Source organism: Tachypleus tridentatus, chromosome 1 (assembly GCF_004210375.1).
Source record: "Tachypleus tridentatus isolate NWPU-2018 chromosome 1, ASM421037v1, whole genome shotgun sequence".
Classification (NCBI taxonomy): Eukaryota; Metazoa; Arthropoda; class Merostomata; order Xiphosura; family Limulidae; genus Tachypleus; species Tachypleus tridentatus.
Genome location: NC_134825.1, coordinates 77371068 through 77659425, shown reverse-complemented (window position 1 = coordinate 77659425; position 288358 = coordinate 77371068). Strand labels below are relative to the sequence as shown.

The 288358-nt window shown below is 33.5% G+C and overlaps 1 protein-coding gene across 6 annotated transcripts; it reads left to right on the top strand.

Annotated features, from left to right (window-relative positions):
- The first annotated feature begins 59889 nt into the window (after positions 1-59889).
- Positions 59890-286782, top strand: LOC143252973 (nucleolysin TIAR-like). Of its 6 annotated transcripts, none has more exons than XM_076505988.1 (11): positions 59890-60096; positions 86784-86879; positions 200157-200214; positions 217472-217559; positions 263825-263900; positions 268853-268961; positions 274261-274356; positions 280599-280683; positions 281373-281499; positions 282742-282875; positions 283719-286782. In XM_076505988.1, the coding sequence occupies exons 1-11, from the start codon at positions 60034-60036 to the stop codon at positions 283852-283854; spliced, it is 1068 nt and encodes a 355-aa protein (XP_076362103.1). In that variant the 5' UTR covers positions 59890-60033; the 3' UTR covers positions 283855-286782. The 6 variants fall into 6 exon arrangements, with proteins under 6 accessions (XP_076362103.1, XP_076362069.1, XP_076362083.1 ...); XM_076505954.1 differs by having other exon boundaries at positions 283680-286782; XM_076505968.1 differs by lacking the exons at positions 59890-60096; positions 86784-86879 and adding an exon at positions 174980-175252 and having other exon boundaries at positions 283680-286782.
- The last annotated feature ends 1576 nt before the right edge of the window (positions 286783-288358 follow it).

Genomic DNA, 288358 nt, shown 5'->3' with positions numbered 1-288358 from the left:
CTAATACTTCACATGGCAAAAAAGAAACTAACTTTGCGTACCATAATATCAAACTTTTATTTAGTTGCATATTCACTAGAGTACTCTCATCTTAAGGTGATTTAACGTGATATAATTTTGCGCTGAAAGAATGAACTGTTAAATGATTCCATTTTTATCTTAGCTCTTATGTGGTGTTATGTCTTAAAAAATAGTTTAGGTACGGTTTGTGCTCGAGTTCTTAGTTTAATATTTATCATCTTAGGAAACAACTCCGATTAGCTTGGTTTCTATATTATAAAAAGAAGAAAATTATAACTTGCAACTTGCCAGCTTTCCTATATAGGTTGGGTGTGGCGAAATGTGCGTGAGAGAAGTTACTTCGCTATCTGATTTTGGTGCTATGAAGATGTACTTTTGGAAATGAAAAATTTGTGTGTGCAAGATAAAGGATTTGATGGTAGTTACTTTTGTTTCCTTTTATAGGTACGACAGTTTATAGTACTTTGAAACGAACAGTGGACGAACATTCAGGAAAATACGGTTTCTAAATTTAGATGTGAACCGATGATGTATATAGAATTTTAAAGTACACAAACGTGATCTAACATTTTTTGTTAAAACTTGCTTTAGAGATACGTTAGAATACTTTGTTCATCTGGTGAACGAAATTATTTTTTATACAAGTCTCACTCGTGTCGCGCTAGAGACTCAAGAGTCTTGAACTCGAGACTTAATATTACTTAATATTAATTAACACCCTTTGCAATTTCAGTTATAGATGCATTGTAAGGGTGATTGGCAATCTAGCAATCTGGCTAAGAGTATCCTCTTTATGTAGCGCATGCTGCCTATTAGTCTCGTCTCCAGTTCAAAATTTGGAAAGGGTATGTTCTAACTCTTTAGTTCATTGAATACATAAAATGTTGTTCAGGTGAACAAAGAAATTTCTGGTCTAGAGGGCAAAATTATAGTTATGACCCATAAGCACAAGTCCTTTAGGAGAGATTTAGAAGACGGGTACTCTCTCACTAGCTCTTACGAGATATGCAACTAAAATATTATTAAATGTGTTTAATTAATCATAGGTAATATTGGCTGTAGCTTGGGAAAGAATATTAATTTTATTATCTTTATCTAATTATATCCGCATTGTTTTTGTCGCTAACGTGACATTGAAATTATGGTACTCGAATTTCTCAGGTGAGTCTTTTTCTTCTCGATAAAAGTATTTACGTAGATAATAAGGTTCAGTAGCATGTTAGATACTATTCTAACATCTTAATACGACTGTTTCGTATGTGTCGCTATATGTTTTCAAATATTTTTATATTGAGATAATACCCTGGCATATCGAAAATGGTGGAAAAGTGTTTAGTATGATTACAGCGAATTTGGTCTTTCGATGGTTTTGTTGGTACGGAAAATTATAGTTGCGATTGTGAGTAAAGATGTTATTTTTTATTAAACTTCTATAGGATTTTAAAACATTGATTTATTGTTGAATAGTTACCAGTTCAGCCTTTCAGTATATTTTTATTAATAAATAACGTCTATGTTAGACATTTGTTTATTACCCGTATTTTCTTTTTTCTAAGAATTTCACTTTACGTAAAACTACAGCGTGAACATAATTTTAGTAATTAGAATTTTGTAGAGTGCTCTATATTTTATTACTATCAATTGTTTTTCTGTCTACCTAAGTTCCTGTCTTCAAGTAGACAAGTGGTTAGGACGTTCGACTCGTAATCTGAGGGTCGAGGGTTCAGCCGTAGGAACGTTATAATGTTATGATTAATCCCACTATTCTTTGATAAAAGAGTACCCCAAGTGATGGCGGTGATGGTGATGATAAGCTGACTTCCTTTTGTCTTACACTGCTAAATTAAGGACAGCTAGTGCAGATATCCCTCGTGTAGCTTTCTACGAAAATTTAAAAAACAAACAAACGTTTCGTCTTTGACTTCACCTGTACTTCATCCCACATCTTCACTAATTTATTCCTAATTATCCATGTGCAACTGCCAGATCTCTCTCAAGGGACACTGTTGTATTTCCTCTGTTTCTACTGGCCAAATCCTTATATTTGAAAAAGTGGAAATTATAGTGCACAGCAACAAGTTTAGTGTTACAGTTGTGTTCGCAAACAGTTAATGAAGATGGGAAATATAACATACAAGACAACTTTATATAATTTCTGCCATGTTAATGATATAGCAAAAAAATATAGACTTCTGTAGAACTGCTCTGCTTCATAATTTCAATCTAGTTTTATATACAGCTAATTCAAAAGTAAGAACTACTGGAGCTACGATGTAAAGTGCTAGTCTGTTTTTGTTTTAATATCCATAGCTTCAGTGCACTCGTCTTTCTCCAAGTCTTGATGCGATCCTTGTAATTAATTGTAACTTGTGCTTAGGATGAACGTTTCTAAATGAACAGGATAAAGAAAATTCTCAGCAGTTGCAAAAGTTCAGCATTAAGCATTTTTTATGCATAGAAGGATGATTAACACAAAGTACATTTATAGCACTGTCCACTTTTCTTGAAGTTGGGGATCATTTCAGACAGCATAGAGTTGTTGCAGAATTCTCTGGAAGCATGTGATAGTAACTGTAACAGATTCTGTACTGTATTCACGTGCAGCTGCGTTGAAAAACTTCATAAATTTAAGGTTTTATCAAAAGGTTTCCTATCAAACTTGCATTTTGATCTATATATTTGGTTACAAAATGTGCCCTCACTGGTAATTTTGAAACTGATTTGTTCTTCATCCCACTAAACGGATTTAGCATCATTACGTTTCTTTTATGTAAAATAAAACAATTCAGTATTATAAAAAATATGTGAGTGAAGGGTCAAATTTTTAATCAGTACTAAATTCAAAAGTTGTAATTTTCCCCTGTTGAAAGAAGTGAATATTTCTATATCATTCTAAACCATTTTTTGGGTATTATTCTAATCAATTTTTATTATGCAGGTAGGTGAGACACCCATTTACTAGACATTTCTTTAGAATGTCATTTTTCTTGTAATCAATCACTATTCATAGTTAAAGCTCTCTATGTGTAGTTTTAAAATTTAGAAAATAGTTGCAAAACACAAGATATAATCTAAAGATATCAGAACAACAAAACAGTTATAGATTGCAAGAGGTTTTCAGCGATATCCATTACAGTCTAAGAAGGAAGAAATATGCAGTCACATAAACAATGGCAACAAAACAGCCTATTTCAGGGTTTTTCAAGGTGTTATAACTATTATAAGGATTTCACACTTTCAACTTCACCGCTTAGTAACAGAGCAATATTTATTAACTTATAACATGTGCCCATAAGAAAGTATGTGATAACTTATATTCCAAAATAAATCATATGGTAACATATGTTCCAAAACAGATTATATGGTAACTTATGTTCAAAATAAATTATATGATAACTTATATTCCAAAATAGATTATATGATAACTTATATTCCAAAATAAGTTATTCATAATTGAAAAATCTTGACGAAATTGTTATTTTGTACGTTAACATTTTAGTCTCTAAAACATTAACACTGGTGTCTTTCATAAAATGTTAAAGATTATTAAAAAAAGTAAAATTGTTTGAAGAAAATATCTTTTTATAATTTTGCATAAAACTTTTTGTAACTGAAATTTCATAACTGTAACATTCAAGTTGAGCAGAAAGACGCTTAATTTAGTTGAGATCGGGTGAGTACGCAAGCCAAGGAAGATGCTAAAGTCTGTCATGCTATTCGAACCTCTGAGGTGTTACGTTATGTTTAGGTGTTACAGTATCATCTTGGAAAAGTTCTTTACCATTATGATGGAGACTGAGAATTGTATATCGGGCACGATCAGTAACAACGTTTAGATAGACACTGAATGTTATTCGGCCATATAAAGGAAGTAAAACATTCAAATCCTTCCACGGATGTGGTCTTTACGTCATTGCATCGTCTCCAGGAGATTGAACTGTTGAATAAACAAAATAAAGCAGAATCAAAGAAGCGCCTGACGTGTTTTTTTTTTCCTATTCTACTGTAGTGTCAGTGTATAAAAGTGTTAAACACTATTCATCACAATATAACAAGCGTTCTAATAATTTATTATTTACAGTTTGTACACTAAGCATGGCCGAAACTGCAGGTTCGTGTTTGTTTGTGAGATAAGGGTTTTCGATTGTTTAGTAGATACTGTGCTCGAAGTCTTGAGAATATTTTTACGTGATATTATTGTATATAGTTATATTTTGATCACTGGTTGAAGGGATCTATCAATTATGAAGCAGTCTATACATAAGTATGTTTGGTTTGTTTTGAATTTCGCGCAAAGCTACACGAGGGTTATCTGCGCTAGCCGTCCCTAATTTAGCAGTGTAAGACTAGAGGGTTACTCTTTTACCAACGAATATAACCATAATGTTATAACACTCCCCTGGTTGAAAGGGCGAGCATATTTGATGTGACGGGGATTCGAACCCGCGACCCTAAGATTACGAGTCGAGGGACTTAACCACCTGGCCATGCCGGCGACTGAAGTCTGTCCAATCGTCTTTATCCAGCGATTGGCAAACACAATTTCTATTAATAACAGATGAATTCTCTTTTGCATTCTATTGTTTGAAAGCTTAAATAATAAATACCTTTGAAGAGATTAAAAGCAGCATTACTTGGTAACGACAGTTTTGTAGACCAGATTTTTATATATACAACTTTGAAAGTTAAGAGATGTTTGCTTTTGCTTGTTATTTTGCAGATGAATCATAATATGACTTTTTAGAGTCTAGATAAACACTCGATACGTGACACAATCAATCTGTTTTGCACATCCACAAAAATTTTCTACATACGTATGAATGAAGTCTTAATAAAGTCCTCAATCAATGTATATGCGTTTTTTTATCCAGTTCATAAAATCAACTTCTTTTATGCATCGAATTCTCCATATTTTAGAATGACAAGTTGTGCATTAATACAGATTATAATACCTCGACGGGAACATAACTTTATTGAAGAATGGTATTTACTACAAAAGTTAGAGTGTCATTATTTTTCTTCAAAGTATATGCGTGTTTTTGTAGTTGGTTTATTTGTTTGTTGAGTTCAAAGCTACACAACAGGCTATCTATGCTGTGCCAACACATAACATCGCAACCAGGTTTTTAGCGGTATGAGTGAGTCCTCAGACTTATTAATGAGATACTGGGAGGGAAGCGTTTTGCAATCGACAACATTTTTATTTTATTTACAGTGTTTGAAACTGAAAATTCTTACACATGTTGGTCTTATATTAATGGTAATAATAATATGGTAACTCACTATATGTGTGTTTTATTTGATGGAAGAAGGGGAACTGCCGTGACTAAAACTTCATGATTTCTTTCTCACATGAAGATAGTGTTAAATTGTTTATAAAACGAATTATTTATGAACACTTATGTGGTAATTTCGTTTTAAAACCGTTTATTATATTGCATATTTTGTGTTTGAGACGCTATTTTAATACTCGTTTCGACAACTGTAATGCGATTTGTCTAAGTAAACGGTGAGCCTAGTATGGCTTGGTGATTAGGGTACTAGACTCGAAACCTGTGGGACTGAAATCAGACTTCGCATACGTTCATCCTCTCACCAGTTGGGGTAGTTATGACGAAATCCAACCATTCGATGTTAAAAAGTAAATCCAAGAGTTAACACATTGTCAATGTGATGAGCTGTTTGAAACAAAGAACGGCAGTAGAGAGCTTTAGTAGCTTTTCCAAAAACAAAGCAGACTTTCTTTCGTATTTACAATGTTGTTATTAATTGGGATAAATATGCTTGATAGAGGTTCAAGGCGCTCGACTCGTTATCTGAGGGTTGCGGGTTTGAATCCCTGTCACACCAAACATTAGGAAAAGTACTGAGACTTTCTTGTTTGATTCGGCACCCCAATTATATGTAATTTTTCTTTAGTTTTCTACTTTGTAATATAAAACATATTAGTTGAAATCGGATAACAAAATTCAAACCTTTGAAGATTTAAATGAAAAGTTGAGCATTCTGAAACGCTCATGTAATCAAAGAAGATAGAAGTATCGACATAAACAAAATTACATCAAGGAAGCCGTTTTTTATACTTAAAAATAAGGAAAAAATGTTCATTTCAGTTAACTTACTGTAGCTAGAAACTACAGCCTGTTATGGTATAGGTTTTATTATCTATTGTGAGATAATAAAGTCGGCCATAACTCAGTTATCCAATTAAAGAATCAGTAAGTATTGTCATGATTCAAACGATCAAATTAAATGAGTCAGAAAAACATAAACCGATAAAAATTGGTATATTAGTAATTGAGAAAAAAATGTGGCAACTTTAATTTAACGAAACGCATTTTTTTCAATATTTAATGAATACCGTATGTAGCCGTTTTTGTTTTAATTGCGTTTTAGTACGTGGGTTTTTCACAATTTTATATTCATTGACACATTGACTTTTTTTATGCTTTTTTCTTTGAATGAAAACCACTTTAAACCGTAAGGAATGGGTGTTCCGAAAATATTTTTATAGCGATAGCTCCTTTTTTTCTACTGGCGAGGATTTTTCTGTGATTTCAGAGCTAGCAAATTTGGTTTGTTTTGAATTTCGCGCAAAGTTACACGAGAGCTATCTGTGATAGCCGTCCCTAATTTAGCAACTCTTGAGCTATTCTATTACCAACGAATAGTTGGATTGACCGTCACATTATAACACCCCACGGTTTAAACTGCGAGCATGTTTGGTGTAACGGGGATTCGAACCCGTAACCCTCAGATTACGAGTCGAGTGCCTTAACCACCTGACCATGCCTGGCAGCAAGCTTGGTTGAAATTTGTTTGTTAACACAGAATATTCGCCATTATTTTGGGGCCTGGCGTGATCCAATGATTAGGATTCTCAACTCGCAATCTGTGGATCGTGAATTCGTAGAGCGTTATAAAGTGACAGTCAGTCAGATTATTCGTTGGTATGAGAGTAGTCCAAAAGTTGGCGGTAGAAGTTGTTAACTAGCTTCCTTTCCTCTAGCCTATCATTCCTAAATTTAGAATGGTTAGAGCAGATAGCCCCCGAAATTCAACAAGAAAAATTCCAGCACTTTAAGCAGTTTATGTGTTATAATCTTTTGTGCAAAGGTGGGTCTGAAAGTGATAATGCCACGACATTTTATAGTGTGTTTTTTTCTTATAGCAAAGCCACAAATGGCTATCTGCTCAGCCCACCGAGGGGAATCGAACCCCTGATTTTAGCGTTGTAAATCTAGAGACATACCGCTGTACTAGGGAGGGCGACATTTTATAGACTGCCATTGTAGCATATCATTGTGTACGTGATGTCAGTATTATCAACTATTTATCTTACCACACACTGCTGATTTTGTGACGCTCATGGTAGAAGGTAGTAAATTTATGATACATCATGTAAGGACACTGAAAGAAGATAAATATGTGTTTCGAAGGTTCTAAGGGATATGTAAATGCAACATGCAAAATGTATTATAGACAAAAGTATTTTCATTTCTCACATGAACATCATATTGCACTCTGATTTATAAGTTAAACCGACATCGCCGATTCAGATATATCTTGAGTACAACTACTTTTAAAACACACCTGGTTTTTGTGTACAAAAGACTTATGCATTAGAGTAAAACCTTGTTATATTTCGCATAGATACACTTAGTAAATTGGGAATTATAGTCAACTTTCCTTCTCCAATCCGGGGTCGGTACATTAGACCGAGCCTCGGACACATTCAGATAAGAATAAGATAAGACATTCAGATAAGACAGTCAATCTTTTAGCATGGATGGTAGGGTGCTATTGACTGGTTACTTTCCTTCATATCAGTAGTTCAAAGTTATTGTATTAGTATATTTAACATAAACACAAATACGTTTTTGATCTTAATAGTTTAAGACGATTTCTGTTCTGCTTAGTGTAATTTAGCTTTGTCACTTTCCTATACAACTTATATATTTCTCTATATAAGGTGTTTTAAAAGCTGTATGCTTATAACAGAATTATAACAGAAATCCTGTAACTTGAAACATCCAAAAGTTCATACTCGTTGTAATTATGTTGATCTGCAAAACTGTCTAGTTTTACAAACTTGGGTCAATTTATACGATAGCTAAGATCGATTGGAATTATCGAGATCACTGTCATGACAATTTGAGCGCAAAATTTCTATTAATCTAAATTCAAACAAGAAATTGTTTTAATCGTCAGTATAAATTCTTATATATGTTATAATAATACATTCGAAATCGAAATAAAATATTGGATTGTTTGTTTGTTTTTTGAATTTTGCACAAAGCTACTCAAGGGCTATCTGTGCTAGCCGTCCCTAATCTAGCAGTGTAAGACTAGAGGGAAGGCAGCTAGTCATCACCACCCACCGCCAACTCTTGGGCTACTCTTTTACCAACGAATAGTGGGATTGAGCGTCACATTATAATGCCCCCACGGCTGGGAGGGCGAGCATGTTTGGCACGATGCGGATGCGAACCCGCGACCCTCAGATTACGAGTCGCATGCTTTAAGGCGCTTGGCCATGTCGGGCCTTAAAACATTGGATCCATGAACTTTATATTCTGAAGCTGATATTGAAGGACCAAAAATTTGCTTTCAGCTCTCATCTGCATAGAATTTGAAATTATTTTGTAAACCTACACTTGATACAACGGTACATCTGCGGCATTACAACGCTAAGAACAGGATTTTGTTAGCCTGTTGTATAGTTTTTTGCTTAATCCAAATAAACAAATAGTTGATACCCAAGTTACTACTGAAACTATTATCTTGAAAATTATTCGTGGCACACACTGTACGTGTGTATGTAGATTTTGTTTGCGTGCACATACTTTAATCTTTCTGTTTAAGGTTGATTTCTGATCTGTTATTGTTCCATATGGATATTTCATGTATATAATTTTACGAAAGTTGTGTTCTTATAATTCATTTGTGTTGTTCTCATGTTTTTTCCTGCACGTTTGAAGGTGAAAAACGTTCGTGCAGAAATAAATGTGATTCTGTTTCTACTAGCAACTGTAAATTTAAACAAAAATAGATTCCTGTAATACTTTTAATACATCTTAGGAGATCACTGATGAGCTTCAGGGCTTTTGATGCTGAAACTCTGGGGTCGATTTCTGTGGTGGGCACCGTGTAGATAGCTATGTGATTAAAATAGTTTTTACTTAACTTTATCATCTAGATATTGATCAACATGTGCATGTTCAAGTGTTTATTTATCCATAAGAGGGGGCTTGTTATTCGAATTGTTTAACTACAAAATTTGATCCCTGGATTTGGTTTGTTGTTAATTTCGTCCAAAGCTACACAAAGGCTATCTGCACTAGCCGTCCCTAATTTAGCAGTGTAAAACTAGAAGGAAAGGCAGCTAGTCATCATCACCCCTCCAACTCTTGGGCTACTCTTTCACCAATGAATATTGACTACAGTGGATTGACTGTAACATTATAATGCCCCCATGGCCGAAGGGGCGGGCATGTTTGGTGTAACGGGGATTCGAACTCGCGACCCTTGGATTACGAGTCGAGTGCTTTAACCACCTGGCCACGCCAGGTTGTTGAGCCCTGGAATCAAAAATATAATTAGTATCAAAACATACTGGCTTTTGAGACACTAGACCGTTTTATTCGTGACCAGTCAATACTGTGTTCTGAGAAAGGTTAGTGGAAAGAAAGAGAAAAGTTTTATTTTATATTTAGTTATTTGTTCTTGCCTGTCATTATTCATTATTACATGGAAAGTAGAATATAGGTTAAAATGTGCCAAAATACTGACTTTTTATACACATATTTCATATATATATATATACCCATGAAAAATGGATGAGAGGACATTGACTTCGGATAAATGATTAGCTAAGTTTACACATCAGTTCTAAATAGAATGCTTTAAAACAAGCATACATTTAGTTCAGGACGCCGTCGATGGAAGTTAATTAATTGAACAGTTTTCAATAAAGAGAACATTCACAAGGTATTTTGAACAACTTTTCAATGATGACAATACACTCCTTTGGAATGATATTTCTCTTTAGAAGTGAAATTACGTATGTTTAGGCGGCTGCTTCCTGTTTCTCAGTAAGAGCACTACGTATATATGCTGGTTATTTTGTAAAGCTGTCACAACCTTCCACTTATGAGGACACATGAAGGATGCTTACTTTGTTATGACATCATCAATAATGAGAATGCACATGTAGTTTGAGTATTCCGTAAGGTGTGGCTTCTTTGAAATTTGGGCAAAGCTACACGAGGGCTATCTACGCTAGCTGTTCCTAATTTAGTAGTTAAATTCTAAAGTTAGTCATAACCGCCTACCGCCAACTCTAAGGATACTCTTTTACCAACTAATAGTGGGATTGATCGTCATATTGCAAGACCTCCATGGCTGAAAGTACAAGTATATGTGGTGGGACGGGGATTCGAACACGTGACTTTCAGAATACAAGTCAAGTGCCCTAATCACTTGACCATGCTGGGTCTATACTTCAAAAATATGTTCCACTTTTCAGGTAACCGGAAAAAATATATGTTGGATTGATTCTCCATGAAAATGTTGCTATTATACAATGATAAGAATACATTCACATAGAGTACATTATAAGTATATTGCAATGTTGGTTACATATACGTTATTTTCATAATTCTGTGTATTTGTTGCAATGTAATGTTCATATACTATAGGTGTTTCTATGAGTGTTTGTGTGTGTGTTCGTATATTACATACAGCTTCAGTACTATCTGTAAAGTTATAAAGAATTTTAAATACCTTTTCTTTAAAGGTATTTGAATCTTATGAATCTGCTTTCGCATGCAGTTTAAGGAAAATTTTTGTTTTTGAGGTTTGGAAAGGTAGATCTGGAACTGAGTAGCTTGTTTTTTCTCATACTGCAGAAAAGTCTGGTGGTTTTAGTTTATAAACTAAATGTGTGGGTAAACAACATTTCCGAGCCTGGTGATATAGCTGATAAACTAAACGTGTGGGTATTCGACATTTTAAAGTCTGGTGGTTTAGTTGATAAACTAAACGTGGGGGTACACGACATATTAAAGTCTGGTGGTTTAGTTCATAAACTAAACGTGTGGGTACACAACACTTTAAAGTCTGGTGGTTTATTTGATAAACTAAACGTGTGCGTAAACGACATTTTAAAGTCTGGTGGTTTAGTTGATAAACTAAACTTGTGGGTTCACAACATTTTGTGGTGAACCTGATCAAAAAGAGACTTGATACCAGTATCCAAAGTAATAAGTTTAATTTCATGAATTTCTTAGTTTGTCAACAAACAAGACTCGTTAATCCTGTTATAAGTTTTTTCATGGTGGTTTTTGAGAGTTTCCATCCATTTCATTGACTTAATGCAACATTAAACGTCTTCAGAATAGAAACTTTAAAGTATTTTACCCAAATTGTGGTATACGCATTAAAATACATTAATTGTTATTAGTTCATAAATATATTTTCTATTTTCTATATATATCTATATTGTAGTTAAGCATGCTATGTTGAACATGCAGTAATGATAACGTTTTTGTATCATTACAAGAACAATGTACACACGAATCTCTTTTATAAGGAATTTATATAGGGGATTTATAAAGTTGTAATTTTTAAAATGTTATTAATACAAAATTTCTCGACATATTGTGAATAACCTAAGACGTTCATTACCACATATGTTAGAACATCCTTCTGCGCCTGTATACGTACATGAATAGTTGAAAATTATTGCAATGACACTATTTTTTATGGCTAATAGATACACATTAATGTTTGAAAAAACCTGACACTGTAGAAGAAAATTGTTGTTGTTAAACTGGATAATCTATTTAGAGGGCTGGTGATTAGGCTGATCTACTTCTGTGGCATCTCCATCAAGTTTGTGGTTCTTCTGTGTTGATGTTGAAGCTGCATGGTCTTAATGGGGAAGCTCATTAGTGTAGTCAAAATGGAGAGACATGTTTTCTCAGCTCTTAAAGTCTGGCCTTTTTGTTTTAGTTTTTCAACCATTAATTTATTAAAAATCATCTTTGTATCTCCATAGAATTCTTAGTTCACAAATAAAAAGGAAATAAAGAGTATTGAATTGGAACTTCCCTTTATTTGGCTTTGAAGTTTAACTTGTTATGTAAGAACAAAATATATGATAATGAGGCTATCACGAATGAATAAAACAATAAAAGAGCTACACATACGAACCTTTAAAATGCAGCTATAAGAAAGTTGACAAAATAAGTGTTTTGTTCAAACTAATTATTACATGGTTAGAAAATGATGGCTGATAAAAGGTTAGAAATAAAAGCCATGTATTCATGATAAAAAAAAAAGCTAAAAAAACAACCAAACAAACTAATCATGATAATGATAGAAATAAATAAAGGACCAAGGTTACATTTGAATGTGTTTCAACAATTTTCAATAACACATGGTTGTAAAAAATTGAAGCATTTTTCTAGATGCCAAAATTATGAAGTTAGGGAGTACAAGACATGCTGCAAGCTTAATAAAAACCAGGAAACAAAGTACCAACTACAAATTACCATTATAATAGGCTGGTTAAATCTGTAATCATAAAATTATTATCCTTAAAATACTTAGCCAGGGCATTTCATTGGAAGATATGGACAGGGAACTGCAGTTATAAATAATTCAGGGGCCCAGCATGGCCAGGTGGGTTAAGACGTTCAACTCGTAATCTGAGGGTCGCGGGTTCTAGTCTCCGTCCCACCAAACAGGCTCGCCCTTTCAGCCATGGGGGCGTTATAATGTGACGTTCAATCCCACTATTCGTTGTTACAAGAGTAGCCCAAGAGTTGGCGGTAGGTGGTGATGACTAGCTGCCTTCCCTCTAGTCTTACACTGCAAAATTAGGGACAACTAGCACGGATAGCCGTCATGTAACTTTGGGCAAGATTATAAAAAGCAAACAAACAAATAACGAATTCAGAAAGATTTTTTTTTAAACAGTAACAAGCACTAGGATCTATCACAGCTGTTAAAGTATGTTTGACCAATTAAGATAAAACGTTTAGGAGAACAAAGACTGTAGTAAACAGAAATTTGAAATAAAAGAATTACCAAAGTAATCATGTATTCAGTGCTTTAAGTGAACTGTGTTTTGAAGTTGAAGTACCCATAGCATCAAATATGGCATAATACCAATATTTCAGACAAGATGTGCCAACTGTGGTGGGGACTATCATGCCAGTTTAAAGTTGTGTTCCAGATATAAGGAAGAACAATAAAAAAATTGATATTTTAGTAAATGCCAGCTCTAAAAAATAAGAAATTGAGAAGATAAAATTTGTGTAAAATTCAGTGAGTGAGTGGTTGGAATTAAACATTAGGCTCTCTGTGCTCTGTCCACCATGCATATCAAAACTTTACGCCCAGACTTAGTGGCGTAAGTCTGGGGGAGGGTTCTCAAAATCAGAAGCAGAAACATTCTAAAAACTGTGCATGAGATCTTAATATATCTCATATATATCTTAATATATTGGATTTACATTGCTCCAATCACGGTCTCCATCCCCCTTGGTGAACACAGCAGATAACCTGATGTGACTTTGCTCTAAAAAACACACAGATAAAAGAAAAACTGTTGGTTGTGGCCCTAAGGACATCAATACTTACAAAACACAATATCTGATATTGATATCTGATATTGTTTGGTCTACCACTACAGATGTTTATGTGACTTTGGAAATGAATAGTGTCTATTTCTCTTTAATAGTTTCTGAAAATTATCTTAACAAGGAGACTTCAAACATATATAAGTTTTTATTAAAAAAGCAACAACACTTTAACAGACTTAGGAAATATAATTTTACAGCTAATAAAAATAGAAATCAGTTGAATATTTGGTTTCCTAGTCATTAATAGTAATTACAATACTAAACATTTCCATTTTTGACTGTATAAATGACTGAACTGTGTTGATAAAGTAGAAACACTTGATAAAAGTAAAATAGCTCTTATAAGACTGTTTATGAAAATCATGACTTGTATTTCAAAATTCTGTCAGTAGACAAGAAGGAATAATTGTGTCTGACAAACAGAGAATTACAGACATTGATGTGTGTGTATATATCTCGGTCATGGTAACTTCTGGGAAAAAGTAAAAACTTATGAATATTATATTCACTATGATAACATATTTGAATTTAAAATGTAGTATGAGACTCATCTAAAAGTTAGCAACAAAACAAGCATATTCAAAAATGCTTATGAAGTACAGGAGAGAAAATGTTGACTGCATCAATGTTAATACCAGTTGTTTCTGTTATATAACAGACAGAATGACTAATAGTGTATGATTAAGAATGTTTTTTTTGTACAATTGATGTTACTGACAGCAAAGTTTCACTTATTAGTTCTAATTTTTTCAACCATAATGTAATAAAGCAAAAACGTAACTCTGTAAATCTATAGACTCATTAGCTTAACAGACTGTGTAGTCTACACTTCTGAAATAATTATTAACTATAGACTTGGATATCTTGACATAAAATTTAAATGAGTATCAAAGTGCTTAAGGAAATATCATCAATCAGTTGAACTCTTAGTTAAATTTCATGGAAATATTTTAAGTTAAAGTATGTTAACGTTTCATGTTTTATAGACAATGATAAAGTCCACAATGGTTTAATTTGTGAACTTATTTCATCATTTTAAACTTGTTTATAGCTTAAGTAAATCGCTTAATTTCAAGCACGAAAAATGTTATTAATCCTTAAAGTATTTCAATTGTAGTTCACGTTATATGATACAACCATTTTGCATGGAACATTTTGAATGACCCATCACAAAAATTCACAAACTTTTCTACATGGGATGATAGGCAGATTTACACTGGCCACAAATGAAGGGTAAAATACTTTAATATTTTATTCTATAAAGTAGTTATTCTACAAAGAAATAATTTGAGCTCACTTAAATTTAATCCATAGGATAGGGATCCCCTGTTATCTATTCTGTATAACAACCAAATTATTTATCCAGCATGAAATCAACACCACACTGGACACCTTCAACTCAAATTTTAGTTTTAAAATCAAGTGATACAATTAACTATAATATATCTGGACTTTAGCATATTCTTCTAAGAATACAGTTATATCATTTTCATATGAAAAAAACAAATGCTTATTATTTAATTGTGTAATGCCACTATTGAAATTATTGTAGAATTTATCAAAGCTGGCTCTTGCATTAAATATATGTTTCATCCATGATAATAGATTAGATTAGAATGATCTTACAAAATATGTAAGTAAAAAAGCTGGGCTAGAGTTAGAAAAATTAAAAATAGGGCTGTAGTGAAAAAAAAAAAACAATATTGCAAAAATTTATATCCAGTCCATTTTTTTATATATGCAGCTCTTGACCCAACAATTTGCTACATAAATAAAATTCGCTTAAGCGATTCAAAATCCAGCAAAGGCATCTTATTTTACTGCAGGCAAAAAAATGCTTAATTTTTTTTCAGTCTAATAGTGCTACTGATTTATGTAACTAAAAACTTAAAAACAAAATAAACATTGTTGCAAAGAGGGCTTGAAATGAAAATAAAATATAAAACAATGAATGTGTAAAATTAACCATCGAATCTTCTTATTTTCAAATTTGTTAGGTCTTTGTTTATAAATTAGACTTGTTATATACACTTGGAAAACTCACATACATTGTTGGTAATTATGTTTGTCATATTAATTTTTTAGGGGAAATGATTGAAATAATAAACAAACTTGGATTTCATCAGAATTACCACAACATAACTTTGCTGAACCATAGTTATTAGAGTTTAAATTTTCATAAAATAATTCGCAAGTATTAATAGTCTGGAGCATAGTACATATTGTCTAAATTGCGCATCCTTTCTCTTTGTTAAATAGTGTAGAAATGTTTGACCCACAAATGTTACATGAGTCATCCTCAGATCATAACAGATTGAGAGGTCATCAGTGTTTGTATTTCTGATTCTCTAGGTCCAAAACTTTGTTATACATATAACACTTTTATCCGTAGGGAAATAATCCAGCTGTTCTATGAACTTGTACTTTCAGAGAAGCGTGAGATTGTAGTGGTGATTTCTTTCGCATGAGTTATGTCTTTTCTGTTCAAAGTGATTTCTTCAGGGATGGACTCGTATACGGGTGCTTAAAAACCAGGAAAGTAACGTACCTTCCCCCTCCCTCCCCATTACTAGGCCTAGATTGTCGTGGAATTTAAAAGTCGGTCATTGAAAACCATGAAAATTGTAAATTTATTGTTTTAATTGTAAATCGCTTTCGTGAGTGTGGAAACGGTCATTATGTTGTAGCTAAAACATGTAATCTAGCATAAATAATGACTGTAAATTATAAGTTAAAACATTGTACATTGTAAAATACAGTGATTGGTCGATATATTATGTTTCTCTGTGCAGACTTGAAATTAAAAATAGATGGAAATGAGTGAAATGTTTCGGCATAAGTTGCTTCATGTTAAGTATGGAACGTGGATAGCCCGTTACACTAAATCACACACACAAATTTCCAGATGTTTTAAAGCCATATTCTTTTCCCCAGTAGCAAGATGATAAGCCTGTAGGAAAATAACACCAAAAACTAGGTTTCGATACCCGTAGCGGGCAGAGCATAGATAACCCAATGTGTAGCTTTGCATTCAACTATAGCCAAACAAATAAAATAGAATGCACAAATCTGGGTGTGATTACCCGCCGTGGATAGAGGACAAATAACACACTGTATAGCTCTGCGGTAAAACAACCAAATAAAATAGGTAACTGATGTAATGACTTCATTCATTAGGTGAGGCAATCTATTTATTTGGGTAACGTTCACCCTGAAACCAGTAGTATAGATTTACGATCTGTAATTTTTTAATTTTTTTAATGTTTATTCTTGAAATGCAATTTAATCAGAAATATGTACGATTGTTGAGACAAATATTTCGCGTGAATAATTATGTAATTGTATAATGTGGCTTATATCATAATCACTGTTTTGTTCACTTTGTTTCGAATGGTTTTAGTCACATGTGAATTTAAACAGAAGTAACTCTTTAGTATGCTTAAATATTTGTAATCTTTAGCCTTACTTTCCAGCAAATAATGCATAGGGAGATATAATAAGTGGTTTTCTATTTACTGTACCTGAATAAGATAGTGCAGCATACAGATAGATTTAATTTACAGTATTATATTTAATCTTAATTTGTATTCACTAATATAAGTGTATTTTTGTTTTGTTTTCGATTGTGTTACTTTGTAAACTATGAAGATTTCACACAAGTTAATTGTTTAATAATGCTTACATTATTTATAGGTCGTTACTTGTGATATAAATCACTAAACCATCTTGTGTTTGTAACACAATAATTAGTTTACTTTAATATCTTCGCTTGCGAAATATGGTTATAAAAGTCATTGATAACTCTCGATTTAACTTTCGTCATTAAAATAAAGAAAAAACAGTTTGTTGTCGGATACTTTTCTTTATTATGTGTAAGTACTGTGCACATACTCGAACACAGAACCACAATAAACATAAATTCTATTAGTCTTTCACTTTGCAGTTAAACTTAGCTTTTATATGTAAACTAATTCAGACACGGATAGACGAGATAATAGAGAAATAATAAATAAACTATGGTTTGATAGTTATGTTTCTGGTTGGTCAACAGTTACGGGGAACAAAGAGAAAGACGTAGGTATCCATTTACGCACGCACAGAGAAATAGGTGAGCTAGCAGACAGGCAGTTTGTTCATTGTGTAGTAAGAAGCATATGAGTGACAAATGGAGAGTATATGAAAGTACTGAGAGGGCTGGATTTTCTGATTAACGGACAAATGGAAAACATCTGGATTTATTGAGAATAACAGAGAATAGATATATTTATATGTTATAGCTAAAAGGTGAACTTAGTGGTAAGGAGAGTACTTAGAAACGAATGTACTGGCTAACACACACAGAATATCTGGTGTACAGGAAGAAGAATGTACTGGCTAAGAGACACAGAATAGCTGATGTACGGGAAGAAGAATGTACTGGCTAACAGATGCAGAATATGTGGTGTACAGAGAGAAGAATATACTGGCTAAGAGACACAGAATAGCTGATGTACGGGGAGAAGAATGTACTGGCTAAGAGACATAGAATATCTTGTGTGCGGGGCGAATGATGAACTGGCTAACAGACAGAATATCTGATGGACGAAGAGAAGAATGTATTGGCTAACAGATGAATCAAGTGTGGCTAAAAGGACTAACTGACAAACAAAGGGAGAAATTTAGGTTTATGAAGTCAGGATGTATTGATGGACGGAGAATATATTTTGTATGAAGAGAATGACGTATTATAAACGCAGTATAGCTAGACTTATTGAGTAAAAAATGAACCTGTAATAAACAGGTGGATGTACTCACAGACGTAAATTGGCTGGATGTACAGAGAAGAAAGTACATTAACAAATAGAAAACTTTATACTATAACTAAGAAAGAGAGAGGGTTGAGATAGCTGTCTGTAAAAAGGACATACTGACAGAGATTAATTCAATTTATAAAAGTGAGGATATAATAAAAAATATTATATGAAAGTGAGGATATAATAAAGAATATTATACTAAAGTGAGAATATAAGAAAGAATATTATATTAAAATGAGAATATAAGAAAGAATATTATATGAAAGTGGAGATATAATATTATATGAAAGGGGGATATAATAAAGAATATTATATGAAAGTAAGGATGTAATAAAGAATATTATATGAAAGAGGGATATAATAAAGAATATTATATGAAAGTAAAGATATAATAAAGAATATTATATGAAAGAGGGATATAATAAAGAATATTACATGAAAGTAAGGATATAATAAAGAATATTATATTAAAGTGAGAATATAATAAAGAATATTATATGAAAGTGAGAATATAATAAAGAATATTATACGAAAGTAAGGATATAATAAATAATATTATACGAAAGTAAGAATATAATAATGAATATTATACGAAAGTGAGAATAAAAATAAAGAATATTATACGAAAGTAAAGATATAATAAAGAATATTATATGAAAGGAAAGATATAATAAAGAATATTATATGAAAGTGGGGATATAATAAAGAATATTATATGAAAGTGGGGATATAATAAAGAATATTATATGAAAGGGGAATATAACGAAGAATATTATATGAAAGTGAGTTTTTAAAAATAAAGAATATTATATTAAAGGGGAAATAATAAAGAATATTATATGAAAGGGGATATAATAAAGAATATTACACGATAATGAGGATATGATAAAAATATTATGTGAAAGTGAGAATATAATAAAGAATATTATATTAAAGGGGTATAATGAAGAATATTATATAAGAAGGGGATATAATAGAGAATATTATATGAAAGTGAGGATATAATAAAGAATATTATATGAAAATGAGGATATAATGAAGAATATTATATGAAAGTAAGGATATAATAATATATAATATTTTTCATTATATAATAAAGAATATTATATTAAAGGGGATATAATGAAGAATATTATACAAAAAGGGGACATAATAAAATTATTATATGAAAGGGGGTATATTAAAGAATATTATATGAAAGTGAGGATATAATTAAGAATATTATACGAAAGTGAGGATATAATTAAGAATATTTTACGAAAGTGAGGATATAATAAAGAATATTATATGAAAGTAAGAATATAATAAATAATATTATATGAAAGTGAGGCTATAATAAATAATATTATATTAAAGGGGATATAATGAAGAATGCATATAAAAAGGGGATATAATAAAAATATTATATTAAAGGGGATATATTAAAGAATAGTATATGAAAGTGAGGATATAAAAAATAATATTATATGAAAGGGGAATATAATAAAGAATATTATATGAAAGTGAGGATATAATAAAGAATATTATATGAAAGGGGAGTATAATAAAGAATATTATATGAAAGTGAGAATATAATAAATAATATTATATGAAAGGGAGGATACGACAGCTAGTCGACACCACCCATTCTTTATGGTTGGTATGCTCTTTTACCAACGAAAAGTGAGATTGGCCATCGATTTATAACGCCCCCACGGTAATGTTCGTAATCATGAATTAGGTTAAAGTTAGCATTGGTTATAAAAGCATGAAGTCCCTATTAGTGTTGGTATTTGCAAAATACAGGCGTTGACTACGTTATATTGAAACTACTCTGGAGCCTTACAAACTCGTTTCAGTTCATAGCGATACATACAGTGATGCTATATCTCACGGCCGTTAATTGCAGTGTAATTTTCATTGCTTTATTGCAAGACGCGCTCTATTCGCAATATGTGGACTGTTGGTTTGAATTCTACCAACGAACATACTCGTCCTTTTAGTTGTGACGTATTATAATGCTACGGTCAATCCTACTATTCGATTAAAGTAGCCTAAGAGTTGGCATTGGGAGGTGTTGATCAGGTGCCTTTGTTGTAGTCTAGCATTTCTAAATTAGGGATGGCTAGTGCAGGTAGCCTTCGAGTAGCTCTGGGCAATATTCAACAAACAAACAGTTGTAAAGCCACTACTCTCTGCATAATTTTCATTAACCATTATGAGAACAAAAGTTTCCCAGCGTTAGTTTTGATAGTCCGACGGAACGTGAATCGAAAGGCTGTGTGTCTGCGATTTGACAGGTATGTCTTGTACGAAATAGCACTAATTCCAAATTTGTTATCTAGCTGCTTGAGTTATGCGATGGCTGAACTGATACGTCGTGAAAGTAATTTCTGTTCACTTGAGTTAAAGTGATACTTGATATTGCCTGATGGTTATGACATTCGACTCCCAGTCGGAAGGTCTCTGGTTCGAATCCTATCTCCGAACATGCTCTTTTCTTTCAGAACTAGGGGCGTTATAAGTAACGATCAGTCCTATTAGATGGTGTTGACTAGATGCTTTTCCTCTGGTTTATCACTTCAAAATTAGGAACGGTTAACGCAGATAGCCTTTCTGCGCAGAAGGAAAACAAAACAAAAGAAACAGCCATGCACAAATAAGTAATTAAATTGATACACATGTAAGTGTAATGAATATAAGAGATATTGAAAAGCCGGGTGTACGGAGTATTAATGATGCACCAACTTATATACCGATGAAGAATAATTGGGTGTAGTAAGATATGGATGCGTGTGTTAAACAGGTAGCGTTCATTCGACTGTGTGTACATTGGTTAGGGTGAAAACATGTAACGTAAGATAAGTAAATTGTTGGTACGGAAGAACCGGTTAATTATCTGAATACTTTAGTAGCTCTTTACTTTTAGTAGTATTTTGTCTAATTATTTGAAGTTCCTCACGTAACATTCCATTATACACATTATCTACAAAGATTGCTGAAAAATGCCAGAATAAACACGTTTTGTTGTAAACAACAAATTGAGCATATCTTTGTAAGTTTTGTAAGTTTTTTTCTCTATGCTTGCATGATTAATTTCTTTAGACATCAAAGACACAAAAGGCCTATTCAAGAGACGTGTTCTTTCTTTTTCGCATGTAAGTTGATTCCCAAGTCATCCATAACTACTGTTATGGTGATTATCATGTGAGTTTATCAACTAAATTTCGCTCTCCATAATTAAATTAAAAATGTATTAAAGATTGAATATTTAAGCACTAGTTGAAGGGAAATGTTTATATTTAGTTAAAATAATTGCTTAGAATTTCCAAAGTGTAAATATTGATATAGTGTATGATCAGTTCCATATGTGTGCAGTAAGAATATATGTCAAATCGTGACTTCAATTACGAAGAAAATAAAAATATGCATTTTAGATTTCAGACAAATTGTCAGGAAACTTAAAGGACAAGTTAGTAAATACAAGGTTTTTGCAAAAGAAAAAAATAGTAACCTATAGATACGAACTAAAAGTAATAGGCGGTATAGTTGTTTTGATTTAAACATGTGTTTACAGCGAACAGTTAGTGCTATACCCTGACAATACATTATTATTACTACGCATAAAGGCAAATGGATATTCCACAAGCTATGATTTTCATTGGAACGCCTTTGATCTTATTCAGACTCTTATCGTATTATTAACGCTATATTCCACACGACTTGTAATTGTGCTTGCATTTACCCTTGAAGTATGATGTCAAGCAAAAATACCTGATAACACATTCAAAGTTTCCGGGTATGAAAAGGGTCGCATTAATTTTCCTCAGTAGTCTGCCATTCACGTAACACCTAAACAAACTTTAAAACCTTTACAACTCACGTTACGCATATCTCTGTTAAATTTTGAATTCAATGACACAAAATAAAATTCTCAATCATTTCCAAACAGCAGCAGCTAGTGTTTGTCTTACAATATTGATATACTTGTAAAAGAAACATACGATCACGCACACACGCACACACACACACACTACTTTTATATAGCAGAATTTTAAATCCTTGCAACATTTGCATATTAATATTTTCCAGTCGCATATCAGAAGTACAGTTTAGTACTGGAATATATCTTTCAAACTATTTTTAAAAAATCACGAGTATTAGTATTTCATTCCTAACAGTAAAACTAGTTAGGTTCAGTAAGCACGTGCAGACAACATAACATACTCGTGTGTTAACGAATAGGCATGATAGTTAGAAAGTCAATAAAATTATTTTTATTGCCAATAAAAAAAGCCAAAAGAAAGCCAATAAAGATATGTTACTGATTAAATATCCACGAACTCTGTGAATATTGAAGTTAACAAGTTTAGTGGGGTAATCTGTAAAATAACCCTAGTCACTCTTAGAATGTGACACAGAAGTGATCTAGTGGTTTGTGCGTCTGGCCTAAGATTTGAATACTTAAACACATTTCGTATTTTCATATTTCCAATCGGTGTTTGTTCTGCTTAATCTAAATTTGTGTCCCACTTGGAAGGTGACGAAAGTTGAAATGTCTCATGCTTTTTTTTTTATTCTTGTATATAAGTTGATGTGGACTTGATTGTTGGTAAGATATTTGTACAACAGTTTTGAAATTTGTAACGTTTCTCTGCATTTTGCCGTTTACTATCCTATCTTATGTTTGGCCAGTTGTTTTGTTTTCTCTTTCAATACTTAGTGATGTCAAATATGTTTAAAAGCATTGAACTTTATGTGCAGTTTGATTAGTTTACTCTCAACGCTCGGTAGATATGTTAAATACGATTAAAATTTAGTGAATGAGTCAGTTTATATATTTTGATATTGTTATCTAACCAGAAATTAGGATGAGTGCGTATGCTGTTCCTTTGCCGCTATAGTCATAGTACCTGGTTCACAGTCCGGTTTTCCTTTGTTGTTAGGATGATCCTGTGTCCATCGTCTTCAGCCTTTATTGTAACAGGGAGAGGGGAAGACTTGTTAAAACAGACCTTGATCCTGAGGTGTTAAAAACACAGTAATTTTTGTATAGAAATGAAAGCTGAGGTTGCGCGGGTTTCGAACTTGCGACTTTGCAGGTTGGCTTAGATGCTTTCGGCAACTAAGCTATTGCAAAAAATAAATTGCTGTGTATTATGGGTGTAACAGTGTATTAAACTGTTCCCCTAGTTCGTCATCAGGTCAACGTAAAAAAGATCATTTTAATAACATTATAAAAATGTCATAACTTACTAACGTTGATATTAAATGTCCTTAGGTGACTGAACTTCGTTCATTTGGCCAAGTGGTTAAGGCGCTCGCCTCGTAATCCGAGGGTCAGGTTCTAATCTCTGTCACGCCAAACATGCTCGCCCTTTCAGCCGTGGGGATGTTATAATGTAACGGTCAATCCACTATTCGCTGGTAAAAGAGTAACATAAGAGTTGGCGGTGGATGGTGACTATTTGCCTTCCCTCTTGTCTTACACTGCTAAATTAGAGACGGCTATCGCAGATAGCCCCCTTTGAACTTTGCGCTAAATTAAAAAACAAACGAAACAAACTTCATTTATTGGGATAGCGCCGAAAATATCGTTAACACTGTGGGGTTCCCCAATTTATGAAACAATGCATTGTAATATTTATGAAGAAAAGCGTAAGAAAATATACTTAATTAACTCTTTTGGTAGCCAGGTTGATTTTTAGTTTCACTCAAAGTGAATAGTTTACTCTGATCACAATTTACTATTATTTACTCAGTAATGTTCTGTATTATTGGAATATTAAGTCCAAGTTTCTGATGAAGTTTATGAAATGGTTGAAGCTGGTTGTACATTTATATCGTTTAGGAAAACTGTATATTAGCACTAAGACATGGTTTCATGTTATTTTATGTAGAAATTAGTTTTAATACTGTTTCATGAATATTTTTTGGAACTGTTTATGAGCACTGTGTTTGTTATGGAAAACGAGTTTAATTTCTGTTTCTTTTACTGTTAGCTTTGCAGTGGTAGAGCGGTATGTTTACGGACTTACAACACTAGAAACCGGGTTGTGATACCCTGTGTAAGTGTAGCACAAATATTCAACTGTGGGACTTTATACTTAAATTACAAACACATTCTCTTACTGTTATGCGAAACATCATCAGTGCTGTGTTTCATATAGTTTAGGATTACAGATTTTCAATACTGTATTTTATATTGTAATATAAATGCGTTTCTTATTGTTATTCGAACAACTTATAATTACCAATTATTTCTTTAACACTTTTTTTTTTCAGGCAAGCACTCTTCGTCAGGCTCAGAGGTATAAATTCAGATTGTTTCCAATTTCGGTTTGATTGTAGCTAAACACAAAGCTATACAAACTTACTTATTAACGTCGTAAGCCTGTAGACATTGCGTTGAGCCATTGGTAAGGATTGTATAACATAACATTAATATGACAAACAACTATATTTATAAATGAATAAAAAGAAAAGATATATATATATATACTTATACGAGGAAACCTTAACTTGATGTTTTTAAAATGTTAATGTACCTCAAAAAAAGCTTTTAAATAAGACTCTGTAAAAAAACATTTAACTTAACCTTCAAAATGAAGGAACAATTTTAATTAATAGCGTTAGGGTGTAAAATTCTGAGCGTGAAGATTAATTCTGTTCATTTTTTTGTCTAGCTTTTCTATCAGTATCTTATTTAATTGTTTGCCAGACTTACACCAGCTATTACATATATATATCCATTGTGCAAGAATATTGGATACCCTTGATTCCAACTTAAAAATAAGAAAAAATTAAATGTTGTTCAAACTTCCATTTAAATTTTTAAAAAGGTTTGGTTTGAATTTCGCGCAAAGCTACACGAGGGCTATCTGCGCTAACCGTTCCTAATTTAGTAGTGTAAGACTAAAGGGAAGGCAGCTAGTTAGCACCACCTACCGTCAACTCTTGGGTTACTCTTTTAACAACGAATAGTGGAATTGGTCGTGAGATTATAACGCCCCACGGCTGAATGGGCAAGCATGTTTGGTGCAACCGGGATTCGAACCCGCTACTCTCTGATTTCGGGTCGAATGCCTTAACCACCTGGCAATGCCGGGCATTTTTAGAAAGGCAAAACGTAAGGTGTTAACTTGTATCAAGCTTCTCCCTACAGGTGAACAGTGAACCTTGAAAATTTAATATAAGTTACAGCGTATCCTCTATGAAAGCAGGAAACAACAAAATTAGGACAGAGAAAACAAAAACTAAAAATTTACATGCTTCTGTTTAATAGTGTATTTTATACTGTAATATAAAATGTGATACGTAGAATAACGTTCAATGACATGCAGAAAATATGACACATATTAAAACAACTCATTGCTCAAAGCAAAAGTTAAAAACAATGAAGGCAAATCTATCTCAAATAGTCGATTATGATGCACAAAATAAGGAAATGAATGCCCCCCAGTGGCTTATACGCCAAAAACAGGGTTTGAATATTCATGGTGAGCATTGCACAGATAGTTTATTATGTAGCTTTGTGCTTAGCTATAAACAACCAAGGAAACGATTAAAATAACAAGGGAATTTCACTTGAAAGCAACATGATGAGTAGAAACCAAACGTAAATAGTTTGTTTATTTTAAAGTTCATGCAATGTTACAAGAGGGCTATCTGCGCTAACCGCCTCTAATTTAACAATGAAAGACTAGAGGGAAGGTAACAAGTCATCACCATTCATCATCAACACTTGGATATTCTTTTAACCAACGAATAGTGGGATTGACCGTAACATATAATGCTCCCACGGCAGAAATGGTAAGTATATTTTGTGTGTTGGGGATTCGAACCCGACACCCTCAGACTGGTAGTAGAGGGCCCTAACCACCTTGCCATGCATTACACAAATATACATTCCATAAAATTAGACATTACACTAAAATTAAAATAACGTATGTATCAATTTAGTTATGTTATTAACAGCGTCAAACAAATACATTTATCTGGCTGATTGATATATATTATAATTAAAGAAAAATTAGTACAAAATGTAATTTTAAAAACATTAGTACAAAATGTAATTTGAAAAACAAGATGTAACACACGGATTAGGGTATCAACAAAATGGTAACAATTTTATAAGTAATGTACTAAAATATAGCTAAAGTCAAATTACAATAACATTATCATTAAGCTTATCTCAAAAATACATAAATTACGGAAGTAAAGAATCGTCTGTAACACCGTATTACAATCTGTGATGAGACAACATTAAACAGACATGAAAACACTAACCATATTACATACTACATTTATGAATATTGTAGTAATGTATACGGGTTATTTTGGATTATTTGGTAAATCTTATAAACTTCTATTTACTTGTAGAACGTCAATTAGTGGCATTTGTTAATCGATTAGTACAATGTTCCTTCAACAAACATGGTACGTAAACTCAACACTGGCGTCAGATGTTGCCAGAGATTTTGCTTTGCTTTTAGTAGGCTGTTCACCAACACAAAAAGTGTTTGGCAGCAGGTGCTGCAAGCCAGTTAACTTCCTTCTAGTCAGCTGTTAAACATTAGTGACAGTGGTAGATAATCTTAGTAGCGTTGACATGACAAAGACAAGACAAGCACGTTTGATAGCAATATTTTGATAATTTGGATAGTTGGAATTATCAAAAGTTATGACTACTGGAAACTCAAATTTCGATCAGTTGATTATTTTTGTGATAATACATTTAACTGTAATTTCGATCAATCGATTAATTTATGTGACGCTAGTCGATGTAATCGCTACTATTAAGTAGTCGATGTAATCGCTACTATTAAGTAGTCGATTAAGTTGCCCCAGCGCTACAAGTTGTGAAATATTCCACCTAATGGTTGAGTAACAAAATATCAGAACATACGAGATAACATTTAGAACTGAATTATTTTTCTGACACTAAAGTCACTTTGAATTGAATCACTTTTGGAACATGCATTGGTTTTGCACTTTAGTGAGTAATTTTACTGAATTACAGAACTAACTCAATATTACTGATTCATTGCTTAATATAATAACTGACTGGCATTGAACTAACTTAATAATCATTGACTATTCATATTAATATTATAATTGACTTCTACTCACTACGCGAATTTTTCACATCATAACAGTATGTGCTCTCTGGTAAGTAACCAAATTATAATTTTGAAAATATAGCTAGCATCCTTCTCGCTGGATTGTAAAGCTCCTTTACAAATACAAAATCCTAATACAAAAGTAAAACTACACTAAACTTATCCAATCACTATTTCTGGTGATTTTCTTTTCCAAGATTTATGATATACAGATTGGATGGCTTCATGTCCCTTGTCGTCACTTGATGTCCTATCTCTTTAGAAGTTTTTGTCTGAGTAGAGGATTGAGTGAATGTGCTAATGTCTCTATCTTTGATAATCCTTTGAAAGTAGTTTCAACAGGAGTCGTGGATTCTACTATAGACAAATTCTTTACAGTTACCCATTTAACAGTTTTATTTACCAACAATATTTCAAAGACAATCATGGTGAATGATCTTTGACTTCGACTGCATGTCTTTTGGATTTTCTAAACCAAGTAACTGATTCTTTACCATACAGCATATGGCTCTTTCTTATACATACACTTAATTTTGAAGTTTGTTCTCTTTTTGTGGTAAAAATTTTCAGACGTATTATGTCAATTTGATAAAATCTAATCTTCTCAGTAATAACATCATACCAACTTTTCATTTGATTATCATTTAATTTGGACTCTTTCCTGGGTAAAATCGTGAATGAAATTTTTATTCTTTAGATCTGCGAGAACTCTTTCAACCATCAATCATTCTGGGCTTCAGGACATGCCAGTGTTTAGTTCTACCATGTTTCAGTTCTAGATGTAAATATGTTACTGTTAACTCGTGCTACTAACTTGGCTGTACAATAGCCACATCTCTGTTGTAATTTGAAGTTCAACTTGTGATATAATAATTGCTTTGTTGTGTACAGATATTTCCTAGTCAAAGACTGTGGAGCTATTTGAAGGTAACACTAAACTGACAGCTATGTTTCTGCATGATGTCAGTTCTTATTATATATTCTTCCTCAATGCTAATTTTCGCCTGTCATGAACAGTGGAGATGATTCCTTCAGTAAGAGCAACAGCGAACTTTCCTGTTACTGAATTGTTATGTCCACTTACTGTTCAGATCAATTCTTCTTGTTTCTTCGTCTCTAGAGACAATTCCATGTTTTATTACCAGATTGAACTGGACAGTTGTAGCTTTAAAGCCAGTGTTCTTTAACACTGCAAGGTTTTCCATCGATAATCTCATGGACTCTAGAATATTTCCTTAAATAATGAACTACTTATATAATTTGGAACAGGTGGGGTTTTCAGCAGAATGTCTCCCTATAAATTTAGCCATTTCCCCTTTTATATATCTTGTTAACTATTTATTATTCATTTGTTTTTGTTGGGTTCTGAAACACATCCTTAAACCATTGTTTCTTTTGTGTATAACAGAATAGATAATTCCTTACAATCTTGGACATCATAGCCATATTTGTCAAATTTTTCTGACATCCTTTCGGAAAAGTTTTTATTTTATACAGGATTTTAAATATAATTTGAGACAATATGTCCTTTCAAGATATATTTGAAACACATTATATTTTGTAGCTTATTTCTTTCATTCTGCTTTTCCTTCTCCTTATGGCTCAGTGGTTAATGGATTTAAACTCCATCACCAACTGTGCAGCTTATTTTAAAGATGTAACCTACTCTACTTCAACTCAGTTCTCGTATCTCGTTTGATATGACATCTAGAGTTTCGTTATGTGTTTCACTTCTAACCTGTTGAATTTTGCTTGATAGTTATTAATGATCTCAGCTGAAAGGTTACTTAACGTCATCAAAGCTAATCCTTTTAAAGTATCAGCAAGATAATTAGTTTGTTCTTGGTTATTCCACTTGTTCAAAGGCTCAGCGGAGCCAGGTGGTTAGGGCACTTGACTTGTCATCTGAGGGTGGCAGGTTCAAATCCCTGTCACACCAAACACACTCGCCCTTTCAACCGTGGAAGCGTTATAATATGACAGTCATTCTCACTATTCGCTGGTAAAAGGTTAGCCCAAGAGTTAGCGGTGGGTGATGATGATTAGCTGCCTTCCCTCTAATTTTACACTGCTAAATTAAGAACGGTTAATACAGATAGCCCTCGTGTAGTTTTGCGCGAATTTTAAAAACAAACAAACGAACATCCACCTCTTAATTCTGAAAATTATTTCGAAATGAAACTGACATGCCTCTCATAGTACCTTTCCCTCACAATCTATTGGTTTCTCAACTGAGCAATTTTGTTAAATTAGCCAGATATATTCTGGAACTGGATTTGGTAGAGGCATGTATAGATTAGTCTAGAAAGTTTCTGAGTTAATAGATGTACAACATAAGTGGTAATAGATGTAGATCAATTAGCTTCTCCGTATCCATATTTTACAGTAAATAGTGTTTCAGGTTGGAATTATGTGGTAGATGTAGAAAGAGACGTGGTGGTTTAATCTTTATACTTACCATTTATTTTTCCAGATGTTTAATTTTGTTACTGATGTTCTTTTCTACCTCAGTGATCTCTTTTTTGCACTTTTTTGGATTTGCTATTAGAGAATTTTTGTACTCCATTGATGTATTTTTGTACTTTTTCGGTCTTATGGCTGTACATCTCCAGTATCTTCATCATTTTGATTTTGAATCAAACTTATTTTTGTATTTTGATCAAAATAATGCCAATTCTAGTCTACATAACTTTAACAAATGAAATTATATTTTGTATAAATATTTACCACAACTACATTCATTTGTAGGTCTAACTTCAAATACATAAACTATTCAGCATATTATCCAAAACAAATGTAAAACTAACTTGCTTATACATTTATTAGTGATATTATACAGTCAATTGATCAAGCTACTGAATAGTAAAATAGACATGATAATTCTCATGTTTAATACAGAATAAATTTACGACATTAATCTATTTGAACTCACTTTGAGCGAAATTACGTACTGAATATTCACTGACTTTATACTATACTGGATAACTCCCGCTAACACAGAATTAACTTACTAGTTGCAGACGCTGAACTAACTCAATCATCACTGACTACTCGTATTTACATCATACTTGCTTTTTAATCATTAGACGAAGTTTTCATATCATAGCATAACGTTCTCTCTAGCAAACACCGAAATTATAACATTGAAAATATAGCTTATAGTATTATACCAACAAACAGTAACATGCCACAGGTATCAATATTTGGGAGAACTCAGAAAGCACATATCATATTTTTTTAATTTATAAGTCTAATTTGCTTAAGAATATTTTCTTTGTGTATTATAAGTTCTTTAGAATATCCCAACTGTTGATACAATGGATACTATTAGGTTTGGTTTATTTTGAATTTCGCTTAGAACTACTCGAGGGCTATCTGCGCCATCAGTCCCTAATTTAGTAGTGTAAGACTAGAGGGAAGGAGGCTAGTCATCATCACCCATTGCCAACTCTTGGGTTACTTTTTACCAACAAATACTAGGATTGACCGTCACATTATAACGCCCTCACGGCTGAAAGGGCGAGTATGTTTGGTGTGACGGGGATTCGAACCCGCGACCCTCGGATTACGAGTCGAGTGCTTTAACCACCTGACCATGTCGGTCCATACTATTAGGAGAAACAATTTTAAACGTACCTACATATTGATAACGAAATTGCAATTAATAAAATATTTGAACATTGCATAATGGAATTGATTATAATGATCACATAAATATGCACACTTAATTGCACAATGACAAATAATAAAAATTAATTATGCACATAGTTACACGTGATATTCATCGGTTTATTTATTTTCCGAGAGTCCTTTATTCTTGTCATTGGTGCTGAAATCCAAGGTTTTTAAAAATATCACACGTTAGTTCTGCTCTGTCCTACAGTAGCTCAGTAAAATCTTGAAACTGAATACCTTTATATTTTTTTTTGTGACACAGAGAAAGCTTGATTGACGTTGAGGTAACTGGTTCCTTTACTTTTGGCTTTAGAGGCTAGCTCAGTACCACACTTTCTTTTGTTATTATTTCATAATTTAAACTGGACTGAAAAACGATGAGATGGTACGATCTCAGTAAGGGTGATGACTATTAATAACATAATAAATTATTCGAGCTCCATTTTGTTGTCATGTTTAGTACATCATTTATTTTGATACTTGATATAATAAGTAAGTAACTGTAGAGGTCGGCAGTTGGAGAAGAAAATGCACAAATATTGACCATTTTATGACACAAGGGGTGCTAATTTTTGATAGTCCAGGATCTGGACTTCAGCACATAATAGAGAACGCTAGTGATATCTGAAGCCAGTACAGTGGCATCTTCTAATAACTGAAAATGATTAAATATCAAAGTATAAATTATCATTTATTAACGACTATACTCACGCAAAGAAAACTCGGTGTTATCATCATCCACAAACTCCCAGTGGCTAGACTGGTTGGAAGGTAAGCATACCACATGGTTATCAATTTGAACTTATCACACAGGCTGGGTCCTTTGTTTCTCATCGGTAAGTCTAGAGGCTTACAGTGCTGACGACTACGAACAGGTAGTGTACGTAAAGTTCCCTCTTGTTTGTTGTCGTCAGTTTACCTAAAGTACAAATCAGTTTTAGAGTGGCGTGGTTATCTTTTAATTATTAGCCATAAAGGTTTGAAAGTGTATGATAAAGCTGAGAAAAATTGTAGACTTCTTTGTTATTTGTAGGCTCAGCACATTCAACGACCTTTGCGTTTTTTTATGGGATCTGGATACACAGTTCTTCTGATTACGCGCCCAAAACATTTGCACAAGAGCACATTCTTGGCTTTATTTGGGAATCCACTTTTTGTACACTGGTCCTCCGTTGGATAACGGTAAGTTTACGTGTTTACAATCCAAAATTCAAGATTCGATTCCTGCTGATGTCAAGGGCGCCAATAGTCCAGTGTGCTGCTTTGCGCTAAACAACAACCAACCAAACAGTAACCGTATACAGTAAAATACGAATTAAATGTTTGCTGTAACAACTTGAAATGTGAGGTCAAACACGTGGATATTTTTCATTTACTGCGTATTGTATGAATCTCTAGCAAACAGAACAATTCACTTTTTTAAAAAAATTGACACACAGGGCACTCAGACAAAATTATTAGAATAAGAGCATCATTAATAATTTCTTTATACAACTTTAGCTTAAATGTTACTGCGTATTTACTACTAAAAATGTAGTCTTCTGAACACGTGAGCAAAAAGTGATTTTAAAGATTTGAAGGCTATGTTACAATACTATATACACTCAAAGCTAATCGAAACATTAAAATATACAGGGTGGCCTGTAAGTCCCTCTACCCATCCATGTATCTTATGTATCCAGTGTATCTGTGTGCTGTCCCTCATTTTCGCTGTATAATAAGTACTCACGTACTTGTCACAATACGCTCTTCAAGTGTAAATGGGCTTACATCGACCATATTTCTCTGAAAAAAAAAGAAAAATTTATAATACATGCGTAATTGAATATAACATAACATATGGATGGGTAGGGACTTACGGGCCACCCTGTATTGTATGTTCTTTTTTTTTTGTATAAACGTATATGTGTTTGCCGTACAGATGAATTAGTTTAAAAAACTATAAGTACCCATGAAATATACATTAACTCCCTGGATTCTTATGATTAGTTTTGAATATAAAAGTGTTTTTATATGTTTTTGTTATTTTCAGTTAATGTTTTATAGTTTTGTTTGTAGCCACTTGAGAACATCTAGTTACAAGTACTATACATTTCTACTCGATTTTTTACGTATTTTTTATTCATTTCCCTATGAGTGTTTATAACTGTAAAATAGTTAAAATTATGTTACTGGTTGAGCAACATTATTCGGTGTATTGTTATAAAATAAAAGCAAATTCGTGACTGCCAAAACTAATTAGTGTTTCTGGTTTTCAAAGGAAGGTTTTGTGTTCAAGAAACTCTCCAATCTCAGAACCTTTCAAAGTAGAATGAAACTTAGTTGATTTGAATAATAAACAGAAAATCAATTTATAGGTTCATTTATATATTTATAAGTACTTGTAGGGAATAATAACGCTTGATTATTATTTGTTTAAATTTCTAAACAAATGTATTATATTTTATTATGCACCTGAGTCAGTGTTAGGCATATGGAGTTACAATGCTGAAATTCAAGGCTCGATTGTCTGTAATAGACAGATAATCTATCATATATCAATGCATTAAAACAACCAAACCGAACCTTATCGTGTCCTACCGGCCCTCTTCCTTTTTAATTTTTCCCGGCATAACCAGATGGTTAAGGCACTCGACTCGTTATTTGAGGGTCGAGGGTTCAAGTCCCCGTCACACTAAACATGCTCGCCCTCTTAACCGTGGGGGCGTTATAATGTGATGGTCAATCCCACTATTCGTTGGTAAAAGAATAGCCCAAGAGTTGGCGGTGGGTGGTAATGACTAGCTGCTAAATTAGGAACGGCTAGCACAGATGGCCCTCGGTAGCTTTGCGCGAAATTCAAAACAAACCCTTTTTAATTTAAAAAATAAGTTATGAATCAAATAAAGTTACGATAGACGTTAGATATCCGTTAGCTAGGGTTTTAAGATAATTGAGAATCAAAATAATATTGGGTACTGAAATACTATCCAATTTAGAAAAATGACGTAATTTGTAAAAATTAGTCTTAGAACAAAAACGCAAGAACGGCGATGATAAAAAACAAAACAAACGATACTCATTAGTTAGGGATTTATAGTTATTAACGTGTCTAAAAGAACTTAAAATAGTAACACATAAAACTATGTTATGATTAGTAAACTACAAGAAAGCCTAAGTTTTTTGGTTTTTTTTCAGAATTATGAATAGATAAATCTACTTATTACTTTCACCCTATTTTTTGGCTGTGCGTTTGTCACTATCTTCAGAGCAGTGAACTGGTGTTAGAAGCCCGAATTCGATTTTTTTTTTTTAAGAGGGCGGTCTGAGTTTCTCATTTAAAAATCAAATCACCTCAACAACGCAAAGATAAACGTCTTACACTGCAATAGTATCGAACTTGCAATAAGAAGCAGAATAAAAACCAGATCACTACAACCCTTTTTGACAATGGTTATCCAGGGACCTTGGTAGAGATGGTAAACATCATGATATAAGCAGGAAGAAAATTAAAGACGCACAGTCATATTCCCCTATGGATATATAAACAGTATAAAGTCAGTATAGCGTTAAGAAGCTATAACACATACGATAGAGAACAAAGACATCATTTAAAACATCCGTTGTGAATGTGGACTCCAATACATTGGGGAAACAAAAACGACCAATAGAGTTTAAAGTTCAAGCACATAGTAAACATAAAGGACTGTGTAATGCCGTTCTATCTGCAATAGCCCATCATGCTAGAGGAACCCATACAATAAATTTCAATAATACTAAGTTAATGGGATATGAACTACACACGAGGAAAAAAAAAACACGATAAAAGAAACCTTCTGAGTCTACCTAACTGGTAATATAGTCAACGAGTGGGTAGCACGTATAACAGCCTCTTTATAAACTACACTCAGAATCGATTACCGGCCACCAGTACCACAGAAACATTGTTTCTGACTTTCCTAAAGACTACTGCATATTAACAGTCAAAAACAGGATAAAAAGTAGTTAGTATCTAGTAATATTGATGGTAAAATAATAGTAAATAATTAGACTCAGGTGATTGTATAGATTTCTAAACATAATAACGGTAGCTATACGATCACCACGACAATACCTTAACTAAAATTGACTGTTTTTTGTTTAAGAAAATAAAGTGATCAGGTTTGTGGAGTATTTCTATTAGCTGTGTATCGTACACATGTGAATAGAATTAATTTAACGTAACAGCATACGCACCGTAACAGCCAATTACTTTATGTATTGATAACGTCGTATGTTCTATGATAAATCTAGAAACGCTACAATTTAACAAAGTATTTTTAATTATATGATGTTATAACTCATATTTCTTATGCCAAACTATATTAGTTGTAAGAGTAATAACAGTAAGGTTTAGTAGTTGATAAATTAGAAAAAAAAAAAAGAGCTTTATAGCTAGACGTATAGCCCTTAATGACAAAACTCCATTACAGTTCAGGAGACCTAAAAATGTATAAATTTGACGAATTGTGCGTTAGACATATTTAAAGCAAATTTATACCGTTGTCAAATTTCTTAAAATGTAGGACGTGGTGTTCACAGAATTTTCCTCCCAACTATGGAGAATTATGGGAAAAGTATGTATTGTGGATTTAATTAAAGTGATTAAGTTTATTTTTAAATGGATAATGTCATATTGCTTTATTTTACTATGTTTACGAGGTGTCACCTACTGCTTGCTTTCTTTTATGGAAGTTATGCATATCTTGTTTGTTTTTAAATTTTGCTCAAAGCTACATGAGGGCTATCTTCGCTACCCGTCCCTAATTTAGCAGTTTAAGACTAGAGGGAAGGCAGCTAGTCGTCACCACCCACTGCCAACTCTTGAGCTACTCTTATCAATGAATAGTGGGATTGTCTTTACCATTATAACACCTACACTGCTGAAAGGACGAGCATGTTTGGTGTGATGGGGATTCGAACCCGTGACCCTCAAGTTAGGAGTCGAGTGCCTTAACCACCTGGCCATGCCGGGCCTGTGTATTTTGTGTGTTACATCAACTGAAAAATATTGGAATAGTAATTAGCAGCTGTTTATTATAATACGGGTAGACCTTTGTTGACTTACCTGTTTCTTTTTAACTAGTGGTTCTTCATGTCAATGAAGCATCCAGATAGGAAATAAATTCAGATAAAAATTTATGATAGTAACTAACAGCTATACTATTTAATATTCAGTAACCATGAGTGTTATTATTTATACCACAAGGCAATAATTACTGGGGTATTTAGAGACATATTTTATCATGACACATATGTGGTTTTTTTACTGGTCCAGAATGTTTTAACCTGAGTGACAACTTTCGTCTACATTAAACAATACCCGTTGCTCTAGACTAAAATTTAGAAAACCTGCAAGTATTATTCGACATATATAAACACACACAAATATATATTTTAAAACTATGGAGAGTTAAAGTCAAAAACTGAACCTTGTAGGTGATGAACTGATTTGCAATTGAGGTATAGAGAAGTTAATTGTGTTTAAAGATGAAACTGCGTTATGCAAGTTGTACTGTTTGGCTTAGAAACACCGATATAGTGCATAACATATGAATTGAGAAACTATCATCATAGGTATATCATAATAATGGAAACAAATATGTATAATGCGTTTTGAAATAGAAACTGTTGTAAAATAAAATTCAACGTATTGAATAATATTCATTAGTTAGAAATAACTATCTTCATAAAACCAGCAACTAACTTATACACAGTGTGTAGCGGGGACAGGCTACATTTTGAAGCTATAAGTTAGGGATATGAATGTACAATAAAATTTTGTTTTATTGTGAATAATTACGAAAATAATTGTATAAACCATAAATGTTTGGTTCCTGAAATGATAATAAATTTATTTTTCAAAATAAGTTGAATATTGCAAAACGAGAATCATGTAAGATAATGTATATTTGGTGTTCCCTCAGAGTAAGTAGTTCAAAGATTCGGGGCTCGGGCCTTAAAACGCGGGAATTTTGAGCGTTTCATATCAACAATGGTTTTCTATTTTTAAAAACACCAGCTGGAGATTCGCAACACTGTAAAATAGAATCGGAGCAACGACCCCATCTGGCAGTGTTTAGCGACGCTGTTGTGTTCACCTATATTTTTTATCACCCACTTGAAGTATCTAAAGGATATTTTATAAATTAGCAAAATATCTTTAGAAATATCTTGTGCTACAAAAAAGTCTTAAAATTAGTTTTTCATTATTTAAGCGTCAGCTGTTTAATATACAATTGCTATATTATTGAAAATATCACTTGTTATAGATTTAGTTGTTATATTTTCATGATAATATGAAATATGAACTTTAAGAAAAGGTCATGATATAAATAGCGTTTTTGCATTTAAACTATTTCTTCGATCAGTTGTTTTTAAGTGAAAATATTAACTTGTTTGAAACAAGGTTTTAAATGTCACCAGTTAAACGTATTCCTTACATTAAAATGAATAAAGAATATCTAGCGAACACTGATCCCATGAAAACCGATCATTATTAGATTTTTAATCGTTTTTTAGTATGCCATGATGTTTTAACCTACAGACAATTAGAGGTGAACCTTTTTTTTTTAGAGATTTACATTAATCCAAGGAAGAAAATAATTGATCACAAGTGCTGTTTGCTGGTTATCATCCGAAAATAATTCTTTTCTGTCCGCTTCTAATGTATACATAATACAGAGTTAAATTATAGCATAAATCATTAGAAGCACTGAGACTCTATGAAAACTGTTTGGTAAACATGATGTGTCAGCTGAAGAGAGATTGCTCAGTTTATATAGGAAAGGTGTCACAAATGACTTGGGAAACTGCGAGTGTATCTAGCATTAGACGAAATAACAACAGTCATAACGTCAATAAAATGTGAGCTGAAAACATCGCAATAGTGCCAGCCTTATTTATGATGTGGCCATAAATTTAGATTGGAGACACAATAATATCTCGTAGACAAGCCATCATCACGTACTATTTTCAACACATATAGCAAGAAATGAATAATGTATTATTGGCATAAAGAAAATAGCAGTTGAAGATTTGCAGTACAATAACGTCTGGTTTTGTAGGATGTTTGTTATTTCTGCAACCGTGTTTTTTGACGTAATTCTATGTGTTTTGTCAAATGTATATTTGTGTTTTTTGTTTACCAGTTTAGAACACACGTACATCATCTGATACGCAAACAGTTGTTCATAAATAAATCGTTTTCAAATTCATGCAAATGTGATAACAAACATATATTCTTCCAGTTGTTTTCTGCTAATAGTTCCACTATTCACCTTTTTTAGAGCCACTTCCTCTAGTCATGGTGTCTAATATCGTACATATTCATTGTTTTCTCTAATGGAATCAGAGCTATTAGTTTCTAACTCTCATGTTACAGGTTGGAATGTATTTCCAATTAATGTCTGTACTTTACTTCAAGTTTTTCATAATTGTATTTAGATCTTCTGTGGACGTGTAAGCATTCGATATTTTTCTTGACATTATTTGGCCAACTGGTTTTGTTTGTTTTGAATTTCACGCAAAGCTACAAGAGGGCTATCTGTGCTAGCCGTCCCTAATTTAGCAGTGTAAGACTAGAGGGAAGGCAGCTAGTCATCACCACCTACCGCCAACTCTTGGGCTACTCTTTTACCAACGAATAGTGGGATTGACCGTCACATTATAACGCCCCCACAGCTGAAAAAGCCAGCATAGTCAACTGGTATTTCTCTAAGTTTTTATTATATATATCCTTCATTCATATGTTTTTCTAATCTTTCGAAAATTCCATTTTCCAAAACTTCCAATATTTTGTAGTTTAACAATTGTTTCATTCCTATCTCTTAAAAGAAAATATTATCTCTGTAAAAATTTCATTACACAACTTCTATCTTTCTACGTTTATCAGAGTGCGTATTATCATTTACATAGTTTCGAATCTCTGTATTGTATTTGACATTATTACTCGGTTCAACACAGGTTCTTTCTAACATTATCATGTTTAATATTTACTGCAAAACATGACTTCTCTTCTATTCTTTCATTACACATGAGTTAACAGTGTATTCATTTTATTGGTTAAAAAACACCATAACAGTAGAAAAGAGAATCCTTTTTTATGAAATCGTTACAATGTTACAAAATCATATTGTGCATCAGTTCGCTGGATTCTGTGAAGATAGGCAGTTGCCCAACTAATGTGTCATTTTGCTTCTTCTGGTCGTAGTTCTCAAGCGAAGACTGGACAAAAACATGTAGCACCATTTCCTTCATCATGTATATACCTGATATTTCAAATAATTTAATTTCCACAGTGGCCTTATGGTCAGTTAGAAGCGTGTACATTTGAACATATAACAGTTAAATGTTCATTAACATATTGTTAGCAATAATAGTAACACACAATAATCACTTATGTTTCACATTTGTTTCATCAGTGATTCACATTTAATGAAGTTTGAGTTATTTTGATCCAAGTAAAGTAGTTCTTGTTTTTCACTGTTTAAAATTTCTGTATTCACCAATTACACTTTGTTTCATAATATTCTGTTATAACAATATAACTGTAATCTGCGTTTTGGACACTTGACTTAGAACTTCTGTTCATAAAATCACTCTAAACCGATTTACTGTGCCTAATAATTTTGACATTATGTATGCACATATTTCATTTTTATACTACCTTCATCATTCTGTTATTAATCTATACCTGTTTTTCATATGTTACATAATTTTCTTAACTTCTAACTCAGTTTTGTGACTGCAGGTCATTCATCTTCACTGCCTCTTAGCCTCAGAGTATGACAAACATCTGTTGTACCTGTGAATCCTTTTTCCTTCTGAGCTTTTGGAGTCCACAAACGTTTAGAATTTTTATAAATATTTATTTATCCTGTGCCTGATACAACACTATGCTAATTAAGTATAGTATTACTAGCACTCTATTGATTAATTTCCACTTACCTAACCTGTTCTTTTCTACTGTAGCTCTTACTTGCTTTATGTATTTCTCACATTTCTTGCGTAGTTAACTTATTCTATTCATATTACTGCTAGTCCTACCTACTACTATTTGCTTAGGCAGTATTGCTTCATTTTCCTCTACCACTTTATGAGAACTGTGTCTTTTTAGATACTTTATTAATACAAGAAACTATACAAAAATCCTTCTTCTATTTAAGTTAGCTTAATTAAAATTTTATCATTTTGATGTTATCTACATTAGCCTCTGCAATAACGTGGCTTCTCTGCAGTATCTCAGCTACTCTAACTTATCTTACAGGTACTCTTTCTACTAAATTCCCCTGTTGGAAAGCTCTGTTGCTTATGTCAAGCATAAGTGTAGAGTCATCTGAGGAGCCTAAATAACTATTCACTTGTTTTAAATTCATCTTTGCTTATATTGTTTTCTTTTATTTTATCCCTATTTAATGCAATTTCCTTGTGCTACTAATTTTATTACTAGCATTACTACAATTAGTACTCATGCTAGGATGAAGGCTTTTATTTTTATTATGTTTAACTGGATTTCTCTTTCAACACTTGTACCTATTACCATGTTGACTTCAGCATGTATCAGAGCTCTTATCTTTACTGTTTGCTCTAAGCGTCACTAAAGTTACTCATAGGAATCTGACTATCATTTGCCATAACTTTTGCACGTAAGTCTGAAGATACAATTTCTTTAAAAATTAAGATATCCATTTTTTTGCTTAGTTTACCTCTGTTGACACATATTTCTGTGTCATAACTGCACAATAGATCGTGCCCTAATATGGCAATATAGAATGAATGTTTAAGTTTCAAGTCATCTATTTCTACTTGAACACTATACTTGTCCAGTATTTCTACAGGAAGCCCTGTTATGGAAAGAAAGACACTTTTTTAAACAAGTTATCAACGTAAAAGAGAATACAAAGGATTTTTATTAACCGATAACCAACATTCAGTAGCCTCTACTTTTGCTGTAACTAATGGGTGATATTTTATTAATGCTATTGACACTATGTGGCTTCATAATTCCAGTTTAAATTACACTTTTTTTACCTTTTTTAGCAAATGGTTAGTTTACTATTGTTTTTTGTGAATATTCCTCTGACAGTTCCAATCCTTGGGGCTTTTCTGCTTTCAATTTTTGGTTGATGTCTACAGTTCCTTGCTATGCACCTTTACAAACCACAGTTGTAACATTCTATTTGTGTCTTTTTCTTCTGGAAGTAGTTTTTGTTATGTACGTTAGTTTACAACAGTTAAAACATTTTATACCTTTGGGCATACCCTATCTCTTATTTTACCAACGTGTTCTCTTATTTCTGCCACAATTCTAGTGTTTATATAAGAAGGTTGGATTTGTATATCTGCTTCTTACGGAGTTCATTTTTTGTAGCTACTTGAATTAGGTCTAATAATGGTTCATCTACGTTATTTGTTTTATTCATGTTTCCTCATTTTACTGAGCTTTCAGAATCTGATTTTAAAGTATCCTGGACTAATTAGCTCCTATGAATATCCATATGCTCTATGTAATCTGTTGCCGAGCTCCTGTAGCTTGCACCTCAAAACATTATCTGATTCTCCCCCCTGCTCTGTTGGGCTAAACTCTGAATCAGAATTAATATCGTGTTAGATGTTTCTAGCTTTATATGTTTTTATGTGAGGGTTGTGCACTATGTACTTAAAATCTGCAATTTCTCTGAGTTCATTATATGCTATAATATAATGTTTTGCCTCTCCTGTTATTTAGTCTAAGTATATCTGTTTAACTTGATATTGCAAATTCATTAACTGCATCATTTAAACTCTTCATATCCTTACCAATTCTACCCTGAAAAAAATGATATAACACTTGTTAAGTTAGAAACTGGACACATACAATTTTTTAAACAACCACCAAATAGACTTCCCTTCAGACACAGGGAATTTATCGAGTGCTGAGACAGATCATACGTTGAAGAACAAAATTGTAAACTATCATAGTGTTTAGTTGAATCCAATGGTAATTATAAATAATCAAAAAATTATTTCTGAGATCTGTGGTTACATTTACAGTGCCAGAACAGCCAGTCTTAGAAAGACATAATTGGTTTATTACGTTATATCTAGTGTCTGATTACTGAAAAGTGGAGTTAGATAATAATAACTGATCCAAGTCCAATCTGAGTACTTTAAAAGGCTCAATTTGCTTAAATAATGAACACACTACTTTTAAGAAACTGATGGACTTCGCATTATGGGGCTTGCCATGAGAATGGTGTTTGATACCTGTGGACAATATTCTGATGTTTGGTCACAAGATCTAATATGCCACTGATCTACCGAGCTTGGTATTTCAGAATATGAGGTGAGAAAGTCTTATATTTAAGCCAGAAAAATGTGATTTTATGTAAATCCATGTAAGGTAGTTCTTCAGACATATGTTTAGTAATGACAGTGCCCACAAGTTCTGTTTGAATTGAAGCAGTAGTAGATGGTACCCAGCTTGCAATAAAGGAAGAACTTTATGATTTTCTTGTCATAGACATGTTGAAGCCAGTTTCTCTGAGGACTATGAATACTCACTCCAGTCACTAATATTTGCCTTTATTAATATATCATTATTAACCTACCTGACACGAGGTATTTCATTTATTATGAATTTAAACGAAACTGACAATGGAATGAAAACAGTGCTGACGTAAATGCACATCATAGAATGTGTGTGGCATATGTAAGTTGAAGGATAAGTTATGTCAAACAGTATTACCTCACAACAAAAAATAACTGTACAGAGTTAGTATTTGTTTAGCTTTATCTCCTCTATATTTGTACGGAAGAAAATGTACTATCAAAATGAATCAGATGTCACAAAAGGGGTTTATAAGCTTTAAGTAATCATAAGGTATGATTGCACACTGATCTACCCTGTTGCAGGATCGCTAGTTTAATGCAAACAATTGAACAGCAGTGAATTGCAGTTCGAATTTCTTTGCCCGTAAGAGCTTATTCACATGTAGAATGTCAAAATATGGGCGCTACGAATCTGTAAAAATCGTTATTTCATAGTGAATATGATTAATAAAAGATATATACTGATGGAGAGATACCATTTTTTTCAACAGAAGTACCAATAAGAGCAACTCAATGACTCGAATCTTCGTTGGACTTTTACTTGTTATTCATCAGGATAAAGTATAATCTTTATACATTGGTAAGAGTACAGCACAAAAGCATATGATTCCTGGTAAATACATGAGTAATTAGAGGTTTCAGAAGTAATTCTACGCCATCTTATTCCCACAAAACTGCAGACCTCTTAGTGTGATGTAACTAGTAAAACGAAAGTCCCTTAAGCACAAGATTTTCTGAGTTACATGAAACAAGAACTGGAAGTTACTAGAGAGTGTCTTACCCTATAACCAGTTTAAAGCAATGATTTCTTTGACCACGTCAGAACTGTAAAAAGAGGATTTTATTACAAAGTGGCCTGAAGCTAATATGTTAGTTTAGACGGCATCTAACAAATTACACAAATACTGTATATCTCATTAGAATAATCCAAAAAATGTATGCACTAACCAAAGAACCAACTTCCAAAGTTTGCTAATTCCCTGTTGTGTTAAGTACTATGAATACTTTATATTATTCTCATTGTGACTGTTTGATTGGATGAAACTACACACAGCAAAATATGTGCTTTTTTAAGTTCCTGAATTCAGACCAAGCGGAATAGGGAGATAACCTGGTATATACAGTGGACTTATGTAATTAGACTGTTACCGGATGTATTGTTTGTTTGTTTTACATTTTGCGCAAGACTACACAAGGGCTCTCTGCGTTAGTCGACCCTAATTTAGCAGTGTAAGACTAGAGGGAAGGCAGCTAGCCATCACCACCCTCTGCCAACTCTTGGGCTAGTTTTTTACCAACGAATAGTGGAATTGATCGTCACAAAATAACGCCCCTACGGCTGAAAGGGGGAGCATGTTTCTTGTGACGGGGATTCGAATCAAAGAATCTCAGATTACGAGTCGAGTGCTTTAACCACCTGGCCATGCAGGGTCTACCAGATGTAGTTGTTTCTGAGTATTGTGATTGCAAAAAGTTAATATGTACAGATGCTCACAAACAAACTGGAAAATGGTGAAATGACAAAAAATTATATGACAAGACAGTGAAAGAACATCAGTTTGAATGAAGAGCGTCACAGAATTTTATCGTCTGAATCTTACATTTTCTTTTAACCTACCAAACAATGAGCTTCAATAGTAGTGAAGTGTATATAAGCAGAAGCTGTATATCACATCAACCTCTAAAGCATTGGATATACCTGGAAAAATAGTGAAGCGTCAAAGAATGATGTGAGCTCTGTTGAATCTTATTCAGATGTAGCTTGTTATGAGAAAGGTAACATTGAAGGTTCTCTGACTACACATCTTATGAATTAGAAGAAAATGAAATGATATCTGAGAAGTTAACTTGCTTGGAAAGAAACTGTGACTATAATGTCACGTTCGTAACTATATACAATAATTCTATAATGAATTGTTTATTGTACCTCGTGTTACAATGTATGAAATGGTTTTGTAACTGTTACTTTCCCAGTTGAAGGAGAGCTACTTACAACTCTCCCTTTCAAACTTATATTTACTAAAACGTACCTATTTGCATAGAAAGATAACTATATACACAGTAAAATGTTAAAAAACAACATACAGGACGGATGAAAGACAAAAAAGAAGCAAATTGAAATAGGGAGAACACCTGATAAAAATAGTTAATTTTAACTTACTTTAATTAGTATTTATTTTTGGAAAGGTTGTTCTTTTGAATTAAGCACAAAGCAACACAATGGGCTCTCTGTGCTCTGCCCACCACGGGTATGGAAACCCGGTTTTTAACGTTGTAAGTCCACAGACATACTGATGAGCCACTGGGGGGCTATTTGGAAAGAAACAACATTTTAATTGTTTAATTCAACTTGAATTTTTAGAATTTGAACTGCATATTCATAGACTGAGGAACAGTTAGACAAGTAGCAGGAATGCTCTTGCGAATAAGTGATTGTGATAGTATGTAACTAAATTACTTGTCTTCCGCTGTATTTGCATCATCTACCAATTAAAAGTAAAGTTTGTATATTGTACACATATACTCATGTACATTTAATTATGAGAAGCTTTCTTAAAGCCATATTAAGTGAAATATAAATGTTGATTAACACACAGGATATTTGAATGGAGAATATAGGTTTTGGACAAAAGAACTGCTCGCGATTAGTGTAGACATTACCATTACTATACACCTGTTATTAGAACTGATTGTATCGTACTACTTACTGTAAGTTATGTGGGAGAAACAAGTTCATCATGTACAGGTAAGAAAAAATATGTAATATTGTCAAAAACTTTAAAATATTTTTTTTACTTTGCTTCCTGATATATTTTATTAAATTCCTGTATGATAAAAGATGTCAGAGTATAATATTGTTTAGATGGAAACCTAATGTACACACAGCTTATCATCCCATTCATTAATAAGGCTGATACATCAGTTTAAATACAGATGGATGTGTACCATTACCTACTGATGCCCGTTCAGTGCTTACTGTGACATCAGATTAAGAAGCAAAGAAGAATGTGTTGATAAGGATTTGAAAAGGTTGGGGATTTCAAAGTTATTCATTCTCTATTTAAGTGTAGAAGAATTAACCTGTTAAATGGATTATATAAAAAAAACGAAGACTGGTCTCACTTCCACAAGTTTTTTTTTTTTTGTTTTTTCTGAAATAAGGCCATAAACCACTTCATCAAGTATTTGAATATGAGGAACCACTGATAAGGTAACCACTAAAGTGGCTAAAGGTAACTAAATCACTGACACGACAATTGCTATTTTATGAGAAATGTTTCTAATGAATGACTCATTCCACCTATTCTTTTAGGAATTAGAGTGCGAACATTAAAGTATATTTTTAGTTAAATATCACACCGTGCTTGAAGTTTATGCTATGCAGAAATGAATATTTCAAGGTATATTTTGTAAATTATTTTCTTGTATCCTGTGTAGGTCTAAATTGGCCTGGTGACTTTGTGCGTTCGACTCTCAATCTGGAGTCATGGAATCGGAACACAGCACCGAACATTCTCGCACTTTCAGTCGTCGTGGTGTTAAAATGTGATGGTCAACCTCGCTATTCATTGATGAAGAGTAGCACAAGAGGTGACGGTGAGTGCTGCCGGTCGGTTGCTGTTCTTATGGTCGGCAATTTAAAATTTGGGACAGCAACAGATAGCTTTAGTAGCTTTGTTATAAACAAAAGCAAATAATTTATATTGCATTGAAGAGTTTTGTTATTACGTTTGATATACAGTAACGTTGATTTTTCATGCTAGACAGTTGCCCTCCCCATTTGGTGGCTCAGGGGAAAGTCTAGAGTTTCACCGCGATTACCTGTTTCAATACCTACAGCAGGCAGAGCACGAACAGTCAACTGTGCAGGTTTGTGCTTAGCTACGACAGCGCCATATCTGGACTATTGTACACTGAAATGTTGGTTCTGGATGTACATATACGTATTTAAGCTGTGGATAGTTCTTGTATCTTTCCGTTTATTTTTACCCTGTAATGATACAGTTTGTTATAAAGGGTTTTATTTAGGAAGAATACTTACAGGGTATAGTGTTCAAAATAATTCGCTTTCTTTTATGTGCACTATGGAGGGAACCGGTGGTTTGGCACTATTTTCATCTTGTACCTTTTGGTCGTGGAGTTATCACATCTCAAACATGGGACCTTTTTCAAAGCAATATTCTTTACTAAAACATGCTAGATAAAGAAATGAATGTAGATTAGAATAGGTTTAAATGTAATAAGGTGTCACGTGTTGTTTTTGTTCAATACATACATGCTTATGTTTATGTAAACAAAATGTGTTTAGTACCAAAAAGTATAGAGGTACCATATTGAAGAAACTGCACTGAGAAAGTTTGTTTGATTTTTGAATTTCGCGCAAAGCTACACGACGGCTATCTGAACTAGCCGTCACTAATTTAACACTGTAAGACTAGATCGAAGGCAGGTAGTCATCACCATTCACCGCCAACTATTGGTCCACTCTTTTTTTGCCAACAAAATGTGGGATTGACCGTCATATAATAATGTTCCCACGGCTGAAGTGGCGAGCATGTTTGGTGTTACGGGGATTCAAATCCACGACCCTCAGACCATGCCGGACCACCACTGATAAAGTAAATAAACGAAACATACTTTAGATCTCTATGTGCCCCATGCTAGTACAGCGGCATGTCTACGGATTTACAACGTTAAAACCAGGGGTTCGATTCCCCTCGGTGGGCTCAGCATATAGCCCGATGTAGCTTTGCTATAAGAAAAAACAAACAAATACACAGACCTCTATAACTGTAAGTTGAAAGGTATTATCTATACTAAGAAATGGTCCCCTGCTGGACAGCAGTAAGTCTTCGGATTTCAAACGCTAAAATCAAAAGTTCGATTCCCCTCGATGGACACAGTAGATAGTTCGATGTGGCTTTGCTATAAGAAAACACACATACAAACACACTAAGAAATAATCGGATATTTTATGTGTTGTCTTATTTACACTGCAAAATAATTAGACATTTTATTGAATTTACTGATCTGTTGTAAACAGTTTGTTAGCATTGGGTACTTTCTCTCTGAAATAGTAAAGTTTCCCCACAACAATACGGAACGCTAAAGATTGCTTGTAAACCACACCTTAAGGGCTAACCCCGGTGTTGGTAAATCGGTAGTGTTATTATTAGCACAATCTTCATTTGTAATTATGCTGCTAACTGTGCAGTCCTTTAAATTGCCGTATTATTTTCCTAGTTTCATTATGCACCTTCTGATTGTCATCCCCCGCCTTGTTCTTGACGTTTCGCTTCCCTGTTCGGTGCTGTCCTGACAATTGGTCAAAAGCGTTTGTTGCTTCTGCTTAGTAAGCAGAGCTGTTGGACTGTATATATGTTTCTCGTCTAATAAATTAATCTAAGTCTAATTATGTGAGTTTATATTTCACTGGAAGTTTGTGGAATGAAAAAGCTGTTCTATTTTTGGCTTGAAACTGGTGGAACTTTTGTTTTGTGTGACGTGTATTGTCGTCTGATACCTTCTCTGTAGAATTACATCTTGACTTTAGTTTCATTCAAATATGAGTCAGTTATCTTACAGCGCTCAATTATTTAAAAGTAAAGTTACTTAGAGTAATTCGTTGTTATCTGTAGTCTGACTACCAGTTTGATAATTTTAGCGTTTTTAGTTTGATCTCATACTGAAATATGCTCGGTTTTATTATTAATAAAAATATATTTGAATAACACTTTACTTTTATGACTTGCTTTTTTAAAATTTTTCTGGCAGCAAGTTATGTTACAGTTAATACGTTTCCAGCGAAAGCCTGAAGTGCCATGGCATGGCCGGGTGGTTAGGGCACTCGACTCGTAATCTGAGAGTTGCGGATTTGAATCTCCGTCACACCAAAAACGCCTACCTTTAAGTCCTGGAGGCGTTATAAAATGACAGTCAATTCCACTATACTTTGGTAAAGAGTAGTCCATGAGTTGGCGGTGGGTGGTGGTGACTAGCTGTCTTCCCTCTATTTTGACACTCTTAGATTGTGGACGGATAGCGCAGATAGTCCTCGTGCATCTTTGCTCGAAATTAAAAACAAAACCTAAAACCAAGCCTGAAGTCTCCATAGTGACTAAGTGACTCTAGTTTAAATAACATCAATCTCACATTACCACTGTAACAAAAATATGGTAGCATGGTTAAAATTTGCTATGATATTTATTTCATATTTTCACTGTAACTCGAAAACCACTGTTAATGTAGCAACCACAAGTATTTTTCTTAATGTTTTATGTGTAACTAAACCAGATTATTATACCATCAGTACACCCTTCCCTCGTAATTTAAACTAATGCTAATCCTTTCAAGCTGGGTTCTGTATATAAAATTTTAGGAATATTATCAATTACTAGTACGTAATTTATTTCAGCTTTAATTATAATATTCTACTTGCCTCTGTTGATTAGTTTTAATGATAACAATGCGAATCATTAACTAGAGATTCAGGATTATAACTGAGACTTGTATGTTTTGTTCATCAAGATCTGTTGTCCTCGTTAAATACACTGCAATGTTTGAAGAATTCATCAAATTGAACTGACTGAATGGACGAGCGAAAAAATACAACGTCGTTCAATTTTTTTTCTTGGCAGCACTCAAAGTTTTAATTTCCGTAACCTTAAGCATTTTCTTTACCTAAATTTCTTTATCAAGGTAATTGGTATCTCGATGATCTTCTATAATTCAAGACTAATCACAGGTCTGAAGTTTGTTCAGATAGTTTTTCAGGTTAAAATAAAATAATCTAATACTTAACTTTGAATATTTAAGGGATGACCTACTCATGCTTCTAAAACATATTAAGTTGTACTTTTTGCCCAACTAACTTAATTATTTGTTTTAAGTTATGAAGTTAATTTTACACGTTTTAAATAGCCAAGAAATGAAACTATAGACTCATTAGGGCCCCCCAGTGGCTCAACGGTATGTGTGCGGAATTACAACGCTAAAAACCGGGTTTTGATACCCGTGGTGGGCAGAGCACAGATTGCCCATTGTGTAGCTTTGTGCTTAATTCAAAACAACAACAACAACGACTCATTAGGATACTTTATGCATGGTTTGTCCATAAAGTAACTAAGTCAAGTTTTTAACAAGTAAGTGAATTAATTCGACTAATAGAATTAATCTATAGTTATTGTTTTTTCGAACAATTCACCCCATCACCCCCCCACACACACACACACATCGGGCTATCTATGAATTCGTAACACTAAATTCAGGAGTTCGATTTCCTTTGGTGAACACAGTAGATAGCCCGATATGGCTTTGCTACAAAAAACATCAACAATAAACAATTTTAGTTACAAAAATAAAATCTGTTTCTCAGTATAAAAATAGAGATAACGGTTGGGCAAATATAGCAGGGTGTTATGTTATATCTTAGTCAATTGGACTAATGAAAGCGACATGTAACTGATCTGGTGAATCAGCAACTTTAGAAGTAATTTCACATACTAATCAATTACAGTGATATATCTTTAATCCAAAGAGAAGAATTTTTTGTGTAAATTGAAAAAAAAAGAAAAGAAAGACTTGTATCTCGGTAAATAGTTGCATTTAATTTCTGATTTTGTTTGTGAGAAAAGCCACATCTGGCTGTCTGCTGTGTCTAATGACTGAATCGAACCCCTAATTTTAGAGTTATAAGTTCGTAAACTTACCACTGTCCCACCTGGGGACATTATTTTCTGACATTTAAAATTCTCCAGATTTATCATAATCTGTTGAAACATCATACAGAGGTTCATGTTCAGTTTGTTTATTTGTATGTGTCCACTTCAAAGTTGGCTCGGCATGGCCAGGTGGTTAAGGGGCTTGACTCGTAATCAGCGGGTTCGAATCCCTGTCGCACCAAACAAGATCACCCTTTCAGCCGTATGGGCGTTATAATGTGACAATCAATCCCACTATTCGTTGGTAAAAGAGTAGCCCAAGAGTTGGCGGTGGGTGGTGATGACTAGCTGTCTTTCCTCTAGTCTTACACTACTAAATTAGGAACGGCTAGTGCAGATAACTCTTGTGTAGCTTTGCACGAAATTGAAAAAAACAAACAAACAAACCACTTCAAAGTTAATCACGTGTAAAAGTTAAGGTAAGTACATATGTAAATATTATACGTTGACTAAAAGGCACATCTAAGTTGTCACATGACCAATTTACGTTTAATTTATAAACATAAAAGACAATAACCATTCTGAGTGTTTCAGCTGATTAATTCAGAGAGGGGATTATGACAACTGAATCAGTTTATTTCAGGAGTTGGAACTAGTACATTCCATTTGATTAATGTATTGCATCTTAATCTAAACTTTACGTGCAAATTGGTAGGTTGTGATATTGAATGAGTGCTTTAACAATTATAGTTTGTTCATTACGTTTAGTTATTATCTCATAGTTTAATATAGAATGTAAAGGATTGCAAATGATAGCTTAATTTGTAACACGTCAGTAAAATTTGAAAAACAGTTTACGTGCTAATATAGTAAAACTTATCGTTGTTGAAGTGACTGAAAATGAATGAAATTCAGTGAAAACTCGCTGGTATTGTACAGCAAGGCAATCTGACATAAGGAATCTTTTTAGATGTCTTCGTTTTTCTCTGATCTTCCAGCTCTTACCTTCGTCTGCAAGGAATAAGTAATCCATAAATTCTCACAAAATTTTTACTTGGTATTAACAGATAGGGCAATAATTACACAATACAGCAGACCTTTCAGGAGCTCTAGATTTTTTGTAGTTCCTTAAAATTCTTTGTTCTTCAAAACTCCCTGTTAACCCTTGTTTTTTTGCAAAAGGGATATTTTTTGTGTAGGCTCTATGCTTCCATAGCCTATCAGTATATTAATTTGAACCTTAGCATCTTTGCCTTCCGTGTCATACCATTTGTAACTCCAGATATAAAATGAGAAGGCTTAAAGCTAACTGAGCTGAAATCTTTGTGTAAGCAAGATTTCCCAGGTGAACTTCGTTCTAAAATACCAATCTTGATAAGATGGATGACTAATTCAACCACTGAAACCCCTGGTGAGAATCAAACGTATGACCATCCCATTAAAAGCTAAATGTTCAACCATTGAGCCAAGAAGACCACAGTTGCTTTTTTTACCACTTTATACTACTGCCCTTATTCTTCTCAAAGCACACATGAAAATTCTCATTAAGAGGGTAGTAAATGGCAATTATATAAAGCTGGAGTAAAAAGAAACATATAAAAGCAAATTATTATAAGTGAAAAGTACAAGTTCTTTAAGAATTATGACTTGAATAAACCACAAAAAGATACGTAAAGATAAATTATTCTATTGTTCTAGTTTTTCATAAAATCATCTTACTTTTACCTGAATGTTTTATTTAAAACATCTTAAACTTTAACCTCGCATTTTCTGATCACGTTGTTGTGGGGAATTAGCAAGGATAGAAATTCCTTTCTCTTTCTTTGACATAGTCCTTCCTAGTTATTCTTATCATCACTTTTAGCTATTTATTCTCTATTCGGAAGTTATTTTCAAACCATGAAAACATTTTAGCAGTCATACAGTGATTTGTCTAACTCAGATATTAAACAGACACTCCTACTTGATAATAAATTCTGAATTAATGGAAATCATTGGTATGCTAATATCTTCATACTTCACTGATTCAGGGCATGATCCATTCTGATTGTGAATTCTCATTCATAAGTTTGATAGAGTGAAAAACAGAAAATTCCTTCATTGTTACGTCATAATGCCTTCAGTTTTTATCAGTATATGGCTCATACATTTCACTACCTACTCTATACCATTTTTCGCCTGAGATAGAACTGTTTTTAAAGCTAGCTCCCCCCCGGCATAAGAACACAATAATAACTATTAGACTGACCTTTTATAAACCAACGCTAATACTCTAACTAAATATAGTAGAGTGTCTGTTGTGGAGAAATCTGCTATAAACTGGTGGTAATAATATATGAAGCAAATAAGTTAAATACCTCTCTTGGACGTAGTTTAGCTATAACCTTAACAGTTGTAGTCTTACGGAGATGTGTCTTGGTGTCAACATTACGGCTCACTGTATTCAAGGAACTCAACTTGCACTTGTATTATTGCAGACTTTTTCAACATATATTTTAAGTCTGAACCTTGTATCTGCTGAATAAAAACTTGGAAACCCCTCACCAAAGCCCCAAATGACCTTCACATACATAAAGCAACATTTTCATTGTGGCTCATATATTGATAACTCTATGAGTTGCTCAAAACTGGTTAATGCATTGTACAAAACACATGGTGGGAAACAGATCATAGAGCATTTAGTGCACGATAGAGATAATTTTAGGAAGGTTTAAATGTGCTGGTTGTTCAACACCAGATCTACAGAACTAAACAAATGTGAAGCTTCCAAGGAAAACAGATATTAGTTTGTTTATATCATGACACTTTTCATCTTTAACAATCTATGTAGAACCTTGCTGTTCTTTCCCATTAGTGAATTCACGCGTTTTTTAATGAATAAACTATCCATTCTTGAAAAAGTCAAATAATCATTTTATTCAAAAGTCTTTGTTGAACCATGCAGCTTTCAAGGCAGCACTAGACTGAGTATAACCAGCAGTGTCTGTATGATGATGTTGTATAACCAGTGTCTGTATGATGATGTCATAAACACATTCACAATAGATGTCTGTCCGACCTGATAGAAATATCAGAAAACAGTGAACTTTAGAGCTCCATTACCTTTTCAGCATCTAGATTTACTGACACGATCATACTAAACGCTTTAAATGGTGTGAGAGTGCAGGATTACTTCACAGATGCAATTACTTTGTGAAAAATTAGCAGCAGTGATTTACTCTAAACTTTTTTTCATCTGTTGCATTAACCCCAATTCCTTTGGATATATTCACATTACAGGGTCGATTATGTTATTATTACAAGGTAGTTGAGACATTTTATTCTAATCAGTGTATGAGAAACCAAATCGGTGGTTTCGTTTTCATCATAAACTTGGCTTGGAATCAGTTTGCATGTGGTACACGTTGTATAATACACTAGTGGGCAGAGCCATGCGTGAATGTGTATGTGACTTTTCTGACCTGCGTGTGTGGAATGGTTGTCATGTCATCCTCTTGATGGGTCCATGCATTACACTTTTTATGACAGTTGATGTTGGAACTTCTGAAAACTAGGTTTATGATCATACTGAAACAAGCCCGTTTCAAATACACCAAACATGTATAGTCAAACCTGTCTGTTTCTCAACCACAATTTGTATTTCTGTAGTGAACTTTAAGTTTGTATGGCTCATAAACATAAATGTATCGTCAGTGGCAATATGAAGTTATGGTTTTGCAACCATTGGAGGTCTGTCTGCAATAGCTAATAAATATAACAATAGTGAACACAGTACTGGTAGTTATGATATATACCAGTAACTCTATCTAATCCCTTCCACACATATATATTGATATGTAAAAGTCCTTGTTCAATAATGTTATTGAAATGACCATTCTACTAAGTAAGTCAAACAAGACATACCTATTTGAGGTTATATTCCAAGTTGCTGGATAAACCTAATCTCATATCTGTTAGTCAAAAGCAAGTTAAAAAACAGTATATATGACTTGCCCATGACATTCTGCTTATTGGGATAGCCTTGGGTATTAACAGAGGGATTGTAGTTCATGTTTGTATTCCCTACACATGATAGCCACTTCATTTATTGTTGTCAGTCATACTTGAATGTATCATGGTGTTTTAGACATCCGAACAGATGAGCATGTTTTCTGTTGTTCCTCTATGGCATTCTGAGTTTAGTCTTATAGCCACTTTTAATTTAACCCTATGTCACATCTCAGATACAACTAAGCATGTTATCAATGTAGTCAACAGCATAAAGTGCAAAGACCAAACAAACCGAGTGACCTGATTTAGAAGCAAAGGTTAACAAGATCTTCAAGAAGTGCTCAAGATCATCATGTGACAATTTCTATAAAGATTGGACAGCTGAATTGATTCAACTCATTACCTGATAAAAATAGAAAGGAAGCCAGCCGATTCACACTCTATTGTTTCCTGGTCATATTATGCAGTACTTTCTACAGCTTTTTATAATTCTATTCTATGCTCCTCAGATGTGTAATGTGGCCATACCCAGGAGTCCACAGAAAGTCGAGGATACACTGTAGTTGATTAAAGGCCATCAACCTTGCCAGCTAAGTTTCCTTTCTTATAAAGATCAGATTCAGTCGAAATAAAACTTTCTAATGCTCAGGTATTTTTTGCCACAAAGTAATAACTGCTATGACCTGTTTCCGCTGTCACACGGAACACTTGATTCCATAACCTATTCTTCATGTCTGCTGGTACACTATTTTAGCTAGATATTAATAACTGGTTCTGCCAAGCACCTCCCCATAGCTAGATTCATTAGTGCTAGATCTTTTTCTATCACTCTTTACATAATCAACACTGGAATATTGGTACCACTTTATTTCAGGTATTATGACTTGGGAAACTCAGTAGGCCAGTGTTATACATTTGAACTGTTTATTTTCAACATTAAGTATAATGTAAATACATAGGCAGTGATAGTGTATTATAATTGTCCTATTCAAATTTTGTTTTTAAAAATCTTTCCGCCCTATTGACCATCTTTTCCTTTTAATGAGACAAACAATGAGCCAATAAGGATTAAGTGTCACGATTGAAACGTACGTAAATTCGAAAGAAAGCGTACATTTCCAACATGACATGGTGGTATTGAACCCATGCGTGATATAAGGTACATCTGTAACGTACAAGAAAGTTCAATCTTCAAACATTTACAAAAATGGTAAAAGCTCCCTATTATAGTATTTATCACAAAAACGTCTTATTACAGAGTTGTTAAATTATTAAAATTAAAGACAGTGAAACATTTGTGGTATGTATTAGTCAACGACCCTTTCTATGCAGTAGTTTATTTGAATATATAATTTGAGCACAGTAGTGAGTAGAAAGTACGTGAGAATTGTAGACTAACTAAATTGCCCTGTAAAATACTGAATAAGCATTTAGTGGTTTGTATTACTATGTAGTGTGAAAAACTATGTTTACTGACTTTTAGATTCGGTAGCATACAAAATAGTTAAAGCTCAACATGTCACAATGAGTCAGAATGAAACGCCTACGTGATATTAATGACCTGCAGATGGAAATAAAAAAAACATTATATGCTGCATACTGTCATACTGAATTGTATAAATATCTTTATGAAACATTAAATGTAAGTTGAAATATGTATACAGCCCTTAGTTACATTGTGTAACTCTGTAAAATACACGCAATACGAACAAATATATGTAACTGAAAACCAAAAAACGTAAGTTGTGACTTCATTTAACTAATGTATAACAGCAGATTTGTTTAAATCCTACAAACAGGAAGATTGTCGTTAAAACGATGGTTTTAATCTAATTAAATCTAAACATTGATGACGTAATCATATGTGGAACAACTGTAACACCCTTGTAAAACTCATTTAAGATAAAAGTATAAAGTATGATGTGCAAAATTAAATATTTTGTCAAGGTATATTGATGCATAGTGTCAATCTAGTGATATGATGAATTTTTAGTTATTTTATGATATTGAAGTAAAGGGTTTTTCTTGACTAGCCACATATCAATCGTCAGGAAATGTAATTAAATATAGAACTAATAAATCAGTTTGAAGCGTCCTTTTCAGGACAATTTACATATAAATGGTCAGGAAATATAATTAAATATAGAACTAATAAATCAGTTTTAAGCGTCCTTTTCAGGACATTTTACGTATAAATGGTCAGGAAATGTAATTAAATATAGAACTAATTAATTATTGTTTTATATCAATTGTATTAAAACTACCCATACTGAGACACGCTGATACATGTAGTGGACGTCATTGCTTTTCATTTCATGGTCACCCATCATGGAGGCTAGCAGCGCTCCTTCTCTGTTGACATAATTGTCTCTACCCCTTCTACACACATGTCCAAGGTCGACTTACGCGTAGCACCCTCTGGCGGTAGACTATTTTCACATGGTGGGATTATTACTGCCACATACACTTCCTTCACAGTGGTTCAGAGGTAAGTTTGTAGGTTTACAATATTAAAAACCGGGTTTCGATATCTGTGGTAGGCAGAGCACAAATAGCCCATTGTGTAGCTTTCTTTGGGCTTAAAAACAATTACACACACACACATATGTATTCTGAGAAAGGATTAAAGTACGCAAAAATAAACCGTTGGAAAAACGCTTTGTTTGGACTAGAAGGGAAAAATGAAATATATTTGACTCACTTTTTCTGTGATTTTTGTATCAAACAATTGGTAATTACAAATGTTTAGTTTAGATTTAACTAACAGTTCTTTCACGTCCTTTCGATCATACTGCTGATGTAAAACTATTGAAATGTTAACAATACAAGATGGACAGCTAAACTTTAATTGGTTTGTTTCACAATAAAACTGTCTTTAAATTTATTTTTCTTACGTGATGAATGTACTTCAAACCTCAAGGAAATTAGAAAGTGCTTGGGAAATAAACTTGGGCTTTGAAATTGTTAAGTGTAGCTTGAAAGCTGGAAACGTCTTAAGATTATATTTAGAACCATACAGTGAAAATGATATAGATGAATTGTGGAGCAAGTAATTTGAATGTACACCAGTCTGAAAACTCGTAACTATCAACAAACATTTCATGAAGTGGGTTGAAGATATCATTGGTAGGGATGGTAATCTGAATGTGTATGATATATACCGACTACAACTTGTACTGAAAGAAAGACCATGGAGTTCTTAAAATCCGCGTTATAATTGATTCCCGCAACACTTTCCTAGCTTATCGTTGTGAATTCATTTACAAACCGTCTTTAAAATGAAAATTTTTTGTTGTTCATTCATAGCAGTCAATGGAGGCTAGGTGTGGCCTTTATTGTTTAATGTGCTCGAGCTGTGAATATCATGGTTCATGGCTCACGATTCGCTGCAGGAAAATGCATTACGCATTTTAAATTCCTGGTGCGTTCTAAGGGTTATTGTAAAATCTTACTATTGGGCCAGGCAAGAGTACCTCTAGTCTATCATTTATAAAATAGAAATGACTAGAGCCCTTGAATAGCCCTTTGTGCGAAAATGCTGAAACAAACAAAACTAACGATTAAGTTTATGTTTCAGTAATTTGAAATATTTATTTGAAAGCTATCAAATTCTTGAGTATAACTACTTTTTGGCGCTCGACTCGTAATCTGAGGGTCGCGGGTTCGAATCTCCGTCACACCAAACATACTCGACGTTTCAGCCGTGGGTGGTCGTTATAATGTGTCGGCCAATCCTACTATTCTTTGGTAAAAGAGTAGCCCAAGAGTTGGTGGTGGGTGGTGATGACTAGTTGCCTTCCCTCTAATCTTACACTGCTAAATTAGGGACGGCTAGTGCAGATAGTCCTCGTGTAGCATTGTGCAAAATTCAAAACAAACAAGCAAATAACTACTTTTGAGGAATTTCAAAATGAAATTGACCGATTGTATGTTATACACTTGGGTACATACTTAGAAAGCACCATATAACTTCTGTTTTATCCTTGAAAATATAATATTCATCACATGCGATTTAGGAATGCCATATCGTCATGAAATAAAAGTACTTCACAGAGTTTACCACTTTCAGATAAGTATTGAAATGTCAAGACGTCTATTCTTTTGTGTTTTAAAGTAAATCTAATGCTTGGAAAATTGTCCGTAAATAAATGTGGTAGTTGAAGAGTTCAAAAGAAAGATATGTCACTTACGTGACAGTAAAATAGCTTTATATACATATTTTTATCTTCTACACGGACGTTTGGACGATCGAGATGCATTTCTTGGAATCAAACAGACTTTTAATGTACTTATGCTTAGCATGCAAATTATGTGGGTAAGGCACCTCTATAAACTTTTACTGAGCTTGGTGCATACGTGATAGCAGCTTAAAGAGCTCAAAGAATTTGAATATTTTTCTTCTAGCACATGGGTATGGGAAGGTAAACAAAGTGAACGGTGATACAAAATGTTTAAAATATTTTCAGATTAGGAAATATAAAATGTTCAATAACATTTACATATAAGTAACGATAAGAAGACTGTAGAATGTTATTTTAGTTCTGAAAGTATCCTTCGTGAGTTTATTGGTTATTGTTGAAGTACGTGTAATAGTGAATGCTGTGTGGGGTATCCATGGTGAGTTTGTTGGTTTCGTTGAAGTGCTTATAACAATGATTGTCTTGTGGGGTATCGTTAGTGAGTTTGTTGGTTAATGTTAAAGTGGGCATGTAATAATAGTTGCGTTGTGAGGTATTGTTAATGTATCCATGGTGAGTTTGTTGGTTTCGTTGAAGTGCTTATAACAATGATTGTCTTGTGGGGTATCGTTAGTGAGTTTGTTGGTTATTGTTAAAGTGTGCATGTAATAATAGTTGCGTTGTAAGGTATTGTTAATGAATTTCATGATTATTGTTGAAGTGCGTTATAGCGAGTGACGAGGACTGAACCAAGTGACAACACTATGAACTAAAGTAATATCTTAATGTCGACTAATTTATTTGCTATAATGGATGTGTTATGTGATGTAAATTTTATTCTACACGACAATTATCAGTAATGTATGCGTAACTAAATCTTGGATTCTTTCACACGCAAACACAAATATATTTCTCCTTTTCGAGTTTCCAAAATTCTAGAATTGTATGTTTCTAAATATATCTTTTAGATAAAAATGATTTATTTCAAAGCTTGGATGAACGTAAAGGATTAGATATTTTAATGTTTTCCTGTAATGAATTATCACTGGAGATTATATATAATCTAACCACACATGTATTCATTCTGTCGTTCAGTACAAGTTCTGTAACACGTGGTGTATAACGTCGTTGTTCTGCTAAGTAGTGAAGTTTCTCTGAAACAACGTATTGAACGGTACGCGCACTCTTTTCAGCTTGGCGTGTTCACAACTTGCAGATCGGTTGTGAGCGTTAGTTTCGTAAACCGACTTACCACACAACTTGGGGTTTCGTTAGGTCATAGCGATCAAAATAAGTCAAACTTAAGATCTTCGCTGGCATCTGATCTTAAACTTCGAGGTCTTTATTTATTAATGTTTGGCAGTGAAATGCAGTGGGCTGCTTTACCCCCTTTGGTAAATCCACTTCTTCTTTGGGTAAGTCCTGAATAGTATATGTTTCTCTCTTTGCAGCACCATCTTTTCCGTACCTTCACGTTTGATAAGACTAACTGCATACAGTCAGTTCAATTTACTATGAGTTGTGCTTACTATGCTAAACTGAATTGGTAAGCTAGCGATGTAAGCGTACAAAACTGAGCGTAGCAATAGTCTTTAACATTTAATTCTTTAGTGGAAAGTAAACGTTATTCAAAAACATATTTAGTACATTTCGTAAAGTAAAATGCATTTCGTTCTTATACATATATATAGGTGTGAAAAATAATGTGTTGTTGTATATTTAAATTGCAAAACTTGCAGTTCAGTTTCATAAGATATTGAAAAATTTTAATTTCGTTAATTCTGTTTCTAAAACTATATACTATAAATAAAAACTTAATTTCTGGTTATCGAAAAAAGAAAATCCAAAACTGTAGAAGAAAATTCGAAGTATTAATGTATTCTCGTGACAGCTGGTATGGGTATTAAAACGTTAACTAAGATAACGTACATAACAACGTGCTAACTTTGTTAACCTGAAGATGACCTAAGAAGGTCCAAACGTTGTTCAGTACTGTATTTTAATTAAGGTTTTAATACCTATACCAGCTGTATTGAGAATACATTAATACTTGAAATGGGTTTCACGAATGTGAAGTAATGTTTTCGGATTGAGAGTGTTGGCGAGAACAGCTCACTATATGAAGTCATGTGCATTATAAATAAGTTTTGCGGGAAAGACATTCTGGTGAAAAAATCGTTACATGTATCTCATAAATAGTTTAAAATATAGTTGAGTGGACCCCTCTTCACCAGGACAAAAACAAGCAGAATAATAAACTACGGTTGCATTGAGATTTAAATGTAATCATTTACAAGTTAGGAAGAAATAAAGTTCGAATCACTATCAGGAAGTTCTTCTATTACTTCATAGATGAATGAGAGAAATTTTAGTTTTAGAGATGTAAAAACATTTTGATGCATGTTAATGCAAGTACTGTGTAACTTGATCTAACTTTAGTCATTTTACTAGAACCTTGAATATATGAAAGGGATATTTTAGTGCTTAGGTTATATGAATATAAATATTTCCGTTTTATTCCATTGTAAAATAAAGTTGCATATAGGGGTAAAGGTAAATTTTAAACTAAAATGGTATCAAACATACTCAGTGTAAAGTGATGCTAAAATAAAAATATCAAAGTAGAAATATCGTGTTTAAGCTGAAACTTAAGTATCGATAATCAACCTAAGATTATTCTAAAGGAAAGAAATATTCATCTGACATGATACCAAGGAAAAATAAGACTGGTTTTTAGGGTACAAGTTAAAGACATCTAGTCTGATATAATGCTTAAGTTCCCTAAGGTATCAAAAATGATACCAGAGTAAATATACCTAGTTCATGTTTCCAGTTGTAAGGTTTTACTGAATCCAGGTGATACTAAACTGAAGGTATAAGTTTCAGATATAGTATCAATCAAACATACCTTCTCTGATATGATACCAACAATAAGATTTCCATTTTGGAATTATGCCAAAATAAACATACTTAATCTGAAAGATAGAAAGTTAAAGGCACCATTTAGAATTAGCACGAAAACGTTTACATATACAGGGGTAATTGCATTTCAGACGAACAGTTTGCTTATGATAATGTGGTAGCGTGTGATAGAACCATGATAATGTAGTGGCAGAACATGTCAGCAGTAGGGCAACGGACGACAAGTTTATCATGTGTGCGTGTGTGTATGTATATGTGTATATATTATTCATAGGAAGTTCCTGATAGTTGAATAAATAGTATAATGTTGCCATGCAGGTTGAGTACTGCTGAAAGGATGTGCCACAACCCTTTTAGAGGAAAGATATTCGCACAGTAAGATCCTTAATTATTGTAAAGCCAAAAGACATATATCGAATTTCGAATAAGAGAGCCTTCAATGTTTCTATTGGAAGTGAAAACTATCTTAGAATACAGCGTTTAGAACAGAAATTGGCTCAGACATCAAGTTCATTCGGAGTTGAATGAAGGTTACGGTTACGAAAGAAAGATCTACAAGCTAAAACATAATTGAATCGAATCTTAGTGTATCTACTGTATTACCACAAAATAAAGATAATTATCAAGGATTCCAAATTCATGAAGACTCACAAGCCTGAAATTCCCAATTTTTTATCCAAACCTTGATATAATCGACTACTTTTACAAGAAAGATGATCGATAAAATGGAGTCTCAGAAATTTCATTCACCCATATAAGGTAAACCTTTTAAAGTGTGTTTAACCATCAGAATACCTATTTATAATCTGGTTAAAATATGAATAAAAACTAGGATTTTATCACATCGGAGATACCTTTCCTCGATGTGTATGTTTCGTACATTAATTTTTGATGTGAGAGAAATCTTTTCCCAAGGATTTGCATGTGGCATTTGATACACAATTAACTAACACTGAGATGTAAGTGAATCCTATTTGGGTAAGAGAATGGAGAAATAGGTAAAGTTCGTGATATCTTATCCTTATATGCTTCATTTTGTGAATGTTTACTTGTTTGTTGTTAAGCAATGGTTTATCAGCGCTGTACCTGATTTCTATCACTATAAGCCTTCAGTTTTACTGCTGAGTCACTGGGAGGTTTCTTGTATTGGTATGTAATATTGTAAAATAAGATCCAAATACGATATAAATATCATTTATTGAGAATCAAAGAAGGCCGATATTTGTTACTGCAGAAAATATATCATAAGACAAAATATTTGAATAAACTTTTTTTTCTTTTTTGGAACTTCAATCTAGCAGGGTTCAGTGTTTGCTGTGACGAACCACTGTATTTATCTTTGGGCATCTCAGTAGAGGAATAGCGTACATATGTACACGTAGTCTTCAACCACTTTGTTTGTCATTGAGAAGAAGATTCAATATGTGGTGTGACGAACGATTGTATTTGTTTTTCAGGATCTAAGTCAAGGAACGTCTGATATGTAACGTGACAAGCGACTACGTGTGTCTGTCCACTGAGAAAATTTTTAGTCATTTGAAGAAACGTTTATTAGAAATAGTTTTGGTACAACAGCTGGTAATTCCAAAACTTTAAGACATGATATTTCCATAGACTACATAATCTGGTGGAGTATTAGACAGTTTTATTCAGAATTTATGGCTGAGAACTGTTGATTATTTCTCCAGCCATTGATAGAGTGGTTCATATTCATATTTTTGTTATCTAAAAGTGCACTAATATAGAAAACTTTTGCACACATAAAAAATCTATCTATTTGTGAACCAATAACTCCACTTTTCCTATTGCTATGAAACGGTGTTTCTTACTGAATTAAATCTTAGCACAACAGGAATCACGATGGTCCAGAAAGTTCTCTTTTATGTGACTCAAAACAGTGAAGTTTTTACACTGTATGATAAATTTCTGTTGATTTTTGTGTAACAGCATATTAAAACACAACAAGAATAAAATGAATAAACCTTAAACGTAATTTTATTTAGTTTTTGTAAAAATTAAGATATTATCTTTTGTAAAGAAAACAACGATATTCTTCCTTTATTTTCAAGTATGTTGAAATATGCTAGGTTACCAAATGTTCGATACCATTATATATTCACCAGGTGTCAGCAGAAAACCACATGTCTTGAATATGTTGCTTCGAAGATTCTTTCCGAGTGACATGTTCCCGCACCAAGAATACATATAGTAGTTTTACAGGACGTATTAGTCTATATAGATCGTAAATATACACTTAAAAGACTTTTTAGTATAAGAAAATTTCCCGCAAGTGGCACTGCGGAAACTTCTAATCTGAGGTATGCAATTAGATAAAGGATTTGTTCGTTGTTGTTTTTTTTCACGACTGCTAACGGTTACCTATACACGGTCAATTTAAGTAGTAGGCTCACAGATCACTTTTGTGTTAGAGTAGAAATCAGATGTGAACTCATTTCAACCATACAGGTATTTTATAATTTACTTCTCTCTAATTCTTATGACTATCAATATTTACAATACTGTATATATGTGAATTTTGGGGGGTTTACAAATTTGAAAGCTTTGCTGTAGGTAAGGCTAGATTCTTTTTTAATATTCACGAAAAGCTACACAAGTTCTGCCCTGCACAAACCAACCCACAACTTGAACTAAAAGACAATATACAACAGCATCCACCGCCAACTCTTAGGTTAGTCTAATTGAATAATGGGATTTGACTGTCGTGCTTATAACTCACACATTACTTTTACGGCAAAAGGACGCAAACTCTGGATCACACAGGCGTAGAAAATGACACTATACAGATTGTATCATACAGTTGTACTAAAGAAAATATTATGAAGAAAAATTAATTATTTTTTGTTTAAGAGTAATAGAAATTAAAGTATATTCTAAACGAAACAACTGATTGTGTGCATGCAGTAAACAGTAACATATTATTCCTTTCTAGTGACTGTTATGACCATAATGTTGCCCGTTTTTGTTTTTTTGCAGAAATTGTGATATTACCTGTCAGAGCCAGTGAATAACTTTTATCCCATTTATGACTTTTTAAAATTATCTTTATTCTTGAAAGTAAACAATTTTAACAGAAAATGTTATACTAACTGATGTAAAATGAAACTAAAGCTCCGTAGGCATGGCCAGATGGGTTAAGGCGTTCGACTCCTCACCTGAGGGTCGCGAGTTTGAATCCCCCTCGCACCAAATATGCTTGCCCTTTCAGCCGTGAGGGCGTTATAATGTGATGGTCAATCCCACTATTCGTTGGTAAAATAGTAGCTTAAGAGTTGGCGGTGGATGGTGATGACTAGCTGCCTCCTCTCAAGTCTTACACTGTTAAGTTAGGGACGGATAGCACAGATAGCCCTCGTGTAGCTTGGGCGAAATTCGAGAAACAAACAAAAGCTCTATAACTACAGGTACTTGATACATATGCTAATATGTATTGAAATTTACTATTTTTTCCCCATCATTTCTAATAAGGTATACAATTTTTTTTGAATGTCGTAATTTGATAGCTTTGTTTTTGATAAATTTTAAAATTTTGTCCATCCATTTACTTTTCATAATTTTTTTTTATTTAATTACAATCAAATTACATGTATTTTACATTATTTTGCAGGCTTTACATGGCCAGGTGATTAGAGAACTCAATTTGCAATTCTCGTCACACCAAACATGCTCGCCCTTTCAGTCGTAGGGGTGTTACAATGTGATATTAAATCGCACTATTCGTTGGTAAAAGAGTAGCCCAAGCGTTTATGGTGGGAGGTTGTGACTAGCTGCCTTCCCTCTAATCATACACTGCTAAATTAGGGACGGCTAGCGCAGATAGCCCTCGTGTAGCTTTGCGCAAAAAACAAACAATACATTATTTTTTTTTATAATTTTTACTTGTTTGGATACATCCACATAGGTGTTACAAGGTTATAACATTTACATCTATATTATATATTACATTGAGCATTTTGCTTATTTTGTTTTTCTTCTACTACAGCAACGAAATTTGACCTCAAAATTCAGCTTGGTTCACGTTCTTTCTTAGAATAGTCCTTTTTAAACATCGGAGCACGTTTTCTGCTTTTCGAAGAGCGTAGTTTCGGTATTAGAGTGTTTCATACGAAGTCACAGGTGCGCTTCTTATTCTAAAATGGTTTACGTTCTCCTATTGCATATTGCATATAAAAATCTTCCATAATAAAATGAAGAACATTTATTCAATTTTCGAAATAAAATTGAAATAGTATATGTACAGAAGAAACGCATATTTGTGACAAAAATATTCAGTATGTTTCGTGGTAATATTTTTTTACATTTTTTTATATTTTATGATTCGTTGTACTTAACTCAAATGCTTTAGTATTATTTAAAGAAGAAATCTAGCTTGTTCATCATAAGCAAATCTGAGAGAATCGATTGTTTAAAAATGATAATCTAATGTGTTGATACAATCTGCTTACAAACTCGTGAATAACGATAGATCGGAGGGAAATGGAAAGCATTCTATTTAATCAATTGAAAATGTCCTAAAGGGTCAAACATCTAAATAGATTTCTATTTTTTATCGTACATAAGGTTTCAAACGATAGCTATATGCTCTCTATGTAACAACTTTCTTTGTTAGTTTAACAACGAAGCAGAATAATGAATGTTGAGATGATTAACATCACTTCCCTTAGAATCGTGTAATGCCGCAGGTTGTAAATTACCAAAATATAACAGAGAAATAACATATTTATATCTCAGAATAATAAAATTTAAAAGGTGTTTTTGTAAGGCAAACAGAAGAAACTGTTTGTTTTAAACTTCGTGCAAAGTTATTCGAGGGCTATCTGCGCTGGTCGTCTCTAATTTAGCAGTGATAGACTAGAGAAAAAATAGCTAGCCAACACCACCCATCGCCAACTTTTGGGCCACTCTTCTACTAACGAATAGTGAGATTGACCGAATATTATAAGGCCCTCACTGCTGAAAGGACGAAAATTTTCGATGAAGGTGATTCAAACCAGTGACCCGTAAATTGTAAGTGTAGTAAGAATGAAAAAATACAGTTAAGAAATTTACAATACGTAGCATTTTAATAAAGGAAATAAAGGAGAACTTTGAATATTCATAAATTACATTGGTGTGGAGAAAATTCTATGATGTATTACTGTATCGGCCTTATATGAAATAGAGAAATAGTAATATTAGAGTAATATATAAAAGTACAGAAAAAAATGTCTATTAGTCTGCACTTGACCGTTTTTTTCTTTTAATTTCTGAAACTTGTGTTATTATAATAGATAATTCTTAGTAATAGTCATTAATACGTTTTTATTATGGTTGTACGGAACCCTGAAGCATATGCCACGCACATTCGTCATCTAACTACATTAGAAAGTAAGCAGTCGTTAACATGCACGATTACCTGTACTCACTATGGAAGTTTTGTCATTTTTATTTAGTGACACGTCTAATCTTATGTTGTAACATGTTTCTCTGTACATTAGTGACACGTCTAATCTTATGTTGTAACATGTTTCTCTGTACATTAGTGACACGTCTAATCTTATGTTGTAACATGTTTCTCTGTACATTTAGTTTACATTTAAAAGAAGAAAAACACATTCTCATTCTGTACAGTCTGTGCAGTCCGAGTGTGATTTTGTATTAGCGTGCCTCAGACTGTGAATCTGAAAATTCATATTTCATGTTCATTGCCACAAAATCACGCTCCACACTTAGGGCCATAGGTATGCCATAAAAGTGATGGTCAGATATTACTATTCTGGCAGACAAGGGTTGGCGTTAATGTGCTGCTAACTAACTGCCATCCCTATAGTGTATGAGTTCCAAATCAGAGATGGGTATGCGCAGGTCCCATTGCTTTGGGTGAAAAATTCAAAAGTAAATAAATTGTACAATGTGTGCACAAAAGTTTACTTTTGTCTTAATATTTTGACCAAGAATCGTTATGGAACTAGAAAGGCTAAATGTTATGAATATTACACATTTGTATGATAAATTCAAACATTTAGTATGCAGATTTGAGTAATTAACTATTGCTTTCAACATCAAACTATTAAGTTTAGGAAACTTCGCAGTAAATATGCACCACTTTTGGTTTTATAGATCAATTACGTTGATTTATTACTTATTTTTCATGACTTTGAGTAAGTGCAGTTTTTCGGATTTTATCTTTTTTAGACCATTTCAGTTTGCAATCCACTATAATATCTTAGCATAGCGATTTCTCACAATGTTAATAGTGTTCATAAATATTGGAAAATGATTAAGAAATATTACAACAACAAGTTACACCCCTGCTAATCTATTGTTGGAATAGAACTAATGAAATGTGCCACTTTTTTGTTTGGTAACGTTGCCATCCATATAGCAGTTTTGTTTTGTTTTTCAAAGAAGCTCACTTTTTTGCATCTTCATGTTACATGCTTAATATTATTTTACAATTTATGATAACAATATCATAGGCTTTCCTTGAATAATATTCACTTTTATTACTTTGGCATTATGCCATTTTTTTTCCTATTATTCTTCAATGTTTTATTTTAAGACTGTGTTACAATTTTACTTTATTATTATTCAGTGTTTTGCTTAGCGCTACACTACCGTTTTAATTTATCATTATTGAACGTTTCCTTAACATTACACTACCCATTATTTTACTACTCCAAATATGTTTTAATGCTGTGCTACTTCTTGCTTTATTACTATTTATCATTTCTTTCAACGCTATACAACTTTTTCCTTCAATAGAATGACAGTTTTGCCTATAGCAACCTGGCACTTTTTCTTTAACTTTACACTTTTGTTGTAAAGCTGAAACAGCATATCATTCTTTATTTTGAGATTATCTCTTTCTTACTTTAACATTATGCAATTTTTCCTTGATTTCATGTCAACATCTCTTTTAGCGACTTGCTTACTTATTTTTAATACATAAAATATTTTTAAATAATCTAATAAACCTGTTTTCAATTTCACAGAGAACGTTGAACACGGCGCCTTCTCTTCGCTGATTTGAAATACGTGTTATTTATGTGCTAATACCATACAATATGACTTTTTAAAATTAAACTTTTAGATATTTAACCTGAATTTCAGAAAGTTAAGTTTTCGATATTGACTTTTTTTGTTGTTCTAATCACAATACTGGAGGAAGTAATATGTGGTGGTTCAAGTAACAACAATGAGTTAAAAGTACTGCTTGAAATATACCATAAAAACAATATTTATTGTAGGTTTCAAATTTTAAATTAATAGCTTCTTGTCTCTTCTATTGTTACTCCATGTCTTGTACTAAATCATATTTTGAAAGTAATTTGACTGAGGTATGATTTGTGAAAATCATGAGTGCTGTGTTACTGAATGACTGTTTCACGTCGATAATGTTGCAAGAGAAGTTCTTTAGGCTCTTTCGTTATTCAAGTTTTAATTTTTATAAAGTGTAAGACTTATTTCCTGATGATTTTTGTCATTCACCAACGGCAATATTTTAACTGATTGAACAGACGCCGCCTTGCAGTAGCGTGAGTTATAATGAAAAAATATTTTGATATATCTTTACATGTTACCATAATGTGGTTAGAAAGCCTTCTCGTGTCTGTTTCCATGAAAGAAATATCCATTTATTTAGTTTAATATAACATTTTTGTATAGGATGGTGTATTTTATTTTTATTAGGTATAACACTTGAAGAATAAAAATATCTGAGTAACCTTTCTTGAGATGTTTATGTGGAAACTATTACAAATCTGAATCTCTGTTTATTTTCTGTTGCTCTATTCTCTTTGCAAGTTTATTATCAGCAGGTATTAAAAAAAACGTCTAGTTTTAAAAAAGTTAAACGTTATAATTTTGTGAAAGTCGTATGAATGGTGTGAATTCTCGCAAAGAGAAAACATTTAACGCCTCTATTTCAATTTTAGTATTTCAGCATCTGGACGGTTTTCCTAATGATCACTTCGATTATCCTTCTTTTTATTTTTATAATGTTTTGCGAGTTGTATTGTAATACCATTGTATCAGTGCTACACTGTTACACCACTGTGTTCGTGCTGCAGTGCGTATATTTCTTCTTTGGTTTCGTCTACCAGTTATAATAATTTAATTCAATGCTAATAGTTTTTTGCAAACTTCAGAAGGGAAATTGTGATGGTTGATATTGGTGTATCTATACATTAGACGGACTGTGAATTTCTGACAAAACATTCTATGTTTCACATAAATTTTATAGCACAAGTTTTTAAAGATTATAAATCATTTGAATATTTAAATTAATGATATTTTAAAGTAAAGATAACTTTAATGCCTGAACGGAATCGGACTCGTTTATATGCAAAAACGGCTCGTTTGGGTTGAGAAAATATTTTACATAGAAGAGCGAACTTTATTTTCTCAACCCAAACGAGCCGTTTTTGCATATAAATTTCTCAACAAGTGGGTTTCTCGACATCACTGGAATCGGACTCGAATTGGAATTTTCAACCTGAACCGCATGTAGGCCAAACTTAGGCCAGGGAGGACCCTGCATTACTGGTTACAGGGAGAGCAACCAGCCTTTGTTCGGTTTTTCAACTGAATAACAACAACAACAACGCATGGCGTTGATTTAACTTAAATTACTATTTCATTCCCATTTGGGAAATGACAAATAAACAGGGGCGATCAGAAACGTCTACCTGTTTTGAATAAACAACAACAACAAAATCCTGACAGGTATTTCGATTTAAATATCTCTGTCACTGGTGCTCAGAAAAGTTCTTTCTTTTGATCCCGTACATGAGATTTATTTTTCCTGCTACCCGAAGAAAAACAAACAAACAACAAGCAAGCAAATCTAAGCGCAAAAGTCAACGACTCAACGAGTGTGAGTATCACAAAATCAACGGCCGATATGTCCATCAGTACGGCGGGGATCCATAAACACAATGTCAATTTTTTATGTAGGAGAACCCAGAGAAAACCCACATTCACTTCCCAGACCAGTTCACTTGGGAAATGCCGGAGCTAAGAGCTGAATAGAGAAATCTGGAGTTGGAGAATCTGAAATGAACAAGAGAGTTAGTGTATATAAATACAATACAAATGTGGAGACCGGTGGGTGCTTTGAATAACGTGGGTGACCGTCAAGCTTACAACTGTTATTGCTCAGCAGAGCCTCATAAATCTATAACCTTATCTACTAATCTTTAAACCACGAGCGACCCGTGACTGAATGGCAAGAAGTGAAGTATAAGGTATTATTTAAGTATGAAATTTCATAAGTTTTACAATTACATTATGAGCGGTATATTGTTTTTGTAATTTATTATTTTTTAATCAACTAATTAAAGAGTGTATCTTCATAAATATTAATATATAAATTAACTAGTGATAGATTTAACCAGTGGCGTTTTCATTTCATCACTTCTTAATCAAACGAGCTCGTAGAAAAAGCTTTGATGCTTTTTTATATAAAAATATGTAATTATAAATAACACTTCCATACTTTAAATCGCCTAGAGACTGTAACTGTTTGTGTGTTTATTTACGTGCTAATATTCGAAAAATTTAGCTTGTGGCTTTGTTCGAGTATACACTCCTTATCTTGTTTTCCACATTATTATTTGTCGAAACTATATTATAAGTAATGATTCCTTGGTCTTTTTTCAGTTGATTTGCAGCTATATCTGATAGAATGTTGACGTCATGTTTCCTAAAATTAAAAAAAAAATGTATATTAATTAGGTTATAAGTCACACTGAGAAATATTTCTGGATATCGTTGTCAACAATGGAGCCAACAGAAGATTATTTCTGTTTTATTCTCAGCAGTGGATCATGAGAACTGTTTCTCCAAAATTGGAAGAGTTGGTTGTATGAAAGACAGTTGACAACAGTGGAACATGTGAAGTTCCTACCAAGATCTTGTTACAAATGAGTTGTAATACGACCTAATAAACATTGTATAAGATTAGTTACTGCTTCAAAACAACATACATTACTATTGAGGCTCTTTTTTGTTAAGCGCAAAGTCACACATCTGTCTTTCTGTGTTATGCCTACCATAGAAACCCGTTTTTATAAGCTGAATCGACAGGGTATCTGTTATCAGGAAAAGTGAAATCCAATTTCAAAAGATATTGACAAAGTAAAGATATATTCATAATTTAAAACTGTTTCTTATATATCTCCATCGTTATATTATGACTTTGATTAATTTTTCCTTCTGTTTATTTTCTGACTTAGTCACCTTCTTTTCATGTATTATACTTTTGTTTTGATTTCACATATTGTTGCTTTTCACTTTAGTTTAAACTTATCCAAACTTGACAGTCACGCATCTGTTTTCATAGGCTATCATATGTACGCTTCAGCTTTTCTCTGATGTATAATATGGGTTATAGGTGAGTCGAAATCGTTTATTTAAATAAATAAAAAACTTGCTGAGGTTGAACCAGAACATAATAAAACCTAGACACTTTGCTTGCTTAAAGTCGTTATGTATGTAAATGTAAACACCAGTTTGAGTGTAATATTGATCAGTTGAAAAACAGTGTGCGGTAGTAATATGAAAATGTATACACTGAAGTCAATAAATGTTTGTACATTTGGCTGTAGGAGTACGAAACTTGTGTTAAGTGTTATTGATGGCTTTATAAAGTTTTCTTACTTTAATAAAAGCTTATTAAGAACAACAAAATAGAGATAAGATCTCAATAATTTCTCTCAATGTAAAGAATTCTGTTTCCTGTTATTGTTATTGTTGTGTGTCACATAGTGTAAGTCCACCGTTTTATTACAGATTTTGCTAATGGGATTTTCTAAAATCACAACATATCTCTTGGTTGAATGTATCTTCAGAGGAGTGAACAACGTTCGACCTTCTTCGGTCACCCCTCTACGTAAAAAAATAAAATGAAAACATTCTCAACCCAAACGAGCCGTTTTTACATATATATTTCTCTACAAGTGGGTTTTCTCGACATCACTGATAAAGTTGAATGATTGGTTCTTTCGGATATAATAATAAAAATAAGGTTGTTTGATTGGTTATTTTGGATATTCACGAAAAACTACATAAGGGCTACCTACGCAACCCATCCATAATTTTAAACTGATATTCCACTAGTAGGTGGAATTCCACAATCGCTGTTGTAATGTATTCCTGGTCCCTAAAGTTGTTTTGCGGCAACAGGCCGTAATTCTTGTAATCTCGGATTCACAATCCGGTGCGCAAAGTACAGGCCACGCGTAAACCTTGTAATCTCAGATTCACAATCCGGTGCACAAACTACAGGCCACATACAAACCTTTTAATCTCGGATTCTCAATTTGGTATGCAAACTACAGGTCACGCTAGACCGAGAAAACAAAGAATATAAGAATACTTTTGTGGAAATGTGATCGTTAAATTGCGTATATTCATTTAAGTGATTGGTGCAATTATCTAAAATAATATAAATTAGTTTTATGTTGTACAGGAAAAGCTGTTTGGTTTGTTGTTTCTTTAATTTGTTTTCTACTGTGGACATTAAATACTTGTTGAAGGACAGTGTTTGGTAAAATTTCTCGAGAGGTAACCAAGGAAATGTTTCAGAAAACGTAACTTTACACATAACTCATTTTAAGTTATTATTCTCCAAGATAAAATAAATACACAAGTTGGAGTTTAATAATTTTCCAAATTAGTTTCTTTAGTCGTGGTTCAGTCAAACACCTGAGCTGCAAAATATGTTTTCATGCTTAAACGTAAACAAAGCTAATTGAAAGTAGAAGCTGATTCAAGATCATTTAATCCATAATGAGCCTAATCAGAAGAGTATTCATTGATTACTGTGTATTATATTGCTTCATTAACTTAAGCACTAAATTTGTAGAATAAAACCGTTAAGTAGAGAGTAATTTTTCAGACATGCGTTCATTTAAGATTATCTAAGGCGAAGGTCAAACATTAAAGAGTGCTTACATTACAATGCACAAAACAGACACATAGATGCATAGTGCTTACTTTATGATGGACGAAACAGACACACATGTAAAATGCTTATGCTATGACTGACGATAAAGACATACATTTATAATGTGCCTACATTATGATGGAGGAAACTAGACACAGTTCGAAGTGCTTACGTTATTAAGGACTTAACAGACACACGTATAAGTTGCTTATGTTATCGTGGCCGAAACAGACAGACTATGATGGATAAAAATAAACATTGATATAAAATGCTTATATTATGATGGAGAAACAGACACATGAAATAAAGAACTAAAATAAGTTAATGCTAAAATAGAAACGATTTGAGAAATTAATTGCGTGAGTTCCTTTATTGGCAATGTGAGACAAAAGTTACAAATTTATAATTTCCAGGAACACTTTACATTTATCATTTGAAGGAAACATTTTTGATACGGTTATTCAAAGTAGCTGAACAGCCGATAACATTAAAAACAGTAATAACAAAATCTCTTAATAAAACAAATCTTCTATTACAAATATATGTCTCTAGGGAATAGATTAAACTACGAGTAAGAACTGATTATTGGAACAAAGGAAACATAATATATTATTTTCTGGGATTTATAAAGCCTTGTCTTTATCAGTAAAATAGGGCAACAAGAGCTTATTGAATCAAGCGCTTGTATGGCTTTTCGTTTCCGATGAGGTGAGTTTTCTGTCTTTATGTTATATGACTCTAGATGTAATAAATACCACTGGCGTCAGCACTGGCCTATAAATGCAAGGATGCAGCTGTAGGGATTATAAATGTTTAACTGGTACACTAATGCCAATAATTCTGCTTCATACCTAATTGTTAGAATGCTTAGTAAATTTATTTCGATCAAATAATGTTGTGGTGTCATAACCTTGCATTTATATTTTTCCTAATTTATGTTTTCTAATTTTTAGAAAACAAACCTTATTCGGTAAAGATATTGTATATCCCCACTCGTCTCTGCATTCTTGTAAATATAATATTAACAAATAGTCTAGAAGTTCGTTTGTTTTTGAATTTCGCGCATAGCTACAGAAAGGCTATCTATGCTAGCCGTCCCTAATTTATCAGGGTAAGACTAGAGGGAAGGCAACTAGCCATTATCACCCACCGCTAACTCTTGGGTTACTATTTTACCAAAGAATAAGGGGATTGACAGTCACATTATAACGCCCCCACGGCTGAAAGTGCGAGCATCTTTGGTGCGACGGGGATTCGAACGGAGATTACGAGTCAAACGCCTTAACCCGCTGACCATGCCGGGCCTTTTATAAGGATAAGCAAAATGTTACTATGTAATTCTCAATTACGTTTTTTTTGTTCTTTTTGAGACTTCATTCTGAACATTCACTTCTGCGTAATGCTAACTAGTGAGTAAAATTAACAGAGCTGTTAATAGTGTAGCACACGACTCACAAAAAATGCAAACGCAATATGTTTGATTTAAAGCTATTAAGTTATTTGTTAACAGCTTTATTTTACTCATATATATTTATATCCCGCGAGGGCTGGTATTTTATTATCAAGCAAAGTAATAAACCAAAATACATGTGAAAGATGTCTGAATTCATCATAATATGAAAAGTACCTAAGCCTATATCTGAATAAATGTATGAACTTTGGGACGTGTAGTGATTATTTTAGTTGCTGCTCATTACTTAATAGAAACAGCTGTTGCATAAATATTTTTTTACAAAAAAAATAGTATTTGCGCAATAATCTTTAACTTTATAACTTTTCAAAATGTTACACCTTTTTATTGTCTCCGAAGCTCTGTTTTGCTCACAACTATTTTGCTGACGTTTCTACTGTATTTTTATTTTATACAGACTATGGCTAACATTTCTTATTGAATATAAATGAAATTAAAATATCTAGCATCCATTTTATACTAATATCATTCTATACATTTTAACCTTGAGAACCTATGTATTGTATCAACGTAACTGTCAGACATATTCAACACTAGCTCTTTACTTATTAAAGAAATTGCGGCAGGATATAGAATACGCTGTCGTATTTTTAACGTCATCTTACCCTTCTAATTTTGTGCATCTCAAGTATGTATATGCATTTAGAAAATTTTAAAGTAACCAAATAAACCCTTTTTAACCTAATATTTCTCGAAGTTCTACAGATTATTCCATAGTCAGTCACCACCTTGTATTATAGATCTGTTTATGTAATTGATCGATATTTGGATTATTATTTTCACTTGTTTGTGCGTGTGAGTTTCAATATTATACGTTGCCGAGTTGCATAAATTCTTGCCTAGATGTCTTTTGGTTGACCTTAAATTGCACATAACTCTTTTTTGAATGCAAGTCTTTTTTAAAATGTAGCCTAGTATGTAATTTACCTTGTGTTTATATATATGTCTCTCTATCTGACCCCCTCCAAATGGCACAGCTGTATGTCTGCGGAATCATACCACTAGAAACCGGGTTTCGATACCCGTGGTGGGCGGAGCGTAGATAGCCCGTTGTATAGCTTTGTGCTTCATTCCAAACAAAGAAGAAATGTATACGTATATGTTATATATGTATACATACATACATACACACAAAGTATGCAGATTCTTGCATACTTCATATTAAATAAAATGATTTTGGATCTTCATCACGTTGCTGAGGTTCATGTTGCCACGCCCATGTTCTGTATGACCACAATATATCTTGACAATACCCCTGCAGCGTAATTTCAATTGCAAAAAGTACAATTGTAAAGGGTTCAAATTTCGAAAAACACCAATCCTCCTGCTTGCTTTTCATAATTCACCTAGAGTACGAGGATGACAGTTTTCTAAGTCCCATTCCAACAGGTCGCATAGAAATGAACAGACCTACGTCTGACGACTTTACAGGTATGCCATAGTACGGAATACTATAATTATCCGTTTCACTCTCGAGCTGTTTCTGGTATGATCCTGTGATACATTGGCCTCTTTTCCGTACAAATCGCCTTCCAGTGGCTCAGCAGTAAGTCTCAAGAATTATGACGCTAAAATACGAACGTTCGATACCCGTGGTTGGGAAAGTACAGATAGCTTTGTGTAGCTTTGAAGGTAACGACAAACATCCCATTCAAAGCCAGTATTTCAGAGTCGTACACAAAGTTCAGAACATTAGTTTAGTAGTAAGCAAATTTTGCTATGACTTTTGTATCCACTCTCCTGATCTCTAAGTGTCCTCCCAGTCTTCAGTAATGAAGACAATGATTCCCTTAAAATAGTTTCGTGACATGACGGGTAGCAAACTACACGAGACTTGTTGCATTTATAAAAGTAAACTCACTTTACTTGTAGGGTCACCATGTAAGGCTTTTTTTTCAGCTAAGTATTCTTTACAAGTCACCGAAACAACTTGTGTGCACGTGATATGTGTTGCTTTATCAGATATATTTAATGATTATTTTGATGATTTTGTCTAAAACATGTAGACGGTTTATGCCACTGACCTGTTACAAGACAGCACACTTTGCTTACCATGTTTGAGGTACGACTTGTTGCACGTCTTTCTCTGAATGGTCCTTCTACACTAACTTGATCTATATTTTTTTGTTTTCCGATGATATTAAGTACAAATGATACCCCCGTCTTGTAAATAAAAGTGTCCAATTTGCGAAAATCTTTATGACCTGAGTGTGTGAATATTTTAGATTAAAAAGGGTTATTATATACCCTTCACAAATGCGATTCATTTTCGGTTGCATCACAATATCTACAAAATACAAAACAATGTCAAAATATACTTCAATTACATTTTATTCCATCGATGTCTTAAATAGGCTGTGTTTATCAAGTAACTTGTTGATTTGATTATTCAAAATAATTTTAATATAACTTACTTATGCCCGGCATTGCCAGGTGGTTAAGGATCTCGACTCGTAAGTTGAGGATCGCGGGTTTTGAATCCAGGTTACACCACACATGTTCACCCTTTCAGCCGTGTGGGCGTTATAATGTGACGATCAATCCCACTATTCGTTAGTAAAAGAGAAGTTTAGGAGTTGGCGGTGAGTGGTGATGACTAGCTCCCTTCCCTCTAGTCTTATACTGCTAAATTAGAGAGGGCTAGCGCAGAGAGCCCTCGTGTAGCTTTGCGCGAAACTCAAACCAAATATAACTTACTCAACCCTCTGTTTGATCCTTTATTATATACCGTTCATATTTCGTATTGTAAAAATCACATTTCCTAAGTACATCATGATCGGACGGTTGGTGCTGTTAACTGGCAATATTTCCTTCGAATTTTTTAGTTCAAACTTAAAGAAGGCTAGTGCAAATGTTATTTTTTAGTTCAAATTTAAAGAAGGCTAGTGCAAATGTTATTTTTTTAGTTCAAACTTAAAGAAGGCTAGTACAAATGTTATTTTTTCAGTTCAAACTTAAAGAAGGTTAGTACAAATGTTATTTTTTCAGTTCAAACTTAAAGAAGGTTAGTACAAATGTTATTTTTTAATTCAAACTTAAAGAAGACTAGTACAAATGTTATTTCTGTAGTCTTGCACGAATATCAGAAAACAAATTTTTATACGGTCGTGCCATTCAATTAGTAATAACTAGATATAACATATGAACGTAATGAAGACAAAAATTTTAGCAGATTGGTTGTGGAAACACAGGTCATCGATGTTTCTATCAGTCATTACAGTTTACTCGACGTTTCTGTCACGAACAACAGACAACCGTTTGCAAAACTGACATCAGTCTCAAGTTTGTTTTGAAAAAAAAACCAAAAAAAAACTAATAAACGACGCAAGTCATTAAAGTATATACCGCTGAGTAACTTGTGTAGGCAGTAGTTTTTTTATGTTGTTAGATTGAACTTCGTTAAAACTTTACTCAAATAATGAGGCGAAAAGCTGAGCATGACATTGTTTGTAAATATTGACTATCGTGTACTGCTGAAGAAATAACTGATGAATATTAATTACGAAGAGGACCCTTTTATCGATCAGTGTTTTATATTTCGTATCAGTAGCACATAACTGACATACTAACGTTTTGGAACACAGTTTTTCTAAATATTTGTTGTCTCAAAAAATGTCCATTAATAATATCCGACATTGTATGTAGCATATGCAAATAATGTAAAGTTCAATATTATTTTTAGTAAATCATAGTGATTTTAGCAGCTTATGTCTTTTTGAAATGATGAAATATAAGTCTTTTGAGGTGTCTTGGAAGCTTTAGTTTTATTTCCGTCCAACTTTCGTACATGCGATATACTTAGCTTCTATTTCCCTGGAAAGTCTGAATTTCGCGCAAAGCTACGCGAAGGATATCTGCGTTAGCCGTCCGTAATTTAGTAGTGTAAGGGAAGGTAGTTAGTCATCGCAACCCACTGCCAACTCTTGGACTACTCTTTAACCAATGAACAGTAGGATTGATCTCACGTTATAGCGCCCCCACGGCTGAAAGGACGAGCATGTTTGATGTGATGGGAATTCGAACTCGCGACCCTTACGAGCCGCGTGCCTTAACCACCTGGCCATGCCAGGCCTCCCTGGAAAGAAAATACAGATAGTACTAAATTTATAGGTGGGAATTATAATATTACTTCCATTATGATTTGTTTTCGCAATGAAAGAGAAATACTAAAAATAAGGTGTGGTTTTGTATCTGCAGATAAAGAATACGTAATTTATTTATTTTTGTAAAGCTATCTGTTAAAAAATAACGAATATTGAAAAATATTTACAAAAGTAATAGAACCCAGGAAGTGAAGCTGCAGAAGTAACCGTTACTATTTCATAAAAAAACAACTACTAATTTGTTTTTGTTTTGCCATTAGTGCATTTGGTATTATCCAATTCTTGCCAATTCACCATGTTACAATAATGCAATTATGTATTGGCTCAATAAACGACATCAAACAGAAACTCAAATCTCTGATATATTACTTGGATCAACGAGGTAGAATTACGGGTGTGGACTAAAAAAAATAAATTAGAGAAATAGCAGAGATATATGAAACTGATGCTAGAAATACGTCGAGTTATGTAAGGCAGTTAGAAACAGGAAGCTTGAATACAGAAATAAAAAGTGTGAAAAGAATTGGTGATATGTTTTAAGAGAAACAAGAAAAAAAGGTTACTTCAAATGTTTAATGGAAATAATAGAAATAATAAAAGGTTATTGAGAATGATACGAACATTGGAAGGTGTTGGAGGTACAGAAATATTGAAAAAATAATTGAAGATCATATGGATATAAGAGATATGAAAACGAAAGTAGAAGAAATACTAAAGATATATGAATAACAAAATTCCCAATAACATTGATGTGCAATAGGACAATCTGTTTATAGTTCATATTACAAAATGATAGAATAAGAAATAGGAGAGAAACAATACTTCGATAACAAAAAATATGTAAAATAGATTATGAGCAAAATTTAGATGCAGAGATATTCAAAGAAGATAGAAAAATAAAGAGGCCAAGAAATTCGGAAATATATAGAATATAAGGAAAGAAGAAGAGACAGTTCTTGTTCTTCTTAACGTTGTATGTCAGTAAACTTGCTACTGATCCGCCGGAGTAGAGAGGCAATATAATTTGTATGAGAGTATAAAAGATGCAAGAAATGAGAAATTAAGAAAATGTTAACACATTGAAGAAGAATGAATTTAACAAGCAAGAAATGTGCGAGAATATTGAGGAGTTTATACATAACGAAGATAAGAACTGAAATAGTAAGATATATAAATATAAATGAATGTGTAGGAAGAAGTAGACATAGCATTAAATTTGACGGAAGATGCGTGTTAAGAGAATAAAGAAAATCACATGATGAAATACTATAGAGATTTATGTATCCTTTCTTAAGGAGAAAATTATTCGAGGAAAACTAGATTCATTCATTCTTTCATGTACTCAGCAAATAGCCCGATGTGGCTTTGCTATAAGAAAACATACACACAATCTTTTCATGTAATAACTCATTTGTTTTAAATGGCCCGTGAAAGACTTGTTTGTTTGTTTTTGAATTTCGCACAAGCTACTCGAGGGCTATCTGTGCTAGCCGTCCCTAATTTAGCAGTGTAAGACTAGAGAGAAGGCAGCTAGTCATCACCACCCACCGATAACTCTTGGGCTACTCTTTTACCAACGAATAGTGGGATTGACCATCACATTATAACGCCCCCACGGCTGAAAGGGCGAGCATGTTTGGCGCGACGGGGATGCGAACCCGCGACCCTCAGATTACGAGTCGCACGCCTTAACGCGCTAGGCCATGCCAGGCCCCCCGAAAAAGACAAACATTAAATTATAAAAAAGCTGATGCAAAAAGTTGAAATACGTTTTTATAATTACAAAATAAATAGATGTTTTTAAGGCCCAGTATGACCAGGCATTTAGGGCGCTTGACCTGTAATTTGAGGGTCAAGAGCTCGAATCCCTGTCATATTAAACATGCTTGCCCTTTCAGTCATGGGGGCGTTATTAAGTTACAGTCAATTGCAGTATTTCTTGGTAAAAGACAACTCAAGAGTTGGTGGGGGGGTGATGACTAGCTGTTTTCCCTCTAATTTTACACTGCAAAATTACACCACGTTTGTCGCAGATAGCTCTCGTGTAGCTTTGCACGAAATTCAAAACGAAAAATTCTTGGTTTTACAGTATATGTCCTTGTTCACTAGATCCAGAAATTGTAAAAAGCTGTTGTGAAAAACTAATGAAATACCTGTTTGTATATTACAACATAAAATGCACGTTGTTGTTGTTTTACATTATACGTCTTTGTCTATTAAATCTACAAACAGCGAACATAATATTCTCAGATAAAACAATCTTTACTATGGTAAAAGCAAACCATGAAACTATTAAAAAAGCTTATGTGAAGATCTAGGAGCTTACACGTGCGTGATAGGAGTGGGATGGGAAAAATCTCTTAAACCTTTATACCTCTATTCACTTATCTTTTTCTACAGCATCGTCTTTCTCTGTCGACATGCAGTGGTTTTGTGGAATTAAACATCAAGTAAAGAAGGCCGGAAACTTCTCAATAATAGTCGTTCTAATCTTTTATAATCAATTTTAGAAATTTCTTCGTTATTTGTATTGTTTCCTCATTTCTAGTGAAGCAGTAAATCACTGGCAACTTTGAAAATAGCAGCAATAAACATTGTGGCAGAGCTCGTAAGGTTGACCGTACACGTGACAAAGCTAAGATGTTTGAACATGGACACAACAAAACACAACTGGCTGTCTATGGATACGGCTAGAAATTCATCAGGCTGACAGAAGAGCTTATACGAAAGGAAGTATGTCAAAAACAATGTTATGTTGTTTGAAATACACATCGGATTCTTAGACATAGTAGTTTGTTTGTTTGTTTTGGAATTTCGCACAAAGCTACTCGAAGGCTGTCTGTGCTAGCCGTCCCTAATTTTGCAGTGTAAGACTAGAGGGAAGGCAGCTAGTCATCACCACCCACCGCCAACTCTTGGGCTACTCTTTTACCAACGAATAGTGGGATTGACCGTCACATTATACGCCCTCACGGCTGGGAGGGCGAGCATGTTTAGCGCGACGCGGGCGCGAACCCGCGACCCTCAGATTACGAGTCGCACACCTTACGCGCTTGGCCATGCCAGGCCCCACATAGTAGTTACAGCAAGATATTTGATATCATTGCTGATGTTGGAAAGTATTATATAAAAAGCGAAATACTTTGAAACGTGAAATCACATTTCAAAATGTTTTGCCCCTAACTAGTCCAGCGGTATGTCTCCGGATTTACAACGCTACAATCAGGGGTTCGAGCAGATAGCCCGATGTGGCTTTGCTATAAGAATAACACAAACACACACAAATTGTTTTGATTGATAGGTGACACATTCCCAACGTTTTTTCACTAAATTAATTATAAGTTAAACCTAATATTATGTTGTTAAACTAGGAAGGCTGTCTTAAAGGGCCGGAGTTCCGAACAAAAACTCCTGTAGTAAAATACTGTTGTATTTATCTAACCACTGCTACCACGTGCTTGTTATTTTAAAGAAATGTACGTAAACAAGTCCATAAAGTTTTTATGGGAATACGAGACTGTATCTCTTAAAAACCAAGTTCTTACAGTCTTGAAATTTAACGACCATATTGTACTGAAACTAATTACATTACATCTAGGACTAAATCTCTGTTCTCCTTATAGTAAAAAACGTTCCTGGTCAAGAGTTTTATCATTCAGTGACTAGTAAATTTATCCAAGAACTGTAAAACTTATATTATAAATATATATTTATTCGAAATATATACTTAAAATATTTTTCATTAAAGGTTATGTTTTTATCTCAGAAACCGATTAAAATTTTTTATTTTTTGAAATATCTGACGGATACTTAATCTGATGCGAAATTTGATGACTATCCATTTTTCATTATTACTAAAAGAAGAGCCTCTCCAGTGGCTCAATGAAAAGTCTGAAGGCTTATAACGCTAAAATTTTGGTTTCGATCCCATGATAAGCACACAACAAACTGCCCATTGTGTAGCTTTGTGCTTAACAGTAAGACAACAAACTAACCTACGAATCTCGCATTTTCACGAAATATCAAGATCCTCAATATTGTGCAAATTTTGAAACAAACAGAAGACATTGTGAGTAATATTATTCAAATAGGAGTGACACTTTAATATCTGTGTAAAAAAAAACCCAAGAAGGAATTATAGAAAAAATACATCTAGATCTAGGATCTGAGTTCTTAGATCTCCAGTTTTACGGTTGTTCCATACTTCTTTATTAGACACATCGTGGCTTTCATCTCGGAAAGAATCAGAACAATTTACATTGTTATGAATAAGCAACTCGTATTTCTCGACTGTGAAAAATATGGATCTATGGTACTCTTGCCAAAAATATCTTTTTTTTTTTGTCTATCAAAAAAACGACTCCAAGAACTACGAGTTAGAACTGATTTTTTTTAATGTTCTTAGAAATATTTGAATTAGTGCAATGTCACAGTACCAAAATTATACATTTAGGAGGGGAAGAGGAGACACAACCTTCTATATTTATAGAAGCGTTGCATGCATCCTCCAGCTGTCGCTAGCATCAACCATGTAATCTTTTCTTGAAACAGATGGTTTGCTTGTTTTGCATGAAATTATCGATAAACACGTGCATAGTTCTTCGATGGCTGGTTATACCATTATCATACTGGGATTGAAAGGCTAAAACAAGCTAGTGTTTAACATTTAAATTGCACATTCAATTTTTATATTTCAATTTCCATATGAATTCAAATGTAATGCTAAATATACACTGCAAATACATGTACTTCTCGTGGACAACGTAGAAAGTGACAATTTACTGAGTTAACAAAAGTGGATTCCATCTACAGTTTGAGATAAATTGCTTTCAATTTTGGGTTTGCTTTCGCACATTCTATGTTATTGGAAGTCATTGAAACACAACAGACTAAACCGCTTTAAAAGATTAAAATCTAAAGCGATTTTTGTTTTATATTGTATATAACAAGGATAAAAGTCAAAACGAAGCTAATACGACACATAATTCAGTAGATGTCTTCAAAACTAATGGATATGTGCACGAACCTGCTCTCGGAAGGAATCTTCATTTTGCAGAAATATGGATAAGATTAAAATCATCATGTTATTTACCACCTATATATATATATATATATAAAACAATAACAAAAAACACTTTCACTTGTATTGTAGTTGTATTGAATTAAGGATTACCGGAAACATCAATGCCTGTAATACAGTAATCGTAAATAGTAATACCGGAAGAAATGAATCAAAGAATAGATTAAGTCTCTAAGATATTTTTTCTTCACTGAGATGTACATTTAAATGTACAAAAAAAATCTTAACAATAATTAATATATATATTAAGTTCACGGCATCATGAATTATTGAAACACTACAGACTTTCGTCGTCTAGTATATTTATTCAGATCAACTTGCTGTTTTTACTAAGTAGAAAAACATAAAACAAAGATACTTTCAATATCAAATCGACCTAGTGATAACTTCTGAAAGTCAAATCTAATGAAACATTTCTCACAGATAGACTCAATTTCAATTCATTCTGTCAGTTCTTCGGTGTGACAGAGATGTTTTAGAGTCTTACAACGCTAAACTCCGGGTGTCGATACTCTTTTTTCGTCATAGAAACAACAGATAGTCCAATGTGACTTTGCTCTCTAACAAACATTCAATTCTTTACACGTTTAAAAGTTTGGTAAATTCTAAAGATAATCATAGACTGGTATACTATCATATTTTGTGTACTCTGTTATGAAACTAGTAATTATTTTGTATCTTTCTCTGGTCAGGTTTTTTTCCTGCAGCTCAGCAGCAATGTTGAGTGTTTATACCCTAAAAATAGGGTTTCGATACATGTATTGTACGCAGTGTAAACAGCCCATTGAGTAGTTTTTTTTTTACTTTAACGGGAACAAAAAATAAACAAAACATTTTTTCTTATACTCTTAATTCATTGTAGTCATTTTTTATATAAAACTACACATCACAGCGCAGTATTCATTAGTTTTAGATGTAGTTAGTCATTCGAAGTTAAGCTATGTATAATTACACATCATAGTGAGATATTGACAAGTTTTAGATATAGTTGGTTATTGTAAGTTATATAGAACTACACATCATAGTTAGTGAGGTATTGACAAGTTTTAGATGTAGTTGGTCATTATAAGTTATATAGAATTACACATCATAGTCAGTGAGGTATTGACGAGTTTTAAATGTTGTTGGTCATTGTAAGTTATATAAAGCTACACATCATAGTGAGGTATTGACAAGTTTTAGGTGTAGTTGGTCATTGTAAGTTAAGTTATATAGGACGACACATCATACTTATTGAAATATTGACAAATTTTAAACTTGGGTGATCATTGTAAAGTAACTTTTGGGGTCATATAAATAAATAAAGTGCTTTCACTTAACATAGTCACCCGGTGGCACAAGGGCATATCTACGGGCTTACAATGCTAGAAACCGGGTTTTCGATACCCATGGTGGTCAAAGCACAGATAACATATTGCATAGTTTTGCGCTTAACTATAAAATAAACATCTAACACAATGTTTAAGTTTACATTTTTGTTCTAGTTTTGATTCGCTTTTCAGATGGTTACAAAAATAACGTGTGATTTTTTCACCGAAATCTTGAGTTACTCTTTTACCTACGATTACTGGGATTGACCGTCATTATAACGCCCTCATGGCTGAAAGCGCGAACATAGCTGGTGTGACGGGATTCGAACCCACAACCATCAAATTGCAAGTCGATCTCCCTAACCACTTGGCCATGCTGAGCTTTCGGTTCCTTTTTACATTTTCATATAATTGTCACTCAATATACTAAATTATCTCGTGTTATTATAATTGTTGCTTCTCTTTGTGTGAGCTAAAAATAAGCTATCTAAGCTGTGCCCACTGCAAGCATTGTACTCCTATTTTTATCGTTATAAACCCTGAAGTTTACCGATGAACTACGAGGTGTGTGTGTGTTGATTCTGTATATTATGCAAAATATTAGAAATTACGTTAGTTTTTTTTTTACATATGACGTTCTTCGTATACGCACTTTTGTTTATTCATCTTTTGAAATCAGGATTTATTTTTAACAACTTCATGTTTTTGGGAATTATGTATGTGTGATAAAACTACGTAATTTAGATTTCTTGGGTATATTTATCAAAAGTGTTTTTAGCTTGCAGAAGGTTGGTCACTCTTTATTGTATGTTAAATGATTTCAACGTTATCACAATCAAACATTGCTACTTATTATCACATTTAACTTATTGTCTAAAGTAACGTATTGATGTGTCACATTTCATCTGACGTACGAAATTATTTCATAAAATTGTTAAGTTAAAAAGAAACACGCGCATCTAATTTTTGATTCAGGTTCAATGATGAGATTGCTGAGTACAATACTCAATGTTTGAGTGTCATCGTGGCAATTGTTATATATGCGTGTGTTTTCAGCCTTTTAAATTGGAAAGATATATATTACTATCCTTCAGATGTCGATATCGATTTTCGTGAATGATGAGCCACAGCTGCGGGATATAACGAACATTTGGGTGCTTATCATACTGAAATATTATGAAAGTTTTCAGGGTAAAAGCTTGATTTATGTATTTTGTATTAAATTCCACTGGAAGGTTTATTTCACGATAATTTTCTTCCTTTCTGTAGACTGGGAATGACCCCTACTGTTTCGTGGACTTCTCCGACCACCAGGCTGCTGCAGCTGCATTGCTTGCAATGAACAAGAGACACTGTTTGGGAAAGGTTTGTCGTCATCCACTTATATTTCGTGTCTTAAAAGAAGTAATAGTAACGACAGAAGAACTGTGGATTAAAGTGTCTGTTTCATCTCTGTTTGCTTCACTTTTGCTGTTCATTTGATATTGGTATTGAAATCACACAAGCACAGATCAATATCGTCACAGAAATCACAGAGCACGTTCTATTGTGACTTTTTTTTTTCTCTAGCGAGGTCTTCCATTTGGAAGTCTTCAATCATCTGGTAGCTGGCAATTAAAATCCATTAACTACCTCACTACTGTGGGAAGCGTACTTTGGATGTAGCATTATTCTTTATCTACTGAGCCCTTCCCTTGTCTTGCAAGTAATATAAAACCGGGACAAGCACTTAAAATCGATTAGGAATGTAGCTGGTTGTAAGATGCATAATTTGAGCATAGTTTAATGATTTTCTCTGTTGTAGAAAACTGGTTAGTGAAACTGTGAGATGATTAGTGGGTAAAATCAATAAGGAACTAACCATTGTTGAGTTATTAAAACATTATTTATACATTTAAATGCATTAAGTTGTAGCGCTCGAAAACTGTTTCATATAAAGTGGCTGGCGTGTCTACCTGTCAGTAAGAAATGGTTTAAAATCTACATCATGTATTTGAACTGTTTTATTAAATTCTTTTATGAAATGTAGATGGACCTTTAAAATACGTATTGCTAGTAAACCTTTGACATTTGAAAACTTAATAGTCCGTGATCCATGTTTTTTTTTTTTTCTGATACTAATAATTTATTTCTGTTTCTTAGATGTATAATATACTCAGGAGTTGCTGATATAATTACTATTTATGTTATCGTGATAGAAATCATCGGAAAACACCAAACTTTAATTTGTTTTTATTCTAAAATTTATTTACTATTATATTAAGATACAAATAACAAGGTTTAAAATTAATGTACTTTGATCTTTGTAGATATTTATGTAGATGGATAAGGCTTTTGTGTATTTGTTACACGTTTTAATGTGACCCGGCATTATAATGAAAGTCGTAACAGGAAGGCACAAAAAGTAATAAGTTGTAAGCAAAATGAATTTAATGTTGAATTCGAAAACCCGTGAGCACCAATAAATAAATCAACTGGTAAAACATAGTTAACAGAAACATTTTATTTTATATGATATCCCACGTTTTGAAATATCTCTAATTTAGGAGATTATTCTATAAAATTAGTAGTCGTGTAATATTAGAAATTTAATTGGATCTACAAAAATATTTATCTAAATTTTGTTATAATTTCTTAGAGTTTTCCTGCATACCAAGATGGCTTCAAAACATTCTATATAAAATTATTAAAGTAGATTTCCTACGTTAACGTCATCTTAATGTGAAGTAAAAATTTGAAAAGGTGAAATTGTTCATGTGTAAACAAACCATGAGACAATCCTGAACAAGGTGTATTGTATTACCCTGATTACTTCCACGGCATGTGTTTAACGTTAAATGCAGATATTTTTCTAATGAATTATCATTAACATTTTAAAAGTAGTATTAACAAAATTAATTGTTCATTATTAATATCATTACTGCGTGAATTTTGTGTTTTTTTAATCAAATCTGTGTTGTTGTTTTTTTTTCATTCTGTTGAGTCTCGATATGTTTAAAGTAATTGTCGGTTCCTTTTTAGTTTAATACATTTTTGTTAAAATGCTATATAAATTTTACTAGTACTAAAAATGGTTCTTTAGTGGAGAATAGAAGAATATTTAAATTTAATTGGCATATTAAAACCACAAGAAAATTTTCATTAACTATATGTTTGCAAGATAAATATAAACATATATAAGTTACAAAATAAAGCATAATTTTCAAGAACCTGAAAGAATAAGAAGAAAATACGTTTATTGTGTACGAACGCTGCAAACAAAACTAAGAATATGAAACAAATACCTGAAGTACAAGTGTCTTACCTTCAGGGCTGCTTAATAATTTAAATATTATGTGAAATGGCAAAGCAAAACTAGCTATAAGCAACAATGAATGTCGTTATTATAAATGCAAGCTTTTTTTTAATGACATTGTTAATTCCAAAAATAAAAAAGTATTTTTATATGGTAATTAAGTATTATATGAGCTTCGAGATAAAGGTATGTTGCAGAGTTTTAGGTGGCGATAGTGTTAAATTTAGTGAAGTAGGTGATGGATATTAAAGCTCAATATGTTAAAACATAATCTACCAGATGTGTATAATATTTTCTGCTGTTTCTCCTTTCGAACAGGAAACTTTAATATACACGAATGTACTATAAAAGAGAGCCATAACTAATATAATCCCTTATATTATCTGGGGATCGACTAATATCTAGAAAAATATATGTATAATTGTGCGAATGTCCTTAACCTCGGAGTGAATGGACATACTATTAAACTCCACTGATACTTTTCATCAGAATGTGACGCATAGCAATCAAACGAGTAATATTTAATAGACTGTAAAATGCTGTGTTAAAGTATAAGAGTATTCAGGCTTCTTCCATGTCTGTTTATGTATATTGGTTTAATCTGCGTACGCATTTTATAATTTACATTCACTTTATTTTTTTCAACTTGTTTGTCGCTGCTCTATGAACTGGAAAACTGTAGAGCATCACCATAGACGTTTTTAACGCTGGATAACACACGAACTAAGTTCGGGTATTGATTGGGAGTCGCTCTTATATACGCGATCATCCACATGCAAATACTGTCTTTTCAGTTTTAAACTCTGGTGGTTCTTACGACTTCTCGTAATGTGGTTTTGATGGAGGAAGATAACTCAGGGAAGTGGCAGCAAAATCTAAATGGATTTATCTTTGAATATGTGTGTGAAAAAAACAGTGTATTGGTCACATGATAAAAAATCGGAATTTTCTGCAAATAAGATATCGTTGGTAGTGACTGAAAAATACAAATTAAACACCGAACCTCAGTTTAGAAATAACTGGATGGAAAGATAGAAACTTATCTTTTTGGGCGATCATAACTTTGTATATAGTTCGCAATCAGCGGCTAAAAATAAAGATAAAATCGAATATTCGAATCAGTATTTGATAATGAAGAAACTGGTTTGCTCTCTCGGACAAATAATACAATTAATTTGGTTGTAATCATGGTATTGATCAGGAGTTGTGGTACATTCAGCGATACGGACTCTTCTCAGGGTAAAAAAAAATCAAGCAGTAAAGTCTTTTCTTTTGTTATTCTCTTTATTTTTCATGTTTGAAATTTGAATACGTTACGGTTAAGGCGTTTTCAACGTTCCTTGAATTTTTAATTGCGATTCAAGAGAATTATTTTGGATATTACTACAACATAATTAATATTGTGAAATGCTTTGTGATTCTTCCTCCACAACATCATATCTTTGTCAACTGTTGAATCTCATAAAGTTTTCAGTTTTGGCGGTATAGAATACTTGAAACTCGCATTAACCTCTCGCTAACAAAATAAACATATTTTAAGTGTATTAAACTTGACTGAATTACAGTTTTATCAGTTTTTAACCTGGTTTGTCTCTTTCTCGTGTTTAATACATTTATTATAAGTTTTAATGAAATTATTTTCGTGTGATATATACAGTTATTCGACACTGTTCTCTTATAATCTTCGGATTTGATATAGTATCAAGATTTCTAACTTGTCATAGAGTTAAACTTAAAAGCTCATAAATATATGTATAATTTCATGAGACATTTGAACCATTCCAAATATTTGTTTGTTTGTTGGTTTTTTGAATTTCGCACAAAAGCTACTCGAGGGCTATCTGTGCTAGCTGTCTCTAATTTAGTAGTGTAAGACTAGAGGGAAGGCAGCTAGTCATCACCACCCACCGTCAACTCTTGGGCTACTTTTTTTACCAACGAATAGTGGGATTGACCGTAACATTATAACGCCCCTACGGTTGAAAGGGCGAGCATGTTTGGCGCGAGGGAGATGCGAACCCACGATCCTCAGATTACGAATCGCACACATTCCAAATATCAATCTGTATTTGAGGTTGTGTTTTGACTGTCACATAGGTTGGGAAATATTACCAAATAAGTAAAGTTTCCCACAATATATGTATCAATCGCTACGCGGTTATCAAGTTTAGGTTTACTTTTTACATGGAATCAATAACAATCTTCACGGTGTGTTATTATTTTAGTGATTATATTTAATTTCTCAGAAAAGTATTCAATGCTTATGAATCCCAGAATATGGAATGTACAAGTTCAACAGGGAAGTATAATTACAAGTACAGTACAGGTGTATTTACTCGTACATTCCACGGTAACTTTTCGTCTGAACTAAGTTATCCCCACCCCTAAGAACTAGGAAGTTTATCTAATAGCAAAAACATAAAAACAATTGGTCTTTGAAACATAACTTCATATTGTAGTTCCTTGATCCGGTTGAACTTTGAGGGGAATGACCATAGCTTTTAGTTTCCAGTAGCCATTTAAATATTTCATATACACAACAATGTGCATGTATTTTATGTTTGGTTGTGAATTTAAGGCAACAGAAAGATTGAATATAGAGATTGAGTAACATATATTAAAACGATTTTGGGGAATCACCATTTCTTTATAGTTCATACCACCATGTTCAGTCACGATGACCATGCATGTAATTTCCATTGCCAAAGGTTTCAACATCGAGCTGTCATGTTCAAAACAGATTCCTCCTCCTCGCAATTTTTTATAATAAACATAATGTAGTACAGGACGATGGTCCTCTAGCAACCGTTATTACACTTCCATCAAACAGAAATTTACAGGCGCTGTTTCAACACTTGATTGGTATATCTTTGTGTGGATTCATTCTCCAACTGACGAGGAATGTAATGAAACAGACGTGTGATAGAAACAACAATTATACACATGATTTTTGTGGCTTTTCCAATAGGGATATTGGTTTATTATATTTCGTACTGTTGATGCGTTGGTGGCTTTTGCCATTGACCTTTGTATTCGTGGATTCTCACCTGTTACAAAGTGACGCAATTTGTTTACGACGGGGTGAAACATAGCTTGTTGAAAGTATATCTGTAAGACCCTGAATCATCAGATGATCCGTATTTCTTTGTTTTCCAATGCCGTTAAGTACAACGGATATCCTCGTCCAGGAAGTTATAGATCCCCGATCTGAACCCTTATTTATAATTTAAGTGTACGAGTATTTTGCGCGAAAAGAGATGTTCCCCAAAACGATCAGTTTTCAGTGTTGTCACATTACTTACTTTAGCCAAACAATGTAAAAATATAATCCTAATAAACAGCAGCTTTACATAGGCAGTAGTTGTAACGTTGCTTGATGGTTTACATATTTGAAGTCATTCTAAGATAACCTAATCAACTTGAACTTTAATGGTAATAACAAATAAATTTCTTGAACGACAGGTTGTACATTCACATGACGCTTAAACTGAACTCTAATTTTGATACCTACATCAGAATAGTAGGTAAGTTGTCAAGTAGTTAAAATGTTTAATAAAATAGACTGAGGAGCAGTGTGTGTTAAATTTTGTTTTCAGAAGAGTGTATTGCTGTAAGTCCATATTTATGGCCATTCAACACTGACCGCTTCTCAAAATGATGCACATACGCATACAAAATCGAAATTAATCAGCTGATCAACGGTTGTGGGTTAGAATGTCAGTCACACCAAACATGCTCGTTCTTTCAGCCGTGAGGGCGTTATAATGTTAGGTCAATTCCACTATTCATTGGTAAAAGAGTAGCCCAAGAGTTGGCGGTGGGTGGTGATACTAGCTGTCTTCCCTCTAGTCTTGCACTGCTAAATTAGGGACGGCTAGCGCAGATAGCCCTCGTGTAGCTTTCTGCAAAATTCCAAAACAAACAAACAAACGTCGTAACATTGTCATTCGTGTCTTTAAACATGACTGTTTGTTTTACCAAGTCAATAATATGACAATGTTTTCAGGTGGCTCTCGTTGGTGATCTACAGTGTAGATCTTACCTGATTGATTTCATTAATTGACTCATCTTTTTATAATCAGCTAGAAACTTGTGGAAAGATAGTTTATGTGTAGACCTGGATACTCACGTGACCGTAACATCACACTTAACAACCGTCATGGCCAAGGTGTATTGAGTATAAGCAGTTTGGGAGCTTTTCTGAGAGACACTTTTCGAAATTGGAAGAGTTATTATTTGCGTTTTAAGTCTTGCCGTTGTCTTATCTCTATGTTTTATCCTTCTGCTGACTGTGACATATTTTCTTGAATAAGTTGTTAGAGTATTTGACGAAGTTAGGATCAGCCATGAAAATATGGTTCTCAAACTACTTCGTTTCTTTACTTGTACCCAGTTTCATCTATTTAGTTTCCATATTCGCAGTGCTCGCCATTCACTACAAGCTCTTGTTTCCCATGCCATTGTTTTAGTAAAATTTCTTTACACCAAGAGTTGCTTCTTTTATTTTACCAGAGATATATCATTACAAATGTCCTTCAAAATACTTGATTTTCACATGTAGCGCTATTACAGTGATCATATGACTGCGAGGCTTTCTTTATGCATGATTAATTCATAATTTGAGAATATTGTTATTAGTTTAAGAGTAAAAATACGCAACGGCTTACTGCGCTTTATGCGCCACTGAAAATCGAACTCTGTGTTTTAGCATTGTAACTCTGTAAGCTTCTCGCTAACCCATCGAGAGACACGCAGGAGTTTGTAACTTGAAGGCAAGTTGTGTAAATAGATCATCCAGAAGTTGAGGAAAACGTGAGGTTTATAGCTTAAACAGAACTTTATGCAACACATGGGATAAGTAGCCAGGTTCATGACCAGAGACATAGCAGTTCTAAATTTAAGGTTGATGATTAGAGGGAGGTTAACCAGCCAGCAACACTCGCCGCCTAATAGCTTACTTTTGACTTTAAAGCAGGATTTGTTGTAATTTTTATAATGCTCCCGTGCATAGCTGAAACTTCAGAGCATGTTTAATTACATAACACAGACTCAATCCCTGGATCTTTCAATCTGAATTCCGGGGTAAAAATCGTTAGGCTGCTTGTGACCTTGGAAAAAACCGTAATACGACTATAGTAAACGTGTAAAGTTAAGACAGTTGTGAAATAAGTCCTTTATGAATGATTTAACTGGAACTATGAAAATAATATAATAACTTTCTAACGACTTAAGTGAAATTATAACATTGATAAAAGTTTGTTGGCAAAGAGAATTTTAATGAAGACTGATGAAGTTGTAATAACTGAGAGCTGAATGAAGTTGCAATTATTAAGAAAAACAAATGGTTCAAGTAAATGAATACGTAAGAAGGTATGGCTAAGTTTAGTGAAAATAAGAAAACTAGCTTATACAGCGTTGAGTGCAGATAGAGCGTAAAATTCGAAAACTGAAAAAAGAAACTTAGATGAAAATACAAAAATGCGTGTGTGTTTTCTTACAGCAACGCCATATCGAGGTATCTGCTAAGGCCAGCGAGTGGAATTTAACCCCTGATTTTAGCGTTGGAAATTCGTAGACTTGCCGCTGTACCAGCGGAATACTACAAAAATGTGAAAATATACTACAAAATCGAGCATACCCATAAAAACTAATAAAAGATAGGCTAAATTGAGTAAAGTTATAAATATTAAAACCGTCCAAATAAAAAGGATGAATTTGTTAATAAAGTTTGATTGTAATCACTGCGAAACTAGAAGACTTTTTCAGTGATATTCACTCCAGCATGTACCAGTATCGTTTTTTCACACTATATGTTGACGTACACTTGTACATTTAATTGTACGCATAGTGTCAGATGAAGCAAGACTCATCACCCCAGAGAAATATTCACCTTTGTAACTCATGTTCTAACTTTTCATGTATATAACTTATTCTCTTTAATGTACCCACACAGAAAAGGCACAGTCACCTACGATACTTATTTTTCTAGTGAAGAAAATATACAGGTCGTTTACTGATGGCTATATATCTATTTACGTATACATTTTGTTTCAATGTGAAGTGGTTTTTCTAATTGCTTAACACCATATCTCATTATTTCCTTGTTTTACCTACTGAAAAATACTTTTATTTTTGTTGAAGGCTTTGAATGAAAATGGTAAAATTGTGGTTTTAAATTTATCTAAACCGACATATAGTAGACTGTTTTGTTTTTAGCCTATTTACCTGAGTAATTTTAATAAAAAATAAACCCTAATTATCACACTTTCATATTTATTCAAATTAAATTACTTTTTAATATACTTTTCATGATAGATTTTTGTTAAGAAGAAATTTAATGTAAACGACGTTTGTAAACATAACGTACGAATTGAACTCATTTAGAAATGATTAAAACTAAAAACAATTAAAGACATGTCATACAACTAGAAAATTTCAAAGAGTTAGCGCGTCATCTTCTCGTAACTTTGATTTACAGCTTTTGCTACTCTTGGCGTTTTTATAACTATTTCAGTATGTTACTTTCACATATTTATATTTTAAATGCGTACGAAATAAATGATGTACTTTTTGTGTGCGAAAAATTATTATGATAGTCAGTGTTAAGCGGCATATGATCTACAGATTCCTATTTATACGTATTCCTATTTTTTTATCTACTGTGTGATAACGTTAGACTTACTTGTATTTTGAGAAATTAGTACAACAACTTTTGCAAAATAGAATATTGGATGATAGTAACGAAACGGAATACCTCTGTTATCATTAAAGAATTAAGTAGGAACCGTATAATCTTAATAAAGACGAACTGTTAGTAATAAGGAATCTCAGTAGAATAATATCATAATTATTCTAAAGTAGCACTTTTGAACAATAGATATTGTATTTCTAAAATTATTGATACATTGTTTGCACGTTTGTCTTTAGCGTTGTAAATCTTCAAGTTAATCGCTGATTCACAAAGGGGAAATATTTTAAATGACAATACAACGTTCTCTAACTTAGAGAAGAACTTTACAATGGGTATATTGAAAAATTACAGAATATTCCTTCAATTACAAAATACAAAGTTTCATTACATAAACAAGATATTTATGGATAAAAACTCATAAGAGGCCCGGCATGGCTAGGTGGTTAAGGCACTCAATTCGTAATCTCGCCTTTCAGGCGTGGGGGCGTTTTAATGTTACGATTAATCTCACTATTCGTTGGTAAAAAAGTAGCTCAAGAGTGGGCGGTGGGTGGTGATGACTAGCTGTTTTCCCTCTAGTCTTATACTGCTAAATTAGGGACAGCTAGCGCAGATAGCCCTCGAGTAGCGTTGCGCGAAATTCTACACAAACCACACTAGAAAGAAAAAAACATAGGTAGCCACCCGGGTATTTTATTTGGAGTTTCCAAACAATATAGAGGCTATTCATTTATACAAGTAGTTTTTGATATGGTTACATGTTATGAAGTAGGGGATTTTGTTTAAGTTACTGGAGGGCTACACTTTTAATAAATATAGTTTTGAATTTTCTAACGAACTTAAAAATGTACAGCTAAATAACAATGCGCACTGCCTATGTTTTGATGTAGACTCTTTGTTCACTAATATTTATTTGGATTTGTTTGTTTGTAATTAGTGGGGGCGTTATAATGTTACGGTCAATCCCACTATTCGTTGGTAAAAGAGTAGCCCAAGAGTTGGCGGTGGGTGGTGATGACTAGCTGCCTTCACTCTAGTCTTACACTGCTAAATTATGGACGGCTAGCACAGATAGCCCTCGAGTAGCTTTGTGCGAAATTCAAAAAACAAACAAACAATTGTTTGTAATTAAGCACAAAGCTATACAATGGGCTATCTGTGCTTTGCTCAGCACGGATATTTCTCTAGAATAAACGTTAAAGTACGAATGTGAGACTTCCAAAGTATGTTTTTTAAAACTTATTAGGATTTTACACTAGTGAGATCTCATTTTTTAAAATAACATATATTAACAAACTGTTGGAACTGATATGAGGTCAGGGTTAGCACCATTGTAAGTAAAAAGAAATGGTATTATGGTTTACATATGAATGTTTTGTCAGTTTCCCTTTGTTTACGTAAAAAACCGCAGACTAATGGTTTAGAAACACTGGACAAGTACATAATAAACAACGATTGTTTTGAATGTGAAGAGATTCTTAAGAAAATATTTACAGGTTTAACACTTGTATTTCAGATTTACTTCAGTCATATTTGGTTAAAGTACGAATTCATCGTGTTTATCAAATATCAAGCACACATGAAAATAAACAGTTTTAAGACGTTTCTAAATAAAAAAATTGTCTTTTAAATAGCGTTATAGACAGTGATATATGTAATTATTTGGATAATGTCAATAACATTAAAGAAATAAAATTCATTGTTCTAAAAAATAAGTTCTATATTATCACATAGAGGTAAATATATAGTAAAATTACAAACCCAGTTATGTAAACGTTTATGTTAAATCCATCCACAAGTCCAGTTGATACAAATTTTTAAGCCTACAAATACAATATTGTATTAGGTAAAAAGACAAAATTTAATGCTTATAAATATTTAGTTATTTCTAAATACAGTCCTTGATGCACATATATAGGTTTGACTACGAAATGGTTAGAAACACGCATTTTGAAAGTCATGAATTCAGTGTGGAATATGAAATAATAGTACACGTAATTACCAGCTAGGGAACGTGTTATTGTTGTACATCAAATTATATTTAACGTTCTTGCTAGAGGGCGTGATGAGAGAAACCTTCGTTACTGTTGTTAAGTTCAAAGCTACACATTGGACTAGCTGCAATCAGTTTGTCATTAGGTGTCGAACCACGGATTTTAACATTGTAAGTTCAGAAAGTTACCAATGACTTAACGAGGAATAGTTGCTATCGGTATTAACTTAGTAAATGATACTGAGCTAGATGCTGCGAAGTAAATGAGGAAATATTGTAGAAAAGGTATATTGATACTTAGGTATATTTGAGTACAGAACTGCTGTGTTGTGTAGGGCTTTGAGAAATTAGCTTTCATGTTTACCAGTGTATATGCATAAGGATTTCCTTTAACAAAACTTACTAATAGGAAACATAGTAAAAAGCCTTTAATAATAAAGCTTGTAATACATCAGAAAATACACCAATCAAAATCTTAAACACACAGATCTATAAAACTAAAAGACAGTGAAAAACACTGTATACAGATTAAGGTAAACAAAACTGATATAACTGGTCATTATCATTATATTTCGAGTATTTAGGCTTCTAACTTAATGAAGACATACAAATTTTGAGATGTTTAGATCTGCGTGCCTTCACATTCCAAAGTATTTAGATCGTTAATTATGGCTTAACTTGCGTATAAGCTACTCGATCTTTAGTTATAGCTTAAGCAAATAATCTAATTGGGTTTTAATTTTCATACCTTTATGTTTAAAATGTGTATATATAAACCTTTATACCTTCAAACATTCCTGTTTTATGTACCGTACGTCAGTACTTCTCAAACATTTCAACACTTATACATTTCATAAATAAGGTACAGAACACATACGCCTAAACATTCTAATGTACTATAGCTTTTAAGGGCTAACCTGCTACATTTTTTTATGATAATTAGATTAGATCTCGTTTAGGAAAGCATCGCAAAGGTAAGTATTAAACTTACAGATACTTAAAAATTATAAAGATAAAATATTATTATTATGTTTCACTTACACTGGGCACTAGAAAGAGAGACTGAATAAAAAAACAACAGAGAAAAAAATGGTTATTTGGGTTTTATAGAGATTGTAATAAAATGAGCAACATTAACGTAAGCCCAAATAAAACCTTATTTATTCTTCGTTCCACAACATTTTATTTCATAAGCATGATGGTGTTGTCTGTTGTTAAACCTGTAGGAATGTACTTCAGCTAGTAGGCGGCAACCTATTTCTAAGGGTATTTTAAAATAAAAATGAAAAAAAGGAAGTAATAACGAGGAATGTGCCCCAAAGTACTCTGAACTATCATGAACTTCCTAGTGGGGATTGAAAGCAATAAGTTTTGTAAATGAAACTATCTAGATTTTATGGAGGCCTTTGTCCTGGATTCCCGGCGTGGTACAGACTCCAAATTGAAAAACTCTGACATGCACGAATATTTCAGTATATTATTTCTGTATTCTTAGGCTTTAGCTACTTTATTATTAGAAAATGAGGTACAGTTTTGTCTTATTTATTAACTATGATACTTTATAAAACTCAGGAAGACCTTTGAAAAAGGAGTTTGTGAGTCTGTTAAAAGTGGAAGTGACGTATTTCTGTTATTATTTACATTTTAGTTATTGAACTTTTATGTGTTTACAGTCTGGTTAGATTATCTTGTACAATTTCATATTTTAGTCCTAAACTTTAAACACGAGAAAGAAAAAAAAATAACTTTTCATTAACAAATATTCACATTTACAATATATATGATAATTCCACTCGATGCTGAGTATCAATACCACTAATCTATGGCATTAATGAATTAGGTAAAAGAATAATAATATTCTCAAAAATATACTTTTCGCTCTTTTGTTTTACAAACTGAATTAAAAGAGTTATGTTTCTTTAAAAAATCGGTCATATTTTGCAATATTTTTTGTAATAAATGTTATACTGAAGACAGTAGATTGTCCAGAAAAGCCATAAATTTTATTTTTTTTCTTTTTTGAGAGATCATTCTTTGGATAGGCACCTTAGCCTGACGAATGTTCTTTCGCTATCAGCAATTCTCTTGGGTTGCTCTGGACTCAACTATATAGTCTCTGCGTTGACACATTAATAGAAGAGCCCTATCTTTGTTCTCTGAACAGTCTGCTCCTGGCTAAATTATATTTCGGCCAATGCTATGTCATATGGGGCCACTTTTGGAACTGTCTGTTGTTTTTTTTCATGTATCGAGGGGTAGGCGGATCTACTGCATGCAAGTGTTGAAGATATAATACAATCGCCGGCGCTCTACTATTAAAGACTTTTTTTGCGATAGGAATTTTGTAGTACCATCAGTTGTGCATGTAATGATATCTTTTTCTTGCAGTTTAGTCATGCCAACACCTAAATGGGTTACTTCGTATGATGGAAAATAGTTGGACAGCTAAATTTTTCAGCTGTCTGTTAAGATGATGTCCCAAAAGGTGCCAACATTTGATCTTTGATGATTTTGTTATTATTATCTCTTCTCAAGAGATCACTGTTTTTTCCTGATATTATAGCAAGGCATAAAAGTAAATTATTTTTGGAAGTACCATCCAGATCAATCCAACGACCTTATTTTAGGTGCTAGAAGAGCTTTTTGGGTATCGAAAATGTAACTTTCGAAAAAACAAAAGAGTAAGTTTTCTTTTATTGTGAAGTCTCTTTTATTTTAAGGTATATAATTCTTCATAAAAAAACATCCAATATTTTAACAGCCAACTTTGCGTCATAGAACTTTCTAACATCAAGCAAGTACTAACACACACCTGAAATTTAAAGCTTAGTAACCTAGGACTAACGTAAATTGATTTTAGTTTACATGTAAAGAGTACAAATATAATTATCAAATCGAAACAGCACATGGATATTTTATGATTTTTGTTAGACTTGAGCTGTTTTACAAGGTTCTAAACTGCAATTCACGTTAACTTTCGGTTCATGCCCAGCGAGAATTCATTTCATGTTTGGACAAAAGTTTCAAATAGTCTACAAATTAATAGGTGATATAAACAGAAGAAAACATGCACTTAAAATGATTTTCTGCCGTTATATCAAAATTTTGTGGTCCAAATATTTGTAATATTTACTTTCAGAGTATATTGCTATTTACACTGGTCGGAAACCCGGGGTTTTTTCGTGACAATCGGAAATATACTTTTAAATGTTTACAGAGCCAACATTATTATTAGAAGACTTTGGTACCCATCGTATGTTGATTTCGTGCCATGTATAATACTGTACATTAAATATTATGACGGAAATCTATTTTTGTTTGAGTATAATCAGAACTTGTTTGAAAAAATATATATTAGGTAATGACCCAAAATGTTCAGGGTGAATATGTTTTTCTAAACTCATTCAACAGTAAAAGAATTTAATGACAAAGAGGAAGAGATGCTGCATGTCTAGAAGATTTCCCAAATGATCAATTTCTCTAAAGCTGAATAGGATTTTTTTTTCTTTAACATTGACGAAGTAGCTGTTTTTTTTTGTAATTAGTAAGTTGGATGCTTATGGGATTGGTAGAATAGTTACAAAGTTCGTAGTAGAAATTTTGCCGAGTTGTAGAAAGCAAAGTGGTAATTAATAAGCTTTTTGTCCGAATGATTGTATGAAAATAGTTAGTGTTCCTCAAGTGTCCATTTTGTCGTTCATTTTGAATATTTTTTTCGAATATCAATATTTTTAAATTAGCTAATAATATTAACAATCTATGAAATAGTGTTTTTTTTTTTTAAAGATAAAGGTATTCTCACATCCGAAGTGAGTGGACCCAAATTTGAACAAAATATAATGTAAAATCACGTATCTGTGGTATGAAAAAATTATTTCTTGTATTACAATAATATTAATGTCGGTTTTATGGACAAACAGAATTACTGAGCATTAGAAGTTGTACAAAAAATACATGAAGAGTTCTTGATTTTATTAATATAAATTTTGAATTGTAGAATAATAAGCCTATTTTTACTTTCTAGAAAATTCTGTGGAAGTCATAACTTTTGAGCCATATGCTGTTTAGGCCTTCTTTTAATAAGAAGGATATTAGGATACTGGAAATTGTACTTAAAAGGTCTAATAGCATGATTCCTATTTCAAGTGATTTAAAATGTTAAGAGAGGCTAAAAGGGTTTCTAACTTGGCTTCTAGGGCTTACAAGAAGTAGAAAAGACTTGATTAAAGTGCTCAAAATTGTTAGGTACTTGATAAATCCATCTATGTGTGGATTGTTTCGATTTTGGGATGAAATTAATGCAAATATAAAATTGATTGAATATTAGAAGTACTGGCTTAAGTTTTGGAAATCTAGATGCAAAATTATTTGTTCAAATTTATTTCTAACCTAGAGTTTTTCTAGCTAAAGATTGTGCCGCAGTATTAAAGAATTTAAGTTTTTGTGTGAGTTGGGAGAGCAACAGTTGACTAATCAGTTAATCTCTTAAAAGTTGTATACGCGTGTTAAGTTATTTTTTGTTGTAACTCTTTCCTTCTTCTGATGATAGCGTTGTAAGACATAGCTGATGCATCTAAAATTGACCAACAAGGTTATATGTGCTCTTTATCAAAGTTTCATTGTGCGATACATTGTAGCATTTTGGTATGTCTAGTTTCATTAACTTTTTACAAGTGTCGTTTGGTCTTATTTATGGTTACTTTGAGTTACAAGCTTGTAGGGTGTTGTGTTGAATGATATGGTCTGTACTGTTAGTTTCAAATATTTTACACTAGTCTTACACTGCTAAATTAGGGACGGCTAGTGCAGATAGCCCTCGTGTATCTTTGCGTGAAATTCAAAAAGAAGAAAATAATCATTTTGATAGTTAAGCTCACGTAGGACTTACTAAGCATTCATTACACGTCAGACGTATGTGTTTATAGTTAAACACAAAGCTACACAATGGGTTGTCTGTGCTGTCCCCATCACGGGTATCGAATCCCAGTTTTTACCTTTATAAGTTTTTAGACTTAATTTTGAGCCACTAGGAGGTACATGTCATAAACAAGTACCTGTAATAATGTGCAAGTTATTTCTATGAATCACACCGATGTTTAGGTTTAACTGCTACCACTAACTGAGTTGTGTACACGGTTATGAAGCAGATTAATTTGATGATTAATTTAGATGGCAAGACGAAGGTATTTATTGAAATGCTCCATACCATTATTTTTTTTTTACTGACTTAAAAAAGGGGATCCTGTTGTTCACTAGTCTGTTAAGTAGCAGTAAGTAGTGGTAGCTGGGTATGTGATTCATATGTTGAATACTACCTAAATCTACTTTAAAATGGTGTTTCAGTTATTGGTCGTGAACAATTTCTGTATCAACCATGTAGTACCTCAGCATTGAAGACTATGGAAGTCGTGAACCATCACATTTACGGTTTCTCTTGAAGCTGGAATACAGTTATAATTAATTTTTCAGAAGTGGCTTCTATGAATGTTTGGTATTTGAAACTGGTGTTATTATGCAAAAGATTACCATTACAATGATTTTAACTTTTCGAAGTTTTTCTTAAATTAATAATATTAATACAACTAATAGTAAAACTGTTCTTATTGTATGATGTACAAGCATTTGTAGACAATATCGTATGTCATTCTGTTAACAGAAGCCAACTTACTAAAAAAGTTGGTTTGCTTTGAGTTTCGCACAAAGCCACTCGCTGGCTATCTGCGCTAGCCGTCCGTAATTTAGCAGTGTAAGGCTATATGGAAAACAGCTACTCATCACCACCCACCGCCAACTTTTGAGCTACTCTTTCACCCACGAATAGTGGGATTGACCATCACATATAACGTCCCACAGCTGAAATGGCAAGCATATTTTGGTGTGATGGGGATTCGAACCCATTACCCTCATATTATGAGTCGAGTGCCCCTAACCACATGATATGTTTACTATTCATAAACTTCGCCTAATCCAACATTATTAAAGCTTAAGGAAATTGTAACGAATTATTATTAACTTAAATATTTTTTGTAATGTATAAAGTTTATGAATAGTAAACTTAACATATTGATTGAAAGGAAATGTGTGGTTATATTGATACAATTGTGATATCAATATTTTTTACATACCTAAATATTTAATTCCTTACTACTCTGCTCTTGTGGCATTTTTATGAGTCTGGACATAGGCTAAACTAAGTGTTCTTGTAGACACTTGGATACTTTATCGAACTGAGTAATTACGTTCCAAACATGAAGATATTAAACAAAAAACTCCAAAACTAAAATATTACCGTAGAACACATTTAGCAAAATTCAAGTCTTGGCAGTTAAAGCATCTAAAGTGCATATCACGTTAAGAGAAGTAGGTTTCACTCGCATTAGATGATATCCTGTTAACATCAATGATTTCCAAGCTAAAATGAGTATCACCTTTAGTAGCACACACGCTCATATTTTAAATGGTGCAAGATATATAGATGTTGCTAACATGTGTAACTGTAAATTTCATTATCTTTCAATTTTATTATTTAAAATAATGGAAATAAACTATTATTTTTATTAGAGGCAAACCGAACAGTTCTAAGTATTTTAGTTGAAACTTTCTTTCTTTTTACTTTGTCAAAATATTTATCTAATTAGAATTCAAATATATTTTATAGATGAAACAGTGAAAATGAACTATATCATTGAATGATTCTGACAAAACCTTTGGACTTTCTTTATGAAATTTTATTTGTCACAAAATGTATCAAAGACTCCTCCATTCTCTGTCTATAGGTGGTCGAAACAGATCTATATACTTCCATGCGGAAGATGTTTAGTTCTTTCTTTTCAGATATAATCAGACTAGAAAGAATTGTTTATCCGGAGGTATGTTATGCTATTAATTATATTCTCATGTAATATAATTGTAATATATCTCTAGTACATAACAAGCTACACCCACAAACTAATACTTGGAGACAACACCAGTTTCAAATGAGTAAAGAAAGGAAGACTGGCAGAAGACACCTACTATTTTTTTTACTCAAGAGAATTGTTCAGATTTCTGTAAAAATACAAGATAAGAGACGTCATATAAAACAAGGAACATAATGTCTTAAGACTACAGCTTCAGAATAGGGATGTAACCTATGTAACGAAAAATGTTCCACTTGGCATATTCATTTGGACAATGTATCACTTTCTCTGAATGGTCAGTTTAGCATTTTAACACCAGGTAGTTTGGTAAACAACTAATCGACTATTACACGTTCTCCCTATTCACCATTATGAAGTATGCCTCTCCTAGAAAGAGTGTTCAAATTATACAAAAACAAATTTGACAGTCTGCATACCCGATTCAACCGCACCAAGAGACTGATTATGTTATGGCAGAGTATCCGTGCTCTTTGATCCGTGTGGCTCTACTGACGTGACAATTATTAGATAAACTTTGACTCACATATTGAAGTGATTGTTATCATTATTATAGCGGGCTGTGTAATATGGAATAATGTATTAGACTAAATATCATAACAGTATACACATACTCAGATTATTGTAGTTTACTATACGAGTAGGTAAAATAAATTCAAAACCCAGTGGTAAGGTAAAGGGAATTATATATAAAATTAAATGTAATATCAACTAAAACGAATTAGATACAACACAACTTCTTATTTAAGAAAGGTTTAACAGTAATATATCCAATCAGTACATTACACTTAAGATGTAACTTACAGCTCCTATAATTGTTATTTTTGCTGAGACGAGTTTTTTAAAGTAAAAATTAATTAAAATGTATCTGAAACCATCGATGTCTCAGAAGTGTTTTACGGAATTTACCTTGTTCTCCATCATAGGGAGTTTCCACGAAGTTTAATTTTCCGAAAAACTCTTGAATAACTTGTTAAAAAAGAAGACAAACACACTTTAATAAATTTGTGAACACATGTGAATGTGTAAATTTATATTTCTATCTGATAAAACATATTTCTATATTTCACACCAAATTTACATACTGAAGGGAGTTTACATTTAAATGCTTTGCAGCTGGCTCAGAATTTTGAATTTAAAACCCTGGTTAGAAGGATCCCAGACTTTGCTAGTTTCATCGTGGTTACAAAGAAATGTGTTTTCTATATTAATGTATCAGGAGACATGGAATGTTACTGTTTCAGTTTTAAAGTAGTTCCCAATTAAAGTAGAAACTCCATACTCTTCATTCAGAGCACCTCTCGTGAACTGTTCCACTACTTCAGTACTAGTGTTTCCATGGTAACAGGGCCTGGAAAGCCATGACTACCTATTGATATCAACTGTAACTATATCACAAATTGTGGTAGTACTTGAGGCAGTGGGTTTTGAGATGAGTAATTTGAGCTTGGCAAGCACTTATCATCTCTGAAACACTTTTTAGATAAATTTCACCCACCATATCAATAACTTGATGGCTCAGTTTCTTTCAGAATTTCCAGACATTTCATCACCGTATGGATTGGATATGATCTAATGGTCAATGCGACAGGTTGTTGACCGCAATTTCAATGTTCCCAACCTATTACCGCAAAAAATTAAACTGTGCATTTTGGTGTATCGTGAATGTTTCATAATCGCTAATAAAAGCCAAGTATTCGATTAGAGTAGCTCGAGAGCTAATGGTGGGTATTGTTGACTAACTTCCTTATCTATCTTTAAAGTAAAGAATGGCTACTGCAGTTGGCTCTTGTGTAGCTTTGTGTGAATATCTTAAACAAACTTATCAACCTGAGAACCAGATCTAATTGTCATCGTGTGCAATTTTAAGGTAACTAAGGTTCTCCAAATGCTCTTCCATATGACTCTTAAGTCTAGATGAAGAACATGAACATGCGCTGAGGGAAAGGCATCCATCTTGTTGTGGATCGTGCTAGACCATGTCAGTCTCAGTTCAGTTGATGTTTTCTCCTCTCCCCACAAATCTTTCAAGACCTTTTAAATGCTATTGCCATCTCAGCCAACAAAGACTCAACCATTTCCAAGAAATTCAAATGGTAAAAAGAAGCATATTTAACATAAACTTTGCAAAAAAGAAATCGTTGGTGAAGACACAGAAACAATAATAACTTAGACTGTGGCTTTTTCAGGTGAAATTGAAATGATTATTAAATCAGTTAAGATCAGAATAATAAAACCTTGTTAGACAATATGTGCAGAATTTGAATAAATCAAACCTGACCTCCTGGGTACAAAACTGATGTTCACGTCTGCCAAAACTTTCCAGAATACCATACTTCCCACGTCAGGTGACTAAACTCATTATTTATAAAAGGAAGGTAATTTCATATGTTTGAATCTGTGCATATGTCTTTTGTTCCAGACTTTGTAAAAAAAAGTAGTAATTAACAACATATTACTGACCAAACACAAAGGCAGGATTAACTGCACAAGTTTTGATAATATATAACCACCTTAGGACAGATTATGTTTAGCTACATCACATGTCTGGAGAACCGCTTGCTCATCAGCACAAGTGATCTTAACTAAAACTTTGAAAATTGTTCTGAATATATCAGGTCATTCCATAAGTTATGTCCAAAGATTTAATACAGAAAGTGAATAATCGTTTTTGGTCTTGTAACATTACTAAAATTAATTAATGTAATTACTAAAATATGTAATAGGACGTGTGTAAAATTTTTCAGATAAATAAAAAAAACTAACCCAACTCCACTTTTTCAGATCATTAAACAAATAAACCCTTATGAAGATGGATGTGTCTGAGTAGCACATTAGGCACATAATTTTTATAAGTTTAAAAAAGGCAATAGTGCAGCAGAAACTACACGAAACATTCCAGGTGTTTATAGTTCGGAGTCTTTCAATGAGAGAGAATGTCGAAGATGGTTTGAAAAGTTCAGGTCAGATGACTACAGCTTAAATGATGCGCTACGTTCAGGTCGTCCTGTTGAGTTTAATGGCTGCTGGCTGCACTTAATGAAGATTGTGCTGTAACAGTTGAAGAACTAGCACAAAAGCTTAATTCAACCCATTCTACAGCTCACCGTCATTTGCAACAGCTTGGAAAGGTGTAAAAACTTGGAAAATGGGTTCCCCACAATTTAACAGAAGCCAACCTTAGAACAAGAGTGGACATTTGCACTTCTCTGCACTCTGGTGAACGCAACTCATCTTTTAAGGACAGGTCAGTGTTAGTGACTGAAGATAAAAAATGAATATTTTATAAAAATGTTATGCGCCGCAGACAGTGACTCAGTGCAGGCTAACTTGCTATAGCACAGCACAAAATGGACCTTTACCCTAGGAAAGTCTTGTTAAGCGTTTGACACTTTGAGTTGCTGCCACTTAATATGACGATTATATTAGACTTCTATTGTCAACAGTTAGAGCGCTTGAATGTTGCACTGAAAGAAAAGAGGCCTGCTTTGATCAATCATAAAAGTGCTTTGTCACACTAAGATAATGAACAGCCCACACAGCAAGGATCACATCTGCAAAGATAGAAGCGCTAGACTGGGAAAAACTTTCACATCCTTCTTGTTCTCCAGACCTTACCTCATCTGATTATTTTCTACTTCGAAGTTTGCAGAACTATCTTGATGGAAAATAGCTTGGAACACATGAAAATGTTAAACCTACCCTCTCTACATTCTTTTCCTCCAAATACCAATAATTTTATAGAAGTAGCATTCAGAAGCTTGTGAGTCGTTGGAAGTAGCTAATAATAATGGAAAATACATTATTGATTATATAACATTAAAAGCGTTTGAAATCATTTCTCTTTTTCTGAACATAAAATCGGACATTACTTAAGGTATGACGTGATAGTTGTATGAAAATAGATCATTGGCCAAAATGTTTGTATATTTTGTAATAAATAAGATCGTTACTATTAAAATGGAATGAAAATACACTTAGTGTTGTCAAACTAAGAAATTTATGTTATATTAAACCTCTATACATGTAATTTGTTTAACGAGACAGGTTCTACGGATATCATGAACGATTTTTTGGAAAAGTAAAAATTTTATTAATCCCCCATAGAAAGATGTGTAATTCAGCATTTCACAAAACCTTAACAGGACGTATAAAATATCAAAATATAACATCAAGGCGATGTGGTATGGTTTCAATAATTAATGTAATCCAACATTATTTCATCCGAAATTGTCACTAGAAGGCACTGCAACTCAGCTCTAGTAGCTAGTTTAAAGTCGTGATTAACAATTTTTCTGTTCAGTTTCACCCAACGATTCTCAATGGGATTACAATTTGGAGATTTTGTAGACCATCCAATTTTGACCATGACCATCTTTTAACGTCCTCCTGGTCGAGTTAATCCTGTACAATATGGGTACTGTGTGCAGTGGCATTGCCTTCTGGAACACAAAGCTATTGCCAAAGCTTGCTTTAGCATATGGCAGATATATCTTCTCCATCTGATGTCTTTAGGAGGCCCCATTGACATTCTCTTGGAGGATATGAAAAGCTGTTTTTGCACCATGATGAATAGCTAGATGTTCAAATATGCACTACACCATCTTCTATATATTACCTATGGGGAAGACAGTTTTTCTTCAACTTTTCACCAGGCAAACGACGAAGACGAATGGCTACCATTGGCTTTAACAAGCCGGAAACAGGATTCATCTGAAAAATTGGCATGTCGTCAATGCCCTAACTGTAAGTTGGCATGCTTTCTCGCGCAATTTACATTGTGACAACAGTGAATTTTGGTTAATATTGTTTTTCAGATAACTTTGTTTGGTCAATTTCCTGTTCACTGTTCCTTTTGATAACCTGGAATGAATGTGATCATGTCATTCTTGTCTTATGATGCTGTAAGACTTCTTTTAACCTTGACGTGTTAACCTGATCAAAACACGATCATCCCAGATAGCAGTTTTTCACCGTTTACCAGCAGACTTTCCTTGAACAACAATTTTCGTAGTCCGATGACGTTCCAAGATTCTGGATACAGTACACTGAGAGCGTCTTACTGTTCTGACGGTATCGTTTATTTTCATACCACTTCTAGATAGTCGATCAATTTGACGCACTATATCTTCTGCCACGTGATTAGGCATGACTCTACACCAAGTACAGATTAGTCCCCTGCTGGTACAGTGGTAAGTCTCCGGATTTACAAATCAGGGGTTCGATTCCCCTCGGTGGGCTCAGCAGATAGACCGATGTGGCTTTGCTATAAGAAAAACACACACAAAGAAAATTATCCAAACAAAACTTCGATCTGGGTCGAAAAACATTATATTAAAAGCACACCTTTTATACAAAACAGGTGTGTATATATGTTTGACAAACAAATGCTCAAAACAAAATATACAGATCAAATTGAAGAACTCATACATGTCTGTCTGATCATACGCTACCTTCTCTGTTACTACTCAGGTATTTACTCACTAACTACTCCAAGAGTATAGAACAGTACGTAAATATTTTGGATAAGACTGTATCTTCATTTTATACGTAAGTAGAATATTAAAGCAATAACACTTGTATGCTACAGTGTTACTAGAAGTGAAGGATTTTTTCATCAAGCTGAAATGTTTGTTAGTAGCACTAGCTAAAATATTTATCTTCTGATATATCAAATCCAGGAGTTGAATCCGCTAGTTTAATAATGAAAAAGGTCAACCTCACTATAAAAATGTATATAAAATATTACAAAAAATTCTCTAACATGTTTTTAGATTATTGTGGAAAGAAAATTATTCATCACTTCTTATGTATAGCTTTGTAATTAATGTTAAATTTCAAATTGACATCGTAAACACACAAAGGGTTTATTTTCTTTCTAATAAGATGGCCATGGTTCGAAATAGGATAATGACTATCTCTCCGAAATACTTTTTTTGTTTTTGTTTTTTTACTTTTTACCAAAACCAGTGTAATTGATAATTTAAAACCAGTCTAAGTTTGTTTTCATACTTATCGCTGCTACTAGATATAAATCTAAGTTCCTACACTTACGCCGATATATATTCCCATCAATGTAGTTATAATGTAAATATTCTTATTAACTTCCAACCTACGCTTTAATCTATGTTCGGAAGCTGTTTGTAAGTCATCGAGAAAACTATGAACTATAGCCTTATTAACTCTATACATACACATATGGGAATTAAGTTACATAGCATGGATGATGTGTTGTCAGTTTTCATTTGTATTAATTGGACATTTGATAACTATCGTAATTCTGTCGTTTGTGTTGTGTTATTCGCTTTCAACCATCATTACATTGTTGATGTACTTAATCAATGTGCTTGTCACAGATGTCACAACGTGGGTATCTTATATAACTCCTTAGGCTGTGACAGTCTTATATCATCATATAGTACACAAAACGAGCCAAACACAGATTCACAGTGTGTATCCTACTCCATAATATTTTATTGATTTAGAAAGCCTTGACGTGCCATATGTTAAAAGATACTTGTTGAACTTTCACATGTTACTCAACCTTCATCTATGTTTCCTTTTTGTTTTCCCTGTCCTCCGGTAAATGTCTGTAACAACTGTCATCGTCATCATGAGATAACATTTATTTTTGAATAGTTTCGTCTGAATCTATTTACTGATTATAAGTATTTCTTTTTGCAAGTTACAGCTTTTACAATAAGGAGGAATATCTTTTTAAACAGATAGCAATCATTCAGATACACAAGTTTTAACGGCAAATAAGGTTTTTGTATTTCAATCAATTTGTGTAGTTGATAATGAAACTTCGTACATGCTTATAAAATTATCCTACCTTAGTGTGAAAGATAAAACTTATAAAAATGTTTATCTTTATATTATTCCCCTTTTAAAGCCTCCCTCCCGAGCGACACAGCGGGATGTCTGCTGACTTACAATGCTAGAAATTGGGTATAGAAACACAATGTGCTCTGTGGTTGAGTGCAAATAAACAAACAAACCATTTTAAAGCATGCAAGTTAGACAATAACATTTTACATATTGCGTGAAAATGTATTATTTTTGTTTGCTTATATATTGTTTACAATCAAACCGCGTATGTCTGATATATATATATATATATAGAGAGAGAGAGAGAGTTATTCCCAATGTCATACTTTTCTTTAATACCTTGTCAAGGGAAAGTTTTACAAGAGATAAAGGTGAATGAACGAAACTACCAAAGGAAAACTTATATTTTCGTGTTTGCTAAAACCCCAAGAGAATTGTATTGAACTCTGACGACACTTTTTATAACACGTAATTCTGAGCCGTAAGAAAGTTGATATTTCTTTGGTATGACTCGTGTAATATTGAAAGAAGGAAATAACTCTGTAGTTTTCATCAATTAATCATGGTATCCTCCCCCAGTTCTGAAGGTAAACGACTATGGTACTTCATTCTTCTCTGTTCCTCGCTGCCTACATCAACTTTTTCCTAATTCAAGCTTCGTATCGTCAATCCATTTTCTAATGTCATCGAGCAAAGTGAGTCTCAGCCTGCCTCTTTCTCTTCTTCCTTTCGATTTTACCCATCACAATCTTTGCTAACTCTCCCTTAGGTCTAATTACACGTCCAAAGTAGTACAGCATCCGTTTCCTACAGTGTCCAGTAGTTGTTTTTATGTCTTTGCACGTTTCAATACTTCCTCGTTAATGTTTCTTTCTATGTAGTTGATCTTTATCATTCGGCTCTAAGACCCCATTGCAAATGTTTCCTGTAACTGTTGCTTTATTCTAGCATACAAGCTTTGTGTTTTCGTCCCATAAAGTTGGACTAAATGCGCGTAGAGTCGTGTAGTTGTTGTAAGACTCCGTTAAAACTTCTACAAACTTCCAACCTCTCTTATCTCCAAATGTATTTAAAATTATTGTCAGAAGTTTACACATCTCGTTTCCTCTATGTTGTGACGTGCATCAACACTATAGGGTACATTGTATGGTGAGTTACTAGAACAAAAGTATCTTGGCTTTCAGACTTGCTCGATGGCACGCGTTTAGTTATGTTACTATAGCAACCAATACGCAGGTGTTTTCAAAATGAACAGTTTGTAGTGTTGAGAAAATAAGCCTTTATTCAATACTCCAACAAAAGGCTTATTGAATGTTTTATAAAATAAGTTTGTATGTATTAGGAGTGAAAATAATGGTTTTATGGACTTAAATATGAATCGAACAGCTGTCTTTCCTTGGCAGTAAAACGTTTATTTTACTTTTTAACACCAATTTATTTAAGAGTTTTGCTAAATAAAGTTCAAAACCACTACCATCAATCAACGTATATGTGTATATTTTAACACCCACATTCTGTTGATAGACATTATAATACAGATATTGTTAGAATGCAATTGCTTCTTCTAAAGACCCTTAAATATAGCCTTTGTTTCATTTCCCTCATGGTTTGATTGCTTTGTAGGACGAAGAAATTGTTGAACCAAGTAACCGTTAGACATTGTGTTTCTATATAATCAAACCACTAGGTAATTTGTAGACATGTTTCTATATATATATAAAACCATTAATGATATACCTTTCATGTTTTACCCTCTACTGACTTCAAAGTATACTTTCTGACACAGGAGAAAATACATGCTACTTAACAGTTATTAGCCTGTGAAAGCTCCTTTTATCATACGCTCTACTTAACATATGCATAACATTCTAAAACGTACTTATCAACACATAGTAGGGCGACATTAACGTGTACACCCTCCATCAGCCAGCTTGAACTTGAAATAAATGCCAGATAAATGCAATAATAAATGTATATGTAAATACTGAGAAAGTGTAAGAATTGCCCAAATAGTAGGATTTCAACACGTATACATGTACTTACGAAGTGCGTCAGTTTGCTGCTTGAAGCTCTTCCATCTTTTGTAATCTAGTTATGTATCCAACCAAGATACACAAGGGGCAGATTTTGCAACTTTTTTTTTTGGTGAATACCTTCTATTTTTTTACACAGTTAAGAAAATAAGTATTCCTGGAGTTACAATGGAATACTTCAGGGCTTTTCTTTTTACTGAAAGTGAACGACTGAGTTTTCTACTATGGATTTTAAAATGAGATAAGATAGATTCTGTTCTCTCAGTGCTTCAACCTGGTAAAATTTAACGCATGATTGTTCCATATAATCTTCACTGGACAGACCATACAGTCTCTAAAATTATATTTTCTTAACGCTTTAGCCTGATAGAGTTTAAAGCGTGAGTATTCCATATAATTTTAACTGGACAGAAGATAACGTCTCTAAAATTCTCCATATTTTAGTGCTTTAATCTGGTATAACTTAACACCTGAGTATTCGATAGAATTTTAACAAAGAAGAATGAACAATCTTTAAGATTCTGCTGTCTCAGTGCTTCAGGTTGATATAATTTAACATGCGAGTGTTCAACAAATTTCAACTGGACAGAAGAAACAACTTCTGAGATCCTGTTCTCTCAGTGTTTTGTCTTTAGGTAGTAGGGTGTCATACCTTAATATTCTATAGCTTTTAATTGAACAGCATATATAATCTCTAAGACTTTTATACGTCAGCATTTCAGTTCTACAGAATTCGAACAAGATATTACATTCAATATAATGTATCCAATCAATATCGTGTAATTTGTTGCTGAAATTTAAAAAAAGAGTATCTTTTGTAATTTTACTGATAGATAAAATTATGATTTATTTATTCAGAGTGGAAAGAAAAAACTGGAAGATGTGATCAACTCAAAGGTACGTATATCAGCAAATGTGCACCTATACACAGTCAAAGATGTAGCCTACTCTTCCCTTGTAGTTGCTTATAATTATTTATTTATATGTACATATGTGCCAATGGGATTTAGTTTCGAGCTTACGTTCGTTTTGTAAAAGATATATAAACAAGCAAACAAACCTATACCAACACTTGCATACATCCCGGAGGGCAAATATTGAGTGAATACTTCCAGATGTACAATATAATTCTAAGCTGGTTTTAACTGCAATTTTCCAGAATATTCTACTTTTTTCTTTCTGGTTTTGCATTTTAAACTAAACAGCGTAATAACAGACGAGTACGAAACCACTTATATATTTTTATCATTGCAATAAAACACAGTAAAACTGGATTAAATAACAACTCTTATATGATATAAAAATATTCTGAAGTTTCTGGATTTTTGTTTTCAGTGCAGTCGACTATACAAACGAACTCAATATGAAAAATATAGAATAAAAACATATAATCCGTGGTTAGTAAATTTGTTTGTCCTATGTATTTACTAAATGTTTTACTTAACGTTTGATTATGGCTTGGGTTTTCTTAGTACAATACTGCACAATGGGTTACCTGCACTGGATACGCTACAGGATCCAAATCCATAGTTTTAGCGTTACAACTCCTGAAACTTGCCGTTGTGCTATGGCGAATTTTTCAATTTTTTTAAATTTTGATCAAGACAGTAGTCATAAGAAATTGCGTATACCTTCCTTATAGAAGAAAACGTATGTTTTATATGGTTTTTATTTTACTTGCTATAAACGAATTTAAGAATGCTTAATTTGACTCTTAACTCATCAAGTCCGAAGATTAATAAAAGCTTCCTACCATTGTAACATTTCAACATTCATTAATTTTCATTCAAATAGTTTAAGTAATTTTTGCATTATATGTGTTACACTAATATTTATATGAATAAGCTGGTATAGCTAATCACGTGACAATATCTGCTCTATCAAAGGTTAAACATTAGAAATAGCAGTAACAGTGAACTCTTTAGAAACCTGGGCTATGTTCTCAACAAAAACTACGTTCTGTATGGTCAAAAGTTTACTAACACGTTTAGTTTCTATATAGGGCTGGAACTTTGTCAGCTAATTTCTGTTTCATAGAAAAGTTGTTTCGCGAGTGGTATCTTTAAAAGCGTTTCACGAGATGTCCTCCAATGGTACTGCGGTATTTCTGCGGACTTACAACGCTAGAAATCGGATTTCAATACTCGTGGTGGACAGAGCGCAGATAACCCATTGTATAGCTTTTTGCTCAACTACAAACAAGCAGTTTGACGAAAAATTTAGATATAAACTGTCACGTGGCTCAAATGATTAACTCTGTGGGTTGACATTAGCCTCAGCGGTGTAGAAACATTTGTCAAAGCTGTAGAAAAATAGAAGTATTTTACTTCTGGTATATATCACTGAAATTTCCGACAATATCACGTTTTGTTCAGGTATGAAGACACAAAGTTTTCAGAATTAAAATTTTTAAAAATGTAATTCTTTATTTGGGATATCTATGTTACAACACTTACTTTTGTGTGTTGTAAATTGTTAAGCCTTTGTTTACATATGAACGCAAACTTATAATCCTCAAGGTAAGAAAACGTATCTTTTAAAAATGCGATTTATCGATAGCAGATTAGTGGTTTGGGGCTGTAGATACGTTCTAAGAGTAACTATCAATTACCACTGGGTAGTTAGAGTTAATAAAGAGTTGGTAGTGACTGTTATAGAGTAACTGCCTTCCATCTAACTATCAACTTAATATTAGGAACGGCTATGTGCAGTTAATTTTGATGTAGCTTTGCCTAGAATTCTAAGAAACAAACAAAAAGTGATTTATTTACTTAGTATTAACCGTATCTATAAAGTACAAGACACGAAAATAGCAGTGCGGGCTTGCAAGTTCGCATTAGAAATGTATGAATCAATATAGCAACGTTCTATAAACGTGGGTGTCCATAACATAAAGAGTTTGGTTTGTTTTGAATTTCGCGTAAAGCGAGGGTCATCTGCAACAGCTGTCCCTAATTTAACAATAAAGAATTAGAGGGAAGGTAACTAGCCGTCACGAACCACCTTCAGCTCTGGGGCTACTCTTTTACCAAATAATAGTGGGATTGATTGTCGCATAATAACGCCTTCACGGTTGAGCATGTTTGGTGGAACGGAGATTTGAACCCGCGACCCTCAAATCGTGAATCAAGTACCCTAATTATCTGGTCATGTCGAGCCAGTAAAAAGATGGTCTAAGAAGCCATTAAAGACAACCATAGCTTGATTTGTTTTGTTCCTAATTTTTATTAAATTTTAAAACCTTTTCAATTCGAAACTTTATAAACTTTCTAACAAAAGCAAGTACCGTTGCATCATGACACTGTATTGTTTCATTGGTCATATTGTTTTATATTGTATGTATGTTATACTTTGGAAAATCAAGAGAGGAAGTAAACAAAATTTCTTTTTCAAGTCTCAGTCTTGACTAACCTTGAATATTTTCGTTTCTAATAGAAATTTTCGTTCCTTTCGAATTTTCTTTTTGTCAGGTGTTGGTTTATTATAGCAACATCATGACAACCTGGCCTTTAAAAAATACATTTGTTATTTTTTCTTGCTGGTGTAATGAAACGTACTATATTTTGGTTATTCAAGACTGAGTAGTCTATAGATAAGTTAAGTGGAATACACGAAGATTTGATACAATATTTTGCTCAATAAAAGTACGTTTTCCTTGGTATTTTAATGAATGGAATATGAATATGCGAATCTCTACTTCGATTTTTCTCTCTATGTAACAAAGCTTTTCTGGTTTGTTTTGAATTTCGTGCAAAGCCACACGACGGTTATCTGCGCCAGTCATCCCTAATTTAGCAGTGTAAGACTAGAGGGAAGGCAGCTAGTCATCACCGCCAACATTTGGGCTACTCTGTTACTAACGAATAGTGGGATTGATCCTCACATTATAACGCCCCCACGGCTGAAAGGGTGAGCATGTATGATGTGACGGGGATTCGAACCCACGACCCTCGGATTATGAGTCGAGTGCCTTAACCACCTGGCCTTGCCTGGCCGGCTTTTCTCGTCTTCTAATGAATGGAATATTAATATGATAATAATAGCTTCGAATTTTTTATATATATAAGCAATCCTTCTTTGGTCTGCTAATGAATGGAAAGTGAATATACGGATACTAACTTTGCGTTTTGTTTCTCACAGTGAAATTGAAAATGGCACAAGTAGTAAAAATTCGTTATTTGTTTAACCACGACCTTCAAAAATTGATGAGAATTTTTTATTTAGGTCGTATTAAAAATAACTTTCATTCATCTTAATATTTTTCTCGATGTTTAATTAAAATAAATTTCAGTTTGTTTGTTTTTTTCTTGTAGGTAATGGGTCCAAGATATTCAACTACCATTAAACGTTTTTTTTATTCCACAAGGAAACAGTCACGACTTTCACAAAACGTAATTTGTGTTTACTTTTTTTAATATTTTAATTACTTTTATGATAGAAATACTTTTTAACTTATTATGGATTTTGTTTATGGTTTATCTTACAGTTTGTCTTCTTTCTTTTTTATATATATTTCTTTTAAAGCTGTGTTTTCCAACAACAAACTCCATTCTTAAGGTCTTATAATTGAAATTGTTCTACACATTGCACTTATCTTGCGCTACTAGAAAAACAAACCTGCAAAAATAGGAAAGTTGTAGCACAAACTACGTGGCAGATGTTAGTTTTAACTCAACATTTGTCTTTGACAGCTCTGTCTAACGAAGGGCGTCCGCTTGAAGCAAAATAAGAAGCAAAGAAAGATTTTGTTCAGAACATTCATTCGGTTGTAACTTTTGTTTTCAATTGTAAGTAGAAACATCCCCCCTTTTTATATGATGCATAAAACTTTGTATTTGCTTTGTGACCTGAAAAATGGCGGTATGTTTGGAACACCTAAAAACATTAGACATATTGTGTATTTTGTCCGTTTGTAAGTACTTGTTAGGATACATATTAATATCTATTAATTATACAAGACAATTACGTATTGCAAATTTAACCGTTAGTTGTCCTTGTGTAATTTAAATTACCTAAGCATTGACAACGACAGGCAAGATCATTATATAACCTTCTTTTACTTTGTATCTTTGGATTCTGTGTTTGTTGCAGTTTCCCAGATTTATAGATTGGATGAGAGATTTGTTCTAGTTATAATATGAGAAAGAGTTAGTGGATATTTGTACAATTTAATGGTTGAGTTTGCCGACAGATGGTATTTATATTAAATATTTACCGAGTGTGAAACTGTTTTTGTTTTTTGTAAACCTAAAGTTCATCCTCCGAGAAATTTTGCTTTGAAAACTGGTTCTGTTGGAATCGAAATTTCTTCAAGATAAATCATGGCTTTGATACGCGAAAAAAAGCAATAATCTTATAACAAATTCTTCGATTGCACTTAAGATATGTTACACAACTAAAAAGTGAAAATTTCCAATTCAATCATTGATACTTCTCTTCTAAATAAGGAAGTTTTGTTTCCAACTACGACTGTGTGATTCGTATAACTCTCTTGATAAAGAGCTATTTGTAACAAAAGTTAAAAATATTTATTGAGGATAACGTGCTCAAAATACACAACAGTAAATAAACTTTGGCTTAAGTATAATAAGATGTATTTTATAAATAGGAAAGGATTTAAGCGTATCCAATTATCAGGTATTATCATTTTTAAACTTTTCACGAGTGTTTAACGCTATATAGTTATCGACTCCACTTTTTCAAGAAAAACACATCAACGGAGATAACAAGTCTGCACAAAGAACCTGTAACAAGTTTCCATCGCCCAAGCGTAAGTATTGCAATATACACTATATCTGATAATACAATATATCACTCCCAAACTTTTATAAATAAATTATTTCGACAAATAGTGAGTTAGTTTTGTTTTCATTTTAGATTACTAAGTAATCAAGTTACCTTACTATGTCTTACAAGTTACAGAATATATCTTACAAAGTGCTGTAATAAGGTAAGCAAGTATTGTTTAGCACATAGCTATGGAATGGGTTGTTGCTCTGTCCACCGTGGGTATCGAAACAAAATTTTTCTTGTTAAAAGATGTCAGAATTACTGTTAAGATAATATTAACTTCTGCTTTGTGTTTTAGACGAAAGAGACTTTCTTTCAACACTGTATTACATTAAATTACCGAAGAAAACAACAGGTAATAACGTTAACGTTTTCTTCTTTTATCAGTTAACTTTCTAATTCGTGAAAGTCATTTGCTGTGAGCGAGACGTTGTCACAGCTCACAATTCCCTGTGAAACTTCTTTTTAACACAGCAACTTCGCTCTGCAGTAAACAAAGCTGTTGAAAGCGTTAGTACTGAATAAAAACCAATTACTTTAAAAACTACATTTTAGACTAGAAAATCTGCAGCAAATTCTGTATTTCTATATAGTGGTCCTTTTGTTATTCGTTTTGTATTTTTCAGATTTTTTTATTCATTTAAACATTTTCAATTTAATTATCTTGTAAAAGCTAATGGGAATAAAGTACTTGTAAAAATTGCTTCAATGAAATTTCCTAAGATCGAAGCAGTAGATTGTTGTTTTTTTTTTAAACGAATAAATAGTTAGTTTAAGAATAAACTAACAACCAATTTATAAGCTTACTGTAATAGCTCTTAATTCATTCTTTTGTGAGACATAAAAAGAACTATTACGTACCATTTGACTTCTTTTAACGACGTAATACTTTTGATCTTTTGTAAAATTATGCTGCCAATGTTTTAACTGTTTTGCAATTCAACTGTAACGTGGCTCGTAATCCAAAAAAGAACTGTTGCTTCCAAGATAACTAGGTATCATAACCGGACAAGATGAAATAAAGGACATTTTACTCAAAAGTTATACTTTATTACTTTTGTAATTATGTTATGTTTGTTAGTTATGTTAATCACATTTTTCAGGATGCCATAAATATAATAAATATCTTTTTTATTTGTTTCTTAATTGGACCTTCAGGGTATATAATGTGACTCACGGGGACGATATAGCATTGCCAGACCGATTAGCTTAGCAGTTGGTTGTAATATTGTGAATATAAGTATATTAGCTTGACAATTAATTATAAAACAGTGAATATAACATTATTAGCTTAATAATTAATTATAAAATGATTAATATAAGTATTTGGGCCACAATTCATTACAAAACCGGGTTCGAATCCCCGTCACACTAAACATGCTCGCTCTTTTAGCCGTGGGGGCGTTATAATGTGACGGTCATTCCCACGATTCGTTGGTAAAATAGTAGCCCAAGAGAAAACGGTGGGTGGTGATGACTAGCTGCCTTCCCTCTAGTCTTACACTGTTAAATTAGGGACGGCTAACGCAGATAGCCACCGAGTAGCTTTGTGGGACATTTAAAACAGTCCAAACCAATCATTTTAAAACAGTGAAAATAAGTATTCATAAATGTAATGCTAAATGCATATATAAAACTGTGATTCTATTATAAAATGTTTTATTTCCTACATGAGAAAGAAAGCAAGATCGTATTTACTGTATATATAAAATATTTATGTAGTTTCTTACTTCATACAAGGTAAAGAATACATTTTGTTCATTATTTTACCTACCCCGAAATGGATTTCGATATCCATAGGGGACAAGAGGAAAATATCCCATTTTACTTTGCGTTTAAAAACACGAACAAAATTACGTTATCTGCAGCCACAATTCTCAAGTGCTTCCTATAACTGTGTTTCTTGTGTAATAAAACTGATAACCAACGTGACTAGAACTAAACACGTTGTTATTGACATAAAGATTATTGTGACAATTTTAAAGCTATAGCGATTTTTAATAATATTTAATAAAAGAAATAGTTAATTACATAGTGTTTGTTAATATGTAGAATACGTATGAAATGTGTATTTATAACAAGTAATAAACGTATTTAACAAATAATATTTTATTATTATTACCCAAAATTCTGAAGATAAAGAAACACTAAATGTGTCTCACATTGAAAGGTAATTTATACTTTTTTGGAATAGTGATAATGAGGACCTTCTTCTTAACAATGACTCTGCGGAGATATTTCACCGCGATTAAACTTCTTTGGAAAGCAGACATGTTAATTTTGTCACACCCTTCATCATATGAAGCTTTTTATGGATTTAATAATGCCATAATTCTGTTCCTTTCAATAGCAGGCTTTCAAAGTCCATTGGAGCTGCATCAGAGATTTGACAGATATGATGTCAAACGATATTATTATCATTCCACTTCCATCGGTCTTTTTTTTATATATATATAAACAGTCTACGGTTGACGATGTATGGCTGGAAGCTTGTGTATCTTTGCCTTGTGGGCCTTTGTCAGCCCTAGATATTGTTCATTATATTTGTAACGGTACCAAGAGATAAATCCAGTTTTATCGTAATGACACTTTGTGCTGGAGGGTTCTTTTATAACCTTATGACCTTTATTTTACGAACGAGAGCGTTTATATAGGTTAACTTGTGATATGGATTAAGAATGCTTTGCTTTCCTAAACTCTCTACTCTACGGCCTTTTATGTTTAAATGGAAAATACTACAGACTTCCATCTTAAAGTTGTTCTACTTTTACTCTACATCGCTTAACTACCTCAGTATACGAATGTTTTTTTTCGAGGGATCTTTTACGTGACAAGCTAGCCACCGATCAAATTTGAAGGCATTTTGAAGCTTGGTTAGTGCGGTTTGCTTTTTTTTATGGAACAGATACCTCGTCACTTCAACTTAGTTCGAGAACCATCCTGACATTAATTGGTATTAACGAACTTTTGTTTACCTTTAATGGTATTGGTGGGTTAGTAGAAATTATTTTCATCAGCTATTGAAATCTTAGTCACTTTTGTGATATTTTTTGTCATGGTAAACAGGATTTTTATTACGCATTTTTGCCTAAAACTGTGATGCAATTTTATTTTAATTATAACATTTTTTATGTGGATTACAATGACGACAAGTTAATTGCTATTGGAATGGCAAAAGTCTGTTGGAAAAATGTCGTACTATTCATTTGTACAAATCATTTGTCTAAAATCTGCAGTTCTCGAGCTGTGTTTATATAAGAGTATGCTATGGACACAATAGGCTTACTTACTGGCTTCATAATAATAAGCATTGTTCTTAACTTGTGGAGCAGGTATGACTTTTAGGCTAGAATGTCGGACTGAAATCATTAAGATTCACACTTTGATGTCACTGAAAATGGTTCTATATTTATAAGTAAAATAACTTATCATAAAATAAATATCCAGCTTGGTTCTGAGGGCCTAATTAAGAAACAAAAAACAGTTCCTTTACAAAGAAATTTTCTATATTTTATTATTTCTTATATTGCTTACCTCTTTATGAGTTTTGGATCCAAGTTTGATTTAAAGGTAAAAATCTTACTATTCATAATTGTTTGCTATTGTATTTTGTTGTGCATCTAAAATGAGTATCTGATCATTGTTGGTAGGCACAAAAAGTAGTACACAATATATTTAAAAGGACACTTTTCAAACTAATCGTTATTTGTAGCATTTAATATACTGAAGAAAAGGTTAAACCATTGGTATTGAATCATTTCAATCATTCTGTCAGATAAATATTAATACAGATCAGGCATCTGATCAGCAGTCTTGAGCACTTAAATGAAGATTTGGTAAATGTGATATCACCTCTTTTCAGATGAAACATTTAATTTCAATATAAAAATACTATTACCATGAACAGCACGATGAGCGTGATATCTGTGTTGCATGTTTGTGTTCAAATCATTGAAAAATTTCTGAGTTATCCCTAACTACTTTTCTGAAAGAGTATCCTTAGTATCAGGATTGATTTTGAGCGTATCCAAAAAGTATCCCATACATGCTTAGTGGGACTGAGGACCACTCCAGTAGGCTAGTCTACTTATCCTTAAGGAAAGTGTAGACCAATTTAGCAAGACGAGCTTAGGGATTATCGCTATTAGGCTGAGGTCAGGCGTAGTTGCACTGTAACGTATACCATTAATAATATAATATTTTATAAAATATAGAAGGCCATACGTTTACCACAACTTAAATCTGCTGAAATCATACCCATTCTACGGCCATATTCATCATATTCCTTTCTGAAAATACACAGACCTTCTTCCAATTTTTGTTCAAATAAACATTATCATGTTATCTAGTTGTTTGTTAAAGAGCAACTCATCCGTGAAAATAATAATGATCTACAAGTTTTTATTTCACTGAAGTTGTTCCTTACTCCATTACAGGCGAACTGCTATAGCTTTTGTTATAAGCGGAGTAAATCTTATTGTGCGGATGGCATACAGACTGATCTTGTCAATTCCTAACCTTCTTTACACTGAACACCGTTCTTTTGTCACTGCGGACATCTGATACAATCTCAAAGCCTGTGCCCTACGACTGGGCACAAATTCACAGATAGAGATCGTCTAGTAGCTGATTACTTCTTTCAGATTTCTAAACAACTATACAATTGGCTTTGAAGTAGTTCAATATTCAGTTACCAACTTGCTCTCCTCGTTACTTAGAAGTTTCAGAGATTTTCTTTTTTTTTTGCTTTCGTTTTAATTATTTATCGTGTTAGTTTCGTATTTGCAAATGCACTGACAGAACGCTTCTACTGAGTGCGCCACCATGTCATAGCGCTTTAAAAATATAACATAATAAACTGTTTATCACCAGAGGATTTTCTTTCTAGTTTATCGAGTTTACTTTAATAATAACCCTTTTTATCAAAGTAAATGTATTGGTATTTTAAATGGGATGTATTTCTTAATAATGTTGAATATTTATTTGTTTAACTTTTTTTTTGTTGCCATGATGATTCATAACTTCTGATAATATCTTTCGCCATATATATGCCATGATTAATTAGCAATTGTATGCTCACATACTTACATATATAGAGATATTATTTATGTTTTACTGGGTTCCATGAAAACTGAAAATTTCAAATAGGCAACATAACACACATTAACAATTGTTAAGTTGTTATCAAACACTAGAAATTAAAACTAAAATAACAGACCAGTACGCATCAAATCTCTTGTCGATGATAATATTTCATCATTTAGCGTTTCATTATTTGATAGTAAAGCTGTTATTGTAAAGTCACACCGATTCATTAAATTCGGACATTTTTTAATGCAGAAATTGCCAATAAAGGTAATAGATTGTGTGTGTGTTTTCTTATAGCAAAGCCACATCGGGCTATCTGAGTTCATCGAGGGGAACCGAACCCGTGGTTTTAGCCTTGTAAATCCGTAGGCTTACCGCTATATCAGTGGGGGACAGAGATGATAGAATAAGGGATGCAAAATATTTATATTTTGATCTTGTCAATACGAGTTTTATTGAAAGAGAGTTTCTGTAATTCAATGACTTAGGGTATTTGAGCACTAACTGCTTAAAACTCTTACGTTTCATTGATTCGCACATAATGATTAGTAAACAAAATACACATGGAGATATTTTTACATACTGCTCAACATCAGAAAATCTGTAAACAAATCAATACCTCTAGTTCTTTTGATTTTAATAATTTTTATTGTTTGTTTGGGAATTTTGCAGTGTAGGACTACAGGGAAGGCAGCTAGTCATCACCACCCACCGCCAAACTTTTTTACCAACGGATAGTGGGATTGACCGTCATATTATAACGGCCCCACGGCTGAGAGGGCGAGCATGTTTGGCGTGGCGCGACGCGGGCGCGAACCTGCGACTCTCGGATTACGAGTCGCACGCCTTACGCGCTTGGCCATGCCAGGCCTAATAATATATTTTTTTATTAATTCCGTATATATTTGAAGTTTATGGATGTTCGTCACCTTTTTTTTTATAATTGGTTTGGTTTGTTTGAAATTTCGTGTAAAGCTACACGAGGGATATCTGTGCTAGCCGTCCATAATTTAGTAGTGTAAGACAAGAGGGAAGAAGCTAGTCATCACCACCCACCGCTAACTCTTGGGCTACTCTTTTACCAACGAATAGTATGATTGGCTGTCACATTATAACGCTCCCACAACTGAAAGGGCGAGCGTGTTTGGTGTGACGGGGATTCGAACCTGCGACCCTCAGATTACGAGTCGAGTGACTTAACCCCCTGGCCATGCCGGGCACTTTTAATGTAGCAGTTGTATGATTCGTTGTTCTCTTATGAACCACAAGCTAATTTATTGGTTCGTTTGTTCTTTATTAAACGAAGCTTTTGTAAAGAAATGTTCCCAACTTTTCTATGTGATTCCGAAACGTGTTTTTTATCTGTATTATTTGTTGTTGTTTTCTTTTGGGGGGAGGCTTTGTTGTGTTTCGCGTGCTTCTTGTCTAGCGATTTCTACATTAGAGATGTGTTTCGCGTGTTATTCCTAGTTACGAGAATTTTTCGCTACCGTTAGTCATGCAAGTACTGAGATTATTATAGCTTTTTTTACTATGTGTCGTTTAGTTTCAGCATAATTAACTCTGAAATCCAAGAAAAAATGAGAAAAAAACTCAAAAGTAGAGAAGATCAATACGGTATTGGTATGAGTATCTTGTTTGTTGGTAAAATACTTCTTTTTCCTTCAGACAAACTCCTCTTCTGAGTTAAGACAGAAACTGATAGTCCAAGACTCATGCGCTATTATTCGTTTGTCCTTGAAAAAGACTTGAAGAACAATTGTAGTTATATTTCAGTTCCCCCGCTAGTACAGTGGTAAGTCTATGGATTTACAGGGCTAAAATCAGGGGTTCGATTCCTCTTGGTGGGCTAAACAGATAGCCTGATGTGACTTTGTTATAAGAAAAATACAGTTACATTTTATCGTATTATAGACATTGCTTTCTTGCAATGTTCCTTTATTCTGTACTTTTATTTTAATTTGTATTTATATTAGGCCTATATTCCGTTGTCCCTGATTCCGAGCCACTGACTAGTTTGCTTTAATTTCGCGCAAAGCGCTAGCCATACCTAATTTAGCAGATAAGGGTAGAGAGAGAAGACAGCTAGTCATCACGACCCACCCTCAAATCTTGGGCTATTTTTTTTACCAACGAATAGTGGGATTCACCATCACATTATAACATTCCCACAGCTTAAAGGGTGAGCATGTTTGATGTGACGCTGATTCGAACTTGCACCCCTCAGATTACGAGTCGAGCGTCCTAATCACCTGGCCATGCTGGGCCCCCATTTATTATTCTATTCCCCTTTCAGAAAAGATAAGCAATCAAAATGTATTATAAATACGGGGGTAAGCAACATTCTACTAACGTCATTCATTGTACGAGACTAACTGTCACTTTTACAAAGCCCATAGCTTAAATTGCGTGAATATTTTGTGTCATCACGTGGTTTAGGACCCGGTTTGTCAGGTTCAAACGCCAGACCTCTACCTCAACCATAAGATCATCCAGAGCACACTTTTTTATGTTTTCAATCTTTATAATGAAATCAAAGAGTTCCAGGAATCAACAATCAAGTCGGGGAAAAGTCATAAAGTTTTGTTTTTTAAATAGAGCAGGACGACACTCTTCTATTCATGTATAATTTTCTCTATTTGTTATTTTTTTAATTTTAAACCATTAGGATATATGTGGAATCGATACAACTGATTTCATTTGGTTTTTATTAATTTTTCGAATGTATATTTGTTTATTTACAATATATTTCAGTTTTATTGGATAATATGCTTATTTGAAAATATTAAAACATAACGACGTGCTTTAATATTACGTATATTTAAAATAAAAGTAAATTACTACTAGGTAGCTTCTGGAATTATTAGTGAATTCGGTTTTGTGCGTAGAAATAATATTTGTTTATGGTAACCTATTCAATTGAATGAAAAATCTAGAGACGCTTATACAAAGGTAAAGAAAAAAACCACAATTTCTGTAGAAAAGTGACGTTGTTGAATTCAAGAGTTCATAATTTTTTTATGTATGTAAACTTTTTGTTGTAGCCTTTGGAATTCAAGAAGGCTGCAGAATTGTGAATATAAATGTTGTTTACATTGAAAATGAAACCAAAGAAAACCTGGAGTTGAGTACAAATATAATATTTCTTAGATTTCAGTGGAATTAAAGAAGCTTTGTTTACTTTAGAGCAAATCCACCTTTGTCCATTGCAGGGATTCGAATCAAAGATTTAACGCTAGAAATCCGAACCCTTAAAACTGTCCCACCAGGGGAAGAATAAAGAATCACTTACCTTTTTACAACTGATACTTATGATTGGCTGTCTTTGAAGCTAATACAAATATGTAGACATTGAAGTAATATTTATTTTGGTGGTGGATGACTTTAACGATATATTAAGTTTTTATGAATCCACGTATAACATCAATTTTTTTTTCAGAGAAATGCTCATTTTAGTAACCTGAGGAATAACAAAATCATCAGTTTTTCTGTATAAAAATTACAAACTTCTGTAAACAAAGAGATACCTTAATTTGTTTTTAAAAAATTTGCTCGTGTTACTAGCTTCAGAATGTTTTGTACATATAAATAATATTTTAGTTAGTAGTACCTGCGAACAAGATAGAAATAATTCATAGTTTAACTGCCCAAGGAATTAAAGAACACTATTTATGTATAAATGAATATTTGTGTTACTGACACGTAAATTTAAATTTTACTATTTTAGAAAAGGGCATGGCCAAGAGGTTAAGACACTCGACTTGTAAGCTGAGGGTCACGCGTTCGAATCTTCGTCGTCACACCAAACATGCTCGCCCTTTTCAGCTGTAAGGTATGTTATAATGTAATAGTCAACACCCCTATTCGTTAGTAAAAGAGTAGCCCAAGAGTTGGCGGCGGGTGGTGATGACTAACTGCCTTCTCTCTAGTTTTACACTGCTAAATTAGGGACGGCTAGCGCAGACAATTCTCGTGTGGCTTTGCGTGAAATTCAAAAACAAACAAACTATTACATGACTAAACTTTACTATTTCTTAACTTTTGTGTTATGAGGTCCTGGAATTAAAGAACATTACAGCATTATGTATAAGTGTAATTTTGTATTAGCAGCCTTTGCAGTCAAAGAACTTTTAAGTAACAATATGTATAAATAAATTTTTGTGATACTTGGAAATAAAAGCAGTTTTAGTTTTGTATATTGTTGTTGTTGTTTTGACTTAAGCACAAAGCTACACAATGGGCTATCTGTGCTCTGCCCATCACGGGTATCGAAACCGGTTTTTAGCGTTGTAAGTCCGCAGACATACGGCTGAGCCACTGGGGGGCTTTTTGTACATGCATGAGATTTTGTGTTACGTATTTATATACAAATGAGTTATTTTCTTGAGTTTTTTATCTGTACGTTTACGATTTGTTCTTTAGTTTTCAATGAATAAATTGTTTTGGAGAACAATGTGTATTGCAAGTAATTAGTTTGATGTATTACTGTCTCCTTCTAGTTATTCCTCGTAGTGTTCATAATCCCAGTTTCTCATTCTCCACTTTGATTGCAGTATGCAACTGCTTAGAATAGCACGAGCACTCGCATGCAATATGGAAATTTATAGCATTTTTGAATGTACAATATACACGTACGTATGCCAATTGAAGGAAAGTAATTATGAGAAGAAATTCTTTTTGTTCAGTAAGAATAAGAAAATAGTGTACATATTTAAATAAAACCATGTATTTGTATGTTCGACGTTGGAGATAAAATCCCTGTTGTGGCTAGTATGCTTTTCTTCATGTGTGAAAATAGGTGCGTCGTGTAAAGTTAAGGTTCTACATACCTGTGGTAAAGCTTCGGTTCTTATTTTATGATAACAACCGTTTTACTTTTTAGTTTTTATTGTATGCAAGTGTTAAAATCTTATGACGAATAAGTGCGCAACGAACATCTACAAGTAAAACATATATATCCTTACTCATGCATTTCACAAGTTAGGTTTTCAAAGTGTAGGTAATTTCATTTAAATTTAACAACACGAACATACAAATTCAAAACTTCTAATTATTTAACACTATGTTGAGTACAATTCTACGAAGTAATATGACGTAATTTGCTCAGCATAACTTTGTTTCTCAAATAAACTACAATTTAGCTAAATATTAATTTTTTAAAGAACAAGATATCAAAAAGATTGTAAGTGAGTTTTGACTTTGTGTGACATGTGTACAACAGTAGTAAAACCTAATCGCTAACAGAGATCTTTTGTTTGTTTGTTTGTTTTGAATTTCGCACAAAGCTACTCGAGGGCTATTTGTGCTAGCCGTCCCTAATTTAGCAGTGTAAGACTAGAGGGAAGGTAGTCATCACTACCCACCGCCAACTCTTGAGCTACTCTTTTATCAACGAATAGTGAGATTGACCGTCACATTATAACGCCCCCACGGCTGAAATGGCGAGCATGTTTGGTGCGACGGGTATGCGAACCCGCGACCCTCAGATTACGAGTCGAGTGACTTAACCCCCTGGCCAAAAATGATAAATGAAAGGACAGATTACCCCTGAAGAAGAAAGGTCCACCTTCGGAAAGCGCTCGGGTTATAAGGGTTTCTATTTCAGTTTTATTAAATCTAAGGACTTATTACGCTAATAATAGAGTACCGATACCTGTGGTGATAATAGCACAGGTGACCCATTGTGTAGCTTTACGCTTAACAACAATCAAACAAGCTTTACCGTCACAATATAACACCCCACAGCTTAAAAGACACGCATCTTTGGCGATGGATTTCGATTCCACGATTTGCCCTAATCACTATACCATGCCTGTTAGCTAAGAAATTCAAAGTGTGGAAGCTCATTGTATATGTGAAGCTATATCTTTAAGTTGAGCAGACTGTTAAAAACTAGTTTAGAGAGTCGAGAGTAATGTGTAGCGCAATAACTTACTGTCTCGAGAGGTAATTCCGCATAAATAGTTAGGAAAGTGTGGGATTAAATGTATTACAGATGCTTACCTAGTTCATGTGTAAATAGTGCTTGAAGAAGACAAAAAGACATGAAACAAAGTTACCAAACACTGAATCCGTCCTCATTTACCTTGAAAGAACGTAATGTAATTGGAGTGTTCCTACTCATAAATACCAGCAGCCATTGTGAGACATCATGATCTGAGAAATCATGAGTTTAATGCAGTTCTAAGTTTCTGTAGAAATAGCCACACGGAATCACGTGTAATAAAACGTTTTTAAAGGGGGAAAACAAGAATTTCCCAGTGAAGAATAATATTACTGAAATTACAAGATAACGCGTTACTGAATGAATTTCAGTTTGTTTGTTTTGAATTTCGCGTAAAGCTACGTAAGGGCTATCTGCTCTAGCCGTCCCTAATTTAGCAGTGTAAGACTAAAGGGAAAGCAGCTAGTCATCATCATCCACCGCCAACTCTTGGGCTACGCTTTTACCAACGAATAATGGGACTTAACCGTCACATTATAACGCTCCTACGGCTGAAAGGGCGAGCATGTTTTGTGCGACGGGGATTCGAACCCGCGACCCTCAGATTACGAGTCAAACGCCTTTACCCATCTGGCCAAACCGAGCCAGATTTCAGTTTTTAGGATCAGAAATGTTTAATATTGGCCTACAAAATTATATATATACATGTTGAATAAAAATGAGGTATATGATAGACCAAGACAGTATTGTAACATACTGGAAGAATAGGTTTCAAAAATACTGAAAAAAAAAAAAGCAATCTTAGAGGTTGTTTAAGAGAAAGACTCATAAACTCTAACCCATTATAACTAATGAAATAACGAAAAGAACAGAAATAGCTTAGAATGTATTTCAATGTAATGCATTCTTTTAGGGAGAAAAGAAACATCAAACATTTGCTCTTTTCCGTGGTTTTACTACTGGAAAGTTAGTTAAAGATTTAGTTGTATCACTTTTGGTGTAAAGAAAAACAGCAATTTACGATGTCTTGTTGTTGCTGTTTTTTAACTGATGTTAAACTAAAGTATTAAAAAAGTGTTTTATTAAAAAAGTAAAAGCCATATGAGATAAGAATAGTAAATTTCCAATATATATCGTAAATTAATGGATAAAAATATTAGGTTTTCTCAATTGTTTTACTTTTTTCTTAGAAAATTCCTTGGATGTAGTAAAGTTTAAAAACTGATGAGATATATGAGATTTTAAGACAATTCGATAAAATTGGTATGAAAATGAATGGTTTGTTTGTTCGTTTTGTTGAATTGCGCGCTAGATACTTGAGGACTTTCTGCACCAGCTGTTTCGAATTATGAAGTGATAGATTATAGGAAAATTCTATATTCTTCATCCACTATAGACTACAGGGAAGGTCACCCACTTTAATCGAATAGTGTACGGTTTCGTAAGTACAGAAAGAGCACGATTTTTTTTAATGGTAACGAGGCGCGATCTACGGATCCACAATCGCTAGCTGCTTATGCGCGGCCCAAAGATATGGTGTAAAAGTGTTACATAATTTTCAACATTTATACCGTGGCTTGAAAACAAAACACTAGTAAATAGCGAACTAACTAAATGCTTTATGAAGGAATGTACAAGAAAAATTTAAATTATTATCATACCTTTAGACGCGCGACTCGTAATCCGAGGGTCGCGGGTTCGCGCCCGCGTCGCGCTAAACATGCTCGCCCTCCCAGCCGTGGGGGTGTATAATGTGACGGTCAATCCCACTATTCGTTGGTAAAAGAGTAGCCCAAGAGTTGGCGGTGGGTGGTGATGACTAGCTGCCTTCCCTCTAGTCTTACACTGCTAAATTAGGGACGGCTAGCACAGATAGCCCTCGAGTAGCTTTGTGCGAAATTCCAAAAACAAACAAACAAACCTTTAGCTACTTAGACATTGTATTTCTTGTGTTTTGATAAAATCGTAAAAGTGAAGGTGTTATTAATTTCCACGATGAAATTGTATGTACGTGAAAAATAAATAAATAAAAGGCTTTTCCTCAGTGAAAATTTCCTATTGGATTATGGCAACAACTTTACTTTGAGAATAGAAATTAAGAACATGCTTACATGATTTTTTTGTCATTTTTGTTAAACCCATAGGTACAAAAAATAAAATGTTTGCAAACTTATTCCTTTTCATGTGAAATCAAACAAGAAACAACAAACAGTATGTACTGATTTAGTTTTGTTACTACATTCACATTAAAGTTTTAATGTGAATTACTAGTTTCGTATTGGTTTGTATTTTACAAATTGCAGTGAAATATTATCAAATCAATGATACTAAAAATAATTATAAAATTACCACCTGTCGTTGTTAATCAAAGTCATTCTAATGTATTTGTAAATTTTGTTTAAATAGCCACAAAACAAGAAGGATAGACTGTTCAATACGAAGTATTTATTATGTAAGGAAAAGCGTATTGTATATGTCACATTATATGAAAACACTGCTTAAAGTCGAATAATGATTGGCGGTACTGTCACGTGAACAAATGTATTTCTCTTTGTCGACAGACGAGAAAGAACTACCACCAAGTTGTATGATGTGTGAAATGAAATAGTTGATCGAGACGTGGATCTTAACAACGTAGTTTGCTCAATAACTTTACTGTACATGTAAAGTTACTGATGTTTTTCGGTTTCTTTCGTAACATCCAAACTTTTACTTCGTACGTTTAAAACTTGCATGTATTAAAAGACATAAATATAGTATGTATTTATACTTTGATTCTTAAAATGCGTACAATGCAGAAAGTTTTGATTCTAGTGACATAATAATAACCCTAATTGGTTTATTATTGGGTTGCTCTCATAGAAAAAAAAAAGTTTTGTTGTCGGCTTGAAGCAGAAAACTTTTCTCTCCTCTTTCTCTGTATAAAAGTATTTATCAACCACAGGTTAAAATACTGAACACATGTGTCAGTGCACTATTTTAGTATAAAATAAAGATGTGCGAACTCACTGCTAGGTGAAAGAAACTGAATGGATTCTGAATTTGAGTTTTCACGGTTGGCGGTGACTCTTTGCAACGAAAATGAGTGGCAGTCATATCCCACTGTTCGATCAGACAACATTGACATTGGTTGTTAACAAGTATCTGTTCTCTCTGTAATCTGTTATTTTAAAAATAGTTACAAATATATGTTGGTAACCATTTTCTAGCTTTTCTTGAAATACTGAGGCAATTAAACATAAGAAAATTAATTATCCTGAACAAACAAAACAAAACTAGCGAACAATCTTAGAAACTATGAATTTGTACCGTTAGGACATTTGAAGAAAATAAACGCATTTCACTTGAATTGTTATGAATTTTCCTTTTTAAATATGAATTTCCTATGTACTTAATAAGTATTTTCCATGTATTTACTATGTACTACCCATGTACACAATTAAATCACGAACATTGTATAGTTGTTACATTTAAAAAATTACTTGCAGTACAGAAATATTTATTGAAGTAAGAAAAGGTAAGTAAACATTTCCCTTTTGCCTTTTAAGAATTTCGTTCGTATTTGTCAGATGTGTGTTAGTTATTGAGAATGGCTGAGGGTGGTATCACGTATTCCAATTAATATGGAAAATTATCGAAATGAGATCGATTTAAATAAATTTAAGTATTCATTTGTACCATGGAAAACGTTTCTGTTATTTGCTATTTTCACACAGATGTAACATACAAAAACATATCTGTTATAATTCTGTAAATTATTTGAAATTTTAAACTTCTTAACAATACACTTTATGTTTCTCAGAGCAACACAATTTATTGATCAGATACTTTCTTTGGGTTCCCGATGAATAGTCTGTAAGTTTATAGATTTTTAACTTTAAAATTTAGTGTTCGATATCCTGTGGTAGACTAAGCTTCAATAGCCCATTGTGTAGCTTTGTACTAAACAAACAAAACATCGAGAATTTCTCTTGGTACAAGGTGTTTCATTTTACTGTTAATATATATATTTTCTTAACTTAATACCTCAAACGTTTTAGCATTTTAACTTTTCATAAACACAACTACAGTCAGTTTATTTATATTCGTAATTCAACAACTCTTGAGTTTCAATCATTTTAACCTAACGTAAATTATGCTATTGTCAGTTTATATATATTCATAATTGAACCACTCGTAGGTTTTAATAATTGTAACCTAATGTAAATAATGTTACTGTCAGTGTTGTTACTTCCATAATTCATTGCTTCACTAGTTTTCATTATTTTAATCTATCATAAATAATGTTACTGTCAGAACCCTGTCAGTGTAGTTATTTCCATAATTCATTACTTCACTAATTTTCATAATTTTAATCTACCATAAATAATGTTACTGTCAGAACTCTATTAATGTAGTTATTTCTATAATTCATTACTTCACTAGTTTTCATAATTTTAATCTACCATAAATAACGTTATTGTCAAAACTCCATCAATGTAGTTATTTTCATAATTCATTACTTCACTAGTTTTCATAATTTTAATCTACCATAAATAATGCTACTGTCAAATCTCTGTTAGTGTAGTGATTTTCAAGATTCATTACCACAAGAGTTTTTATCATTTTATCTTTCCAAATGGGCCCGGCATGGCCAAGCGTGTTAAGGCGTGCGACTCGTAATCTGAGGGTCGCGGGTTCGCATCCCTGCCCCCTTTTAGCTCGCCCTTTCAGCCTATTAGTTGGTAAAAGAGTACCCCAAGAGTTGGCGGTGGGTGGTGATGACTAGCTGCCTTCCCTCTAGTCTTACACTGCTAAATTAGGGACGGCTAGCACAGAGAGCCCTCGAGTAGCTTTGTGTGAAATTTCAAAACAAACAAACAATCTTTCCAAAAGTAATGTTACTGTCAGACTTCTGTCTGGGCAATTATTTTTATAATTGTATTTTGCATAACCCAATAGATCAGGGGTTACATGAATAAGCATTTTTTGTTTGTTTTTTCTCATTATTTAATATAATGTCTGATGGTTTACTCATATATTAGTGCTAGACGACTCTAAGTTATTGTTGTAAAATTTAAAGTCGCGTAATTCTGGCGAGTTTGAGAAGTGATGTCATCAAACAAACGAGAACCTTGAATATATATTTATTCACATTTTTTATCTTCATTGATTTAGACAGTGAACATTCTCGTTCTCAAAACGAGTGTTTACTTATGAAAATATAACCGTTTATTGTTCAAATGTGAAATGAAATATATTAATAGCAAGAAAATTATTTCTAATTATATATTATGTACAACAAGATATACTTTACATTTTTATTTTCACTGTGTTGTCAGCATTACGCTCATTGCTGTGCTCTATGGACATGCATATTAATATTTCTGTTAAAGTTATTTGGATGTGAGATGTCAGAGACGTTGCTTATTTTCAGTAACACTGTGCAATCGATCTCCCAACTAACTTCTACACGCATCTGCTGCCGAGAGAGAGACCCAATTTCCCGTCTGTCCAGCCCGCAAATCACTTCCACAGATCGACCGTAACACTGGAAACCTCTTGCTCTAAGCAAAAAATATATAAAAGTTGCAATCACCATTCACCACTTCCAGCAATGGCTGGTACTTCTTAGACGAATATTCCTTAAAAAAAACTGTTTCCCATTCTTCCAGAAGAAGATTCAAGGAGAAAAAGAAAAGACACAACTAAATCTTTAGGATAAAGTACTAGGCTATGCTGCTGTAACAGAAAATGACATCTTTCAATTCTAGATCTGTCTTCTATCTGTTTAAGCTTAATGTTTGTGTATCTTTCTTTCTTTGTTATTTTACTAGCTTATATACCTCTGTTTCTCACTTCTTTTTTTTAATGGTTATTGGCACAAAGAGTGGAGTGCTTGACTCTCAATTCATATAAAAAGAGAAATAGTGATGAAAAATTTGTTCTGTAATTAACTTTATTATGGCTAAGTTTTTGAATAATTGTCGTGAAGACATTATATCCCAAATAAAAAATGCCTTGTTTTAATCAATATGTGTGCCAAAAAGGTCGGAGCCCTGTGTAAAAAAATTGTTTATTTGCTTGATGGTAAGCACTAAGCAACACAATGGGGTATGTGTTCTTTACTCACCATAGGTATCGAAACCCGGACTGTAGCGTTGTAATTCCGCAGACATGTCGCTGTGTCACTGGGGAGGGGTCGTAAAAGAGGCCACGACATTAACGAACTATCGGTAGTATCTGCTACACATGTTATTATTTTCTTTCTCTGCATATTTAAGTTTTGTGTCTTTGTTTTTATAACCCTTTCAGGTTACGTCGTTGCTGTCCATTTATTGTAATCTGTACATGTGGTGTATGTTTAACGTTTACAATGATTTTTTACCGACTTGAAACATCTCAGATCGTGGTTTATGACTCTACAGAAGATAGAGATATTTTGTTTTGGTGTGTGTTTGAGATCATGAAAACATATTTAGATGAATTGTTTTCAAAGTATTAGGAATATTTACTAAGCATACTGGGGACTGGACAACAAAGCTTTTATTTTGTGTGTATGGTATGGGTCCACCGCCGACTGTTGTAACAGTATTTAATGTAATGGAAGACTGGTTTAATCTCTATTACTTTCAGCCGATTCCCTTAAAAATCAGATTCAATGAGGTAAATTTAAAGCTTGAATTACACCTTCTCATAAACATTGTGTTAGATATTCTCTGACAAATGATGCAAACTCCAAAGATGGTTTGTAATTACGAAGTCTGAGTGAATCCCAAATAAAGAATGTCAAATCGACCAACACTGTCACTAACTTTTACATTAAATGGTATACAGTTACAAGCTTGAATGCAACAATAAAAGCTATTCTGTAGCCCAGCATGGCCAAGTGATTTGGACACTTGACTAGTAATCCGAAGGTTGCGGGTTCGAACTCCCGTCATAACAATCATGCCTGCCCTTTTTGCCGTAAGAGCGTTATAATGTTACGATCGATCCCCTTATTCGTTGGTAAAAGAGTATACAGAGTGTGATGTATTTATCATAATATATTTATTTTAATACTGATATTTGTTTAAATTAAATTTTTACTTAAAAATGCACATCGCTTACTTTTGCGAAATTCCTGCCTATTCACTATCCCAACAGTTGGCGGTGGTTGACAGTGACTAGCTGCCTTCCCTCTCGTCTTTTACTACTAAATTAGAGATGAATAGCACAGGTAACCCTTATGTAATTTTGCACGAAATTCAAACCAAACCAAGCTATCCTGTATAACAATTAAAACTTTCTATTGTTGATTGTTTGTATGTTTTTGAATTTCGCACAAAGCTACTCGAGGACTATCTGTGCTACCCGTCCCTAATTTAGCAGTGTAAGACTAGAGGGAAGGCAGCTAGTCATCACCACCCACCGCCAACTCTTGGGCTACTCTTTTACCAACGAATAGTGGGATTGACCGTAACTTTATAACGCCCCCACGGCTGAAAGGGCGAGCATGTTTGGTGCGACGGGAATGCGAACCCGCGACCCTCAGATTACGAGTCGCACGCCTTAACACGCTTGACCATGTCGGGCGATTCTAGTGTTGAATATATTGAATCTAGATTTAATGCTGGTACATGGTGTAGTTGAACTTAATAGTATTGATGAAAATTATGCTTTAGCTAAAGGAAAGTATGCTCTTCGTGAGCTAATGCAAAAGTATTTATCAACGGGTATGTTGTAAATATACAACATAAATAAATAAAAAGTTTAAAACCAAATGATGTTGTGAATATGAGAAAGATGAATATTTTTGTTCTTTGTTGATTTTAATATTACAAAAGGAAAACAATAGCTATATCATGATTATAGTTTGTGAAATAGCAGCGTGTTGTGCGAATTATAAAATAATTTGCCTTCTATCACATTACTTCAAGACAGCGTTATCAACGAAAGTGTTACCGTATCCAACCTTAATCATCACTAGAAAAGAACCTTTTCAACTGCTATTTGATTGGCTCGTATGTAATAAGTTGCTGATATAAGTTCACTCGTTTCTTTAATTAATGTTTTCAAATTGCACAAAATATTTTAATTCTTTGTTTACATTCTTCGAAAGTTAAGAAACAATGTTAATAAAATTACTGACCTGTTACAACAAGAACTTTAATGTCATAAAAGCTTAACCTAGAGAGCATTTTTTTTAAATTAATAAAAGTGATACCTGTGACAAGTATCCGTAACAATTTCTATTGGCAACTATGCTTTTTGCCATTTTTATCTAGCTGTTGAAATACATTATACACTTCGGAATTATACTTCTCTGACGTAGTTTTACTATTTTTTGTTGCTTTTTTAAAAAACAATTTCCCCCAGTGACAGACGGAATATCTGCTGAATCACACCGCTAAAAATCGGGTTTCGATATCCGTGGTGGGCGGAGCACAACCATCCCATTGTGTGGCTTGGTGATTAATTCTACACAAACAATTAAGAGACAGTCATATGCCTTCCGTTTTACTATCTTGTACACATGGGTATACAGAATGCAACGATTGCATATGTATGTTCTTAGTTTCGCTTGTTCTCCGTGAATAAAAGACCTTTTACAAAATCACCAATTACGGTCACACTGATTAACTTCAGTGATGTCTACGTGGCTAGTCATAAGTGTAAAAATTTAAGTATTTCTTGATGTTGTAGTTCCTTAACTTAATTTAGAATTTTCTTACAATTAAGTAAAAATCCGGTTTTTCAAAATAGTCGTACTCGTGCGTATGACGAGATAAACCGAGTGAATAAATACAAGTTTGCTTAGTTTCTCTATATTCAAATTTTATTTGTTTTAAAGCCCATCGCATGCTGCACAATCGTGAAGAAAAATGAACTTATTAATATGAGCTGGCGATGATCTCCATTGCATTGGTTACGTCACGACAAGAAACCTAGTCAAACATCGTGTTTAGATGTCATAACACCGTTCTTCGAAAGTGCCCACCCTTTCGGCCATGGTGGTATTTTTACATATTTGTTGACGGTCAGTTATACTATTCTTCGGTAAAGGGGTGCCGAGCGTTTGACGGTGGGTGGTGTTCAATAGTTGTATTCCCTTTAGTCTGTTGTTTCAAAATTGGGAACGGCTGGCGCATACGGACATAGAGTAGCTGTAGGCAAAAATTCAACTAGGAAATAAACATAAGCAAATATATATATATATACATTTGGTTTGGTTTGGTTTGTTTTGAATTCCGCGCAAAGCTACACAAGGGTTATCTACGTTAGCCGTCCCTAATTTAGCGGAGTAAAACTAGAGGAAAGGCAGCTAGCTAGCCATCACCACCTACCGCCAACTCTTGGGCTACTCTTTTACCAACGAATAGTGGGATTGACAGTCACATTATAACGCTCCCACGGCTGAAAGGGCGAGCATGTTTGATGGAACGGGGATTCGAATCCGCAACGCTCGGATTACGAGTCGAGTGCCTTAACCACCTGGCCATGCCGGGCTATATATATACATATGAAAACAATCGACTCCAGGGACACAACAATACTCATCTGCTTTAAGGTCTTCCCTATTTTTTTCTTTTTCTAATTTCAATAAATCAATTTTATTGCTTACTGGTAGGGAGACTTAAAAAACATTAATCACTGGTCCAACTTTCCCTGTCATGATGTTCCACATTTATTCATGAACAGGGAATACCATTCCACCATTCTGATGTAAGCAAAAAAATGAACATTTTAAGCTTTTAGAAACTGTAATTTATAGAACTAAAATCTAAAAAGTATAGAAAGGTTGTCAAATAACATTTTATTATTTAACGTAAATTTTAACGCACTCAGAAGGAGAAACATAGCTTCCTTACTACTAGTGTCTGGATACCCCTGTGCCGCACGTGACTTGTTTTGCATGATACCACTTAACGGTACTGGCAACTTGATTGTGTGACATATAAATAACAATTATGTTGATAGAAGTAGTTTAGGAAAAGTGCGGTGGAACATCGTTAAAACAGGGATTTCTAGAATACTCTCATTGGATGTATTTTTTACAGATGCTTTTCTAAACGCAGTCACGAAGACTATAAAAAATAATTCCTTATATATATAAGAGAAGAAATCATAGAATATTTGTAACAGCGTTAGTATTTGTTACAGGTAACAGACAAATAATATCGATGAAAACTGTAAGGCTTCTTTCGAACTAAGTCGTTTATTTTAGCGACAAACGCTGGAGCTCAAATTATGTCACAAAAATAGTTTTGTTTTCGTCACTGTTACGATCTTTCTTTCCGTGTAATGAAAGTACTAACTTTTCATCAAAAAATGAACAACGCAATAGCTTGTAAAACGTACAACTTTTGGTGATTTTTAGACCAAAAGCAAAACCCTTATTAATGGCCAAAACTTGCATTACTGCAATTCTTTTAAGTTTTATACAAACTTATGGTAAACAGTGAGTATCGAAGAGCTGGGGTGATTTTGGCACGAAATGTCACAGACTAGGTTAAGTTCTTTTAAAAGTAGAGAGGGGATTAATTTAGAAGATTTCTACTTAATGTAACAGTTTAAGAATATGAACGTATAAATTAATATATTCATGTTCTAATCGGGTATTTTACTGACATAATGAATGCGGTGAACGATACTTAAGAAACATGGGCTATTGACGCCTAATTTCGATCACCATAATTGGATACAATGAAGCGTCAACTTTTAACATTTCATCCATTAATCACTAATATGAAATTCAAAAGTTGACTTCCGACCAGCTTGTTATAATACATTATGATTTATGCTGATTACGATTAGGAATAAAATGAGAAAATCTGATTTATTAATCTTAGTTTCAGCACTTGGAGGTGAAAATTGCTCTCAAGACAGTCTAGAATGTTTATAGTTTTCATTATGTCCTAGTATATTAAAAACTATCGACAAAATCGTAGAGAATAATGCGTAAAAAAGGGGTTATTGGAAGTTTCACTGGTATTTATTACACAGGTGTGAAAAAAATGGAAATCTATTTTTGTTTTTTATTTTCATTATACAGTTTCAAAAATATTCCAGGTTATACTGCTATGCTACAATTTTTCAACAACTGTAAACCTATAAGATGGCTCATTTCCTGTATACTTAAAGCAAAGCTTTTGTATTGACAAATATTTCATGATAATCAAGTGAGTACATTCAGATAATAAATATAAATTAGCTCCGCCTAATGGTCATTGGCATGACACATTTTATTATGGCTAATTTTTCATCGCATTCAGCTTTATTTTGAACCACTCACTTAAATCTATGAGTGTATGTGTGTGTGCCGGCATGTTAAATTTTGCAACATTCTGATCCTCTTGTGACAAAGTTGTATTTATTGATGTAATTGTGATTTAAATTTTATTGTAAATATACATTTTTCGTGAACAGTAAGTTTATTTGATGATAGGACTGGGGTAGCCTAGTGATTATCTTTCAAAACTGTAAATAAGAGGGACCCAGAGTTCGCGTCCCGTTGCCGCAAACTCTCGCGTTATAAGAGTGACTGTAGGTGTTGTTAACTATATGCCTTTCCTTCTATTGTATTAGTCCACTAAATAGCGCTGATAGCTCTTGAACATCTCTTTGAGAATATACAAAACATATTTTGTTTGCTTACTTATGGATATTTGCTAGAGGCAATTCTATGGATATCTGTGCTCTGTATTTCTAATTTTTCGTTATGGAGTAACCAAGTGACCTGGTTAGCTCGTGTATTCTGGGAGAGTTTACTTATTCGTTTAAGTATGTAGTGGTAACTTCTTTTAAATTACATTCATAACTTTTTCAAACATTTACACATTTATTTTATAGAGTTTTTCTTATTAAAAGAAGCACCGCCAATTGTATTGTACACTTATTATGTTTTATTTTTTATGAGGTTAAAGTCGGTTCTCACTTTGTTCAAGATTGTTTACAGTCTACCTTCCTTTAACTCGATCAAGTGAAGAATACAATTTTAATTCAATATAACATTTTCTATCGTTCTTTCTGCTATTATATATTACATGAAGGTTATGAGAATGTCTAAGAATAACACAGCTTTTCATATTTACTGTACTGTCGACCACAGGGTATAATAACGTCTTATTCTGTTAAATAGGCTATTTTGTAACGACTTTTTCCTCTTAAATGCCCCCTCAGTGGCTCAGCGGTATGTCTGCAGAATTACAACGCTGAAAATCGGATTTCGATACCCGTGGTGGGCAGAGCACAGATAGTCTATTGAGTAGCTTCGTGCTTAATTCAAAACATCAATAACAACAAATCCTCTTAAATGTGTATCAGACTTTATTTTCAAAAAAATGAAACGGTGCTAACGATTTGCTTTCTTTAGCACGTGTATTTTGTGACGACTCCTCCCTTTTAACTGTGTACAAGATGTGGTAGCCTTTACTTATTAAAACACGCCCTTACACTTAGCAATCACAGAAGCTATGTCGGTATGGTCCTTTGCATTTTGAAACGTCTTCTTGTATGTGTTACAATTAAACAAACATACGTTTACACTAACTATGATTCATTTCTAGACCGTGTGACATTGTGTCGAGGTTGTTTTTGTCTAATTGTCAGTTTCAAGTCGATTATCGTTGCCACTTCCAGCTTCTGTTTGTTTCAAAGGGATATCTGTTGAGAGGAAAATGTTCATTTGTTTTACCATGCCAGGATTTCAACTACTAATATTTTCGTGTTATGTGTATATGCTCATATACGCCCCTATATTGCACCTATTTGTTACTATTAATCAACAAATTGATACAGAAAAGAACTTAAAATTTAATAGGTCCCGTATGGCCAGGTGGTTAAGGCACTCGACTCGTAATCTGTATGGGCGTTATAATGTATCAGTCAATCCCACTATTCGTTGGTAAAAGAGCAACCTTAGAGCTGGCGGTGGGTGGTGATGACTAACGGCCTTCCCTCTAGTCTTATACTGCTAAATTAGGGACGGCTAGCGCAGTTAGCCCTCGTGTAGCTTTGCGCGAAGTTCAAAACAAACCAAAATTTAATACATTTTGTAAACAAACTTGCGTTTAAATACAAAAACTATTTCAGTTAGAAGTCATGTAAAGTTGACGGAACCACTTCTTCCTAGATATAATACACAAGGGAATTATATATAGACCCAGCTATCCTCGGTAAACGTACAAATAACATGAATGAAATATCGAAAGATTTTAGTACATTTTAATAGTCTTATCTGTGTCGTGATTTGAATTGTTCTGATTTCACGTTTCTTGTGTTGTTGTTTTAGCTGTTAAGGTTTGGACTCTTGTTCGATAAATAATTGATTATCTTTTAGTGTTTGAGTGCATTAATACAGTTTGCAAGTCATAGAACACATTTCTCTTGAAAATAAAATTAATATAAAATCAGATTTGTGTTCTTGCCCTATGCATTTTATCTTCCTCGTCTGTACATTTATGCTGGACTTGACCACTTCCATGAAACAAATTTTGTACACTGTATTGCACTTAACATTATTTGAAATAAAGCTATTACACTAAGTAATCTTATCTTTGTTACAGTTTATTCTGATTTATAAAGCAAGCGTTCAGGTTCAACTGCGTTTGTACCAAGTTCTATTCCAGTTGTAGTTATATATGTTGATTACTACCAGTTTCGACCAGGTTAACATCATTATATTATTCGTATCTGATAATATTTCAAATAGATTATATGAGGTAAAATAGATGCCGTTGGTATATGAGTAATGTCAGCTCACTAGTGATCTATTATATTTGTAGAATGCCCCCCCCCAAAAAAAAAAGAGTTTCTGAACAGATAACTAACTCAACCTATTGGTTTCCACATACTTAATCTTTCCTATGAACCTAAGTGATTTAGTTTGACAGGGTGCGTGCACTGATCATGATGCTGCAGTGTTGCATTTTCAGGGACCATTTATAAATTTTCAATTTCATGATTCCTTGATTTACTTAGTTTTTTTCACCAAGAACACGACTATGCTGCCTCTTTTCACACTTTTCTTGTCAGTGTATGGTTTTGCTTCTTAGTTAGTACCCTGCGGTTTAAATTACGTTTAAATTACAATATTAAATGAATGATACTACAACGTATTGGTGACTGTATTAAAACATGTAATCCCCTTTCCACATTAACTGCAAATAAAAGATGTTTTCTTTTTAAATTAACATCATTTTGTGCATTGTATCATAATGCTTAATTATTATATTAAAGCAAATGGTGATAATCTGACTATTCACTAAACAGATTTGGCCAGTTATAACCGATCTGATGGATTTTCCTGTCATCGAAGTTTTATTTAATTTCTGTCTTGTTATTCTCCTGAAGTAAAACGCCTTCATTTATGGCTCGGCATGACCAGGTGGTTAGGGCGTTCGACTCGTAATCTGAGAGTCGCGGTTTCTAATCCTCGTAACACTAAACATGCACGCTTTTTCAGCTGCGGAGGTGTTATAATGTGACGGTCAGCCCCACTATTCTTTGGCAGAAGAGTAGTCCAAGAGTTGGCGGTGGGTGGTGATAACTAGCTGTCTTTCCTTTGGTCTTACACTGCTAAATTAGGAATGGCTAGCGCAGGTAGCCCTCATGCAGCTTTGCGCGAATTTCCAAAACAAGCCTACATTTATAGTTATTTATCTTCTTGAAACCTTAACAAAGCATTTTTAACGATATTCTGAGATGTTTATATAATTGACATTGTCATCATTTAGAAACGTATAAGTTAAAATCTGTGTTGCTGATATAAAAAAGTGCATAATTTTTAACTTCATCAAAGAAACAAACATTATGGCTTTTAATTAGATGAGAATGATAGGTTTTGAATTTGCATAACCAGACAGTTTTTTCACATCAGTAATTGGTTTTGCATTTGGCTAATATACACTGAACACTTTTAAACTTTTTAAACATGGCGTCTTAGATGTAAGATACTTGAAAGGACAATTATAGATCTAAAGTTGGAATCAATGTAGCGACATGAATAAATTATTAGACATCGTGTGTGAAGAAGACACCTTAATTTATATGAAACAACTTTCACAGTCTTCAAACTTAATTAGCAAATTTATGAAAATGTAGCGCAAAACATTTTGTCTCTCCTAAAAAAAAGAGAAATAAACCAGCATTAAAAAGTAATTTAAAGATGACTATATATAATCGAATGAATGAGTAATTTTGATAACCTAAATAACTTTCCATCCTTTGAATGGTTCGATGTTCAATTTCTTTCCATAATCAGCTAAAAATCGTTGTTTTTGTGCATGAGACTGAATATTATTCGATCTAAGAAACCTCAGTTAAGTTTATTATCTTATTAACAGATAAGCAGTATTTAAGTATAAGCAAATTATTATAGTTTAGAAAAAGGAAAGAAAGAACACGATAAAATCACCAGTGTTAACCTTTATTTTATAGAACAGTTTATATGCATATAGGTGTACGTAAAGTGTTAGTTTAATGCCATTTACAAAGGTATTAAGTTTATATTAACCTAGTATTACGAACTGGTCTCTTTGGCTTTCCACTCATATTTTTAAATTACAAAAGGCTGAGTAAGTGATATTAAAACGATATTGAATATGCAAATCAACAGCAGTTTATATCTGTACAGTTCACTTAACGGGTAGCTAGATAGCTCTCTATTATTGACTGGTCTCATGCTGTTTGCAAGCTGATTTTTCACCGACGAAAATATCTAATATCCTTGTAGAAATACTTACGTCCAAAGTTGATTCTTTAAAGTTAAACGGCTTATAACGTTCACAATCTACAAACGTTTCTGGTCAAAGATCTGTAGTTTCAGGATTGATAAACGTTTGTCACAGTTTTAGCTTCCGAGATTTGTAGCATACTAATTGTAGCAAATATATTGTGCTCTTGGCGCGTCGATTTATAAACCTGAGAGAGAGTTCTCGAAATTTCAGTATTTACATACGCACATTGTTGATTTTTTATGTTCGGGGATCTTTCACAAATTTAGTGAATAGGCGAGAATTTTCTACTACATATTTAACAATATAAGTTGCATTTTTAATATAAATTTAACTTACACAAAAGTTGATATTAGAATAAATATACAATAATAAATCCGTTACGTAACAAAGGTGTTAAACTCACAGTAAAAATATGGTACGCAAATGCATATTTACTGTTTCTTGTTTCCTTTAATAGGAAGGTGTATGTTTTAAATTCATATGAATTTTTAAAAATTTTACCATATGCATGTTTGTAGCTATGTTCATTTAGTTCTAGTTATCTATTATTCCATACTATCTCCATATGGTGTACGTGGAAAAGATTGCTATAGAGTAAAATACACTGTGTAAAAATGAACTGTAATCTTCTCAACTAATGAGTTAAGCATTACCCTAAAGTTATATATATATGCTCCCTAATTTACTACTTGAATAATTAACAATGACGTAGTTAGGTAGCACTGAGAAGAATGGTGTCATATAATCTTTAATTGAAACTCAACAGTTCTAAGTGAATAAAGTTATATTTATTTTAAAGAATACTTACAACATTTCGAAAGTGCATAGACATTTATGCAGCACAGAGCTACACAGTGAAAAACCTTGGGCATCAAGTGCGTAATAAACGTAATTCAATGTAATTTAAAATAAATATAGGCCAATCCCCATGTTTGTTCTGGCCCGTCATGACCAGGTGGTTAAGGCACTCGAATCGTTATTCGAGGGTCGCGGGTTCGAATCCCCGTCACACCAAACATGCTCGCCCTTTCAGCTGTGGAGGCATTATAATGTGACGGTCAATCCCACTATTCGTTGGTAAAAGAGTAGCCCAAGAGTTGGCGGTGGGTGGTGATGACTAGCTGCCTTCCCTCTAGTCTTACACTGCTAAATTAGGGACGGCTAGCGCAGATAACCCTCGTGTAGCTTTGCACGAAAATCAAAAAGCAAACTATTTCAATTGATATATTCGACTGCACTCAAGATGTCATAGATTAATTTACTTTAATCTTGGCTAAAAGAATTTCAATTTGAGAGTAGTCCTGGTGAGTAATAAAATCGAATGAGGTGTATGTGCGATCCACGCTTAGTATTGCTTGCGCAAGAAAAAAAAAACACTAATCAAAAAGGAAAAAAAAAACAAATGGTAGATTAATTTACTCTAATCCTGCCTAAAAGAATTTTAAATGTAGTGTCTATTGAGGATTCAACTTTATTTTTCATGCTGATGGTGTATGAGAAAATACAATAACATTAATTCAGTGTTGTTAATTTTTTACATATTGTTTTCTTTATCTTCTGTATTTTTAAAGTTTTTATTAATTTTATTTTTTACTAGACTTAAAGTGTATTTCTGCCTGAAATTTTGTTCTTAACTATATTGAATTTCTTCTTCAACACACCATTCTAAAAACAGTTAAAATCAAGTACAGCAATTACAAAGTACCATCAAACACGCCCATAAGTATAAGACTGCTATACAGACAAAATCCACCAGTAGTAAACGGTCAAAGTCAAAGAATTTTCAAATCTTTTCACACCTGCATGTTTCCAGCCATGAGTGTAATTTTAATAATAGAATATTGATCAATGAATGAGACTTCATTCATTTCATTCTGTAGTTATCTATGTATTTTACATAATTTATGGACATTGACACAAGTAACACATGCACACTGAAAAGGTTGTTATTTGAAAACCTCGGTAGCTTCCAGAGGATAAAGTTATGTTTATTTAGAAGAATGTGCATAAGTCTTCTTCAACACATACAGTGATTATCATCATGAAATGTTTACTCATTTGAAAATGTCATAGGAGATGTGTTTTAACGAAACAATTTAACACTAGTGCATTGCGAACATTTCACCAAAAACGGATACCAAGGTAATATAACAGAAGTAAACCAACTTCAACCCAACTGTGAATAAACCATAAAACAAGTTATTGACAAATTTGAATGAAAAAAGACCCAACAAAATGTACTATCTTATCTTGGACCAAGCATCTTCTAGGGATAAGAATGATGGTTTGTGAAGCTTTGGTTCCATGGTTTGTGTCAATTTATCGTCAAACAAACAAAAAAGAAGAAATCGTGCTCCTCACTTGGGTGCGTTATAAGCGTGATGGTCAAATATCGCTATTTCGTCTGACGAGAGTAGCCTTAGAACATTGGTATGGAATCTGAATGATATAGTTGTTTTAATATATTTAGACGCTATCAAGAATATTAAACGAAAAATATCAAATGTCTTATAGTCTTTTTGTCGTTATGCACATAGCTATTCAATGAGCAGCCTGTGCTCTATCTACAGCGTGTATCAAAACCTGATTTTTAGGGTTATAGATTCACCGCTGAGCCACATGTAGGCGATTTATAGTGAGTTGGGTAGGATCATTTTTATTCATTTTGTCGTGCATTTTATTAGAGCTTTACCTTGTTATTCAAATCGAATATTTATGGAATAGACTGATTAAGAAACGTTTGGGAAACAAGAGCTTTCGAAAGTTTTATTGAACTCAGATGAGCTTAAAGAAATACAACAGTTCAGAAAATTTTCAAATAATTGTGCTTTTTATCAAAAAAGTTCTTACTTAATTTTGATCCTCAGTAGACGCGATTATCGTAATCTAAAAAAATTCTTGAAAAAATTCTCACTTAACAAATGCGTTTTCATGTTTTCTCATGAAGCATTAAGTTTCAATCATTTCTTTATCGTAGATATGGAGACACAAATAACCAAGTCTATGACATAAAATAAAGAGGATTGATGGGTTTAAAAACATAATATCAACGTCCACATATGTAACACGCTATAGGCTTTATATAGTTTTTGAATTTTACAATAAGGAATGCTTTGCGTGTTTCGTATCACCTTTTCTAGTTAAGGGAATGGAAACTGTCTGTTCTTTCACTTTATCAGCCGGATACTCTGCATTCACAGCAAATGTACGTTATCACCAACGGATTTCGGTGATCTATTACTAGGAAAAAGGGCCTCACTTCGCTGAAAATTCTCGCCAGTTAGTGTATATGCATCAAACAGTTTTGGCTAACACAAATAGCAACGTTAGCTCACGCGATGTACTAACACAAAAAGCAACGTTAGCTCACGCAATATACACAGTGAAAGCTTCTTCCAACATGATGAGTACCATTCGAAATAATAAGCAGACGATAATTATTAAAGGCTCAGAGGTCTAGCTTTTATGTTATAGTGACTTTAATGTAAAGTCAAAAAAATTTTTTGTGAACTACTATGACACACAAAACAATGAAATGACTTAATAAAGTCACGATAATGTATATTTAATTCAATACTGGCTATAAGAACTCGAACACACCATTAGGCTGTTTACTGGAGGTCACGTGATTCTTCAGCCAGTCCGGCAATTTTTCTTGTCTCCTGGTATCTCAAAGCTGCGTTGAAGTTCTCTTACTTTGTTTAAATAGCGCTTGATATACTTGTTTTGGTGATACAGGAAAGAAAGAAAAATTACAATTTGGAGGCATGTGTGCGTTAAAAGAGTGACGATCAAATCCCACTATTTGGGAATAACCAACGGTAACGTGACTAGTACAAAAACACTGAAAAATATATCAAACCTGTTTTCCTAAGGTAAAGTATATTTAATGCTAGTTAATTGTAAGTAATATGTATCGGAGATATTCATGATCAACTCGATGGGTTTGGTATGGGTTACAAACTTGCAGCAGTAAGTTTGCTTCCAAAACAATTAATCTTTCAACTGTGGTCGATCTCGTATGATGCAAATGTATTGCGCGCCAGATTTTGAGCGGCCCACCTCAAAAAATCGCGAAATTTTTGCGCATGGGGTGGCAGACGGTTGAAGGGATACGTTACATTTAAACCGTTTTACGTTATACTGTTACCTGAACCTTTGTTATCAGTTACAAGGGAAAATGAATGAATTTTCATATTACCTGAGTAGTAAGCTGTGTAACTCATGCCAATATGGAATAATAACACTGTTCAAGATATCTTGATACACAGTCAATACCGCCACTAATGTGGAATAATAACACGGTTCAAGATACCTTGATACGCAGTCAATACCGCCACTAAGATGGAATAATAACACATTCAAGATACCTTGGTACACAGTCAATACCGCCACTAATATGGAATAATAACACATTCAAGATACCTTGGTACAACACAGTCAATATTGCCAACGTTTATTGGATTTATGTGTATTTTGACAACGTCTTTCTTAGCAGCTTTCTTTAAAACTAATTTTATAAATATCTTGATTGAACTAGGCTTATCACAGTTGTAAGTAGACATTATTCACTACTTGAAGAAATCATGAGGATAAAATAATTTGAACCTGAGTGAATTTTGTATTAATTTCATCGATAACACAAGTCTGTGAATGATTAAACAAGGTTATTGTCTATCATATTTTGTTGTTTACATTTAACAAAGCAAACCTAAAGGTAATGATAGCTAATGTTTTTACTAGGCTGTTTTAGCACAATAGAAAGCTATTATGAAACAAGGAGTTCAACCGTTCTCTCTTTTATCAAAATGATTTTTAAAGGCTTTGTCCAGTTTTTTTTTTAACCGAATAGGGAAATTACTGCGTGTCATTTGTAACGCGCTTAGAAGTCGGAGCATGTTCGTGGTCATCACGTCTCAAACTATGGATCCCTCGCTCTGTAGCCGGACACGTTCTCCATTAACTCACGCCCTACTAAAAAAATTGCTGTAAAATTTGCTTTGAATGTTGTAATGTGTTAGATCGATAGTGTAAAATGCTTAGCAAGTTCGAAGAATGTGCTGTCAGAAGTATACAGTTGTTTAAATTTGTTTAAAACTCTACTGAAGTTAGCTTTCCAAACCATTTCATGTTAGATTTGTTTCATAATATGGTAGGACGTCGTCTTTTGTTGGTGATTTTTTTAAACCATCCGGTGAAAATAAGTCAATATCCAGTCAGGAGGAAGAGGTTAATGAAACCTGACCATCTTGTGTAGATAAACATCAATACTCAAATACCTATACAGAGAGAAAGAAAGAATATCCAGTCTACGTAACAACAATGAATTATTTTCTCCTCTGACCTTTGTCACGTATATTGGCAGGCTGCTTTGTTCATGTAAAAGAGCATAGAATTACAAGAACAGAAGTTTATGCATTAGGATAATGAGTTTCACAGTAAATACTGAAAAAAATACTCCTTTTTGTTCTATTTAGGTAATATGGGTAATGATAAATAATATCTGCGCTGGCCGTTCCTAATTCAAAAGAAAAAAAAAACAAAAAAACGCCGCCAATTCTGGGGCTTGTCTAATCGATTATCACATTAGAACTCCACCATGGTTGAAACGACGAGTATGCTCGGTGATAGAATTCGACCCCGCGTCCTGCAGATTACAAGTAAAACATCTTAACCATCAGGACATTCCTGGTCACGTGCTAGGTACATGGAACTATTAATATGATCTTTTGTTCACCACTGGAAATTACAATCGCCCCCCCAACCCCCATCAGTGGCACAACGGTATATCGGCGAAATTACAACGCTGTAAGTCGGGATTCAATATCTGCAGTGGGAAGAGCACAGATAGCCCATTCTCTCATTTTTTGCTTAATTACAAACAAACAAGCAATTCAGTATAATTGATATTTTGATGTTTCTTTGTGTGAAGAATATAAATTTAAGAAAGTTATCTGATTTATTCAACAACACCAACAAAAATTACGTTGATGTGAACTGTGACATCATCATATCTTGTTACTGTTTGAATGAGTAAAATTTTTCCAAGTAAAAAACACACTCAGTAAAACTGAATATTCTAAATAAGTCATAGATGTGTGTAAGCAACACCTAACATTTTATAAAAAGATATACACCCTTGTGCAAATTAATTGAAACAAGACGGAAAATTACGATTTTTTTCAATTTTTTGCGTTTTATTTCTGAGAATCCAAAAATTACTCACAAAGTGATACATGATATGACCGCCTTTATTTTTCAGAAGATCATTAATCCGCTTTGGCATCGAGTCCACGAATTGACTGCAATCTTTACTAATTTTTGGATCGCGCTACCACACCTCAATTATGGCCTCAATTAGCTTATCTTTCGTAGTACAGTCTTTTCCCCGAAGTCTTTCTTTACAAATCGCCCAAAGATTTTCAATAGGATTTAAGTCCGGAGAGTTTACAGGCCAGTCCAGCACCTTTATTCGCGTTGTAGTCATAAACTTTTTCACAAGTTTCGATGTGTGGCACGGAGCCAGATCTTGCTGAAAAATGCCAGATCCATCTGGAAATCTCTTTTTCAATTCTGGAACGACTCTTCTCTGCAAAACTTCGATGTACTGTGGTCCTGGCATCATACCTTCTACGATATGTAAGCCTCCGACGTCATAGTAGCTGAAAAAGCCCCAAAACATCTTCTTCAAGTAATGTTTTATGAACTGATTGATGTGAGATTCTCGAAGTTTCTCACCTGGAGATCTGCGAATATGCAAACTTCTTTGACCCTGAACGAAGAAATGAGTCTCGTCACTGAATAACACCTTCCTTCATTGTTCTTGCGTCCAGTTCTTGTATTTCAGACCCTATTGATACCGTTTTTTTCTTCATTGAGTTGGTAAAAAGTTTTTTGACTGGTTTTCTTGTCCTTCTAACGCAATTTCAAATGATGTAATATTCCTCAAAATTTCGTCATACATCCCAAACATAGATCGACCGTACTGCAAAACACAGCTAATGACGCCATCTGTGTGAAAAAATGATTATTAAAGGAAATCAGCGGGTCCAGCGAGCCTACACCGGCCGCCATGCTGAAAATATTGTAAAATGACCATTTGTTTTAATTAATTTCCACAAGGGTGTAATTATTTTCTTTTTCATAGATTTAATAAGCTTACGTATCTTAGCTTGATAATGATGCAAGTGAAAACATTTCAAATGTTTGGTTTGCTTAATGGACCGAGCGCGTCCCGCTGGTTATTGTGCCTAACTGTGGAACTAAGGTCCCGTGGTTCACATCCAATTACAACCGAAAAAAAATTATGATCCGCACTTTCAAGTCGTAGTCCTAGTGTAAGAAGAATAGTCAAATCCTACTGTTCTGTCTGACGAAAGAAAAAACGACAAGGCGATGAGTAATATTGGAAATCTGTCTTCAGTCTACCAATTGGGAACAGCTAGCCCTCATGTACCTTTGCCCCAAATAGAACAAGGAAAAGTTACATAACATTTATAAACAGCAGTTTATCCATCTCTCGTTTAAGGAATAAAGCATTTACTGTTGTTTAGTCTCCTGTGATAACTAGGTCCTTGCTATATCTAAGGCTAACGAAAGCCAAAGCATATTTCAAACTAAAGCAAGTCTTAATGATGGGAAGAATCTCTTTCGATTAAAGTTATCTGTTTTTATCATTGCAGTATTGCTTATAAGTTAGTTTTCTCTGATAGTTCAAATACAGTTCTTTTGTTTTGAAGTCATTATGTTTTAATCTTTCAGTTGCTTTCTTTTTAGGTATTCTTTTTCGTTTGTTTATATATTTCATTTCATTGGGCAAAATGTGTTTATACATGGTTATTTATAAGTTTATAGAAAGTAAACGAGACACAGTTGTATTTGATTTCTATAAATCCATAGTGTTCATTCGCTGAGAATGACTAACCTAACGTGTATATTATACAGGAAAGTTTAAAGGTAATGCTATTCATACAACAAACATACCATTTAGTTACTACTACTCTTTGATATCAACTCATAAGGTGTAACAGATGGACATCTTTTGGTTTTCAGTATATTTTACGTTGTCATATGTGACATTTTAACACTTTATGAGAAATGAGCTGTTAAATATCTCATCTTATTTTCAAGAAGAGAAAATAAAAAGCTATCGAAACGGTGACGAATTTTAAAGTAAGTTTCTATTATTTTTGATAAATTAAGAATAAAAAAATTTCAAACACCGCAAATGAAATGTGCAGGCACTGAATAACTTAACTCTAAAGGAATATTAATTATAAATAACAAAATTTTAGAATTATGCGCTTTATGAATCTAACTATCAACTTATCTTAAATCTTTTATTTGTCCCTATTAGATCTCAAATCGTCAAGAGATCACAAATCTGAGGTAAGATAAAGTACTTGAAAAACCAACAATTCAAAACTGTTCTTTGAGCCAATATGTAGCGACTAATAATTTGTAATTGCTTTGATTTATAAGTACCAGTTTCAGCCCAAGGGCCGTTATTGCATTTCTCTGACAGTAGCAGAAACTAATTACACAACTGTTGAGATAATTGATAGCATTATTTATATTCCCATACAACTATCAAGTCTCTGCCTTATTTTTATCATAGTATAGGACAGAAACGATCGATACAATTAAGTACATTTAACAAGAGAAGACTTGTTTAGTTTTTCAAACTTAAATAGATTTGTTATATGCAATTTACTGATGTATAAAGCATGTCAGTGATATTTAAACCATTATTAAGAGATTCAAACAGAAAACAAAAACTGCAAGAAAAAAGTATTTTGAAATAAATAGCAGAATCGAGTGAAGTACCTTAGAATGATACCTTTCGATATCAGATCTATATATCACTCTGTCTGTCTATCTATGATATTAGTCTCATACGCGTATGTTATCATGATTAGGAGATTCATTACCCGAATATTGTAACAACTGTGGCAGTTTATACAGGAGACAAAATCTGTTTCCAATTCTGGGGACAATTTGTTTTGTTTTGGAATTTCGCACAAAGCAACTCGAGGGCTATCTGTGCTAGCCGTCCCTAATTTAGCAGTGTAAGACTAGAGGGAAGGCAGCTAGTCATCACCACCCACCGCCAACTCTTGGGCTACTCTTTTACCAACGAATAGGGGGATTGACCGTCACATTATAACACCCCCACGGCTGGGAGGGCGAACATGTTTTGGCGCGACTCGGGCGCGAACCCGCGACCCTCAGATTATGAAGCGCACGCCTTAACGCGCTAGGCCATGCCAGGCCCTCTGGGGACAAAGGAATGCTATTTTCAGTATTCATCAGAGGCTGAAATAAGTCTTTAAAGTGTGAAGTTTTGGCCGTGTGTTGCGTGCTTCGTAGCTCATGGAGAGAATGTAATTAGAGATATATATCCCTTGAAGAGTTTAAAAGTTAAAAGTAAAATAAATGGTAGTTTTCTATTGATTACAATAAACGACCTTAATGGGCAGAAAGAGAAACAATGAAACTGCTTTTAAAAGTGTGCAAGACTTGTTCTTAACCAATGGCTTTATTACGCATTGACCTGAATAAAAGGGTAACATTACCTTTTTAAAATAACTAAAAGCTTTAAAGCTGGTGGTAAGGTATGGTTATTAAATGAAATTAAGCTCAGAAGACATGCCATTCTTTCAAAAGCTTGTTTGTTTTTTAATTTATCGCGAAGCTACACAAGGACAATCTGCACTATCCGTCCCTAATTTAGCAGTGTAAGACTAGAGGGAAGACAACTAGTCATCACCACCCACCGCCAACTCTTGGGCTACTCTTTTACCAACGAATAGTGGGATTTGACTGTGACATTATAATGCTCTCACGGCTGAAAGGGCGAGCGTGTTTCGGTGTGACGAGATTCGAACCAGTGACCGTTAGATTACGCGTCTAGCATCCTATCGGGTGTTAATTATGTCTACATAGGTATATAGTTGCAGACAAAGGTTTTTTTTCAAAGATTATTTCGTGTAGTACAGTAAGATGTATAGAAGACGGATCAAATTAATAAATTACATTTTAAGTCTATGCTTACCTTTTTAAAGAGTATGTGGGAGAAATGTTAAAACTTATATTCGTGTTATCGTCAAGATGCGTTGTTAATATAGAATGTGTAAGTGATTGTTTTATGAAATAATTGAGTTGTTCATAAACAGAATAACTAGTAAGTATCGTTATTCGTAATTATGCTAAGCTTTCTCAACCCTATGAAGGTCAGTATTCTAAATAATTCGTCATATATGTGGTATTTGTTTGCATATTAGTCATTCAAGTTTTTTAGCATCATTACACTTTTGCCTGCGAATTTAAACTTTATAAAAGTTGTTTTGATTTTAATAATTCACTTACGCAAGTTCCGAAAATAATAATCATTTTTTCTATCACCTAAGAATTGTTTGCAAATGACGAATAAAAAGAACACGCTTACTTTGTTAAAGTTTACAATAAATTTACCACAAATATAAGAGAATATGTTTGGGTCATATACACGACCTTTGCTGCTATAGCGACGAATAAAAAATATTGAAAAGAAACAAAATGTCAAAGTACTCGCACAAACAAATACTATCCAGAAATGACACGTAATGAGGCCAGTTAATTATTTATATACTAGTGATGTGTTTCTCATGGGTTCTAGATCGACCTATAAGACTTTCACGTCGCGGTTGGTCTAGAGAAATCTATAGCCTACAGTTGTGAGCATTTTATGTATAACAAAACGTACCCTAATTGCAATGAAAATTATTCACTTATATAAAAGTACATTTGAATTTTTATGAAAAATCTGTGCATGACGGAGAATAATGAATATCGTTTTCGGATTCAGCGTACAGGAATTACCGTAGAGAGCATGTAAAACTTTTTAGACAGTAAAACCATCGCAGGTTATGTGTTATCAAGGTCGTTCGTTAGCTTATGTTTCTGTGCTAAGCAGATCAATTTCTTCACATCATTAATAAGATTCATAATTCACAGAATCCATCATACGCTGGAGAGTTGTTTTTGTGTTAGTATTTTAACACTACTGACAAGATTAATTGTGTATGGAGTTCATTATGAACTGTACAATTGCTTAACTTTGGTGTTATTATATAGAGAAATAAATGTAATGTGAGCATTATAATAGCCTCAGGTTGTAGGTACCGAAGAAAAGCCAGAACCAAACTGTTCGTAGAAGTGGGAAAATTACTATTAGAAAATAATATTTACAGTATTTTCACATCAAAAATGAAAGAAAGTGAATAGATTATACCAACAAAAATAAATGAAAAACAAACAAACAATAAAGGTTTAGATATGTATGTGTCTTGATATGTTAGATTTTAATCTAAAGCTAGCTGATGAAAACATAACCTGAAAATAAAGTCAAAAATCACATTAAATGACAACTGTCTGGAAATAAACGACACAAAACCGAGTAGTGTCATATGCTGCTTACGTTTGTGATTTTATGTTTCACCTTCAAAATGACATTTGTCTGTTTGTTGTTAATTGCAAAGCTTCACAATGGGCTATTTGTGCTATGACCTCATCGGCTATCGAAACAAAATTCTGAGCGCTATATCCCTCGGACGTATCGCTTAGCCACCGGCTATGTTGAGAGCAAGAGATGGTATGTATACCCCAGCACTTAATTTGTTTTTTATTTTCAAAATAACTAATTTTACTATTTGTTATTTTCACAAAATTCCGAGCACTTGGCTCAAGGCTTACTTATTTATTTTAGAAACACATACACACGGGTTTTGTGTGAAAACAGAACACACTACCTGACCATATACGCCAGACAGGGGTGAGGTTAACGTTCCTTCATATAACTCTAACCTATAGCATTGTAAACTTCTGTTATCACTAGGTTACGATCCAAAATAATAAAATCAATAAAGTATTCATACTAATTTTTATTAGTTACATTAGCCTATTTAGAGGGCGCCGTGACAATTTCTACATATGCTCTGTTGCCCTGTGTGATCGGGGGTAACGCCACAGACGACCTCAAGAAATTGTGTGATCATTGGTTACATGACTTAGATTATAAAATGATGTTCATTGTAAGAGACTGATAATTGGTTTTGATATAAACAGTTTCTGTTATAATAACCGTTATTATTATTAAACGTTAGTTTAGAACACAGTTGACCAACTTTGTAGTAATCGCAGGTCATATAGCATTTTAAATACGATTCCAAAGGCTGGACACTATCACTGGAAAAACGTATAATGGTTTTATTCAAGTTTATTGATATTACACACCAGCAGCATGCAATAACATGTACCAAACATTAAGCCTAAAAATTAAAACCAATAAACATAAGTTCTATTTTGAGCTTTATTATTATTTTTTCTTTGTGGTTTGATGAGCCAACAAGCCAACGTAGAACACTACGTACCTAGAAGAACTGTGGAAAACGTGAAGGCACTGTTTTGATCAAAATTATCCATATACTGAAATATTTTGTTTAATTATTGTAGGGTACTAACAATATACAACACAGTGAAATAATTACATAAAAAGTGTATATTTCCTCTAAGTATCAAAATAATAGATCCAAAAATAAAGAACTGACGTACAGTAGTAGCTGTTAGAAAGGCGAAGAAAGAAGAAAAAGAAATAGAATGTGAGAAGACAAATAAATTACTACTTTCCGCATTTTCAATATATCATAAATATATGTGGCATATACCCTCTCTCGTTGGGCCAAGCGAGCGGCGTGATGGTAAGCTTGCTAGATTATGAATCTGAGAGTCAATGGCTCGAGTCCCGTTGTTATAAAATCGTATTCCGCATTGTGGAACCGTGGAACTTAGTATGATGATAAAGTCCTAATTTTAGATAAAAGTGACACAAATAACAACTGATGAGAGTAGCTGTGCGCGAATTTCTCAAACAAACAAAAGTTCTGTATTTCATGTATATTTTGTTTTTCTTCTTTTTTTGATTTTGCTTATAGTTTGTCCCTCGCTGAGACAGCGGTAAGTCTTCAAATTTACAACGCTATAAAAAAAACACACTCGCTTATAGTATATGTATCATATTATTTGTAAGTGTTTCTGTTTCAGAATGTTCAATTTTACTTCAAAGAGGTACATTTAGGAATTTTCCATAAATTTATTATATTAATTGTTTAGTATATTATTTTCAAAGATCCCAGTGAGTTAAGTGTAAATCAAAAGGCTAAAACTTGGGTTTCGATACCCGTTGTAGGCATAGCATAGATAACCCTTGTGTTTATTTGCGCTTCACAACAAACAAAGAAATAAATATCACTATTGTTTTATTTAATAATTATTATGAAACTCAGTTAATTTTGTCGTAACGTATTTTATGCAAAATATACATAACATTGATTTATGATTTTATCTGAACATTTTACTTTCTTATTTTTAGTGGAGAGATTTCGTGACAGGTTTCCTTATAAGAACGTTTTCTTTGTGTATGCGTATATTAATTAATCTATATACGCTTAACACCAAATATAGCCCAACTTTATGATGAAACGAAAGGAAAATTTAATATTTTTATGTTTATGCAAAGTTTTCTCAATATGTAACCTAGAAATTTTATAGTTATAAACACATAAATACACAGTATTTCAAATTGATAAGTAAGTAGAATAGACGTCTAATACTGTATTTAAAAATTAATAAAAATTGCATGTAGGACAAACCCCCTGAAATTAATTTATATTTAAAACTTAAATGTGCAAAGCTTTACTCTTACACGTTTTGTGTTATTTACAATGTTTAATCTATAGAGAAAAAAAAGTACCGGATTTTCATCGATTATTAGCGTGTAAGGGGATATAGAATTCTGGAAGATCACAATTTAAGTCACCCAGTGGCTCAGCGGTATGTCTTTGGACATACAAAACTAAAAATTGCGTTTCGATACCCATGGTGGGCAGAACACAGATAGCCCATTGTGTAGGTTTGTGCTTAATTCAAAAAACAACAACACAATTTAAACATTAATGAGGGTGTTGTTTTGCAATATAATCAAAACAGTCTTAAAATTAATTGTAGCTTCCACATATATAGTAATAAAAATTATAAGCAACCTGAGATCGTAGAGCCAAAGAGTCTAACAGACATAAGCAGTTATTTTATTAATGCACCGACCTATAGTAAGAAAGACATATATAAGCGAATGATGCAAATGAGTAATTACACAAAAGGCTTTGGGAACGACGAAGACTGAACTTGAAGGGACAATGAAAACTGAACATGGGTTCCCTTAATCAACTGGGGTCTTGCACTGGGGGGGACAGTGAAAAATAAACAAGGGTTCTCTTAATCAACTGGGGTCTTGCACTGGGGGGGGACAATGAACACTGAACATGGGTTCCCTTAATCAACTGGGGTCTTGCACTGAGGCACAATTTGCACATATGCGTTACTCTGACCTAACTAAAACCTCTGGACTAATAGATAAGTATGTTTAAGGTGGGATAAGATTAATGTACGCTTGCTAGTGTGCTATCGTGTGTTTCGCTATCTCTTTGGTAAACAAAGTAAAAGTATAGACTAACATGAGTTATATAAGCCTGTAAAAATGCTACTGTAAAATAGGCCTAAGCTTGTAAACATTGAATCTTATTAATATGACTCACCAATTCACAAGTTTAGTTATTCTGAACTTAATGTTAGAAAAGAAAAACCTAATTTATGCTATCTATATTGTTTTGGCTCCTCTTTAATGCATGGCCACTTAATGTGAGGAGAGATTAATTATCAAGACATTAAACGCTATGAAAAATTAACAATGTTCATAAAGCTAGCTGTGCTAATTCATATAATGTTACAGTTACAAGTAAAGCCATGATTTATTGCTATATAAAATCCGTTTTAAAAATAGAATAACTGGAAAAAATATTATTTGAAATTGTTTGTTATTACAAGTTTGCATGAATTTCAAACTCGTATTAATTCTCGAAGGCCACGCCCTTTGCGTGACTCTCAGCTGTCCAGCACTTACGAATGATTATGCAAATTGTAATTATATCAGCAAGGTACTGCCACATATATATATTTCATCATGAGTTTACCTTTGTTGAGAGTAATTGATATTGTACAGTAAATATATATATGTATGATTGTATGTATATTTAGCCTCTTTCATAGTGCTTACGTGTGAAATAATATAATATAAAGATCAGAAGCCTCAGAGTTCGAGTTTATAATGTCCCACATCAAATTTAGTGTTTAACGTGCGCCTTCCACAGCCAGTTATGGGAAGGAGAGCATTGAAATGATAATGGAAAAAAAGGACCAAGGAAGTTGATAACACCTGATGTTGGTATTCTAGAACCCATAATGATTACACGTCTTTATGAACAGCACAGTAAAACTTATATCTAAGTTCATAGATATTCCAACAAAGAAGTTGTATATTTTCCATCCAAAATCAGTTATGTAGTAAAGCATACTTCATTCCCACCACTAACGTATTTAAAATATGATTAAGAATATTGCCAGTATTTTGATAGTAACGCACCTCTTCCAGGTTAGGTTTGGGATACGTAATAAAACATGTGCTTATCAGTATCACTTTGGTGAAATGTAGTTCTTCCTCATCCACCAGGTTTTTAGACATAATTATTTTGATAATCGTGACATTTTCTTTACAATATCAGTAGTGTTTTTAATTGCTCAGTTTTCATCGTTTTCTCGCTGTCAGTCTATTTTTCTCTTCATTTTTCGATGTCAGACATTTTATTAAAAGACGTTTACGGTATTCCTAGTAAAGTTGGGCATTCTTCCTCTAAGGTGTTACTCTTCGGAAAGCGCACGATGTCAAGTTTAGAAAAGTTATTCTTGGCAAAATTTCAAAGTTTGTGTTTCTACAAATGTGAAATGCCCTTTCTGTATTATAGTAACCCCCGACTGGGTGGGGTGAGAAGTGAGAGATGTAGGAAGAACCATCACGGAGCAATCTCAGCCCTGTCTAAGGTGTCATTTGTCATGGGGATATTCCTGACATTCTTATGGACGTGTCAGCACTTTGGGCAAATGTCTAACCAACAAAAGAAACATTTTAGTTCTCATATTACTCTGTGATATGTGTGCTGCTGGCATTTTGTTTTATAGTTTGTCCATCTGGTGCTCCGAGACGGCTCTTATTGATTGAAGTCGCGCGTAGTGTAATCCATTTCACATAAATGTTTGTTTCGGAAGAAAAAAAATGGCGCTGTACAAGAAATCAACTGGGTCTTCTCAATATTTTCATTCGTGTTAACAAACTAACATTATTAGTGACTTATAGCTTTAGTAAGTAAAAAACTATATGTGATGAATTTACATTCAACTTATTTGTGGTATTAAAGAATAAAAGTCAGTAAATCTGTGCGAAAAATAATTTGGAAAGTGTAATAAAATATATACTTCATCCATTGACATGCGTTGCAACATTTCTTCAATTAGTTAAGAGATACAAAATTATCCTGAATTTAAGGACTTATTAACCTTGAATATTCCTCCCTTTCCTTTAGTATTCCCATTTGAAATATGCTTTACAAAATTGTATCTAAATACACCGCAATCGGTAAAATATGGACTATCACTTCCTTTGTTACCATTACCTCGCCACAGTTTTAATACCCCTTTTTAGTACCCATTGTGTAGCTTTGTGCTTAACGTCAACACTTGCTTTATTTGAAATAAGCAAACGATTCTTAGGCTTACAGAGAAAGGTAGTGGTTACAGTGTTGTAGTGTCGATATCTGTTAACTTAATTTTCCTTATTTGCTGAATTTTCGCTTATTGCAGGTGTTGCAAACAAGAAACAATATCTCAATTCTGCACTTACAGTAAACTTAGCAGCTGCGTCGGTCCGATATGGCCAGGTGTGTTAAGGCGTTTGACTCGTAATATGAGGGTCGCGGGTTCGAATCCCCATCGCACCAAACATGCTTGACCTTTCAACCGTGGAGGCGTTATAATGTGACGGTTAATTCCAGTATTCGTTGGTAAAAGACTAGCCCAAGAGTTGGCGGTGGGTGGTGATGACTAGCTGCCTTCCCTCTAGTCTTACACTGCTAAATTAGGGACGGCTAGCGCAGATAGTCCTTCAGTAGCTTTGCGCGAAATTCAAGCAAACAATTTTAAAACACAACTTCTAAGATATTACAAAGCTGTTTACTTCTATTTATTACGTATCAAACTTTACAACATCAAAAGTATCTATATTTTTTTTCGTAAATTCGAATATGTATCAAACTGTTTGTTTGTTTTTTTTAATTTCGAGCAAAGCTACTCGAGGGCTATCTGCGCTAGCCGTCCTTAATTTAGCAGTGTAAAACTAGAGGGAAGGCAGCTAGTCATCACCCCTCACCGCCAACTCTTGGGCTATACTTTTATCAACGAATAGTGGGATTGACCGTTACACGGCTGGGAGGGCGAGCATGTTTGGTGCGACTGGGATTCGAACCCGCAACCCTCGGATTACGAGTCGAACACCTTAACACACTTGGCTATGCTGGGCCCGCAAATATGTATGTATCAAACTGTATTCCTTTAGAATAGCACTATTTCAGTTGACTGATTTCAAATTAAAATATATAATTTTTGTTTGCTATGTAACGGAACCAGTGTTATCTTGATATCGTTTACAGGGTATTTATAAAAACTGTTTAAACAGTACTCTTCTGTCCAAAATGGATAAAGCCAAGAACAGTAGTTCTCACTGTAGTTTGCAGGCTCTCCTCAGGTGGACCATTGAAAAGTTACCTAATTATGGACAGAAAGTAACAGCAAAGTGTGTAAATCCCATTGGGGTTCTCCGAGGAAAACAAAAACAAAACTGAAATTATTCAGCAACAAAAAATATGAAACACCAATGGTCTAAACATAAAAATAAAATAAAAAATCCACGAAGTTTAAGATGGTTGCCTCCTTGTGGATATGTTAGTACTCATTGTACCTTATTGAAAAAAAGAATCCTCTAATATATGCACGTTGCAAGTGACCATAGAAGTATTTATAACAGCTTTGGAAAGTGAAATTTGTTACTCACGATACACATGGGCTATTAAAGAAAGAATGTTATCACGACAAACCACCTGTCAAATACTATGGACTTAAAAAACCTCGGGTTCGGAATTGCCGGAAATAGCCTTTGTCTGTATAAAAGTCACGCGTTCAGTTTACTTTTTGCTATATATAAAGTGGGTTTACTACTTTGGCAGGACTTCCGGTTCAAGTGACAAAAACTAGATTTAATTCGTCTTCCCAGTTGAACTTCTTTGTTTGAAAAAAGAATGGACGTAAACGTGACGAGAACTACAAATTACATATATATCTTATCATAAAGGACATTCACGTATATAGAGTTGAATACTTTATAGTTAAGCGTTTTTTAAGCCTCACCACTTCGTTACATTCCTATTGGCCACGTCCAATATTTCTCTCTTCGACGACAGTGCAGTATCATTTCCATTGCAAAAGACTCCGTCGAAAGAGTGTCATGTCCAAAGCACACCACTAACATCGAGACCTTCTATAATTCGTCTAATTTTGAGGATCGTTTCCCAGCACCCGTTTTAACAGTATAATCTTACAGAAATCTATGAATGCTGCGTTCGGCAACCAAACCTGAATTCAGCATTCATTCAGAAGCAGCTGTCGATTGTACAATAACTCTGAACCGAATTCTGGGATTATCTGATACAGCTCAGCCCAAGTGTGATTTTTTTCTTACTTATGTCTTTATAAAGGTAATTGACCATTGCGGTGGCTGCAATGCCGAACTCAGAAGATATTATTTGCTCATCATCCATTAGTAATTTATTTTCACTGATGAAGAGCAACTGCCTTCCCACAAACCACAGCGATTGGGAGTTTCAGATGTGGACTTCAATAAGGGTATTTTTGTTTATTGTATATAATTTTTCATATGTGAAGCTTGTTATTAAGGGTTAAATCTAATAGATAGTATATCCGTACCGCTGTGTGAATCCTATTTTCGTGGCTATATTTGGTATCAAAGAACACATGTTTAATTTTAAAGTTGTGAGTTTTACAATGGATCTGCAAAAGAACGAACCCACTTACCGTCACGATTAACCGATGTTTGTTTTTAAACATAAATCTACTCAATGGGCTATTTGTATTGTGCCAAACGCTGGTATTGAAACTCCATTTTTAGCGTCATAAGATTAACTGTTGTAACGTGTGTGTGTGTGTCTGAACTGTGCACGCTCTTTTAAGGAAACAATTCAACAGTTTATTGCTTTAAAAAAGAAAGTTCATTCAGTTCGCTAAAAATATTATAGATAGCCTCGTCTCCGTTGAATTTTACATTAATATATATGTATTTTGTACGAGTAAAATTGATACATGAAAGTTAATTGCTGTTGTTGAAGTGCATGAGGGGAAAGCGAAGGCCTTTTTTTTTCAATTTAATAGATGGCAATTTTTCAGCAGAAAGAATGGTAACTATGGTAATTTAGTCCCAAGTTTTGTGCTTACGAGTTTTGGTATTCCTAATGGACATGGAAGCCGGTTGCATTTAGAAATGTGAAAGTAAGTCTAATCAATTTACATGTTGCTTTTATATAACTACGCCATGAATAAAGAGAAATTTTGTAGTTACGGGATCATTTGAATTCCTGAGATCTGGTAAGATGAATGAAATAAAGAATTTAATAAGATCGCTGTGGTTCTGAGATTACACATGGTAACAATCAGAAACATTATTAACTCTTATAGACTTTGTTGCAATTTCTATAGTTATTACGGTTTTACTAGCGCAGCCGTTATTAACTTATGTTTTTGTTTTCCGTTGATCATAAAACTGTTTTTAAAAACCTGTGAATGTTTGTTTATCATGTTGTATGGAAACGAAGTTAGATTGGTAAATTGAAGAAACTAAAGCAAGAAAATAAGTATTTTAGTAATTACAGTTTTATCAGTTACATAGTTCTGTACTCGTATTCAGGTTATGCCTATCTTCACAAGTATCAAAGCTAACCATAGCCCAAGGACTAAGCAAACTGTTGTTTTTTTATTTTTCCACTATCTTTTCGTTGAAGAACACATTAGTGCAAAATTTATAGTTTTCTTTGAAGAAGCTGTACCACATTGTATGTTCGATTTTATTCTTTGTCTTATTCGTTCAGGCCTGGCATGACCAGGCGGGTTAAGGCGTTCGACTCGTAATCTGAGGGTGGCGAGTTCGAATCCCCGTCGCATCAAACTTGCTCGCCCTTTCAGCAGTGAGGGTGTTATAATGTGACGGTCAATCCCACTATTCGCAGGTAAAAGATTAGTCCAAGAGTTGGCGGTGGGTGGTGATGACTAGCTGCCTTCCCTCTAGTCTTACACTTAAATTAGGGACGGCTGGCGCAGATGGTCCTCGAGTAGCTTTGCGCGAAATTCAAAAAACAAACAAATCCTTATTCGTACAATATGTAACAAGATGGGCAGAAGTTTCCCGTATTTTATTCAGTTGAATGTTCATTCCATGTATTATCTGAAAGTTGTGAAAAGCTTTGATACTTATAATACCATATATATATTGAATTACAGCCTACTTTTTGTATTACCACATTACGTAGGATATTAAAATTCCATAGGGAATTCTACGGATTATATTACCGATTCGCAAGCAGGTTTCAAGAAAGTTCTTTATGGGAAAGCTATTTCTTATTTTCTTTGTTTCAGATTTTTTCTTTGTTCTAATGATTTTCAAGAAACAGAAGTAATTTCCAGACTGAGATAGTTCATACGCACACATATATTCCTATGTGTTAGCTTCCCTGTAATAACATCGCTCATTAATCTTAAATTTTGTCATGTACTTTGTAACCAAGTATAATATAAAATCAGCTTTGCTACATCTAGCTAGTTCCGTTATTGTTCACAATGATTTACTTATATCATTTTGATTAATGACACATACAGAGAATGAATACGTTAAATTAAAACGATTTCGGAGCCTCACCACGTCGCTACTGTCTATGCCATCACTTCCGATCTGCAATATATTTTATATTGCAAAAGGCTTCATCGTAAGTGTACCATGCTCAATGCACGCTTTCTGTAGTCAGTATAGTATGTAAAGAAGATGGTTTCCAAGTGCTTAATTCAACAGTTCTATCGCAAAAATACCGATATGGCATAGCATGGAATAACATGAATACCCATATCATTCTCCACTAAGTTGAGTTTTGCAACGGTTTAATCGGTATGACTGGTATTGAATTTTTCAGATGGAGATCATTTTTGTTATATTGCACAATGTATTGACTCTTGTGGTCGTAGATACTTGCCTGTTATAATACGTTCATTTTGCTTATCACTACTGGGGTATGACTTGTTAAAGGTCTGTTTCTGGATAGTCTAGCTACCCCAAGTTGATCCTTATTCTTTTTCTTACAAGTGCTATTAACTTCAAGGCATAGCCCGGTTTTGAACATTTTAAATATCCAATAGGAACATTGTTATGATACGAATAGACAATATTTTATGTCGAAAATAGTTTTTATTTAACCTTTAAAAAGTGATCAATTTTCCGTAGCATAGCACTACTAAAGAAACACCAAACGATGTCACGATGTAGTTATGATACTTTCCGTTCCAATGCGGCTTTATGTAGTTCTGGTTATCATGTGGCTTTCTAATTTATTCAAAATAGTTTTCATATAAGGTACTTAAATATCTGTATATATTCGTTAGAAGTACGTAATTCCTTGTTTAGATACGATTGTCTTGATTACGTCGTACGTATCACTCATTCTACTGTGCTCTGTTATCTGTATCTAACGTTATATTCTCAAGCAGAACAAATTATCAGTCCTTTTTACTTGCGTATAAGAACCCTGCATGGCCAGGTGGTTAGGGCGCTTGACTCGCAAGCTGAGAGTTGCGGTTTTGAATTTTCGTCCCACCAAACATGCTTGCCCTTTCAATCATGGGGACGTTATGATGTAACAGTCAATCGTAACATTCGTTGGTAAAAGAGTAGCACAAGAATTGGAGGATTGTGGTAATACAGGAACCGTCGTAGGTGAACATCATTTTAGGTAGTTACCGACAATTTCTGAGTCTAAAATGGTTCATCCTAACACATCTGAGACATCGATAATGAGAAGAAAAAACATAATTTCGAGGGATTATGTTCGAATGTGAGAAAACAAACCTATAATGATGTTTTCGCTATAAGAAGAAAGTTCTGCATTTAGCATAGCACAACCCAGGATTATGGGAATAGCTTCTATGCTGAAGATATACCTATCTAGGAAAAACCTAGCCTTCTAGATTTGTCCCTCAAAAGTAACATCCGGGTTATTTCAAATAACCAATGCAACTAGATTGTTGAAACCTGTTGTACGTTATAGAGAATGTTTCTTTGAACAAGTGGGGATTTTTACGCTATTATCATTTATTTTATGGTTAGAATCAAATGTATGTGAGAAAGACCACGTTTTATATGTCTAAGTGTGCTGATTCTGTTACTTGTTGCTCTTGTGTGGATTTCTTTTATTTGAATAATATTGCTGGTCTTTGAGTTATCTATGGCTGCTTTTTCTTCAACCATCATTCAGGGAAAATAATGCTTTTCATTTTTCTGCTTTGTGCTCAGTACTAGTAAGTTAATTATTCCTCTATGAAAACTGCTTCTACGGTTAACCCAAGTGAGAAAGTTTGACATGTGACACGCAACTAATATATGATTTGATTTCCAGTTCCTTATTTCTTTGCTGGAATGCCTTCCACACTTATTCATTTGTAAAAAGTAAAACAATTCTTATTGTTATTTTATATTTTGCTGTAAAAAGAAGTATGAAACAAACAACCAGCGAAAATATATAAAAACTATTTCTATTTGTGGCTGTAAAAAAAACAACAACTTATGCGCATGACGTCGAAATTCGGAAACAGAAACACACAGAAGAGGCGAGGGTATGTTTGTGTTTGATTTATTTAACGTGTTGTATTTCATGTATATAGTAACTTTAAAATGAGTGCAGAGACATTTTGGCGTAGCTTTATTTTATTAAAAAAAGTATATGTTTAGTAACTGCCGACTTCTGGGTGATGAATTACTGAATTGTGAAGTAAGCAATATATTTTGAAGAAATGGCCTTTGGCAACAATATATTTTGAAGAAATGGCCTTTGGCAATAGTTCTGCTTTGTCCTTTTCTCTCTTTTTTTTCATGTGGTCTAACTTAACCGCTCTTCATGCCTCACTGAATGTTTAATTCGTAAGATTAATATGTTATTATCTAAAATAAATAATCGCTAGACATTAGGTTCGCATTGTGATTTATATAGGTACTTAAAACGTAAAGATATCGATTGATAATATTAAGTGATTATGCCAAGAAGCTTACGATATTGCGTTCAAAATTAAAACAACTAAAAAGATAAGAAATAACTACTAAGATATGGCTGTGTTCTTTTCATCTCTTTTAAAAACAAACAAACTGGATGTATTTAATCTAGTTAGCTCAATATCGATTTTTAAGCTAAATGTGCGTTCAGCCTATGAAAACACTCTTGTAAAACGTATTTAGAAAGAAGCTGTAGAAATATATCTTTCATTAGGGACTAATTTCACAACTAGCTTTTGAAAGTTTCGATACTTAGGAACATATAGAAAAATTCACCTACATTTCTAGTATCCATATAATACTTTCGAGGTGTAACAAATGTATGTAGAAATGCCAATTGAGTGTTGATTAGAATTGTTAGTTTTAAATATGTTGAACTGATGCTTTGTATACAAGCAAATTGTTAGTCTGAATACAATGAACTCATGTTTTGCTTAATTATATTATTATTGAACTTTTAGTATAAGGACAATGAATTGATATTTTTATTATTATTTAATTGTTAGTATAAATGGAATGAATTGATGCTTTGCTTAGTATTGACCTATTAATAAACTTGCAATATTAATATACACTTGTGAAGTTTAACGCAAACAACCAGCACAAAATTCCTCCAAACGCAATACGAGTTATACTGTGCTTTTCTCGAAGCAACTTCCATTTCAAGCGTTAAGTACATAACAAAGTATTAGTTCTAATATTTGTAATAGATATACAGTAATAGCAACGAACTAGTCTGTTAAATGTCAAGCAACTATTTACGAAAGAACAAGCTGTATGAATATATTCATGAAAAATTACAAAACACGTAGATACGTACAAAACGACTCAAGTCGCTTATTGTCTTAATGACACTTTCAAGCACATGGTTTTCAATGAGACAGTTTTTCTCTTAGTCAGAGGTACCCATCTCAATTTGGGAGGGGGGAGGCAATTGCACACATTTGCCTCCCTTTATTCGGCCTTGTGTATCAAGAACCTGTACAGTTATTTAGCCTGCTGCCGAGTATAGTGCATTGGGACTAAAATGACTTAATTTTAATTACTTTTAATGCAACGACTTCCTTCTTTCTAATTTTGTGCATTTTAGAATTATAATTCATTAGTTTACCGATTAATCTCTTGCGAATTACACGCATTAGTATAAATACGGATTGATTAAGAGTTTAATCGATCTATCGATGCTAATTACAGAGCATGCGCTTTCGCAACAGATACGCCCTCCTGAATCACTTGGGAAGATTGAATTTTCGATTCTTTAAGGTAGACTGTGTGTGTATCTATTATAATCTGAATGCTCAGTTGAAAGTAGTGTCATTTTGTAAATAAAAATTGTACAGCAAATAATTTACGACGTAAGTCTGAGCGACATCAAATATTTATTTTAATTAATAATTTGGAAGTTTTATGTTTCACTTTTAAGCAAATTAACAACAGTCTCTTATTGAATAATCAGATTCGTGATAAAATCCTGTGTTAACAGTAAAATGTTTTACATGACCTTGAATTGAATTTATATATATATATAAATGCTTTTGACGTAGTTTTCTGCCAACTTATAACTTTTTAACGGTTTCGTCAAAGTAGCTTTAGCCCTTTTACCCATCTTTGAATTAATTTCTTTGTATTTTTCTTATTAACTTGTTTATTTTTACTAAATTTGTTAATTTTGTCTTCACTATCATTATTTTCTCTTTCAATTTACTACTCCACTTAATCTGAACTTTAAATAAAATTATATCATTATCTTATAGACTGGGGGCGTGGCCAAGTGTTTAGTATGTCGAACTGTGATCCCAGGACCTTTTTTTCACGTCAAGTTGCTACAAAATCAAGCCCCTTACTTACAAGTTGTGTGTGTATATTGTAAAAGTAGCAAATGAGTGTATGTCAAGTGTTGTTAACTAGCTGCTCTTTCTATAGTCTATTTGTTTAAAGTAGGGATGGATAGTCCATGTATCACTTGGGTAGTTTCAGTCGAATACCCGAAACAAACGAACAGATCTATCGAGGGTTAATCTGCCTTTCAAAACGTACTACTGTCTCCTTGTATTTCAAATATTCCTTTTCGAACTGGCTTCTCTCTGCCATTTATTGCACCTATAACAGTCCTTTTTAAGACTACTTCCTGCCGTTTATGGTCATTTTCAGCATTTCTCTTCAAGGCTACCTTTTGCATTTATGTCAATAGTCCATTTCAGAGGTACTTACTGTCATTTAATGTTAAAAATTACCTTTGTTTTACTATAAATCTAATATCACTTTCCATCATATTTTGGTATTCTTTGTAACAGTCCTTCACTGGGCTTAAACATCTTACCACTCAGAACACCTAACGTATTGTTTCCTAACTTCAACTCCTTCTTTCGGTCTGTAAGCAGAAGCCCTCATTGGTTAGTGTTGACGGTTTCCTCCCTAATTTGTGAGGCTGGTGTTTCCGGTTTGACCTTATTCATGCTCACGGCACCTTCGTAAAGACAGCATATCAACATTATGGCAAACCTTTTCTATCTTAGCCCATTCTCAATAGCTTCATTTGGTAGTTACATTTTTATGCTAGCTCTAAGAAACTGCATTAACAACTCTTCGTGCTGCTAGCACACTTTATAACCATTTACACACAGAGAAAAAAAGGAAGAATAATGACACATTAGTTTCTTGAAAAAGAATCTTGCATACAATTTGCTATTTAATCGTACCTGTATCTGATTTCTCTGACTATGTTCCTTGCCTTTTTTTAACAAACCTGGTTTAATGTTTATATATATATATATATATATAACTTTTCATTTCTTATAAATATATATGTATTGCATTCCATGTTTCTTTATTTTAACGTTCCTCTTTTGACCGCAAATTATGAATGAACATTTATACTTGAACATCCTGAATACTTCAATAAAGACTGCCAAGATGTTCTTTCTTTCCTACAACGATTAATTTGTAGCCTAAACATGAATAGCAGAACGACAAATTGGAAATGTAAAAGTTAACGTTCCTGTAAGCACTACAGTTTCGTAGTTTTCTTGCACAATTTTCCTTCATGTCAGCGTGGCGTGGCTTGTGGCATAGCACGTTGCACTACTGACCTGAAGGTCAAGTAATGCCGGTGAACACTTTCTGCTACTGGCTACCCTTCTTTTCGTCATAAGTTAAAAAACAACAACAACATTGTTCATTAATGACTATTGTTTGATGTACGTGATTGTATGAGTTTTCCGTTAGAGCTAACCGCATGACTTAGTTTAGAAACATCTGGGAGGAGCACCTTTCCTTTTAAAACCCATGCACTGACATGACGAGCATATGGATATAGCAAAACGACATCATTAATGTTGATTGGAGTGCTGTACTAATGAAACTATCCTTTTCCCCCATCTCGGAATACTGACAAAAGGGGTCATAAATAATTAATTGCGCACCGGACAACACGGACTATCGTGGTTATCTCGAAACCCCGTCGATAGAAAAGTTAATTTTCTACCTGTCTTTTTTTATGAATTCCCTCTGAGTAATCTTCTGAATTAGATGCCACTACCAAATAAATATGGAACTGTGACTTTGTCACACACATAATTCTATTTAGCGTCTGAGTGTCTCTTATGGTTCAATGGGGGTTAGTGTAAGTTCCGACCTAATATAGTGATAGGTTTGTGCTTTTCCTTGTCGATTATGCTGTATGATAATATTGTTTGTGCAACCTGCTCAGATGGCTATGATATGTATTAATAGTAGGTGTTGTATTGTCAGAAACTATTCTATTGCTTGGAAAGATTTTTTATCTTAATTAAATGTACAGTAAATGACTTCTGGTGGCTATAAGTGTAACAAAATGGTGGATGATTCTAACAAAAATATATTCGTTTGCTATTACTGTTACAATGGGACTTTCAGCTAAAATACAATACACACGAAACAATGAAATATACTTGCTTTAATCTTAAAAAGGAAAAAATTATTATCTTGACACATTTTAATTAAATCAATAACAGCAGTATAAATGCAGAGTGAAAAATAATTATGATTAAGGTTTTAACGTCAGTTCAATGTTTAAATATATCAAGTACAATCTATCTTCCCTAAAACTATATACGGTATACTATAAGATACGCATGTGAAGTTTTGTGATTTATCTCCGTTACAAAATTAATTGAAGTTCCGCTTTTTGTGTTCTATAATTTCCTTCTAGTATTGCTAACAATAAATCAGTGCTCGTAAGTTTTTCGATCTAAGGAGGTGGATGGAAATCAGTCATGCTTTGTTTGTAAGATCAGTCATTTGTAGTCTTTTTTGATGCACGTAGTTTTAGATTTGACTTTATACACGTAACTTTGATTCTCACACGCCTGTTGCTAACTAATATTGTTTAGCACGAAAAGATTAGAAAAATAAACAACCGGTAAATCATAAAATGAAGGCAACCAATTAATTAACACGGTTTTAAATTTTAGTTTGCTTAAAATATTCAACGGAAGGCTATAACAAAGGTATGAAATTAGTAATAAGACTGAGTTAGTTAGATGCTAAGAGAGAAAAAAACAAGGATATATTGCTATTAAAGTAAACCTTAAGTGTGTATAAACATTATGCTTCGTCTGTTTCAACCAATTCATATATTATTTAAGTTTCGCTATTAAAAGGATTAACTTATTATTGTCATTTCCTTTCCACACACACATAAAAACAATGCAATTACACAGCTACGTGAATTAGTTTAAATGAACCAGACAACCCACTTAGTTAAGACAAAACAATATAAGGCAACTTAATAGTTAAGTTAGATTATCGTTAAGCATAATATCTTCAGATGACGCTATCTTAAATAATAAATTTTCTCGCAGTAGAAGCTTTACCCAATCATCTTATTAAGGATAGTATCATTGAGCAACTCATTCTTTTAAATCAAGTAACGCAGGCATACCACCTTCTTAAGTAGAATTATCCAACCTATACTCTCAAATGGAATAACATTGGATGACCTATCTAAATGAAGCAATATCGTATAGTCAATATCTTCAATAGGTTTGGTTTGTTTGAAATTTTGCGCAAAGCTACACGAGGGCTACCTGCGCTAGCCGTCCCTAATTTAACAGCGTAAGACTAAAGGGAAGGCAGCTAGTCATCAACACCCACCGCCAACTCTTGGGCTACTCTTTGACCAACGAATAGTTGGACTGGCCGTCACATTATAACGCCCCCACTGCTGAAAGGCCAAGCATATTTGGTGCGACGGTGATTCGAACCCGCGACCCTCAGATTACGAGTCGAGTGCCTTAACCACCTGGTCATGTCAGGCCTACTTCAACAGAAGTAATAGTAAACAACACATCTTTTACAGCAAATCAATATTATACAGGAACTTCAGACAGTTTGTCCCATTATACGTAAAAACCATTAACAACTCGTTTTCTCAGATGTGGAATATGGATAATTGTTAGATAAATCTCTTTTAGATGGAGTAAACGTTATACGAATTACTTTATTAATGAACGCAATATATTACCAGAAATAGAGAATTTTTCAAAAGAACAAACACTTAAAAATTTTGTTCTTGTACGAAAGAAATCTCTTGACGCTTAAGTCATTACCAGAAAACTTTTAATGGTATTCTACCACAGATTTTGCTTAAACACTGGTTCTGATCAGAGCCTTCTTGGTTTATTATTGCTATTTTTATAGAGGGCCATTCAATCAAAACAACTAGTACACTAAGAACACAGAACAGTTACGTCATTTCCTAATGCACCAGTCAGGCTTAACGTTCTAAATCCTGTATTTATTTGTACTACTGGGAATATATGGGTTATTGGTACCCTGCAAGTAGCGGAACTTCTAACTTTGGAAAGCTGTAATACTGAAAGGGATAGTCACTATCACTTACATAGCTTGGCGTGTGTGTGAAATGAATAATTTATCTACCTTCCTAATTCTTCAAATGTGCCCTCTGGTGCAAAAGTTCTTGTTTTAGAAAAGCAGACACGTCCATGTTCGTGGCTGAATTATTTTACTTCATGCTTTCGTCTAAAGAATGCTCCTCGCATTAACGTTGTGGACGGGCACACGCGTTCAGCCTTCCGTATATGGTAAAGGATGGAGAAAGAGGTACATTGTGACGTCAGTGTTTGGCAGTTTATTTCATTTCGTATCTTCGCATTTTTTGCATAGTTGTAGAACCCTGTGTACTTTATATAACGATAAGCTGGTTTATTAAATATTGTAAAATGATTGGCTTTATACGTGTGTTTGCACAGTAATGTGTACACATTTGGTGGTTTAGGTGGGGCTAACATGTTATTGATAAAGTTCAAATTTTAAAGAATTTCGTAATTAACATATTTCTTGTATAGGCAGAGCTAAATGTGTATTAATGCATGAACTGTATAGTATTCACAAACACCCCTTAAAAATCAGACCAGGATGTTCATTCATATGCATGTGCTATCATTTGGTTTGGTGGACTTGAGAGGTCGATTCCATGTGACAGTCTTTATACACATGTGTATGCTTGCTTGTATTTCTTGTACTTGAAAGTGCACAAAATTATTTTAATCTTTAGTGTTTTGTAAATTATGTAAAGCAAATGGAAGTTAATGAAATACAGTCGTATTTTACTTACTTAGATGGAAAAGATTGTTCATAATATAATATCTGAGTGACTATTTTCAAAATCTAACAAAGGTATGTATGTTTCGAGATTGTAGATACTTTGTTTGTCTAGTCGCTTTCAACTTCTGTTGTGAAGTTGTATCAGGAAGCATTGGTGCACTAAAGTTAAAATATTGTAATTGGCTAAACACCATATGACAACTTGTTTCGGACAAGATAAGTTTACGTACATTTACTGTATTTTACATTCCTTACTTTTTCCATAAGTAAGTTAACTGCAAAGGAAAATATCATAACGTGACTGAACACTTTACATTTCTTACAATCATTTCTTTCCCCATACGTAAACATGAAGTAATCTGTTGATTAGCATGTAAAAATAGACTGGCAACCTGATGATTGCTTGAGTTATTTTAAAGCAGAGACATGGTCATATGATACAGTAAGTCTACTAAGAATACACCTGTCACTAGGAAAAATTATAAACACATAATTGTTGGTAGCAAAACAAAGGAATATAAAAATAAACAAGCTGCAACATACATTTGACTAATCCCCAAGTGAATGGTTCCTTTGACAGTGGACAGAAATGAACTGCGTCATGTAAACTCTTTGGAAATATAGTTGCACTTTCTGGTTGTGTCTAAAATAAAGCCTTTCTGTACTGGTTGTTGCCTGCCATATGGCTGATTCTGTTATTTTCTTTCCGCAGTTGTACTCTAAATTATAGAAAAAACACATGGCAATCAATAACCAGTGCATAAAATTTATTTCAGAAAGAATCAGAAAAGAGGTTAATTAGCATTTGAATGACTGGAAGCATGTGACAGACTTGTCTAACATCATTATTAGTTAGAATGGCTTAAAGTATATGTTGTGGCCTGGCTTCATTAGTATTTAAAATGGTCTAATAAGTCGCACTGCACATTTTCCGTACTGTTATTAAAATAGAAATGTAAAGAAAAGTACATGAAACATTTAACTTTGCAGTTTTGTGAAAGTGAAGACAACCGGAGGGGGGATTATTCTTTGAAAAGTGTTCTCTTGGTAGAAAATGGCTTTTCTTATAAAAGAGCAAATAACGCCCAGAATATACCTGATAATTGTTGTTACGTTCATACTGTAATGTTTCATCTCCATCTTCATGGACAAGAATTTCCTAAGGAGCAAATTGTTATGAAATAACATTGGAAGACAAGGGTTGAATACGTCTTATGAAAACGATTTCTGAGGCACACCTCGTCGTTACCGTCCATATTACCACATTCGATCATGCTGTATATAATAACTGTGCGTATTCACAATATTCATGCTTATTAGTTTCTGTCGAAAAACGCTCGGTCATAATTTCGACATGTTCAAAGCACAACACTCCTCCATTAGTATTTTCTATAATCCATCTAATGTAGGTAATAACAGATTTATTTAAATCGTTTCAACAATCCGATTACACCGAAATGCATCTAAAAGGAATAATATAAATATCCGAGGCCCGGCATGGCCAAGCGCGTTAAGGCGTGCGACTCGTAATCTGAGGGTCGCGGGTTCGTATCCCCGTCGTGCCAAACATGCTCGACCTTTCAGCCGTGGGGGCGTTATAATGTGACGGTCAATCCCTTTATTCGTTGGTAAAAGAGTAGCCCAAGAGTTGGCGGTGGGTGGTGATGACTAGCTGCCTTCCCTCTGGTCTTATACTGCTAAATTAGGGACGGCTAGCACAGATAGCTCTCGAGTAGCTTTGTGCGGAATTAAAAAACAAAAAACAATAAATATCCATTCCGTTCTTTAGTTCTTTGAGGTATGCGACGGTTGAATAGATATGGTGTGATAAAACTTGCATACGTAAAATTTGAGTCGCTTTTACAGACAGAAATCCTTCTTGAATGTATTGAGTACCATCATCTGAGACACGTGTGCGATTTTTTTGCCACTGATCTTTGTGTTTCAACTATTACAAAACACCGCAGTTTGCTTCCCAAGGCCTAGGGTACAACTTTTTGCTGGTATCTTTACTGAATGTTCATGATGCTCTTAATTCTTTGATTTCCAACAACACTGAATACAGGAGATAGCTCCTTCCAGAAGAAATTAAATGCAAAATCTGAGAGCATCTTAATGGTTTATGTGTATTAATAATTTACAAAACATAATTGATCAATTTGATCTGTCAGCTTACTACCTACTCAACGAAACAATGTAAAATAGTAGTTGTGATACATTTCTTTCCACCGCGGCTTTATATCATAAGATTATCATTTGACTTACTGATTTACTTATAACTGTTTTAATATAACGTACCAAACCTCAATAAACCCTTTTTCACTAAACTTTTAAAGTGTTCCTTTACTGATAAAACCTTTAGCATAAAAGAAGACAAATTCTTAGATATTATTTAAGGCTAGTTGTTATCAGTGGGTTCCATGTGAACACTAGTAGATTTTAAGCATATTTTTAAATTATATATTTATGCTCCAAAGTGGTTGTTGGTTAATAACTTTTCAGTTACAGTATCTCGAATAAGCGACACTACACACATACACAAATATATAAAAACAACAACTCAATATTACAGTTAATACCATTAATTAATCTTGAAATCCCTTAGGCATTTTTCACAGAATACGAGTTATTTAGCATATTTATCTTTTATCATTTCTTTACACTGAATATCGACCTGGTGGCTTAGAGGATTTACGACTCTAAAAATTTAGTTTCAATGTCTACAGTGGTTAGAGTTCAGACAACTCATTTTTTAGCATTGCGCTTAACAGCAAACACACAAACAATCGTGCTAAATTTTGTAACGAAACTGCTCCTTGTAATAGAACATGTTAATGTGATCGATAGCGAACAGGGTACAAACAAGTCGATAATTTGAAGGCTCTTTTAGATCAACTGATATATATCTGACAAAATTAAGAAATATCAGCCATTCTATGTAAGAAATACAAACAAATGGAATTGCTCCCGGAAGCTCAGCAATAACTCTGAGGACTTATAACTTTAAAATTCCGTACATGTAGCCAGTTATGTAACTCTGTGCTTAACGAGAAAAAAAAAAGTCAACCAGCAGATATCTTGCTACAACTAAGAAGTATCAGTCATTCTGTATAAAAAGACATAATAAGAAACTGATATGGGTGTGTGAGTGTTTTCTTATAGCAAAACCACATCGAGCTATCTGCTGAGTCCACCGAGAGGAATCAAACCCCAGATAGTAGCGTTTGTAAATACGTAGACTTGCAACTGTACTAGCGGGTGACAAACTGATATGGATGCTCATGATTAGTTTAACCATAACAAGTCCGTAGTTTTAGGGTTAAGCTTTAGTGTAATCAATATTGCATACTTCTTTGCTTAATCTAATTATAGTTCGTTTACAAATAAAAACATCAGCAACAACTGTTTAAGGTAAATTTCTATTTATGCAAATATCCATGGAAATAGTACATGAAACAATATAAAACATAGTAACTGTTTCAAGGTTACCATAGTTTGTTTATCATTAGTTCCAGAACCTTCCGATAGAGCTACTTTCTTCATCAATTAATTACTATTTGCTGTGTAAGGTATCTATTGTACTTGGAATAAATAGGACACCGTATGTACACTTCACTCATTCCTCCCTGGTTATCGTCTTTTGGTAAAGCTCCTATATTCGTCTGGACGGAAACCACGCCTTTGAAAACGAATCTAAACGGTTTGTAATTAAAACCGATCTAGGGAAATGAGTAAATCGATATAAATCCGAATGTAATTAGTCACATTGTGTTTAATTCGTTAACTTTTATCTGGAGAATTTAAGTGCGGATGTTAAAAGTCAGAGACTTGACTGATTTTTTTGTTAATCATTGTTTTTCTTGCCAGTATGTTAGTGTCTGAAATATGTCTTTCTTGGGAAAAATCGGATTATTTTTTATTTGGTTTTTATTGAAGCCAGCTATTGTATGTTTGTTTTTGTGAAATGTATACCACTCTTAAACTTATAACATTAATAACGGTAAACTTTAGGCAGATGACACGATTATATGAACTGGTAAAATTTGGAAATTAATAATGTGAAAGAGTTTTGAGAGTTTCAGCAAAAGAATACAATAAAATAACATTGATCACCACAAATAAATGTCTTCGAAATAAAACTAAAATCACAAAATTAAAATTAGCTAGTTAATTAGTTTTGTTTGTTATTAAGCACAAAGCTACATATTGGACTGACTATCTGTGCTGTGTGATGTGGCCATCACTAGTGTCCCCCTCTGGTATAGTGGTAAGTAAGTCTATGTATTTACAACGCTAAAATCAAGGGTTTGATTCCTCTCGGTGGACTCAGCAGATAGCTATAAGGAAAACACACCATCACGATTATCGCAATCCATTTTTTTGTATTATAATCTTTCAGGCTTTCTGTTAAACCACTAGGGGCACTAAAATCAGTGGCCTGTCAGTGTTCGCTATTGTAATATGCACATTTATTGATCCTTCAAGGGGACAGCGGTAAGTCTACAAAATTCCAACGGTAAAATCCATAGTTTGATTTCCAGCGGTACGCACATCAGATAATTCAAAGGATTAATTAACTATTGTTTCTGGTTTCTTCACTAAAACGAATTACACTATGTAACACAAATTTTGTTCCTGGATAGTATGTGTTATTTCTTAATTGCTTATGTTGTAAAAGTACAGAAAATGGCAGTTATTCCCTTTAAACTTTGCTTTTGTGACCTGGATAAAGAAATTTAGAAATTAAACTATTTTCTACGTAAAAACGGGAAAATTTCTATATTTTCATTTACATAAGGTCTGAATAAAACAATGAATCAAGATTTACATGTATTTATACTAAAGTTATACAAAAATGTTTAGAAGTGAGTAGTTTTTTGAGATTTGCGAATGTAATATAAATCACTTTCACGTATCATACCCTAAACATAGTCTCGGTATTCGACTTTTGATCAAGTCATTGATGTCTCTTTGGTTGGGGTAGTATGAGTTTCTTTCACCAACTGCACCTCTGAAGTTGTAACTTGGATCTTCAACGTCTACCTCCTCTTCTGATTTGCTGCTCTCTTCTGATTATGGCTGCTTTCTCTCTGCCAGAGTGGGTACAGGGAGCTCAAGGCAGTGTGGCACTGGTGCGATGAATGTTGGAAGGTCTGGATACATGGTAGCAGATGCATTCTTGCCAGCCTGATGTTTGGAATGGTCCACCATGCAGAAGTAGCAATTGCTTGAGTGGTCAGTGGGTTCACGCCAAATTCTTGGAATAATGAATTTTACGGCTCTCTTTTCTCCTCTGCACCGTCCTACAAAAGAGCAAAATGAAATTGTTATTATGAATAATAAGTGTATTTCATCCATAACTAATGTGTAAGAGGTTCATGTAAAATATTTTATGTGTGATATTTTTTCTATACTATTAGAAATTTAAAAAAACAATTAAAAGATATTTAAATTTTAGAAGGTCTAAAATTTGAATCATATAAAATCTTACTATTCAGCAAGCAAGAATTGTCCTTATTTTCTAGAGTTTTTTTGCAGTACTCGCAGGCAACATCAGATGCCCATGGTTTGTATTGATCCCCTACAGGCATGTTGAAATATGCCTTGTATACTTCACACATTTTAGCAGATACTGTCACAGAGTACTTTTTCGCTCTTGTTTCAATAAATTGGCCACATACATGGCAGAATGCTTGCAGCTTCTTGATGCCATCTTTGATAAAATCAGAAAGTCTATGTGTTCACTTAGGCAACTATAACTAAACTGAAGTGGTGAGTGGTAAGCCCCTGTATATATATTACTATGGAAGTTCTACAACATTCTAGAAAGTTCATGAAAATCCTTGTAAGTTCGAGAAACTTCTCTATCGGCTACTCAGCACTGAATCTACCTGGAATGTTCTGGAAAAATCGATAAATTTGAAAATTTCGTTAAGCATGTCACAAAAGCAAAGTTTGAAGAGAAAAATAGGTCTTTACATTTACTTTAGGCATAAGCAATTGGGAAATAACTCTTTCTGCCCAGGAACAAGAAAAAGTAACAATTTTGTTACATAGTGTAATTCGTTTTAGTGAAGAAACCAGAAACAATTTAGCCAAAGAAATTCAAAATAAATAACTTTTAAAGATATTTTCAAGAAAGTAACTTTATTTATTTATACAGTCATTATAAGCCAAATATAGTTGGGGCGGGGGGTTTCCATGCTTGCGTTATGAAGAAATATATAATCAATGACGTTTCCCCATACACAATTAATACATAGGTAAACATGAGAACGAGAAAAACATATTGTAGATAAAGTGATTAAATTTGTAATGCGAGCCTTCAGACAAGATAGTTGCAGCTGTAGAAAGAAAGAAATTGAGGTCTTAAATAAAAACAACTGAGGTAAGAGTCACTCCAGAGATCAAACTTTCTCTAACAGCTCGAAAGCCTTTCTTACAAGTCTCAAGAACAAAGACTATTTCAATGATTCTATTATTTTCGAAATAACGAGAAGTTCTATCCGGACAACATGTACACTATCAACGGAAAACTAGTTGTTATAAATATTATTTAAACTACAAAGTGCTATTCTGTTTACCTTAAAAATAACTAGCTTCCTAATGAAACGTGTAATATAAAATATCTAATAACCAGAATTTGTTTGATAAAACTTTTATGTTTCACTCGTTTCTGAAACACAAGGCCCAGCATGTGCCAGGTGGGTTGAGCGTTCGACTCGTAATCTGAGGGTCGTGGATTTGAATCCCCATCACACCAAACATGCTCGCCATATAAGCCCTGGAGGCATTATAATATTACGGTCAATCCCACTTTTCATTGGTAAAAGAGTAGCCCAAGAGTTGGCGGTGGGTGGTGATGACTAGCTGCTTTTCCTCTAGTCTTACACTGCTAAATTAGGGACGGCTAGCGCAGATAGCTCTCGTGTAGCTTTGCGCGAAAATTCAAAAATCAAAGACTGAAACACAAATCATTAATACTTTTCTGATTGTAGACAGATATTGTCCATTCTTTCAAAGTTTTATCAAGGAAGAATACTTTCAAATTAGGAAAAACCCTCGAAATGTCAGGTTTATCACCATTTTCTGTGAATGAAACAAAACTATTTTATTGTTTTCTAAGTTTAAAGCTAAAGAACGAGCTGTCTGAACTCTTTCCACCGCGAGCAACTGAACCTTAGGTTTAAGCATTTAAGATTAATAACTCACCTCTTATCCACTTGAGGACGCTCTAGTAAAAACAAGTTTGTTTTGTTCAGTAAAACTTCCAGTTATTTAATCAATATTTTCAAAATATGTTATAATTAATCAAACATACATATGTATATTACGGGCTATAAAACACAAATTCTTCCTACCATTTCATGTAACACATAAAACTGAAATTAAACTCTTCAATGTCGAGCCATTATCTGAAACACATTTAGCAGTGAACCTTGATAATTATGTACTAAATTTCGCCGCGTGGTTCGTTAGTTTTGAACAAGAAGTTCAATAAATTGACAAGATAAAGTGGAATTAACTTGGTTGTTGTAGTCTGTACGTTAAAATAACTTTACTATTATACGTGTAGTTTCTCTTCTGCGTTTATAACTGTCTTGCTCGCCTAATCAGAAATGGTGCATTGATAGCTCCTGCTTTCTCTGTCACAGATCGGTTGACCAGTTTTAGTGTAAACAGTTTTTATGTAAATTAATACTACTTGTATTTGTGACTGTAAGAACAGTAATATATTTACTTTGTTTACATTGTCTCTGAGTTGATATTGATCCCAGGCTGTATAGCTAATTAAGCACTACAGATACTGTCTCGAGTATTTCTTCAAGTTCTGTTTTCGACAACGTAGAAAGAGTGGTCTTTAGTAAGTTTTTAGTAAGTGGAGGTTAAACTCATCGTATAATGTGACATGTTGTTATCGTATTGTTTTAGGCTTAAGACTTATTCTCGCCGGAACCTAATAATGCTCTTAAAACTGTCTGTGCGAAATGGTTCGTTATCATTTTGTATTTAGATAACATATACTAGATGTACTGTAAATGATAAACTCGGGATCAACTTCTCCATTATTTAGCTGAAAATACGTTTGTACGGAGAGCCACGAACACATTACTTGCCCTTAGTTTTTTGTTGGTTTTTTTCTGACACTTGCTGATAATGAGTAATGACTTTTTTCGCTCGTTTATATAAATGTCTTAATATCAGAATTATATAATAAAATATTATTTTGAAAACACAGTTATTTAAAGTGTAAATAAGAGGCTATTATCGTACTTCTATTAGAATGGTATACTGATCAATAAGTAATTCAGAGTATAAAAATCGTCATTTCTGACTGTATTCTTTTGTCATACTTTCTCCTCTAAGCTGTAAACAACTTTTTCATTCACGTTTTAATTAAAACTTGTGTGGGTATTGTAACCCGGCAGTCTTTCTAAGCTCTGTCATTATAGTGTTTTAACAATAATTAAAAGTTCATTTGAAGTGACTGTACTATTGTAACAAACGTTCAGGTGTAATCGAAACTTAGTATTGTTTTAACAACAGTTGAAGTGATTATAGTGTATTAACAACAGATAAAGTTTAGTTAAAGTGAATGTAATATTTAAAAAGTTAAGGTTTAATTGAAATAATAGTATTATTTTAACGAAAAAATGTAGTTGACGCAATATTGGTACATTCTTATTTCTAGAAACTAGTTAAATTTATTCTAAATCTTTTCTTATAGGCAAATTCACACAGAATACCATGTTCATTTGTAATATTTTTCTTCGCACTCTGTAATAATTTTGGCGAAAACGTTTGTTTGTTTATATTTTGGCATAAGCTATTATAATTACTAATGAAAATATTTTTTTAATTATCAGTTACTAATTTTGTATTAATATTTACGTTTTACGCTCTGAAGACTTTTCATATTAATTTATTTAATTCGTCGACAGCTCTATTTTCCGACCTATTTAGGAAATGAGTAACACACTTTCGAATTAATAATCATTAGATTATGTTTTGGATTTCATTTGTGTTAAATTATATCAAAGTAAGAAAAATTAATTTTTATTATGAGACGATGGGTCATTTCAATCTTAAGAACTTCGCTTACAGCAAAATTTTATATACACAGACGATTAATGACTTAACTGAATAAATATAAGGAGTATTCACGAACTCAAAAGCATAGGATTTTAAAGTTCCTTTGTACATCTACATCATTCATATTAGAGATATCATATATAATGTATGACAGACGTCTGCCTGACAGGTTTCAAAACTGGCAAACACATTATTATGAATACTTCTTAAGGAAACAAAGCAGATATTTTGAGCGCCACTCTTCTGATATCTATCTACAGATAGACCAGCATTATTATGTGTGAGTTCCTAACAAAACCAAGCTTTAAGTTTATGTATATATACACACACATATAGAAGTGTGTGCATGTTTATAACTGACGTTATTGTATTTTTTGAACGAAGTCAACACAATTGTATTTCTTCTATCACAACTTTATCATATGCTAAGAAATAAGTATAAGAGTGGACGGAAGTCTACGCTTGTTTTAGAACTGATATTTGTTATGAGTACAACTTTCTTTTTGTTATATCTTGAAGAAGAGAGAACAAAAGAAATTTTTTCTACTTGTCAAACAAATTATTGACAAATCGGTAACGAGTTACATATAAACTTTTTAATGACATTCAGTGAAAGAGCGAGTAGGCTGGGCCTAATATTTAGTTTTACTGGAAAGTTAATCCAGGGGTTCATGCTTCGCGGCATAAACCCCCTTTGCGGTTTGGAGCCGTGGGTGCGTTATAGGAGAGACGGTCAAATTCCACTTTTCAGCTGGACAACAGAAACCCACTAGATTGCAGTATACGGTGTTGATTAGGGGTAGTTATACGTAGAAATTTATTAGTATAGGTTTGCACATAATTCACCAAAAGTTTCACAATTATCTTCAGAAATAAATAGATATTTCCAAGTATTCTTGATGTTTTACTATTAAATATAATGCTCGTCAAACACGATTTCTTGTCTGCGTATTAATGTGTTACTGATAAACAAGCTGTCGTCATAATTGTTACTACACAGAGCAGTTCACAGCACGATAAAAGATATACGACTTGAACATAACATTTTAACTTTCTCAAAACTAGTGCATTCTTTGGATAAATAAATAAATTTTTCTCTGGTGTTTAAGCGTGTTGTGTGTATGGTACCATAATCTGGTCAAATGAGGAAACTGTTAGACTAAAGTGATTAAAAAAAAATTATCTTCTCATGCCCTTAGCGTGATTACAAATGATTACGCACATGCGCTCTCTGGTTGGCTTTGTATACTAAATGTCGATTTTGGTTTTTAATTAAGAATCCTTCTCAGCATTCATAGCCATAAGAGTAAGCTGGGGAAACAAATACAATCTGCGTAAATTTTGTCTGATTGCGTTTTTGCTTTATTTGCTCAATTTTCCATATACTTTTCAAGACGACTAGTTCATTTAATTACAAAAAAACTATAAAGATTTTATATCATAAAAGCATAGATCGCAATTGGCTCTTTGCCAAATTTGGTTGCCTCGGTAGAAATGGACTTTTGTAATACGAATATATGAATTCATGGAGGATGTATTTATAAGATCTTTTGGAATTAAGGGTTATATTAATATATGTTATCAGAAGTTAAGATACTAAAGATTTACATTTTTATGCATTTAAGTTAGTCCATATCTTATCATGGTGAAAGTCCATTTGAAACAGCATAATCATGTCTGAAAAATATTAATCTATGTGACATGAACCATTTCAATTGAAGCGTAATAATACATCTGACATGCTACAGTCTGTTTGAAGCGAACCAGTTTATTTGACACGCAGTTATAATGCAGTCTGTTTGACATGAACCAGTTCACTTGATGTGTGACAATACGTCTGATAGGAGGATACTGTAGCTTTGGCAAAAACCATTTGATTGACGCATAACAATCCATTTGACCCAGAGTGTTCTTATCCAATGCAGTACAGGTTACAAAAATTGATTAGGCTAGTGTTGAGTTAATAAACGCGACAGATATACCTATGCACCTTTCCTTAGAGATTAGCTTTATAATTAATGTTTCTACTAATAATAATTTCATTTGCAAAATCTGCCATTGAGAAGGTTTCGACATTCTTATGTTTAGACGAATAATGTTTGTCTGTTACCAAAGTACGGGTAATTGTTTTGTACATATATAACAGCTAATTTCTTATGTACATATTTGTTGTTAAATACAAAGCCATTATGGGCTATCTGTGCTGTGCCCATCACTGGTATGGAAGCCCAGGTTTTGGTGCTATAACCCTGCAGACTTACCACTGAAGGTGCTTACGTAAACACCATAGACACAATGAGCATTAATTAATGTCAAATTTTCAAAGACAACACTGCAAATTCTGTTACTACCACTTCAGAAAATGTTTGTCTTCCTATGTATTACATGTAGAGTGTGTATAGCATTCACACGCGTAAGAAATCTATTCTTACTTACAAAATAACACTAAAATATCAGACGTAAAAATAGTAGAGTGTTTAATTCATAAGTTGTTTCAAATTTCAACTCACGCTGTGGATATTATGGCTGAATTAAACCAGATCACATTCTGTTACATACATACATTTTACTGCACAGTTTTCTCCAGATAAGAGCGCTACTCAAATGATAATAAATGATCAAACATGCGGGTTTCTCCTTAAATTATATACATATATATAATTATCGCTGAAAAGTGATATTAACAAAATTATCACCTTCATATTTTAAACATTATTAAGATGAAAGATTTTTGTCTTTTGTCGGGGATCTCCTCTAACCATGACTCCACCCAAGTGCTTGGACACTTACTTATCACAATTAATTATGTAAAGCTGGTTAAAAAGGTTATAGAAGTACTAATACAACAGCTCATGCTGACAATTTAAATTTAAAGAAATTTCTCTTGGATAGATGTGTAGCTCATGAGGAAAAGGAAGAATTGATAATGTTATATTTTACATCAGATAATGGAACATCACTATTTCCACTTATTTAGTATGAAAGTCTTATATTTTTTCTTTAGATAAACAGCACGAAGATCGCTTATCGAATCGAAAATCGTTTAATTAAAAAATAAAATTTACTGGCAATTATGATTTAATCAGAGGTAACGTGCAGATGTTTATTATTTCTTTCGAAAACTAGAAATTAAATCAGTAAACTGAAAATAGAAATTTTGGATTCGTTTTTACACTTATTGTTTTTGCCTCGCATATTGCGAATGTAATATTTATGTGGGCTTTCCTTCGAAAGTCAATAGAGTAAACATATTCTTTGTTTTATGTGTGTGCATTTGTTTTCGTACAGCAAAACTACATCGGGTTATAACTGTGTCTACCAACTGGAATCAAACCCCTGGTTTTAGCGTTGTAAAGATCCCACCAGGTGACCTGTGTTTCATATATTTTATTATGTTAACAATTTTATTTTTGTGTTTACATTTAGCTTAGATTTAACTGTGGTGTAGTTGTTAGCGTACAGGTCAACAGTAAATATTTTCAAAGTTAAGGACGACGTATTGTATCTTTAAAAGCTCTACCATGAATATAAAAAAGTACGACGTACTTTTATTCCTGTTAAATATATATAGTCAGAATTATATATTCAATATTACACATAAACATTTACATAAAAGTATTATTTTTAGTATCACTCCCAAGAATTATAGTTTCCACAATTCAAACTTTTTTCTAAAAAGTTTTATAGTTTGTTTTTTACTTTTTCTTGAAAAAATAATTAGGCTTAAGCCTAAAAGTATTTACTTTAATGGATTGTAGAATAAATTATTTCCGTTTTCTAAAGCTGTGTTACAATACACAATCTTTATGGATACTGTACTTTACGGTAATTAGTAAGACTGAAATCCTGTATTAGAAGAACATTATCAAATTTGTACATTTCGACTTTTGGGAAAGGAATGAGGTCTCCGCTCTGGTCAAGTTAATGTTCTCTATAGTAAGTTGATTGTAAGCGTATGGCAAAACATAATGTCGAATAATTTGATGTACTGACTTTATCCAGCTGTCAGTTAGAAAACAAAATATCCTTCCTTCTCCATCTTGCACAACTACCGTTAAAACATGTTTGGAAGAGAATTGTCTAATCTAATAAACGTTACAAGCAGTCGTGGAAGCACCTGCTATCTCTCTTTATCTGTCAGAGTTTCTTTGGAGGAAGACTTTATTTGCTGATATCCCGAAGGTGAAGAAACGGCACCGTTTGAAACAACTTCACTTGGAATGATATCCTGGTGTGAAGGCAGCAATGCTTCATTTCTTCTCTTGTAATAAACAGAACTTTAAATAAACTACGATTTGATTTAACTTATAAATCAACTACAATTTCCATATTTAACTAACCAAGGAGAGGTTTTATTTCAATTTGTGAAATATTTTTCTCTATGTACTCCATGATACCCTAGTGGTCCAGAGGTACGTTTGAAGGCTTGCAGCGTTAAAAACGGGTTTCGAATCCCGTGATAGACACAGTCAAATATGATTGTGTAGCAGCTTTGTGCTTAACAACACACAAACAAACTTGTGTGTGTCTTTGCTAAACTGATTTTGACAAGAAATATTTAAATTGTGAGCTAAGTGGCGAACGTGATGCACTCCTTGTTATAGGAGCTTTTCTAAACTAGTAATATTATCAACTAGCTAATATACTGTGATGTGACTTTTCATAAATATCTTATGCTTCGCTTGGTAAACACTTACAAATCATAATAAATAATCCTATGTATCACAGAAAGCGTTTTGTAGCATTCTTTATTTCAAATATATATTTGTTTGCATCACCGTGAATCGTGTAGTACCGTGTAAAAGCCCCCCCCTCCTTTTTATTTGGTAAGGTTGTACCGATCCTAGCTCACTGGACTGTGGAATTGTGAATTCATTACTTCCATACCCTTACCGCAAAAACAATATAAAAAGCGTGCGATTCGCACAAAGGACATGGCAAAGATAACATAAAATATGACACATAAAAACCACAGTTGGAGCAACAAGAGTAAGCTTAGAGCTGGCGGTGAGCGATTTTGACTAACTATCTTTTCTCTGTCCTATCACCCCATCCTCCCCCAATAGCTCAGCAGTAAGTCTGAGGGATATGATGCGAAAAATAAGGTTCCAATACCCCGGTGAACATAGCACAGACACCCCATTCTGCAGCTTTGTATTTAATAAGGAACAAACATTTCGAAATTAACAGCATAGGCAGCTCTTGAGTAACTTTGCTCAAATATCCGAAAACAGACAAACAAACAATCTTTAATGTGTTCATTTTTCTGCCTTTAAATAGTTATTATTTTTTATAGAATAAATAAATAAGTAAATGTGAACACTTATTTTCCTCCATACGTGTGTGAGATGGCAGAAGAATGTTTCAAGTTGAATACTGTTTGTTTTTACTGATTATTCATACCATTCTATTAATAAGATATTTTTATTTTATAGAGTATAATATTAATTTTCTACTTCTGACATTTCATTAATAAAACTTATTTGATTACAGTCTTGGGCCCACGCCTTACATCACTTTATTAATGATGATGTCCGTAATATTTAGCTACATCAAGGTTATTGAATGTTAAACCTATGTACAGGTTAAATTACTCTGTTGTATTTTTATCCAAGGTAACATGTGGAACACTTGCACTTTAACTCTAAAGCATTTTATTTCCAGGATGGTTAGGACGCTCGATTCGCGGGTTCATATCCCCGTCACACTAAACTTGCTCGCCATATTAACCGCGGGGGCGTTATAATATGCGGTCAATCCCACTATTTATTAGTAAAAGAATAGCCCAGGAATTGGCAGTGGGTGAAAGTGACTAGCTGCCTTCGTTCTAGTCTTTCGCTGCTAAATTAGGGATGGCTAGCACAGATAGATTACGTGTAGCCTTGCGCGAAAAGCAAAACAAACCAATTTTCAAGGTACATAAAAACAACCTATAAAGACATTTTGGTGGCTACTTATAGGTTTATCTGACATGAGAAATAACTTTTTAACGCGGTATACTAATTTATTTCGAGCATACGGTTTATGTTGGTTGACTTAATTTGTGATCGTTATCGAATTCCCGTGCTGATGAATCAACAAAACAAAGATATTCCTTGTCAGTAATAATTCCATAATTAATTCTAGCCTGTTTTAATGAGTTGTATGTGGTACTGCAGCGGCATATTGCCGCCTTTGCAAGCAGTGGCTTCACGGGCTACGCGTTTAGAAGTAAACATTTAGTTCACGGTCAATACTCAACAGAGCAATGTTACCACAGAAACGGTCAATACCCAACAGAGCAATGTTACTACAGAAACGTTTGTGGTTGGAAGAATATAAACCACAAAAGAAAAAACATTCATACGTCGATATTGTTAAAGAATGCAGTATTAAAGGACACCACAACATTTTCGAAAAAGTGAAACTTCCCTGTTGAGTTAAATCTCTTTACCAATTTTTATTTTTATTTTTTGATTGAGAGGTAAAAACAATCCACGTCTGATTTTATTCTATTCGTTTATTTTTGTTCTCCCAATCGAAGATGTTAGATGTGTGCTTTTCCCACGGTAACTAAAGGCTACAAATAATATTCTTTAATGAAACTTCGCAAGCTACTTCCCCTAGAATTTGGTAATAGACGTATTACACTAAGAGTTAAAAGATGACCAGTACAAAACGAATTAGAAAGTCGATTTCTGTTGAATAGAAAACATAACCATAAAATATACATATATGGATATGTGTGCTACACTTATTAACACAACAAAACCAGAATGAGTTAAAAAATCTTATGGTCAAAGGAGTCATTCAATGTGCAAGTAGTTGTTTTTTTCTTTTATGTTATCAAGTTACACAATGTTTCCTACGTAAGCAGAAATGCTAACACAGCATAGTTTCCGGAATGGAAAAGGACTTGAAGACCATACCTTATCCTAAATCCAACTGACTTCCTCATTCACAAACTGAAACCTGTGGTTAAGTAAGATAATTTTCTGGTTTTAAGTTTAAAAAAGCTGAAAAGCTAACAACTTACAGACTTCTAGCCTTACCTCAAACCCATCGTTCCTTTTCCCCAAATAAATAAACAACAGCAGAAATTATAATCATAGCAATCGTATATTACTACATATTCCTTAAGTTCCTCAATCCTGTAAAAGTGTTAATACCCGTACCATCCGTTCTGATATACAATCCAGCACTGAGGAAGTTTTGTGCTTTTGGACTGCTTATTTGGGATTTTGGAAAGCGATAACCTTATACAGTGGAAGGGGTTCTTGGAACTTTGACCTGCTGTATGATGTAAGAAGTTTGTCAACATATTACTGTAATGTCGGACAACAATGCTCAGTCATGACCATCAAAAGTTGTTCTTAAAGTATGACGAAATTCAGTATATAGCATTAGAAATTTATAGATTATAGTCAACACAGGAAATATTTCACATAGAAGAAAAGTGGAAAATTTAAACAAAATCTCGGAGAAGGCGGGTCATCATGAGTGGATTCTTATGACTCTGTACCGTTTTGTGCGACTGTGTTGGCTAACACTGTGCAGGGCGTTATATAGATATTAGTGCGTCGTCGATATCATTAGGCTTCGCATTTTTATACAGTCAGATCAAAAAGTTTTGTATTAATTATAGTCACTTTAAAACGTTTTTGTTTTTCGTGAAATCTAACGTATTAAATGTTCTTACTCTATACACGTGCCATCCTAATATATAAGATATTTCAACTCATACCACTGAACCTAACACATTGAATGTTCCAACATTGTATACGTCTGGACTTAATCAGAACTTGTTTGTCGGATTTCTAGCAAAGCTACTAGGAGGCTACCTACTCTATTCGTTCTTTAGTGTGAAATGATAAACTAGACAAAAAACAACTAATCAACATCATTCACCGCCAACTGATGGGCTACAACTGTAAGATCAAATAGTGAGATTTGTCGGTTATTCATATACGGCCCTAAGGTGTGGATCGGGACTTTTATTTTTTAAAGAAACAGGAACAATGTTTCATTTACGTTGCACACTAACCACTGGACCCGCACTCTGACGTAACATTTGGAATATTCTTGGTTGGGACTAGTATATATAACATGTGAAATATTCAAACGAAAGATCGGACGTTTTCAAACTTATCGAATGCTCTAATTCTCAGTACAGGTGTAATATGTGAATTGTTCCGAATTTTTATAGGCCCACAAGTAACTAGGGAATAATTGATATAATGTTATGAATTTTAAATTTCTTACAATACCATACTAGTAAATATCTTTTAAAACATTTTGTTTGTTTGTTTTTTACTTTTAAGTGTTTCTGTCCATCTGTTCGTAAACTAAACGATCGCTAAGAAAGAATGAACATATTTCCTGTATATTCGCTGTTTATGTGGCTTGCAATATAACACCATTCGAGATTAACTGTTACGTATGCACACACACTTATTGATAGCTGGCCTACCATCATTTTACTTCCGCATTTCGTTTTTACTTCTATCAATATATAATAACGTAGAAACAAACAAATTTTATGTAGCAACTGTATCAGCATATTGCGTATATTTTAAATTTGCAACTATGAACTTCGTTGTGTACGATATTGATTTACTTCCTTCCACATACAATCCATTTTCGTTAGTTTCTGTGTTTTGCCGGATTGGTAAATGGAGCTTAGACATAATTTTCACAAAATTGATATTAAGCTAACGATTGATCAGCCGTATTGGTATTTTAATTCTTTCTCTTAATGACGCGTCCTTTTCATATGTATTCACGAACGAAATAAGCCAGGAAATGTCGCTGATTTATTATCGTTTTCTTCGAATATTGTCTTTTTTGTTCCCGCATTTGCTCATTCTACATTGTTAGCGTACACCCGATACACGTATAACAACAACTCTGTTCGTTGTATCAGAAATTAAAAGCAGTGCATCACTCCAAGAATAGGCTTAAATTCATAAATTTTAAGTGGCTTGAAAGATTAAAGTTATGTAGTTTGATTAACAGGCATCGCTACAATCGACTCGTGCGTCAGTGTTACAACCAACAAGTCTGTGATATTTATAATTGAATGGGCTCGTCAGTAAGTGTATCGTAATGAATCAGGCGTTTCTTACGATAAGCTTAACATTCTAGTTGGGCTAAAACCATGTCACAGAAACAACACAATACAAAGGCATGTTTAAATTTATATCAAAGGTCTCCATAATGAGAACAGAACATTTATATATGTAAAAACGGCTCGTTTGGGTTGAGAAAAGTTTTTATGCAGAGGAGCGAACAACGTTTCGACCTTCTTCGGTCGTCGTCAGGTTCAAAACAGAACATTGCATTTTTAAACAGTTATTGAAACATACTAATTTAATATATTTCTTGGTGATGTGAGCAAGCAGTTTCAAATGCCGTGAGGAATGATTTGCAATTTTACCTAAATTAAAAAAAGAAAGTAGAATAATATATAGATTATCATTCAAGTATTTCAGGTAAGTTGAAACGTTATATAATTATTGATATATTTTAAATGACATACGAAATTTATTATTGCAGTAAGTATTCCAATCCAAAAGGCCAGGTGGTTAGGGCGCTTGACTCGCAATCTGAAGGTCTAAGGTTCGTATCTTTGTCCAATTAATCATTCTCGCCCTTTCAGCTATGGTGGCTTTATAATGTTACGGTCAGTTCCACTATTCGTTAGTAAAAGAACAGCCCACGAGTTAACAGTGGATGGTGATGACTAGTTGCCTTCCCTCTAGTCTTACACTGCTAGATAGGGACAACTAGCGCAGATAGCCCTAGTGTAGCTTTGCGCGAAATTCAAAGGAAACAAACAAAGAAACTAATCTAAAATGATAATAATAATAACTTAATGAAAAGAACGTCGGAGTTAAAAGAGTTTAGTCATCCACTTTCCCAGTTTTCACAATTCCGATTTAAATATAGCACTTAGCCTTGGGTTTATCTGGTTTTCAACCTTTTAAAAACTCTTACTTCGGTAAGAAGTAGCTAGTTTGCCGAACTGTGGAGCTAAGGCTCCGCAATTTATAATTCGGTACGCGATAAAAAGAAACAAAAACAAATCGCGCTCCGAGCACTGAAGCTGTGGATGCGACGATCAGATTCCGCTATTTAATGTGAAAAGAGTAACCTAAAAGTCGCTGGTGGATGGTCTATCACATCTAAACTATTAATGTGAAAAGAGTAACTTAAATGTCGCTGGTGGATGGTCTATCACGTCTAAGCTATTAATGTGAAAAGAGTAACCTAAATGTCGCTGGTGGATGGTCTATCACGTCTAAACTATTAATGTGAAAAGAGTAACTTAAATGTCACTGGTGGATGGTCTATCACGTTTAAACTATTAATGTGAAAAGAATAACCTAAATGTCGCTGGTGGATGGTCTATCACATCTAAACTATTAATGGATAAGCAGGTAGTATTTGTGGGTTTTTTATTGAAATCCAACACACAAGCAAATAATTCGGAAATCTCCTTCCGTCTGAGGAAGTAATGTTGTCACAGAGTTATAATGAAACAAAAATAACTCGACGACGAAAGTAGCAAACATCCAAATCAAACTAAAAATGTGGATGCTGTTCATTCTAGTGCAGGAAGCACATGTTAAATGCGCAGTAATAGACGTTCACTGCCACAGGAAGATGCAGTAAACATACTTGTAACGAATGGCATATCCATTTTTTTTTAATTACTTTATGGTGTGTATCGGTCCACATTGAATGTTTGTCAAATTTATTAATTTTCAATGTACTACACTATTTAGTTTATAGAAAATTGTATATTTCTATGGAAAAATAAATTGCATGTTAGATTTATGGTTGTAATAGTTTGAACTTTTGCACTGTAATTGTGTCGGTTATGGACAATAAGTTGGTTTGAACATGAGTTTTTCGTATGCGTAATAGTTTTGGTATCACAGTCTTGTTTCAGTAGATAATGCCGGCGACTTGCATCCTTCCAAATTTTTCCTACCAGTAAAATGTCATTGTATAGAAACAATATTAAAAGTGTGATGATACTTCTGAAACACGACCTTTCATCAATTTGATAGTGTCAAACAGGTTTCTGTCATGTACATAGCATTAACATAAACTCGATATACAGTAAACACTTATTATGTGCATAGTTTTTAATTAGAATTTTGTATGGGTGTTAAAACTTTAATTCCCACTATTCGTTGGTAAAAGAGTAGCCCAAGAGTTGGCGGTAGATGGTGATGACTAACTGCCTTCCCTCTAGTCTTACACTGCTAAATTAGGGACGGCGATCACAGATAGCCCTCGAGTAGCTTTGTGCGAAATTCAAAAACAAACAAACAAACAAACAAAATTAACTTTAATTAAAATAAAGTACAGAATGACGTTTGGACCTTCTTAGGTCATCTTCAAGCTAACAAAGAGTTTGTTTATATATATATATACATGATATGTATCATTTCTTGATTACTTGACATAATTAGAACAAACAACGGTCACATGAAGATAGAGTCCAAACAAAGGGGTTGTTTCTCTACAACTTGTTTTTTTGTTATCCCTACATCAAATTATGATTTTACTTTATTACACTCTCCTTGTAAGATTTGATAACTAGACTGGGAACTGAATAATTTTTTCGACATCTTTCTTCGTCACGAAACTTTGCATCTTCTTATTTTCTTATTTTTGTCACTACAGCACGTAAGACACTATTTGTAAAGAAGTTTTTAAATATATTTTTACATGTAGTTGTAACGAATTTTAGAGTATTTGCTCAGAAGTTTTTCACAACACATAGTAATTTGTTTAAATAAAAAAACCATGATATTGTTGGACGGCGATAATTAAGATATGATCTTTCGAGATACATTGAATTCCGTAATAGTTTAAATCTTTTGCAAATATATTTAGTTAAGATTCTGAACATTTTATTTTCATTGCTTCTTTGTTTTCCAAGAAAATGGATATTTTGATGGTTTTTATTAAAATATTCAAAGAAAATGGTTTAAATTTAACTCTCTTTCGCTATGTGCTGTAAATGATTGATGAAACCCGTTCGCGAGAGGTTTAATGCACAAAGATTACTGGGCAAGTGAAGTTAATTTGAACAGAAATATTCACATCTTCGCTCTAGCTTTCCAATGTAAATATTGCTAATTAAATTAAAGCACCAGCTGGAATGAGATAATTTATTTAAGAGAAAAGAAATAAGTTTTCCTTTTATTCAAGTAATTCAAAATTTGTCGTTAAAGTGCGATAGTAAAATAGAATTAGATTACGGTTTAGTAACTCCATTAGATATGTATGAGAAAATACTTTTCTTAAGAATACTGTATATGCTTATAGTCGTTTCTGTTTTTACTTATTAAAAATTGACTCATTACATTTCATCTGAGGGACTTCGTTTTTTGTTCATCAAAGTAGATTACACATAACTTTACAACGTACATAGCGATGGAATATATCTATCAATTATGTATGAAAAGTCTATTTCAAATATTTTTATCACCTTCGTGAAAAATTTTAAATACACAAAAGCAAATATCTATTGCACTGAAACATTTTTTTCAGTTTCTGCCACTATGCTAGCAGAAATTAAGAAATTCCTGTTGAATAAATTTTGCTAGTATATACACTACTTTGCAGTAAAATGGTAATTGGAATTGGCAACATTTAAGAGTTAAACGAGTAAAATCACTGTTACAGAATAATACTAGTTCGTAATGATGAGAAACCCACTGAAGTAAATATGTATTTTCGAGACGGCTGGTATGGGTATTAAAACTTTCATTAAAATAAAGTACAGAACAACGTTTCGACTTTCTTAGGTCATCTTCCGGCTAACTGTCTTGAAAATACAGAAAAATGCCAGCCCCATCCTTATCTCTCCACACACATGTAGTTTTTGTGGTGATTATTCCAACAATCCATTATGCGGAAAGGGAATATTGTTAGTCATGTAAATTACGAATAATAATGTTTAATTGACGTGGTTTTTATATATTTACAATGTATGACACTTCACTTCAATATACGGGTGGACCGGTATGGTCAGGTGGCTAGGGCGCTCGATTCGTAATCTTAGGGTCGCTGGTCACAGCAAACATGCCCGCCCTTTCAGCCTCGGGGGCGTTTTAAGTCGCACTCAATCCCACTATTTGTTAGTAAAAGAGTAGCCCAATAGTTGGCAGGGGTGTTGGTGACTACCTGCCTTCCCTCTAGTCTTACACTGTTAAATTATAGACAACTAGCACAGATAGCCCTCGTGTAACTTTGAGTGAAATTCAAAACAACCACTTCAATATGGAGTTCGGTCAACACGACAGGCAAGAGCATCCCGGTACCGATGGTGCACACTTACAATTAAAGTGTTGATAAGTTAGTCAGTTACAATCATCCAATTCTTTGAAAGAATTTTTTCCAGGTCAAGTGCATATTTAGAGTTGTTTCATTGGATGTAACTCGTTTCCTGAAAACATCCCGTGTGTACTCTTAGGACAACTGAAGTCTTGTGAAAGTGAAGGCCACATATTTCGGTTAACCTCCTCTTCTTGAGGGAGTATGTTGCCCAAATAAACAGTGTGGAAGGACTTTAACGGCTGTTTGATTAATACCCAGGACCAATTTTAGTAGTTCATAGCAGTCATAGGACTACTAAATATATCCTCTATTGTGGTATTAATGGTGCTGTTGTGTTTGATGTAAAATAATAAATACCAAAAAACATAGTCCTATTTAAATCATACTTTGTCCATTCTCTATGTTTGAAAGTAGAATTCGATCAATTTTGTTCCATTTTTTTTTAATTGAGTACACGCCTGTTATCTTATCTGGCTTCTGGGTGAAATAGGCCAATCTGAGAAAGAATAATTGTTCCAAATATTGTCGGTGAACTAAATACTGTTAAAGCCATCGTGTGTTGCTGTGAGGAGAATATTTTTGATTGGTAGTCTGACAAACTAACCTTGTGCAGGCAGTTTTTAAGTACGTGAAAACATCTGATTCAGTCTCAAAGCAGGTACCTAATATTGGTGTGAAAGTGGAGATTCGACAAAAAGCATTCGTTGTGTTTTGTGAGTGATCGTGTGACTTGTCCAGATGTTCAAACATCTGTTTCGTTGGATTGAAAACAGGTCCATATTCTACTAATATCGTTTAACACTCTTACCTGAACTCACATCATATTGCTTTCCACAGTGATCCCTCAGTGGATCAGGGGTAAGTTGACGGACTTATGTATCTAAAACTTGGGGTTCGACTCTCGATTCTCTTCGGTGGACAAAGTGCAGGTAATCTATTATGTAGCTTTGCAATAAAAATAATATTTAACAACATCCACGTGAGTGGTCTAGTCATAGTTCGTGAACATTATGTGAGATTGCCTTACCGTTGCTAAAATGTTAAACTTTTAGATTATTTTTAATAGTTTTGTTCAGTGTATAAAGGTAGTAATTATAGTGTATGGGCTATTGAGCGCATTCTGTCTCGCACGTGTTAACGTACAAACGAGGGAATTTATAATTTGCGGTCCGTTACTCGCCACATACAGACAGGGTCAGAGGTAAATTACCACATTGTATGTAAATGGGTAAAGAGTACTGAATACATTATATTCAGCCTGTTGCCATCACAACTAAAATTATAGATACAAACACACAAAGAAGTCAGAAAACATATTCTTCAAATTACACTTGTTCCTGAACATAGAAAACAATTTTGTAGTTGGTTTAATCCGTGTGCTTAAGAAGACACAACTTTTATGTTTTAATTAGATTTAATCTCAGTTAATAAATAGTCTTTGTAGTCATATAAATTAGACGTATAAATGCATTAGCTGTTTGTGTTATTTCTAGCCTTAACTGCTTAACTTGTCTTGTATGACCCTGATTTCGAGGCTGCATGAAATCGCTGGACCATAATAGAAATCAGTCTCGTTAGTTAGTTACGCGTGGGTTCATTAAACGGTAGTTGAATCCTTTCGGAGTTGACAACAACAATCTTCTGACAGACGAGTGTTCAAGTGAGGATATAATTTTTGTGAATCGTCGTAAGTACATTTGTGAAAGTTCCAAGTGAAACTCACTTCACGTCATCGTCGGGAAATGCTCTCAGTTTATGTTGTGATTTTCAAATTGTTGATAAACATATGCTTTGTGAAGGTCAATAGTGTAAAAATGAAGAATCGTCTTTTATGGGTTTGAGGTGAATACCAACGCGTCCATATTGCTTTTTATGAGATAATGTAAAAGAATATTCATGTGAAACCGTTGTTTTTATGAATAGCACATTAACATGTTACGTAATGAAGTTTCTTTTTTCATTTTTTTAGGAGATGAAGGTAAACTGGGCTACCTCACCAGGAAACACTCCGAAACAAGATACTAGCAGTAAGTTACCATGGCGTTGTCTTTTGTATCATTGTAGATTATTAATTTAGTAGTAACGATTAGACATTAATTTATTTTGATAAGATTGTTTCTCGCTTCATATAGAATTAAATTGACTTTTGAATTTTACATATCACAGGTAAGCTATTAAACACACTTAAATATAGCAGTGTGGTTTCTTTTGTGGGAAATGTATATAAACCGTGTTTTAATTAGAATCAAGAAAAAGGGTTAAACTGTTGTTGAAATATGTACACCTATTGGTCGACACATCTCTTGACTTGTCAAATTTACTATTCAGAAACAAGGAAAAATCGGTGTCCATATTGGTCTTACGTCGACTTGGTTTGACTACCCAACAACTCGCAACTTTATTGCTTGGTTTTTTGTAGAATTTTTACACAAAGTTGTTGTTGTTTGGTATTAAGCACAAAGCTACACAAAAGGCTAGCTGTGCTCTGCCCACCAGAGATATCAAAACCTTGTTTCTAGTATTACAAGTCCACAGACATACCGCCATACCAGAGATTAATTGCACATAGCCATTCATAATTTTCAACTAATAGAGAAAAGGCAATTAGTCGTCAACACCATTCGCCATAAACTTTTGGACTCTTCTGTAACTTTTGTCTGTGGAATCCTTGAATCAAAGACCATTAGTCCTCGAATTCCCAATCTTAGACACATTAACCACCATGTCATCCGGGTGACTGTACACAAAGTAAAGAATATCTGATCATTAAAGAAATTTGTAGCACCACTTGAAATGGAGACAGAGATCAAAAATATTTATTATCACAAGACGTCTGGGATAACTTATGATTTTTGGTTGGAGAAGGAAAATTTATTGTTCTACACCAATAACTGTTTTTAAGAGTTGACTTATCCAAAATATTTTAAGGCAAATAACTTAGTTACATTTAGATGAGAAATATAATCTGTGAAATTAAAAAAAAAATGATGTAGCAATTACGGAGAAATTATCATTAGTTTTTTAATGATGTAAAGAAACAGATTCTACGTAGTTATTTCTTCAAATATTTAGGTGTAGTATAAGTTGATTTTAGATATTAGTAGGAAATAGACGAATACAGTACACAGTGTTAGGCACGTTCTCTATAGTGAAAGCAGAGAGTTGCACATTTTCGTGTCGTAATTAAATAAATTGCACTTTTTTGTGCTATCGAAAGAGAATTTCTTCATTTTCGCAACATTTGAGAAAGTTACTCTAATGTCTACATTACTTTAGAATGAGGAACGATTATGCATGACAATAAGGTGTATATATATTTAGTTCATAAAAAAAGAGACATTTCCTGATATTTATATCACAACAAGAAAAGAAAATACGCATACCAATATCACTGGTTTGATTTAAATTTCACGCAAAGTTACTCGAGGTGTTATCTGCATTACCCATTCCTAATTTAACTGAAATGGAAGGCACCTATTTATGTCTTAGGTTACTCTATGAATGACGAATAATGGGATTGACAGTTATATTATTAAGTATCACGACTGAAAGGGTGAGAAACTTTGGTGAAGGCAATTCGAACTCGTCAGTCGCAGATTGCTTGTCGAACGCCTTAACCACTGTTGACCACTATTAAAGAGAGAGGTAATTTGTACACGTTTATCAAATGAAAAGACAAAAAATCTTGTAGTTCATAAGACAAAAAAACTATTTCTTTACGATATAAAGAGCAAGAAATCACAATTATTGTTTTCTGTGATTATTATCAAGGGCAGAAGTTTTATATTTATGTATATTAGGAAACTTAGTGAAGTTTTTGTCTGCGAGTGGAGCGAATTTGATAGAGAAACACTTAGAAGATCGTAAGTTAGAATATGTGAGGTAGTTGATAAGTTTGAGTGGCAAGTTAAAAATGCTTCTTGCATTGGATTTAGCCAAATCTAAAATCAACGGTGGGTCGATTCCTCTCTTAGCTCGGCATGGCCAGGTGTTTACAGCGCTCGACTCGTAATCCAAGGGTCGCGGATTCGAACCCCCGTCACACCAAACATGCTCGCCCTTTCAGCCGTAGGGGCGTTATAATCTGACGATCAATCTCACTATTCGTTAGTAAAAGAGTAGCCCAAGAGTTGACGGTGGGTTGTGATGACTAGCTGCCTTTCCTCTAGTCTTGCACTACTAAATTAGGGACGGCTAACGCAGATAGCCCTCGAGTAGCTTTGCACGAAATTCAAAACAAACCAAACCGATTCCCCTCGGCGGACACAGAAGATAACTCAATGTGGCTTTGCTGTTAGAAAACACACAAAAAAATTTGCCCTTGAGTAGCACAGCGGTATGTCTCCGGACTTACACTGCTAAAAACCGGGTTTCGATTCTTGTGGTGGGCAGAGCACAGATAGCTCATTGCGTAGCAGGTGCTTAGTTCTAAACAAACAAACTTCACCGCATAATTGTAAGTTGTTTATAATTAATAGAGCGAGACACATATTTGGAAGCCGAGTTGTAAATCTATGTTTCTAGTAATTAGAAGGGTTGCACATCTCTATTTGAAGGTAAGATGAGGAGTTATAAATCTCTGTTTGAAGTTGCATGTATGTTTGCAGCAAACCTAAGAGTTTTGCAAGATAAGTATTAGTGTATTTTCGTTTCAAGAGAAGAGTAAAACCTGGAGATTTCTGTGAGAACGATAAGAGCAGAAGTTATACATATCTGTGTGTGGGAGAAGCATTATTTGACAACCATACGGTGAATTAAAAAATATATATATGCTATTCAATTTTTGTGGTGAAGTTAACGTACGTGATATTCAAACCTATAACTATTTTTAAGCAATAGCCGACTTATAACAGTCTTGAAATATCTAACTTATTTTTATGATTTAAAACAATTAAACCAATCGTACATTTAATGCTAACTCAAGTAAAGCGCAACTTCCAAACATTTAATGTGTAACATATATATATCTATATACTAATTATTATCTTGCTCATAGATATTTTTTAGATCGTGAAAGTTATTACCTAGTTACATTCAGAAACACGGGAACTTCAACAATCCATTCATGTACTGAATACAATGCAATTAGCAGAACGCCAAATCATGGATGAAAACCTTTTTGAAATGAAACTACGTCTTTTCTTTTTCGGTGGCTTCCTTTATACATCTGTCGTTGTACTTTTCTGAATTTCTTTTTATAACTGACATGCCATTTGGAGAGCATTAAAGTGATCCAATGACTTTGCACATTCTGTAAAATGTTTTTGAATTTACCTTAAGCACATTATACCCGAAATTAGCAAATTAATTGCTTCATAAATTAGTCTTCGTGTGTGTTTCAGTATTTTTATTTATTAAGTATGAACTTTTCTACCATGTGCTCATAACCGACAGAGCTTTTAAATGAGTTATAAAAATTAACGATTTCAGAAAAGAAATTTTTACTTCAATAGTGCTGATGTTTCCATTAGGAAATTCGAATGGCTCTACCTAAGATATTGTTTGCTAGGTTTTTTCGCCATTGTAATACTTGGCTGATATTTGATTAAGGGTGTGTTGGCATTTCATGTGTTTAAATAGCGTCATTATGTTTTAATAATTCACGTTATTATGTGCTTTATCTTCAGATGGTCGTTACAATGAAACGTAACAACTTACTTACAATGAAGCATAACAACTTACAATGAAGCATAACAACTTACAATGAAACGTAACAACTTACTTACAATGAAACATAACAACTTACAATGAAACGTAACAACTTAGAATGAAACGTAACAACTTACTTACAATGAAATGTACCAACTTACTTAGAGTGAAACATAACAACTTACTTACAATGGAAAGTAACAACTTACTTACAATGAAACGTAACAACTTACTTACAATGAAACATAACAACGTACTTATAATAAAACGTAACAACCTACTTATAATGAAACGTAACAACTTACTCACAATGAAATGTAACAACGTACTTCAAATGAAACGTAACAACTTACTCACAATGAAACGTAACAACGTACTTCCAATGAAACGTAACAACTTACTCACAATGAAAAGTAACAACGTACTTACAATGAAACATAACAACGTACTTATAATAAAACGTAACAACCTACTTATAATGAAACGTAACAACTTACTCACAATGAAACGTAACAACTTACTCACAATGAAACGTAACAACGTACTTCCAATGAAACGTAACAACTTACTCACAATGAAACGTAATAACGTACTTTCAGTGAAACGTAACAACTTACTCACAATGAAACGTAACAACGTACTTCCATTGAAACGTAACAACAAACTTACAATGAAACATAACAACTTACTGGCTGTTTAAGCTCACCTACACCGATCTGGTCGTTCCTATGTCGTCGGAAGTGGCGGCTTTCTATGTCTCACGACATCTTGCCACATCCGTCACTCATGCAGTCTTTGTTTTCAGTGTTTTGTTACATTGCAATGGATGCAGTGACATTTATTGCTACTTGGAGATCCAAAGAGTTTTGTTGTATGGCGTTTGTGTCAGACTTTCCAAATCTCTGCACATTGAAGGGATTAAGGTCAATCCACCTTCTAATGTCAAATTCGCTAAGCCCGCGATTAATTCTGAGTTCGTTATTACAAGTGTCATGGGAAGAGGTAATGTGGATAAAGATCAGTCGTCCCGGAAAGCTTCTTTAATGGAAATGCTGCCTGGTTAACTTGAGATTCAAAGAAAAGTCTGTTACTGCTGTACCATTTTTATATACTTCATATGATGTAAATTTGGAAATATCATATTTTTTTCCGCATTCAACAGTTCATCATTTCCAAATGGTACGCTATTTTGGGTTAACCGTTCTTTAATATTTTTATACAAGAACCCTTTTGTTTTTTGTCTATTCTGAACCTACGTGAAATGCTTCTTTCGTGGAATACATTTAAAATTAAATTTCGTTCGTCTTAATCAAATTAGTTCTTTTTGACATCGACTCAGTTTCAATCAAGTCAATAATTTGAGATTTGAATTCGTGCATCCTTGAGAAAGAGAAATGGAAAATGGTAGAAAAGTTGAGTTGTAAAAATTATCAAGAGATATTGACATGAAATGCGTTTGCAGAATGTAATTTAACTATGAAAACGTGTTGTAAGGAACTAAAATTATTGACGAAGATCTAAACTTTGAATAATCAGATTCTAACAGTTATACGAAATCAAGCAAGATGTGCTGAAACAAAATTAAAGTACAGAGTAGTAAAGAAAATTCACCAATTGTTTCTTACCAATAATTTTTTTTCAAAGGCCGCCTGGAAGGAGCCACCTGTTTTAATCGCTCGCACTATTAAATACTAGTGTGTTGACTGTCAATCAGTTAGTAGACTAGTAACATCAGTACGTTACATAAGGGACGCTTAATGTTGCAATTTGTACTGTCGTGACATCGGTGAAACGTGTGTATGCCTTGAATCACGCGAAGAAATATGCACTTTGTAGACTGCAACATAGCGTAATATATGAACTTCAAAAGCAAGTAATAAAAATATTCATAACTCTTAATTTTGGTTTTATATTTACTTTTGAAACAGACCACTTTTGGATCCGTACGGAAGTAGATGTGGCATACTGCTTACATTTACTTAGTTTGACTTGAGAGAGAGAGAAAAGAATCTTCATTGGAACATTCTCGCTAATGAGCGAAATATGAGAAAAAACCGAATAACATAAGAATAAAGTATTGTTTCGAGTTGTTGATAAAATTAATAGGAGTAACACACTTCACCAGTTCTAAGGACGTCAGACCTATCTTGATAAATGTTCGGATATCAATGTTATTTATTTTTTAAGACAAAAGCACATGACTCCTCATAATGTATGGCGGAAAGCGTTACTACTAGTAGGTGCTAGTGTTGTAACGATCTCTTGACAACTTCGTTTCGTCCCTGTGACAGTTTGTCTGGGTCCTCGAGTTTCTCCGTTGGGATGATGGTAAGTCTACGGATTTACACTGCTAAAATCAGGGGTTCAGTTCCCCTCGGTGAACACAACAGATATCCCGATGCGGCTTTGCTATAAAAGAAAGCACTCCTTGAGATTCTGATAGTTTAGGGGTTTTGTATTTGATATTGTATGTGTAACAAAAACCACAGCAGTAATTTCATTTGAAGTTTTTACGTAGCCTTAGTCGTAACTTCATAATGGAAACGCTTCAGAAACAGACAGAATGACAATGAAATTAAAACGAGCACTGCTCGAACCTCTTTATACGATTTCCTTAAGTACTTTTATCAGTTTCTGTTACCAAATAGACTGCTTTCTCTTCCTCGTTTTATCGGTTTAGGACCTCTCTCACCTATGTTTAGAATATATGCCATTTTTTCTCGCCTGCTTTAATAAGGGTGAAAAGTATTTTTAATGAGTTATAAAATGTATTATTATTTCACTTTAGGCAAATTTGTGTCAATCAACGTCCACTTAGACAAGAAACGTCTTTCCGTTTGAACAGAGAAAGTTGCTATAGATTGCTTGCTATTTAGGTTTGTTTTTTTGTAGATTAACGTACACAGAGAACTAGCGTGTATCGTAAGAAGGCGTTCAAAAAGGATGTCTTTGTTATCAGAGTTTTTTTTTCCTCTCTGATTGTGAATTTTATCTTCAGGCGAAGCGAATAAAATGACTCGGGAAATTCTGAGCTTTTACTGCCAATAACAAAGATGTCATCTAGATTAGATAGCGTTTCCATGGTGATGATTCTCCATTGATGTTGGAAAAAGTATTGTCTTCAACTTCTCCCATGGAAGCGTCAGAGCTGATTGGTGGATAGCTGAACTTGCTGATTGAAATGCTAACAGAGAAGCTAATTTTTTGTTTCTGAAACTATGATACTTCTCTATTTCGGAATAGGTGGCATGTTAGTGAAAGAAACTTCTACATCTGAGCTAGTTAAAATGAAACTGTTGTGGTTGGAGGTACTGGGGTGAAATTTAGTGTATTCTGGATGTAATATCGTATTTGATGAAGAAGTTGTAAAAGATTGACGTGGCAATATTTTAAAACGAGTTCACACCTACGTGTTACTATATAGTTGATTCTATGTCTAAGAGAATTTAGTTTTACATCCATGAAAAATTAATACAAATCATTTATGTATTGTAGTTTGTATACGTAATCATATCACTCAATTTAAGTAATGTAGTTTTTACTTGCACTAAACATAACATCACATTTCTAAATTAATAAGAAACTTTGTTTGTGTGGGCTACTGGGGCTTTATCTATTATTTGTTCCTCCTCTCCATATTTCTCTATTATGGGCAATAAAAGAAAAAAACAAAAAGAATTATTTCTGTGTGTGTGAAGGGGGGGTACACATGGGGCTTTCTTAGTATCGAAGACATAATGTGTTAATAAGCATGATATGGTTGTATTCTAAAATGGTATAGATTTAAAAGTGTCTAATTTTTCAAACAAAACTTATAATCTAGAAATGAAGCAATTCTGTGGTTGAGTTGGACAAAGAGTAAACTTCTCTCCAGTCGTTACGTTGGAAATGTTCCCACAAAAGATTACTACAGCAGTAAGAACATTTAGACTGTTCTAAACTTTCTTGACTTTCTAAACTTTGATTTCGATAACCCACCGCTCTCTGTTACTTTACGTTCACACACTATTGTAAACAGAAAATTGCATTGATAATTGGCAGTTATATATATATATATATATATATATATATTCTGAACAGTCGGAACAACTAGAAAGTAAATGTATTTTTCACTTTGAATTCTTACCTTAAGTTATACATACGTCTAGTTTGCCTTTACAATATTTCGAAATTTGAAATATTAATTGCATTTGACAGTTATATTCACAGAAGAACAAAACTAAATACTCAAGCTGCCAAAAACAAGAAAATGAAAGAATCCCTTGATACTAACATGCTAATAATTAAATCTATTATTCTACTGTCACTGTGACGTTTTCCTAGTATTGTTTGTGTAAATATTTTTCAAGGACTAATTTATTTTTAGTGGTTTTCAACAACAAAGGGGTAGAATATGGATCATGGTGTAGGCATAAACAGATATCATGTCTTTTCTATGCCATTGAAAATTAGACAGGTTGGAAATGTATTCAAATGACAGTTACATACAAATTTCTTAAACTTTTTACATAGTTCTTTTTTATATGAAAAACGGCTCGTTTGGGTTGAGAAAATATTTTACATAGAAGAGCGAACAACGTTTCGACCTTCTTCGGTCATCGTGACGAGCCGTTTTTGCATATAAATTTCTCAACAAGTGGGTTTCTCGACATCACTGATTATAGTTCTTTTTTAATTAATCAAAATTTACAGAACGTTTCGAGTATGTAAACACGATTAATTTTACTGTTTATGATGTGTGTATTGTATATAAAAGTGGCCCGGCATGGCCAGGTTAGTTAAGGCGTTTGACTCGTAATCCGAGGGTCGCGGGTTCGAATCCCGGTCGCATCAAACATGCTCGCCTTTTCAGCCGTGGGGGCGTTATAATGTGACTGTCAATCCCACTATTCGTTGGTAAAAGAGTAGCCCAGGAGTTGGCAGTGGGTGGTGATGTTTAGCTGCCTTCTCTTTAGTCTTACACTGCTAAATTAGGGACGGCTAGCGCAGATAGCCCTCGTGTAGTTTTGTGCGATATTCAAACACTCATCTATCTATTTAAAGTTTCATCCTATTACCGATAATCCAATATCATACCCTTAGAATAGATATGTTTTTATTCTGAAATTTTGTAAATTTAATGGACAATAGTGTACAGCTAAAGAAGACGGAGTTTTGTTACTGAAAGTATCAACAGATCATGTATTAGTAATTTTGTTTGTCTCTCTAAATTTATATATTGCATATATGTCGGTTTTCTTTATTTACATTAATGCACCTTCTCGAAACCGCAACATCGAAGTGAAATATACTAAAAGCCATCCATCCGTTTGTTCTGTCAAAAGAGTTAGAAGTTTTAATAGGCATTTTCGAACTCTAGCTCTGAACAAGTATTGTAGTTTGAGGAACTACAAATCTATAATTGAAAGTCCATTTGATATATTGGCAGCACCAAATAATACCTACAAATGTGATGTATTTATTGACAAAGACAATTTGTAGTTACAACGTAGGTGTAGAAAATTGAAGGATAATTGAAATTTATAATGTTGTAAACATTAGAATGTAAAACAGTCTCTCTCCTCAATACATTGTTATGCAGACCTAATGTCTGATGATGATTAGTCATGTGATGTGAAATGCAAGTAACTGATCATTTAGCCTAAGTTATACGTATAATTGGTTCAGAGAAGCTTATCTCAGTTATCACTTTGAAGCGGATCACGAAGCTTAAAGTGCTCCTAATTGTTCATGAACCATGAAACATTTCGATGTTTCGTTCATGTGGAGAGCCATCAAACAATTGAAAATCGGCTAATCACAGCAGGCTGCTGCTAATTGGCTATAAGTATCTCAAAATGTCATTAGCAGAACGTGGAACTGCTTTCAAATCAGTGGTACAGTTCTCTAGATACCTTAGAAAGCAGACCACCATACACATCAAAGGAATATAACCACTCTAGATCACATAAATGGTAAGATACCTACTCCAAGACTGAATCATATTTATGCCTGCATAATTGGGCTCCATTTAAAAGTTTGTTAGATAAATTTCGCGCAAGCTACTCGAGGGCTATCAGCGCTAGCCATCTTAATTTTAGAAGTGATAGACTAGAGGGAAATTAGCAAGTCAACATCACCCACCGTCAACTCTTACTTCTCTTTACTAACGAAAAATTAGATTGATCGTCATATGGCTGAAAGTGCAATTATGTTCAGTGGCAAGTTTCGATCCTGCTACCAGCAGATTGTGAATTGAGAGCCCTAACCATCAAGTTAAGCCAAGTCCAATTTCAGTCTATAAATTCAGTTAAAAGCAAACTTTATAAAGTTTTAAACTAGCATATCAATCATCTAATGATGTGTACTATGCCCACAGGAGCGCACACAACGGCTCGTTTATGACGATCCTAAGAAAAGTCCTATGGACGAAAGATAAGCGAAGGAATATTCTGTTTTTAAAAGATGAGTTTTTTTCACTATCCACTACTAGATAACAAGCGTATACTCAATTGGATAGAAACTGGCGTTATATTCCTCACATTTTCATAGAGGGATGTGACACATGTTACTAGTAGAAGTTGTGTGTGGACGAAAATTAGTATTTACGAGACTACTGGCTTGTAAATCGTGCAAACTAGTGCTATTAATGCCACTCGATATATGGATCATAAACCAAGACCGTTTGTACCAGCACATGTTGATACAATCGGTCTGGATTTTAACATAATTAATTCGCACGTCCATCCCCATTGTGCTAACGTGATCGACATATTCTGCGAAGGTTAAGGGATTAAACCACTGGAATTTCTTACACTCTCGTCTTCAGAACTCCAATTCCATCAAGCATGTATGTGATGCTCATGGGAGACGCATCGCATCTATTCAAATGTTTTTTTCAGAACATTCCTTTCAGATGAGACGTCAAGAAAACATCAATTGCTTACGTCTGGTTTTTAGAACTCAACGTAGGTTCCAGGACATTTTTACTGTTTGTAATGACAGCAGTATTTGATATTGAAGTGTAGTATCATTCGGTACCTGTATAGACGAAAACCACATATTGTTATCGTATGAATCTTTCTTCCGTTTCGTTGAGCCTGAAGTAGGCTTAAAGTGCCGAAACATAACACCCATTAAATACATTTTGGAGTACGAACGAAAGCATTTGTGTTAGTATAACTTATTTGTTCACAAAATAATCTTGTAATTATTTGTCTAACTACATCATTTCGTGCTAGTTATGTAATAATACAGATAACCACATTTTACAAGTCCACTGTGTGATATAAAAAGGAGCTTCATTTTAAGGCTTAAAAACAAAAGGGTGTTTGAAGTTTTCTTGTCGTTATCTAATTTAGTTTTTGTCGGCTGAGTGTTTTTGTTCTTGGTTTTCACCTTATCAACTTGTCTGTTGTAAGTGAAACAGTAAGTGTTGGCTACTCCCCTTAAACAGACTCGGTTTAATGTGATTGCTCATCTGTTAACATCACGTGCAACCGTTTCGACTTACCACAGCGCCAACTGTATAATTCATACGTACTACTCCATAACGGAAAGTGACGATCTCACAGCATTTTCAGGCCGCGTGTTGTACTTTGCTAGCAAGCATTGATACAGCACGCGCCACATGATACACGTAGTTAAGCTCGAGACTTAGTAGAGAAGGGACCTCGTTGCTCACGTACCGCATTCTGAAGCGTACTAGTTGGAGCTACTGTGCGTAATTTTCTGTCTGTGTTCATGTATATCTTTGAAACCGATTTGTTGTCCAGCTGCCCAGCAAACAGCAACATTCTGCATGGGTCAGCCGCAAGTAACAATGGTCAAGGAGTAATGAGACTCCCCCTCGTGCTCGGACCTTCAGGTCCTGGCACTCCGGGCTACAGTCAGTTAGCTGGAATGGGTGCCACTGTTATGCTATCAATGCCCAACCGTGAGATTCGACCTGATCCAAAGAAATTAGCAGGTAAGTACTCTCTGCTTGTTTTTCCCATATTAAGTTCACACTGTAACTTTGGAATACGTACGTATATAGTTCCCGCTCTTTTGACGCATTAACTAATTTAAAATGTTAATTAATCGTATTTCTGTTCGCTTCAAACATGTCATAGACAAGTTAAAATCTTTTTTCACCAGCTTTGTTCATAATCCAATATTTTTAATATTTTATTATACAAATCAGAAATGGAACGGCGCGTAATAGAAATACCACTGGAAAATTATTGTGAAGTGTATGTCTTAGCTGCACTAAATATGTGTATGAATTAGATTTCAATTTGACTTAAACCGTGACGAAGTTACCACTAAGTTAAATAAGTCAGGTTGGTTTTGCTGGTTTTTAGACACTTTGGGTCATTTTAATATCTGACCATGATGGAAATAATTCAGTATTAGTCACTCATTACACAATGAATGTTTTATTGTCGTTCTGAGATGCCCAAAGGTGATTCATTTACTCATTTGAGTTTTGCTTGCTGTTCGTAAAGTTCTTTCATTATATCTTTAAATAAAAATCAAAGGCTTATAGCTGTTGTTTATTGTTGTTTTCTGATACTTTTTCACAATAAAACGTTGTCGGTGAAATTACCCCGTTGAGTCAGCGGTACATTTACAACTTAAATGTTGAAATCCAAAGTTCGATTTCTCGAGAGGGACAAAGCGAGGATGATTTAATTTTGCCCTGAAACAACAACAGTTACTGGTGAATAGTAAATATTTTTCACAAAAGTCTATTTCGAGAAACTAATATCTTATACGCTTGGAAGTGTACACGAAAAATGTGAATTTCAGTATGTATGTAGTTACAATCCGTGAATCATTTTCAAATAATATAGCGATTATGGTATTGTTTGAATTCCAAGCCACTAGATGGCGAATTAATCGTATTAGATCTGTTATATACATTGATGCAGTACTTCAGTTAAATGTTTGGACACGAAAAACGAGTACTCGTAGTCTGAAGTTTGTTATTTGGTAAAAGTGATACAAATATATATATATATATATATATACATTCATTTGTATGCTATAAGAACCAACAATCTTTCTAGATTTATATATCTTATGATATTTATAATTATAAATTTCAAAAACATAGTTTCACGGTTGGGTACTTGTGAATCAAGAAATGTCACGTTCTTCTAACTTAATGATAGAAAATTTTTGTTGTTGAATTTCGCGCAGAGCTACACGAGGGCTCTCTGCGCTAGCCATACCTAATTTAGCAGGGGAAAACTAGAGGGAAGGCAGCTAGTCATCACCACCCACCGCCAACTCTTCAGCTACTCTTTTATCAACGAATAGGGGAATTGACCGTTAAACTATAACACTCTCCAGCTGAAAGGGCGAGCATGTTTGGTGTGACGGGTATTCGAACCCGCGACCCTCAGATTACGAGTCGAACGCCTTAACCCACCTGGCCATGCCGGGTCTCTAGCAAAAGCGAAAGGCATGATCAAAGTAGGAAAAATGGTTCTTCCTATCGACAGTAATTTGTGATAAAGAAAAAGACATGAAATATGAAAGATTGTGGTTTAGAATATAATAATGAGGCATTTTTATTGCAGGAGATTGAATTTTGTGCGCTCACAGCTTATATGTGCTACCGGTTAACTTATGAAATAACTCTCTCTTCCCATAGTAAGTTTTAATCGCCCACCAGCGAAGCTAAATTTTTATCACATAACACAAAACGACTGATAGATAAGACAGAAAATTTCGTAATATAATCGAAGTAAAATCAACCACCATAACGAAATAATGCTAATAAAATTTAACAATTCGTGTTCATACAAATAAATAATATAATTACTAGTCATTAGTTATGAAATTCAAATGACTGTTCATGCCTTATATCCGTAGTGATTTTATATAATTTTGTCACTTTGAAGTGAAACAAAGGATGGTATTTCAAACTGTTCAAAATCTGTGATCACACCACGCCTAAAGTATAACATTTGGATGTTTGGACTCAAATGCAAAAGATACCGAAAGAAGGGAATCTTTCAATCAGAACAAGCTTTTATGAAGTAATTACAAGCGTCCCAAAATGTTCTTAGCACATTAAACAACTCTCAGTCCCAAACAACCAGTCTTTATGTCTTGCATAATTAAACGAGCGCCACCCACTAGTTAGCGTACTGGACTGTGGATCTGAAGTTCAGTTGTTCACGATCCATTACTGTCAAACAAACAAACAAAAATGCGTTTCGCATTTCGGGATTATAGCTACATAATAGTAGTGATGATCAAATCCTACTATTCGTTCTGACAAGAGTAGCTTTACAACCGGTATGGAATTGACTAATTCCTGTAGTCTGTAACTTCAAACTTTGTTAAACTTAACAAGCTAAAGAATAAATACCTTACGGAGTAATATCATTTTTGCTGCACGTTATATGGACCACGACCTACAAATCTTGGTGCACCCTTATACTAGTGCAATTGGTCTTGACTTCAGCCTAATGAATGAAAATGTCTGTTCCCACCATGTCGAACTGATTGACTCTAATATTGAAGAAGACATGATTGAACTAAGCGGTCGACTTGATAACTATGCTTTTCTACGTCGACCATGTATAAATACGTCGTAGTCACTCAAGCGACTCCAAATACCCTGGAAACTGTTTCAGAAGACTAACTGGTGTAATTAATGATCTCCTTAACAGTGGTTTTAAACATGCAACATTGGTGTGAAGTTGTTCTTGCTGTTTATGATGACTACACTCGATATAGTAGTGAAATGTGAACTAATTAAGAAGTTAAAGCTGTTTCTACCAAATGCTCACTTACGAGCAAAGGTTAAATAATAAGTTATTTCATTTTAAGTCATCAGATGCGTGATACGAAATAAGTTGACTGAAAGATTGATTGGCGTTATTTTGTAACTGATTTTCATAATAAAATATGACAATAAATGTTTTTTGTTATCTTTTAATTATTTTACGTAGTGTTGATGAATTGGACTAGCTTCTGTTATTTTATTTTTTTGTTGGAGCTGTTTAATGCTGTATATTGCTGAGTCACTGGGTTTTGATAATCTAAAAACACATGCTTAGTTGTAACGTTTTTCAGAATGCTTTAACGAACTGGTTTGTTTTTGTTTGTTTTTGAATTTCGCACAAAGCTACTCGAGGGCTATCTGTGCTAGCCGTCCCTAATTTAGCAGTGTAAGACTAGAGGGAAGGCAGCTAGTCATCACCACCCACCGCCAACTCTTGGGCTACTCTTTTACCAACGAATAGTGGGATTGACCGTCACATTATAACGCCCCCACGGCTGAAAGGGCGAGCATGTTTGGCGCGACGGGGATGCGAACCCGCGACCCTCGGATTACGAGTCGCACGCCTTAACGCGCTTAGCCATGCCGGGCCACTTAACGAACTGGAAATAGCGTTTTTCCTGAGACTGATACACCTGTTGTTAACACGTAGGTTGTAGAAAAACGAAATTTGCTTATAGCAAAACTTCGTTAAGCAATATGCAATTTTAGGTATAATTACATTTCTGTGTATCACGTTTTTAGCAGCGACATAGTAGCTCATAGGAAGACTCTGACATTTTTTTTTCAAATATAAACGTTTGGCTAATAGCTTCATTTCTTGACCGATTTGAGAATCGCAGTTACTGAGAATTCCCTCATATTAAAATATTGCTAATTACTGTTGTTATCGAGCATTTATACAGTACTCGCAATGCATTCAACACAGTTTTCAACCTCAAAGAAATCTTTGCTTAAGGCTTATATTCTACAGTACATTTAAAATTGACATATTGTTTCATACTTGAAAGTTATAATATTATTTAAAGTCGTATTTAGCCCAAGGGTAAAATACTCTGACAGTAACAATTTGAAGTAAACTCTTCTGCATGATAATGTTTGAAGCTACAAAAACACCGTGTTTTAAGCTCATTTCATTCATTTATAAAACAGACTTTACTGATTTATTTATTTGTTTCATGTGAAACGAGGGATTAAATTTACAATAAATATGTATTTATTGGGTTGAAGCAATAGAAAAACTCCTGCGAACCGAAACCTGTAATGTAATCCTGCACATTGAAAATGCAAAATGCAAATAATCTCATTTCGGTTGGCTAGAATTCGTGCATATAAAAACTAGCTATGCCTTTACTACTTTAGTTTCAGAGTTCATATCATGTGTAAACAAATCCATATGCGAAGAAAAAATGTTTATGAGGTAATACTAGTTTTCCTGAAGTGTAATTCGTAAAACTTCGAAAGTGCATACGCCAAGAAAATCATATTTTGTTAAGACTTCCTAATAACAAACCACATTATCTAAGGAAACAGGATCACAATTTAGCAACCAAAATCTCCTCAAAGCTCAATACTGACACTATCAACTAGTGTCGGAGTAAAGAAGCTGACCCAAGCTCATTTATCTGAAATACTTACTTGTTAGAACAACCTTACAGAAAACATTTATTAACCTTGAGAAGTAAGTAGACATGCAGTGATCCAATTACTTCAAACTATAGGCTCGGGAGAAAATCAATGGGCAAAGAACTGTCTGATCAGATGACTTAACATTCGCCCTTCTCTTGCGGAATAGTCCTGTAGAAGTTCGGACATACCGAAACATGAAGAAGTCTTCAGTACCATAGAATCATTATGGAGTATTTTAGAAACCAAACTCTGCACTGGACTTCAAGAATTGAAGGTATTAATACTGCAAAATAGTGTATTATTTCTGTTGAGACCAATCAGTACTGTTTTACTTTACTGCCTATCCAGTTACGTGCCGTTCTCAAGGCTAGTAGGTGGCCCATCATCATATTAAATGTTTGTTGGTCATGTGTTTCTGTTCAGAAAATTAAAGACGCAAACTTTTATTAAAATAAAATAAAAATTATACTTGAAAACTTCTTTGTTTTGAATTTCACGCAAAGCTACACGAGGACTATCTGCGCTAGCTGTCCCTAATTTAACAGCGTAAGACTAGAAGGAAGGCAGCTAGTTTGCACCACCTACCGCCAAATATTGGGCTACTCTATTTTTGCCAAGTCAAAGTGGGATTGACTCTTACCTTATAACGACCCTAAGGCTGAAAGGGCGAGCGCGTTTGGTGTAACGGGAATTCGAACCTGCAGCCCTCAGATTACGAGTCGAACGCCCTAACCATAATTTGAAGAATAAATATTTATTAGTTATGTGAGTGTTTCAAGTGTCCTGGTGAGAAAGTATCCTCATTTTATATTCAGGTTTTCTGTTTTGATAACTGCTTCAATTTCATTGATGTTTGTGTAAAACTATGTACGATATTTCTTCGGGGTATTGATAGAGGAATTTGACGCAAGAAATAACAAATAATGTGAACAAATGGAAACTCATTTTGACGTGTTTAGGCTCACAGTGATAACATTGAGGACACACTATCAATCTGTATACAATTCGTTTCATAAAAATTTGTGAAATATCAACATTACTATATGAAATTGTTATATAAACTTTGGAAACCTCTTTTCTGAAGTAGTTTCGATATTTAAATCCTTGTTTATTTGATTAGTTTGATTATACGTAAAATTGTTTGATATTTGATCTTAGATACACAACCATTATTTTTTAAATAATGAATCTCATTCACAACCAGAAATAAAAAAGAACTTTGTTTCATTCTTTCTTCCTGTTAGAACACCACCATATTTTCGTAGGAGACTTGAGTCCAGAAATTGAGACAACACAACTTAGAGAAGCTTTCTCACCGTTTGGAGAAATTTCGTAAGTTCTTAACACTTGCACATGTTGTATTAAATATTAAGATATTTTTGTTTTTATTTTTCTTGTGTTTGTCTGTATTTTACAAATAAGTAAACTATTAAGTGCTATAAGTTTTCCCTTTATAACATTTTAATTTATACTAAAAACACCACATTTTAACACGTTTATTGTGACTGAATGTTAAATATACCGATCTTACGTATGTTTGTTCTCGTATTTCCGTTACATTTACTTTTACGTAATAAAAAATATTTTTTATCAACCCCGCCGCATTATTACAACGAGTTTTTAAATAAAACGTATATAAAATGAGTTAGATTGAAACGGAAAGTTGGCGGGTAAATTGTAAAAAAAAAACACAAAACAGAAATAACCCAAAAATTTCAAGTAAAAATATTTGAGCCATATTTATATAAAGATATGTATATATACACCGCTTTTATTTATTATGAATTTCGTGCAAAGCTACACTAGAGTTATCTGCGCTAGGAGTGTAAGATTAGAGAGAAGGCAGCTAGTCATCACCACCCACCGCTAACTCTTGGGCTACTATTTTACTAACGAATAGGGGGGATGACTGTAAATTATAACGCTCCCACGGCTGAAAGGACTAGTATATTTGGCGGGATAGGGATTCGAACCCGCAACGCTTGGATTAGGAGTCAAGCGTCCTAACTACCTGGCCATGCCGAGCCTCGATATAAGTAAGGGACAATTGGTGTTTTTTTATGATTAAATCCTGACATGGCAAACGGAGTGTTATTGAACGTTTTCATGGCAACCCTCTTTCATATATACTTTAAAAACCAATAAATTGATAAAGATGCTTGTTAACTTCTCTCTCCATCAGAGTTGCTTCTACCTCATCAACGTTGTTTGAAGATAGACAAGCTACATGGTGGTCAATTTATCTACTTGATACCTTTTCATTATAAAAAAAGTTTTTAGACACTTGAACACAGTGGAAGAGGAATGGGGGGGGGGGCATTATCATCCAGAAAAAATGGGTCAGGCTAACTTATGTCGTATGGTATTTATGACTTTATGTTGTAGTGCGTAAAAGTTAATGTGGTCATCAATACTGATCCATGACCTCTATATGCGTTTCTTTTGAAAATTTGGGTTGCATCTGGTCCCAGGCACTCTTAAAATGTAACACGTGTTACATCTAAATGCATTGTAAAGCATGATTCCCTTGTGAACATATTCGCGATTTCTACGTGTTGTTGATACCATTGATGACAGAGCTGATTGTTTAGTTTAGTGGCTGTATGTTAGAGGAGCACACACCATTAGTTATCTGACATAAAGGTCAATCTTATTGAAGCCTATTTCTGATCGTTTGCTTTTATGAACTGTAAATTTAGTTCAGAAGCTAGTTGCGTCAACTATATATTCTCGTCTTCTTTAATTAGTCGACATACTGGTCTAAACATCATGAAAATGTCCAAATGTCTTTGCTCGGGTCCTTACATGTTTCATTAACAAACTAGCTATCTTTAGACACTGTGTACTTTCGTCACATTTTTATACCACTGGAACTTTCATATCAGATCACATAACCAGCAACCTGATACTTGATTTTCTCAGACGATTAAGCCAGGGATGCAATTAACACTATTTAATAACGCTGTGTTTGTGTAGTATAGTTAAGAATTAGAAGCTCTAATTGTCTTTCAACCGTTTTGATCACTCTGTTTACTTTATTTAAGAGCACAATGGTTATTCTTTTCATATTTTTATACTAAAGTGTTCAATAATAAAAATAAGTATTAAATATTCTGTTTTCTTACATTCTTTGACATTTGAAGATAAAAATCTATATCCCACATTTCAGTAGAGCTAAGACGAGTTTATAAAAATATTGTTAAACTGAGCAGGCTTGGCTGACTGTTTTTTAGCGCCAGGCTAAATATACTCTTCAAAAAAGAAACGCAAAAGGCAAAATTTGAGACAAATTGTTAACAAGTTTATTCCGGGTAGTTCTGTATGACATGTGTGAAACTTTGCACATTCACTGCTGAACATCCAAAGTCTGCAAAGGCCTTCGCCTTTGTCCACGCTCACTAGTTGAAGTTTAACGTCACTCAACGTCAATAACGAGTATGCCCCCCGTGAGCATCAATAACTTCTTGGCATCTCCTGCCCATGGAAGCGATGAGATGACGAATCACATCCTGTGAAATGGCTGTCCACTCAGCCTGCAAAGCTGCTGCAAGCTGAAGTAGAGTCTGCGGTTGAGGTTGTCGCCGTCGCAGACGTCGGTCCAACTCGTCCCAAAGATGTTCGATGGGGTTTAAAGCTGGTGATCTGGAGGGCCAGGAAGAACGTTGATGTTGTGGTGTCTCAAGAAGACAGTGATGAGTCGGGCTGTTGTCATGTTGAAAAACGTCGTTGACGTTCACCATGATGCGTTGCACATGGAGCCTAAGAATCTCGTCGACGTATCGTTGAGCCGTACGATTCCCTCGAATGTGCAAAAGGTCTGTTCTGGCATTGTAGGCAATGGCAGCCCACATCATGACGCTGCCACCACCAAATCTGTCAACTTCCTGCACACAGTTTGCTGCAAAACGTTCACCTCGGCGACGGTCAACACGTGAGTCATCGCTGAACCAAACATGCCTCCATCGTCGATGAGGCCATACCCGATGTGCCCGAGTCCACTGCAGCCGTGATTGACGATGTTGCTGGGTGAGGATGACGCCTCTGACTGGACGTCGAGGTCGGATTCCTGCATCTCGTAGACGGTTGTGTACGGTCTGATTGGAAATCCTACGCAGCCCTGGTATGGTTGAGGCAGTAGACGTCGCAGTGGTGGTTCTATCCCAGAAGGTGACGTAACCGGATGTAGCGATCTTGTGCGGGCGTGGTCACACGAGGTCTGCCAGATCGTGGACGGTCACGAGTTGATCCATGTTGTTGGTGACGATTCCATAGCCTTGTGATGGTGCTTGGGTGGACATTTACAGCTCTGGCAACATCTGATCGAGATTCGCCTGCGTCCAAGACTGACTGAAGCACAACGCAACAACGTTCTGCAAGTGCAGAACATGCAGACCTCTCAAACAAATTTATTGGACACGAATGCGTTTTGGCGAAAAATCCGATGTTTTCCTCCGTTTTCAAAGTGCACAACTTTTATTGTCATTTTGGTCAGACAATCTGTGCCTTAACACGTGTAACATCACATACTCTGAGCTTGTAACGTTATTACATATATTTCTCTTTAAAATAAAAAAATATCCCTTTTGCGTTTCTTGTTTTGAAGAGTATAGTATAATATCTTTGATTCGTCCACTGCAGAAAGCGCTCCATCTGCCGTGGCACAGCGGTATATTTGCAGGCATACAACGTTATAAATCGGGTTTCGATACCCGTGGTAGGTAAAGCGCAGATTGATTATTGTGTAGCTTTTATTGCCTACCTTCCAACAAACAAATCACCGCAGAAACTGAACCCCGGATTTTGATATTCTGGGTCTTCAAACCAGTCACTAGTTCACAATTTTCTTTTTTCAATATTACTGTTGAGTATCTCTGCGTGACATTCAACAAATAAAAGGCAATTTGAATCTATTGCAATTGCTCACTTCTTACTTTAATAATAAAAAATTAAACTCAACGTGTTACTTTAATGATGCTAACTTGTAAAGAATGGCTTATCCATTCACAAAGCGCTATTTAGTTGGATTATTCTTTCTCGTCTTTCTGTGTATAATTACCTTATTTAATGCCACCAGTGACTCAGCAGTAAGTCTGAAGACTTATTACTTTAAAAACCGAGTTTCGATACCCGTGGTGCACATAGCATTATTATCACATTATGTTGCTTTGTACTTAACTGCAAATAAACAAAGTTAATTAAAATTTTAAAACATTTAGAAACATGAAAGCCCTTTATATGTTTTATATTTTATTAACTGACTAGCAAACCTACCCGGCTTTGCTTGTTTTATTAGGTTGATAGTATGTGTATTCTGAACCCATTTTAGGGTGAAAGTATAACCTATATACTTTTGTTCCAAAGCAACATAACATAAAACTCCATTGTCGGAATGCATTATTACCAAACCTCACTAGCTTTTCTATGTGTACATGGAACTGTTTCTTTTCTGTGTGTTTTTCTTTTCTCTACCCTGTCTAATTAAAAAAGAAAATACGCACCCACACGTGCGCACGCGCGTGGTTAAGATAAGTAATAATACCCAGCCGCACATTCTCAGGGTACACTTAGTGCATGTGCAAAATTTAGGATTTCTGGGTTCCTTCGTCTTGGAGCTATAGCAGTCAAACACTGACGCAAAGACCCACTGACACGCCCTTTTATTATTATAGACTATTGAATTCCATTTTGTAACAATAACTGAAGTTGAAATAATAGCTATATATGAAAAATACAGCTGCAAAAGTATACATATTTTAGAATATTAATAAACGAAAATAACGGCTAATCATAAAATTTACAAGTCTAGAATTGTATGAATATTTCTTTTGTTGTGTCTTACGTTTGTCTTGAATTTCGCGCGAAGCTACGAGGACTATCTGCGGTGATCGCCCCTAATTTAGCAGTGTAATACCAGAGGGAAGGCAGTTAGTCATCACCACCCACCGCCATCTCCTAGGCTACTCTTTTACCAACGAATAGTTGAATTAACCATGACATTATAACGCCCCCACGGCTGACAGGGCGAGCATGTTTGGTGTAACGGGAATTAGAATCCGTGACCCTTGGATTACGAGTCGAGCGCCTAAAACACCTGGCCATGTTCAACTGACATGAAGTATTCGGTACAATGCACTAATGTATATACACCCTTATGCAAATAATTGAAACAAGATTACGATTTTTTCAATTTTTTGCGTTTTATTTCTGAGAATCCAAAAATTACTCAAAAATTAGTACATGATATGACTGCCTTTATTTTTCAGAAGATCATTAATCTGCTTTGGCTTCGAGTCCATGAGTTGACTGCAATCTTTACTAATTTTTGGATCGCGATACCACACCTCGATTATGGCCTCAATTAGTTTATCTTTCGTAGTACAGTATTTTTCCCGAAGTCTTTCTTTACAAATCGCCCAAAGATTTTCAATAGGATTTAAGTCCGGAGAGTTTCTAGGCCAGTCCAGTACCTTTATTCGCGTTGTAGTCATAAAATTGTTCACAAGTTTCGATGTGTGGCACGGAGCCAGATCTTGCTGAAAAATGTCAGATCCATCTAGAAATCTCTTTTTCAATTCTGGAACGACTCTTCTCTGCAAAACTTCGATGTATTGTGGTCCTGGCATCATACCTTCTACGATATGTAAACCTCCGACGCCATAGTAGCTGAAAAACCCCAAAACATCTTCTTCAAGGGATGTTTTACGAAGTGATTGAGATTCTTGAAGTTTCTCACCTGGAGATCTGCAAACATGCAAACTTCTTTGACCCTGAACGAAGAAATGAGTCTCGTCACTGAATAACACCTTCCTTCATTGTTCTTGTGTCCAGTTCTTGTATTTCAGACCCTATTGATACCGTTTTTTCTTCATTGAGTTGGTAAGAAGATTTTTGACTGGTCTCCTTGTCCTTCTAACGCAATTTCAAATGACGTAATATTCCTCAAAATTTCGTCATATATCCCAAAAATAGATCGACCGTACTGCAAAACACAGCTAATGACGCCGTCTGTGTGAAAAAATGACTATTAAAAGAAATCAGCGGGTCCAGCGAGCCTACACCGGCCGCCATGCTGAAAATATTGTAAAATGACCATTTGTTTCAATTAATTTGCACAAGGGTGCATATTGAAGAGGTCAGTACTAAATCATTGTACGTGCATCACAAAATAAACAGATGTGTTCTATGAAACTACTCTGTTTGTATTAGATATTTAACAGTTATACATTATTGAAGTTTTATCCTTTATGCCCGGGGTGGCCGAGCTGTTAATTGCGCCGGACTGCTGATCGAAAGGTCTAAAGCCGAATCCGCGATATACCAATGAAAAAAATATCGCACTATTAGCTATAGAGGCGTTATCTTTATAACTGCGATAGTGAAACCCATTGTTTAGGGTTCGATGCTATTGGGTGGTTGCTTTCCCTTTCATCAGCTGTTCTAAATCAGAGGTTTCTCTTCTGGCCGCTCAGTCCATGTGTTGCATTAAAGCTCTGCTCAGGTCGAAAATACCAGATACCAATCTTCTTGAAGAAGCAGTTACATTTATCTGTTCTGAGAACTTGATCGATGAATGGAAAGATTTATCACAGATACATGCAGTTTATGGATAAAGTATTTCTCCAACAAAAACATTCGCAAAATACTGGGTTAATTATAAACAAACAGAAAAGGATGTTGCGTATGTAGTTGTTAAGTTTGATAGACTACTGAGTGAGTAATACTGATTTCACTTTTGATCCTTTCTTTCACTTGATCATTTATCCGAGTCTATTTATTTTGGAAGAATGTACAACTGAGCTACAGTTAGAATTAAAATGGATACACGGGTAAGGGATAATTCAGTTTCTGTTTATTATTTTACAATGTTTTCTTGTCGAAGAAAAACAAGAAAGAAAAAGTTATGTAATTTGTACTTGAGCCCTCGAAGTAAGACTAAGAAAATTACATTTTTGTCGACAAACACGCTACGAGTTTATCATATGAAAACACTTCCTAAGTTATAACATGAATCGTGTAATGTAGAAACCATGCAATAAAAGAATTAGAGTTGATTGACCATAAACCAAGTTTGTTTGGTAAAGTAAAAGGTATATAATTAAATATGTATATAATGTTGTTTCTTTCCAGATCAAGGGAAATGTCTATACGTTCATTCAACTTATATTATGCAACATACGAACGTTCTCTCGTCTATGTGAATATTGCATTAAGGAATAAGCTGCAGTGCATAATTATTTAATAAAAGTTATACATATACATCTAGAACGAGGCAGAGAGAGGAGAAAAATTACAGATTTACATATAAAATATCTGACTGAATACATTTTATATGGTTCACTTAAGAACGAATTGACACAAAACTCTAATAAAACAATCAACTCTTTAGTAAATATAAATTCAAAATATTATTTTTTAACTTTAAGCTTTGCGAATATTTGGATTTTTTTCAAATCATTACCTTTAAAACCAAATACATTAAACAGTTTTAAAGAAGTAAAAGTGGAATCGTATATTCGATCAGTTTCTACATGAATTAAGAACGTTTGAATTAAGTAGAACGATCTAATATCCCACAAGAAGAACTATATCTCGTAATCTCAAATCAATGTCACTTATTGCCTCTGAGTGTAAACCTTTTGTTATCAGAATTTGGCATAATAAAGATTCTGACTTGATGGTTGTTATCAAGGTAAGATAATTTATTTACAAATGTGATAAATCGTTGAAAGATGGCAGCATTTACTCAAAATAATATATCTGTTAATTTAGCAAAATCGAAGGCTGATAAAGATCCCGAACTGGTAACTTTTAAAAGTAATTTACAGAATCTAGCTCGGCAATAGCAAAATATAATAAAGACTTGGGATCGGTAACTATTTATATATAATACACAGAACCTAGCTTAGCAACAGCCAAATATAATAAAGAGCTTCGACCGGTAACTATTGAGATATAATGTACTAAACCTAGCTTACCAAATACAATAAAGATCGTAGACTGGTAACTGTTTAAAAATAATGTACAGAACCTAGTTCAGCAATAGCAAAATGTAATAAACAGTTTGGTTCGGTAACTATTTATATTTAATGTACGGAACCTATTTTAGCAATAGCCAAATATAATCAAGATCCTGGACTGATAACTGTTTAAAAGTAATGTGCAGAATCTACCTTAGGAATAACAAAATATAATACAAAGTTTGGATCGATAATTATTTATATATAAATTATAGAACTTAGCTTAGCAACAGCGAAATATAGTAAAGGTCCTAGATAGGTAAATGTTTAAATATAATGTACATAACCTAGCTTAGCAGAAGCCAAATATAATGAAGATGTTGGATCGGTAACTATTTAGATATAATACGCTGAACCTATTTTTCCAACAACCAAATATAATTAAGATCGTGGATCGTTAATTATTTATATATAAATTATAGAACTTAGCTTAACAACAGCGAAATATAGTAAAGGTCCTAGATAGATAAGTGTTTAAATATAATGCACATAACCTAGCTTAGCAGAAGCCAAATATAATGAAGATGTTGGATAGGTAACTATTTAGATATAATACGCTGAACCTATTTTTCCAACAACCAAATATAATTAAGATCGTGGATCGGTAACTACTTAGATATAATGTAGATAACCTAGCTTTGCATCAGCCAAGTATAATGTAGAGTCTGGATCGGTAACTGTTTCGATACAATGCACTGAACCTAGCTTAGAAACAGACAGATATAATAATGATCCTGGATCGGTAACTATTTAGATATAAATACTGAATCTAGCTTACCAACAGCAAAATTTTATGAAGATTCTGGATCGGTAACTACTTAGATTAAATGTAATAACCTAGCTTATCAACATCCAAATATAATAAAGATCCTAGATCGGTAACTATTTAGATATAAATACTGAATCTAGCTTAGCAACAACCAAATATAATAAAGTTCCTGGAATGATAACTGATTAAAATTAATGTATCGAAGCTAGTTTAGCAATAGCAAAATATAATAAAGAATGTGGATTGGTGACTATTTCGATATAATATACAGAATCTAGCTCGCTGCAGTGATGTTGATATGTCTGTTCATCCATCTTCATCTGTCTGATGATAATGCATCTGAATAATAACTCTGCAACAAAGTTTCCAATGTGTTAAAGGCTCCGTCTCAAGGCTTTTATGTCTTAATCGCATACATCCTCCCTGTATTATTTCTATAATCCGTTAACAGTGCGATAACGACAGTTCCCAAGCGTTCGTTCAAAAATATTATCACACTGAAATCTATAAACATTATCCAGCAACTTGTCCAGTATATATTTGTATTTTGCAAATAGCATAGATGTCTATTGCAATCGTCAGATGCTTGAAGCCTGCGGCAATGGAGTTGGAAGTATGGCTATATGGTGAAGCTTTATCCTGTTGGGTGCGTTTGTAGAGAGCGAGATCTTTTTATGTTGTATAATTTTGCAGTAAACAACTTTTTCCACCAACCATTTTATTCATGGATTTTCGCCTGTTATAAGATCTAAGGTTTTGCTTTACACAACTGGGATACAACTTGTTACAAATTTCTGATGTCTCAAAATTACTCATATTACTTTGTTTTGCTTTACACAATTGGGATACAACTTGTTACAAATCTCTGATGTCTCACATTTACTCATATTACTTTGTTTTCCTGCGTACATATTAGTGAATTATTCTCCCTCTATTCTATAAAAATTACCTGCACCAAAATACAACTTCCTGCTAATACTTTACTCTAAAACTGTCAGTCATTCAACCAGTGAGATATTACCACATCAAAATAATGATTATGAAAGTACGGCGAATCACACTATTCCCAAGAGTAGCGTGGTGAATGCACTCATAGTTCCCAGGAAAGAAACAAATATATGGCAAATGTTTAGGAGTTAAAGCTTTGACTGATGAAATCTATTTCATTCAACAGATTGAGGTGAACTTTTATGTTTAGTAGGAGTTGCATAAACTTCTGAAGTGGGAACTTGAAACTAGTGCTGTTCATGCTTCTATCAGTACTAGTAGTAATAGAAACAATCAAGGAAGACCTGAACTCTTCAAAAGTAACTTAAAATATTCTATTTACATAATACACAAGTTTCTAAGACATCTTGCTGATAACTATAAATACACATGTGAATGTTACTTCTAGAACAAAAACACACACGTTAACATAAAGTGGCCTCAATGGACGCTTAACTGTTCAAAACCACTACTTATGAGAGATGACTAAATCAAAAGGCTAAAATGTCTATCATAATTCAAGTAATGAGATGAGCTGACCTGTTGATAGAAGCCCTTTATAGGTGGATCAACTTTTAAATTGTTCGGTAGGAGAGAAGAAAATGGTAAATTAGTCGACAAACATCATCTCAGTGATGTCGAGAAAACCCACTTGTAGAGAAATATATATGCAAAAACGGCTCGTTTGGGTTGAGAAAATATTTTATGTAGAAGGTCGAAACGTTGTTTGCTCTTCTATGTAAAATATTTTCTTAACCCAAACGAGCCGTTTTTGCATATATAATAAACATCATCTCAATTAAAACATTGTGGGCGACCAAAACAGTTGTGGACTGCATCTCAGCCAGTAGTGTTGAAGACCTGCGTAAAACCTATGGTACACTTACAGCTGACATGAACGATCTTCTTTATCAATCATGTACTTCCCTCATAAACAAGACCTGTTGAGCAGACATTCGCCATTTAACAATACAATGATCTTAAACATACAGCAAATGTAGTTAAGTGATACCTGGAAAACAAAAAGAGGTTGATTGAACACTCGTAGCCACGGCTTGACCTGCACATTATTAACATTGTACATATTCATATTAAAACTGAGAAAGTCAGGTTTCAACCAATGAACTTAATTGAATTCCCGAAAGTAATAAAGGACATTGAAAATTATGTTTCATGATCATGCATTAATAAAAAAAATGCATGGTAGATTAAAACCAAAGAGTCTTATTTTGTTTGGTGTTATTATTTTTTACAGAAGAACATATAGCACAGAGCTTTATAGCCCCATGCAACTATGTTAAAAAGGAATAAAGTAATTTCACAGTGTTTATCAACTATATGTAAACACATGAACACTCTTTCACTCAGTACTGTTAATAAGCTGTCAAAGGCAACCAGACATGTATAGTCATTTAAGGCTTAAAGCATCCTAGTGTTCAAAATTTGTTCAACTGCGATTTCACAACACTATTGGTTTAAATAATTGCTGTTTTTTTTTTTTAAACTAGGCATATTGTTAGCTGGTGGCAGAAGTTTCAAAACAAAAATTGTTATTTGACCTCTCGACTTAATCTATAATCTTAAAGTTTTAATATTCAGACTTTCACTCCAAAACACTGTTATTGAAATTTTAATACAGGTATAACTCATAAATATTTTTATTTTAGTCTGGTCTATTGTCCTGCTCCAAGAACTCATGGATCTACTGACTAAAAGTATTTAGTTTAGCACCTGGAACATGTTAATTTAAAATTGTTTGATAATTTTGGTCATTTAGATGGATAATCACTTCACAAACAGGTTACACATCCAAAGTACAAACTGTAGTCCACAAATTATAACCCCAAACGACCCTTCACAACTAGTTCCTTTACTATTTCCAGACTCTTATCTGACTTCTCAACGACCCTGCTTTTTCTACGTTTTCATGACTTACCAAAATTATAAATAAATTAGTTTATTTGCTTTCTTCCTTCTTTTTTTTCACGGCAAGACGATATTGCCCTATATATAAGTCTGTTTACAACCAGCCAATACAATGCTCTGATTATTAGATTCTTTGTGTGTCAATGATAAAGTGTAGAATGCTCGTGCCAATATCCTGTGATTGGTGATGCCCTCTAGAAACAATTTTATTTTAGTGCGTATTTGAAGTAATGTCGGTAAATAGTAATATGATGGTGGCAATCATAAGCACATTGCTGAAACTGAGAGGAAAACGTATAAAAACAGGCTGTCACAACTTAAGTATAATATAGTATTTTAACGAAGTCACCAGAGACAATCAATCTTACGTACTGTTATGTTCTAACTTCAGAAACTTTTTTATCTGCTGTTTTGCTCGATTCTCCAGATACCATCAGTCTTATATACTGTGGTGTTTCAATCTCTGGAGACCACCAGTTTTGCTTGTTGTTGTGTTCCGTTCTCAAAATTCACCAGTGTTGCAGAATATTGTAATCCAACCTTCAAAAATTAATAATTTTCTCTAATGATAAGCTTCAATTTCCAGAAACAACCACTCGTCTCTTCTGCCATTTTCTAACTTAAAACAATAATGAATCTTATACACTGTTATGCAAGTGCGAGGACCCAAGAGTATTAATGTATTAAGATTGCACTTTCCAGAGGCTGAGAGGTAAACTTGTCTCACTCAAAGATGCCGTTTGTAATTGAGGCTCATATTAGGTACGTAACTGTCATTTTAAATAACTGTTAAAATGTTATGCATATATCGAACAACACAAGCTGCCAGACAGTCGCTCGTGCTTAGGATTGGCACTGCTGTTATGTTCAAGCTCTAAAAACCACTCTTGTATAATGATAACTTCCAATGTCCAGATCTATATTTAAAGTTACAAGTACAATCAGTCTCAAATTTTTACGTTACAAGTATATTCCTTAGAAAGAAAAGGATAACTGCAAGTGAAAAAAAATAACAGGCTGGCTCACAAAGGGTTAAGAGATACAATTGAAGAAAGGCATTACATATTTAAGAACTTTAAATTTACTGGCGTTATGGGAGGTTTGGATGATAAAAGATCAACAAAATTGGTCAAACATGAAATTAGGACATCCAAAAGGATATATAAAACAATTTGGCTAAAACAAAAATTAAGAATAAAAATAATACTAGGATGTGGGTAGGGCCCTTTAGAGATAATAAGGAAGGCTTGTATCTAATGATAATGGAATGATTAGGTTACTAAATTTTACTTTTTCTTCGGATTATCTATTGAAGACATAAGCAGTATTTCTCATCTTGAGAATTTAATAGATAAAAATAAAGTTGAACAAAACAGTTCCATAAATCCTGAGCTTGTTAAAATAAAATTGCGAGCTTTAATGAATTGTAAAGTTTCTAGGCCAGATAATATTTCTCTGATGGTTTTAAAGGAGGTCAAAATTGTCTGCAGGTTCTTGGATAGTAGACAAGTACCAACAGGTTGAACACTATTTAATGATACTCTTATCTTCAAGTGAGTTAATAGAAGTTGTCCCACTAACTCTAGGCCTATTAGTCTTACATTACTTGTGGGAAAAGTTTTGGAAAGTCTGACAAAATATACTTTATAAAGTAGTTTAACAAGGTTTAGTATTTTATCAGATAGTCATCATGGTTTCACTAAGAGAAAATATTGTCTTACAAATCTTTTTACATGCTTTGAAAATGTTAGTGTCTATGTTGATGACGGTAAAGGTGTGGATTTAGTATATCTGGATTTTCAGAAAGCACTTAACAAAATAACGCATAAAAGGTGTAGTTACAATTGTAATACAGTTGTTAAAAACCTCACCTATTGATAACTGCACTTCTGATCAGAATCAGTTGTCCTAGTTATATCAGTAATATATCATTCAATTGAATGATATATCTTTTTACATTGTTATTTCTTCTTGTGTACACAAATCATTTTCCTCTCTCATTGCAAAATAGAACTGAAAGATTTCCAATGATGAAAATATATAAATGTATCTTAAGAAGCAATACCTTGTTTGTTTGTTTGTAAACTATACCTGTTCTTTTTCTAGAGAATATATAGTTTATAAAAAACACTTAAAACTTTTAAAAATAAGCATATGTGTTGATTTTACTGTCATATGGCTTGATTATTTTAGTCTTAAACTACTTATATGCGTCTAAAATTTTGTATAAATGTGTTTTGTCACAAGAAACTAATTTGTATATAGACACTCGTATTGTCCAAAACATAGTACTGCATTTAATGCATCAAACAGAAAAGTAAAAATTAAAGGTTTAGCTTTTAAAACGGGTATGTTTGTTTTCAAGCATGATGTTGCACAATGCATTAACTCTGGTGTACTCACTACGGGTATTGAAATCCGATTTTTAGTGTTATAATCCTTCAGAGCTACCGATGAGCCACTAAGAGCTGTTAGTGTATAATAGCTGTTAGTGTTAACGCATTCTGGCAAGTTGCCTAGATCGAAACCTTAAGGATTATTATGGTTTATGCAAAATTTGGCAAATGTATGTAATTTTACAAGTTATTTACATGAATAATATAATCATACGAATTAAACGTTCGATAAAACTTTTCTCAAGTAATCTGGTAGGTTGTGTTTTAAGGTAAAAATTAAGACAAAAACTTATATATTAAATTATGTGAATCAACCCCATAATTTCTTAACTTGCTTTGAAAATGTTGGGTTGCTCAAAAATTAATTTTTTGCTAATTTTTAACTAAATTTATTTTACACTTATCAACCTTAAAACCTATACGAATGTTTCATATTTATGTTCATTAAGTAATTGCTTTTTCTTCGTTTCTTTGTTGAAACTTTGTATTTGATTTAATCAAACGATGAAGGTTTTCAAATACTACCTGAGTTTTAAAGGATTTTGTTTTCGTTTATTTTCAGCTCCTTGAAATTATACGAATGAAGCTTATTTACACTGTACGTCTAAATGATATTAGTTAAATATTTTAGTTCTATTTCAAATAAAATTATTGATTTCCATTGTATTTTTTTACAAAGATGATTGTTTTTATACTAGCTCGTTTCTTCAAGTTATTCGTACGTATGTTATATATTGAATTTGGTATATTTGTTCAGTTCTGTAATTGACGGAGACAAGTTACGTTCGTGACGTTAATATTCGAACAGGGCCTGCAGTTTGAATACTTCAGAAAATTTTATCTTATTTTTAAGGAAAAACGTGCAGAGCCTACAGTTATAAAGTAGAAGAGTTTTACAGTCGATGTGATAGCCAACTTCTCTCCCCTTAAGCTATAAATCTGAAGCATGTTTGACAATTGGCAGTATAGCAGAAATAGACAACTAAATAGAATTACAAAAATGGAGCGATTAGATTTAATGTTAGAAAGTTACTACACTTTTTGTTGCTGCCTAGAGAAGCTTTAATGTTCTTGTAGTGGCTTTGCATGTAGACGAAAACTTCCCATGAATAGTTCCCCAGTTAAGCTATTCTGTACATATGATTTGTAGAGACTGACACGAAATGTATTCTTTGCAATTCCTTCTTTTTGTGCTTTCGCAATCATGTCACAAAGTATGGAATAATTTTAAAAAAAATCATTTGAAAATGCAAGAGCAAACATTGATATATATAGTGATGTTGGTTACACCGAATTTTGCTTTTGATACCAGCATTTCGAGATTCTATACATATATTCTACAAAATCATTAATTTGTTGTATTACATATATAGATAACAAAAAATTAAGAGTGAGATTAAAGTTCTCTGGGCATGCACTACTGGTTAGAGTATAGAATGATCGAAGAGTCTAGGGTTCGAGATACGAAACTACTTGCCGTGCTTCGCACTCTCAGTTTAGGACACATCATATTAGCTTCAAAGAGCAGGTCAGAGCCCTTCTGTAATAGAGTACTGATGGCTGGATGTATTCCTTTAATCAGTAGTTAGGCATTAGATGTGACTATACATGAATTCTACGTGTCTTTGGCACAGTTGCTTAGTCCACGAGCTGATAAAACACTGCACAGGTTGATTATTCCAATTAATTTTCCCTTCCTGTTAGTAACAAACTTCTGGTATAAAACGTTATTTTCGATAAAGTTATTTCTTAACTGTTTTGTTGCAAATAGTAGTAACTGTTTTGTTGTTGTTTTTAAGCAAGTTTGTTGATTTTTACTAATATCAAAATCAATTACAACAAGTTGTATTATAAGTCAGAACTGCGGCCTTTAAGGTTACGATAACATTAACAACAAACTAGTTTAAAAAATGAAATATTTTAGCACGTGTAGATAAATCTTGACTTGATTAGTTGGCATACCAACAGTGATTTTGACAAAACATCGGCACTTGTACAGTCTAACCATTTTACACGGACCTATACTTAATAACGGACTATACTACCTATTTTCCAGAAAAACAGCTAACACATAACATGATATAGGATCTACAATGCGCTGAAAGCTGTTCTTTGGGATTCTTTTCTCCCTATCAGTTATTCATATTGTAATGGCTCGTGATAGCGTTGTTGTTGTTTTGAATTAAGAACAAAGCTGCACAATGGGCCATCTATGCTCTGCCCATCACGGGTATCGAAACCCGGTTTTTAGCGTTGGAAGTCCGCAGACATACCACTGAGTCACTGTGGGCTCGTAATAGCGAATGAGTTTTTCAAGTTCATCTCACAGATGTTAAAATGGATTGAGATTCGGGGATTTTGGTGGCCGTGGGGAATGTCTGATGTGCCTTTAATGTTCCTCAAACTATACATGCACGATTTAGTAACTGTGAAAAGTTTCTCAGTGGTAGTAGCCATTCCAACTGTGAAAAGTTTCTCAGTGGTAGTAGCCATTCCAACTGTGAAAAGTTTCTCAGTGGTAGTAGCCATTCCAACTGTGAAAAGTTTCTCAGTGGTAGTAGCCATTCCAACTGTGAAAGTTTCTCAGTGGTAGTAGCCATTCCAACTGTGAAAGTTTCTCAGTGGTAGTAGCCATTCAACTGTGAAAAGTTTCTCAGTGGTAGTAGCCATTCCAACTGTGAAAAGTTTCTCAGTGGTAGTAGCCATTCCAACTGTGAAAAGTTTCTCAGTGGTAGTAGCCATTCCAACTGTGAAAAGTTTCTCAGTGGTAGTAGCCATTCCATTCAGTTTACCAGAAGCATTACTAAATGCACTTTATCAAAATTGATGCTGGGATAAGCTGTGACATTAAGTCCATCTTTTAACGGGATTCGGGATAATCCAGGACAACACGCCTCAAAGCATGTCTCCTACACCGGAGACTTGGAAAGTTGGGACCACACAAGAAGGATCAAGTGGTTCGTGTGGCTTTCTCCAAATCCCACATTTGTGCAAAATGTTAGAGCATGACTTGTCGAACCATATCACTTTCCCCAGTCCTTATTAATCGAACGTATGCACTCTTTACGCTACTCAAAGCGTTTTCTTCTTGCTGGTAACCGAGATAACTGTTTTCTTAATGGTCTCTTCCTTCCATAGTTCATTTGGTACAACTTTCTTTTTATGGTAGGGGTGGAGATGGATGTGGATTATCCTGCAATGAACGTCTCTGTCAGTTAGTCTATTCTTTATTAACAGTTGGATTTAAAATGTGTATAATTACCTTTCTTCTATTTCTGTAACTATGTGCAGATTTTGGCTAAAATGACCCCTCCTAACAAACATTCTCCATTCGTCTTGTTGATAAACTCGGATAGCATTGCCTTAATGCGCCACACCAACGAAACTATTTTGGCCATTGCTTTATTAGTAAAAGTGTTAATATCCACACCAGCCGTCCTAAGATACATTTTTACTTCAAGTAGGTTTCTCGTCATCACTGTAGTGCCTACTGGTCGTACACCCACTATCGTGTCTCTTTCGAATGGTGTGATATCTTTGCTTTTCTTTATAGCTGTTAGACTTACTACGAATGTGCTTGTTCCAGTCATATATAGTCCTGTATGAGTAATCACTTGACAAATCGTGTGATCAAACTAATTTACATGTGAAGTTCATATCAGGTCCAAGTCTATAAGAGATACACAAGTTCTAATAAAAAGCAGGCATTGTATGTTAATGTAACACTAAAGTTAAAATTATCTAAATATGTGTATTAATCACAAAATATATTTTGCAAAAGATCTTGTCTTGCAAATATACTTAGATAAACTATACACACACACACACAGAAGGTTCGATATATTATACTAAAACACTTTTGCAGCCTGTCCACAGTTACATTCTATTTTGTTACGTCAAGTTATTTTCTATCTCATGACAATAATCCTACAGTATATAGTTTACATTTCAAAAGGCTTTGTTGTAAGGACACTACGTCTATCACTCAATAATTTATCTAACGCCCTGGATCAATGATTTTCCAGCGCCCGTTTCAACAGTCCAGTCGCACAGAAATCCATATAATAGTTGTTTTGAGTAATATGGAATAGCCTGAAAACCTGTTTCATTCTCCAGCTACTTGAAATATGCCACGTTTGAATGTAAGTTCGAACTGGAAGTTTTATGTTAGTAAGCCCATGTCATATTGGCCTCATTTCCAGATAGAGGTCCTTTCTTATTGTGTTGTATGTTGTTACTTTGGGGACGGCTTTTGCTACTGGCATTTGTGTTTATATATTCTAACTTGTTTCAGAAGTTGTGATTCGCTTCGGGGGTACGACATGCTGTAAGTCTCTTTCTGGATGCTGCTGATATCATAATACATACACATATACATGCAAACGTAACCATAAAAAAAATCTTACCACCAACCACTAAATGTCAAGAGTTGGGATGCACCACAGGCTCAATAAGACATACATATAAGTATACATTAATGCAAATTTTATATGAGAAACTATTTAACTGTTTCCTGGAGCAGAACAATATTTACCTTACATTGTAATAGCAGGTAAAGATATGTACATTTTGTCTCGAAACTAAATAAATAAATAATTTATCATGGGTTCAAATTGGTTTTACTTTTTGTATGGGGCTATAAAATGCAATACATAAATAGTACTATTTACAGGAACATGAAATAAATCCTACTGAAGCTGTATCATAGGATTTAATAAGCATGTGGTCGAATGAGATTGCTGTAATTTAAGTTTCATTGGCCATCTTTCTTACGAAATCAATCTTTGATTTCAATTTGGCTGGAATTGTGTAGTCTTTAACAACCCCAACTTCTTATTTATTATAATATCCCAGTATGCATGTTCAGCTTCATCTCAATGACTTTCTGTATCAGAGAGTTATCTTCTTAATTGTGGTTTTCACTTTACGAATGTGGGCATTCCTCTAGACTATCTTTTGCAGGCAGTTATGGTACCCATTACCGTTCTAAAATTGGTGATGTGCGAGTTTTTCTCCTTCTATGGAAAATATTGAAGCTTACCGGCATCTAAATATTGCGGATTTTTGATTTAAATCGTTTTAGAATCGCGCTATAGAAATATCAGAATTTGAAATGAATTCCAGTTTCTCATTCACCCTAAGTTTACTCGTGGTAGTATTGCGTGTCGAATAGTCAGGTATTCGCTCTGAACCATTACCGATGCTAAACACGTCCCTCATTCTGCTATAACGAACAACTGCGGAGACAGTTCATCATCATGTGCTAATAGTTATTATAGTGTTATTAGCCACCTGCAACATTAATACTCGTTATGTATTCATTTCGTAAGGAAAAAAACACTAAGACACTGATTTAGCTTATCAGATTCTGCAGCTATTGCAGTTTTAATTTAATGAATTGCTCAGTTTTGGAGAACAAATAAGACATATTTCTCACTTGCTGTTCACATTTTACTTGTGTAGGTAACAAAAAAATAAATATCAAGTTTACTAGATTCCATCATTTGCGTTAATACTGAATTAATGGTCAATTGGCCAAATAACATTATACTTGTTTCAAGCTCACTAGGTTCTGCTATTAATGTTAACATTTATAGGATGATTCCTCAGCTCAGTCTTATCAAGTTTCACAAGTGATGTTAATATATATGATTCAGGTGGAAAATGTAGCATTATAATGCAGTTTTGTCTTATCATAAGTAATACAGGCTAGCAACCAAACCCATTTTGATTGATGTATTCAAGATGCTAACCCTTGAGAACAGGAGATAATCTATTGAGTCCATAACATGACTCATTTAGCTCAAAGACTCTTTAAGAATAGATTTTTATTCAACGAACTAAATCTTTTTATCCAAAGTTACCATTTGTGACCAGTTTTTTTGCTGGAAAAACCCTGGGATCACAAGTTCCTTTTGAAACCAGAAACAACTCTGATCAGAAAGTGATTTAATTAATATATTTTCACTAATAATATTTAATCATTATCACTTAACTACCGCATATTCTCACCCCAATCGCACACACATAGCAGGTTGCTGAGCAGTAAATGTGAGGGCTTGTAACCTTAAAATTATTTCGGTACTCACGGTGGGCAGAGAAGTGATAGCTAATAAATAGCTATGCGCTTGGTAACAAACAAACACTACACCCCTTTTTAAATACTGGCGTTTTAATTATCAAATGTATTTACAGATAATATTTAGTAATTATAATGAAGAACGTACCCTGAATAATATTAACACCCAAACAAACTCGGCATGCAAATTATCATGCAAAATGTTTTAATGCAGCTGGTGGTGGCATTGGGATTCCTGTACAAGCATGTAATAACTTCTATTCCATCAGAAACTGCTTATGTGACTTGTATAAACTGATTCTGGAATTTGTTAAGTATTCATGGAATGTATTTTCTGATTTAGTTGGTGTAGATATACAATAAACTAGAAAAGAATATTTTGTGACTATACAACAAGATTAGTTTAAAGCCGTATTGCTGCATCAAGTCATAATCCTTTGATCTAGTCATCCAGCTTTTGTTGTGTTTCATATCAGTTTAAAAATAAGAGAAATTTGAGTATATAGCGAAAAACAGTACAAAAGAAAATCACATGACCATGCGATAGGATTAGATATCCACACCCAAAACACTCAGTCTAATACGTATAAATGTTTTACACATGCCAGGAAAATTTCCTATCCTCAGTTGTTCTTTTATATATTTTATTTAGTTATTTTTGTATTTTAAATAAATTTATATTCATAACTTTAATATAACATAATCTTATTGAATCTATTAATCTAATGTGTTATTAATATATAATAACATATTTCATGTATAACTCCATGGATACGTCAGTATCATTTACTTTTTACTTATGTACTCAATTCAGGAAGTGTTTTTCTTTCTTCTTTTTCCCACAGTAGGATAGCGATATGTCTGCGGACTCACACCGCTAAAAACCGGGTTTCGATACCCGTGGTAAAGAGAGCATATTGTGTGGTTTTATGCTTAATTCCAAACACATACAAACATACTTTTCTTTTTTTCCATACACGTGAACAACTTTCAGTCCATCATATTCATCACCTGGTGTGTTTGGCGTTGAGTGCTGTTCACTGGTTGCTTTCTTTTTAGTCTCTTAGTTCGTTCACAATTAGGGCGCAAATTTCTCTTGTAGCTGTATGCAAATATTCGAAACAAATACACAGACTTCTTTTGTATCGTTTTAAATGTGTTAAAATAAGCCATCTTCTTGACCATTCTTCTACATCAAACATATACATCTACTTGTAGTTACATTTAATTATATATGATAAGTAACTCAAAATTATGTTTTTTCCTCAAACATCTCTATTCACCCTAACCATTCTTAAGATACAAAGTTCTATTCTTTCAAATGTTAATATTTGCCTAAAAGTATAAATAAATTTTAGAACCTATCTTTTTGCAACTGTATTATTTTAATGTTTTCAAACACCACCTTCTTCAGAGTTCTTTATTATTTTATTTGTTCTCGTTGTGTACGGCATAAGAAGTGCCCTTTAGAGATGTTCGTTGCCACATGCAAGTGTAAAAGTTTAAATTTAGCGACATATTATGTAACTTAACCATTACATAAGTAATGAATAATGTTTGGTAACCAGAAGACAACCGTGACTATTGGTCACGATATGTTTTTACGTAAGGACTGTTTTGTTAGACTCTGTACAATCCACTGTTTGTTTTGCATAAGTGAACATCTGAAGTTTTGTTTTCATATGTACCCAAACATCGTATATATATATATATATGTATTTATGTCTAATCGAAAATACCACAGATGTTAACAAAAAAAGGTGTGGTCAAAAAAAGAATTGAGTGTGCGACTTAAACAAATGAAATCAAAATTTGCGACCAAATTAGTATTTACACTCATGGCATTGATAATAATTTTACAGCAAATATTTATTCTTTAATTAGTCAGGCTGAAAGTTTTGGGATATGATAGGAGGTAAAACAAAATGCACGGCGCAGCTAACTAACGAATGAATATTTTACTGAATCCTTTTTAGGCCACATCCTTTTTTTTATACCTAAGTATTTTATTAGGTACCATGAATTTTTGCCAATACACACCAAAAACCATAACAAGTAAGAAAGTGGCACTCGATAGCCAACCCACATTAGCTTTAGTATCACAATACTGTTATACGGAACAGCCATATACTTTACAGAACCAACCAAACTATTTAAAATATATGATGGTACGTTTTCCTTTCTAAAACAGTGTTAACAGCCTCCTTTATAGTAAAGCCATGGAATATAGATTAACAGTTTCTTGTCATCACCCCATGTCATCGGTACAACCGTATCAAGCATCATTATTTATACTAATTGCTTAAGTAAATATCACATGACGCTAAACGTTCTTTGATTACGACAGTTTCATAAAATTGAGTAAACTTGTGTTCAAACGTTGGCAATTAATAATCAATAGTAACCTCTCCCCTGCATAATAATTTTGCAAACTTGAGCTAGAAATTGCTAATCTAGTTTGCTTGGCCTAACCAATACTTCTTTATATGCATGTCCTTTCACCTTATAGATTTGCTGCTGTAAATCAGCCTTCTTTAATCCGAATGGCAAAAAACTAAAATCTATCCAGTTTTACTCAGGTGAAGCTGTAAAGAAAATGTTTCACCGTCAGCTCACGTGACGTTTTACGTAGGTTTGCACAAATAGTTTTGTTAAATTCGAGATATATTTGTTGAATAACTTTGCACTTGTAGATTATATTTATACTTAATTGTATGTTGTAAAGATCTTTCTGTGCACGACATTTGAAAACAATCCATAAAAGCTAAGTATAACTTTCTCAAATAAAGTTTCCGTACTTTTGGTGGGAATAAAACAGAAAAGAGATAACTCAATCAAAAGCAGAGATGTTATATCTCAGGTATTTCGTAATGGATGTCTTGAAGTATGGTATATGAAGTAAGAGTCCAGTAGAGCACATGCACTGAAAATATGGGATAATTTGGGTTAACATAGTCTGAAATGCAGAAAATGGAATATCGCTATATTGTCACTTCTGTTAATAACACAGTGTATCCCATGGTTTTTGTTTTATTTGTTCCACAACACATACTACCGTGTGTCTTGATTTCTGAGTGGTTTAATGATACCTCTGACCAGTGGCATCATGCCCATAAGAAACGGATGGGTACATGCCCCCTCAATAAAAGTTTTCTATACAATGTTTTAATAATGTTTGATCCGTGTAAAATGATTGATGAATTATGTTTTCAAAATATTTGTCTGTATTGGAAAGCAGTATATTCATCATAGTAACACTATAAATTTAATAACATGTTTGATTGTTACTATTATTACTGACCCAGCATAGTCAAATAACTAAGACGATCGACTCGTAATGTGAGGGTCGTGTTTCGAATCCCCATCACACCAAGCATGCTCGTCCTTTCAGTCGTGGGGGGTTATAATATGACGGTCAATCCCACTATTCGTTGGTAAAAGAGTAGCCCAAGAGTTGGTGATGGCTAGCTGCCTTCCCCCTAGTCTTACACTGCTAAATTAGGGACGGCTAGCGCAGATAGCTTTACGCGAAATTCAAAAACAAACTATTATTATTAATCCAGAAGTACTTTGTGTTTTCACTATACCCCCAGAAAAAAAAATTTAACTGCGTAATGTCACTGTCTCTAAAATACAATATGTAACTGCTAGAATTACTTGTAATTCGTTGTCTCTAAGCCAAACTCATGTTTGTCCAGTGGTTCTACGAGCTACGGAGAGTAATATGAAAATTAATAATGTCTTGGAAACGTGGTTTTAATATTTCTTATTTGTTCATGAACACAATTGATCCAACTGTGCATATTATAATCAGTTTTATTTCCGTATTACATATTTCTTCATGAACACAATTGATCCAACTGTGCATATCATAATCAGTTTTATTTCCGTATTACTTATTTGTTCATGAACACAATTGATCCAACTGTGCATATCATAATCAGTTTTATTTCCGTATTACTTATTTGTTTATGAACACAGTTAATCCAACTGTGCATATTATAATCAGTTTTATTTCCGTATTACTTATTGGTCCGTGAACACAGTTGATCCAATTGTGCATATCTTAATCAATTTTATTTCCGTAACTTCCAATTTGCTGAGGTAATTTACTTAATTAATACAAAATTAATACAAAAAATCAAGACGTCCAGAGCGTTTTCAATGTTAATAACGTTTACGAAGTATACATGTTGAAATACACTCTTATTTGTATATTTCACCCTGGTACATATGCATCATTTTAAACATTTCAGATGCTCACATGTTACTGAAGGATGTAATCTTGGCCTTTTATAAGGATTATAAAGGTCTTTTAAAAAATGAGACACACCCGACTTACGGCTGTGAATTAAGCTAGTTTACTTTCTCTTCACAGGCAGTTGTATTAGTTCGATAAAGATTTAGCTTCTTGCGACAGAAGCATGTTTCAAAAAAGATGTTTTTTTAGTGAAAACAAAGCTGGGGTTAATATAATTTAAGAGCCCTCGACTCGAACATAATTAAGTCTGTACTTGTAACGTGATGTGGTTGCCTACAGGACTTTTGTATATTCAGTGAACGTCTCGAATTAAGAGATCTTTGAAAGTGGTGCCGTCTAACAAGAGAAAGAAGTCTTACAGAGATAATGTTTCCCGTGGTTTTTGTACGTCTATCGATAGTTGAAATGTACTGGTAAGTAAAATTAACCGTCTGAGCTTTTTCTTTTGCATACTAACGAAGTTTCTAGTGAAACAGATTAGAAGAAAAGATATATGCAACTTCTTACAACTGAACGATATTTAGGAGTGTTCATTTTTCATCGTTTGTGTAAAAACTGTACCGCTCGATTAATTCCAAGTCTTTCAACAAAAACGAACCGATATAAAATAAGAAGATAGGAGCGTTTTCCTTTTTTTTTTTGTCTGTATAATATATACAAATATATATATATGCGGAGAGAAGATACGATTTGTCATGATAATTATGTCTGTTAAGAAGAAATCAATAATACTAAGTTATGGCTTTTCAAATTGAGTGAACATGTGAATTCATAACTGTGTGTTTAGAAAAAGAAAGAAACTTCGCAGACGGTTTGTGAAACTGCTTTTCATCTCTGGTGGAGAAAGCTCGCCTTTAATAGCATCCTATAGTTATTGTATTGTGTGTGTAATCAATTTCAGCGAACAATTGGAGTGTATACTTAATCTTATGGAACGCTAACTGGGGTTTCTTTCTTGACATGTTTAATACAGTGAATACACAAACGGCTTATTTCTCCTGATAAAAACTTAGTAAAAAATAGCTAGTTCCCGAAGAAGCCATAAGGCGAAATATTAAGTATTATAGAAGTTTTTTTTTATTTCTAGAAAAAGTCAAATACGTAATAACTATATTAAACTATCAGAATACATAGTTGTAACCAAAAAAGTGACGAAACAAAGAATAAATTAGGCCTTTACATCAATCATTTATTGATTGTTTCTTTTCTTTATTGAACTTAGATGTTTTACTGACGACAAAGGAGTGTTAATAATTAAACTTGCCGTTGAACGTCTCCTGGTTTTCGTTTCTTAAACCAATAATTTTGGTGTTTTTAAAGAAAGAAATCACAGAATCTGTAGATATTCTTGTCTAAGGTATCCTACACGTTTTTTGCATGTAAAATCTGTAATGTTTTACTTATAAAGCTATATAACAGTGTTGACTATGAATTCAATGTTTTGTCACAATTTAAGATTAGAAATATCCTACATACCATACAAAAAATAGCACTTTTTTTGTTAGACAATCCGGATATGGGTTTTCTTTAGAAAGAACGTGCTTGCAATATCATGGACTGTTTCACTTTTCGTCGTTTGTGTCTGTGAAAAGGACGTTGCTGCTCGGCTAATCAAAGTATTTCAACCGAAAACGAACCGCTATAGAATGTACATGAATGATTTTTCTGTTCATAGTAATTCAGAGTCCGCGATCTACACTAGAGTGTCTTGTCCCCCACCTTCCCTATTTTACCTTTCATGGTCATTCAACATCACTTGTATCCTGCTTCTATAGGTTAGATTCAGGCTTTTACCTAAATGAAACAGGAATTTCTGCTGAAACAGAAAACATGAAATTCATAGTTTGGTTTTATCCGAGATATGACGTAACTGGAGATGGAATTCTGATGTATATGATAAACCACAACTTCTGGTCCATTAACCTCTGTTCTTGTAACTGGAATAACAAATTTACACGATGGGCTGTTTATGCTGTACACATCACTGGTATCGAAACTCGATTTTAAGCATTGTAAACCAGCTGACTTGCCGCTAACCCACCATATGACACTTGATACCTGTGCATGACTTTTGAAGAGAAAAATAATTTAAAGGTAAATTAATGGTTATATTTTTTATGGAATACATTTTATTTCAGTCGTTAATTTATGGTTCTTTTCTTCACTCGAAACACTGGGGAGCCGACAATATAAAATTATTAGTTCTTGTAGAAATAACGTTTAATATAGAATAGAATAATAGAATAGAATATTTTTATCTCATAACTCCTCTTTCAGTTTAGCACAGTCAGTCCTTTGTATAGATGTGTGCTTAACTAGAAACAAACATACAAACGATATATCAGTTATTCAAAATACAGACCTAAAAAATAGTTAATAGTACCCAGGTTGTCTGAAGTAAAATGCTTCTCAGTTTCGAGGGTATGATTCATGTAACAATACACAATTACTGTACATTAGTTTTTCATCAAGTCTTTAGTCAGTATGGAATAAAAGGATAAAAACTCAACGAACTTTTTTTTATGATGTTTTGGGGAAGCTAAAATTAACCACAAAGATACACTTATTTTTTATTGGTTATATCACGGGTGTGCTACATTTATAGCTTTTCTTGGAAAGCTATTATTACCTCATCTGATAAAAACATTAAAATAGTGGTTACGTTTTGGTCTCATTCAGATTGTGTGACATGTTTTAAGATCGACCAATATTCTTGCAGCTCCTGTATCAACTAAAAACTCCTTTACGTAAAGCACAACCCAGTCCTGTAACAGCTAGATTGGTAATCGAACTGCTGTGCTTTTTCAATTCATAGATTCTTTAGTAGCTAGCACTATATAGGCATTTCAGGAGTATTGTGTGGATGGATTACAGTCACTTTATCTACCACTGTGGACTTATTCCTCTCTCACAAACTATTTAAAGTTAAAAACTCGCATCTGGTAAACACAGGTACAGCTTCCATCAGGGCGAGAATGTATTTTACACTCAGGTCATGCCGCACGACCTTATTTAGTAATTCTTCAGTGGCTTTATCTCCAAGGATATCTTATAATTTGCTGATCTGTCTTCGTATGCAGATAGATGGAGATCATATTTGTAATTGAAGATCCTCCTACATCTCAATTTTATATTATATATTTAGTTAGTAGTGTGCAAGAGAACATGAAAAGTGAATTAACTTGGGATGAAATAAAAAAATAGATTTAACGTAAACAGCACGTGTAAAAATTAAACTGAAGTATAATTTGAAGATTGCTTAGTGGAAAGATTTGTTTGAGTCAAAATGTATCCGTTGTATCTCTTTTTTAAATGTCTATTTTAATTGTCTTATAGTTGCAAACTGGAATAAAAACGGAAAGTCATTAGGAAAGTGTTCAAATTATTTGCGCTACTGTCTTGTGGTTATGGCATTAGTATTTCTCCTTATTGCCTTACTTTAAGGTATTCTTAACTACATTGATATACCTTTCAGGAATAACAAGAGGAATGACCAGAAAATGCATCACATAAACCAAAGATAATACAGAAGCAAATTAAAAAGTTAGTTTTTGTATACAAAGACAACAAAAGGAAAGCAGACAATACTAGTACCAGAAATTAACTAAAATAAAAGTTATTCAACCTGTTGACTTTTTGAAGACTGAGAGAAAATATCACTACATACAAGGTTCTCTAATGCCATCTCTCAGTATACATGAGCTACCAATGTCACTGATGTTCATTTCAATAGAAAAATACAGGAGAATGTATCCTTAAGGTATTACTTGGCCTACCAATGGAAAAGATCGCTATCCATCTTTACATAATGTTTTTCAACTTTACAGAAATTATTCACATCGGAAAGTGCGTGTGAAACTATAGGAAACGATCCGTTGAAAATAGATAGCTTTATCAAAAGAAGTTAGCCAAATTCCTTTGCCAAATTTCTATTGTTAAAGACTCAAAAACAAGGGTGTTTGCAGAACTGTTTGAAAATTCTTAATAAATGTGAAATTCTCGCCTGACTACCTAAATAAAACAAGAATACTATATATGAATTTGCATATCATATTTGTACATATTGCTTCTCCTGCAGCATAGTTTGTAGTGAGTTTCGTCATGACATTTGACAACAGGTTTGGATTGATATTTTCCATAAGTGTGTTATCAGGATGTGTGTGTGTATCTTTCTGTGGGAAGAGTTTAGACTTTGGAGTATATCATACCATCTGGATCTGGTAAAGAATCCTTCTCTGTTGCTCAAATAATTATCTTAATTTCATCTTGCATCACTTGAATTTTCATTCATAAATCATCTCTTTGATTCATTCTATCAAATACTTCATACCATACTTACTTTCTTGTAGTTGGGTTGTATATCACTGTGAAAAAGCATGACCTACCACATCCATTTATATTTTTACAACGAGACCCAAAACTCGAGCGTTTTCAAATAATTGACTGTATTCTTCACACTTTCTTCGGCATTCTTGTGGTAGCATTACTAGTAGCTAGAATGCAACTGATGTTGTGTAGTATTTCTTTCTACGATCTTTCATTCACATTTCAGTCAGCGTTCAGACAGATGGAACTGTGAGTATTAAAATCACCCTTAATATTACTCTTGTGCCCATATACAAAAGATGAGTAATATAGTGCATATCTTTTCCTTGTCACAATGTTATCGGGGATATACCATTTGACCAGGATGGTTTTCTTGCCATTAACATTCAGATTTACTACCATTCTCTGCTTCCTTTAGCCCTCTTCACAGTAGTACAAAAGTAAATACACACACTAATAATGGTAAAAACCATGGTGGGTACAGCACAGATAGTCATTGTGTAGCTTTGTGTTCCACTACAAGCAAATTGCTTCCTGATACTACTTTCCTGATAACGGGTACTTGGAAGCATTCAGTGTTGGCATTTAAAAAGATAAGAAGTTCTGTTTTGACATTTCTCTTCACTGTCAATGATCTAAAAAAATATATCTTTATGTCAAACGTAATGTTTTGTTTTTTTTATTGTGGCATTATGAACATTATTCACATCTAGTAACTTTGTAGTAGTTACTCTTCTAATTGTGTAGTAATTGCATTTCAAGTCATTATCCAAACACATTTCCTATTCACCCATTATCTTTCACTTACCTGCTCGTCTCTCCTTCTTGCCCACTTTAAAATGTGCCTTGAAGCACGTTTGCCATTGCATAGTCTAAGATGTAAGAACTCGTAGGTTACTGACCATGTTGCTTCTGGCAGCTCTAGGAAAAGCTAGAACAGACGAGGGGGGAACCTTATAATAAGAGGACTTTCGAACTTATAAAAAGGGGTACATCCCAATCTTAATAAAATCAATATATCCACTACTCTTAGCACATGTACCTAGCCTCCATTGTGATATCCATTAAGTTGGAGCTATAACAAGATCACATGAGTCTGTTGATTTTTTCCCTGCTTAACCCAGGCATACAGCACATGTCTTATGTAATTGTTCTGTTTGTTCTCTTTCCTAGATGTAAACTTTACCGTGCCATAATTTTCAGTGTACTGTTATTTTATATATATGTAAGTTGTTGAATTATTTATTACTTACTAATAGATCTGCTCGTTTACTAACTAATGTAACAGTTCGGCACTAGAGCAGCAGAGTAAATAAACAACGAGACCCAATCACATTAGTCTTAATAGTCATTTCATATAAAAGTTCATGATTCAAGTAAATTTATTAGTATTAAGTATTGTAACCTAAAATAGCTTGAAATTAATTCGACGTTTGCGTCCTATTTAGCAACATACAGAAATTAGTAACAGTTGTTACAAATAAATGTTATAATAGTATTGCATTTCATGAAACAACTCATCCCTCTGTTGATGATATAAATATTAAAATATCAACCAACTTGATATAGCATTACATGGGAAAGAACTTAGAATTCACATTTCAAGTCTTAATAATTCTCTTCAAAAATTTCATATGGACAAATAGAAACTTTCCCGCTTATCTGATGTAAACCTTTGAGTTCCCAGTAACACAAATAAATGATTGTTTCAATTCATATACAGAAACAATTAACCTTCAAACTGGTGTGATACTAATGAATAAACTCATTCACTTCCAAATAAGTCTTAATAATTGCCTTTTCTGCATACCAACATGTATTGCACTCGTAATAAATAACCTTTGGTATCTAAGCGTATTCTACTAATAGATTATTTTGAATAAATAATTTGAAATATATAACCGTGGTTATGAATTAACTATTGGAACATATCAGCTATTGAATTTCAAAACATGGTAGATAACCTGAGACCTTTCTGGATCTAAATCAAATAAGCATCACAACAACACAAGTGTTTTTCAGAGTTAATGCTATTTATAAGTGATGACAGTCGTGTAACTAGGGCCAATACTACTATAATATATTTTAGAGCAGAAAATTTGCCACTTTTATTATATTTTGTATACTATAATTTCTAAAATCGTCATAAAGGAGAGATGAAACTGTTGCGAGGCCATCTTTGTTACAACTTTAAATGTTCTTCAGAGTTTCATTTTTTCTTACATATGTAGCATTTGACTTGTAATTTGTAAAGAGAATCTTGTGGCCTTTAAGGGCATTTGAGAATCGTACGTATGGTCCAAAGATTAGCTTACGTTGCGTATTACTGGTGTGCAATAGCCTTATTTAACATATAAAAAAAGAGATAAAAGTTTTAAGTCGTTCTTTAATCTCTTTAATAAAATAATCTGAAAATATTTACAATTAGATCATATTTCTGAAGAATGAATTTAAAATATTATGGAAAACATTTATTACACAAATTTTGAGTTAACAGAAGTATCATGTCTTACACTTTGTTAAGTACAAAGCTACACTATGGGATATATATTCTGTATTCTGCCCAGCAAGGGTAGTGGTATAAGTCCGCAAACATTCCGCTGTACCACCAGGACACATATATTTTTAAAATAACGTAATCTGTAGACTGAAAAATTACATTCACGTCTTTTATCGGATATATTAATATTGATTACACCATCAGCCAATGTAATATTTTAAACAGTTAACCCTATTAATTTGTCCAATTATCAGCTTAGTTAAGTGGATTTTATAAATATTTTTTGCATCCAGATTATTTTGAAATATCGAATCATAAATATACCCGAAACTTTTAGATATTTCCTGACTTACAGCACTACATTAATAAAAAAAGTCTTCATATAAAAAATAAGCGTGATTATAAATTTGCCACAGCACAATGACGTTGTAGATCATTTGACTGGACCAGGGTGAAACAGGTATTTTTATTGACACTTTTCCGCGTCTGATTATGTCAAATTTGGGCATCGTGTCAACAAAACCCCTATGTCAGTATTACATTCCTTTTAAGACCCCATTATTGGAACTCTTTACTTTATTTTACTGAACAATTAAAGTTTAAGACCACCAAGCAGAACTTTGAAAAGTCCTCAACCAAAAACATTTCTTTTATATTCTTCACTACTTCATTTGAGTAACACACCAGTGCCTCCATCATTCACTCATTATCATACACATTTATAGATAAAAATGTCGCCACTGTTTATCTAGAATGACGGGGTTTTACTGGCTTCCCTAGGTCTGCTAAAAATTTCAGTCTGGATCGGTACTTGTCAGATCGTCTTAAATGAAAGACAGTGAACTTTTTTCTCTTGGGAATTCTTCTTTATAAAAAATTAAACTACTTCATACTTCGGGAAAGTAGCTGCAAAATGTGATGCTTTTAATATCCTGAAGAAGCAAACTTATCCTGAGATACAAAAACAAGAGAAAATTTGAACAGCTGTCTAATGAACTTGTCTATAAAAATGGAATGTTAGTAAAGAAATGTGCTGATTCTTATCTCTTCTTTGCCCTCTTTCCTAGCAAGATATTTAAGCTGTCTCATACACTTCCAAACTGTGTAAACTGCCAGCAACGTTTTGGACTTCTTGTCTTATTTGTACTGAGTTTAATAATAACAACCATGGTAGCAATGACTATAATGCTCAGTCGCTATGTGTTCACCATACCATTATTTTGGTAGGGATACTTAGATTTAAATGTGTACTACTATATGAGACATTTTTACCATATATGAAGGTCTTGTCAGCTTTTATTGTTTCATCCAATGACAAAATCATCTTATATTTTCAGGATCGCGTGAGAATGGAGATTTTTATTTTCACAACTTAACCTGAAGAAACTTACTGACCCATTAAGTGCTACAAAACAAAACTAGAATCTCAGTTTTCACGAAAAAGTTTAAAGAATTTGCTGCCTAACCAATTAAATGTTTTTGCTTCTATTGGTCTCTTTAATATGGTGTATTTTTAAGTTCTCATTCCAATGTAGATAACGTGGAGGTCATGATCGATTTTGCCGTTTGGTTTGCATCTACCTTCAAGAAACATTTTTATACATACTAATACTTCTAAAATGTAGCAATTTTGATTGTATGGAAGAACATAACCTGTGAAGGAAGTATTCAAGATACCATAAAAGTGCTTCTGAACCTACCATTCATGCTATTAAGTCATCATATATCATCAAAGATCATGATTATTCGTGTTTATGATATGATTACACTTTATTTCATCAATCTTTTCTCTAGTGAAGATTTTACAGGCAAATTTCATAGATAAGTTGCCATCTCCAGCTTTCATTCTTGGAGATTTAAACAGATATAACCTGCTATAAAGTTGTGTTGATTCAAATGTGATAGATAGATATCTTGAATAGGTACTTTTTGGATCATAATCTCTGGTTTTTTAACTGACATCATTGCTTGATTCAGGCTTTCACAAAGATTAATCTCTCTATCTGGCCCCTTTGTGTCTTTAGCACACTTTCTTTGACGTCATTCAGTACGTTGGTGATAATTTTCTATCGCTTTGAGCAAAATGCAATAAATCAGTACTGTTTGATTCACGGTTGATATTGGAAACTCGAGAAGAAAGCCTGTTGATCTTTCTATACTACTCTTTGATAAGGTTGTTGTACTATTGTTTGCTGACAGTTGTTAATATGGTTGTCAGTATCATGACTTTTTCCATTATCCTTTCAGTCTTATCTACTATCCCTCAGTTTCGACTTAATTACCACTTTGCTTTGACCATGATGAACTCCTGCTTGTCAGCACGACCAGCAGGCCCAGAATAGAGCTTGAGGTATCTTCAATAGGTATCCCACACCTTGCAATCTTAGTGCCTTTTATAATGCTATAACCTATCCTAGAGATCAGAGGGTAGTCTCAAGAGGGATCATATATTGAGTTCACTACTAATATTTCTTTGTTCACTAATTTTAGGGTAGTTTAATACAAGGGTTGAAAATTAAGTGGCAAGTATATATATATATCCTACCCCTTCCTGTTTTTAATTTTGGTATACGTGAGACGTTTTATCTTCTAGGAATTACCAGCACCTTTGAATAGTATTCTCTTTTACATTTTAGTCCCTGTAATTTCTCTCCTCATTTATACCATTAAAACACAAGTCAAAAATCATTCTTCTAAGTTTATGGTCTGATTGCCAGGACGTTTGTAATTAGTACTATTAGGTTGAGGAATAATTCGTGAGCGTTTTTAAATAATTTCATTCAAGCATTACATGCAAGACTATACAATACTTCAATGCATGAACACATTACACCCAAAACATTTATTATGATACTTTATTTCATGAAATACCTAGGTATATAGTATGCATTGTTTTAAACGAAATTGCAAGAAATTAAATGCGAAAAGCAGATGGTGTCGAAAATGCTCGATTTTGTCCACTTGACATTCCATTTAATGAGCTGAAAATGAAAGCAAAAATTAAAGACATATGAAAATCAAACACACCATCTATTAGAGCAAAAAATTATCTACCAAATGACATGAAATATTTTGCGAAAGCGTTTTATTTATAAATATATTTTTTAACTTGAAAAAACGCTCACGAATTATTCCTCAACCCAATACATTCGTCTGACAATACATCTTTTGATTGGAAGACCTTCGTTACAAAATGTTGTACCATGTTTTATTTGACTTACTTTCAATTTTACTTTTCAACCACACTGTGGATTATTGCCATCCTTTTCTCAAAGTCCAAATAATAAATTGATTGTTTAAAAATATCACGATTTGGAATACCATTATAATCATTGGTAATCCAGTTTTAATAGACTTCTGCCTACATTGGTGAGAGAGGGAAGGATATGGTTGGCAAGAAAACCAACTCAGGAGTAAATACAGAATAATTTCCTTGCCATTACCAACACAGGAATATTCCTCTTCGGGACTTCTCTGAAGGTAGTAGCAGATTTGTAGTCAAAATGTAGGATAAAAGCTATTCAGTAACAAATATCTAGTTATACTCGTAGATATTACTGATTAATAATTATACGTAGGTCATTGTATAGGCTACTAACTATAACAATGATATGAGAACCCAATTCTATTCCTCAGTTAGTGTAATTACTTCAAAGTTTTCTGATGCTGTGTGTTGGGCAAATGCTTTGGTGTACAAGGTGTAAGGAGACTACAGAAATATTAAATAGAAGTTGAATTGGGACTTTGTACTAACTAACCAGTGATCTCTTTGGCTCTTTATTTAAGCTTCACCTTCACAATTTTGGCATTATGATAGTGGCTCAAATTTACCTTCAAAACGTCACGTGGCTGGGATCAATACTTCTTAAATAGATCAATAAATCCACTACTGTTTGAAGGCATAAATATGATTTATAAATCCATTTACACTGATATCTCTTCACACATTAAGTGAATAAAACGATTATAGTTAATGATATTGAACTGAGCATATTGTTCATCTCTGTCCATCTAGACACAAATCTGTTAATTATTGATAAAAACATAAAACTTTTGCCTCTTATGTTAAGAATGCTTTTAAACAATGGTATTGTGGCATTATTAGCCGTTTTGGGCATCTACAAAAATGCGAACAAAGCTTGATGTGATACACGGAAAAACTACCCTTTTGAACTCGTGAAATCTGTTTCTAGCTAACTGGTCATTTACAGTATATTCAGTATTTGCTATTAAGTCCATATTAAATCTGTGAGTGATGTTATAGTTGTTTATCTTACATTCCAAGTGCCTGCCCTGATTATCTAGTGTACAAAATATTTATTATGTAGTGTTTCCACAGCTTTAACACCGTGGACATGAATTCATTAAAATGAGCTACAGTTTTTTTTTATCTGTGTTTATCTTGTTTTCAAAAATAGAATAATTTCAACAGTTTGTATTTCTTAATAGATTTGGAAAGAAATTTTTCCTTAGTTATCAGACTACTGATGGCGACTAAACCATCGCGTTAAGTTGTCTTCAGATTCAAATGGTGATCTTGAATCTATGAATAATTTTGATACTCGGATTAATTAAGTCATTAATATAGCTTAGTAGCGTAACTTTCGGTCCAAACGTTGCATAGACATGCTTGAAGGTATTTTATCAAGAACATTTCTCAACTGTAATATAAAGGGGCATATTTCTATCCTTGAAAAATTGGGGGAAAAAGTGTGGAGATATATTGCTTGGATCGTTCTTGAAACTTACACTTATGTAATAGAATAAGTATAACTGATTTAGTATTACTTTTCATACATATTTGAATATATCTGTAAGAATATCTTCTTACGGAAGTTATGCCCCCAAAACAAGGTTATGTCCATTTTTATACTAGCTTTCTCTATTCTACCATATCAGTAATACATACTTCAAAAAGTCTAAGTTATCCCCTATGCTCCCAAGTATTTAGCGACTAAATTGTATGTTATACTTATTCTAATACATAAATAACTCTTAGTACTCTGCCCTCAATCATCGACTTTTCTAAAAACACATCAGAAGATTTTGGCTGTTATTTGCTATTATGCCCTAACACTACAAAGCTGTAAATTGTCTGTTTTCTAAAGAAGGTATTTTTCAATGGTGCATTGTTATGTGTTGTAAAATGAAGCTGTTGAATTTTTAAAGAGTCTGTAATTCTAATGCCACAACAATTCATGATGTCACTGCTTGAAAAAACTTAAAATAACGGCACTAGGTGAACAGGAAAGTTAAAACTACCTGTCAGAAATGGAAAGTTTAGAATGGTTTTCGTTTGTTTGTTTCTTTCGAATTTCGCGTAAAGCTACATGAGGGCTATCTGTGCTAGCCGTCCCTAATTTTGCAGTGTAAGACTAGAGGGAAAGCAGTTACCACCCACCGCCAACTCTTGAGCTACTTTTTAACGAACGAATAATGGGATTGACTATCACGTTATAACGCCCCCACGGCTGAAAGGGCGAGCATGTTTGGTGTGATGTGGATTCGAACCCGCGACCCTCAGTAAGTGCCTTAACCACCTGACCAGGCCGAGCCCTGAACGGTTTTCGCTTATTGAAGATTGAAACTTCCACTCTCGTAGATTTTTAGATCATTTAATGGGCGACCGTGCAATGTTTTATCAAAAATATGAAAACAACGACAAATTATTTCTGAGGAAATATTAGATCAAATATAATAACTTTTGTTTGTTAAAGATAAAATTATGTGTCAAGCTTTTAGGATTAATACGCTCCTCATTAAGCTGTTTGTATTATTGTAAAGGGATTGCAAGTAAGAAAAGCATAAATGTTACAAAAGTTTTGTCGTTTATTGCTTAGTTAATATAACGACAAATATTGAACAGTGTGAGGTTTGTGTACTTACACAACGGCGTCATTATATGAATGGGTGTGTAAATATATGCTATCTAGTCTACAATACGAAACAAATACAGCAGGAACACAAAAGTATCGATTGCACTTAACTGTTTAAGCATGCAATTTATTACGTTGTAAACACGAAATGTGTGTATCGATTACTGCTGATGCTTTCATTATCCAAGATGCTATATTTGGTAAAGTGAAACTGTTCATTATCGTCCTTGATTAATTACTTTGGTGTCCAACTTGCATTTGCCTGAGTTACTCTAATAGAAAACAAATAATATAAGTAAGATTTTAAATTTATATATTTTAATGTGTGATATATAGTGACATATATTTTTAAGTAACTTCTTCCTCCAATTTGCTTTACTTGTTGAAGTAGTTGAAAGAGATAACTTTAATTGAGTAGTTTACCAGAAAGTATAAATTAATGTTTGCCACAATAGGGATTTCTTTGTTTATAGTTAAAGCAAAAAGCTACATTTTAGGCTATCTGTGCTGTAACCTACCACGAGCATTGAAACCGAGCTTTTAAGGGGCCACAGTAAAAGAGCAACGTTGAATTCAAAAGGTAACAAACCCCGATACAAATTTAATCACTCAATTGTTTCAATGTCTATTTCTTGAAGTATTGCTTTTGTTCTAGCGTAGAGCTACACGGTTGACTTCCTGCATCCTGTCTATTGCGGGAAATCAAACCATATATTTTAGCATTGTGAATCCATAAATTTACCACTGGGCCAACCGGAGAAACCTCGAAATGATTTCTACGCGAAGTAAGAATTAAAGAACTGAAAGTTTAAGAGAATAATTTAACTGATAAGATTGCATATCTATTTTAGTCGACGAACTTATATAGTCCTATAGGAATTTCGAAATGGAAGCAAACCACGTGTTAGATGTTTTAAAAGGGGCGTCAAATGACAATAAAAAAATTGGCTTCACTCTATAAATCTACTTACATGACAATATGTGTTGATTGATTGTTTCGAATTAGGCTCAAAGCTACACAAAGGGCTATCTGTGTTCTGCCAACCACGGGTATCGAACCTCGGTTTCTAACGGTGTGAGTCCATAGGCATACCGCTGTGTCACTAGGTCAATAGGGGGCCGACTGATATAGGATCGTCATGAAATTACGTGTTTAATCAGATTGGTAGATCAACTCATAAATTATGTTAAATAATTTACTTCTGGTTAAGTGGTTTAATTACAACAAAATAATCAGATTTGCTTCTTTGTGTTTAAGCACATAGCTACAGAATGGGCTATTTGTGCTGTGCTCACCACGTGTATTGAAACTCGGTTTTTAGCATTATAAGTCCACAGACTTACCGATGAGCCACTGGGGGTATAAAAACTGTCAGAAATAGATACATTTATGCATTTGAAGTAATTTGCCCGTAAAAAATGATGTAACAAAAATACACCGATAGAAAATTACTTATTTTGAAATGAATTGATAATTTTACAATATGACGCCTTGTTGAAGTAGTATTTTGCTGGTTATTTCAGTTTATTACAGTAGTGTGAGTACTGACATACATGTTACAAATTATCTTGGACATACATAACTGGTGGTAGTGGTGAATGACCAAACGATAAATATCTATACAAAAGCAGATGTTACTGCATGCATTCTAGAACTGAGATCTTACAGTATTGTCCACAACAGTAGACTTTTTTTATACATTCTTGCAGCACTTCCTGGTGTCCGACTAGCTGCATAGATTAACACTTTGGCATTAGCATTGCCTTGTTGAGCATCATGTTTTGACATACCTACTGTTTACTGAATGAAGTACTGAATCTGATGCTGTTGGCGATGCAATAACCACTGATATCTCTTCAGTGTGTTCCATCTTCGAACAATAGCTCGAGGTTGGCCACCTTATCATTGTTTCATACCATTGTTTGCTAAAGTTCTAACAAAATGTCCTCATGCCGTAAGTCTCGCATAGGTGGTAGCCTTTCAAACTCTCCTTGTATCCTCTTTATAAGCCACAACCTTACATCCTGCACCTTGAAAATCTTCATCTTGAGCAGATATGGTAGGATTTTCAGTTGTATCTCAGCGAGAATGGCCATAACAGTGATAATTTCTCTCATAATTCTGAATATCTTGTGAGAGAGAGAGAGGAAAAGCACATAACTGTGTGGTAAAATATGGCGTGTATTCTGATTACACCAGAAGTGTTCCGTCAAAAACATGCAGTAACAGTTTTCTTTTGACCTCTTCGCAATCTTCTCTGCCAAAAAAAGTGGTCAATTTTATCTTTTCTTACGTGTGACAACAGTTTCTTTTGTCTGTGTTCGTCATATCAGTGGTGAAATAAAATGCCAGTTATTGGCCCTTTAGTTTCTGTCAAAGACCGTGGCAGGTCGTTCTGATGTTCCTTGTCATTATCATTGTCCTTGTATAAAGAGGTCTTTATCCAGCCTAGTTCTCACTTACTAAACTTCTTCCAAGAAATTCACTAAAGTCACTTTCATTTCTACAACAGTGACTTTTTCAAGTTCCTCAACGTTATTCACCTCTGTGTTTTGTCTAGAAGGAGAATTTTATACAGAATTTCATAAAGAGCTTCTCAAAAGTTGTCATGAAAATGTTCTTCACTGAGCAACGAAGCAGTATTTTTATCAGTAGTCTGGATATGACAGAAAATTCCTATTTTTCAAGTGCTTTCTTGAAGTTGTTCATGAGCTTTGTTTTATACATCACCAGCAATCAAAACCTCATCTTCTTTAACTTTGTTTCTGTTGTCACTGTCACCGATTTTCTTTGTGTAGACCCACAGGTTTTGTTCTCTACATCGATGCGTTTATTGACAAATTTATCGAGCAATTGACTGCTAGTACACTTCTCTGTAAATAAATTAGTGAATCTACTGAATGTGATAGTGAGATATAAAGTGCTCTCACGTATGATTAGAGCCAATGACAGGAGGGCAAATGTGGGTTCTTGTTCACAAGTCAATTTCTATTAAGAACTTCCTCATGGATTTTGTCATCTGTTTCCTTAAGTAATTTCATGTCTGCCGTGTAAGTGAGCCTATCATGTGCAAAGATAGTTTGAAGGTTGTGTCAAGATATTTCTTGAAATGCTCTAATGAGTAAGACTGTTTCTATTGTCACCACTATGAAGGTTTGTAGATGATCTGTGATTTACTGAACCACTGTTCAGTATATACCATTTTGTATATGTTCTTTATATTTTCCATGTGCTTTCATCTGTATAAGATTGATCAAGCTTGCTGTTGCAAGATAATTTTGGAAATCTAGATACTTTTTGAAGGAGTCATCTTGATTCAATTTAAATATGATCTGTATGGAAATAAAACGGGTTTCTGCTAGTTACAAAGTTCCCATCAATAATATTATTCTTTCCTCAAATTTGCCCCAGTCCAACAGAAATCGACGTCATTCTTTTCTGTCTTTATATCAAGCTAGGCAGATCATAGTACAAAGTAATCCACATGTTCAGGAACAATCGGGAGCTGATTTTCAGATTTTATAGCCACGTGCCAAATCAAATAACAACCTTAGCGCCCACCGCTTTCACTTTGATGCTTTGAACTTTCATGAATACGGTTTGTCATTTATATTCAGGGGTGGTTGCATTTCAGCTTCAGTGTGAGACATTGAATGGATTGATCACTAATTGATAACCAAACACACTGGAATACTGACAAAAGTACGTGATCTTTTAGGGTCTGTTATACAGCTTTTATTATTGTGAAAATTATTCTCTTAATTTAATGAAGAAAGAGCTACATTGGTGCTTCTCTGCCACCAATATTAATTTTTAATTATGACTTTCTTTAGAACAACGTTTTGTTGTTTGAATATTCCTGTAACGCTTCTAAACAGGTGTCTTGCTTTTATCACAAAATTCTCATAAGACGTTTTCATGACAAATGATCCCTCAGTAAAAGAAGCAGCATTAGTTATGTATGTACTCAACAGGATTCAAACCTTTCAGTTAATTTTCAGTCAAAATAAAAAACATAAATGCTATTTCTTGTTAATTTTTTTATAAAATGAATTGATTTACAACATAGTAAATCAACAGAAATATTTTATAATGTTATTTCTGATGCTCGTGAAAATATATTTTTCTTTTTCTCTATTGCAATATATTTTTAGTAATATTCATTGATACATGCAAAGTTTTCTAATTTGGCCTCTCGCTAGTACAGCGGAAAGTCTACGGATTTACAACGCTAAAATCAAGGGTCGATTCCCCTCGGTGGGCTCAGCAGATAGCCTGATGTGACTTTGCTATAAGAAAACACACACCCTTTCTAATTTATTTGACAAAACGTCTAATAAAATTTAATTTCAAAAAAGTTTTGTTGAATTTTGGAATTCCATATGTGTGACGTATAAGAAAAAACTAGAGTCAACAATAAGTTATCAATACCACAAAACAAGAAGTTCGAGAAGGTTTGTACAATCCAATAAATACAACTCGGCCACAAATTGATAAGACTTGATACGAGTGAAAATTTTACAAACATTAAACAAATATGGCCTGTAGAAAGTGTACCTCTGGTATCTAAGGACGGCCCGGCATGGCCAAGCATGTTAAGGCGTGCGACTCGTAATCTGAGGGTCGCGGGTTCGCATCCCCGTCGCGCCAAACATGCTCGTCATTTCAGCGGTGAGGGCGTTATAATGTGCGATCAATCCCACTATTCGTTGGTAAAAGAGTAGCCCAAGAGTTGGCGGTGGGTGGTGATGACTAGCTGCCTTCCCTTTAGTCTTACACTGCTAAATTAGGGACCGCTAGCACAGATAGCTCTCGAGTAGCTTTATGCGAAATTCCAAAACAAACAAAGAAACAAGCATCCTAATCTGGGCAGTACTGTCCCCTGTTGGGCGTTTTTGGGACTACCTCACGTGAATCAAGATAAATTCCACAGCAAATCTCGGTTTATTTAGGATCATGTTGCAAGTCTAAGTTTTATCAAGATTTTTCATAATGCTATATCACAATCAAGCCCCACTAATTAATAGAAAAGAAAAACCAGAATTTTTGACATATCTTCACATATTATTAACATGTTAAACAATCGGCTGAGACCTGTTCATCGAATTATCCACCAATACTCTCTTTGTCTAGAACATCTAACCAAATGCAGAAACTTGTATTAAAACGCTAAAAAACCACGAATGAAAATGTCGTAAATGCATTTAAATTTGTGGATACGATAATACATTTGCGTTTTGGAATAAAACTGCTCTGTTTCATAGGTTCTTAAGTTCGTACTTTTCGTTGAAACAATATCTCATCATTTGAAAAACGTATAATAAAAAAACAACGTGATCAAATGTTCATACTTATGTATAGATGTTTGCATTTCACATTTCTAGTTTGTTCATAAAGTGATAAAGACAAGATTTGGTCATTCATAAAGTGTCTCTAACAAAACAGTTTAATATAAATATACTACAACTTAATACATTGAATTATTCTGGATTACTCTGTCTCAATACGTGCACTACACGAAAATATATTGGTAACAACAGAGATGAAGCTGTACTTGTTGCTACTCCGGAAGAGATTAGGACTCCTATGATGATATGACCAGAGCGAAAATTGGCTGTTACTCAATAGACAATGATATTGTAAAAGCTACAAGAAACGTTTTACCTGACTTTGGCTAAAAAAGGCAGTACGACATTGGTTCGCACTGTAAAAAAATGATATTTTAAATCATACTAAAAAAAAGGTAAAATCATTTTGCTTTTATTTAAAGTCTTGTATAAGTTTCCTTGAATGATAAAATTATAAACCACTATACTAGAAAACGTGTTACATAGATTTAGTTAGTTAGTTAGTACCATTAGATTCCATCAAGGAACATGGGGCCGCAACTGCTTGCGGATTCTTCAACAGGTATTTAAGTGAGTAGGTTGTTAGCCCACTGCACCGAGCCGTCCCTAATTTAGTAGTGTGAAGGCAGAGACTAGAGAGAAGACTAGAGGGAAGGCAGCTAGTCATCACCACCCACCGCCAACTCTTGGGCTACTCTTTTACCAACGAATAGTGGGATTGACCGTAACATTATAACGCTCCCACGGCTGGGAGGGCGAGCATGTTTGGCGCGAACCCGCGACCCTCGGATTACGAGTCGTACGCCTTACGCTCTTGGCCATGCCAGGCTACATAGTTTTATTACTTGTCAAATATGTAGCGTTTTCTCTAATAATCAATTTTAATTTAATTAATTAGCAAGGTATTAGTTTTAAGCAGCTGTTTTGACAACAACATTTTGTTTTAAAGCTAAATTGTTAGAAAATTTGTTATACCATTTCTATTGATGCTGGTCTCATATTGTAACAAAAGTTTATTTGCGTATTTGACATGGCTAATAGTTATATACACTTTTTGGGTCGAGAAGTGGAAAATGACTCAACCGGATAACCTTGACGAACACATAGAAGTGAGTACATAAAGTTGGTTGTATGATAGTGCCATCAGTACCATGATTATCATGGCACTTACAGAGCCTATCATTACTGAATTTAATTCTACTAAAGTTAGAACACTATCGAGAACACATAACCAGCAACAAAACACTTGCAAGGTCCATAACTCGTTGCATCAGTTTTGTCAAATAAAATAGAGCCTAAAGGGTAAAACACACTCCACCAGAAACTGGAGTGATCAGAAAAGATTGCATGAGCAAAGTCACCAACCTTTATAGAGAAAACAATACACCAAACTCACTCATTATCAAATGAGGCTAGACTGGATACCAGCTTGTTTCTGTCAGTAATTTGCTCATGTAAGAGAAAGGACTCCAACAGAAATTTATACCTCATCTCAATCACAAACACCAAATTACAGTGTTATTCAGGATTATTAAGTCTGGAACACTTCTGCCACCAAAATCCACTTATTTTCGTAAAACAGACCATTATCTTTCAATAATGCCAACTTCTCTAACAAGTGTGACATCATCTCAGTTAACACCAAGTGCAGTAATGATGACATTTTTATTAATATAATCAGCAGTCATGCATCTCTGTTTAACGTCTACGTAGAATACCATAATGATATTTGAAATACAATGACATCATTCCTCTTTGTACCAGCAGCATGTTCTGACAAATTACAGTTTCTAAACATTGCCATGAACTGACGGTAAAAATAGGAACTCTAGTCACTTAACAGAGGTCACTCACTAGATAAACGTTAAAGGATATTTCATGAGACACTTAAGTCATCAGTTCTTAAATGTATACGTGTAAAATAGATCACACTACCGACAACAAGATGTCAAAATGTAATGATAAGATCCACAGGAACTTTCAAACAACTTATTTGTAAATTTATTAAATTACCTTTTGTGAAGATAAATGAACAATTTTCAGTTCACTACATGCATATGTATTATAATAATGCTTAGTTTCAGTTGATGTAAATATACTTTAGTAGGCGTTTTGTAAAAACCATATTAAAAGCTTATCAAAGGTTTTAAAGAGGTCTAACGTTAGATTTTAGAATAACTTTGTAAGTTTTGTTTTATTTATTCTATTACGTAAGTATAGCAAATGTTAGCTCTAACTAAACTAGAGTATAAAATGTGTACAAGTGTTAACTGATCTCTTTATCGAATATAGGCCGTACTTGATATAGTCTAAAATAAGGTTAGGCTTAAGAAAAGTGGATTTATTAATTTCGGGGCGTGCAGTTAGAATTGATTTGTATTATTCTAGAAATCCTATATTTAAAAATGTATTATTAGAATAAAGATACTCATTTGACCGCAAATATTTTTTCGGGTTTCTGCTTGTATGTGTATAATGTCTTTAAATTTTCTCTGGTGAGAATGACATTCATACCATTTACAAATATTCTGTTTTTAATTTGTGTAAGTCATTGTTATATGCTATAGTGCTTAAATTAAAATGAAAAGTATTTATTTTCTAGTTTTCTAAACAAAAATTGTCACTCCTCTAGACTTAGAATTAAAATAAATATTTCATTTAACTGGTTAAACCTGTAAAACAAAACATAGAAAAAGAATTTTAAAACTTGTGATATATTTTACTGAGTTTGTAGTTTCGTGATACGACTAACGCATGAAAATTGTGAAAACTGGAAGCCTACGAATAATATCTACTTCATAGTATTATGTTTTAGAATAGTTCATGTTTCAAGAGTGTAAGTAATCATATAAAGATGATATCAGTTATGAATAGTACAAGTGTCATGCTGTATATATGATATTAATGGCAACATGTTCCAAAGTTATGTTTGTGAATGTCGAGCATAGGAAAAGCTATATGACCTAATTTAAAATAAAGTTGAGGTTTATGGAATTTATACTTCTAGAAAACGTTGTGTGTATGGAGGTGCTATTTTTTAATGCATTTCAACGCTATGTTTTATAAAGCACTTGGGTTTTACTGTACCTTGAAAGTACAAGCAAATGGAGAAAAATTATGGAAGCCACAACACTATATTCATGTCACTTGGGGAAGTGCACTGTTTTGTCAGTATAAGACTCAGTATTGTTGGTGATTTGTATTAATACTGTATCTTATAGTCCGATTAAACCTGAATGTTGTGAGACGTTTATATGATAATACAAATGTCAAAGTTGCATGCACTTATGTTGAATGTTATAATATATAAAGGGGTTTATAGAGCTCTTGCAGGAGGAATGGTTGTAGTATTAGCCAAAATTGTCTCATTTGTGCTGAAATAAAGCTCAGATGATACGAAGTGAGTGTGCCTAAAATGCATTAATGAATAAAAGGTTGATTCTTTCAGTGTCATATTTGTATTACGTAAGAAACACTTCAGCTCAGCACAGATTTTTAATAAAATAAATAGTGTGTAGTTTAGAAGGAAAACAAACACTGAAACATGGTATCACATGCAGAAAAGACAAGTAGAGTAGAAATTGTGAAAACAGTAAGTCAGGTAATTGTGATTACGTAAAACAAATACCTTTTACGATTGTTTTGGCCCGGCATGGCCAGGGCGCTCGTCTAGTAATCTGAGGGTCGCGGGTTCGAGTCCCTGTAACACCAAATATGCTCGGCCTTTCAGCACTTGGGATGTTATAACGTGACAGTTAATCCCTCTATTCGTTGGTTAAAAAGTAGCTCAAGAGTTAGCGATGGTTGGTGATGACTAGCTGCTTTCCCTCTAGTCTTACACTGCTAAATTTGGAACGGCTAATAACAAATAAACAAAAGTCGACCTACGCTATCGAGTTCTGGTATTGAATTAATAGCCTCTGGACAGTGATTTGTGGGAAACAAAAGATAGATCTGAAAGGTTATGTTTTAAAAACCTATGAGATAAAATTAAAAATTGACAAAGTAAGAGTTGTATATCAAAGAATACATCTACATTTTGCGTATTTTTTTTTCACAATTATTAAGCTATATAACTGATCTCTTACAGTTTTTTTTTATTTATTTACAGAGATTGCCGAGTCGTCAGAGATCCCCAGACTCTCAAATCCAAAGGTTACGGCTTTGTTTCGTTCGTTAAAAAAACGGTAGGCGAAGAGTATTTTCAATGCCATCTATTTTTTCTTAACCCCAGTACAGATTTACAAGTTCATAAATTAATATAGAACAATATTATGAACTTTGATTGTGCGTTTGCTTTTTGAAGTACACAAAAGTTGTAAACAGTATATTCAGAAACAATTGGTATTCGTGTGATGTTGTGTAAAACTTGAATCATTATTTTCATTATTCATAGACATTCGTTTTTAAACCATAAAAAGAAACTGTCTCTAAAAGATGAAATAGTCTGAATGCCAATAGCATGGTTTAGAATAGGCCGATTTTGATTTACAAGATGTAGGCTCCTACTAATCGCAGCGGTAATGTGACGTAATCCATTTGATTCTGTTAACTCCACGACTCGAGTTAGTCAAGTAATAACAATTCATCCTTCATTCCTATACAATCATGACGCAGTCGAATGATGGTGACTTCCTTGTTGAATGCTGTTAGAAAGGTCCAGTCATCTGATTTCAAGACTCAGTGTGAGAAGAAAAAGACCGTGATCCCCATTATTATTTTCATCGAAATTGTTTCCTATGGTGAATACAAAAATTTTAAACCATATGTTTAGCTACTTTCAATTTATTTTGCTCAGAAACTAATTCGCTAGTTTCTGCACTTGCTACATTTTTGATATCGTCTTTAAATACGAACTCTACATTCATGTTAAGTTGAAACTTTTTTTTAAAATATAATTTGCTATTAGTGGCCACTTTTAAATTATTTTATTCTGAGAGGAGACATTATCAACAAAGCTATCTCTACTAATACTTAAGGAGCGCTTTCTCAACCTATGGCTTCTACTTTCTTGGACCTGTTTGCACTAGAATAATCAAATTCACCAAAGTTATTTATTTTTAATAGTAGTTTTTAGGAATACGTGTCACCGCTTTCGTCTATTCCATGCACAATTCTTTATTGTCTTTTAAAATTAAATTTTCCAGAAGTGTACTTTATGAATACTCTTCCTTTGTGCATGGTTAGTTTCCTAAAGCCAAGTAACTGAACAAACAGTCGCAGAGATATATGTCATACTTCTAGTAGTGGTGAATACGAAGAGTGGAAAGTGTTCATTACTTAGTCGTGAATATAATATCTAAGTCAAATTATCCAATCATATGAAAGATATCCAACTCCTCTCTATGTTTTATGAACATCGAAAATTGCTCTTCAAAAGCATCAGTGGGAATATGACAGAATAAGGTTAATTATTGTTTCGTGCATTTCTGAAGAACGACAAATCCTGAGAAACCAGTAATCGACAAATGCTTAGATCTTATCAAAAGCTGTTTAACGTCATCGTATTTGGTGCGGTGAAAGTGGATAAATAACCTCAGTGACAAGGCTTTCCTCGAAATGCGACAGAACAAAGTAGCGATTAATGGAGTTTCATTGTCAGTATTTGACGAGGGAAAGAAACAAAAAAAAAACAATGCGTTTGACGTCTTTAAATGCAGCTCTGATATATATATATATATATGAAGGAATGTGAAATATTTACACATTCCTAGCATTTCAAGGCTTGTATTCTTAATACTTCTGTCAGCCACGTGTCATTTTGTTGTTTATAAACTGTTTATAATAACTTGTTGCAGCAAAACATATTTTATGTTCTTGTCCTTAAAAGATGCTGTATTAGTTACGACGTTACTGTAAAGAAACATTTAATTATGTTTCTTTTTTTCTTGAATACTGTTTTACTGCACTAAAACGAATATCAATATGTTCTAGGGTCTAGTTACTATGGTTGTAAAATGAAAGTATAAATTAGATACACGTCTTGATCAAATAAAATATGGATATAAATGTATATTCTATAACATATAAAAATGTATTCTCTGTTTCCAAGCACACCAGTCAAGGAAGCGGTTATGCATTCACAGTCACAGCTTTGTTTTTAATACATAAGGTGCTTATCAAAGTAAACATATTCGACTTCTTGTATCAAACATGAGTTATAACCAAAGCTATCTCAGATTTGTTGTTATGGTTAGTAGTTTATATAGCCACTTAAGTCCAATTATTAATAACTATTAACTAGCCCTTATCCTATGTTTCGATGCTAACCTGATTGAAAACATTCCAAACTAATGAATAGAATACTAGCTTTTCCATCAAGAATATCTAGAATCGAGTTCACAACTACAGAACCAGTCCTTCTCAAGACTTCCCTGAAGACAATAGCAGATTAGCAGTTGATATGTATGGTTAATATCTAACAGTAATGATAAAGGTACATAATTAATAAGTAGGCTTAAATTACTGTACAGGTTACTTAAATATCTGAAAGCATTTGACTAACAAAGCTCTACATATAAAAAGTGACCGAAAAAACCTGGCTATTATCGCATCTTAGATAAAAAAAAACTGGATGCTCCTATTTCGTGGATTATGCCCTGCAAATTAAAATAAACTTTTTCTTACGATTGAAAAATAAATAAAAACGTTAAACCAATGAAATGATTCAGTTGGAGGATTTTAGAACCAATGAGTCATCGTTTTTGAGACTATGTTAACATCATTGTCTTCACGTGAAAAATCAAAGACGTAGTCAGAGTCAATGCGGAGGAGATCAATTTCGGAAAGTACATTAACATAAGCAAGAATATTCGAGTAAAGGGCAAAGAGGACCGGAAGTGGTCTATGATATATGGCTAAAAAAAAAAGATGATAGTTACGTTGGATTTGTCAGGGAAGAAATCAACATAATGAACTTGAAGTCAAACTAACTTTAGTGGTCTTGGAATGAAGTTAATCACAGTTCTAACTGGAGAAATGGAAGTTGAACATGATTTATCAACCTCTTACAGCAGTAGTGAGACGAGAGAAATCGGTACGTTTCTTTGATTTAAAGGCATTTTATCAGAACCAGTCATTCTACCATTATCCTAAAAAGTTATTCACAAAAGGCTATGAAGATGCAATACAGAGTCAAGTAAAGAAAATAAATTATCAGTAAGAAATAGATTGATATCAACATTGCACAAGAAAGCTCTGAGCACACTCTCAAACCTGGAAAAGTGATTGTAGGTCAGCTTGTGAAGAAATTGACAGAAAAGAATCAAATGGTTGGTGTTTTTGAAAGAAGTAAATAACAGGAATAATAAGGTTGAGAATGAACACCAGGTTAAGATCAAGTTAAATATAACTGGAGAACTGTTGTGTAAAAAAAGAAACTGCGTAAATAATGGGATTCAGAAAATAGTACTGAAAAGAATTGTTATATACGATTATTGATCAAGAAAAGCAAACAATGAAAGTTAAAAAATGGAAAATATTCATTGAAAGTGGCTACAAATATTTGTGTGTTTTCTTAGAGCAGCTCCACAGGAGGCTGTCGTTAAGTCTACCGAAAGATATCGAACCCCTCATTTTAGAGGTGTAAATCCGTAGACTTACCGCTGTACCGGGGGACGGCTATAAATGCGCGATCAAAAAAAATATCTGATCTGTGTAAAGACTGAAATAGTAACCCATTCGGAGTCTTCGAATTTAGTCAAAGTTTTTCATCTTGGCACTGTGGACTTTCCCAGTTTGTTATGAATACGCCTCGCCATTCCCTCCTTCCAGCCAACTAAAATATATATTGTTTCATTCTTACAATTTCGTATTAATTAAAATTTTCTGTTCACAACCCTAAAATCCCTCTAGTAGCCGCGTCAAAAAGACACAACCAAAATTTACCTCTTCTTAATATATTTAAAAAAAGAAAAGTTACGCAGATCTCTGTTTGACAGTTATGTAACAGCTTGCTCATCAATCCTGTAACGGAATAATTTTATTATCTTAACATAAGAATCGATAAGTTTAAAATAATTCGGTATTAATACGTATTGACTACTAAATGCCAATAACATTATGTACACGAAATAAAACCTTTTATCTAATATTGAATATTGCATTAAACCTTCAACTTTGACTAGGCAGTGTAGAAACACCAGTTAATTAGTTATATAAATTCATCCTCTTCGTAATTAAGAGAACAGCTAATCGCCTAACAAGAAAATAATTTCTAGCTTACTATATAAAACTATAACTTAGTCAAGCAGTCTCATTTTGAAGTGTCTCTTTACACTTATTGATCCCACGTTTAGGTTTAAATACAATAATTAATCACATTATCTATTTTGAATATTAATAATTATATTATTATTGCTCTACCAAATTTCCCATTAACATTCGCAATTAGTATAAATGTCTATGTTACTTATATGTTTCTACATTATAAAATAACACTGTACAATAAATTTCAATAGCCAAATCTTATGCTATCGATATGCATATTTACTTAATCATGTAACTAAGTTAGTGTTGTCATCACAGAGCGATACACTTCTAACTTTGTAATCTTCTCTACTTAGAGTTGACGAGAAATTAATTCTCTAAGAGTGATAAATTCCTCAGAAAACAAAGTTTAAGTCTGTAGAACACACAAGTTACAAATTAACGAAAACAAAAAGATAACAATTAATATCTGAATTAAAAAGTCTTGACATCAACAGCCTAGTTTCATCCATCTATCTACGCTAAGAAAAGGGAAAGTAACCAGAATGAGAAAAACAAATTTTAAATATTTTGCTTCTAAACGAACAACATTTTATTATGAATAGCTGAATATCTCAATGTGTATAGTGCTTTAGGAAATTCTCGTTTTTATCTTGACAACAAAAGTGAAATATTGTTCGCGCGAATAAAGCAAGATGGAAGTATTAGCACTTTTAAAGGACAAAATGACTTTCTAATGTATCTCACGTACCAAACCTGTACAATATATCTTCATTAACTCTATGGTATGTCTGCTGTTTGACCTTTGGTATTTGAGAGAGAAACATCTTACGAAGTGCTTCTCGAATTTCGAAAAGTAAATGACACGTCTAGTTTTTCTGACTATTCTATTTTCATGACCTGTTACATATTTTAATGTGTTTCTCATCAGGATGCTGAAGCTGCTATTAGCCAGATGAATGGTCAATGGTTGGGAACCAGAGCTATACGCACAAACTGGGCTACCCGCAAGGTATCGGCTAATCGAAGCCAGGGTGATGGTAGGTTGCTGTGTTTTTGTTCTTCACTTTTGTTTTTAAAACAAATTGAGACCTTACTGTGCGCTATCTCTCAGTGCTCTGGTTTTAGTACTTTACTGGCTTTTGTAGAGTATTTAGTGAAATCGCTAGTTCGAATTTTATGCCCTGAAAAGAATGTTTTAATATTATTCAGAACATTAATTGTAATTTTTTGTCGTTTTGTGTAACAGTGTACGGATTATTTGATAAACATAGTAATAAATAAGAAGTACTCATAGTGCCCATGTACCTTCGTTATTCAATATAACAGGTTTTATAATGATAACGTGTCAGAGAGTTTCATAAGCTGGTAAGCTACGTCAGCGATATGATAGAGTAAACTCTTTATAATGAGAAACAACGACGTATTTTTCATCAGCACCTAAATTGTTTTCGCTGTTTTATTGTTTTTAATATAATGTTATTTAACTTTGTTTCGTTCTGTTACATTCAGAATTAGACTTAGTTATTCTCTGTTACTCCCGAGATTGGTTTTAAATTTGTAATTGTTTATTTATAAGTATTTTTTATTTTAAAATACAGGTTTTATTTTTGAGTCGCCTATTATTTTCTTTAACTCATAGTTTTCAAAACCACATAAATTTTCCAGTTACAAACAACAGTTTTTGAATATATACAATAGTTACACCTTTTAATATCACAGTAGATTGCAAATGAGAATGCACGTGGCTTTTTTGTTATTGTGCCTCACACCATAATTTCATATCTCCATAGAATATCAGATTTTTACTTTTTCTTTGTTGTGTATTTTCTTTTAGCAAAGCCACATTGGGCTATCTGCTGAGCCCACCAAGGGGAAACGAACCCCTGATTTTAGCGTTGTAAATCCGTAGACTTACCGCTGTACTAGCGGGTAGCTTTCTTTGTTATGCCTCACGTCATAGTTTCATGTCTCCACAACAAGTCATATTTTTAATTTTTTCTTTTCTGTGCGTCACACTCATGTCAGATTTTTACTTTATAGATCCTTATTTACTTTCTATGTTCTTCGTAGCAACGTTGAAAGCCTACTATTACTGGTAATGTTTTCCTATCCCTCAACTCGATGTTCTATCCCACCTCTCACCTCTTCCCTCTGTTGTTTCGTTTTTCTGGACTTTCACTGTTTCATAGGCTTAACATCTTCATATAACCCTTAGTGGTATATTTTTTTCGAAGCTGATCTCTGCTTCCAGATTAATAAGTGTGTTTTGATTACTGCTTCCTGTCTTCTCTATCCAATCCAACGAGACTACTGTTTATATCTTAGCCCATCTTCAGCTTTACCTCTCCTCCCCTATTGTTAGGAGGACGTACAGCTTTTCTTGAATTTTCTCAGTTTTGCAAGTGTAAAAACTCTTCTGAGTGTGCTTCTTTATAGCTTAATCACAGGTCTTTATCCTCTGTTTCCAGGGAAACATTTTTTTTTCTCTATAAGATACAGCCAAATCGGTATCTATGTTTAGTAGTTTATTCTTCAAAATTCAGCTCTCTATATATTCTTTACTTTAAATCAATTATTTATCATCCTATATTAAATTGTCTATGTGAGAGTATATAGCGTTTCATTTTTAGTGTTCTTTTTTAAACGTAAAATAAATATCTGTGTTTTATTGGTATACATGTTATTTCATCTCTTCAGCTAGCCTCATGCATTATACACTTCATTCTCGACAACTAGATCTTCGATATACGATAATTTGCAGATATACAGTAGTTATACGTAGATAAAGCACTCTTAGTCAAGAATACACCCGAAATAAAATATTAAAAATAAATTTTATTCGTCTGATACAAGATAACAAGGTGAAAAAGTAACCAAGCAAGTATTGTCTAAACATTGCTGTACTCAAGTGTGAGGCATAAAGAATTTTAAGAAGTGCTCATTGTCAAGAAAGACCCTATCCAGTATTCCTCATTCATCTCTGTGTATGTGTTTGTGAAAAAAACAGAAATGTTAGGGGCACGAAAAAATCTGCAATCGTCTTAAACCAGCAGTTGGTGTTTGTAAAACAACTTCCATTATACCAACTGTTCAAATTAATAAGAACTTTATGTTAGGATAGAAAAGCTCCAGAATTCTAACTCACTGTGATGTAAGCAAGAGTATGACAACAGCACAAGTTTTATATCAGTAGATTTAAATATTGGAAGAACGTCTGTAAGACTTGCATATTATTTGAAAAGGAGATAACCTGGAAGTTACTTTTCTAATGATATAATCTATCAAAAAATTAACATGTCCGTACTGAATGGGTGGTGCTGCACATGTAAGTTTTAAGAGATTTGATTCAAATTAGAATATTTAGGAAGGTCAGGTTGTTCTTCTAGGTACCACAAGACCTGTACTCAAATCTCTGCACTTGATAGTAGAAAAATAGACATCATTATTCACGTTACAAATACGTGTGTTCATTGCACTCAAAACTGTCAACTATCCTCATGGAGAAGACTCAAGCGTAGATTTGAAATACTATTATAAGAGAATTAGAGCAATTCAAGCGCCGTGGTTTAAAACCCTAACTGTGAATACATGTGCGTGGGTGGAGACTTCCTGTGGCTATTATTAAAGCAAATACACCTAAGTTCGAGGTGGTTCGCGTCTCGAAAGGTTGGGATATAGGGAAACCTTATCGTTTATAAGCACCGCTAGACTTCTACTATTAAATAAGTTGTTATTGTGTTGTTGAATTTCGCATGAATTACTAATAATTTTGAAGCAATAAACTAGAAATAATGCAGCTATTCAAAAGCATATACCACGAACTTGTGGGCTACTCTAATCGAATAGTAGGATTTAACAGTCACTGATGTTATAACGCACCGAATGCTTCAAAGTACGGAGCTCAAATTTTATTTTTTGTATGGTAACAAGGCGCGAACCAAGAACCATAATTCTAACCACTGGAAAGCGTTCAACCTCCACTGAACAAGAGCTCGCATAGCTTATCCTCACAGGATACGGTCAGAGAATGTTTATTTGTTTTTGAATTTCGCGCAAAGCTACACCAAGGCTAAGTGTGCTAACAATCCCTAATTTAGCAGTCTAAGACTAGAGGGAAGGCAGCTAGTCACCACTATAGGCTACTCTTTTACCAACGAATAGTGGGATTGACCGTAACATTATAATCTCCCCATGGCTGAAAGGGTGAGCATGTTCAGTGTTACGGGGATTTTCTAATTACATAGCCATGCGTTGCCTGGGGCAGAAAAAGACGAAACTAGACATTTTCGATTTATTCAAAATATGAAGTAAATCTTCACTCAAAGGAAACATCATTATACTATGTAAAAATAATCTTATTTTGACTCACAGCAGTATTATTACAAATCCAGGTTGAGCAGGTTTGGTAAGATTGTTTGACAACATATGATATACGGTGCATGAATGTCCGATTACAACTCATATATCATATGTAAGTACCAACAGGATTATATATGTATAATAAAAGCTTTCCACGTGACGATAGTTTAGAGCAGGTGGCAGCAAAATAGGTAAATAAATTTAATGACAGAATACCTGGTGATAAACTTTGTCTCTTTGCATCATGATGCTGAATTACTGTAAGCAAACATTAGCTTAAGAAGCGTTAGCTTTACGTTAGGAGAATGCTAAAACTTTTGAAGTAAGGACATATCGCGGTATAAAGAGTGGGATTACTAGTCTAAAAAAACTGCTCTTTAGGAAGGTGTTCATATAGACTGGGAGGGTATGCACCTCAGTCCCATAAGCCTATCATAAATGTATCATGTGTAAGAAAAGTTCTCTTTTATCATTCACTACTGTGAAATTCTTTACTCAGAATTACTAATTTACAGGCTTCTACTAAATATCCACATACAACCAAGGATCGGATATTCAGCTGCTAAGAATGAAATAAAACGTTTGTTATGCCTCTGAAGAGACTAAGCATGACATAAGACACAAATTTTATTTTATATCTATCATAGAACCAAAAAGATGAAACAAATTAGGCGTTATGCCAAATGAATTTAAAGTGAAACAAATAATTAATTTAAAGCAAGTAAACAGAACTAACATAAATTAATTTACTGTTCGAATGTTGAAATAATAAAGTGTTAAGAGGTACACACTGGACAGGATAAGATGGGACGGAAAAAGTTACCATAGAATAAAAGCTATAGAATTATGGAATTACAAGAAAATATTTTCTGTCCTAACGGCAGAAGAGGGGTAATGCTTAAGAGGAGATAATTTTCTTCTTTCTTTTGCAAAGTTGGAAAAACTTTACCGTCAGTTCTTATCAAACGACACTAGCACCAAGGATATTGGTGTTGAGGGTTGAGAGTGAAAGCTCCAACCTCACTTTTGTAGCAGTGAGGGAGAGAGGGGTATATTTTGTTTTAGTAGTTTGTTGTGTTCCAAGTCTTCTTGTAAGACTGAAGTGGTATATTGATGGAGACAGTAGTTTACACAAGTTACTTTGTTTTAACCTTTGTATATCGAGTATTTTAGAGAAGAATGAAATATAACATACTCTGTCTAGAAGTAAACAAACATTCATTACGCTTTTTGCACTGTTGTTGTTTGCTGTTCTCATTTTTGTGCTAGTTTTATGAAACTTCAAGCAAATACTCAATCACCGTTATTCGAAACTCTTGTTTATCAGTGAGCTAAAATATTTACTTGAGAAGTGTCAATCTGTTGTACTATTTTATAGAAGTTTAATTTAACTGTTTAACTGTTTCTGTTTAAGTGATATACGTACTTACATTCAAATAAACATTCACCCTATTTATTATTCATCTAAGTTGGCGTTTCAAATAAAAGATCAAAATCAGTCATTTTGTATTGTAGAAAAAAACAGTTAAAAAACATGATCATCACCGAATTGTTACTGATCTGTAAGTTTAACATTAACCAATTAAATAATTGTTTGGCTTCTTTTAAACGTTCAAGTATATTAATATTTTGTAGTATAAACCAAGGTTTGTTTCCAGTTAAGCAAAAGCTCAAACTTGCTTAGTTTCCACACTCTTCTTGGAAAACAAATGTTTTTTTCTCTGTTTTATAGAACAAACAATCTGAAGGTTTCAAAATATACTACGGTATTTCGTGTGAAAGAATATTGAAATACACAACAATGTAGTTAATCGTTTAACAACTGTCTAATTATCATTGGATATTTTTCTAAATCCTCAGAAAATAATAATATATTTTAAGTACCGTCTTATAGCAAATGTAGTTGAGGATAATTTTTTTCAGAAATAAGAAACTTATATGGTGATTGTTGTTATTCTATCTGTACAAACTCGCCAGGTAATTCTCAATCCATTACATTTGATGAAGTCTACAACCAGTCAAGTCCAACAAACTGTACAGTATATTGTGGAGGCATAAGCCAAGGACTCTCAGGTGTGTTGAAATCGTTCTTTTTTATATAAGATCTATGCTTCATGTCTTACTTCACAAACTGTTTTACCCTAGTAATTAGCCTAGGTAAATAAAATAGATAAATACTAAATTTAGAACTTGTAATTCAATAAGAGAAAATGATTTATAATTTTTGGAGCCTCAGATGTTACTTTTAACTCATAACCTTTACCAAGGTTATCATAGTGCATTGTAATTTGAAGATTTCTTACAAAATACGTATCATCTTTTATTGGATTTGGTGTGGTGTAGGAGTATACCATAGGTTTATTTTTCTATGTATTATTATTATTATGGATTCTAAATTTATACTTTGCTTTGTTTTTTACAAAACAAAAAGTAAAAAAAAAAACGATAACTTTATCTGGTTTCAGGTTACCTTTTCTCACTTGTAATTTCCAAAACTAGTAATACCTCTTAACACCCATGAAGAACATTGCTTACAGCGACTTTGTTTAAGAAAATCGATAACAGCGCATGGTTGCACAGCCTATACTTACAGGTTACGGCCCCACCCGTTGTTCAAGTACAAAGACTATCCACATAGCATGAACGTACATTTTGTAAGAGTACTATGGAAACGGAAAAATGGCACCCTGAAGTGAATTTAAGTCGAACCATTGCTAGTACTAAACTTATAACTAAGAAAACACCCATCCGTTCTCCAGGTCATTGTACATATGTAGGACCAAGTTTACAGAGACCATGGTGACCTTTGCTACAGGAATATCAATCGTAACAGCATGGTTCTTTATGTAATATTCAATGGCCCATGGGTGGCCTGTGGTTTGAGCTATTCATGAGCACAAAAGAATACATGTTATGTAATGTATTTCATATGAGCACGTGTAAACACTGCAGAAAGTTTATTTGGCTTAGGTGCATCTAGGATTACCCAGCCTCTAAAGGTAGTTTATAGAAGTGGCTAATATTTATAATGATAAGATTATTAACCCATAGAAACAGGTTGGTCTTTTGATCAATAAGCTTTCACTAATCTAACATTTTCAGTTTAGACTTTTGGCATTTAAGGTCAAGTTCTGGGTCAATCTGCTAACTTATTTTAGAAGTTTTTAACTAAAGAGATATTTAACTAATCATGTAAACTTTATCAGCTTACTTTTGAGAAAAACAGCCCTTTGTTTAGTAGAAATTTGGATGTTTCCTGTGACCTGAAAACTCATAGAACTGACTTGACTGTCAACCTAGCATAGATCGTGTATGAAGATGTATTACAACCCGATGCATTTGCCATTAGAGATCTCGTCGAGTCAGTGGTCAGAATCCCTGTAGGCTGAGCTGTGTTATAGGGAAGAAGTTCCACTCACTATCGCCAAATCCTTGCCAGACACAAATGTAGAGAAACAAGGAACTCGTACTGAAATCTCCATGAAAACTAGTATGGTAGTTGTCATCTCAAAAGATGAGTGTAAGTCATTTGACCAAAGGAAGCTTCTTATTAAATGTCCCATCAGAGAATGTCCTGCAAGCACACACCAGTAACATTAAACATGTCTTAATCTGTGGCATAACCGTTACATTACCAAGCCTAAAGAAGACCTTCTTGGAGTTGAAATATCTTCAACTGCCAGCTGAATGTCCGAGATGTAAGCAAAATACTACTACCACCACTGTGCCACATAGAACATTAACAAAGATGGTGCAATGTTTTCGACACCATCAGTGCACATGATGTCAGCAAAACCATTGTTTACACTAGTAGAAACTGCAATACAAGCATTAGAGTCAACAATGAAGCATCAACTTCCAGAGCTTTTACCGATAAATTTGATGTACATATGGATGCAGCTTTCGAGCCACCAAAAAACAACGTATAACAGGTGACTCAGCAGGAGCCCATAATTAAATTACTTTCCAAGAAAACCACCATCACAGAATAGTTATCCTCCAGTAAATCAGTATTTAAAGTGCTATTGTCAAGAAATAGCAGCCACATGGATGAGGGCCTAGGCCTTTTTCAACTGAGAAGAGGGCTGGTTGTGGCAGAGGTCAACATCTCTGTCACTGTTTAATAATGAGACGCGGCTCCTGTAAGCCGAGTTAACAGCTCTCAAGAAGGCTCTGGCCAAGATTCGAGAGGTCAACAGAGTGACATAGCTGCAATAACTGATTAAAGATCTCCTGGCTGCACTGAGGTAAAAATATCTGCCTTGTACAAGCGTGAAAATATAGCCATACCTATTTACAAAGCTCTGTATTTTGTTTCATTTTGACCTAATATCTTTGTTTTTATTAGCTTTTTTTTAATGTTGTGATATTAGCATTGTTAAATGGTAATTTTATTTATTGAAATTTGTAATGATTTTTCTGTACTGTAATTTAACGATATTTTTCTGTTTATTCTAATTGTGTAATATACTTCTGTTTAATGTAATTTTTATAAAAGTCTTGTAATGTAATGTTTGTACTATGAATTGAAATTTGATTTTGATTGTGGGGTTATGTTAACTTGGAGTTGCAATTTTAGTGTATGCTGTGCAAGGGATGTTATCAAACATTATTGCATATTATGCCACTACAGTTTTACTTATCAATGTTAAAGGTTAATTTTCTGTTGTTTAATTGAAGTATAAAATCTTTGTTAAAATATTTTGTAGTATATTTCTTGGTGAAAGTGGTTTTAATGTTCCGTGTGTACTTAAATCTATGTTTAAAAGTTTTATTTTAATTTGCACCATCATTAAAAATTTAAGTTTCTAATATATGTAGTCTCATTTTTAAAATAGTTTATTTTTATATAATATGTAATTTCTTAGTTCAAATATTTATTCGTGTGTTTTGGTTTTGTAATTTCTGTAATAAAACTTTCATTATTTATATTAATCTCATTGTTTAATGGTTGTGACGTCCATGAGATTTAAGTATTTGGAAGTCAGAAAGGTTTAATTATAATTCTTGAAAAGAGTTTAAAATTGGTTAATTATCAGCGGAGACAAGTCTAAAGTAAGGAAGACAGGAAGTTGTGGTATACCATAACACCAATGTTTATTTTTTTCCATATGAAATATTATTATGAGCTTTATACTATTTTTTTAAATTTTAAACGTGTGTAGAGTTCGCATAGCACATGCTCAAGAAAACGATAAAGTTGATCTTGTTTCAAATTACCTTTGTTACTTTGTCATCTTCAAAGGTGGTAAAACACCTCTTACTACCCGTGGATAACATCGCTTACAGTGACCTTTAAAGCAATTTATTGAATGGTTATGCAAATAATATCTGTAGAGGAATGAGAATGAGAATGATCAGTTGTTTCTATGGGTAAATGAGAGATTTATTTCCAGATAAAAACCTTGTACTTAGTAAATATTTACCTAACCTTCATTGAGTCTTCAACTAGAAAAACGTCGGGAAATAACAGCAATCTATTGTAAGCAATTATACACATTATGTTTTTGACTTAAATATTAATAAAGATTATTTTCATTGTGTTTTCTACTTTACATCCAATCTTTTTATTCTTTAGCTAAACTTTGCCAGTACAAGTTCAACACTGTTTCGTAATTGCATACGTTGAATGAATCTCGTATTTACCTGATTTATCCGATATACCTCTAAAGTTAATTCAGTTCATAGGAATATATTATTTCAACCGCAATTTATAAACGACAAGTATGGTTCAAGTATTAGCATTTGTTCACTGAATGTATACAACAAAGTGTTCCAGTAATGAACACAATTGCCTTTCAATTATTGCTAGTGCTTTTGGTTTTTACAAACTAATCTGCAATTAGGATGGAGCTAATAACTGATTGTAATTGAGGAGGTTTGTTTAATATGACATTAAAGTAATGTGCTGCCCATTAATTGTACTCTGTAAGTTTGGGGATTAGGTAAACTTTAATTTAACAGGGATATAAATATATAGTCAATAAGAACAGAGTATTAATATACGTCAACATTAGCTGCAGTATTTATTAAATAAGATTTTGATTAAGTGGGAAAACATCATTAAAGAATTGAAGTGAAACTAACACACATATTGTAGGATATACAAAAACGTATATGAAAATATATCAAATTAGTCTTAATATTTCAAATTGGCCATTAATAAAACAATTTAAATCATTCTGTTAATAAACACATTTCAAACTCATTTACTAATTAAAGTATCTTTCCTTAGTATCTGAGAATAAGGAATATTTATATTTATTGAACTTTGAACATTTCAAATAATGATGTATTTTGAGAAAAGTTTTGCGTTATAAACATATCTATTTTTTCGTTGTTGTTATTTAATTATAACATTGCGCATGGCAAAGCATGAACCCTTTTAAAGTAACAAGTGTCACAAAGTGCTACAATAAAACTAATGATAATTTAAATACATCACATTGAAACTGTCCTTTGCGAATATCCATTAAGAATAATCTAGAAATGTTTCAACTAAAGTTTGTTAAATGACACTTGTGAAAAGGTCTTTCATTCAGTACAAGAGAGAGCTCAGTCATTAAGCTAGCAGAGTTACAAGCTTAAAGTTAAAATGGTGTTTTATCCCATTTAGTTTGAACAAATGTCTTCGTCAGCAGTGGAATACAAAACAAACAATAGTCTTTTAACTAGGCGTGGCTATTTAAAAACGTATTTAGTTATTACCAGCTTTATTTTCCTTATTCCAGAGAGTTCTTTTTGTGTTATACAACATTCAATCAGCATAACATAACTAGATTGTTTTATATCTCTACACACCAGGTTGATGTTTAAGATTAAATTAAAATATCTTTTACAATATATTTTATGGCATCGAGGGATATTTTAATTTGTATATAAAAAACTGTATTTTATTCTAATTATCTGTCACAATGCAAAAATATGGCTTTCTCTATCAGTATCATGCGCGACAGATGTCCGAAGAGTTCATGGTCCGATCTATAAAGAAAAGAGATATTGGTTCAAGTATAATTTATTTTTCAATGCAAAACGCTCCTTAATCTATACGTTTGCACCAGCAGTGTCCTAAAGCCTTTATGTCTCTCTGAAAGAACCTTTCTTCCTCAATCGAAGACTAGAGTATTTACGACATCATCATCAATTTGAAATTTTAAACCTTTCAGGAAGATTTTAAGATTAGGGAATAAAACAAGTTACTTGGAGCTACATCTGATAAGTAATAGGGCCTTTGAGTAATTCGAAGCTAGAAACATGACATAATGAATAGTGTTCAAAGCAACACGCAATTTGTAAGCTGGGACATTGTCGTAATGGAAGAACAGCCTTTTTTTGTTTTTAGCAATTCTTTTCTTTTTCTTTTTTTGATTTCTTAACCCAGATTCTGATTAAAGATGCATAGTAATCTTGTGTAACTTATTGACCCATTTCCGGATAATCTAATGGTAGAATGCCTAGGCATTCAAAACAAATTGATGTCATGACCTTCCCAGTAAAGGGTTGTGACTTGAACTTCTTTGTAGACTTTGTATTTTTGTCTCTGGATCGACTTCACATTTCATGCATAGTTACGAATCTATTCAGTAGGTGGCGTTTAACAGCTTTGAACTCATCTGAAACTAGTCTTATTCATTCTTATCCGGACAGTCACTCAGAATGTTCGATACAGTACTTTTGTCAATATTTACAATATTGTGGTCGGTATCGTAGGTCGACCTCACCTTGGATCATCTTCATATGGTTGTCTGTCGCGCTTAAACTCAACCCATTTTCCATGTTGAACACACTGTAGCACCCACTTCTAATGTTACTTCTCTGTTGTGATGTATTTATCGTAGTGTTTTTTTTTATAACAAAATATTTGATCACTGCACGAAATTTAATCACTCACTTCTTTCCTTCAAAAATCCGCAACACACAATATCAGCTCGTTAAATTACGTTACGTGTAGATAACTCATAAAAAGGTTCAAACTTAATAATTATTAGAAAAAACATACCTTCCAGTTGTTTATAGGTTAGGCCATGAACCTTTTAGACAACCCTCATATATACCTCGTTTCTAATTGTAATCTAAGATTTAAAAAAAATGTATGATTTCCAGTGTGGCATAAAAATGTAAACACATTTAAAAGAACTTTTTTGTAACTGGTGGTATGGAAATAATAGACAATGAGTTCTCAGGTAACTTGATAAACTTTCTAATTATTCTTATACATAACTGAAGTCATTATAATGATTATGATCATACTGTTTTAGTTTAAAAGTTTTAAAGATATTATTGAAATGTCTAATGTCTTTTTTTGTTTTTAATAGATGAACTTATCCATAAGACTTTTAAAGCGTTTGGTCCTATACAAGAAATACGAGTTTTTAAAGACAAAGGTTATGCGTTTATCAGGTATGGAATAATTGCTGTTTATAACATTCGTATTTCAAAATCCACATTTAATATACAAAGTATAAATTTTGAATTTATCTAAAAAATTGATTGAACTTGATTTTACAGCTACTGTGTACTGATATATTCCTCAAACTAGTTGAAAATATACTTTTTAAAGATCAAAAAGAAGAGTTTCACAATTATAACTAAAGTAAGAACTTGAAGTTATTTTTTTCTTATTTATAATCAAAATTGATTATTTTAGGCTATTTTATATTATTTCACCAGGGGTATTTTATTACTATAAAAAATCAATTTAATTAGTTTGATTTCAATTACTAATGCACTACTAATTTGTAGGATTTCCTACAAACTTGGAAGAAATCAAAAAATTCCCAGTTTTGGTTTACAAATCTTAATGTTTTCACATGATTTGGAAGCTTAATGCAACAACTGAAATAAATATTGTTGTTAATAGATTTGGTACACATGTTTGTCGCTTGTAGAATAAGGCATTCTATAATGGCATAGCTATACATCTTACAATTGTAATACGAGTGCTACTATACTTTTAGCTCAATGTCGGATGCACAACTTCTTGTTTTTATTTCAAAACTAACCTAGAAAAAGTTCTAGTGTGTTCAGCTTTAAATTACAATTACTCATATCCTATAATTATTTACCTTTTTTTCTTTATTTTGTGAAAGATTTGCAACTAAAGAAGCAGCAGCACATGCCATTGTGGGAAATCATAATTCTGAGATAAATGGTCAAATTGTCAAATGTTCATGGGGCAAAGAATCATCAGATCCAACCAATCAACAACCAGCCCAGGTATGAAATAGTTTTATGTCTTACATAGCTGTACTTTGTATCTAGTAAGACAAAACAAACCAGAGGTACAAAGTATCACACAAGTTCTTGAAATATTATACTGAAAAATGTTGATATTGTACCTGACCAATTGATGAACAAGTTTCTTTACTGATAGTATTTAAAATTCATTGTGAAATAATAGCTGGTTAACCTTGAAGAATTGTGAAACTTACTTAACAGCAGATTTAATCAAATTACTGAAGTTAATAATAGTCTCTGGTCATTTGTAAAGATTGTTTTTTATTTCATTGGGCATAAAGATGAAATACTGTTAACCTTACAAAGGTTAAGATGATAATGATGGTTTATAAGAACGATATTCTATGCTCTATGTATCCTTGAAACTACTACTTTTTTATAAATCATGCCTCGTCTTACGCCTAGCATCACAATTTCTGTTGTTAAAAGTACGTGGGAAGGACAAAAGGTCAAACTTAGAACCACACATGAATTCCCAATACGACGTTTAAACAAATTAAAGGCATCAAAGTCCACTGTACTTGCATAATGTGATTTTACAGTTATGTGGTTTAACGGAATTTTTGCGATTTTTGTACCTTTTTTTATGAAAATAGATGTTGATTTTGAAGTGTTACTTGAAAATAAAATTGTAGTCTTCTGGTATGGGTCTTTATCATTTCAAATTCTCATTATCTTGTTAATAGTACCAAGAGATATTTCTAGTTTCATCAACGTATTCTTGACTTTGTAAATAAGAGTGTTACTTCAGATTGGGTTGAGGCTTAGTTTGAAAACTTATTACTACCCTAAGTGTTTATTTGTGCGGCTTTCTTTGTTTCCGAAGAGAACATTGAAAGCTCCTTTGATATTATATCGTTTGGTTTTACGTCACTTAATCATTTTGCTATAGGAATAGTTTTCCTCAAAAAGACTTTTGGTATACCTTGCAGTTATAAATCTACCGTAGGGAGCATTGCACTGTTAAATAATTGGGCATTCATTGTGAACGAAATACATAGATGCTAAATATGTTACTTGTGGTGCTAGAGTTCGCATTTGTAGTAACACACTCGTACATTTACATATGCAGATTGTATTTATTCAAATTAACCTTCTCCTTGAAACTACCATAAAAATGTTTCATTACTTCTTTTTTTATCAAAAGCGCCATAATAAAGCAAAAGTTCCTATATTACCGAACAATTATACTAAAATAGAACTTATTTTATTTACCCACAGAACCTGGCAGCTCCATACACATACCCCTACCAACAAGTGGGATATTGGTATCCTCAAGGCTATCCACTAGTTCAGGGGCAGTTTATGCAAGGGATGCAGTATCCATACGGACAATATTATGGTCAAGGATTTGGGTAAGTTGAAATTCACGATGGAGTATACACCTACCTTACCGACCCTCACTGTATCCAAGATGGTAGCACACTATTGTAAGTATCCGTGGTAAAGAATATATATTGTATTAAGATGTTTACATGTGCTCGTGGATTTTATAAGTGTAATATTTGGGTAAGGCCAACAGGTTTATATTGTAGTCGGTGCTCTCTTCATATATACTTTGGCCCACTTAATAAAGAAATTGCTACCTGCATGTTTTATTGTCTTTTGTTACATCAGTTTGTTAAGTTTATTTTTCGATAATACATGAGATGTACTTAAGTTCTTGTTTCTCAAACGAGACATATTTTTCATATTTTAATGCATTTTTTTAATTGCAGGAAGTTCCTTTCCTGTTCATAATAAAAATATTTTGTCATTAGTGAATGTTATAAAGATCTAAAGTAAGGAAGCAAATTATGTCAGAAAATATAAAAATTAACCCAAAATTCCCCACTAGAGAGAAGTTGTAGTGTGAATCATTTCTTTTGTAAAAAATCAGTTTTGTTTTTGTAGCTAAAATAAATAAATTTATTACTGTTTTTAACAGAATTTAAGAAAAAGATTTTGCTTTCAAGTTGCAAATTACTTAAAATTTATCTCAGTAAAGAAACAGATATATAAATATATGATATCATTTTTAACTACAAAATGCAATGTTAATTTTTTAAATTGGATTCCACTCCTCCTAAAATTAACATTTACAGATATGTGACACTTATTTAATGCAACAATAATTTAATTTATATATTCAACAATTGCATATGTTTGATGCAACACAGAGGACACTGCCATCTTATTGAAGACTATTCTTCTAACAGCATGGGTGTTCAGATGGCATGGCAAGGAATTCCAGGACAACCCCAAATGGCCGCTGCAGCTGCTGTTCAGAGTCCTGTTGGTCAACAACCTGGAATGTTTGGTGCCTATCCCATGCAGCAATACCAGGTGCAATAAATCTTATGACACCACCTGCTTCTGCCACTAAGCAGACGTTTTTCGGGATGAATTCAATAACCAGAATGCTTTCCTCTCCTCTCCCGATACCTGGCTGGTTTCTCTTGCTAATCAATGACCAAATGACCACCAGTCAGGCTTATCTGGCAGAGGTGCCTGGTTGATTGTATGACTTTCCCTGATTCTTCTGTGATTCATCTGTACCCCTTCACCCCTGAAATATTTGTCTTTGGAGAGTTGATTTGGTATTGGATTTAATTACAATTATTTTAATGTAGCTTTTAGCAAAAAAAATTACTTCTTTAGCTAAAACTGATTAATTTCAGTGCTTTGTAAGGCTTTTGTGCCATTACTAAATAAGAACAAAAAGCCATTAGAGTTTTTTCAGAACGTGTTGATTTTCCAAAATAAATCCTTCTCCAAGTCACCTCTCCTAATTCAAGAGATACCATGTAATGTTAAGGAGAGAGAGAAAATGAAATATAGTGCATAGAAAAAAAATTGTATATACACACATATATATATATAAATATATACATACGATATATATGTTCAGTGATGTGTGAAACTTAGCTGCAGATGCCTTGTCTTATCTTATTAACCACGGTTTTATTCATAGTCGTGTAGAAGACAAATGTATCTTGATGATGGTTAGCTTACCATGCTTAAGCCTATTGTTTTTCTATGAATCTCATAAATATAGGTTGTTCAAGAGCTTGTTACATTTTAAATGAAGACGAATTATCTATCGAATCGTAATAAATATCTTGAAAACTATACGTATATAGGTTTGAAACAAGAAAAACTGCATTTCTTCAGTTCAAAAATATTTATTTATTCAATACTCCTTTGGATCTAAGGTAAGTGATGTTCCAGTAAAACTAACACTAAAATGAATATGAACAAATATGTGATTGTATATACTCGATTAATTGCTTTTATTTATAATATTTTTCTCCTATATTTATGTGTGAATCTCATTCTCAGTGGGTTCAATTCAATAACATAATTATTCAGATTAACATAATATATACATTTATTTCTATGTGAGTTTTCGTTGAAAAATAATTCCCAGTATTCCACGTTTATACCTTTTTTTATGTTTTAAGTTAAGTACGCTAAGGTGAATTGAAAGTTAGGTTAGTCGTGTTTTATGTTCTCATTAGAGTAATATTCACAATTCACGAAAAGGACCTTTCTGAATTTATCCCAACATTTATTGGGTAACTCCTTTAGAGGAGTTTGGCATATCAGTTGCTATTTGTTTAAAGACTAAGAGATTTATAAAAACAACATTCGTTTTTATTTTGTTATTATCAAATACCGTTATGTGACCAACTGGATAAACTTACTACTTGAGAAAAGTTAGTTTGCAGATGTTATAAACGAATAAAGAAATCTGATACTTTGTAAAGGTGGAGCTTAACGTAAGAATGTATTAAAATGGAATATGATTTAGTATTTTTTACAAGGCGAGTATAAATCTTACGAAGAAAAGTAGAACATGCACGAGCTTGTTATACATACAAGGTTAGGTTTGACATGTAGACTGTGTTTTACGGTTTTCTTCTATCTTGGTTTGATGTGGAGATTGGTTTTAAAGCTATGGATCCGCCCCCAGCTAGTACAGCGGTATGTCTCCGGATTTACAACGCTAGAATCAGGGGTTCGATTCCCCTCGGTGGGCTGAGCAGATAGCCTTTGTGGCTTTGCTGAAAGAAAAGCACACAGCTATGGATCCAGTTATTATCATTATTAATGTCCATTGTAGTCGTTGAAACACATGAAGTTACTTTGCATTAAAATTGATAATTTTGCATTGCCGAAAATTGTCTAAGAAAACAGGTGAAATTCTGATTAATAATAGTGATTCTAGTCTGAGGAATAAAACATATTTTATTTTGAAGGTAGTTTCCTTTTTAGTGAGTAAGTGTGCAGGTTACATCTTTCCCAAACAATTGTCAAGTAATATTCAGCGCAAACAAAGTGAAATAAATATCGAAAAACAAAATAAAGTGAGCAACCTATTTCTTTTTAAACTATGTCATAATTTATTCTTTCTATAACAAGATAACCTTTAGACATCACGTGACGGGTAAGATATCAGTCATTTTGGGCAGAACGTGCCTAAACTCTCGTGAAATATTCATCAGTTACAATCAAGAAAGATGACTTTAGTTTAGCTTAGCTGTAAAGAATTAGCTATTACGGATAGAAATTACTAATTGCCGAGAAATTAGTCTTATATAGAACGTATTCGATAATTGTAAAGCAGTAGTTGGTAGGAACCGTTCTCCCCTTGCCTTGTTATATGTATTCTAGTGCCATAAAAAGCCGTCGAGTGGATGAGGAATTTGTCTATTTAATGTGCGCGCTTTTCTTTCTTGTATCGATGTACTTATTATTGGTGGAAGTGTTTCGAATTATTCTTGTAAATACTGTTTGGTTACATGACGGTTTAAGAAACGAGAATGAAATATCCTTGGTAATTTTGTATATCTAAGGACAGTAATCTTTTAGATAAGGACGTTTTGCTTTTTAACCAAAAGTTTTGATAAAAAAGCACAATTTTCACAGCTCAGTCAATTTTAGGCTGTTTAATGGTTTTGTTATGTATCAGTGTAATTTTTAGTGTGCGTTGTTGAGCAATGATATATATATGAGGTAAAGACTTCCCTACTTTATATGTAAAGCATATGGAGAAATGTTTAGTTTCCTAACTTAATAACGCTAGACTCAGCTTGGAAATGTTTACTTCAGGTTTGCTGTACCAAAACTTTCTGCTGGAGACAGGGGACTCCATAGAAAGCAAGTGTTCTGCATTAAATCCTAGTGTCATAAATCGTTGTTTTTTTTTCGATAAACCACTGATAATTGCGAAACAGATCTGGTTAAATTGAAAATAATAAAAATGTTGAAAAGTGGAAAGAAGAGTTATGTATGATGATGACTTAATAAGTCTAGGAAATTTACATATACATAAAATTGGCAAACTTTTAACAGCTCATTGAAATTTCTCGCGTACAAGTTGGCAAGAATGAATCAGAATATCCATATGTTTCATATGAAATAAACTGAGATTGTAGTCGCTTAAACATAACAACGCGGAAATTTAAAATGTTAAATATCTTACAGTACTGTTACTGGTGCTTCATGTACAATACATAATATAGTTCAAAACAGCTGATAACGTATTTCAAATCGTCACGCATTCGAATGTTTACTAAGTAATAAAACAGTCCGCTTCTTGTTATATAATTACATGTTTGTAATTTTAAAAGCGAAATAAAACATTTGCAGCAGTCACTTAACACTAGTTACAACATGTGGGATACATCTAAACACGTTATTTTCAGTCTAATAGTTATCTCTAGTTCTACACAGATACATGGAATATTTATTAAAACACTTTTCCCTCATCTAATTTCTCTGAGGGAAGCACTTATTTACCTAATAATAACTCAGATGTAATCGAAATGTCATTAATAATGTGCGTTGTTTTTAACGACACAATTTTAACACCTTTTGTAGTCACAGTAAAATTTTATTCCAATCATTGCTGTTGGTGTTGTATCTCGTGTTGTAAAAGTAATACTAACACGAACTGTACTTCTTAAACCTATAATAGATTCGTGCTTTTATGTTCAATATTATCACTTTACTTGACATTTATCGAGGTATTTCAACATTACCACTTTTCGCTCTGTTACCGTAAGTTATATTACTACTTTGAAAGTCAATAAATGAAAATAAAATCCGTTGCGTTTGTTAGGTAAAAATCTTTTCCTTCTCCGACAAAGGAAAGGTATTAAGTTATTAGTGAAAACTGATAAGTCCTTATTAAAATTTGTCTTAAGGAAAATCTAGCAAGTTCTAAGTAATTTTTTTCTTGGTAAAATCAAAGCTTTCTTAATGAGTGTTAGTAAGTTAATAACGACATTTGGCTTGGTGAAAGTTAAGTTAGTAATAAAAGTTGGCCTGCAAAAGTTACTATGCTATTAATGAAAGCTGCCTTAGTGAAAAGTACTAAGTTATTAGACAATCATAATTACTCGGCTTGAACTGAACGTTTTAACAAATATCATGTTTTGGAATTTAAATACATACATGTATTTGTCTTACTTTTAGAGAAAATAATGGGAAGTGAGAAGAAACTCCAAAGAATAGGTGTTACGACAAATATTTTGCAACATTCTTGAAGGTAACTTTCGGAATGGAAGCAAAATAACCCTGTCTTATATTTTCGCTTTGCCTACTTTAAGAAAATAAACGGTTCCTACACATCAGATACAAAAATATAGCTTGAGAAGGAGAGAGAGAAAAGCTTTTTAACTTTCAGTCAACATATAATTATCTCAAAGATCTATATCTCTTAAGAAAATGGTGAGTTGTAGTTTTCCAAAAGTTAAGCGTCTTTAAATAACCGAAAGACATATTATACAGGGTTCATGGAGTATTGTACATAATACTATTATTATACGATCTCAAGAATACAGCGTAGCCG

Bases quoted from the DNA above. Each gene is read 5' to 3' on its own strand.
- LOC143252973 (XM_076505944.1), top strand. From the start codon at position 211,559: ATGTATATCTTTGAAACCGATTTGTTGTCCAGCTGCCCAGCAAACAGC. The intron at 217,560-263,824 runs GTAAGTTCTTAA...ATTTATTTACAG, and splicing joins TCACCGTTTGGAGAAATTTC to AGATTGCCGAGTCGTCAGAG. The intron at 280,684-281,372 runs GTATGGAATAAT...ATTTTGTGAAAG, and splicing joins AAAGGTTATGCGTTTATCAG to ATTTGCAACTAAAGAAGCAG.